This window comes from Balearica regulorum, chromosome 2 (assembly GCF_011004875.1).
Source record: "Balearica regulorum gibbericeps isolate bBalReg1 chromosome 2, bBalReg1.pri, whole genome shotgun sequence".
In the NCBI taxonomy this organism is placed as follows: Eukaryota; Metazoa; Chordata; class Aves; order Gruiformes; family Gruidae; genus Balearica; species Balearica regulorum.
Genome location: NC_046185.1, coordinates 141,678,493 through 141,948,038, shown reverse-complemented (window position 1 = coordinate 141,948,038; position 269,546 = coordinate 141,678,493). Strand labels below are relative to the sequence as shown.

At 40.7% G+C, this 269,546-nt stretch overlaps 1 protein-coding gene across 4 annotated transcripts; it reads right to left on the bottom strand.

The window, feature by feature from the left end:
• Positions 1 to 30,316: 30,316 nt before the first annotated feature.
• On the bottom strand, positions 30,317 to 199,268 carry CALCR (calcitonin receptor). Of its 4 annotated transcripts, none has more exons than XM_075746168.1 (13): positions 198,825 to 199,267; positions 102,891 to 102,978; positions 93,166 to 93,319; positions 89,208 to 89,318; positions 80,684 to 80,796; positions 76,416 to 76,507; positions 69,893 to 70,019; positions 55,675 to 55,828; positions 50,729 to 50,789; positions 50,560 to 50,626; positions 48,392 to 48,610; positions 40,088 to 40,129; positions 30,317 to 32,831 (listed from the first exon to the last, which is right to left on the bottom strand). In XM_075746168.1, the coding sequence occupies exons 2-13, from the start codon at positions 102,936 to 102,938 to the stop codon at positions 32,610 to 32,612; spliced, it is 1,410 nt and encodes a 469-aa protein (XP_075602283.1). In that variant the 5' UTR covers positions 102,939 to 102,978; positions 198,825 to 199,267; the 3' UTR covers positions 30,317 to 32,609. The 4 variants fall into 4 exon arrangements, with proteins under 4 accessions (XP_075602283.1, XP_075602285.1, XP_075602286.1 ...); XM_075746170.1 differs by having other exon boundaries at positions 102,891 to 102,975; XM_075746171.1 differs by lacking the exon at positions 40,088 to 40,129 and having other exon boundaries at positions 198,825 to 199,268.
• Between the last annotated feature and the right edge of the window lie 70,278 nt (positions 199,269 to 269,546).

Sequence of the window (269,546 nt, the reverse complement as noted above, 5' to 3'; positions counted from 1 at the left end):
CAATGCAAGTTTGCACTCCTATAGGGACTGCTGACTTGGTCTGTTGATTTCTTTTAAAATCTGTGACCTCCAGTATGATCTTGCATCTGCCATCTTCCACGTCAAATTATTTCCAGGCAGTTCATAGGCACTTCAGTTCACACGGCATAACTACTCAAACTACAAACTACAATTCAACCAAAACAAGCTTAGGCAACAGGTACCGGATGTTAGACTGTTGCTGTCACAGTTAAACAGCTAAAATCACCTCCATCCAAGGCAGTGCCTCAGGTTATGCAATTTCAGGCCAATATAAAGCCTGTAAGTAGTAATGGCAAAAACCACATTTACTGGCCTATATGATCGGGACTCATGTTCCATCTTAGTGTAGTACCTTGGCTTTGATGGAAGCTATGTTGAAAGGCTTAGACAGATCCAACTATGACCTTCAGACAACAATAAATAGGCTGACTATTTTTTATAGATGTCAAGGGGTTTTTTTTAATTGTGCATGATATATTGAAGAATAATTAGTTGTCAGATGGATAAGAATGGCATGCTCTGGAGTCTCTGTGCAACCATTTCCATACTCATCAGAGATGGCAAGCAGTCCCTTTTAGCAGAGAGAATCAATCAGTTCCAGGCACGTGAATTCCAGATAGTTGTGAATTTGCCTTTTACCTTCAAAATCTACCATAAAAAATAGTGTTGCATTTTTGCTAGCTTTTACCAACATTTAGATGATTGACATGCTCTATACACGGTCACTATCCCCAGTGATTTCTAAGAGCAATGCTTTTTATTTAGGTTATTCTTCCCACAGCAACATCAAGTTTTAATAAAGAATGGGCTCTGAATGTTCTAGTGACTAGGCCTGGGTGAAGAAAGGGGTCTTGAAATATCCTGGTTTTCACATCTTGGTCGATTCCTCAGCATTGTTGGGAATTCAGACAAGGAGAAAATCTGTTGATATGAAAATTTGTTGCCAGTGCCACTGGAAACCGGGACATTACCACGCCAAGTTCATTAGGTTTCCATTTCGCTCCTAGCAGCAGGGACTGTTCAGGTTTGGAGCAGGTTGGTATGAAGCAATTTTCTAGGAATGATCTTCAATATAGTGTGATCTCTGCACCTACCTGAAATTTGCCTATTCCACGTGCAGATTTTTTTCCTCTTTCAGGCAGAGGTTGACAGTATCCATCCTCTTGCAATTTAATTCTAAGTCAGTCCGAAATTTGAGGGTAAATTTGTATGTGTATAGTCGATTGCATAATTCTATGGGCTACTGTTGCGTCTCTTTCAAAGATGATTTTCTACATGTGTAAACTGAATGCTAGCTATTTAAACATGTCCAGTCCTGTGAGTAATGAGCAATGATTAATTCTTTGTGTCTGTTGTGTTTTAGATAATCATTGCTGATTGATCTAAAATACATTGAGTCAATGGAGAGATCCACATCAAATCTTAAATCCTTAAATCCTCAGAGTTTTTGCCTTTGAGGAGAGCAAGGCTCTGCTCACTGCTTCACTAAGGGGAGTAACACGGAGAGTTCATACAACGGAATAGCCAAAGGCCCAGATCAAGCTCTTGTGAATACTGCTGTCTTACAGCTGATTCTTATTTCCCTCTCTGCCATCCCAGTCGCTGCCGTGATGTGTAAAGGGATGTTTACCTTTTTGGTTCCAATTCCCTGATAAGTTGTTTGGGTGTTTTACATATGTTCGTTGAGAATAAGCAAGTTGAGATCAAAGAGACCGTAGGATGTTTTATGTTTTGGCCAGTGATGCGGCTCTTGTTGGGTTTCAGACTGGAACCTCCCTTGGAGCCCTGGAGGCAGAAACCAACCCTGGAAGCACAGGCATGGCAAAGGCATCAAACACCAAACAAACCCAAACCAGCAGATTTGTGGGGATGTAAAACCCCCATAAACCTTCCTTATATTAAAGTCTAACATAGCTTCATAGTGTTTATTTCTCAAATAAAATTATGGTTCCTTGTAAGACAAAAATTGAAAAGTATAAAGTACTTTTGAACTGGTTTTGATGCTTTACACAAAAGTGCTCCTGGTACACCCATTCCTATAAAATTTGAATGTTTCATATCATGCTGTTTCCCTCATTAAAAGGTATTACTATAGGACCATGTTTTCCCTCTGTTTCCATTTTATGAAAAAAAAAAAAAAAAAATGCTTGATGTAAAAAGGAGTAGCTCTGATGTCCACCGGCAGAAAAGCAGCACTTGTGAAATTCATTTGCACTTAACCACAAAGCACTGCTTCAAATCCTTTGCCTTTGTGCCGAAAGAAACAGGACCGTCCAATCAATTAACTTCAGATGTTTGTTTAGGTAGTCTGCTGAATCAGAGAATAGTTTAAGTGAGAAAATGTTATCTAATGATTGATCTTCAGAATACTTCACTGCAGAATAGATTGGCGATATAAAGCATTACTATATTAAACACCAGTAAACCGGTGAACTAGCGTGTCAGGAGGCAAAACTGAGCAAGAGCAGAGGCAGCAGCCCAGATCTCAGGCACTGCTAGGCACAGCGGCTTCCCTAGTCCTGTTTTACTGGTTTTATCTGTATAATGCCATGAGGTGCATATAGAGCCCCTCAGAGCCCCCGAGAGCTAGGCCAGGCGGGAGTGAAATGTCCTGGAAAGGGGCTGGACTCGTAAAACCCTGGGGCCAGCCTGTGCCGTCCTCTGCTTCTTATTGCTGTGGACCTCTCCTGGTGTTACGCACCTAATCCCGGTTTTCCCATTCACAAGGGACAAGTGTAAGAATGCATTGCATGTATTCAAGGACTCAAATAGGAATATGCATTGTATACAGAAGCATACAGTCATTTATCAGAGACCATCCCTGCAGAATGGATAGCAGCTCCCTGGTCAGGTGAGAGCAAGTCCCTGTTCAACCTGCTTCAAACCAAGGACTCAAACGTGCACGTGCTGCTGCTGGAGTCTGGCTGTCAGGCAGGGTTCCTAATGCAGTAGTAGGAGGTAGTGTATAGGGAAAGACCTGGCTGAAGTCATCATGGGTAAAAATTGGGTGTAGCCAGATCCCATGAAGCCACAATGAGAGCAAGTCATGTCAGAGTCCTCTAATAGTAGCGTCCATTAAAGTGCTCACCATGGGGAATGGACTCACACGCTGCATTTTGAGAACAATTTTCTGAGGTCATTTCCCAGATGTAGAAATGTAACCTTTTTCAATTTAGCTAGAAGTTAGAGAGCTAATTTCTGCAAAACATGACCATTTTTCATCTCATCCTGCATATCCAGTGTGTCCTTCCCCTGATGCTGCTCATTGTCATTCATGGTCTGCCATTCACAGACACTGTTAAAAGCTTTTCATTTCACATCTGCAAGTTGAAGCTGTCTTAAAACTTTCCTCATCTATTTTATCAGTCAACAAGAAGAATGAGGCCCTGGGACCTCTGGGTGTAATTATGGGTGAGATTAGCCCAGCAAATGAAACACCTGCATGTTCCTTCCATAAACATGTGCTGCTTTTCTGCGGTGACTTGGATCATAATTTCAATAATAAACCTACTGTCATTTAACTGGAGTGTGGTTTGCTGCGTGGTGCATTGCATCTCTTTATTTTCAAGGAGGTTTTGGAATGCTGATTTGTAGGTGTCTCTAATACCAGATTGAACATCTTTCCCTTGGTTTTGCTCAAATAACAGCTGTCAAATTACAGACCAAAGAGATTTTAACTACATTTAACATAAAACCAAAGGTTAATGACATCACTCTGAACAATCTAAATATAGTAAAAACCATCTAGTTCTGTAGTACTAACTCTAGACTCAGCACAGAAGTAAAGCGAACTTGTCCAAAACAATCGGGCACGGTTACCCCATGACCCATGTTCAGGAATTAGTGAAGGTGAATGAAGAAGGACCAGGTCCAAAGCTTCAATAAGTCAACAGCAGTTTTTCCTTTGGCTTTGATGGGCTTCCAGTCCAGAGTTCTTGGTTTGCTTCTGTCCCTGCTAAAATCAGCAGCAGAAACCCTACTGACATCAGGGACACAGAAACAGGCGGCAGAGGTCGTATTTCAAAATTAAACACAAAAATCACGTTGTTTCAATTGGAATAAAATATCCAGAGATAGATGGGCAATGAGGATGTAAGATCATGACCACAGCCTTTAACTTTTAGAGGTCCTCGTGCTCTTTGTAATACAGCCCTGAAGTGTGGGGAAAGTTTGCTGTTCTAGCTACTGGGTTACTGTGCACATAACTACTTCAAGAAATTTAAGCTCTTAAGGTCATTTACTCCCAAAAGTGTGGCACATAGTCATGACGTATCTTCAGGACCAGATGGGTTTTCAGGTTCTGCACTTTGAACTCAGGTGATTAAAGTGGAGCTCAAAGAACTGTAGCATGTTTTATAATTGATGCTTTCTTTTCTTACTCATAGTAATAACATTAATATATTCCTTACTTATTTCATATTTTATTATGCCTGAAGAAATGCTAATGTATTGACACTTAAAGAATTGCAAAATATGCTTACTTAGAACACTGCATTGCTCACAGTTTTGCAGATACTGAGATTCATATCGTAAATAGAAATACTTCTGTCACTGTATCAAGACAATTAAATTTTAAACCTACTGCAATAAAAATAATTGACAACTTTTTATGAGTCATAACATTCACAGTTGCTATAAATTGTAATGAAAAAAATGAGTGGAGACACTGCATGAATGATAAAAGTTATAACTTATACCAGACAATTTCTGTATTCACTATAAACTCAGTCTTTTATGGATCCACAGGTTTTGCCTGCTCTGTTCTGGCATGCTTTTTCAACTGTTAGCAATATTGCAGCACTGTTCTCTGTGGACATAAATTATTTTGCTCAGACCTGAAGCCATTAGCAACTGATTAACAAAATTAGAAATCTAAGGGTTTCTGCTGTTGGAGCTGAGGCTTTCCTGGGGATGAAAGCTGCACAGAGATTTGGGTTGAGTTTGCAGATTTGTATGTCTTTGAAGACTGTCTCATGCCATGAATATGAAACATATGAACCAATGAGGACTGGAAGAAGAAACATCTTGACAATGCAGCCAAATTTTGACTCAAACCACTGTCAACAGCTTCTTGAGAGCACTGGCAGACACAGATCTTTCTCATCGTGAAGCTGAGAAGGACAGAGAAAATGAATGAGGCCTCTGGATGAGCCAACCAAAGGTGTCTGCTGTTTTCTGAGACACTTCCAGAGAAGTTTTGCAGTTGCTTTCCATGTCCAGGAGCTGTTAAAAGGAAAAATGTCTCCAGATCAAGAGAAAAAGTCACAGTGCCTGAAGTGAAATGGCAATACAGTCATTGTTCTCCTGATGTGGAAGGAAGGGCATTCATATAGACTCATATGGGTCAATATTGCTGCCTAGTACCCAACGTTACTTTCTCGTACACCCTTTTAGAGACTCCCACTTTTTCTGCAGGTGTTATTCATGCTTTGAATCACTTTGTAAGCACCATGTGTCTTCCTTTAAGACTGATGATACCTACATTTAGAGGCTAATGTGGGCATTTTAACTCTCTCTTGATTACTTTGTCTCCTTCAGAGTTCTTGGTGATGTACTAACCCCTCTGACGAATATATGGAAGAGGAGGAGCAGGCCCAGTGGGAATACGTCTCTGATAGAAAATCATCTGCCCTGTCAAAAGTATTCCCTGAAACCCCTCATCACCCCACAGACCAACAGATTCTTCCATCATTCTGCATCCAGATTTGCATCACTTCTTCAATGTTCATACGTACTGCTGTTTTCTCTGCAAAATCTATTGTAGCTCTTCCAATATGCCTTTAAAATATTTCTTGTTAAAATTTATGTCTCTTTTTGGTGGAATCTGTATGCCTACTTGTAGAAGTACAAGACCTCTGAGCATATGAGCTGTCAGAACATTAACAGATGTGCCACATTTTCGCACTGGGAGGCTCTACAGCAAGATTGGTTGCTTCTCCAAAAAAATGTTTATAGCTTTGTCTCCCAGTTTGCTGTTCTGATGCAGCAAAAAATGAATGTAATTCTACGGTTTGTGTTATGAAGAAAGTTTTATTTAAAAAAGTCATAGTTAAACCTTTGACTCTAAAATGGATTTTCTGGTTTATTTGATTGTATTTTGTGAACATACTTCAAACACTCACATTCAGTCCACAAACCTTATCTCTTATGTCCCTGAAAAGCAGCTACTAACTTTTTCTATAATGGTACTTCAAAGTATTCTCCTAATGGGTTTCAGAAGGTCTAATATTTGTGATTTTCATATTTTAAGTTGTTGTTCTCTCATCTTACAGGACTACATGCTGAAAAGTAAGGCTGGTAAGGGACAGTCTGGGTTGAAAGTGAATCACTCCTAGCTCAAAAATGCAATAATTTTTAGTTCAAATTAATTTGTATGTTTTATTGGTATAAACTGATGAGAGCAAAAGTGACTAGACATTGTAGTTAACTGTTAAGTCATACCATGAGATAAAGAATATCCAGGGTGTTGCATGTTAAAGTAAGCTTATGAGTAGCATGAAGGACTACCAATTATGCACAACTCTCACAAAACTGCCCTTCAGGTATTAGAATAAAAAGCCTGATAGGTAAGTATTTAGCTACTCTAAGTAAAAATATCCAAAAAGGGAAAGTGACTTTTGAATGTTTTGGAAACCTCAGGGCTAGCTTATAATTAAATGTCGGGGGAAAATACTTATAGAAAACTTCTACATAAATCACTGTGGTATGAAAGCTGGCAAGGATTGCTGGCTCTCAGACACTGTGTGTGTTAGCTCGTGGCTCCCCACCTTACACACCGCAGCGATGGATTCACTCCAGTTTCACATGGAGATTCTATAGGTTACTGCTATGTTTCTCTCACAGTAAAGCGTCTCAGCAGTGAGCACTAACCTAGTGTGAAAACTAGTGCATGTAGATATGTCCAAGGGAATACTTATCACAACATGCAGCCTACGATTGGGCTGCCAATGGGGTTTGTAACCATGCTAACCTGTATCGAAACACATCAGCAGTGGGTTTTTTCATGAAATCTTTTTATCCTTTCAACACAGTTCACCAGAAAAGAGCCTGCCTTGCTGTTCTATAAGGCATGTCATCGCTGAAGACTTCAGTCAGGATAGGTATGTGAGTCGAGACAGGATATGTGCAAAATGACACCCACATAGCTCTCCTGGGCAACACTTCTGGTACCAAGAGTTATAAATGCCATGGGCTGCATGGAGGGTCTGGACTGAGCTGGAAACTTCTCTCTCTCCATCCTTTGCTGCTCCTCAGTCCTCTGTAGTGTCAACTCTGAAATGCCTGTCTTCACTTTGAGCCCAAGTTCACCATGGTCTATACTCTGCCCACAATGCCAGCTGTCCTCCCCATATTGACCAATTTCCAAATGACCATGTTTGTGCTTTCTCCTGTTCTGTGCCTCATGTCTGGGCAAAAATGACTTACCAATAATACCCTCCTACTGCCCCTGCTGCTCTTCTGCAAATCACTCCTTAAAATTCTTTCCTCTGCTTTGACATTTTAAAACCTTGGCTACTGTGAAGTTCCTTATGTGCCAAGACTAGTGTCTGCCATGGTGACCAGCGCTATCTCCCTGGTTTCCTGAACTCCCCAGCTGTCTGTACTTGTCTCTCTACAGTGCTGAGAACAATGACTTCTTGTGACACCTCTATAGCAGCATAACACAGAAACAATAACAACATCTCTTATGAAATAATGGACCAGAAGTGAAAATAAAAGCATCTATTAAGGAAGCTGAGGGGGAAAAAATGGAAGAGCCTAGCTGTTTGGCTTGATTCAGTAGCAAGTGGACAGCACAGAGCAGAGGACAAACATAACTTGGGAATATTTACGGAAGGATGACTGTATGATGCACAGATTAAAGGTATGTGCTTTGACAGGAGAACAGGCATCCCTCACATTTTTCTTGGGGAAGGTAAGTTCCTAGGAAGATTGGGAGCCTTGCTGACTACTTTCACTCTTTGTGAAAGTCCTCTTGCTACTGCCTAGTTGCCATTTCTGACTATAGATCTCACACTCGAGCACCTTGTGTGTTTTTGTAAGTAGACACTGCTGCAAGCATCATGAGCAGAATTGTGCCCGATGGTCCCTTCACCATAGGTGCAGGGTATAGGGACAAAACGGAAGTGCTTTGTGTCAAGAAATACAGTAGAAGGCTAAGGTCAAGCTGTATTATAAAATGGAAATTGCACTTAAAAAGGAAAAAAAAAAAAAAGGGTGTATGACTGAAAAGGCATGAATCAGATGTCTCATCAGAGGAATTTGTGTTACCCCAGAAGCCCAATGTGTCCGAGATGTCTGACTGGGACTGTCAGGGAGGACATGGGACCTACAGAAAGTCCATACCTTTCTGGAGGGGCAACAGCCGGCCAGGGTGTACCAGGGCATCTAACTTAGTGCTAGATATGACTCGTGTGATGAACAATAGACTTGCTTTCCTTTCCTAAACCTCAGTTTTGGGCTTTAAGCAAACAGGAGGTTTTACAGAAAACACAGATCTTTCTGTGAAATTGCTTTGGCAATGAGGTTTTTAATTCACTAGTATCTGTAAATTATTGTCATCTTTGATGACTGCTGTTTTCATGTGCCAACCATTAAAATGAAATTACAGGATGTTGTGATTTTTAGCTGAACAAAATGCATATGAAACTGAACATAGCATCCTATGTTTGTATGCCCAGTTAAAAAGTAGCATATGCTCACTATCCCTTTATATCTTCCATTTTGTTCAGAAAATTTTTTTCAAAATACTGGTTTGCTGTAGGATAATCATTTAAATCACTTCACTGAAGCTGCTGGATGTGACAAATGACTTCCATGACAAATGACAGGACCATTAAACACTTCCTTGTTTAGCAATAGCTGCAAAAATGGGAAGCTTGACTTCATGCAGGATTAAGCAGGGGCTCAGACAGCTGATTGAACAGATTGCTTTAGGGACCTGACTTTGAATATAAAGGTAATTTATATTTTGGTTTCTTTTACTCTATGTGTATCTGTACAGAAGTGGCAGAAGAAACAGAGAAAGACTGAGAAACTCAAGAAGAGATCCAGAGCAGATGCAATGATGGCAACCTGGAAGCAGATGAAAGATGGAGAGAAGGTGAGTGACTGTAACTTTTTGGGTAAGAAAGACATGGCTGAAAGAGGCATGGACGTAGGAGCAAAGGATATGCCTTGCTGTAATAACAAAAAATTATTATAATAATAATTTAATAATAAATTAAGGTTGTTTGATAAACTAAACTTCTGTGGACTGTAATGAGATTGAGTAGAAATTCTTAAACCACAGGATGTAAACGAAGGCTGGTGCTTTCTAAAGGGAGTGAGGGAATGAATGCTGATCTCCCTGTAATTTTAGAAAATAAAGATTGAAATGAAAGAGTGAAGTTGATGTCCTCTAACTTCAGCCATGTGAAGTCAGGGGCCATGAATAACCTCTAGAAATGTCAGTTCACTCTCTCTCTTCACTGGCTGTGAATGAAATTTAGGTGTTTAACAGACTAGTTAGATATAAAATAAAATGAACGTGGAGCTAAAGTGAGGTGAAGGTAATCTCACATATCTCTCTCACGTATCTAGAAGGATGATGTAAATTGTTAAGATCCTCTGAGCAGAGGAGTTTTACTCAGTCCAGCAAGGACTGATGGATTATTGCTCTGTGTAAAGGATCATCACTTTGAATGTTGTGGGGTTTTTTCCAAGTTTCACTGTTGTGTTTGAGATGCAAATATGTATAAAGAAATCTATCAGACTAGACACTGCCTCCTCTGCATTGCCACATTTCATTTGGTTTGAGAGAGGCAAGCATAAGGAAAAAATGAGTAATGATGGTAAACTTGCAGGCTGCCTTCAACATTTGTGAAAATATGCTTAGGAAAATTAATTTTAAAGAGTTAGTGGCCATCAGGCTGCATGCACTGCAAAATGACAAGGGCAAAATTAGACTATGGCTTGCTGCTGTCTATACGCTGTTTGTGATGCTCTGACAGCTTTTGTAGTTTAGCAGCTACAAAAACCCGAGCGTTGTGCTTGCCTGGGAGCTGTGGGGTGCAGATCGGGCAGAATGAGTGATGAGCCCCGACTGTCACTTTTCTGCCATGAAAGACTTTCCTGGATTGCATATTGGCAAAAACAGGGACTGACTTTGGGGAATGTTTGAGCCAGCATTTTTATTTGCATATGCATTAAAATACAGATAAAACGCCCAGTCACGTGGCTGCATGCAAGGCCATAATTACTGTGAGACAGTAACAGCCCTTTTTGCACACAGAGGAGTGACCCACAAACAGTACAATTTATTTCTGACAAGACAGTGGATTGCATTTTCCAGGTCTTACAGTTACATGCTCAATAACCTGTCGACCTGGGACGTGCTGCTTAATGCGCACAAGTAAAAGTGGCCAGATGAATGCCGCGGCGGGGGGGAGCTGTTGGCAAGGAGGATGCAGCACCCGAGTGACCAGGTTGGGTCACGCGTCGGTCCCAAACTCTTGCTGCCTTCACAAACTGGACTGCTGCCGAGTTGGGCACGGCTCATTGTGAATAGGGGCACAAATCTGTATTTCATAGCTGAGGCAGGCGTGCGGGAAGGGTGTCCTGTGTCAGCCCCGACAGGCAGGGAATGACATAGCCACCTCCTCACGTTCCCGTGTCCAGGTGCGAGCACAGGCATGAGCTCACTGCGTTAGAGAAGTCCAACCTAGAGTGGGTCTCCTGTCCAATAGTGGCATCCAGGAGGAAAGAGTTATCAGCAAATAATTACCATCTTTAGGGCGTTCTCAGTTTAAGTGATGGAATCGATTAGAAGAAGACAGATCTAATGGAAAATTAGAAAACACATTAGTTGGTCCTGAGATAGGGGCAACAGTGAAAGATTTCTTCTAACAAATTAAAACCACCTGAGATTTCATTTCCCCTACATTTTAAAATCAATTATTCCTTCCAAGCCTTTCAAAATATGGTGAGAGAATGAAATAAGTAAATATTGCGTTTCACATCAAATTTCAACCTTTCAACCTATTTTTATAAGAAAAATATTTGCTGGAGTAAGCAGTTCTGGAAGATTGTTGCATGATTTATTTTTCCTTATTGTTATATGGTGTTTCTGCTCTGCAGGTATCAGATAGATGAAGCAAAATTGTCTTTTATTTCACCAAATAGCTTGTGACAATAGGATGATGAAAAAAACAAAATAATTCACAGGATTAAGATATCTGTAAAAAAGCTCTGTATTTTTAGTAGAGTCCCTCTAGATTTCCCAGAGGAGTCTTTGGACAATTCCAGAGGTCTTTCCTCTGCCTGTTTATTAAGGTTTTTTTCTGTTAACTTTAGGGAACAATTCGTGTAAGCCATAAGGACTGCAGCCCAGGCTGAAAGGCAACACAAGCCTGCAACAGGTCATCCCTAAAAGTCCTGCTACGGGTCCTCAGTTTAATGTCACTGCTGAAGTCAGGGAGAACTTTGTCCCTCCTCGGACTAAGACTGCAGGACAGGAACAATATCAGTTTATTTCATTTGTCTCTAGGCAGGGAAAATCAGTACATTTTACAGTACAACTACTGGATTTTGAAAAATAGTAATCAGGGCCTCACTTCATCAAAATATTTAGGACAATGCTTAGCTAAAGTTTAAACAAAAAAAAAAAATTGAGTGTTTAATGACCAATAGATTGCTTATCTGAACAAAACTATTTAATTTTAATTCCTTTTAAATTAACCCCTTTTCATGGCCAAATCAGTTTTCAAACCTGTGATGTCAGGCATATTGAACAAAGAACTGACCGGGGTAGGTGTTCCAAGGAAGAACTGAGATTATTGGAGTCTTTTTCATCAGCTACCTTTTCTTTAGGTAAATAAAATATTTATTATTTAGCTTAAAGATTGTAGCTGTGCCATTTTTCCTTAGACAGAGAAAGAGTCTTGCTGCGCTAAGGGAACAGCCTTCACAGGGCTTAAACAGCTCGGGAAGCTGGAAGATGTCCACTTGTGCTGCTTGTTGCTAGAGCCATCAATCTTGATCAGAGCTGGCAAACATACCAGGGCTCTGTACAACTGTCTGAAATAATATTCTCCGCTGATTGAGTAACATAGCCATTTGGGAAAATTTCTCAGAGACAAAATCGACAGCTTTTTCTCCTCGCCCCATTAATTAAAATTGCCACATTCTGCCTGTCAATATGTTCTTTGAATGCAGCAGAAAAATGGAGAGCTGATTTTTGCCTAAGGATGTATTAGATCCAAAAGCAATGTAGTTCTGCACTTGCAGAGCGTTTCAGTCCTAAGGGTCTGTCCACTTGGCTGACTGCGGAGTCAGAAAACCAAAACATTTTTCCTACACCTTGTCATCGAGTTTATCTATAAATGATCCAAAGACAGTAAACTTTCCCTATTCCCGGTAACTTTTGAGAAGCGTATCAAATTTGCAAAGCTTCAGGGAAAACCATAACTTGTCCTTAAAATGCCCTTCTTTTTTTGTTTATCCTGTTGGTTACACAATATTGATTAAGGCTGCTTGTCCCAGTGTGGTGTGCTTCTCACACAGCCACCAGAAGATACGTTATCCTCTGGTGTAAGCTATAAAAGAAGAGGAATGAAACGGGCCATTGAATATGAAGCTGAAGTAAAAAGGAATTTTATCCCCTTTTGCTAGGGTCCTCCCCACTTGGTCCCTTCATCCCTCCCACCCTGGTGTCATCTGCTTTTATTCGGTCTGTCGTGAGGGATTACTTGTTCATTTATCTTAAGGGCAGGGGAAAAATTTTCAAGATTTTCTTAAGAATAACTGAGCTCTTGAAGTGATGTTAAATAGCCTCAGAAGATTTTTACTGGTGCAGAAGTGCTGCTTCTCTTTGATAAAAAGAAAATCAGACCGTTATAAAAGCAGAAGACAGGGTAGTGTATATTCTGCAGCAGCATCCACATGTGGGAGTCATTGCTGTGTCTGCAACAGAAACCTGTGCTGACAATTTGATCATCTCATACATCTGGTTTTCTACTCGTGCTGCTGCATCAAACGCCCTCTGTGTCGCTGGCTACAAAAACCCTGTCAGGCTTATGAGGAGATATTTGTCCGAGGTGCATCCAAGAGATCTCTGGAGATTTCAAGAAAAACCGCTGGGATCCTGTGGGGACATTACACCTCACAGATGTCTCTTATCTGCTGTCAGACGACAGATGGTATGTGTTTCTCATCTTAAATAAAGCTGCAAAGAGCTGCAACAGCAGGATGAGATTTGAGGTATTAAGTATTGTTTAGTGAATCCAGAGAGCCCATTACTTTTCTTACTTACTGCTTGAAACTTCAAATTTAAGTACCTTTGCTCGGGTGGCACAATGAGCTTCTAGACCTCACTAACTCCCCAGTGGTGACCTCCTTGCTCTGGACAGCTTCACCAACACCCAGGGTAAAAGACTAAATGGTTTCCCCCGCTTCTGTCAGCCCCGTCTCTGAAGCAGGAGATGCTGGGGCCGAGGAAGATGGTGTCAGACTCTGCCTCCCTGCCCGTCTCAAGCAGCTGCTGCCAAACCTCTGTAGATCGCAGGTGAGCTGGAGCCGAGGGCTGGAGGCCACCGCGGGCTGGTTTGTGTGCCTGTACGGCACAGCGTGGCTCCACTGCAGGAATCAAGGCTCTGAGTCTGAGCAGAGATAACTTACCTTGCTTTTCCTGCCCCTTCCTATCTGTCCCACTGACCTGTAGAGGCTCCCACCTTTGCCAGAGGGACTAGCTGGACCTATACACCTGTGCGGGTCAGCGGGGATGGGAACAACTGCTGTCATTAAAAAACAGATGGTCTTGTTCATGAATGACAACCTTAATTCTTGTTTGGGCTGACATGAGTTACCTGTGTGACCAGAAAGCAGTTTTGATGAGTTGACGGGGTGCATTTCCAGCTCTGCACCCAGCTGTGATCTAGCTCCTGCCAGTTGTCTGCGCGTCACTGCGTTAGGCGGTGTGCATCAGCCCAGCCTTCCTCCAGCTATGGTGCTCCCCGCTCTAACATATGTTCGAATGAGTTGGGAATCTGCTCACTCCGCTTCATTTTAATGAAGCTTTGAGTTCTTGTGAGATGTGCCTTTCACCTCAGGTGCAGTGCTGCTATCCAAACCTCTTCCTCCCCCAACTGTACTCAACACGTTGCAATACAGCTGTAGACCTTGGATCCTAATCTAACTTTCTCCTGCATATAGAATAGGCACTTACTGTGTCCTTGGTTGGTTCATTGGAAACAGAAGTCCAGGAGACAAAATTTATCTCCAAAGGCCCAGGTGGGTACGGGCAAAGGGAAGGTGGCTTGGATGCAATGCTCCTCTTCATTTCTTTGAAGTGGATTTCTTTTCCATGAGCAATTTATGCCAGATTGTTTTACAACACATCTGCATCCTGTTCTGCTGACTTCCCACTTTGAGGCTGTGCCCATGAAATAGAAGACTTTTTTATGTGTGTTTTTATTTCCTCGCAAGAGCTGCAATACAGGTTTTGGTTTTGGTTTTTTTTTTTCCCCCAGATCTCATTTGTATCACCAGTGCTTTTTCCTGATGGCAACCAGACACCTTACATAAGGCAGCACAGCCCTCCAGGGTTCAGCAACCGAACACAAGTGCCGGTGCCTATTCCCACCTGCTTGGGAACAGCACAGAAATTGCTCATGGACATGTTTGCCCCACATGTGGCAAAGCGAGGATTCAAGCAGAGACCTTCTGCTAACGTTGCCAGCTCGCTGCTTGGGAAGCAGAGCTTGGGGAACCATGGCTCTGCTCCATGTTGTCCAGTTTAAGAGCTCCTAGGCTTCTGATGGAAATCCTGACACTCAGGAATTCTCTGGAATTCTGATTTGCAGGAATTCTCTGCCTATTTGCAGGCACAGTTCCTCTCTCTTTGTAGCGTGGCTGGTGAATTACTCTGCAGTTCTCTTCTTTACCTTACCCTAGCTCTCTCTTTGGGTAGCGTTCCCTAGAGCAAAATTCTTGCTGGAATTCGATGGGTGTTGTTTCTACTCCACTTGCAAAATATTTGGCCAAAATTATATTGTATTATATTCTATATTATTGTAACATATATGATAATATATGTAATATTCATACATATTATATTATATTATATATTACATTATATTACATTATATTATATATTATGGCTTCCTTGAGGCATCCTTCAGAGCAGATATACCCAGCCCAGATGCTGTTGAGAGTTGGACTGGTGAAAACCGTAATTCCTTTAAGGTAAATCCAAGTCTGGGAATCCTACTTGCAGTAATCCAAAGTCGCTAATAACTTCTGGGAACTGCACCCCCACCCCATTCTTTCCTTTATACAACCTACACAAATATTTTTTATTTATTTAAGCAAGTCAATCATACAATAATTTTCATTTGTTGTTTATTTTCACGGTAAGCACATTTTTGTGGTGGATATTGTGTGTTTTTTAATCAGAGATAAAACACTATTTATTGGCTTCCTTTACAAGATTTCTGAATAAAAGTAGTTGCTACTATGTATTTTCATGAAATGATGAGTTTTTTTTTCTCATTGCAATTATAGACATTTGGAGCATATAACCAAAATAATTATTGTATTAGACTTCTGGCACTGGATTAAGAGTTTTCCAGTTTGGTAAATTGATTGAAAATTTATTGATAGAATATGATTTTCTCTTGCCATTTTTAATGTAATTTTATAGCAAAGTATAGTGACTTATGCTTCTAAAACTATTATTTTGTTCTATGTTACTGGCACATCTGGCAAAATGACTCAAGGAAAAGCGTAAGTATACATAGCTTCAGTTTCCTGGAACCTCATTTGACAGAAAATACACAGAATACTCTTTAATCCTCAGTATGACTTAAAACATTGAGAGTCATTTTGGGATCTGAAGGGTACTAAAAATCAGAGACAGAAAAAGTGCTTGTAGTTTACCCTAAGACCTGAAATTGATAGTGGCTTGATTTAATTCTGACCAGAATTAAAGAATAACGATAATAAGGATACATTGCTGTATCAGCTGTGGGGGCAGGAACATGTGGCAGAAAGAGGAGTAGGCAACACGGGAGTAATAACAACAACTGTTAGAGCCCTTCCAGCAAGCTCCTTGGTTTCAGTGTTTGGAGGCTGAACTAATTTTGGCCCTATCAGTCTCTTCCAAATGAATCTTCAGTGAATTTATAATATGGCTGTTACAGGGAGACATGTTTCAGTTAACCTCAGAGTGGGCTTTGCTTCTGCCTAGAATTTAATACTGAAACTCCTGAAAATGGAGACAGTGGCAAACTGCAGACAGCCAATTAACGAAGCAGATAATTAAGAGGGTCAGTCTATCAGATTGAGTCTCAGCCTTTCTCAGTTGATTGTTTCAGTCATCAGCTGCAGTGATGTAAAATTCCAGTGCATCAGTGTTATAGAAACCAATAGTTTTTCATTTGTGAGTCCTATTTTGCAGAGATTGGCAGTTATAATTGTTTGGAATCAAAGATCAGAAAACATAACCAAAAGATTTGTAATTAGAACAATTGCTGAAGTTCTGGAGACTGAGGCCTTTTGCAATAAACTGTGGAACATTTATCTTAGAAATCAACCTAGATAGTTTCCAGACTTCATTTTAGTGGAAAATGGAGAATAAGTGAGTGGTTTGTTGGGGTCTTCAACTGGATGAAAGGGGGAAGGGGGGGGGGGGGTGTTGAGAAATGTCAGGAAGGTCACATTTTATTTTCAGGGAGAAAAATGTGTTTCCAAGTCCTTCCTGCTATATTTCTAGCCATAACTTCCAGATGATCACATAACAGGTGTTCCATTCCTCTTTGCTATATGGCTTTTCAGTGCTGAGAGCCTATGAAACCCTCCCTTCTCTCTGCAACCCAGGGTACAGAGGGTATAAAATACCTTCCAAAGCTGAGCTTGAGGATTAGAGAACACCTGAACAGAAGTTGAGGTTTCAATTTATTCTGCACTTTCTCCATGCCCATCTTCTGCCAGCTCATCTTCTTTTACACAGGTGATACCAGCCCTTCTCTTGCTGCCATTCCCTCAGCTCTAGTGGTGTGAAGTGTGTTTTTCTCTTCCAGAGCATAACTGAAGAGGGATGTTCACCAGGTCAGCCTTCAGGATGAAGGAAATTAAACGCAAGAAGTGGATCCATGTTGCATTTTCTCTGGAAGCCAATCCAATGCCAGGTTCTTCCTTTTTGCCCTCCTTTCCTACATTGCAGTTTACTGTCTCCTCACTGCGTTATCCTCAAATAAATCTATCAAGTGGCTGAGATAGATGAAGGGGAAAAAAAAGAATGTTTTTGGAGTGTGCCATTTATCTATTTATTTATTTATTTTTAGACAAAAGAATCAAAATGCTACAATTCAACCTGGGCATGTAGAAATGGCTACTGAGCTGGGAGAGGGAAGAGTGGAAACACTTAAGCTACTTCCATAAGTTAAAATTAGTCTAGTTAGTAACAAATGCTGTTCTTCCTAGATAAGGAGTCTGGCATAAGTGGAGAGTGGAATAGATTAACACTCATGAGAATTAAATAGCCAATATACCTGGAACCTTAAGACAAACATATGACGCTGTTTAATTCATTGAAGAATATACTCCCCTGGCTGAGGCACTGTGAAAAAAAAAAGTCAGAGGAATTAATTAGGAAGTGAGAGATCTTAGAAAATAAATTTAAAAAAAAGTTGCCTTAAAGAAGAAGTGGAATTTGTTAATGAAGTGTTAAATTCTGCTGGCACTTTCATAAAACAAATCAGCTCGGGTAGAAAAACACTGAGCTGCAGGATGGAGTGGAGAGCGGCTGCGAGCAAGGCTCTCCTTTCCACTGCAGGGGCTGAGAGCTCCTTGAAGCCAAGGTGCAAGGCAATTAAGAACAGCCCCAAACAAAAAACCCAAATAACACCCGGGATAGTTATTTTAATGGAAAAGAGCTTCATTACATCAAAATATAATTTTAGTCAACCCAAACCGCTTCGTTCATTCAGAGGGTTCTTGGTTGCATAGCAGCCTAACTTGCCTCCTGGGTACTTTGCCTACTCCCAACAAGGCAGGTCCCTGACATCCATTACCATTTGGGTGTATGTAGAGAACAGCATAAATGGGGCCTCAATGAAATTTGTCCAAGTGTTAAGAGACAGACACATCTACATGTGAATATACATATATTTGTAAGAAAACATATCCAATTTTTTGACTTGCATTGCTCCTGCACTTTGCAGACTGAATTCCCAGTGCCACCTCCTCAAAGTATGAAGTGTTCTATGCCCAGGCACCAGCCCTTCACTCACCTGCCCCGTGTAATTTCAGCGTCGCTGTGTAGTGTGGTGAGTGAAAACAGTCTCTGTGGGCAGACTCCTGAACTCTTCATGGAGCAGGCTCTCCTGTTGGTTTTGCCTTGCTGTGCTCAGGTAACAGCACTCCTAGCCATTGTGGAGGATCTCTTGGCAATGAAAGCACTTAAAGAAATATTCACAATAGAGACTGTGATTGCCTCAATCATAGCTTAGATAGAACCTGAAGGATAACTATGAGCAGTGAAGGATGCTGTGAGCCTCGTATTTGGAAGGAGTACAGCAAATTTCATAATTTTCTGTTCTTACTGATCATCAGTAGAAAGATCAGAAACCAAGAAGTTAAGTTGAGAGGCAACATGAATAACTCTGCTAAAGAAGTCTGGATGCATAGAAGTGTTTTCCACTTTCTTTAGAGATATTTCTAACTCTAAATAAAAACAGACCAACACAAGCTTTGTCAACACCATTTTCACGCAGCCAAATCGTCTCTGGACAGCAGTGGTGCTAGCGGGATTTGAAAGCTCTCAGGCCTGGCTTTTTGAATAGGAAACATGCTCCATTTGGAGCCCACATGTTTGTAAAGGTAAATAAATTCAAACGTGTTAACTCCTGTATGTCCAGTTACAGTCGCGTTGTCAGAAAAATTATGACCTGCCAAATCCCTCTATATGACTCGCCCAGTGAGATTTTCTCACCTTTAGGCAGATTGCTTATGACTTCTGCATGGGCTGTGTAACTACATAGTAGTGTTGGTGTTCCTTTCCTGACTCCCCGCCAAGCCTAAGAAAGAAAGTAATCTCATAACATACAGTATGCTGCCCCACGGCACACAGTTTATAGATAAAAAAGCTGGAAAAGTTGTTTGTAACAGGAAGTTTCTTTCTCATTTTGTGGTGCTGTAATTAAAGGAGCAAATACCATCTCCAGAGAGAAGGTGTGCTCATGTCACCCTCAGATCTGCAGCACTAACCACTGGCAGAGAAAACTCCTCATAGCTCACAAGAATTTGACTTATGGTCCCAGCTGTTTCTTTTTTGCATAGTCACTCTAATCTCTGTTGTTTGGGCGGTGAGGGGATGGCTTTGCCTTTCCCTTTTTGCCCCGTGACCATAAAAGATCAGAACTATCACCAGGGACGAAATAACAACCAAACCCCGCCACCCAAACCTCCCCTGAGGGCTGTGGCAACCTGAAGCCAGAACCAAGTCAACAGGAAGACACAATTCCTCCACTATCAATGCCTTCTTTCAATGTCAGAAAAAAATAAAGCTAATAAGAACATGCTATTGACAAAGACCTCAAGAAACGGGGTGATCTTACTCGTGCACGGTCTGCAGGAAATACTGACACTTTCAAACCACATTTTGATGGAGTCAGCTGTAGCAGAGAATTAGGTAGGCAATGACAGTTTTCTGACAGATAGAGATGAAGAAATAAAAAAATTATGCTGTAAGAAAAGATGTCCAAAGTCTGATTCTGGTACAAATTTTGCTTTTTGAGTTCTGTGTAAAAATACAACTACAACACCTATGTTCTACCAGCATAGTCCACAATGGCTCCTCTTTAATCCCAGTTTCTTCTTAGTACCAGTTGTAACATTGTATTTTGTTTATTGTAGTTTCCATCTTGGAAATCAGGGTTTAATATTTCAGCTGCTTCTAATTTGACCACACTGAAACTTGGCTTTACTATTTATGCAGATACTTCTCCCAAGAAATCCAATGAGCTGTGTTTTTTGAAGTGCAATAAAAATAGCAAACCTCTATTGATTTCAGATGTATTTTCCAAGGTGCTATGTCCAACATAGCCTGGTTTTGAGAAAATAGAAATGGCAGGAAAATTGCTCTTGGTCCTTGTCTATTCTGGATCACTCACAGCTAACACACCAATGGTGGAGACGGATTCCAAACCCAAGGAAAGCTGATGGACATTAGCTAGGACTTTTACTGCTGTAGCTCTTGCCAGTGAAGGACAAAGTAGCACTTTCAATGAGTAGAATGTCCCCAGTTAAATCAGCCTGAGAAAGGCAAAACGACAGAGGCTTCCCAGCTTGAAGCAGTGGGAATTTTTCAAGGCTTTCATGACAGGGAAGAGTTTGGGCTTTGAGGAGAAATAAAGTGGCTATTTGGGGGCGGTGGGCAAGGGCTTTGGTCACAATAGAGGTATTGATCTGTTATGAATCCATCTGCTATGGCAGATTATTTGTGGGGGTTATTTTAAGCTTAGACTTGCAGAAGTATTCACTGCCTTGCTTCTACACCATTAAGGATCAGAGTTGTGCTTTGGAGATTGTTACTCTGATAATGTTGATAACCTCTTTATGCCGTGCCGCATGGTATTGTGAAAATATGACATACTTTTCAGGACAAATAAGAGTACAGGTATTTGACCTATCAGAGACAGTGGAACTATTTTCTAAGCTTGACCCCACCCTCAAATGAATTTGGGAAATTCACAGTACCAAAATACCTTCAAAGAGCTAGGCTTTCTCTGTTGCTGTAACATGGGAAAGACTTCATGTCTCTGCCACACTGTCTGAACACAAACCACCCCTTACCTATGATTTTGAAATACATATGAACAAAAATGTTAGGTGGTTTTTTGTTGTTTTGGCATTACAAAATACATTTACACTCAAAAGCCATTTGTGAAAGTCAGTAGAGAAGAACCTCAGAGCAATATCTGAAAACAGTAGAGAAACATACAAAATTCTGTATGAAGCAAGGTGGTTTTCAATTTGGAAACAGAGCAATCAGCTTTGGCTGTTCCTTTTAAACTGCATCCACACATGCAATTATTCTGCATTTCAAATCAGACCTACTGGCAACGTGATGGAAAAATATCAGTAGGAATGAGGTTTATTTTGATGGGCAATATTATGACTGCTTTGCTACTGGAAGAAATAAAAAGCAACCCCCCCAAAATTCAGGTAAGTGTTTGAGGCTTGGAGGGGAGTTCCCTCATTGAAAATGGGATATTGTTAACAGGTAATTATTTGTTATCGCATATTATTCTATGATGGGTTGACTACATCAGTGGAGAAGGGAAGAGCTATGGATGTCATCTGTCTGGACTTCTGTAAGGCCTTTGACACGGTCCCCCACAATATCCTTCTCTCCATATTGGAGAGATATGGATTTGATGGGTGGACTGTTCAGTGGATAAGAAGATCCACATCCAGAGGGTAATGGTCAATGGCTCAATGTCGAGATCGAGATCGGTGACAAGTGGTGTGTCCCCCTCAGGGGTCTGTATTGGGACCAGTACTGTTTAATATCTTCATCAGTGACATAGACAGTGGGATTGAGTGCACCCTCAGCAAGTTTGCAGATGACACCAAGGTGAGTGGTGCAGTTGACACATCCAAGGGACGGGATGCCATTCATAGGGACCTGGACAAGCTCCAGAAGTGGGCCCGTGTCAACCTCATGAGGTTCAACAAGGCCAAGTGCAAGGTCCTGCACCTGGATCAGAGCAACCACTGGTATGAATACAGGCTAGGGGATGAAGGGATTGAGAGCAGCCCTGAGGAGAAGGACTTGGGGGTACTGGTGGATGAAAAGCTGCACATGAGCAGTGTGTGCTCACAGCCCGGAAAGCCAACCATATCCTGAGCTGACCAAAAGACTGCCCCTCTACTCTGCACTGGTGAAACCCCACCTGAAGTACTCCATCCAGCTCTGGGGTCCTCAGCACAGGAATAACATGGACCTGTTGGAGTAAGTCCAGAGGAGGGCCACAAAGATCATTAGAGGGCTGGAGCACCTCTCCTATGAAGACAGGCTGAGAGAGTTGGGGTTGTTCAGCCTGGAGAGGAGAAGGCTCTGGGGAGACATTATTGAGGCCTTTCAATACTTAAAGGGGGCTTACAAGAAAGGTGAGGACAGACTTTTTAGTAGGGCCTGTAGTGACAGAACAAGGGGTAACATTTTTGAATAAAAAAGTGTAGATTTAGATTGGATATAAGGCAGACATTTTTTACGATGAGGGTGGTGAAATACTGGAACAGGTTGCCCAGAGAGGTGGTAGATGCTCCATCCCTGGAAACATTCGAAGTCAGCTTGGATGGGGCTCTGAGCAACCTGATTTAGTTGAAGATGTCCCTGCTCATTGCAGAAGGGGGTTGGACTAAATGACCTTTAAAGGTCCCTTCCAACCCAAACCATTCTCTGATTCTATGATTCTATGGTTATCAAAGACAACAGTTAGGTCCATCTCTATCAGTCCTGAGTTTGTGTGTCTAACATTCTTTAAATACCTCTGAAGACAGACACTCAGGACCCTCTGGGGCCCCCAGGTGAGGAAAGACTTTCTAATTATAAGACAGGTAATGTGTAACTGCTGAACTAAAGGCCATTAGTCTTGTTATTTGTCTGAAGAATATGAAAAAAGGTTTTTTCCCCTTTTTCTTTGCAGATACTCTTTAGGTACATAAAAATCCATTAAATTAGAACAGGACATACTTGATGCCAAAAAATCATTTATCTGAGATGTACATTTGTCAACCAAAAGAACCTGATGGGTATCAGTGCTCCAGCCTCTCCTGAGCAGCTTTATAATTCACTGAGCAGAATAGCAAATGCAACTGTATTGGGGAGGTGCCACTGAAAGATTTTGTCCCTTGACTAAATGAAAATAAAAGACTTTGTCCCCTGACTGAATGGAAATATTCTTAGGATACATTTGATGACCATTGTGTCCCATGCTTGTCTAATTGCCTAATTTTAGTTGTGTATATTGCTCACTGGTGATGTTTCATCTAATGCAAAACATTTCTGAATAATACAAATTGTTCTGAGCCAGGATGTATTTTTCTCTTCCAATGTCTTCCTATGCTGGCTGACTTCTGCAGGTCAGCTGCATTGCTTCAGAAGCAGCTCTCTCTTGGCAGATTGATAAACACCTCTGCCAAAATGAATTCTGCTGAAGAGCTGGTATTTTTGAATGTTACAGAACCAACTTGGGAAAGGGCTTTTGGGCTTTGCCTTTCTGAGGATTGCTGACATTCACAGACAGTGTAGGGATGCTTTGCCTATGTCTGTTTTGCCCTTGTGCAGACAGAGGTGTGTTCATCGGGTCATTGTGACACGAAGGACATTTTAACTTTCTTGCTGACTTTGTCACTGGTAGTACTCACAGTGATTTTCAGTGTTATTGCACAGAAAGAGGCAGTTTTATAGCAGAAGCTGAGAAAATGAACATCAAAAAGTTGCTAGCAAAGCATGCAAATAATACTGTATGTATTGCATGCATTTGATATGCTCATAGTTTTTCAGGTTTTTAATATTTATATATAGATGGGCCTAATTCATGGAAAAGGGTCCAGCTCTCTCAAATACATGAGGCATCTAAAAATACGTGCAATTTATCCAGGCCTTTCTGCACACCAGCCCCCCCTCAGCCTAGTAGCCACCTGGTAGCAAACTTCTTGCTGGAGTGCTACATAAAGTGCAGGAGCTGAATCCCCTCCCTGCCCAGCATCGCTTGGAATGGCATTGCTTGCACCCCAGTCGGACTACTGGGACTATAGGTGTAGAGTCTATGTAGATATTTTGTATTATACGTGTATATTTAAATATATATGTGTGCGTGTAGTCTCTGCATGACGGCACGCTAGAGGGTTCCTTAAGACATGGCTCTCAGAAAAAACTGTTGAACATTTTTCTTTCTAATACTTCAGAATGTTTTAAATATTTTGAAAAATTCAGTAACTAGTGGGAAGAAATTAAATAGCTCATGGCTGAGCACTATTGTGAAGAAAGAGATTTTTGGTACAAAATTCCCATCAGAGAGTGGGAAGCCAGCTAGTCCCTCAGAAATACGTGGTTTGGGGAGAGGAAGGGACAGCTTTTCCCCAGTGACTTTTGCGGGAACTTTGATCAGGACTTAGAGACAGTTTTAGATGTGTCCAGAGTAAAATAATCTGATGGGTGGGGATTTTTTACCAACGAAAACATGCTTGGAGGAAAAGTCTAAATTTTGAGTGTAGGAGGCTAAGTCTGTCAGTGGTAGTTCCAATGGGCTCAGTGAGGCCAGCGCTTTGTTGGCACTCATTTATCTCAGGACCACACAGTAAGTCTGTGGCAGGGATACGACCCAAACGTAAGTCTGCTGAGTCCGTGCAGTCCAGTGTCTTAACCACAGGGTTTTGCTTCATTTTAATAGATATTTCTGTGATGTTTAATGCTGTTGTGCTACTTGCTTATAGATGAGTTTGTCAGAGAATTTAAGAAAGTTCTCGATGGGGTGGGGGTTATTAAACTGTTTAAGAACTAGTTGTTTGGTATTCATTTATATCCGATTACCTTAAGAGAAGAAGACACTCCAACGTTTTTAAAATGAGTCCGACTTTTCTTTAGTTGCAAAAATAGAAGCCTCTCACAAAGCCAAAAATTCCTGAATGCTCAGTTCTACATCAGAGAATTCGCATGTAAACCACTCCTGTGCAACACATAAAATAAACCAAGAGAGGGCAATTGACTGGCACCCAGTTCAGCATGGAACCCGCCTGATCTGAGGGCTAGAGCAGACCAGGCTTTCCAGGGTATCTGAAACCCTTCTCCAGGGCTCCGTCCTCTATTATCTGTGGCGAAAGGAAATGTCAGAGCAAGGTTTTAACTTTTGTGTTGTTTCCTCCAACCCTGCTTTCTGAGCAATCTCCCCAGTTCTTTGGGGGAATGGCCTGAAGGGACAACAGCAGCCTCCACGCGTTTGCTGTGGGGGACATGGGTGTTACAGGGCCAGTACCCTGTGTTCCCTCTCTGAGCCATCCGTAGCCATCGACATTGATAAAACAGAAGCCGTAAAGGGTGAAATCCTGGTTTCCACAGAATGCAAGCAGCTGATGCTTTTGATTTCAGTAAGGCCAAGATTTCACTCACATCAGTAAGTACTTCTTTGTAAGACCGTTTTCTACATGTGAATGAATTATTTACAGCAAGGTTCAGCTTATGTACAGCACACAATGCAACAGAACGATTGGTTTGCAATCAGAAATAAACAGCTGGTATAGAAAATCATCAGGGTTTTTGTGGCATAAAACCACACTATGCAGTAAATGCTAACATAGACAATGAATTTCTTGTCTTATATAAAAACAAAGGTATAATTAAATTAGAACAGTGTTTTCATTCATACCAGCCAGAAGCAATGAATTTGTGGCTTAAAGACTGTCCATGAGATTTGCTGGCATGGGAAGTCTTGCTACATTTTTAACCCTTTTCAATTTTGTGAACCATGAATTTCAAGTATAATCCAATAAACCTTGATTGCATAAAACTTTCCTGTCATGAACATACAGTAATATTTTATCTAGATATTAATTTTAAAAAAACTGGAAACTTTTCATATACACAGGGAATCGTTTAAAATATGTCCAGGTTTTATTGTATACATTTTGATTCCTGAAGATCTATTGCTAATTTACAAAGATTGCATATTCTAAGCACAAAGTATATTTATTATGTGTCTTTGTCCTAATTGCATTCCTTTTTTTGCTGAAGTGCTTTGTCTGTAACAGATGCATCATTCTGCACTCAAGAGTGTTAGTATTTGTCTAATGTAATACAAATGGCTGAAAAGCAGAGACCTTTGTCCATGATATCCTGATAAATAAGAAAATTTGTTATCAAGTTACTCCTACGTGGTCTGTAGCTAGAAAGGACAAACATGCTCTGGTTCTTTTTCAGCATTTTCCCAAACTTGGTGAGTCATGACAAACTGTTCATCATGTATGTGGCAGCACCTGCGTAGATGATGGCACATCTGGAGTGACCTGTTGTCCCTTCACATCCTTAATAACACTGACTTCCCAAGGAGTCTCTCATCAAGGTGAAATTTTACAGCAGAAGAATAAAGCGAAAAATCCTTGCACTCCTTCCTTTCGAAAATGAAGGCTGCAGTATGGATTGTATCTACTTTTTGTTGGACATACTCATAGTGTAATTCTTGTGAAGGGTCTGAATTGCTGCCAGTTCAAAGCTACAGCCTCTGCCAAAGGGGCACCTCCCTTCAGTTGCTGGAGAGCCAACTGTGAGCATGAGGGCTAAGTCCTTGGGAGTTAAATATTTGCTATATACCCAAAGACAATAAGAGAGCTCATAAAATAAAAAAGCCTGTAGTACAATAAAATTCAATAAGCAAAACCTTTTCTTCAGCTATTTCCTGTTCATTTGATGTGGGCCTGAACTTGATAAACCTGCCCACATAATCTGCAGGAAGCAGAATATGAGCTCTGACCATTTGTAGAGCAACACTTGTTATAGGCAGCTACTCTATGTAAATTTCATCCCTGTGGCAGCCAATACTGGTGATGCTGTCTCTAAACCAGAGATGTGGCCTCTTTCTTCACGGAACTTAGTTCACAGATTGTTTAAATTGCACACAAGTCCCTCCCAGGCCCTTCTCAGAGGGGATGTTAATTGTGATGGTATTTATCCATAAAGGGTTTATTCATTAAAAATGTGCGTGCATGTGCACACACACACACGCACTGGGAGAAGTTCATCCCCTGCAGCAGTTATTGGGAAGAGCCATACATCTCCTTGTGTACCAGTTGCCTCCCAGAAGCATCTAGCTGTACAACATACTGGTGATCAGCCTTGTGTCGCCATCTGCATTGAGATACGTTGGACTTGCTTGTTCAAAACTAAAGAAATATCAGTCTGTACGTAGCATAATACTGATGAATTGGGATCTTTCATGTTAAATATGTAGGTGAGGCTATATTCCACCGAGTGTTTTCAACGTTTGCTAGATATTTATATAACCTCAAAAAGCAGAGAGGGGTAAATCCTGCCCTTAGCCACACTGCAGTAGTCAGTGAGAATTACTGCCGTGTTACCCAGCGTACAGCGAAACAAGAGGTTTTCCATACCAAGGAGCTGTCTGGTCTTAGGTCAGTCTTCTCCACAACAGTGGGTGTTTTGCTGGTGATATAAATGAGGTTACCTGTTGGACAGCAGACGTGCAGCTGGGAAAGAGATTATTTCTGCTTGTCCCCCCCCAATCAGCCCCTTTCATCAGCTCAGTGTTGTTTCAGCAAGCTGAGAAACGCAGTGCAGCCAGTATCTCTTGGCCCACTCATTCCCATCATGAACCCATCTGGCAGGAGCAGGCAGATGGGTGACCCCAGTTGTCTGTGCTCCATATGGGGTTCCCAGAAAGCATTAAGGCAGGTAAGAGAGGCTACGTATCTTCTCTGCCCCACAATCTTCCCCACTCATGCTTTGTGCATTTTGGGGAGACTATGGGTCACTCTCTACCTGAACACAGTTCTTATAAAAATTCATTGTCTGTATATCCATATATATAACATATATGTATATGTATGTATGCTGCCTAGAATTTCCAGATGTTTTCTTTTTTTTGTGCCTTTTATCTAACATTCAACTTCCCAAGAGCTTTTAGATGTTGGGGTTTTTTAGATGCCAGGATTACATTCTGTCAAAAAGAGAAAGGTAATGTTACTCTGCTTCTAAAGATATTTCATCTGTGTGCTCAGACTTTTGTCCTTACTTTAGTTTTAAATGTGCACCTACCATTTTCATAATTTCAGTGTTGTTTTTCTTTTTTAAAAAAAACCCAAAAACAACAATCTGGGCCAAGCACCTGAATTCTATGAACTGGTTTGGAATAAAATGCACACTTTCCAGTCTGACTTGCGGCAAGTACATCCTGGATCTACAACAAGTCAACATAAGGTGCAAACTGTAAAGGAGAAACGTTCCTCCTGGAAACGTGTAAGATGCACAGACTGGGTAGTAAACACTTCTTGTGGTGGTGATACTGAGGTGGAGAGAAATGCAGGGCAGATGAAGGAAGGACCTGTATACCCTTGACCATATATATGCAAACTAACATCTACAGCATGTGGGAATGGAGGGGTTGCATCTAGTCACACCGCTGCACATCAGACATTTCATAAAGTAACCTCCTGTGATCACTTCTCGAAGTTGCATTTGCTCACAGTGAGAGAAAAGGACCCAGGTTCCTGAAATCAGTGTAGACATCTGATGTCCTTTAAAAATTGACTGAAGACACTTGTAGTTTTTTTCTTTTACAGACAGGCTTGCGAGATCCTGAAATCGGATTATGAAGAAAACTTCAAATGGCATACAATGAGAGTTAAGTGCCTCCCTGCCCCAGCAGAGCACAGTGCCCATCTCTGCTGCTATAAAATCATAGAAAATAAGTCTTGACAGAATTTGACAGGTCATCCACATGGTTCATCTGCCAAGGCAGATGAACGAGGCCTAAATCCTCCTAACACTGCCTGCGCTGATTTGTGTTTCATGAGACTCACATACAACAGCCTGGTTAGTCATCTTACCGTGATGCTTTCTCTTTCTGCAGCAGTGTCACATGCTCAGTGATGATAACCTTCTCACCACTTAATTTTACTGGTTAAAACAACTGTCCTTTATTAAGCTGAGAGAAACATACTGATCTATACTTGAGACACTGAGAAATACTTTCTTTTATTTTCTCAATGATGCTCTGAGTATTCAATAAAGGGGTGCTTAAATATAGATTTGTGATTCATCTGGAAGTACCTGCAAAATTCTGCGCTGCACAGAAAACATCTGCAGGTCATGAAAAGGATACTTTGAAATTAAACCTTATAAGTACCTTAATTACTACAACTCCCACAGAACTACAGGTATCAAAGCAGCCTAACTCTGGCATCATCCTAAACCTCAGCGCTGCCCAGGGACTTAAACTTGACTAGATAGTCGACTAAGGAGCGGAACATGTTCTTCCTCCTGAGATGGTATTTCAAGCTGGAGATCTGCCTTTTCCTCACTGCTGGCCAATGATGACATTTGCTGTGCTGGACTCAGGCTTTCGTTTTGCAATGTCCCTCTGAAGTGGGTGCTCCTGGAGCAAGTAAAATGGTACTTTCTAATGACCCAGCTGCCCCAGGAACTCAGAATTCCCAGTTTGGCACCAACATTAGCTGCAAAGTCTCCTTTTTGTGTGTGTTTTTTCCCCCCATGTGGCTAGCACTGGGTCCAAATTGCATGTGGTTGGGCTCAGGTCTTCTGTGCTGCTGGAGGGCAAAGAGGGCATGCTCACACACTGCAGAGTCTCATTGGTTTGAGATCAACTACTGTTTCAATGCAAATTACTTTTAGGTTACAAATAATCATATTTTTCAGCAGTAATCAAATAACTGTGCATATTTAGCTTCATGAAGACACATCTGACTTTGAAAATTCCAAGCACTGGAAATGCAGATACCTTCACATTGCTAGTGTTTAGGATTTGCATCTTTGGAAAAATGGCTCAGATTTTGTTTATTAAGGTTGGCAAAGGATGGAGGAGGATTTTGGAAAAGATGACAGAAATTCACCAGACTTGCGTGGTTGGTTTTATCCCAAAACAAAGTTATGTTGCTACGTTATAAACACATGAGCACTTTATAATGGCAATACTGGCAGATTTTAATTAAGGTTGCATTATTGCTAAGAATTTTAATACAGAGAAAATTATCTGTTCTACCTTTGTTGCTCTTTTATTTCAGCTAAAACATATTTATTAAGTAAATAAAATTAAAAACAAGTCTTAATTTCAGCATCCCATACCACATGAAGTCTTTCAATTTATGCTGTGTTTCTATTCCTCAAAGTAACCACACAAACCCTTCTGCCAGAGCAAATGTTCACTAAACTGGGTTTTCATGTTTTTGGTGTGGTGTATGAGAGGAAATAGATACTGCAGAGGTGATTAATGTAAAGTTTGGTTCCTCTTAAAATACACCTTGAATCCACTGACTGAAGTGTCAGCTCCTTTCCTGCTTTTTGATACACCGATATATTAATTCCGCATTTCTTCTGTAACTGTGAAATGCATGAGAGATAAAACACCCTACTGCCAAGATGTAACTACTGAGGTCGTATCAGCATTACCAATATTATTGTCACTAGTGTATGGTACTATTTATAAAGCAGATAAGTGAAATCTACCTTACGTATGCAGTGACAACATTTCAAACCATCTTGAGATGAAGAAAAATAGCATTTTTGATTGGAAAATATTTTAATTAGAAATTACTAAGTAAGTACCTCTAAAACACAGCCTTTCCTGCAAAGCCCAAGGGTGATGCCAACCCTAAACTCACATACTGAGTAAGACCACATTTTTAGTGGCTGCAAATGATCACCACTCCACTGAAACCAAAGCTGCCACAGGGACCGACATAACCACACAGTGTTTCCACCATCCGAAGCTCAAATTGAGATCCTAAACCCCAGATCTTGAATTTGGATTTTCAGAGCATTCTACTGAACAGAGCAAGAAAATATCATTAGTGAAGAAAGAGAACAACCACTGTAATGGCAAAGCATTTCCATTTTGTACATCCACATGAACATAATAGACTGTAAAATGACTTGTACTTACATGTTGTAAACACGTACATTATTAAAACCAACGTGTTCATTATTAAACTCTCTGTATTATTTACACTTCTTTTACAATCAGCTTGTTTGTATCTTTAGAAATTAAGAACGCCTTCTGGAGCTCTCCAGGGAAGTGTGGTGTGCCCCAAAGCTATTCAGAAATACAGCATTCATAGCAGAGACACCTTATCGCCTTTAATGACTAAGTCCTCCACTTCCCATTGGTAACTGGTAAAAGCAGAAATGGTGATAGATGAAGTACTGCTGTCCCAAAACCAGGACACCGGGTCAGGGCTGGTATTTAGACATTTGAGATGAACAGGTGTCACCACTGGCTCTTGCAGCTGTGTCCTCCTCTGACCATGTCTTCCTGCTTGGGCTGGGGTTGAAGCATCAGATGCAAGTGGATTAGCAGGAACACAAAAGGGGACTGATAACTTTCCAGCTTCCTTCAAAGTTAAGGACTGTGATGAGTATTTTGAAGTTGTTAGCATTTGAAAGATCCCATGCACATCTCAACCAAAGGCAAGGGAGTGGGAATCTGTAGGACAGTTTTTCAGAGGGATGTAAGAAGGAATGACATTATATTCATTAGACATTTTATGCATAAAACTCCATAGGAGTCACAGCCCTGCAAAACTTCCTTGGCACTGGCCTTGCTGCTTGCAGATTCTTTACAATTAACTTCATGTGGGAAAATAATCTATTTTATTTATTTTGTGATTTGCAGAACTTTTACAGCGACAGTACTGTAACTTCTAACTGCAAATCAGCTTCTCCCTGACCTGATTTCTGCCTCAGTAATCACACAGAGACCCTAATGATGCTTTGAATGTGTGATAAAAGGTGCTTATCACTCATGAAACTGTACATTCATCATGTTTTCCTGATGACAGACTCAGACTCACACAAGAAATCATCACCTTCAACAACTAGGGACTCAGAGCAGCAACCAGATTCCAAAAATAGATGCTTCCTGTGCTAAGACATTTCTTACCTGGGAGCCTTTAACAGAGACAAGCACTCATCTAGCATTCATCTCACGGTGGCTTTTAAAGCAAATCACAATTTCCAAACAAATTTCACAGTTTATTCAGAGTGAAAGAATTGTGCCTTAGTGATGAGTTTCTGGGCAGAGTAATAGGGTGACAATTTTTCCTATAAATAAATATTCTTGAACTACCAGTACTGTTAAGCAAAAACTATTTTAAGATGCCTTTCGGAGATGTTTGGGGCAGCCTAAAGAACTGATCTGTTTCTCTGAGGGTGTTTGAGATCTTGGTATGTGATGGGTATTTCACTTTCATTTGTTTTATGCATCTGCTAATGGGATAGTAGTATTTTGGGACATCCTTTGGAGATCATAAAGATTTGAATACTTTGGAAGCATTCTTTTTATGTTCATCTGTTTGATTCATCTTGCAATGTGCAAAATCTTTTAATAAGTCATCAAGCTCATTAAAAGGGGAAAAGTAAAGGACTCCAAGCCAGTTACATCTTGTGAAAGTCGGTAGTTCAAAATCTAGTGTTAAAGAAAAGTACTGAAAGCAAAAAGTGCTGAAAGTTTCCAATTGTGACATACTGGTTCTTTCTTTCCTGTTTGCTATGGGCTACCTGGCGCTGTTAGTACTGTCAGATGGACGCTTCATATGGCCGGTATGAGGAGATGTGGAGATGACACAGCCTGGTGGGCAGATCCATGTTCACTCCCTGCTGCAGCGTAGAGGACAAATGCTATTCCCAACTCTGCGTCAGACTGCCTCTACGCCACCGCTGTCAGAGGTCGATGTGATTTGAATATGATGTGTCCTTTCACCTGGTCTTGCCCTCTCCTGCAGTGTCTCCCACCCTTCTCCCCACTTTGTTCACAAGCAGAATGTGAAATGATGTGTTTGCGATGGCTGGCACTGATCTAAGCAGATGTCTCTCCGGATTTTAATGCAACGAGTTCAGAGTCCTCTATGTATCTTCCATTTAACTGTTCATTGTTGGAATCATGATGGTACAGGTAAACGGGGACCTCTGTGATAGAGGTTGCAGTGTAGGAGGTAGATCGCGTGGAACAGTGCTCTCGGCGCCTTTGGCCCCACTGGGTTTTGTACTGTGTCCATTGCCGCTTCAAAGCGCCTTGTACCTGGGAAAGAAACACAGAGTTAGGGTGAGGCATGATCTAAACCCCAATAATTGTAGACATTTTAAAATATGGAAAGGAAAGGAAAGGAAAGGAAAGGAAAGGAAAGGAAAGGAAAGGAAAGGAAAGGAAAGGAAAGGAAAGGAAAGGAAAGGAAAGGAAAGGAAAGGAAAGGAAAGGAAAGGAAAGGAAAGGAAAGGAAAGGAAAGGAAAGGAAAGGAAAGGAAAGGAAAGGAAAGGAAAGGAAAGGAAAGGAAAGGAAAGGAAAGGAAAGGAAAGGAAAGGAAAGGAAAGGAAAGGAAAGGAAAGGAAAGGAAAGGAAAGCTAAGCTCCAGGTCTAATTCCACCAGGTTTGGTCTGCCTCTCTCCTCTCCTCTGCTCCCAGCTCCAGAAGCAGAAGCAGTTACTCATCGCGGCATTAATTTCTTCCCTGCCTACCCTATGGCAGCAATTAGAGTTTCTGCAGTTGTTGCTGCTTATGAAGAGAGAGTATAGGTTAGCTGTTCCCATAAGAGGGAAATGTGGACCAGATTGCTGCATGGGAACACAGTAGGGTGCTATGGTAGAAGAGGGAAGAGGAAGGAGGGATGGGAATTAAAATCCATCTGATGCTGCAGCTGGATCTTTGCCCCTGGAATGGCCAATGCATTGTGATCCCTGAAGAAACTGAACCTTGAGTAAAATTGGCCATGAATGGCAAAGTGTAAGTACACTTCGAGAGCTTGCCAGGTCTGATTTTGCAGAGAGAAAGAGTTGGAGGATTAGTACAGCTAAACAGAGATTTTGTTTTGATAATTTAAGGACAGGTTCTCTGCTGGCAAAAAAACAGTATTGGTTATAGCCCTCTGTGTAGCAGAGAATTTCAACCTTTGGACATTCATCTTCTAGGAATAAAATATTTTATTCAACATTCACAGTAAGAGTGATGTTATATATGGCACTAGGATATGACTTAAACTATTGAGTCCTGCAGGGAATAAGAAGCCCTTCTCCAGGTTCATGTTGAGGCATCCCGGCACTTGCTAGCTCCTTCCCAAAGGAAGCGTTGAGACATGAGCAGGGTGTGGGCAAACCCTGGCTCTGTTAATTTGGATCAGTGACTCCAGACAGCAAGATGTGAGAATAGGAGCAGTTTGACATAATAATCAGCTGTAAATAACCACCCCTCCAGAGGAAGGCAGGCTCAGGTGAGGAACTGCGATCACAGGAGTGTCCCCGAGTTTCCGTGCTCCTGCTGAGGTGGACGCTGTTCGTCTTTTTTTTTACTCAGGGAGTAGTCTGAAGTCACGCTCCAGGCTCTGTGCAGAACAATATCTTTGATTCATGTAGATAAATCTGAATGACTTCAACATTTCCCAAGTCTACACAATTCTAATCACTCTATTAATATGTATATAGTAAAATGTTATCTATTCACTACCCACAGCTGCCTGCAAGAAAGCTATTTCATGTCACATAAGGATAAGGCTTCATAAGGAATTGCTATGAATCTGAGATGCTTACTGAGCATACAGCAGGACTATGCAGCTTGCCAAGAATGGATATATTTCAATTGCTTTAGCTTTTTATTTTTAATCCAAGACGCAAGCCAAGGTATGAGGAGTGATGCTATAAATCCTTACTCATGCGAGCAGTTGCACTGACTTTGGTATGAGTAAACAAACGTTTGCTGGACTAGTTCTTTAAAATTAACTTTAATGAAAATTAAAATTAATGAAAATGACATCCATGCCCAGTTTCCAATACTAGTTCTTTTTTGCTACTGTTTAGCTCAAGACAAAGTAGTTAAGAGTTCTTCTCATTTGGAGAACTGTATTGCTATTCACCTTCTCCTAACACATAAAGAAAAGAAAACAAATGGCTGAGTGTAGGTTAATTAGATATCAAGCATGGAAAAGGCATATGGTTACACGGAACTTTAATTACTGGGGCTGTGAGCAAAGCTTACTATGCCAATATTGAGATTTAAAGTGAAATGGCTACATGCAGGGATGTTTCATATCACACCATCACCAAAGTCTATTAGTGAGGAATAATTACTGCGTGAAAGAATAACGCAGCTGTAGCACATGATACAGAAATACTACACATGAAGTAAAGATTTTAGTCACTTTAGAATTTCCTTTTGATGTCACAGTATGAATATTGTAGCTTAGTCACCCTAGAAGCTATGAGGAGGGACTAGAAGAAGAAATCTTCAGGACTAAGTTAGTGACTTTCCCCAATGTCACACTGGGGCAGTGGTTCCTGTAACCTACGGCTGGACACAATGAGGATAATGCAAAAATCTTGGCTGTGCACAGCAGCTCTGCCTGCCTGCAGCCATCTCTCCACCACCACCACCGTGGTCGTTAGCACCTCTAGCCACTGCGCACCTCTGGCCATCCCCTCTGCCCCTCAGCACTGTGTTTGCATTTCACAGCAGTTCATCCATTCAGATTAATCTCAGCACTTCAGTGGAGGTGGCAAGAACATGCTCTTACACCCTTCCTGTTCCTCTCCTAGCTCCCTGCCCCTGCATAGACCCCAAGGCTTTGATCGCTCTTGCGTGGGGAGAAGAGATCCTGTGAAGTTGATGAGCTCCTGCTGAGCTCTCAAACTGTTCTCAGTTCAACCAGAGCCTGATGGGCCACCAGGGCAACCACAGGTCTGGAGATGATAACACGGTTAACTGAAGAGGGAAGAACAATGTCACTGAGTCTTACAAAGCCTGCCGTGAGGAGCTTATAGTTTTCTTCTCAGAAGGGAGTGACACTTAAATTGTATGTATGGTCAGGGAGAGAACAGGCACGTCCCTTCCAGTTCAGCCCATGATTAGAAGTGCCACTAGTCAGGTTGAAAAGGCTCCACAGAGCACTGAGAGCACGAGGTCAAAGCAGCTGTGTTTTTATTCTCCACTGAACTGCTGGCCTGTACCGGAACCCGGCCACAAACGGATAACGGATAGCATAAGCTGCGGCACTTGAGTAAAACAATGTGTTAATCTAGATTTCTGACATATTCCAAGGATCTCAGATGACCATAATTCAGTGCCAACTAAAACCATTCATGCATAGATTTTAAATGTGTAAGCAGCATTACTGAAAATCACATGCACAGCCACAACATATTAACGACCAAGGAGGCTCCTGGGGACCCGGACAGGCAGGGCAATGCCTGCTGTGCTTTCCGCTGAAAGAAAGTAAAGTCTAAAGAAATGAAGAGCTTGAGTTTATTTACTCTGCTCTTCAGGACCTAAAAGGTTTTTCTGTTGCCTATTATCCATTCATGCCTCTTTGGCACACAAGATATACGGTTGGTTTTCTTCCAAACAGACTTTCCATTTTGTTGGCCAGCCTTACAGTCTAGAAGCAATCTCAGGCCTGGAAATACGGTCTGGTGAGCAGACTATTGCAGAGACCTTGTATCATCTGCACAACACTGTTGCTGTTGGACAGAGAAGCTACAGTACTGCTGGACACTGAGATTTTATATGAAAATGCAAAAGAAGACCTGTCATTTTAAAAGTCCGAAACCAACCCATTGTTTACGTGTTCTTCCACATGAATGCAGGCATCGGTACAGCTTCTTTACATTTCCTTCTATAGATGGGCTCATGGTACTAAAGTGAGGTTGGCGAGGTAGTAGGCGATAAATGCAATATAAAACACTGTCAGGTGGTACTGAGTTTACTATTGTTTGTCCTGGCTAAACTTCATGTATTGAAGTTAAATATTCCAGTAGGAAAAAGTAAATCCCAGATTATCCAGGCTCCTGTGGTACTAAAATTAATTTCCTTGCCCCACACTGAATTTTCTCATGAAAAATATTTTGAGCTCTATGGCAGCAGATGTATACAGTGGCTTGGAAACAATCTCCTACCATGACTGAAGACCAGACTGTGGCTTTGGTCTATGTCATACTGCACACAGCAGGACTGGGGGAAATTATCTCAGCTTAGTTCTCTTGGACAGCCAAACTCAGGCCAGCACTCCCTTTGGAAGGACCCAGTGTCACCTTGGCATTAGTCTGTCGCTGCTCCTCTATAAGTTTTGTGCCTTATATATCTACACCTTGTGTAACTGCAGGAATAAATGGGACTTGGAGGAAAGGGTTCATAATCCTTTCGTCCTATTTTCTGGCACAGTCCAGCACAGCTCCTCTAGTACATAAACTTGCTTGACGTTTATTGGTAATGTGCTGATGTAAGTAGCACCAAACTGTCTTGAGTCTGTACTAGAGAGGTGTCATCTTTGACTCCCTGCCCACCTTAATGGGAAATTCTAAAAAAAAAAAGGCTTCCTTTATTGTCTGTTAAATAAAATTTCCCATAAGAAAATAATGAGAGGGTTTCTCAGCATCCCTGCCATTGACCATATTAGACAGTCTGCAAGTCTGAAGCAGATACGATTTTGAAAATGGGTGTACTGGTGAAAAGTACCCAAGCACCAACAAAAATCACTCTTAATATGTCTGGGAAACCTGAATCCCCACAGCGTTTTGTTCTTACTGTCTGAGACTGATCAACATTTCTGATCAGCCACTCCACCAAGGAGTCATTAATCCCGCACGAAGTCCGGAGCTACCCAGAGGTAGTTAAGTCATCCATGTGATTACTTACGGGAGCAATAGAGTACAAAACTGGAAGCCACATTTCAGTATCAGATTCATTTTTATCTCCTTTTGGGCATCGTCCTTTCCAGATGTGTCCCCTCAGTGATGGCAAGTTGACAATTCAAGTATCAAAAGTGGATATCCAGATGAGAGCCTTTCACAAGGAAGAGGTCCTTTTACTGTGGGCTGCCAGATGTGTCAAAAATGCTGTCAGAGGTGAACAGGGGTTTGGTGACTATTGCTGTCAGGATTTGGATCTAGGGCGTGCATCTTCAGTCCATGTAAGGAATGACTGGCTGCTATTGATGCTTCCTAACAGCAGTCCAGTCAATGCAGAAGTCCACAAAGCACAGCATGTCTCTGAGGTCAGACGTCTCAATATCATGTATGAATATGGTGTATTTTTTTAATCCAAATATATTTATTCTGAATTCTAAATTAAATGTAATATAATACTTAATGAACAAAAAAGAGCTGTGTATTTATTTTAGGCTCATTTTCATTCCTGGAATGTGGCTTTTAGTTTTCTGCCTTGCGCACTACAGGTAGTTCAGATGGCAGGTAAACTCATTCATACCCTGCCATCTAATTTTGAATTAAATGATGCATATGGTCTGCCATGATATATTCATTATTGTGTAACTTGAAACTTGTATTCCTGGAGTTGTAAAGATGGATATACTTCTCTGGTACTGTGGCATTGCCAAAAGTACTTTGGCATTAGAGCTATCTGATGACACACACCTAAGGAACAAACAGCCTTTAAGATAATTCATGTTTTGCAGTGCATTTTCTTGCTGCCTTTCCTCATTTTTAGCATTGCTACAGCCTTTAATCTATGCACAAATCCGTATGTTCTCATTAGAGTTGGAGAATTACAGAGTAATCGACCTTTTACACTAAAGCTATAAAACATTAAGCAAATTTGTTTTGCAAAAGCTAATCTGAAAAACATGGAAGGTGACACTGGTGAGAATGAAGAAGGAAGAAGGCAATGTTCAAGACCAGGATTTTGGGGTAATGCATTGTTTGGAGGCAAACGAGGACACACTGGAGCACTGCCTGTACCTAGCTACGCAGTCATTCCTACGGAGAGAGGATGTTTCAAAAATTGCCTGGCTGGTCTCTGCTTTCTCCACGCCAGGTCCTCCCTACCAGGGAGAATCAGAAGTCTTTCTATGTTTCCGGGGCATGGAGATTGGACTGTGCCAATAAGTGATGATAGTAAGGAACAAGGAGAAAGGTGGTAGTAGCCTGTAGATCTGGGAGACAAGAAATGTGATAGGGAAAAAAAAAAAAAAGACTTGTACATCCCTCCAACTTTGTTTAATTGGACCCATAAAACCATGACCTTCTGTAGTGTGATCTTTACAGCTATAATTTCATGTTAGATTCTGGTGTCATTAACTGCTCAAGTTTTGCCATTCTCCTTTATGACTCCTAAAAGGCCATGCTACAGAATGGCCTAGTGGGAGACCTCTAATCTTTTTTACTGTTGCATTTCTCTGTACATTTATGCAGTAAGCCAGCCGGAAGCAAATGTATAGTGATGTCGACAAGCGGTGGCAGAATTTAATCCTCTCTGCCATCCCAAAAGTTAGCAAAGCAGACAGTAGCCCCTTATCAATAAGACAACTTGCTTCAAGTCGCTATGGAAACATCAGCATGGTCACATAATTACTTGAATTTGCTGCTTTCTAATAATATACAGGGATAAACAGGAGCACAAATATCTCTTTGGGTTGGCATACTGAGTGTTAGCATCACAAAGCTTGCTCTGTATCTAATTTATCTGCTCTGGATTCAAAATTAACTTTTTAAAGGACTTCCTAGTCCTTTCTTAGCTTTGCTAAGATATATAGGTGTCTTATTTCACTACAGTTGAATGCTCCTGATGTATTGAAAAAGCATTTTTCTGCTAACCATCTTTGGAAAATGGCTTACTGTAGGAATTTAAATAGTTCTTGACATATTTTAACCTGTTATCTTTTTGTAAAATCTAAAAATGTAGTGAAGTGGACCTAAAACCTGCTGTAGGTATATAAAATATTGATCCAGATGTAAGAAAATGGGAGACATCTTTTCCTCAAGGGTTTTTATTTCTCAATTACTACATGAGAAACACTGACCTTAAAAATGCCAGCATTAATCCTCAAAGGAGTGAAAGTAATTGCAGTCCTCCAGGCATCTCTACTCTGACAGTGCTTCTAGGGATGGCATCTGCCATGACTCTGGGGCTGAACGCAGCACTTCGCTCTCCAGGACAGACCCCCGAAGATCCCCACTGCTGCTTATGGGGCATTGTGGTCCTTCTGGGTGATCCATCCCACTATTCTGGGACGGGAAGGGACATAGAGCATTTTTCTCCTTTACTTAGACCTCTGTCTCAAAATTGCAGATGGTGGGGGGAGAGTGTCATGCCTGTACCTCATTTGGTGCCATCTGCTTTGTAATGCTAACACTCCTGATTCATCTGCTCAGAGATATTCAAGTCACGCTCTGCACAGAGCTTTCCAAAATGCACACGGCTGCTTGTATATAGAGAGTAAAAAGTGACTTTGTGTGGTTTCAAAGTTTGTAGCGCAACATGCTTCATTTCTGCGTTAATGAACAATGAAGTGACTATTTTTCAAGTTCTGCTCATTTGCTGTATTTCACGTGCTTACCTCACCATTGAAGAAGCAGAATATAGTTGCCACAAGTAAGCCCTAAGAGAAAGGAAAAGCAAAGAGTTTAGAGATCAGAATATGTTGTTGGGGTTTTTTTGGTGTTGTTTGGAAATTTGGACTTGAGGAATACAAGATAAAAACATTTGTCCACTTCCTCTGCGTCACAGACACTTCACCTAACTTCTCCCTCATTCACAGTTACATTATTACACTGATATTTGTCTTTTCAACATGTTTTACCTTTTTCTTCTATATCACTAGCATTTATAGTAATGAATGATATATATTCAATTTTGGCAATGAAGTTAATTTTGTACAAGAGGCCTAGAGAAGGAAAATTAAATGGCATGTAAGGTAGATATCTTGCTTACAGCAGAGTACCACACTGGTACTGACTTTGCTGAAGAGATGGCAGAGGAATTGTATCCTGCGTGCTGGCACTTGTTTGTCAGACTGCAGTTATCCAGTTAAAAGTGTTGGTCAAGGAGAATCCAGCTGCCCCAGGCAGGCTTTAAATCAAACTGTATGTCAGGATAAGTGGGCTTGTATGTGGGCAATCACAATGGATGGCAGGGATCTCAAAAGAGGTATAAATTGTCAGAAAAAGGAAAAAAACCTACCACAATAGTTGAGTTCTAAGGTAGGGGGCAGAGAAAAAAGAAGAGAGATTGCAGATAATAGCTTGGTCCTAAATGGCTTAAAATTAATTTAATTATTGCCACAGCTGTTCAGATAATATTTCACTACTGCTACAAGACTAAACAGGGCCAAGCCAGGGACATGAGGTGAGAAGGTGTGAAATAAATAAGAGAGAAAATTCTCGCACACAGAGCCCGCCACTCAGAACTATGTAGTTACCTTGGTCCATGTTCTAAACTGCACTCACTCTTATTAAAATAGCATTACATAGCATCACTAGGAGCCAAATGCCTTCATTTTGAATTACTTAAAGCAGCTATTATAAAGTAAACGTATGGCAGTTTGTGAAATTGAGGGGAAAACTGCAATACAATAACTTGTGTTCCCAAGGGCTGCTTTGAAGAGCTTTACAGCTGTATCTTTTTATAAACCCTCATTTAACTGATTACCAGTTAAATTGTAGCTAACACTTTGTAAAATGTCTTGGACTCTCAAGTGTATATTTTGGACCACAAATGTAGGGAAGCAATAACTGTTTTAACAAAATGCTTATATATTAGAGATACACAGGCTGGTTTAAAGAGGTGCTGACCACCTGAATTTTGGCAATTATTTTACTCCAATAAATTTTCTCTAATGCAGAATTTGTAATTTGACATGACTTCAAATACGAACACAGAAAAGCATGTGCGAGGACGAGGAAGGATAGACATAGTGAGAAAAAGAAAGTTTCTTTTCATGTTTTGGAAGAACAGTGAGTATGCTCAAAACCCTCAAATCCCAGTATACAATGTGCAATGCACAATAGTTTGTCCATAAGCTCTGGTTTCAGAAACAGCACAAAGTCAACCAAAATCTTACACCTCTAAAGCAGGACTTTGTCAGACCACAGATTCCTAAATAAAAAATTTATGCAAATTTGAGTAAAAGCATCACTTCCTGGTGGCCTATATTGATTTTCTCCTGCGCTGTGTGTGCTACATTAATTAGCACAGTCTTGCAAAACATCTGCTGTTGAACTGCACAGTACATGGTCTCGGCAGGGGTCTCATTATTTTGCTAAACTGTGTTTATATTAACAGCAGTCAGCCATGATGGGACATGAGATGAATCTTGATTTCCTCTGGGAGTAGAGATGCTCGATGGACGTCCCATGTGAGGCATGGCAGACACAAAAGACATCAGGATGAGAGAAAGAAGCTGAGAAATTTTTCTAAGTCTGTTCTTCAGCAAGAGTGTTTAGGAGGAATTTGGGAACTGCAGTTCACCTCAAGGCAGAAATTGAACCTGAACTATTGAAGTGAAGCCATTTTCCATTTCAGTTCCTGTATGGTATTTGAATTTCTCTGTTACATCCTGCAATTGTTCTACTTTTTTTCTCTTGGAGAGTGTAGTTCCCTTAGCTAGTGTTTTCTCCAAGCAACTTCTGACAGAAAAGCTAAAAAGGAAGCTGTGGTGATGCCTCGTATCCCTTCAGTTATGCTTCTGGTCTGGAGTGAGCTGAGAGCAGATCTGGCTCCTTGTTATTTTGAGACCATGGATGTTGTACATCTTCTGGCCAAAGAAATTATATTCTCTCTTTGTTCTATATATGTCTCATTGCTCTTCTTCCACCAGCAATGGCCATCTGGGCTCTGCCATCTATATTTGTATTTGTATTTGTATTTCTATTTCTATTTCTATTTCTATTTCTATTTCTATTTCTATTTCTATTTCTATTTCTATTTCTATTTCTTCTTCCATTTTATACATAAAGTTTTGTCCATAGTTCAGAGTACTATTGTTATCTTCAGCTGTAAAGCTACAGAGGTATCAGTAGCAGAAACCAGCTTTGTCTCTTCAGAGCCAGGAGGGCTTGGGATGATGATAATTTTACAGTGGATCTATTAAAACATGTGACATATTGGATGTAGGTTAATTATTTCATATAAGGCCCACAGGTTAATTCTCGTATCTCTTTGACATATGTCTTCCATAGTCTCTAACTGCTGCTGGTTTTTGCTCAGGGTGCAATTCTTGTTGAGGATGAGCTCTCTAGGTCAATTATATCTCTCTGCCACTGTGTGGAGTTGTTAAACTGACCTGTGATATATTGTCTGCTGACAGCAGGGTAACGGTGGCTGTGGTATTGAAGGCAGAGATGAAGAATATATTTATTCTGAGATTAAGGTCTTTAATGACTGCTTCTGAAATTCTTTATTTCTGGAACCATGTGAAGAACAGATGAATGTGACTTTTGGCTGAATCATGCCTTAAGGATTGTCCAGAGTCAGCAGCTCTCAGACCTTTGTGTACCTTACTGACACCGTAGTTAGTTTTTCCCTGTGTTAAAGTGCCTATACTGGTCCAAAGACATTCTTTGCTTGACAGGTTTTTTAATTTGTATCTCACTCTTCTAGAGGACATAAGTGTCTTCAAGAGAAGTTCCAGTAATTTGCTCAGGTTCAAAAGAAACAAAAAAACCACCTATGCAGATACTGCAAATTTACATGGGTTTCTGATACCTCCGTAGTTTTTCTTCTAGTTTATGTCTCCATAAACCAAATAAAACGTATATAGATATGCTCATTTCTGTTATTCTTGAGCATGTCCATGGCCTTATCTTCCGATGTGTTGCTGTATAGGCTTTAGTGGGATGATCTATTCATTACTGATGGTATGAGATGATGGCACATCATTGTAATTGTACAGAAGGCCACAATATAAAAAATCAGTTTCTCATTCTCTGTGTGGGCTTTGGTCCATGTCCATTCACTTCTCACTTCTGGATCTGAATGGACAGGCAAAAAAAAAGAAAAAAAAAGAAAAAAAAAAAAGAAAAAAAAAGGAAAAAAAAGAAGCATGGCCAAGGTTCTTCATAGAAGTACTTCCCATTCCCATCTCTCTCATTTCAGCAAAGACAAAGAGCTTTGAGAAAAACAATACCATGTTCTTCATCAATCACAGCACATTCATACAGCATCTCTGAGGTTAATGACTGTGTTATAAAGTGGTCATTTATGCTAGGTTAAAAAAAATAAGCAAAGCAAAGAATGTGTCTGGGCAGTTTCTGCTGCTGTTGAGGTGGGGAGATTGTCATGAGAGGGCTGAAGACGGCAACCCACCTGCTGCAAAATGAGGGAGACAACCCACCAGCCAAAGCTCACACTCTGCTGCTTCTCCCGCTCTCTGCTGGAGGTTTCATGACTGTCATTTCATACATGAATTTTTCATACAAAAAGGGCACTTTATCCAGCTTTCAAAAAACCCCACCATTGCCCCTAACTTTTATTGGCTCAAAATATTAGACAGTTTTGAAATTACTAATAATGCAAAGAAAAAATGGAAGAGGAAATTAAAAAAACCTGACAAAAACACTTATGTTGTCAAAAGCAGTCCTATGACCTTAACTTTGTACAGAATAAAAAATGTTTCTGCTTTGGCATCACCGAGGATATTTATTTCCCTTTAAATGGAGAAACGGATGGAATGACTACCTTCTAAAATGCATTGAAATATCCTACTATTTTATGAGGCTACTTTTAAATGGGTTAATTTTGTTCTGTGTAAAGCTGCATAGAGAGTTAAATTTACAACTTGGAGGCAGGGTGGACAGATATGTGACCCAAACCCATGCCTGGAAGTTACAAAATAAGCTTTGCAGAATTGAGGCCCCTGTGAGCTGGATCCTCCTGCCCGGCAGGGCGGGTGCTGCAGTCCTGAGGGTGCTGCTTGGAGGCTGCTGCTGCGTAATCTTACTTGAGCAGCAAGAAAACTTTTATTAATCTCAACTTAATGGAAAAAACCTTTTTATTTGCCAACAAAAAACAAGGTCCTTATGCTGAATAGAATGTTAATTTCTAATTATAAGCAGACTTGCACATTTAGGGACGTAGTCAGCAATGTGTTAAGAAGAGTAACTTGCATATTGCTGTTGATTTGGGGGGATTTTGATGGAGGACTTCTCCACTGCACCAAGTGGACCTCCATGGCTAAATCTTCTCTAGCATAGCGACAGTGCCATGTCAGGTAACGTGACAGCCTCTGCAAACCCTGCTACAAGATGCTGGAGAGAGAGAATTTGGAGAGAGAGGACAGTTGGTGGAAGGAGTTTTCAAGCAGGAGTGTGTTAGTCACTGGGCTTGTTTGAGAGCATCTGCCTGGGGTGGGGCTTATATGTGGGACTAATGGATGTATCACAGGGTTATTGCATTTTTCTACTCTTTCTTTTTTCTTTTGAGACCTCTGCTATGGATCTAAGGTCAGAGATCAGAAGCTGGGATAACAAGATGTGCTCGCTGGCAGGAGACCCTCTGACTGGAGCTCAGCACCCCAATCTCTTTGCAGCCTGGGACCCCCCTCAAACCAGACACTCGTTGGTTCCCAGGGTGGGGGAAGTGGCAGGGGCAGCCCCAGGACCAAGGGAGGTGTAGGCAGCCGCGGCAGGGTGTGAGGCATGAGCCATGTCCCTCCTGCCCTCAGCACAGAGACCTGAGTGCAGTTACAGGCAGGAAACAGGGCTGTTGCTGGTACGGTCCTTCGCAGAAGACACCCGGTTTGACCAGATGTATCATTTCATCTTCGCTGGGCAATACGATGGGACTTTTCAGGCTTTTAAGTGACAGATGTGTTTTCATGGCACAGGTGTGCAAGGAGCCAGCACATCCAGTACCTTGATGTTTTACACGCTGAGGAACACTGCATCTTTCACGTGCTTTCAGCATCATCTCACTGGCTTTTTGAAAGTCAGGTCCTCTAGGAAAATCTGCAGCTCACTGGCTCTTCTGTAGCACAAATGTTTGCTTTGTGGTGCCTAGTTAGGAGCTCTGTTTAATAAGCTAACTGCGTGTTCAGCAATGCACCTACAGCATCCCACTCTGTGCCTTAGTTATTCCAGTTAAGGGTTGAAATATCTTTCCTTTGCCTGGTGCAGCCTTCATTTCAGCACAGTCTGGAGACTGAAAAGCTGATATTGGTGATGGTGAGGGGAGATAGTAATCTCTACTTTTACAGGATCCATGGGAGGCTGGCTGGCAAAGTACATGCATTTGTATTCGCAGCACAAAAAAACCAGTCTTCAATTTTTTTATAATGTATACATCTACTATACAGTTCTGTTAAGAAGAATCTGGTCTATGTAATGAAACAGACACGAGCTGATACAGGGGAGAAAGATACAGAGTTTGTGAATTGCTCATATAGCCATATTTGAAAAAACACTTCTACTTAAAATGGTGAGCATTGATGATAGTACTGCAAAAAGGGCAGGAGAGTTCAAAACCAGACTGGCTTCTGTTATTCAAAAATGACTTCAGCAGAGGAAACCTAGCACATAACATCTCGACATGTTGTTTTTCAACTGGGAAAACGGTTCTCTGAAAGAAATATTATTATACAGTTTCTCATGGGAACAAATTCTTTCTCATTCACCACCCTCAATCCTCTGATTTTTACAATAGACTGCAGTGCTTGTTTGCACCATTTCTGTGTACATGGACTATTTAACTAATATATCAAACCATTGTGGTCACTTAAAGCAGCGATGTGCTGTGGAAAAACTGTCTCTCTTTCTGTTCTAGAAAAGGCATAAAAAATTTATCATTTAACCAGTGCAGAAATGGAGAATGTATTATACTTTCCAACAAAAAAACCCCATAATTGCACCCATGATGCCTCTGCTTGCATATGACTGACATGCCACAGGATGCAAAAACTAATAGACTGCTGCTAGTTTCTGGAGACACAGGCTGTGCTGCGGTTTGTGAGAGTGCAATAGCTAGCAGGGAAATATAGCCGTTACACAAGCTAATACAATATCTGCTAATTACATAATCAGTCCTGGAAGAAAATGAGCACCAGAGGAGTGATTATATAGCTGGCTATCTTAAATATGCATACAAGAAATGTTTGGGAAAGGATTAAAAAAAGTTTATTTCAGAACAGAATTAAAATTCTGCCCTAAGTAGAAATGGGAGCATCACTGCTGGCTGCAGTTAGCAGGACAACTGCACAGCCCTCCCGAAAGGCCAAATTTTATGTGCTGGCAGGAAGCACACTGAGATTAAATTGCAGAGGTGTCAAGAGCTGTTCTGTGAGGTCTGCAATGCTGCCCTGGCTGGGGGACAGCCCTGGGTGGACAGTCACCGCTCGGCATGCCCGCTGGCTGCTCTGGGCACAGCGGCAGTGGGGCACAGGCAGCCCCCACCATGTGCCCATTCCGGTGTCCCCGGCACCATCCCCGCTGCTGAAAGAAAACAAAATGTGTTAGCAGGGGGTGATCGGGGTCAAGAAACACCCATTCCTGATGACTGGGACAAGGGCAGAAGGAAACCATCGGGGATGATCCTTTGCCTCCTTGGATCCCTCCATCACCTAATCCCATCCCTTGGTACAACAGTTTCACAATACTTTGGTTTTGTTTCCGGTTCCCTTTTAGCCCAAGTTTGGTGAGTTTCCTTTGCATAATGATCATAATTATGATTGTTAATTAACATAATTACCTTCTTTTCATAATTGTCCAACAACCTCACAGGATTTGGAAGATGTTTTAAGAGTAAAATGATTATTGTAACACTCTATCTTATCCTAACTTTCTAAAACTGTAAGCAACATGTCACCAGAAAATTTATTTGGAGATATTCCTTTATAGCCCTTGAGACCAAAGAAATGACGATACAGGTAATAACAGAAGAAAGACTCTCATTCCTTTTAAGCAGAACTGTAATAGAAGATGGCACAAACTTCAAAAATAGACCTGTAGCTTTATTTATTCTATGCACACAGGAGCACGCACACCCACAGTTTTGAAGGATAAGGGTGATAAGCAGAAAATACAATCTAAGATGACAGGGTGCATAGATTTTGGTAGCATTATTTATCACTTCATTTAAGGAAAAAGCACCACTGATTTTTTTTTGAGCTGTTTTCTTACTGCAACATTACAATAATTACTGCATTTATTAACTTCTGTATGAAAGGAAACAAGAAGTGGGTCACTGTACTCACCCATGTTGACTGCTACTCACAAATGCATTAGAAATCTGTCTTTGCTAGTCAATGTAGGATGAATACATTACAGTCAGTAGACCAGATAACAAAGCATTTAAAGTAATTTAGGTTTATATTGTTTTGTTTTTAAAAGAAATAAACCAGACTTACTGAATGATGCTGTATTTTCAAAGCATTTATGAAATCAAAATGTCAGTCTTGTATTTTAATTTAAATGGCCTCATAATGGAACTTTAACTCCTAAATGAAGCTTCATTGTCTGTCTTTGCTTCTGTGTGTTGGCATTCCCTCTGTACAACAGTTTGCATACACAGCTAATGTGAATATTAACCTCACAGCACCAGTTTCAGTCAATTCAAGCACTTCAACAGAAATTGTGTTGGAACAGAAAAGCCCTCTGTGATCTCAGTTTTCTCTCCTTCGTTTAGAAATAGTGTCATCTGATAATTTTTGCTACATTTTCCATTGTTTCCCCTATCTTGTGGTTGCTCTTTATGCAGCCGTGCTACTCGTGCAAAGGCAGATAATCCAATAACGTGAAAGTGGTTGGAAAATAACTGCAAAACCAGCGTCACGCTCAGTTTCAGGGCAAAACAACTGGCAACAGCATCTTCAGCTAAATTAACTTGACAGCAAGTACCCCACCTAAGTTGAAGTTGCTACTATATAACATACCTGGTAATGCATTAATATGTGCATGATGTAATCATATATTTCTCCAGCAAGTCGGTTTTCTGGTCTCCAGGGGATAATAACAAACTGAATTCCTAGTAAGGGCACCAGGATTAAAGTGGCTCTGACAGCTTTCATATACATGTTGGACTCAGCACGGTGGGTATCTCTTAGCTTTGTCACCAAAACTCGGACAATGTTAAGCAGAAAGAAAAAATTGACCTGCAAAAGCAAAGCCATTATAGTTGAAAGCATTCAAATTAGACATTCAAAATAAAAATATAGAACATATAAATGGTAGTAAAATGTAACTTTCTAGCTTTATTGTAGCTCATAATGGGCAGCTCCTTGGAAGTCAGGCCTTGAAAAATACCTTGAATGTCTTCAAAAAAGAGATGTTAAGCTGCTCTACATGCTTCCCTTAGGAAGCCTGCGTGGATGTTTCAGGCAGGCAGGGATCAGTTTTAGGAAGCACTGGCTGTTTCGACACTTCTGTGGGCAAATTTAGGATTTCCAGGGAACAATCAATCTCGGTTTTATGTCTAAAGTTTAAATGGATGGATGAATTGTCCCGAGAGTAACCGTGTCTCTCTTCTGAGTCTGAAGGTCACCTAGGTATCTTGCTTCAGTCCGCACCGAAGATGTCCGCAGCCAGGTGACACAAACCCCAGTGTGTCCCTGGGCGTATGGGACCAATGTGGGCACACGATTTCTCTGAGAAATGTGCTCCGGCTCACAAGGGCCAATACTTCAGGCTTGTGTATAAGCAGGGAGGCAAGGCTGCTCTTGAGAAAAACCTAGGCTGCCCCTTGCCTAGGGGGATTCCAGCTGTGTGTGCTCAGCACGTGGAAACCTGCTCTTGACCCTGGCTTCACCGAGAGCTCCTGGTGGGATGTGCTGACAGCTGGTGAAGGGACAGGGAGGGCAGACCCAGGCTGATAATGAGCCCAGTGGGTACCCTGTGGTCTTCCTAGGTATCACAGAGCTTCTCTCTCTCCACTGTACACAGATCACTCTTTTCCACTCTGTTACAGTAATATCAGGCACCTATGCCTCGGAACCTCAATAGACTTTTTTCAGATGAATTTTAAAATAAGTATGTAAGTTGCATAACTTACATAGATACTTTAATAGCCCAAATTCCATAGATACATGAGAAATTTCAGTTGAACCTTTCAGAAAAATAAAACATGAATCAGTAAGCTTTAGTAAAGCATTTCATCACTTCTTAACTACTGAGAGACCTTTCAACTGTTTTACATTTGTGCTCTACTGGAAAAAGGAATAATAAATGACTTCTGAGGTCCCATTCAGCATTAAATCTAAACTTTATTCTCCATCCTCTTTTGACTTCATTCATTCTGCTTAAACTTCACTTTTAGAATTTCTGGAAGTAACTGTGAAAAGTGCAAAAAAGACTTTATAAAGGTAAAAATCCTCAGCTCTTCTGAGTCAGCCTGTCACTATGAAATTTTTGTAGCAGAGCATGCAGGACATTCTGTAGATACTGACATCTTCACAAGATAAATAAGACTGGAAATGGCATAAGCACAAGCCAGAAATTATAATGCCTTATTTTGAAAACAGTTAAAGATTGCTCCTTTTCTATTAAAAAACCAGCCCCTCCTTTTTTCTTTGTGGTTAAGATGTACAGACTTGGAGCATGGTGATAAATATAAAGGTTAAATGGTCTCTTCTAGAAGTTAGTTGGCATTACAACAGCAGAAGCAATCATAGAATCATAGAATCAATAGAATCATAGAACGGTTTGGGTTGGAAGGGACCTCAAATATCATCTAGTTCCAACCCCCAGCCATGGGCAGGGACACCCTCCACTAGACCAGGTTGCTCAAAGCCCCATCCAACCTGGCCTTGAACACTTCCAGGGATGGGGCCTCCAAAACTTCTCTGGGCAACCTCTTCCAATGCCTCACCAACCTCACAGAAAAGATTTTTTTTCCTTATATCTAATCTAAATCTACCCTCCTTCAGCTTAAAGCCATTGTCCCTGGAAAGTATTGAGAACCTGTCCTCTTAACACTGAGCAGAGAAAACCTCTAGCTACTTCTGAGTTTTGACCAGAACACTTAAAATACAGAAAGTTCTATTCTATACAGGTTAGCAGCATTTCTACAATAATTATTAAATTTGACAGCAAATAATATTCTTACCAATAAAGCTGCCATTACAGGTCCATGAACAATATAAAGCAAGTGCGTGTCAACACTCATCCAGCAGCTGGAGAAGAAATACACTATTAAAATTTATTATTAACTGAAATAAAATGTATTACACAGTTAAATAATGCTAAGTTCCTTCAAAAGCAGACATGCTACTCACTTGTCATTGAAGTATTTGGCTCTTGCAACAGCATGAATAGATGCTGGCACTAAAGGGAAGCCTGAAACGATAAAATTGATATATCAGTCTTGGAATTTTTTTAGCTTGAATTTCATAATGTCTCTTGTTCATCAAACACATATATGTGAAATCACAGCTTTCAGGAAAGAACTGTAATCCCATTGCACTCAGGGCCCTAGCATTACCTCCATGGTTGGATGCAAAAGGGAATAACGATCAAGGCAGGCCAACAGGAGAAGCAAAGCCCACGGGCTATGCTCTCCTGGGGTGTCACAAAGCTGCTGCCAGGCTCCCCTGCCTGCTGCGGCTTGTGCAGGGAAGGGTGTGAGCAGGCAGTGTGGGAAGGAGGCAGGGAGCAGCCAGTTCTCAGTGGAGTATTCCCTCGGGAAACCAGGGACACTTGTTAAGACCGTGTAAATCACTGTTGAGCAAGAGGGAGGCACATTAACTTGCATGCCAGATTATGGAGCAATAAACAACAGAGTGAGGAGTTGCTCTTTTGGACCCTATGGCAAGAGAAAATTTAGGAGCCAGGAGGTTTTTTTGGGGGATGGGGATTTGGGATATCATTTGCAGGTTCCCAGCCTCTGTGCAGCCAAACCCACACAATGCAGCTTTATCACAGCAGGGAGTGGAGCTATGGATACCATAAATCCACATCTGCTTTATCTGTGAAGCCTCAAGGGAGGCCACTGCTCTGACAGGGAGCTGACGGGAGCCGGTCCACTCTTGTCCATCTTGCTTCAGCTGTTGTGCCCTTCTCTAATAGGCTAGAAACCTGGAACTGGGCAGTCTGCACTATAATATTGACCCCAGTTTGTCCAACCCTGCACAGACAGACAGCTGATCTACTGCCTTCTCTGTCCTGTGCAGAGAGCTCTGTGGACACCTTTGATGTTACTGCTGCCTGTTCCCTATAAACCATGAATGTTTCTTCTGAGCTTTGGATATTCTATAATTATAAATAAAAACATGTGAAAATGTCCTGCTGCTACCATGATTAGTCACAGAGGGAAGAAAGCGGCTCCTTGTTTCTTCGGGTGTTGGTGATTTCATCAACACTTTAGAAGAGACAGAGAATCCTTAGCCAAATTCTGGGGAAGTCTTACCTCAGCGCACAAGCCAGCCAATGCTGGAGTGAGAATAAGGTCAAAAAAGTATGTAAATCGGACAGTCTGATGTCTCTAGGTATCTTTAAGCAATAGCTACTTACTCTACTGCCAAAAAAAGTTCTTACTGCAGTTTACCTTGGGAGGACAATGCAGCTGTGGGAGAACAAATTGTATTGTCTTCTCCTTTATATATTAGAAAATGATTACTTGGGCTCTGGCTGCAGAATGCCTTTTTTGGGTGGTGATGCACGGTACAACAACAAAAAAACTCAGAACAGAAAGAAAGGAGCTTTCGACCTCAGGGTGAGCCTATGGGACTGACAGCTTGAGAAAAACCTTTTGAGTTGGAAATGCAGCATGTCTGGGCCAGTTTTGTTGACAGACAGATTGAAGTGCAATTTTTAAGGGGCCTTTCTGTAATAGCAAAAAGTCTTCATTTGAAAGCTCTGGCCTGGAGTATTGCAAGTAGAGCGCTCCACATGATGCCAAGGGACCTTTTTCTTCTGCTAAATTCATTAGCCTAGAATATTTGGCTCAACAAACTCACAAGCAAATCTTAAGAATGCGACGGAAAGTTTTCATTAGTCAGCTACAGGGTAAGAAGCTCATGACCGTCTATGGCTCAAATTTCCAGCTGCTCCATAGGGCTAGATGTTGCTCTTCCCTTGTAAAGGGCCACAAGGCAGAGAGGCGGTAAGAAGCGGAGCACCAAGAAGCCTGTTGGGTCTTGGTGGCACAACATGTATCACTCCAGGGGTCCCACCTACAAATGGTAAGCAGTGAGCAACGTAGAAAAGATTTCACCCGGTCATCCCAGGAAAAGGTATGACACATCCCTTTAGGTCGTGTCAGGTACTTTATGGCACAAATTGGCAATTATGCTTAATTGTATTTCCAGTTGAATTTGGAAGGCACTCTGTTTCAGCACTGGACAAATAAATGATTCCCTTTTCACTTTCATGTGGATGAAGCTGCCTGAAGCATCCAGACGGAGTGGACTGTAGCTGGATGCACACATTTGGTACTGTTTTCTTGGCTTGCATAAGGGTGATTTCCTGACCCAGTGAAACAATAACAAATGAAAAATGACATTCCCAGCAGCAGTCCCCAGAGAAGGGGCCACCTGAATGCATCAGCCTTGAAATACATCTGTCCGTGTCAGATTCCATTCAATCATCTCAAACCTTTTGCAGAAGTGTTTTATATTTGTTCAGATTATAATTTTTTAAAAGAAAGCTATTTTACAAATATCATTAGTGATTTTTCCAAATAAAATACTGTAGATCTTCTTGCATAGGGATTAGTTAGAACAATGAATAATGAGTATATTAGTCCCGTGTTGTACATTTACCTTGATCTTTTGAATTGTAATTCAGAGCACAACCTGCTCTGGTTGCTCTGCATTGCCCTTTGGAGAAATGTATCTCTCTCCATTGATTAATGTAGCTGGATGTTTAAAGTTAGACTGTGTGACTACTGCTTCTGGAATCAGTGGAATTACACTGATTTATGCAAACTTAAGGGGTAGTTGGAGGTGCTAATGATTACTTTTTTTTGTAGAAGTATTAATCTAGTTTCATTAATAAGGCTGCAGACTTTGTAGTCAAGAGTTGTGTCCTCTCATATTAACCTCTTCCTTCTCAAGATAGATATCATCATACTATTACCACAACCACCACACTATTTATTTTTTGGACAGTGCTGCACATACCGATGAGTGTCTTGTCAGATAACTTCACTGAATTACCCACAGTGATGCTACTGCTGTTCTCAGCAAGATTACAGCCAGCTCATAGGCTTTCAATGCATAGGCTAGCTGTCCCAGTTGCATTAAATTGTACTGCCTCAATTGAATGTCACCTGAAGAAAAAAAAATGTTTATGATAATTTTGCTCCTGCTGGAATGACACTATTTTGGGAAGGTTTATGCTGCAAGACATGCAAATGGCAAAAGCTTTATCTGGAAGGAAATGTTTAAAATGACTCTTCATGTGGGGCTGCTATTTCAAAAGCAGAGTCCTATCAGATTTTGTATATTCAAATATTCTGAACTATAGAAACTTTGTGATAGCACAGTTTCTTGCTCAAAAAGGGCTCAGCTATTTGGATTCGCAGACAGTCCAGAAGCCTTGACTCAATTTAGGGTTCCTCAGGAAGGTTGTCTTCACTAAAGAGCTGATGATGTTCCACATCATACTTTTAATTCCAAGAGCAGGACAGGTCTCTCTCTTCTCAGAAAAGACGCCATTCTCATAAGAAAAAAGAGTGCATGATGGCATTCTCATTTAAAAAAAAAAAAAAAGTTCTTACATGTCTGGAAACTGTTATCTGGCAGTACAATCCATATAAACTAGAAACTCATGCTAATTTTCTAGGTATCTAATGTAGGTATCCAGAGAGGTCTAAGTCTTATACCATAAGAGGAAAGTAAGTTACCAGGTTCTTAAATGAAAATCCAACAACTTTCCACTTTGGTGCTACTGCCTATTTAGGACCTGATATTGGATGCCTAATTAGGGGCTGAAGTCAGTGTTTTGAAGTTCTTCAGAACACTTAGAACTGGGTCATTTTTGTCTATTCTAATTAATTCCTATTTTTTCTCTGTATAAGCAGTAGGGCTATTTTTTATTTTCCTGCTGTAAATGAAATAATGTTGAACAAGTATAACATCTCCAAAGAGGATGGAAAATATAGAGTAAATTCTATCTGTTTCAGACTGGGATTGCAAGAGATGAATGCAAGTGAACATCCTTAAGTGCAGTGGGATTATGGGCAAAGGTCCATCATTTGCTACTTAGCTACACCAGTGATTTTGAGATATGGGGATCGGCTTACCAGAAACTGGAATGAGGTCAGAAATTCACGATTCCCAAAGTGGGAAAAAGCTATTGATAATAATTTTCTGTCAACACTGATATGTTGATTTAGAATAGTGATTTAAATGTGAAAGAGACTGTGCTCCACTGGAATATATTGATTGTATTTTTATGGCCTTTTATTGGACCAGACAGTCCAAAGGATAAATATCTGCTGTTGCTATTAATTAAAAGGAAAGGGATCCCTTAGCGAATATAGAAGAGAGCTGCATATTTGGAGATCAAGGACTAGACCTAGTCCTGCTTCCTTGGGCAATACACGCGCGACTACATACAGTTTGTATCCATGGTGTAGGGGTTTGTAACCTCTCATAGAATATCATTGAGATTTGCTTATTGACACCTGTATGTTTCTCTGAAATGCTTTAGAGATCACTGTTGTTGGACAAAACCAGCCCTGACAGCAGAACCATTATCTACTCCTGTGTAGGTAAAAATGAATCTTCTCCTTTAAAACAACATCTGCCAAAGTATATCTGATACTGGATTCACTTCCAGAGAAATTCTGGTTCCTCTTTCTGCATGCTATGTTTTTTCACTTTGGGAGACATAGATACTGAGTTTTCCTCTTCTTCATTCCAGAAAAAATATACTTTTATAGGTACTGTCACAGATTAATATTTTTGCATATAAAGTGACAAAAATAGACAATTTTTGTTCAGAAGAGAGATGTGTTTGGATAAAAATCTATTTCTCTCCCAAAGCTTTGCTTAACAAAACTTAAACATTTCTTTCAGCAGTTCCCAAGATAACTGACTCCTGCTGATTTTTGTATGTCTCTAGGCCCATCCAAATAAATGCATTCAAATTTAAGACCCAAGAACTCAATCTTAGGGTATGACCTAGTAGTATAAGTACAATTCAGGTGTATAAGTGCTAGAAAAATTCAAACAGCTGGAATAAATGACCATCTTGCTACATATTATAACATACATACCCCAGCCCAAGAGGTAATACCAGTGCAAACGCTGCTCTTCAGCAAACACTGCCACCACAATCAACGTGTGAAGATAAATGCCTTCGCAGAGCATCCAGAAGTAGTTGCAGCCCAGCATGTACTGGTGAAAGAATTGCAGCACTTTGCAGCTTACCTGTTAGACAAATGAGATAATGTCACACACTTGACCAGCATTTTGCATTTAAGCAGGCAAAGACAAATGTTACTGCTAGGCTATATGAAAGCAAAGTGGAACAAAAATCCCCAGCTCTTGCTGTCACCTATCAGTGACAGGGATTTAAAACTTTTATAAATGAGATGAATGGGACAAACAACTCTCAGAAATATAGAAAAAATGTATGATAACAACACTCCAAAAAGGACCATGTTAAAAAAAAAAAAAAATCCCCTTCAGAAGTTGGTAATCCAATGATTTTTAGAACTGAAACACGCAACTAGCTTTATATGTACAAGAAAAGCTGTGAAGAAGACAGTAACTTAGAGCTCCAGTTTGGGTTTCTTTTACTTTTGATCAAACTTTTCTAAGGTCTGTTCAACTCTCCCATCTGAGACAGAGTCACTCTTTAAACTGCACCCAGCTCTGAGCTCGCTTCTTTGGGAAGGACAAGTGCTGCTGGCAGTGGAGATTTTTTTTGGTAGGGTACCAGGGATGCTGGCTTCACGTCTTTGTGAGAAAACAGCGTTACCTAATTTTGTCCAGATAAAAAAGCAGCACATGGAGCTAAATGGAGCTTAAAGTTGGGAAGTGCTTCCCGCCTGCAGTTCAGATGAGGCTGCAGACATAGACCTTGGCGTGAGACTGTGGCTTCGAGATGCTGGGAAGCAGTGGGCAGATGGTGGAGGGAAGCGTGTCCTGTCCAATACCAGAGTCAGCTGGTGTGGGACAATGCTGTTCCTCTTCTGAGAAGATCTCATGTCCATCTGCCTCCTCAGAGAGGGCAAAGAGGTCCTCCACATGGGTGCCTCCATGCCACCAGCACCCAGGAGGGCCAGGAGGAGTGGGAGGGCATTGCTTTGCCAGCAGGACCCCTTGCTCCTCAGGGAGCACCACGTGCTACTCAGAAATCCGAGGTCACAGCAGTGATGGTAAAGTGACAGTCGTCATCTGTGGCCACAGGAAAATAATCTTTTCCCTTAACTTCTGCAGAAGTTTTCCAAGATGACTACCTGGGCTGTAAGAGATGTCTTCAGGATTTACCTGTATCTTTAAAGAGAAATTTTGGCAGTTCAGCAGGTAGAGGACCGCACGTTCTGCAGCTGTCTGGGGGACTCAGACTGCCCCTTTGGACCAGAAAAGCTTGTTAGCCATCCAGTGCACCACCTTCTGTTGCTGAAAAACATTCCCAAAGCAATTGCCCAGACATGCACATTTGGTTCTGTTTCAATATTTACAGTGCAGATTGGTGCTCATTAAAAGATAGGACTATTGATAGGTTAAGATATAGGATTCCGATAGGATTAACTTGAAGGACTGATTTTTTTTTTTTCTGCATCACACAGGGCAGAGCAGTTACATCTTTTTTCCACACCACATCTGAACAATTCTTACAAAGTATGCTGAAAAAGGGTTGTATAGTGGTTTGAAAAGGTTAAAAAAAAAATAGAAAAAGGAAGAAGAATAATTTGCTCCTTTTTCTGTTGGCAAATGTGTTCATTAAGGTTCTTAAATCATCCTTGGACAGTTTTTCACAGGTCTGGGTCAATATGTTTCTTGCCTTGTTCCCTCGCCTGTGCTACATGCAGCCTCCCAGCTGGCGGCTGGCTGGTCTCCATTGTCCCCTGATCGACCACCCATCCCCACAAGGGCTGCCTTCATTGACAGGTGCTTCCCAAAGGCTGCACACACATTCAGGTGGCACCCTCCCTGACATCAGCCAGCTACCCTGGCCTCTAAAAAGCCAGCAAACTTTCTGAGCCATCACAGCAGTTTTCCAGACAGGTTTGATACAATCAGTCAGGTCCCAGGCTTGGGCTGGGCCAGCCCCACGGTCCCCTGTGGGGATCTCCCTGGAGCAGTTGCAGGTCAGGGAGTCTACCCATCGTTTCCCCGATGGCTCCGGTGGGAGCAACTTGGTGCCTGCATGTTGCACGCATGCTGGTCCTGCTCCCACCAGTGCCAAAGTTGCCCCAGATTTCCATCCAGCTGTTGGGGCTCTGGGAACCATCTCATGCTGCAGCCCAGCAGCTGGTGGGGAGCAGAGCACGGCTGGTGAGTTCTGCAACAAAATCCACAGTAGGTTCTCAAACCTGTCATTTTAACTTCATGCCTTCTCCATTTTGTATTACTGAACTGAAAGGGAGATGACTATGGAGTATCCTTGCTTCTCTTTGCCAGCTCTTTGCCCCTGAGCAGAGACTGACTGAACATACGTTCCACTAGAACTAAGTCAGTCTTTGCTGGAACTTTTATCTGTTGATCAAACAAATGCACATATAGAAAGCACAGTGCCTGAGAACTACATAGCTAAACTTCATTTACTTAATTTCCTCAACATTTCTTTCCCTCCTGTACCCTCCATGTGAATTATCGCTTGTGGCTTTAAAAATTAAATCATATACCTGTCTTTTAAAGTAATGGGTCATGACGCTTTTCAGGAATTTAATCACTTCCTATGAAGTAAGTCAAAGAAGTAAGAATACCATTGGTAAAGCATGAAGGATGAGTGTGACTAATACTTAGATCCATATCATATTAATGAGAATGAATCTGAAAAAAATAGCATAAAGAATTTAAGCACTACAATGCATTGAGATGAATTATGTTAAATTCATATTAATCAAAATACAGCAAAAATCAGTCTTTGGTTTGGATGAGATAACAAATGCAGCATCTTTCATCTGTGGCTAAGTGATGGAGTATTTTCCTACAATAAAAAGAGAGTGTTTTTCTTAGGTCAGAGCAGGTAAAAGAGAAGAACCTGTTACTGATAAGAACTGGATTCGTGCATGGTACAAATAAAACATGACAAATGTAACCAACATCTCAATGTATGTTAGTCTCAGCTGGGAAAATTACAGAACTAGCTAGTTTTATGAAGTGTTATTCCACAGAACCAAGTGAAAAAACCCTGCAAGATGATACAGAAGCAAATCTTCCACTGCTTCCATGCTTCATAACTGATTGTTAACTTTGAGATAAAAAAAACATGTCGAGGGGTTTTGTCTTCTCCTGAAGTCAAATATGTTTTGTTGCAAGTTCTTTGAGGCAGAGGCTCTGTCCTTGTTGTATCTTGTACAATATGCAGCACAGTCAAATCCGGGACTCAAAGGCTTATCACAGCACCTTCACACTATGAAGGACAGTAAAATGTCACGAGCTCTCAGTCTGTGGGTGTGCAGATGACAAGCTAGTGGGTTTTAACGCTTGAGCAGGGCAGGCTGAGAGGAAATTGCTGGTCCTTTCTAGTGCAACCCCATAACTGTGGCTCAGGCTAGTGTGCCTGTCTCCTAAACAAAAGAATAAACAAATGCTCCTCTTTTCAAGAGCCTGCACTGCCCTGCACGGGTTGGTGGCTATGCAGCAAGCGAAAGTGTGATACAATTACCAGGAAAGCCCCAAAACCAGGTAACTACCTAAGCAAGCAGCTCCTCTGTGGCTCTGGGAGGATGGCCAAGAATGAACCCTTTTTTGGCAGATGCAGCCCGGCAAGGAATTCAATCTGTGAGCAAGGTGGCTGCCTCCTGCTACTTGTTCTCACTGCACTGGTGAACACAAAAGCTGAGGGAAGTTCTTTACAGATCTGTGGGAGAGCACTGAGAAAAAGCCTCCTTTATTGTTAATTTTTCTTCCTCGTGAAAGCAAACTGCAAGGGGCTTAAATTCTGGCTAACTGCTCAGGAGCAAAAGGGGTCAATAGGAATGCAGTCAGTCATACTGTCCTCTTGCAAATCTTGCTAAGAGTTGTGTAACTCTTGTGAACACCTCAGTTGCGACATGTAACGAAGACACTTCAAAAAGATTCTGGAACCATTTCACAGAGAAGACATAGAATATTTTATTCTCCTTTTACAAGAACGAGCTAGAACTGGTGTCTATGATGTTTTGCAGGATATATTGACATATTCTAAATACTTTTAATGTTCCAGTCCTGTCAAAGTTCCATCTGCCTACGCAGTACCCTGCAATTGTGCAGTAATGTAATTGGCATGCCACCCTCCTCGGCTAATCCAGCAGCCCCTCATCACATGTACTTGTCATTTTTCTGTTTAGACTCTCCTTGGTTATCAGTTAATAGCTTACAGACAGAAAACAGCAGCATTAATTACCACCACTACCCATTAGAGCAAATAAAACCAAAACAAGCAGACTACGTAAACCCCAGAATACTATCTTCAACAATAATAACAAAATGTAATGTGAAATAAACTGCTTTTGTTTTTGAGCAGGATAAATTGTTTTTGCGCAGGTCTTCCTAGTAATTCAGTCAGAATAAAAGGACTGACTCAGTTGCAGCATAGGAAAGCTGTACAGATTCCTGGGTGTCCTGTTCCCGTGACAATCTCCTGGGTGAAGGGATTCAGGTTGGCAAGTCAGGAGGTCTGTGTTTTACACCAGTCCTTGCCAACTCTGGAGAGCCTGCCCTACGGAAAGTAAGTCTGGGATAGCCAATCAATGTGCGTAACAAAACCTCTCTTTTCAAATGCTCACTACCCATTGAAATGCCCCTGACTGACATTTCAAAGAAATAAATTGCTAAGTGGCCAACCAAGGTTATCAATTTCAAACCAAGCCAGCTACCTGGGCCATCACTACAGCTCTGCATTTCTTTGTTTAAAGGGAAATAAACTTCTTTGACGTCACCGAGGATCGGTTAGTGTGGTTCCTCTTCACCTCTGCGAACCTCCCCAGTGCTTGGCAGTGAAGAGCTCTCCTTGTGGAGAGTTTGTACATGATATATTCAAATTCAGTTTGAAGGCAATAAGATATATTCTCAGATATTCTTAACTTAGCATCTTAAAGGAGTAGTTTGAAGTTTGCTTCCTGGATCTACCTTACACATTTATTTGTTTGGTTGTATTTTTTCTGGTTATTTGAACACTATTCTATGAAAATATTCTTAAATTCCAAGTATCCATAAGTTACATAAATAAGCAATAAAAGAATTTTCCAAAGCAAGACAGTGCTAAGTATTCTAGCTATAAATCACTGGCTATCAGAACGTCATACCATTATACAATATATCTACTATGAGTCATCCATTAAATTGTGTTCCAGTCAGAAACTTGGCTCACAGGGGCTTGGGCTAAGATTAATGTTTTAATATACTTTTAAAGCATTTACAGAACAAAATGTACACAGTTTCTGAGAGGGATCCTAGGTTTTGTGTTACAAGAAAGCAAAATATGTAATTAAATGATGCGAGATATTTTTAACAGCATCTGTGTCCATGTCTACACTATAGTGAAGAAGACAGCTGGACAGGAATTAATACAGCTACATTTGCACATCCTTGAGTCCCAGCTGCCGTAGCGATTGCTTTCCCGGGGCTGCAGCTTTGATGCAGGGCACCCCGTGCCGGGCTGAGCTCCCGTGGGGTTCCCATGGCACATCCAGCACTGCCAGTGCATGGTGGCCACCGACTCCTCACCGGTGGGGTGCATCATGGTAAGCAACACACAGGGTGAGAGGCAGATCAAACGCAGCCTCGTCACCACCAATGAGCTTGGTTTCTGAGCTGGGTTGCTGGAGGGAGGCAGCTTTTCAGGAAGGAATCATAAGTATGAGCATCACTGATGGAGGAGGACAAAGAGGCCGTCAGAGACGGGCATCGAGGAGAAAACAGGGGCATTCAGGGTAGCCTAAAAAAACCAGTAGTCAGGAGCTACTCAACCTGCTGTTCATTTGGACTGGGAACAAAATCAGAGCACTCACAACTCTGCTGCCATCTTCTCCCAGTGGTGGGAGGTAAGCCCCAATGAAAAGGAGTAAGAGCTTCAGTTATTCCAGGCACCTCTCCTCTGCCATCACTCCTGAGCAAGAGTCACCGGGCACAGGAGGGTGGGACAAGACAGATGTTACTCAAACAGAATATTCTTGTGGTGCTGTGCCTGATTTTTGCAGCCATACCTGAGCTCTGGACATGTTGCACCTTGAGCAAGACTAGTTTAAGACTACATGGAGTATGTCTAACAGCTGACTGTACTTAATGCTTAGGTTTGAGGTGTAAGATCTAGACCTGCAAAGGTGTCTCCTAGATACACATACAACTGATGACATGGATATAACCATTCCATGATTCAGTTAAATGCTCCAAGGATTTTCTAATGATATGACTGGGATTTGTGAGACCAAATATAGACACATAAGATGTCTCTCCTGTAGTCAAAAGATCAGGTGATGGAGATTACAGCAAAAATTACCTCATCCTAAACAAGATATCTAAAATAAGTCAGATGGATTGTGCCCTGAATGTGCCTTTGTCTATCTTTAGCTATAAAAGGTGTGTGGGGTGACTAGCTCAGCTGTACGTATCTACAGTACAGGTGTCTAAATGTAAGACATACCTGTCCTTAAATGCCTATGGGTGTTTTAACACTCTAGATGTATTCAGACCCTACTTCAGTGCCTTTCCTGGGGTGACCCACTGCCAGGGGGAGGCTCCAGCCACTTGAAGAATGCTAGGACACCAGGAAATTCAGAAAACAGTCAGTTGGGTTTATGCAACCATAAGCTATTCAGAGGTGAAATAGTAAGGAAAGGAACTTAATCATTCAAATCACTGACCTATTATTGATTGATAGGTCATTCTGGCAATTAAAGCTAAAGGCCATGTACATAACTAGCCCAAGCCTCTTGCCTTTTTTCTCCTGCCCAAAGTCATTACTGTTTCTTCGCCCATACACTTACCCCATGTGCTTGGCTGTCATCTGTAAAGACACTTTGGTGTCCTTTCATTTATTTCTCTTGTGTTTCAGGCTACTTCTGTTTGGTCTTAAATACCTTCAAGAGGAGCAGGGTGGCTGGGTCATGACTGAAAATGGGCAGTAACACAGATCTGCACAGCTGTCACTGAAGTGCAACGAAATAGCACCGATGGCACCTAACCTGGATGTCTGATTTAAGTATAGATGCACAGACTGAAGCAGTCCCTGGAGAGGAATGAGCACTTTGCATTTAATTCACCTGACCTGTTTTAGCCATCTGCATTACAGCGAGAGGAATGGTCTCCTGGACTCAGACACAGATGCCTGCACTGGCAGTGCTGCCATTTAATCAGACAAATCTCAGTGAGGAAAATAACTGCAGCAGCACCGTATCAGGGAGAATACTGTGTTTTGGAAACATGGTACTGTCCTTCTGAGGGGAATTCCTTTTGGAAATTCCATTTTTTGAGCGATTTTGAAAAATCTACTTTCTGGACAAGTCACACTCAAATTTCTCATGTTGTAGGCAGATCCTTTTAAAGACTTATGCTAAGGAAAACTTGGAGAGGAACCTCAAGTGTAATTTGAATTATCTTGAATTAGCAGTTGCTTCTACAAAAGCAAAGTTTCTAAACATAATTACTTTCTATTCCTTGAGAAATATAAAAACCTACACTGCTTAAATGTGCTGTTTATGTGGAATTCATTAGGGGATGCCCTGTCCATACAGCATAGCACAGAATCCACCAAAAAGGCAAATGTTAGTATTTGCACTTGTTGATCTGACATTTAAGAAGAAGTTGCTACTTGACGTTTTTCCATGTCTGCTTTTTTAGGAGCTAATGACATATCATCTACTCACCTTTCAGTCTCTCAGATGTGTAGGAGACAGTGCAATTGACAGAATTTATGGTCACCTAGGTCCTATCCAACATTTTTAGGTCATCTTCACTTTGTAGTTACAAACCTCTCCCATCTCTTGAAAACCAAAGGGAAAAATTATAAAAAGCCTCAGTAACACATGGAGAATTGAGTTAGTGTCGGAACTCAGTCAAGCACAACTCCACACCAGGAAAGACTAACAGCCTTTCAGGGACCACTACAGCTCAGTTCTGAGGGTAAAACAAGTACACCTTTCTTGAGCAGCAGTTCTGAAGGCATATAATGAATTTTAGCAAATCTGGAGTGGATTCACTCATTCTGCACATAGAGCCAGCATGTGCGTTCCTATGACAAGCTCATATAAAAACCTCAGTGGCTGCAAATGGCCACTGTGGCCAGACAAGACAATTGCAGATGATGACAGCAAGACAGGGGATACTGAGAGTGTGCCAATTTTGAAAACAGCTGTCCTGGAAGTGCTTATTTCTCACTGCCAAAACAGCAGAGCTTCAGGGTCCAGAGATGGTACGGGTGCATAGTGATTAGGCAGAATGACAGGTTAAACCAGACTTTTCACAGGTACATTTAAATCTGTAGCTTGGCCTCTGTGCCAGACATTTGACCTCCATCCTTGCTGTGGCTGAGAGTGCAGGTCTTCCTCACCTGAGCAGAAAAGATGCAGCCTGAAAACCTGGGAACAAGCCCCAGGGCCTGATGCCTTCAGCTTTGGGACCACAATGCATTTTACAGTACAAAGTCCTTTCTGGAATCACACTTCTGGAGAAACTGGCACTCTGCCTCCTAAATAAATCCTGCTGTGTGTAGGGATGACACTGCTGAAATACCATCCACAGGATCTGACAGAGTCTGGGTTATTCTGACACGAAATACCTTGGGACTGGGCTATGTGAAAGCTATCATCCCTCCCTTCCTGATGCAGCAACAGTTTTGAGAAATCTGAGCCTACTAATAGATACCCTTTAAAAGAAGTGCAAGCAACTCAAATGTAGACAGAACAATTCCTGAGTAAAGTAAGATGAGGAAATTTGTCCCAAAATAAATACTTATTCTTAGACTCTTAAGCCTCTTTTTTCCCCTCCTGATGGCAGCTGTTAATTTGATGGTGCCTTCCCATTGAGAAAGCAACCATAATAATGTTGTTGAGAAAGCTCAGCTCTTTCTCAGAGGTGGTGACTGACTTCTTTGCAGCTCGGATTCAGTTGTTCCACATAAACCACAAATACTCTTCACAGAAGTGTCATGAATGCTGTGAATGTCCTTTAATCATCCATACTTCTGAGCATGGCACGCCACATCAGATCAGTGAATCTGACACCACCAGGATTACATGGTGCTTTTTTTCCTCCATTACTCTCGAGAGTTTTGAAAATATAAACAGGAATATAAAGACCTTGGGAAAAATGATGGGAATTACTGCTGTGTTTCATGCCATTTAGACCCTGACAGATCTGTCTTAAAATCAATGCAGATATTATTCCAGCCTGAAAATTTGTGAGAATTCTTTGAATATTGGCTGGTTCTGTATTCACATTGTCCTTTGGTCTGCATTAATCTCATTCAGCCTCATGGGAGGGGAAAGACTTGATCTTTCCTAGGATGGAAGAGGAGATTCTGATTTACATCTGAATTACTGCAGTGTTATGCCAGCGCAACCCAGTGATTTCAGTGAGGGTAAAACTGGTGCAGTACTGCCCATGAGCTTGCTACTGGCAGAAATTTCATTTGCAAATGATTCACCAGCATAAACCAAACCCATCCTCTTGGAGGTTCCTGAACCAAACATGAACCTGAACCGAAGTTACGGTCATTCCCTGCCTCCAAGGAAGGTCACACTACCCTTTGCTCATGGGCACAGGACATTGTCAGTGATCCCGTGCCAGCTGTGCCTGGGTGAGGAGCTGGAGAGCAGGAGATCCCGTCCCTGTGCATCCTGCACAGTACCGCTCCATTTTTCTTGTTCCTGGAATGCTTAGCAATGCTGGACAGGACCGGTGAGGGGGAGTCTAGACAGCAAATGCTGTTAGGAAGCAAAGAATTATACCCTGAGAAGTGCAGTTCCACTGATACTAGAGAAATGCAATGGCAGCTGGAGGGACTGTCATCTCCATGAGTCAGTTCTGTTTTGTGGATGAGGGCAGAGGCAGATAGAGCAGGAATTTCCTTTCCCTGTCACCTCCTGAGGTGACCCTCCTGTAGACACATGCACATCAGGCACTGTGCTTGCCTGCACCTCTCAGGCTCAGCCATCGCGCCTATGAACCTCAGAAATGTGATATGGTGCTTCGTAGTCCAATTCTGAAATGCTCCTTAGCTGGGACAGTTTCTTTCTAAACCTGAGCATTAGAGCCAAGCTTTCCTGTTCTCCCTCTCTTTCTATTGATACCCCAATTACCAGTGGCATCCTTTTTGTGTTAAAAAAAAATATTAAATGGATCTTAGAAACATGTTAGTGACTACACTTTTCCTGTTTCAAAAGACAATTTGTGATTCTCCTGTCCTGGTATAGCATTTGCTGTGTCAGGAAAGAGCTTGTGCCACTCAGATACCTGCTCTTCTCTGCTTTACTGGTGAAAGCTAATGACAAGACAGGTATCTGTCATAGGAGAAACAGGAGGGATAGGAGACGCGACCTTGTCTTCATGAACCTGCTTAGGGAAAGGAAAACAAAAGGGATTTAGGTATTTATTTGCAGATGACAAATATTATTCTGGAGCATCTACAAGATGCAGCCTCAGTACTTTGCTTGTAAATGATCAATTAAAGGGTTTGGTTCACTCGCCCACAACAGGCACTTTTGGTCTCTGTTTTACTTTGGAGCTGAACAAAAAATGCCATTTTCATCACTGAACATGGTGTAATGAGAACTGGTGGAAACTCTTTGACTTCAATAGAGCTTGGCATGAGTGCAACTGGAGACTGACTTTGGCTCTCCTTGACTTACACAAAAGCAAGTAATACATTTTATTCTCTCCAGGCCAACTTTGTTGAGCCAGTTTGTCCTAGTATAGTCAATGCACAAATATAATCTGCAAATGCACAAAATTTGCGCAATTGGTAAATTCACAAATATACACTGGGCCCAAGACTTATTCCTATACCTGAGGCAGCAGAAGGGCAATGTTTTAAACAGTCAGTTAGATGAAGGGCTCCTAGGCAAGATGATGACAGCAGTCACATGAACACCAACCCTCTCCCAGCATAGAAGATAACACGAGAAGACTCAGGAGACATGATCTCTAGGCACTGTCCAGTAATTCTCTGCTAGAAGTTTGGTCTTTGATTATTTTTGTATCTAGACAATACTCTAGAATAGCTTTGAGTAATCTCTTTGGGGCTAAACTGGTTGCAGAGGCACCTGTAAGTAATCTTGTGGAAGCTATCCCTCCAGTCACTAGCTGTACCTTCTTTTACCCCCACCAGTACAAAAAAAGAAAAATACAGATCTGATGTGCAAGACTATATTAAAAGATTAGTCAGCAAGATTTTTATTTATATTTCCCAGGTTTTAATGGAGAACATAATGTGCTATTCACAGACCACCCTTCTTCTGTAGGTCAGTCTCATTTAAGAAGGTGATAGAAGATACTCCTTCCTATAAAGTCTGTTCCAGTAATAGTGCAATTAATGCAGTTGCTACTTTAGATACAACATGCAAAAAATTAGGTTATGCAACATTTTTCAGTATATGTAAATAAGCGTTCATAGATGTGCCATGTTTATTCAAGTGTCCCTGAACCTTTTTCATTGCTTCTTTGCTTCTTGTATGGCCAGCTGGGCTCACATACTTCTCCTCCATCATTTCAGATCCAGATAAGTCTGAGAGAAAGAGAGAGAGAGAGAGAGAAAATAATTATATAACCAGAAAGGAGGAAAAAAAGAGGTAAAAAAGCAAATTAAGATATATTGAAAAAGTGGCTTGACTTACCATTTTACATGAGCAGAATGATCATCAAAGGGTTTAACTCTGCAAACTGCAGCAAACTATATGTGAGTAAGGATGCAGTATGGCCTCTCCTCATGTAAATGATGCTTTGGATTGTCTCACATCTTTTCTGTCTGGATACAGGGAGAACGTGGGTGTCTTGGTGTTAGGGATGAATTTCCTCTCTTGCTCCTCCTGTCTTTTCTCTTTAACAGAACCTTCTTTCTTCTTTCAAAATTATATGGATTTGTTGATATTCTCATAAATATGTATTCACCAAATGTATTTTTCCCATGGCATTGCATATTTAAAATCTATTGTGAAACTTTAGGCAGGAAAAAAAAAAAGCTGAAGCTATTGGGGTGGAAACACATCTATTATTTTTCAGAATAAATACCACCAACTTCATCTCTGTATATGGCCATTACATAAGGGGTATCTGTGAGATTCCTTCTACACACCTCAGTATTTCCGTATACATCGGAGGTAGGAGCCACACACGCACGAGCCTGTCAAGCTCAGAAGATACACAGGACGCAAGTGGATAAATGCAGCAAACTACAGGAAGTTAGAAGTTGTCATCTTAAAATGGACTTAATAAAACAAAAGGTGCAGTAGGGATAGAAAAAAACCCCCAAGCTTTAAAACCTTTAAAGCTCTGTTAATCAGCATTAAAATAAAAATATTATGGGAATCTATCTGGTGGAATAAGTAAATTTTTAACATAAACCCTTTAAGTCTTCATAAACTCATATGGAGACTATATATAATTTCATCATGTGTTAAAAATTTGCCTGTGGTAGTTCATTTTCTTTTCCCAATCATGTATTTACAAGTTTATTATGTTACTAAAATACCAGAATACACTTTCTAGTTATGTTGGGAGGCTTTGAACATATTAGCGGATCAGCAGGTCTCACCTCCTTTTTTTCTGATTTTTTTTTTAAGGAAGGGAAATCTAGAAAGTGAGGCAAGATCAAGCAGTAAGTGTACTCTCACCCAATACTTGCCTGCAGAACAAAAATGGAAGACTCCAGGTCTTCTGGCCCCAAGTTTTCAGCACTAAGGGTCCTCTTCATATTCTGTCTGGAGACCGGAAAGCTGACTGCATACATGAAGCTCCGCACTGCTCTGGGGCTCCATGGCCTCCAAAGGTAACCACTTAGGTCATTTCTGTTGCCATAGCAACAGAGGTTGGGGTTTTTACTGGGTGATGCTCAGCATGCCAGTACCTGTCCTGTGGCTACATGGCTCTACTGAACCCTCTGAGAGCTTTGTCATTGACTTCACTGGGGTCACTCCAAATAAAGATCCAGCCCAAAGGCACTAGATACAGTTTTTTAATGAAATCTTAAAGCATAAGCATCCTTGCCATGGCCTCCAGTTTTAGTTTAAAGCACCTCAGATAATTTACTTCTGCTGTCAGGAAGTATCATTCTTAACCCTGACGTAATGATCTTACTTTGATTTAGGTGCCTGATATTATCTGCCAGCTTTTTATCTTCAAATATCAAATGTATTTTCATTGCATCTCTTGTACAGGCCATGTACATATGACGCTATGCAGTAAGGAGAAACAAAATGTGTGATTTTTTAATTATTCTTCTGCTCTTCTATTTTTTAATCTCCAGATGGTCCCTGGAACTGGTGATGTTTTCTTTAGTCTATATTTTTCCTGCTTTAATTAGCTTACTTAACCAGTAAGCTTTAATTAGCTCACTTAACCAGCATATATTTGAGACACACACGTGATCAGATAATATCGGGTGCTAATGTTTAATTGCTTTCATAAAATTAGAAGTGTAGAAATGGTTGAACTGTAATTGAATGATCTTAGAAGACAAGCTGATCAGTGTTGTGACATAACTTGAGAGATTCCCAGGCTTGCATTAATTTCACATCAGCCAAGGCTGCTGTAACAACTGCGAGCACAATGCAATTGCTCTGTTAGAGAGCAAGATCAGAGCCGGGTGACTGAGATCTGCCATACATACTTATCAGCTGAGGGGCTGACACAAGTTGTATCACTATCCAAGAGCAGCGAAGCAAGCTATTGCTTTGATTTACCACCTCCCAAGAAAAAAAAATGCAGCAAACAGATCTTTGGGGGGATTTTGAAAAAAGCTGTATCCCGCTCCATCCCTGCCCCTCCCCAGCATGTGTGTCTGTGCGAATGGACAGGGCGCCACCAAAGGCGTCTGTCCCTTTGGGGGCTTTGCTGGGAAATGTCATGTAGTTAGTGTTGAGAACGGTGGGGATCTGACACAGGTTTGTATGGACAGGATGGCTGGATCAAGTCCGAGGCTTCTCCCTCTTGTACCAAATTCAAAGGTTTGTATTGCGTGGTGAAAGATCTGAGCAAGGCTGAGCGAAATTTTCAGAATCTGCACCTTCCGTGCATGTTTTACCAGATGGCTATCATTAGCTGGTGATGGCAACATCTGGTTTTGGTGTGGCCATAGTAATTTTAATTGAGTGTTAAGATGGAGAGGAGCCATGCAATACTTACAGGATCCCTTTTGACAAGGCCCGGGTTAGGCACAACAGCAATGAGGTGGGCAATTGTAAACATGGAGTTCAGCACGTAAGAAAAAAACAAATTCTTATGCAGTGTTATCCTTTGACAGCTGAGGCTCCTGAAAAATATGTAGCACACGTCGTAAATTAGTATTTTTCTTCTGATGTCACTTTAACAAGCTCTTTCTGGCAACAGTCTCCCAAGAATGCCTTTTGGCAAGGCGTAATCGGAAAATACATGCCTCGCACTGCAGCCACAACCTCTGACAAATTTTTGGTTTTGTTTTTACACCTGTTTAGTACCACATGCTTTTTAGACCATGTTGCAAACATTCTCAGCCCTTGATGCCTGTCTTTATTTCATGGTAATCGAGATACTAAGTGGTGAAGCAGAACTCTGAGAATTTAGATGCGCATGAAACAAGTAAGGCACATCAGGAATACTGCTTTATAAGTAACTGTTCCCTGGAGACGCAATTTCTCAAATATGTAGATGAAAATTATTTGCTAATTTAGGAATTAGTGGTGAGACAGGATGGGAACTTTGGGCAGGAATCCCCTTAAATTACAGGCGGATTTTTGTTGGTATTCTGCATGTTTCTAACTCCAGCTGAGATCCCAAACCAGAAGAGGTTGTTTTCCTGCTCAGAAGGAGCAGCAATCTTTTCTGAATGACTGGTTTTGGGGAGGGTGGGATTCCTGCTATTGTGAGTAACTGAATTTCACAAGAGAAGTTTGCAGAATTCTTGTGCAACCAAATCACGACTGCAGTTTCAGACCTGAAACATCTTTCTAATTCATACCCAAATCCTCCTGCCACCTCCTCTGCTACCCCTAAAGCAGAGAACAATGCCCCCGCAGCGCTCCATGCCCCAGAGCACAGCCCGGGGCTGGCAGGAGGTGATTGCAGAAAGGCAATCTTGGAGTTGTTAGATAATGCTGTGATGCCTGTATTCAGTGATCGCTGGGAGCAAGCAGGCAAAACCCGTAGGTAAAAAGAGCTAAAAAGAGCAAGTATTGCTGCCTTTTGCAGTCTGGAACGGAGCACAGGCTGTGACTTTCTGATGCTCTGCGTGTGGAGGTTAACACAGAAAGCACTTTCTTTAAAACCAGAGAGCTAATCAAACCAACGGAACCCTTCTCTGTTTATTTTTCTTTTTTATTTATTTTTCTTTTTTAGCTCCTCGGTCACCTGCCACTTAGTTCTCCTCACACCTTTTTTTTTCTCATTACACCTCTTTTTTTTTTTTTTTTTCCCCCAAGTTCTCATGCTTACTCCATCTGTATTTGCCCCCATCACAAATCCAGTCTAATATTCCTAATATTTCCTAAGCTCTGGTGGTATTTATCTAGTCCTGATTCTTCCTTTCTCCTCATTCTCCATCACTATACTCTGCCTATACTATTGACCCCATTTTTCTTGGGACGCTACCACACACCCATCACCCTCTGTCTCTCTCTTGCAGTCCTGGCTACACCCATCCCACTCCCAAGAAATCAAAATTTCCCTATTAATTAGAGCAGTCTCTTCAGCTCCTGGCCACAGAGGTGCTGACTCTTGTCTCTCCAGCTGCCTCTCTACACAGCTACCGGTACAGAGAGACAGTCTTTGGTGATAATCTCTGCCAGGTACATGTGCCTCCACTCCCATTCCTGTCTTTCCTCACTGTTCTGCTTGGCTTTTACCAGTCTTTCTCCTCTATTAAACTGGACTGTCCTTCATTGTATGTTGCCTTCATCTGCTGTCCAAGTTCCTTTCCCTGCCTGCCTTCCTCTCTTAGTTTTACTCCTGCATTGCTCTCCTCCTTTCCTCTCAGTATTTCCCACTTTTTTACCTTAATGCCAGCTTTCATGTTAAAGACCCATCCGGATCATGAAGTGTATATTTCCATACCCTCACTTTTGAATTTGACCTTCAGTGTTTGCCATCCAAATGGCATCAGCACCTGCCTAACTTGGTCCACACTGAGAAGAGAACATTTTAGTAAAACCAAAACCCTTACATGATTCATCCTCCTTGCTGGTTTTGACAATCATCTGTAATCTTCTCCTTCTCTGACCTCTTTTAGCGCTCTTCCTGGCCCTCTTCCTGATTCCTAATCATTCCTTCATGGTGTCTTTCAAGGCTCCTTGTCATCCCCCAACCGTCTTTCTGTATGCTCCCTACTCCATTAACCAGTTTGCACGAAGGCATCACTAAGCCAGTTATCCAGGTGTAAAACTTGGATAAAAAAAAACTTGTGAGTTTTTTGTGCCTCTATCAATTGTATCTCAGAATTTCAGTCTCTCCTATGTTTCTTGTGGTTCCACTGTGTTTCACATTCATCCTATGTCTTCCACATTTCCTTTCACAGAGAGAGGTCCTCTCATCTACTCACAGAGTCACCATCACATTTGAGTTCCTATGTCCAGTTCTCTAGGATATCTTGACTTCCAAGGAGCTTTCAGCATTATTTTATTCATAGATCTCTACTGTGAATCTGTCATTTCTTCTCATTCATGAATATCAAGGATACTAATTTTCACCCCCCAGCCAGTTCTTTTCCATTTCCTACCCACTTCTTCAGTTTTCAAATTATTTTCATGCTTTCTATTATGCTCTCCCTTACCCCTGGGGAAAACTCCCAACAAATTTCCACCCATTATCCTTCTTCAACTCCCTTTAAAAGCCTTGGAAGCAATTAGACTGCAGATGTGTTCACAACACACCATCTATTATTCTGGCAAACCTAGACTTACTGTATTCCCCTTCTGTCTGTCTTTATACAAATGTCTTTGTTTTAATAACTCAATTGGAAGAGATTTGGAGCCAGGATTTCCTTTTTTCTTTTGTGTTTTATCATATAAGATAATAGGGTCTCAGTTTGCAATTATAAAAATATTGCAATGTGATGATGCATGCAACTGTTAGATGGCACTTTATGAATACTCTGTCTCCTGTTATGAGTTAGTATTGCTTAGTGATGCTTGTCACTACTGATTCAGTATTCCCTTCCGAACGTACAGCAACGTGTGTGATGCCAGATCATTATCAATCTTCATACCCAAAACTGAAAGGAAAATAAATCTCTGCCAGGAAAGACTTCTTATATGGGGGAAAGAGCAACCTCAGCTGTTTGTCGCTGCGTCTACAGTCAAAGGCTATTTTATGGCCCCAAAACCATCTCTTGGTATCTGATTGACAGCTTGCCTTCTATTGAAGGCCAAATAATCTACTGCTGTCATAGCCAGATGATAGAAAACAACTGAAGGTAACATGAACCCTGCTCCCTTAGAGCTTTTATTTTCATTTCCTTATCATCATAGTTTACTTTCCTCTTTATCCTCTCATTTTGCAGCTCTTTGTTTTAATTCCTTTCTCTACTTCTTCCTGTAACCTCTGTGTCATGGATTAGTCATGGAAGGGGAAGGAGAAGAGGAGGAAAGAGAGGAGGAGGTGTGTTACTGTCTGGAAGCCTGCTGCAAAGATGACTCTGTCAGTACAGCCTGTGACCGGTCAGGATGGCGTGTTGTCCATGACTCAGAGGTAAGAGTGAGTCAGACAGCCTGATCCTGCATCACTGGCTGCAAGGAAGGACCAACTTCGTGGTCCATTTTGGGTAGCCAATTTAACCAGATCCTGTCTTTGCTGTCCCAAATGAACTCTGAAGTCTGGGTATAGGATTCCAAATCAGATTAAACTGTGCTCTTCCCAGTTTTCTCAATGCATTACTGTGGGTTTGTGCTCTTTATCTTTACATAGATGGGAAGGGAATTGATTGGTTTATTGGGCAGAGTTTCTAGCTATCTCTGTATCTGATTTCTGCACGTTATCACAGTCACTCATCAAACAGCCTCTCTGGAAATTAGCAGAATTCACAACCTGTATTTTGGATCCACCTATTTTGAGCTTATAATCTTACTGACTCATAATCTATGCAACATCCAAGCATTTCATTTTCCTATGTTTCCCAGACTCACTCTTGATGGTGGTGGTATTGGGGGCTTGTCCTTTTATTGCCCTTCTTGTCTGACAGTTGAGGCACAGACATCTAACTGTACAGCCCTAATATTTATGACACCATCTTCTGGCCTCTCAATTTACTAAGCATACCATTTTCCAGCCTATATGGACACTCTCATCCATGGTATACCTTTCCAGGTACCAGCAGCAGATGAAGTAACCAGGGAAAAGCTTTGCATAATGTTACTAAGAAAACTTACTATTACAAGGCACACAACCTGAACATATCCATAGATATGTAGTACATATAGATCAACATTGGGACCAGAAATAGGCTAAGGTGCCTCATGTAAGATTTAGATTAAATAATACTGGGACTCTGAGGCTAGAACTGATTTAAGCACTGGCACAAGGTATCCGAGGTTTTGTGGAGCACCTTTCACTGCAGATTTTTAGAGCAAGGCAACCATTCCTTGTGCACTCTTTTTATCCCCAAATGCATGCAATTACTATGCATGCGTGTGCTGGAATTTTGTGTTTGCTATGTACTGATGGATTCTACAAATCTTCATATGTGTATCTGCGGCCAAAAAACCACATTTCAGAAATTCGGATAATTAAGTTGATGATATCTCACAATCCGGCATGTAAAGCTTGTCACATTGCATTGAAGATTTTCACTTATGTTGCAGAACATAAAATCTACAAATTCCAAGACACTTAAATGCCAGTTAGCTTAGACACATAAAAACTCTGTACTAAAAGAGTCATAGTAAGTGTTTAAAACTAAATGGTCATGATAGAAAATGAACTGGCTGTACTTCATTATGATTCCTTGGCCTTACAGGTGATAAAAAGGAATAGCTGAATGTTTACAAAAATACCCTTTGTTTTAAGTTAAGGCTGCAAGACAAAGGAATATGAAAAATGACCAGATTTGGTCATTTCAGACTTGGAAATTTCAGTGTGAAAAACTGCTTTGGAAAATAAAGGTTCTACAGAAAATGAATCCTGGTGTTTTTGAAAATAAGGCATATTTACATTCATGATTTGGCATGACTGGGAAGGTATTAATTTAGAATCTGCTCATAATTCACAGTTACTATTTTGGTCACTAAGATCTGAAAAAATGCATTTGATGTATTTGTTAAATTTGAGTTGGGAGATTTGAGAGCTTATTTTTCCAGAAACATCAACCAAATAAAAACAAATGATAAACTCTGAGCAGTATACAAAAGTCATGCTCTTTATCTGTCTGCTGGAAAGATAATCAATCCCTAGAAGTATTCTACACTTCTGGATTGCAAATATGTCTCTGAGCTGCTGAAATAGATTGGTGAATACACAAAAGAATATATCTTTCTGTGAGGATGATGATAAAGAAACAAAAAATTGTATTTTGGATGCTCATCAAGGGCTTGAATCTTACCTGGCCTTCTATATTACCTTGCAGTTGTCTCCAGATATACTCTACTGATGGTGAGCATTTCCCTATCTCCGGTCATGAACTGAGGATCTGGCTATCTGATTACAACTAACTGATGCACTTTTGCTGAAATCAGTAAGATACCATCCCATTTGGGTCATTATACTGGATTTATCATACTGTTTCATCAAAGTATCTGTGAATGGTCATTACAACCCTGATTTCTGAGTGTCCTGGAAGTTTGCATTTTATAGTAATGTTACAAAAGTGAAACACCTTAAAAAGATTGTTTAAGAGCTAGAAGACTATAGCTTATGCAAGTCATCATAGCTCTGGATGTACAATAGCTCAGGATCTTGTCCAGTGTTTATTCTTGAATATTTTCCCCAGTGGCCTTTGATGTCTTCTAGTGCTTACCATTTCCATGAGTTGAAAACTGAAGGGTGTTCCCAGACAGCCCTTCATTACTGATTGCGACTGAAGCTGTAACTACATGTCTGATGGCAAATCTGAGCTCCCTCTGCTCCTTCACTAAAAACACATTATAATAAATAGTGTGCAGACAGGTTCACTAAACGACAAGATTTAAATGCTCTAGTTAAGTTGCCATATAGTAGTTGCAATGCTTTCAGTGAATATCCATTTAGTCTCCTTTGAATACCGCACATAACTGTTGACAGGATGACAGGATACGCACTAGTGGCAGATTCACGCTTAGTGCTGAGTCCTGTAAGCACCTACTCAAGTCAATAGCTCAGTCCTTCAGCATCGGATGAAGGTATTCCTGTCCTTCAGGAGCCGGGGGCTCCAAGCCACTGCTCTGTGCAGTCACTGCACCTGCCAGGGCCTGGACATGCCCTTTAAGGAACAACAGGCAACTGGTAAATGAAGGGCCTTACTGCATCCTGTTACACCCTTTCCCTATGGGCTGCACTTTTACACCAGTCTTGATACATCTAACAGCATGATCTTGGCTACGCACCACTGGGAGATGTCCCATTGGTGAGGGGATCCCATGCTAATACTTTCTTTACCAGGATTATATAAAAAGGGAGATGTTTCTCACTGCCATGTCCCCTTCCAAGCTTTTCTTTGGTTACCACTTGAGATCCCTCAGGGAAAGAAGAGAGTGTAAGAAACACTTACTTGAAATAGAAGAAAATTGCCAAGGAAATCAACAGGGATGCTATAGACAAAGCATGGCCAACAATTGCCATATAATAAAGTATGAACGCCATCTGCAATTTAACAAAAAGAAAAGGCAAACATGAACAATTTGTAGACACTCAGGTTTTCTTCTCATTGCGGAAGAATCTACAAAATCAATCTCCCATTTTGTATTTCTTTTCTTTCAAAGGTTCTTTTTCAATATACTTTTAATATCAGCAATCTATTAAATAGCGTGACTCATGGTCTAAAGAGGAGATAAGTGTTTCTTATGTAAGTTGATCTGCTTCTCCTGCACTGACGTAACTGGTGAGATCCCTGCTAACACTACGCATCACTAACTTTCCTAAGCTCTAGGAGAGCATAGCAGACATAACACATTCAGATTTTCAAAAAGTCCATTACAACTTTATACACACAAAAAATTATTAAAGAAAATAGGTCGGCGCAGGATTAGTAGAAAGCTTTTATGGTTTGAAAGCAGCTTAAACAACAGGAAGCAAAAGCTTAATGGTCACTTTTGGAGATGAGTCAGTGGTTGCGTGCCCTCAGGACTGGTATCGGGGCTGGCTTTTTGTTCAACATATTCATCAGTGACCTGATGCAGAGAAATCTCTAAGTTTTCAGGTGATGCTTAGATCTTCCAGATAATAGTGAGTAATTCCAGAAGGGCCCCACATAACTGAAGGGACAAGAAGGTGCTACATGAGCTTTAATACAGAAAAAAGTGAGGTGATACACCTAGAGACAAATGATCTAAACCCTGCCTACACAATGCTGAACTCAGAACTGGAAACCAAACTCAGGAAGGAGATTTTGGCCAGTTCTCTGAACCATTGACTTAGCGTGTAATGACAGCCAAAAAGTCAACACAACGCTGGATATCAAGAAAGGCACTGAGGGTAGAACATTATTGTGCTTCTGTTTAAAGTTTACATCACATGTCTTAAATGCATGTGTGTTTCTTGTCTCCACATCTTATGGACATGGCAGAACTAGGAAAGGTGCAAAGAAGGCAACTAAAATATCTGAGGCAGAGTAGCTGTGTTATGACAAGTGGGTACAAATGCTGGGATTCTCCCCTTTGGAGAGGAGAAGTCAGAGGAGGCTTATGATTAAGGCCTACAGAGTCATGAAAGCAGTAGATGAGAAGAAAATTATCCTCATCTCCTACCACACCAGAACAGCACACCCTGAGACAAATTCTGGTTCACACTGGTGTGAACCTTGCTATCGGGCAACTAGATGGTCTTACAGTGCTGGGAAGTGTATGCACAAACAGATAATCAGGCTTTCATTTAGACTAATATCAGTGAAACCTAAGATAGGCCTATCCATATTTAATATGCCAATAGTGAAACAATCTCAGGACAGCACCTGGGCTTCAGAATGCTGCAATACGTAAATGTCATACTTTGGTCTCAGTCAAGCTCTTAAGCATCACCCAGCTATCAGAAGACTGCAGGAGGCTAAATGGCATGCCAGGCTTCACCACTGCCTTCTTCTCTGAAAGCACTAACATAGTATGAGTCTGTCCTGAAAAAAAAAAGACTAGATAGCAGGCCTTAGTTCCTCTGATGGGTTTATTTTGTTTTCAGCTTCACCTCATTCATTTTTCTTTTGTTATGCATGAGCAATTTTCCCTTGTTCAATGATTACATAAATTGCTTTCTGTAGCCCTAAGTTTTGCCACCCACATTTTTTTGGTGTTTCCAAGTAATTTTAAAATTTCATTTGAAAACAAATATGAATACAATTCAGAAAACAAAGTCTTTCCACTTAGCAAAGGTGCACATCTTCTTATCTAATTTCTTCTTCAGTAATTTTACAACTTTGGAATCAGCTCCTGCTTTCATTAATGTAAGCAGTGGTGGCCTGATTCAGATTTAAACAAAAGTCACATTTATACCATCCTGACCATATAGAACAGACATGATGAGTGTAAATATCATTCACCAAGTTATGGAAATTTATGCATGTTTACTGTAATACCCTAGGTTGCCTAGTTTTCCTCCACAAAGACTAACCACAACATCGCTAGTGAGCACAAATGCTTGACAGCTTGTTCTGAGAGCACCAGCAACCCCAGAGAGGAAAGACCAGAGTGCAGAGATGAGACAACTTTCTGAATACAGAGTAGTGGCAGAGGTTTCTACCTATGTGCACGCGACATTTCTTCTACTCCATACTAAGTGGTTGCTATGGTTTTTCATGATATTAGATTGATGGAATTTTTAAGCCTGAATTTAATTTACAGATGAACTGTTCAAAAAACGTGTTGTTTTGCTGCCTGTCCTGCATACAACCCTTACCCTGAAACAGGTACAAGTAGGAAAGACTTCCAGATAGCTACGTGCAAGTCTATGTGCACCCCAGAGGTTATTCAAACTATCTACTTTTTAGCATACAACTGCTAAATCAGTTTAATTGTGTATCTCAGTCTCAGCAATAGCATTTTTGATTACTCCATGCAAACTCACTATGGTAACTACTCAAAAAAGCTTTCCAAATATAAGAACGAAGACAGATCAAAATGGACTGAACCATCAGCTAACAAAGCATATGGTCTACCACCTCATTTTTAAGATCTGGCTGCAATATTTTTAAGTGACCCGTCTCAAAAGTATGGCATGTTGGTATTTCCATTTAACTTGAAACAAATAATGAACTATTTTATTAATTTCTGCACTCCTTGAACTGTCAGTCTGTCACATCCCTTCTGACATATAGGACTTAAAACATGCTGACTCACCAAATTTTTAGCTTATGCAGATTTTGTCATCCTAGGCTTAGAAAACTTGTAAAAGAAACACTTAAATGTTCATTTTTGTCCCCCTAGAATTCTTCACTTAAGGAAAGCGAATTCTCTTATAGGAATACCTCCTACTCAGTTATTCATATTAAATGTAGGTATATGGAAATAGTCTACAAATGAAGCATACTCCTGTTTTTGAAGACCTGGATTGAAGGTCATACACTAACTTGGCATTTCTGTAAAGATAGATTCTTTCTGCATTTTCCATCATTTATTGTTTCAGAAGAATCTTGATGTACGTATAATTTTCCTTTGTGTTCTATCTGCACTTTGCTTGAATGACATTCAAAATTGTTCTTCTGGAAGGCATGGATAATAGGTAACAGAACTACATTTTTTGCCTCCCTACATGGGCCAACATCTGGAAAAATTATATTTTTATGGTGCTTCCATTTAATGCTTCTGTGAGCTCAGATTGTTACTATTATTCTCTCTTTGTCACATAGGTGAGCCCCATTTTACCATGATGGTTCCTCATGCTGCAAAAACTTTTAGAATTAACCTCCTGCCCAGTCCAGTAGACTTTTCCAAGGCCCTTTAGTCTGGATCATTACTAAATATAACCACATACTGCTTTTTGGCTGCATAGAAAAAGATCCTCCAACACAAACCCCAAATCAAATCACTTTTTGACTCTTTTCCTTCAGCAATTCCAAATAGTCACAAATTATTCTGTCACAAATCTGTAAGTAGATTTTCCTGGAGCTCCACTCATATTTGAGAAATATGTTTATTTTCATGAGCTTCCCTAACTTAATTTTTTTTTAAGCTTTTCTCAGATTTCTCTCTCCTTGTTTCTTTCTCTTGGTACTTTAATATTTAGTTCTCCTCTTTCAGCTTAGCAGCTTCATTTTGGAAATATTCATGCAAGTGCTTAATTCATTATTGTAAATACTCTGAATGACTTCAGTCAAACTGTTAAAAGTTAAATGTGTTCAGGCTTGTAGGGTTTTCTGGATTAATGGTACCTCCATAAATATTTATTTTCAAAGGGAGTGAGTACAGGGTGATATTCTTTGCTTAAGAAAAATAATTTTAACTTACGTTAATATTTCTAACCCTGTAGAGAAGACATCAGCAGCTTGGAAGATACTTGTTACAGAAAGCAAAATTGAAATTCTAAAGGATCATTTTATAACTGTTGGACAATCAGGGAAAATCATAGGAATTAAAAGATGCATTTGAAAAATACTGCAAAACTTGTCACATGAATTGCTACTAAATTATCCACCCTGTAGCAAAACTATATTTAGGTTTGAGCACTCATCAAATAATTTTAATAAGCTAAAATCACGAGGACAATGCCGTTAAATTCTTGTGCAATAAATAAAGCTAAAAGATAAGGACTATTCTGACCTCTCTCATATGTGTCTTACTGATAGCCCAGCCAAAAAGCATTCCCAAACAATCACTGCCATTTTAACTAGCATACCTTCAATTTTTCAGAGGTGAAAGAGTTGCACAGGGTATAGTTGGACCAAGTTCGGTTGCTCTCAGGATGGCGGAACCAGTTTCCAGTTTCATCGCAGTATTTTGAAGCCCTCTCTGATGATAAATTGCAACAGTAGTTATTTTAGCATGGGCATATTACACATTTAAAAATCCATAAAAAAGAATTTCTATGTTTGGAAATAAAATGCCTGTTTAACAAAATCCAAAGGATTTTCAACTTGTGCGATTAATATACATTTGTCCGGTTTGTTGTTGGGTTTTTTTTTCCTCAGAGCTTTATCTGATGGTATACTTGTCATTTATCTCTCCCCTTTTGTCTTGAATGAATGCAGAAAAGTATATTTACCCAGCCTTCATGCAGGTGCAATTATTTATGTGATAATAATTCATTTAAAAAGGCTGTTGAAAGCTGTTTATGGAAAAGAAAGTACATTAGGCCCCAACGCTGACCCTGACAGAAGTGTGCAAGGGCAGTCACACACGGTGGTGTCTGCATGTCGTTAGTTCTCATCCCAACCTGCAGTATCGAGGTTGGAAAACAGATGTGCCCACTGGCTAGCACAGTAATCTAATTTTTTGGTTTCAAACCTGACACTCGCCAGGACATGCTGGTATCCATACACAGACGCTAGCGGACTGAATCTTGCAGCAGAGTTTCATGCATTGAGGGAAATAATTGGTTAAAAATACTGTGAGGAGAAAGGGCAGCAAGCAGTGTATGAACTGGAGCCTGGGTGCTGGTGATGGTGACAGCCCCAACGCCAGCCATGAGCTTCTGCAGAGGGGTGGGAGAGTCCTGCCCAGCCTCTGCGCCAGCTAAATCCTGCCAGGAGTGAGCGGGAGCACCGCTTGCTTTCCTCTGAGGCCGCAAAGCACGCAGGCCCCGGCAGAAGCAGCCTCGCAAACATTTTGGCGCAGGTCCCAAGTGTCCAGTTTAATTTAAAATGGCTGCAGAGTTCTCTGTTTAAATAATCTGATGTGTGTTTGGCCTCTCCATGTGTGTCACTGGTGCTGGTTTCTGTGCGGCAGGTGGCTCTGGCATCCCTCCCGAAAGCCCTGCTGTGCAGATCGCTCTCCAGGCTCGTGCTCCTTCGCACGCGTCCTTTTACTGTGGCGGAGGGACGCCCGGCGCTTCAGCACCATCCAGCTCCGAGGGACGCCTGCAGACACAGATGCGTCCTCCCGGCCACGCTCACATTTCTGCCTGGGAAACCCTGGTTGCTGAGGCACAGGCAGTCACTCCTCATCACCTGTCAAGTTTTGGACCAGTTCCTTTCGCCTCCCCTCAAGCATTAGCCACATGGCAGTCACTGGAAAGCTTGCCCAAGTAACAAAGGCAGGATAAGATTAGAAGCTGAAATTATTTGATGTGTTCTTAGGTAGTGACACAGCTGCTTATTAATGAAAAACACAGTACTTCAAGTCTGACTTTTTAGATAGTCCAAAAAGCCTATCTTGACTTCCTTTTGCCTATTCTAGCTTTATAATTTTGTTGGCTTTACACATTGATTATCAGCATTTCCAATCAATACACTTTTACAGAGACAATTACCACTTGAACATACAGATTTTAATTTTTTGTGTTCAACATTTGCATTATTTTTCTTAATCAGCTCCAATGATTAATGATTCTCTTAATTTGGAAGATTCATATTTCTTTCATATACCCTAAGGAAAGCAATCAATCATACTGGCAAGGTAAGGATTGCACAGACTGAGCTATCTTCCTTTGACCAGAAATACACTTTATATAGTGCCATTGCCAAAAAAAAAAAAAAAGAGACAATCCTCCAGAACACAGCATACTTTCGAAATTACTGTGAGTTTCAAATCATTGGTTTTGGGGACTTGTTGAAAATCAATACGTGCATCAACAACACCAAGAGGAACAGTACGTGTTATCTCAGCCTTCCATCACTGCAGCTCGGAGATAATCTCAGACTGCCTGTGTAGCAATGTTCCCATTGTACTCATTGCCAGATATTATCTAAAGCTGGAAAAAGTTTTCAGTCATAGATAAAAGATTAATGGTTACGCTACCACGGTACACAGTGTACAAACATCGTACCTGCTATCCCATGCACTCTGCAAAGTACATGCTTTTGTTAATATGCTATAGAGTATAATGGTCATATCATCTATCATCCCTGTACTTTAGCGCCTAGGTAGGCATTCTGCCGAAGTTTAACGTGGCCTCTATAAGTCAGAGACAAATCTGTTGCCTCATACTATTCCTTGAAGCCAGACACACACAACTGATCCTAGTTTGGAAGCGGCCATGGCCCACAGATTTCTTGCTGTGACATCGTCAGAATATGGGACTGGGGGATAAGCTTCCCTTCTGTCCACCCCAGTGACTCAAACAGGTCAAATATTTCTTCTAAATCTATGATTTTATACAGAAATAAAGCTGTGAGTCTGTAACGCAACCACTGTTCTACTGCAAGTTATTCTACAGTGGCCCAGTAGCAGGTGTGGGATTATGAACCTGGGCATGTGTTGGTTTTTACGCTAACCAGAAGACTCTAGTAAACTCTGTTTAAGGATGGGTAAGGCAACGCTAGCAAGGCAAAATGGAAGTGTGGGCTTTAAGATTATTCAAATACTATGTAAAATCTAATTTTTTAGGCTCTGTCTGCACCCTATCAGCTTGGATAGGGCACTGCTAGGGCATCACACTATCCAGAGTGGAGGAACAGTGACATTGTGTGGGATTCATCTCAGCTGACTTTAGCAACCTTAAAGTTATGCAATTACTAGGCAGTTGTGCAGGCTGTCTGTAGTTAGCTTAGACACTTGAAGAGCTGTCTGGGAAAAATGGATGAGAGAAATCTTATCCACGAAGGCAGTTTCATGGGAGTAGTGAAGTGTCTGACAAGATGAACCAGAAGTAAGTTTTGCATGTGGTATTGTTTGTGCTACCAATCATATTTTCATAAAAACAGCTCAATCATTTATATGTAACAAATATCTTAACCCAATAACTCTGGAATAAATATGATAGCTCTATCAATCAGGTTTTTTACAATTAGACCAACTCTATAGCTAGCACATGTTAAAAGAATCAACACCATTTTTTATTTATTGTTGAGTTATAAGCTGGAAGTAGAAACAAGTTTTCCTCTATTGCAGTGCATGCTCAGCACATACCAGACATTGGATTCTTTGCCATCATTTGGATAGACCTGTGTAGTGCTTAGTTTTGCAGATGAGGGAATAGCTGATGTAGCATATTTGATTTACTTACATCCGCAGTAAAATATTCTAGAAGAAAATTTTTCAAAAATGAAAAAATCATCTGATAGGATACAATGGAGACCCTAGAAAACTTCAATTCCAGTATCGTAATCAGTGAAGAAGTACCACTATCATCAGCATGCCTCAGTCAGCAGAACTGGAATCTGTATAATAGAGTCATATTGTGAACTGTGGGGATAAGAACTGATTTTTCAAATACAGCTGTCAAGCTCAGTAAGAAGCAGGACAGAAATACCCAGAATGGTAGGGGGAAAAGAAGCAGCTGAACAGAACTCAGATTTGTTTTATTTATCACTGTCTAAATGATACCACTTCGACAGGAAAATAAGACCAGCAGAAATCCAGAGCTGGCTTTTTTTAGCCAGAGTCAGGAAATTTGCATTGTGTGGCAGCAAGAGAAGGGCTCATCCAGGCCCAGCCCTTCCTGCGCTGCTCGGGCTGCTCCAGCAGGTCCCTGGGGCTCCTGGCCACCAAGGATGCTGCTCCGTGCCCTCTGCAAGCGCAGGCACAGTGCCGGGTGGGAAGGAGCACATGACAGGCTGGGTGTGCAGGAGGGGAGACCACGGTTGGGAAGGCGCTTGAATTAGGGGATGCCTGAGGAAGTTGCCTCCCTGCCTGCCAGGAGCCAGGGGGGTGGAAGGAGCCACCGCTGCTGCTGTGACCCAGGAGGTCTCTCTCTCTCTCTGGTTTGTGGAAGGCCGTGATTTCTCATCTGCAACAACTGCTCTTGTCAGCTCGGCAACCCACTGAGCTGAACACTTTGTGCATTTTGCCAGCTGTGAGAAGGCCAGCCTTTCTCCCTGCTGGGGTGGCCACTGCTTTTAACCACCGCTCTTTGCCAAAGAGGAAAGGGAGCGAAAGTGAAACGAAAAGGTATGGCTGCCACAGCGCGACTTGGACATTCAGCTCCGTTGCTATGTGACTGCACCAAATTAATCCTGACCAAACGCACCGTGCAGGGAGAGTGAGGTGGGTAATAAAACACTCCCCTGCCACAAACCCAACAGCCTGTGCACGGCACAGGGCAATGCTGTGCTCCTCCTGCTGCCTCCAGTGCATCTGCCTTGCTAGGAGGCAATTACATCCACAATATATTTCCCTCTTTTTTGGCAGCAAGAATATTGCCAGCATGAAGTACATACTACATTCCTATCAAATTCAGTTCCTAGCAATTTGAGCATGGCCCAGAACCATTTCAAAGGGATTACACTAAAGATTAACCTGGATAAAATATGAATATAAAATACAATTCAAGAGAAACTGTGCGTGTTGCCTGAATAGGGGAGTGTGAAACAGCCCCGCTCAGAGCTTCACAGCCAGCAGTGGATGAGACAATGAATTTCCTGCTGTCACTGGTGTTAAAGCAGTAGGTCTCGGTATGTTTTCCAGACAAATTGATTTGTTTTTATGCATTATCACATTGCATGTGATGGTCATTGTGAGAAAGAGATTGCTACAAGAGGCAACAGTTGTTTATTGAAAAGGACTAAGTTGTCACAGCATGTAGAGAGGGGTTTCTGTTTGTCTGTTAGCTTTAAGGTACTGATTTCCTCTCACAGGGTAGAGCTTCATCAGGTGGGGAAAGAAGTGTGGGAAGCCCTTGCTGACTGAACAGACTAGATTATCACAGTGGTCGTTTCTTCTTTCAGAACACAGATTTCTGTCTAGTAAGAACTGATGTAAGTTCAGTGACCCCACCTGGAGTACTGTATCCAGCTCTGGGGGCCCCAGTACAGGAGAGACATGGAGCTGTTGGAGAGAGTCCAGAGGAGGGCCATAAAGCTGATCGGAGGGCTGGAGCACCTCTCCTATGAGGACAGGTTGAGAGAGTTGGGGTTGTTCAGCCTGGAGAAAAGAAGGCTCTGGGGAAACCTTATAACAGCCTTCCAGTACCTAAAGGGCCTACAGGAAAGCTGGAGAGGGACTGGTTGCAAAGGCATGGAGTGATAGGACAAGGGGTAATGGCCTTAAGCTGAAGGAGGGTCGATTTAGATGAGATGTTAGAAAGAAATTCTTTACTGTTAGAGTGGTGAGGCACTGGAACAGGTTGCCCAGAGAGGTTGTGGAGGCCCCATCCCTGGAAGTGTTTGACCAGGCTGGATGAGGCTTTGGGCAACGTGGTCTAGTGGAGGGTGTCCCTGCCCATGGCAGGGGGGTTGGAACTAGATGATCTTTAAGGTCGCTTCCAACCCAAACCGTTCTATGATTCTATGATTCTACGATTTTATTCTGGGACTCAAAGATATACATGGCCTCAAATGAAAGTAACTTAGCCATCAGTGAGCTGATACACAGCGATTCTGCAGATCTCAGTGCAGCCCAAAGCAGCACAGCATGAAATGCTTGTTTCAGAAGTCCACAGGGTTACTTGCATGCCTGAAATATACATTGATGTGGTTTGATATCACAGAAACTTAGTGGGAAAGAAATCTGACAGGCACTGCAGTTTTCATCTTGTAAAATCATCGTTCTTTAGGATGAATTTTCTGTTTCTCAGCAGAAAATCTAGCTGTATTTTGTTTAACCAGGTAAGTTACCAAAGGAAATAATGACTTGTGACACAAAACCTGACAGACTTCTCAGGACAGCTGAATCAGTGCTTTTGGCCACCTCTAAGTGGCAGCCACTTCCATTAGCAGTTGAAAGACTTCTAGTCATGCCCACGATTTTGTATCTCCCTCCTACTTTATTAAGTCCTGGTGTGACAATCAGCCACCTGTAAAGCAAAGGCTGGCTACCCGCTGGTTTGATGTCACAGCTGTAATATGTGCTGGGGAACTCAACAGCTACTCTAGGAAAGGGCTCTGGCTCAACCAAGAGATGCTGAGCATCTGCTGAGCCAGGGAAACAGTGTTGACTGACCAGCATGCAGGTAAAGAGGCTGACAGAGGTGCTGACAAGAAGAGAGATGTGCCAGGGGAAAATACTGAGTCCAGGAGATCACAGGTATTGTTCCTAGGCAGGACAGCAGAGAGAACAGTAGGAAATTAATTACTGTAGGAGGCTCTTCCCCCTATGGCCATGTACACAGAACAGGAATACAAAAAAATTCCCAAATCTGCAACTTTTAAAGCATGGCAGAAAGAGTAACCACGGTACACACACAATGTGGGCCACACTCTGCAGCATGCATCTGTACGCTAAGGACTAATTTGCAATCAGCCGTAGGAGTCACAGACCTTGGCATTAATAAGCATTAGTAAGTGGAGCAAGATGCTTCTCCATGGACAGCTTCAAGTGTTACTCTGAAGTGTGCTGTTGTAACGGAGCAATTAGTTCAGAACAAGTCACTGGAGACAAGTGGGCAAGTGGAAAAGCTGGGAATAGGTGGCTTGGGACCAAGCAGGAGAGTGGCTCTGTAATCAACCCCATGCACTGAGGGATGAGGACCTCGAGTCTTGGGGAGACTTCTGTGATCACAGGGCTGCCCAACACCACCTTTCAGAAGTATAAGCTGAACAGCACATGGAGTATACATAAACCAGGACTGATAGTACCACTTTTGGGGTTTTTTTTTAATGAAAACCATGGAAGCAAGGAAAGCAGAAGCCTTGTAGTAAATTGTCTTATTCATCAAAGGGGTGTTGCCAGTGGAAGGTACAGACCTCATCCAAGAGGCATCTCTGACATGTGTGTAAGAAAAGTCTTGTGCAACCTCAGGATCCAGAGCCTCAAGCTCTCTCCTGACCATGAGCATTTCCGTCTGGGGACTGAACCAAGTTTGGCCAATTCTTTTAAACTGCTCTTTTGGCATCTTTTGTGCAAATAGCCTAATGGTTGAAGCACCTGTCCACAGAGAGGGAGACCTAGGTCAAAGGCACCCCTCCAGTTGAGGGTCTCAGCTCCTCAGCCCATCTGCCCCCAGGTGCTCCAATGATTAGCCACGAGTGTGGCCCTGCTGCAAGACTCCTCCTTAAAAACTATGACACTGTACAGAAAAGAGGTCAAGACTAAGTGTGTCTGAGAGCAAAAAAAAGGTCACAAAAGACAAAACTTTGTGATTCAGTGCCTGTTGTGTATCTCATGGATGAAAGCTGCTGTAAAGATTTGTGGGGTGGGTCTCAGGGTACTCCCACAAGAGGTGGACAGTCACACGGCCACGCGAGCTCACTTTCAAGGCACACAAATCCTTCAGTCTGTCCTGTCCTAGTTCCACTGGTAAGGGGGAGGTTTCTCCACACAAGTTTGGATGCAAGTTTGAATCCCCTCAGACTGGGGCTGATACTGGAAGTTTCCCACTTGCTGGATGAATTCTCTAATCATGGATAGCTTGATTTATAAAGAACAGAAATATTGATCAACCTGGCTGCTACTGCAAATGGGATTCAGTAAAATGTATACCGGGTCTGATCCAGCCTGCAAACTCCTCTGTTTCTAAATAGGCAACAAGCTCAGTAGAACCAATAGTTTTAGCTAATGGTATTGGGTCATTAATTCATAGCAATGCAATAGTCCATTTCCTTTTCAGTTGGGCACATACATTTTGGTTTAACCTTGTTGAAAATTTTTAGATTTATATACCTTCCCCTGCAAATGTTTAGTTTCATAGTTTTTAACTGCAATGGGTACACTGTGTCTATGCTGGATTTAGCATGCTGTGGCATCAAGCACCACCTATGAGCAGCATGTCCTGAGCATGGAACACACAACTGTGTCTTTCTTCAAACAATACTCTTTGTGGAATTTTACTTGCGTCTCGTATTTCCTCATATCAATCTGTCCTTGATTTTTCCCCTTCATTTGTCACTTTAAACATTCTTGAGTTACTTCTCAGTCTGCATGGCTGCTAGTATTTCTATGAAGAATTCAATGAACAGTTAAAACTTGGAGACTGTAAGAACAGTATTTCTGCTCATCTTCTTCCATAAAATGGTATTTTCCAATAAAAACTGAATGAAGAACAAGGTGATACATATTTCATGCACATAAGCATTTCCTCTTTATTATAAAAACTTAGAATGAGACTTTAAAAATATTTTGATATTATAACTAAGTAGTTAATATTTTCGTAAACTAGGTTCCATAAATCCACAAGTTATATTTACAAAAATATAAATGCACATACAATATTTTAAAAATAAAAATATATAAAATAGGCAACCCAAAAGCTTCATGTATTTTACTTTCAGCCAAACTCTCTGAGATTTCACAATGCTGCAAAAATGGCACTGAAAACGGTTTCCACTCAATGGCACAAATGTTTCAAAGACATCCTTCAAAAGATATGATAAAAAGAAATACCGTACCAGTTGGATCAAAGTCTGGAAAATAATCCGGACAATTCTGAGCAGTGACTCTTCCAGCAGGCGTGTCATCCCAGCACAACCATCCATCCCAGGTTCGGTTGCAGAACAGACCTGGACATTTAAAGAGGAATGCAGTAGTTAATTCAGCACACAGTCACTCCTGAACCTGTTCCATTCTAGCCTCTCAAGGAATATTGCCATCTGCAGACAATCGTGTTTTCTTTTTTAAATAAACCTCCTTGTTATTGCTATACTTTGAGTGGCATTCAGGTACTACAAGGTACGTGGTTTTGCTGACCTGGTGTTAGTGGTGTTAATTTTACTTGAAAATATGGTTTTAGGCCTACTGAACTGAACTTTGAACGTAGGGTCTATTCCCACAAATTCGTCATCTTGATCCTCCTTCCATCCTTGGCCATAAATGTGTACATTAGTGCTAAGGGGGGGGCCTCAGTTATCCAAAGACCTTACAGACACCCACTTTTCATTTCACCTTCTGCCATTTAGCAGGTCTGAAAGTTTGCAGAGACAGGTCCCTGTAAGGTTGCTGCATTGCTCAGCACTAGAGATCAGTCAGGTAACTACCGATCCGGTGAAGCAAGGTGCAAGACTGATCTGTAGCAGGCGAACTCTGCCTCCCGATGTTGTCTGGGTAGGCATGCTGTGAGCCTGTCCTCATCACACCCTTCTGGGAAGATAGCACTGTTGAGGCTGTGTCCTCCACAAGGACTATTCCCAGCCCCAGAAACGACGGCCATACCGGGGAGGCAGAGTACAGCTCATTCTTAATTCCTGTTTTACAGAGATGTTACCTACTGTGGTCCACAGAAACTGTGCCATAAGACTACTTGCTGTAACACAATTTCCTGGCTCATTGTGGATTTATTCAGGTAACACATAAAAAAAGAACCCTATACTTCTTAGTTATTGTCCATGTAAAATCAGTTTGTGTTAGGGAAAAGGTATTTATCATCAAGACTATCAGGTTAAAGGAAAATACAATGACAAGATACACCTTGCCTTTTTTGCTCTGGTCCCAAGAGACTTTCAGAATTGCTGCTATGACCATGTAGGTTGTTTTTGAAAGAATCATATGGAACCATTGAAAGTTAATAAAATATGGACAGCTAATTGCTTCTGGTGCTTTTGAAATTACCCACAGATAAACTTTCCCTCTGAAGCAAGAAAGCTGTAGAAAGACATCTGAATTGTTCAAATTGGCACCAATAACTGTTTTTAAGTCAAAATAGTTGTGGATTAAAAATTGAAAGCTTTCCAAATTAATTTTTTTCCAGATATAACAAAGGAGATGTTTTTATGAACACTTTTCCTTCATTAGCTAAGATTTTATGCACATATATTTTTCCATTGTCAAGTTAAATGTGCTGATGCTACTTGTTGACTTAATTAACCAACCATCATATCAGCAGTTTGTTCTCTTTCCTTCAGGCATTCTCATGTTCTCCTCTAGCTTTGAGATGTATCTGAAAGACTTTTAGGAATAATTTTTTAATGTCAAAGAAAAAGAAGAATAGAAAATGTTTGCAACTTGAGTTTCTATCTATCTGAAAGACACTACAGCATGGGGTTGGTAGAAATTTCTAGCTTTAAATCTTTTGCCTTGCCTGATAAAGAAAAAAACCCACAACTGATTTTGATCTACACATTGTGGAATGTGTCTTTCAAGGTAAGTAACAGGATATATATGCATGCATACATCCATAAATATGAATATGTATACACACACACATATAGATACACACACATATATATATGTTTTACACACATACATATACATATTCTGTAAGTTCTGCAGGAATTAAAACAGTATAAGTAATAAAACAGAAGAGTTTAACAACATATTGTTGTATCACTGGCTAAAAATATTACATTTTTGGAGGGACAGGGAGTGCAGGAGCGCTGCACTGTCCTGGAGGGATGATGAGATGTTCCCATGTGCCTGAGCTCCGCATTTTGTTATTTCTTTGGGATTTAAGGTAATCAATTCTACCTTGAAATGGGCAGGGTAAGTGTGTGTAGATGGTCCGTTATTTTGGCTCTGCTGGCCACAGCTCACCTGTATTACATCATCTCTCTGGCTCCTGAGCGTGAGGTACTATGCAGTTCTCTGCAGTTCGCTGTCATCAGCTTTGAGACCCAGGATTATGAAGGATTTAAATTATCTTTGTGCCAGTCTCAAATGAGCTACATCAGGGACTGCAGAGATGCCAGGGAAAAATTAGACACATCTCAGCTGGCTCTGTAAAGTTGTACCAGACACCGGGCTTTCCCTGGATCTCCACAAGTGTTTGTGCTGAAAATGCGTACCCATTATACGCCTTCAGCCCATGTGTTGGGCTTCTCCTCTCAGGAGACACCCCTACGGTTATCATTCAAATTAAGGGAATTTCCCATTTGATCCCATCCTCCCTTTCAAATTTGCAGTTAAGCGACTTAGACCCTTGTTCCCTTCCAACCCTTTATGAAATGTAAATAAATGTTAGAGGGCTGGTGAGGATCCTGTAATTCAGTCGAAAATGCAACTTCGGTAGTGTTGGCATCATTCCTTAGTTGCCCATTACCTTCATTCTGGGTTAGAAATGAATTAAGTGCATGTTGCTATGAACATAACAGTCCCCAGTGGCACTGCTTAAATCTAGCTGCCAGTCGAAGGAATGCAGGAACTGCTGTGCTGGGTCTGCCACTGCTGTCCTCCTGGGACAACGCTGCTCACTACCCAGCTCATGCTGGGAAAACACTTCAGCCCTTTGCAACTAATCACATGTGCAAGGTGCAAAAGAAAGGTGAGTCCAGCAGAACTATCAATGGATGCAAAAATGACGTACGTGTAGAGCTGGAGACTAAAAGAGTAATATCTGAGCAGACAGCAAGTTTTTTCCTCCCTCAAGTCCAGAAACTAAAGGTTTGTTTACATGTGAAACATGATGCTTTCTATCCCACAACCCTGTTTAAATACTTGCGGGTTTTTCCCATTATTGGCCTGAATGAAAACCCATTTGAAGCAATGGGAAGTCAATATTAATTCCAAAACATTTCTGCAAAAAGACCAAGTATCTTAACATCTAATTATTCTTTGAGTCTTACAGAGTCCAGTAAAATCTTTGTGGTAAAGAGTTGTGGAAATGTCTTTGTTCTTGTATTACAAAAAATTCCCACATTATCTCCACCCCATTTATTAGTTTGGGTTTTTTAAATCATGATTTTTTAATATATTTTCTCTTTAAACTGTGTCCTCAGTATCTCTGTTCTTTACTTGCATAAATCCCCACAATGCCTACAATACTTTTTCTCTAGCATGCTCACAACTTCTTCCATATTTTCTGTGAGAAACAGTGACCAGAACACTCAGTCCCAAACAGAAATCCTTCTTCATTCATACCATGCCATTGTAGCACCACTATTATTTGTCATTTCATTTTTATTAATCTTAATATGTGCCTTGTATTCAGTAAAGATGTGCCCTCAGTGCTTTATAAACCTCTTTTTGCTAGTGTTACTGCTAAATATAGAACACCTGGAACATCTGTGTTGGTACAGAGCATGACAGCTATCAGTCAATACACGAATGACAAAAATAAAACAGTGAGCGAAGCAAACAGAACAACATTTGTATGTAAGAGATCACCATTCACAATCAGATCTTTGTGTGAGTTTGCTGAAAGGGTCTGGAAAATGCCATTCTCTAAGCAAGAACAAGGGATATTCAAGCAGCAAAGCACTGAGCCAGAAACGCAGATGATGGAGGTACTGTCTGCATGGGGAGGAAGGAAAAGCTGTTCATTCCCTGGGCTCGTTCCAGGCTTTTTTTTTGCTTTGCACTTAAGTCTTCCGGCACCTCAAGGAAGACTATTGGTTAGTATACAGAAGAAAATGTTTCTGTATAGTGATATGAGCAAGCGTGGCAATATACAACCAGATTTTTTAAAATCTTTTTTACCTTTTTTCTTATACGGAGGAGCTCTGTTCATCCTCTCATAGCATTTGAACTGGGAATCTATTATCTTCTGTCGTATGACTGAATTTTCAGTTACTACAGGCTCTAATGTAGGATCAGTATAATTTACAGTAGAAGAAAGACTTGGAATCATTCTCTGTACAGAAAGGAAAAACTGTTAGTACAAGTGAATAAACCAGGAGGATAAAATAAAAAAGTGAGGATCAGAAATCTCTATTATGCATTCTTCAAAGGCCTTTTATTTGCACATATGTTTAGCATTATGATGGGTCTTATACTGCTTGCAAAGTAAATGCTGAATTTTTACAAGTTTACCTTACTATAAACTCAGGATTTTAACCAAGCCCTTTTTCTTGGCTTAAGAGAAGACCATGAAATACTTGATAAAGTCTTCGAAATCTTTTCATGTAGCTTAGTGATCTGCAAAAAAAAATTTTGTATCTGCCCAAAGTTACACCCATGTATTTCTGCTCACTTGTGCAAATTTCTCTCCAGGCTGCCCAGACAAAATACCTCGGTACCACAGTCTCGAAAACGATTATTTCATGTTTTATGTCACCTGCTTTGAACTCCTTCAACTGTTAAGGTCCTAGAAACACAGGGCAGAGAGTTTAAACCTCACTACCTGGCCTTAGCTCCTAGGTAACTACCTAAGCAAAGTGACCCTAACTTTGAGAGTCTGAAGAACAAAATCCTTTTTGATCAAGTGGCATCTTCTGACTTCTCCCACTCTGAGCTGCCTGAAGGGCAAAGGGAAGGACCATTGCCTCTTAGGTAGAGAGGTCAGCTATCTTTTTTTCCATCCATCCATCCATCCATCCATCCATCCATCCATCCATCCATTGCACAGCCCAGGTCTGTGAGCCAGGGTGGAAATGAGAGTGTGGAGCTTTAGTTAGTTCTGTTGTGCCTTAATGCTGTATCACGACCCTTCTCTGCATGAAGGTGACAGGAAAGGATTAGTTCCTCTGCTTCTCCAGCAAAAGCAATGCTGCTGTGGCACTTCCCTTGTATGACCCTCTACTTATTCCCTATAGTAAACCATACTAAAGCCATCGCGAACACCAACAGAGTCATTTACAGGCTGCTTCAAAAATTAGCATTCTCATAAACACACAGACTTGACATTTTTAGCATCAAATACTAGTACACAGATCTTTAAGCAACCATTTGTAGTTGTTCAAACTGAAAATGACAGGTTTGAAAATTCAAATATCAGCTCACTTCTTAAATTGTTGCGTCCCTTTTTTTAATTGCACATCACAAGCAACTGTAGCTCATTAATACATTACTTTCTTTTCCACTGGCACAGCTACAACACTTTGGCAAAATAAAGAGCTAAACCACAGTATGTTTGACTTAGTTGAAAAAAAAAGAAGGCATTACTTTATCCTGATACTTCTGTGCCAAACCAGGTGATTTTAATCTTTTTATACTCATACACCCAATTATTTTTTTCTAATTTAATCTAATCTCTTTTGATACTAACATTTTCATTTTGAACTGTATATAGATACTCTCTGAAGCCTGGAGGACAGTGAAGGTAGTTTATTTCATTGCACTTAAAATAGGTACTTGAAATAAAATGGGATGAATAAGAAGGAAGATATTTTCTGGCAGATACAATTTTATATAAATTTTATGTGTATGTATACACACACACACACATAGATGTACTTGGATAGTGAAGCCATTTGGAACATTTCATCTGGCCATCCAAGTGAAAAATTAAACATTTAGAAAGCCAGAACAGGAAATACAGAAGCAAAGCCAAACATATCACAGGTCCTTCGCTTATGAAAAGATTAAAGGAAGTAGTTGGAGTCTACAAGGATCATTTAAAAACCAAACAAGCAGTGTCCTAATCCAGAAAGAAGTGCAGGAAAGTGCAGATAAGGTTCTTTGGACACCCTCAGGTCTGTTTTAGCCCTTCATGTCCATGTACCGCCACAGGCTTTGGTCATTCATAGATACTCCACGCTTTTTTTTTTTCTTTCTTGTTTGGAATAATACCTCAGTTCCAAGCTGTTTGCACTCAAGAGAGGAATAATGGTATCGTCAAAAAAAGCTAGGGGGGCTTAGGTGGCATCGGCTTTGTCCTCGATGATTTCTCTGTTACTCTGGGCCAGTTTGGGAACACACTCATGTTTTGAAAGCATAACCATCTGATTATGCTTGGAAAACGTTACCAATTTTCCTTGCCCTGAAACAATGCTTTTATTTTATTTTTGTTTTCTTCTAGGAAGGAGATGATCTGTTCTTCACATCTGTTTGACCAAACAAGATCAAAATTATTTCACACTGACAGAGACCAGAAAGGCTGGTGTTGCTGACCATAAATAATGTTGCAGTTTCATCTGCTTTATCGGTACAGAATAAAGCACAAACCAGACATGAAACAATTGGCAAATGCCAGCTACACAGAGAGAAACTGTAGAAACTGTTCAGTGCTTTGGAATGCCTTTCCCCTATTCTCTTTTTATATCCTCTTTTACACACCATTTATAAAAAGACAGACCATTCCCAGAAGATTGCACAGTATAGAAATATACAGGAATGCTCTATTTACATCTTTTAACTGGTGATATAACAGTTTGTAACTAGGGATGATGATTTTGAGGGGTAAGATACAATTTGGAGACCGAAGACGCCTTACTCTTAAAGGTCAGTTTTATAACTCCCTCCCTGTGAGGGACTAATCCAATTCCTGAAGAAGTCAGCTCTTTTGGGGTAGAGGTTAATGAGAATATTTTAATACTTGGAGGCAGAGAGTACCTGTGGTGGTGGATAGGATAAATGTCTTGGATTGTGCACAAAATTATTTAAAGTGCTCAACCATGTAACCAGGAGGACTGCCCATTCTACCGCCTCTGAGCAAGGCAATCACGGTCCAGCTGAAATTGCCAGCAAAATTTCTATTGCACACATTTGGGCCAGGGATTCACTCAGAGAGATTAAAAATATGGATAAGACTGTGTCACTGAAGCTCAATGGAAATTACTTCATCAGTGGAAATCACTTAATGGCCTACAGTAAATCTAAAGCAAGTTTGGATAAAGACTGGAATAATAATATTAAATTACAGCTGTCTCTTAAATTATCTGATTTTTTTTTTCTTATTATCAAACACAAAGAGTCAGATTTTCAAAGTTAGTTGCACACAAATCTTTCCAGGCACTTTTGATGTAATAGAATAGCTTGTGTGTGAAATCAAATTAAGGGGTTATACTTAGGTGTGTTACTGGTATTGTTCATCTGTGATAAACCCTTTAAATGTATTCTTCCCCTTGACTGCTATTTCTCACTTCTGTTTGCCTAGATTTTAAAAGCTGGCCATGGAAGTTTGAACAATATTTTCTTCCACCTTAAAATCAGATGACCATTTCAACAGACTAATGAAAAATATATTTGGCAGCTTGCTGGAGGTTGAGCAGTCACACCTCTGTTTGCAATGCTGGTGTTTCCTATCGTGATAGAACCACACGTCCACCAACACTCTGGGACTCGGAGCCTAAAGCCAAAGTCAGTTCAGTAGGCTGATGATCCAGCCCTGGGGCTCAGCCAAACAAAATTCTTGGTACAGTTTGTGATGCCAGATATTACTGTTTATTTCAGTCTTCTTGCACTCCTTACCATGGGGGTCAGGAAAGGGCAAAGGGGACAGAAAGAAATCTCTGGGTCATTATTCTCTTATCAGAAGTAGCAGGAGCTTGGGCACGGCCACACGGAGGGGAAAGCTTATTGTGTATCATGCTGATGGAGAGGCTGGGAATGTCCCTCAAATGTCTGTGTGTCTGTGTGTGTGTGTATGTTCTCATGGAATTAATGATTAGGAATCACCTCTGTTACTATGTTTTAATTATTTTAGCTAGGTATTTTAGAAATTAAGTTTTAAAACACAGGTTTTCACCATAAAAAAAGCCATATTAAATAATTTTCACCTGGTTACTACCTACAATACTGAACAAATTTTGAATGTTCAGAGTCCATTACTGCATGTCAAAAACTCTTCCCATGGATCCATCAGTTACTTCAGATGGAAATGTAAGTGATGTTGATACAATAAAGGAATGCCTCATTCATTTATAAATATTCTTTATTAAAGAGAAATAAATACTTCACAACTTAATATCAGGATGTGTTCATAGCCTGAAAATGATTGGTATGATTTCTTCAGAAGAAAACTGTTTAAGTGATGTCCTATGCAGCAGTTTAGCAGCCGTACATATGATGTCACTCCTAGAAGTCCAAGTAAATGACGTCATACATACGACCACCAAGCCACCACGTGACAAATGACTGTTATAAGAAAATGAATTATCATTACAAAGAGAAAAAACAGGCTGCTGGGAATGCTGAAGTTCACTTTATACCTAGAATGAATAAAGGAATCTAGAGAAAGCAATTTGGCTTCATTATTAAACTATATTGAAATGAACAAATAGTGCCCTGGTTTCTGTAAGACCGACACCTGCTATTAACCTGTGCAAGACTGTGCCCATTTCTGCAACAAAGAATCCAGACAAAGCAAGTATAAAATTCCTTCTTTTTTTTTTTTCCACAAATTATTGGACATGATGAACAAGCATCCTCAAATATTTTTCTTCCACCATCAAGGAGCTTGAAGTATACTAACTGTTGACTACACATAACATTTAGGAAAAGAAGGTATTAGTAGCTTTCTTTGCTTTTGTTTTTTCCCTCCTTCCACTAAATTCAGTAACATTTATTGTTGAGCTCAGTCAAAATACATTTCAAATTCTGGGTGCTCTGTTATTGACTCACTTTGTGCATCACTAAACTGCTGTCCTTCAATGCATCACATCTTTGAGTGAGAGCTCAGCATGATTTAGGCTGGTTGCAGAGCCCCTCCATACCTCAATTACATTTGAAGTACTTTTCACAGCTGCTAGCATTAGGACAGAGAAGAAAACAACTATGGCGCCTGAGGAAGGTCATTATTGTGTGGTACTCAGTAAATACAACAATAATTTCTTATCCATTACAAATGTACTAGGAAACAGCAGACAATTTCTTTGGGGAAATACTTTGACGTGACATATTTTACTTAACCACTGAATGTTAAAATTTTCCCATACTCAATTGCTGTTGAAGCAGGATGGAAATTATCTCACAGTGAGATCCCATACAGCTTACATTGCAGATTTTGGCAGCTGTTTAAACAAGCATGAGACTATCAGCCACAGCAGATGAAGACAAGGCACTTTTATGAAAAGCAACACACGAATCTTACAGTTCTTTTCCATTGCTGTAGGATTTATGAGGAAGATTTACTCCCAGAGTAGCCTGATGCAAACTGCGGGCTTAAGGGAAGGCTGCAGAATATGTCATGGATTTTTGCTTGCAGCTCTGATTATCATCTTGCAAGAGGCCTCTTTAAGGCAATCAGCTGCATAGCAACATCCTTATTTTTTTAAAAAACAAAGATGGAGACAAAAAGCCCTGATCGCCCCTGAAACTGGGGTGAATAGAAAAGAATACGGCATTCCTCTCCCTCTTGGGAAACCGTGAGCAGCTTGAGTCTAAATTTCTCACACTAATTCTCAGCACCTTAAATCATCAGCAGCTTTCTTTCCCGAGTTTTCCTTGTGTGAGAAGAGCTCCAGAACTTGTAAGTCCACTTCCTTACAGCTTGAAGCAACACATAGTTACAAAGGGAAATGCACACTTCAGAACAATGGCATGGTCTCAGGTGATGAGACCCAGGGGGATTTCATCATCCACAGCTGGGGAAGCACCGGGGCTCCCAGCGGTGCCAGACAGCAAGCAAGGCTCTGACAAAGCATGCCAAAGGAGGCTGTGACAGATCTTCAGCAGCTCTTCTGGCCCATCAAAGAGTGGGACCTGCTCTGGACCAGATGCTGGAAGAGCCGCTCCCTAAGCAGGAGAAGGTTTGTGCTTATGATGCCCACACAAGACACGGGTTTTAGAGACTCGTGCTGAGAGCTGCTGAGCTGGGCAGTAGCCCGGGGAAGCATGTGGCCGCCCCACCTCACTGGTTCGTATTGCACTCCCAGCTGAGAGCATCTAATGGGTACAACATGAGTGGTGCCCTCATCATGGTGGTAAATGTTTCACTAATTGGCTTCTGGAGAATTGAACCTACCGCAACTGTGTTCCAAAACACGCCAGTTTGTGCAGTTACTGAAAATTGCATTTCAGCTTTCACATAACTAATCTTCCATGTTTTGTGAATGGGAATTATTCGCAAGCCTTTCAGGAGCTGACACAATGTACCAGACTGTGTATAGTTTAGTGACTGAGGCTCGGTAACAATTTGACAGATTTAGACTTAATGAACTTGTTCTCAAAATTAATTTATTTTAAAATACAACCTTGATCTAATGGTCCTAATATTGAATAATAGTGTGGTCTTCAGCTGCAGGATCCATTCAGTCCTTCCTGAGCACTCTGTGGTTGGCTCAGGATGACAAAATTGGAGTATGAGACAAAAAACTACTCCATCAATCCTCATTTATGTGATAAAATCAAACCACCATCTGTAGGCACTAGATGACAATTCTTACTTGACAAACTCAGGTAGAAAACAAAACTCTCTTTTCTCAATGTCCTGCAAAACTCATCAGCCACACAGGAAAGAGACCCAAGATTGTTTCCTCCTCCTAATTCTCAGCAGTTTCATGCCCCTGGACACACCGTGGTGATGCTCCATCTTTCTTGCAGAGAGAAATGTGCACTGAGGAAACGAACTAATTGCTCCAGCGCACAGGAGCTCACATACTTGAGGAAACAAATCTCAGTCACATTCTGTGGCTCTCAGTAATTACAAAAAACAAGACAGTATCAGGAATAAAGTGAACTAAGAAATAATGAATAGTTAAAATTTCAAATGGAATTAACTTTGAATTGTAGAGGACTATCTGGTGATGCTGCAAGCATTGTCACTATTCTGCATCCAGCAAAAGGGAAGCCATCAAAGAGGAAGACAATAAGGAGTTAGTTTCATTTCTAAATTAGGTTTTGGAGCAACTGGTGCTTTAGGTTTTGTTTAGCAAAGGTAAGTTATTATGGACTTTCACACAGAAGAGTAAAGTGCTATTTATGCTATGCAAAAAAATACTTATGTAAGAGAGATGGTTTCTATTAGAAGGTACCAAAACCACTTGGTGACATATCTAAAGGCTGGAGACTGTGGGGAGGGTGCAGTCTATGGACATCTTGTAACTAGGGTCTAGGACAAAACATTCAAGGAGAGATATGGGATGAATCTGGCACCTACAGTGGGACAAACTGCATAAACAGAGAGCCTGGAGCCCAGCGGAGAAAGCAAGAACCTCAATAGGTTGTGTTGCCTTAACAGCTTGCAGTCACCAGCTGGGAGTGCAGGACACAGATGAGAGGATGACAGTAAACCATCAAAGCCATCAAAGAAGAAAGATCTGGAGGATGGTTTGTGGGGTGGGTAGAGAACAGGAATGGGAGATCACCTCTGTGTCACAAATCACCTTGATTATCTCCCCCAACCTTGGAGAGTGGCTGACAGGTAAGTCCCAGGGACTCATAGCTCTGGGAACCGAGGCATGATTAAAAGAACCAACAGAATGGGAACAGTCTTTTTGGAAGAGAAAGACAGACACCCTTCCTTTTTACAGACCACAAATAAAATGTAAAAAATGAATGTTTTAACCAGCTACAGGTGGGGAAATTTTTGGAAAGACAACTGATGCCAAATATTTTTCATATTTGATCTAACAACAGCAAGTGATATCAACGAAACATAGCTTGTGCATGGTCTACTTCTATGACTGTGCCTTCCCCTCACTGTAGAGTTTCTTAAAGAAATCCCAGCCCTGGAGTACGGCAGGAATGAGCACAGAACTAACGTCGCACACATGCTACCACTGGTGGGAGATTTAAAAGACGTGTGGATAACAGGGCAAGGATCAGCTCAATCTGTCAAGGGCTAACCTACAAATTCATGCTGTAAGTCAGAGCACCTCAAACACTCAGAAATGCTGTTGACAATTTTAGTTATGAGAATATTTACAGTCCTGTCAATTGACCGGGGAAGAAAAATGATCTGGAACTGTTGCTGCAGTCAGCGCTGGCTTGTTGTAGGAAGAATTGCTGTTCTTTGCCAAGGCCCCTGTTAGGCAATGCGGATCAGCTGGGATTCAAGCCCAGAAGGAAGCTGGTCTCTGTCAGCCATTTGGTTAGAGAGATCTCTGGCCATGGGTGATGTCCCAGCCAGTGCACTGCTACATGCATCCTTTGCAGGGCTATGTGTAACAGCCACAAAAGGGCACAAATTTCAGAATACTCCGATATACCTCGAGGCAGAAGACTTTTACCAAGCACAGAGATGATTCCTCAAATCATTAACTAATTCTGGACTGATTACTTTTGAGACCACATTAGCAGAAATGTGCTAGCTCGTCTCTGTTCTTTCTCCTGCTCTCCAGTTCTTCTTTGGTTGAGTGTCCAAACCTGGGACTATGAATTCAGTATTTTACCAAAATGAGGTGTTCTTTGCTGTTCTCCTGGGTTCTCCATGATGTCATTTCATTGTCTTCTTTTTGTTTCCTTCTATCCATCATTCTCTTACCGTTCTTTACCTTCCTTCCCTCTTTTTTATCCATATAAATTTAAGTGGCAAACAGCACTGTGGGCAAGTTATGCTAGGCTGGAAGAAGAGGAGGGACACAACCCAACAGACAAACCAGGGAGAGCAGTTTCTACTGTTCCCCAATGTGTCTTTTAGCCCCATTTCTATAACATATATCTAGAAAGGATGCGAGCTGATGGGGAAATGCACAGAAATGTTCCACATTCAGGTGTTGGAAGAGAAACTGAGAAGCAGAGGGGCATCAGGAGCTAACCAACAAAACACAAGAAGAATAAGAATGAAACTTTCTTCAGGAACACAGAGATAAATGGCTGAGGAATAAAGTGGCATCTAGCATGCAGGTTACTCACACCACACCAAGGTAGAGGGGTGCTTGTTCCCAGTAACATTTTTCATACATTTCTGACCGTTCTGTAACTGAGGCTCTGAACAGTATTCTCATTTCTGACTACCTGTAATGTCTTCGATTTTATGATAATTGCTAATAGTTTGAGGTTTCACAGTTAGAGCTCAGAGAATGCATTCAACTTACATGAGAGGTATTTAGTCAGGTAGAAATGAATTTCCTACATATTTAGAACAACAGTTACTCAGCCATGTTGCATACATTGAAATAATGGTAATATTGGTATTGAACAGTTGAAAATAGCATTTGAACTGAATAACTAAACTTTATACTGTTATCTTCCTTTTCAGTTGCTTTCCTAATAACAGAGTAACGATAAACAGTGAAAATCCACAGTTACTTAAGTCAGTTTAAGTCTCACACAATGATGTTAAGCAAGTTTTCAAACACATAAGTTTCCACGTCACTGGTATATTGCAGCCGGTAAAACACAGAAATGAAAAATCACGTGCATTACCTTCTTCAGACTTGCAGTTTTCATTCATCAAGAAACAATGGTTTCAAGTTCAAAATATTATGATATATCTTATTTAGAAACTTTATTAACCTTATTTCAAAATTTATCAGTACGGAAATTAATTTCTTCACCTGTGCAGTGTAACAAATATAACTCAGTACTCTTTATCTTTCTGAACATCACCACAAGTTTAAATCTGGCAGGTGTCATGAGCAGCTCAGTTTTCTCCTACTTACAATTAGAAGGATGATCAGTAAGAAGCAACTGTGGGTTGTTTTTTTCATTGTGGAGGCTTCCTGAAGAGACACGGTGTAGTTGACCCTTCTGGGAATTAAACAACAACAAAAAGCAGTATTAGACTTTATTTATTAAGATAAATTCCTTGTCTTCATATATGAGCATCTTTTTAGACTTAAAGTGGACTCTGTGTGTGTGTGTGCGCGCGCACCCAGCCTTGTGTGTGCTCATGTTTGATTTCACTGGAGTCTGGCATGCTTTTAATTTGGTCTCTTCCACAGATCTCTGGTGTTGAGTTCAGCTGATGTGGGGTACAGCTCCATGTTACTGTCACCAGCAGCAGATCTGGACTAAGCTCTGTGTCGTCACCAGCTGAGGCTACTTTGGTTGTCCTGATTCAGCTGGTTCTGACCTAGACATACAGCTACAGACCTATGAAGAATCTGGATATTTTAAAAATTATCTAAAACCACCAGAAAGATCTGGTTTGCAGATAAGCGTAATAACAGCTCAAAAGGCTTATTAATGGGGCTAGAGAAAGCCAGATGTTGGGTAACCTCTAGCTAGGTGAACAAGTGGTGGGAAAAGAAAGAGAAACTGGGAACAACGCCATGGGATTACACAGTCCCTAATGCGGGTAGCTCAGCCGAGCTGCGGACAGACACACAGCAGTGTAATCCTCAGGCCATCAAGAACGATTGGTTCAGCTCCACAAAGTACTGGAGTGGCAGAGCGTGGACACGACTCCACAGGCTTGGAGGGAACTGGATCGGCAGCTTTTTGGTTTTCTTTTTTTTTTTTTTTTCTTAAATCAACAACCATGTGGCCTTTCTGGGAAAAACACCCAGGGATCACCATGTATCATCCTATTGCTTCACAGTTGTGGGAGTTCAAGCAAGCAAAGCTCTTTGCATTAACACATCATTTTTCGTTTTATAAAAATGGAGTTTCTGCATTAGAGTGAGAAACACGGCTTTTGTCAAGACAGAGTGCCTTCTGATGCCTCGTGGACCACGCCTGGTGCAGGGGCTGAGAAACATGCCTATAGATCACCTTCAGCCACAGTAAGGCAGTGAGCACTCACACACCTTTATTTTTTAGAAAGCTTAAAAACTAAGAGTGAGGTGTTTTGTACCTGGGCAAACAACCCTACATATCTGAAACACAGAAATTTAATGGGAAAAAGGCACATGGACTTGGATGCTTAGTCTACTTGACATGTAGCGAGCAACACAATCACTTCTGTAACATTTATCTCTGCAACAGCACTGTAACAGCTTTTCTCATCTTGAAACAGTCTGGAAGGTCACCCATTTTCAGAGGGGAAGGAAATATGAGATCAATGGTAACTGTCTTCATCTAAAGCAGAAACATGTAATCCTAAAAAGTAATAAAGGTGTGGCACTTCCATTTAGCACATGTGGATGTAATCTCCTACCAGATCCACATGGGAGTATTGCAGTCATGTCACTGAGATTACATAAAGCACAAAGTGATGGAAAAGTGGGTTCAGAGGATTTGCCACTAATAACAAGTAGCCTTATTACTGTCTGAGCCTTGCCAGAACCGTTCTGGTGTGCCAGAGGTAATGGGACAGGCAAATGACACAGAAATAATATGTAATTACTCTGTCCGCCACATATTTGTATTTGATCAGCAATGGTAGTGAACTCAGTTGAAGCAAAAATTGGGCAGCTAGATCAGAGAAAAATACCTGGAATTGTCTGCATCTGCTTCTCCAGACTATTCACTGCAATGTGTATTGGTTCAAAACTGCCAAAAAGATTCATGGGCATATAAACAACGGGTCTTGGTCAGCTGTGCAATGAGCAGACATACAACACGAATATGGTGTTCATAGAGTTACGTGCTGTACTCTAAAGTGTTCTGTAGTGGGGTGTAAAGCTAGTCTGGCAGGTGCCTCTATTCTTGCTAGCCTCACTACTTCCACCGCTTCTATAGGGATTTGGTAAAAAGCAGGCAAAGGAAGGACTTTGCCTTACAAACTGTTGACACTTTTAAAATACACATCACTTTCCACAAATGGCACAGAGATCAACACAACATTCTGCCCTAGAACTCATAAGCAAAATCAATAGCAATTGAAGTTACCTGCGATACATCTACTTTTCCTGTACTTTGTGCTAGGAGTGCTTGCAGCACTATGTTGGGTTATAGCTGTAGCTGCAGGCAAATCTTATCCTCATGAGATTTTTGTGGACATTTGTTATTATGTACTGAAAGAGCTATTTAAAACATTTCTTGCTCCTGTCTCTCCTAATTAAAAAAAAAAGCCATCTGTAAAATATTTAACACATTATTTTCCCCCTCTGTTAACTGTGATGACTGTGCCATACGAGTAAATGAGTAAGAATTATTTCCCACGCTAAATCGTATATAGTCTTGATATTTCTAGTCTTTCTTCTTTTAGCCAGCTCTAACCACAGGAATGGCTGACATGCTACATAAAATCCAGTACCTCTTTTTTTCTTCCTCCTTCACAGGAGTCTTTTCCACTGATAATAATTTCAACAATTGTTGAACAATATTTTAACAATCCACCGATAAAGCTCCTGAGTAAGAAGTGGCTTTTCTCTACTTTAACTGTAAGAATGGCCCATAGCAGTACGTAACACTTGGGTTAGCATCAGTATTGGATCAAGGATGCTGATCGCACTGAAACGGAAAGGTACATGCAGGTAAAACATGTTGGTCAATGGGCAAGGCAGAAACAACAGGGAGGCAGAAAGATTCACAGAAAGGAGAGCCCTGAGAGACGGACCCTGTCAGCCTCCGGGCAGAGGAACAGACCAGCATTCTCCTCGGCTCTGGCCCCATCTCCAGCGATCCAGGTTCAGTTGTGACATGACAAGCAAGCTGGGATGTGCAAAGCAGCACCCTCAAGTGCCCTGGGGTTTGGGTCTTGTGGTAGAACTATCACTTTTTTACACCAAGTGGCACTACCGCCCATGGGCAGCCTGCCTGCAGCCAAAGGGCGGCTGGACAGCCCAGAGCAGCCTCGTGGAGAGCATAGGTGCTGCCCTGATTCCTGTTTCTATACTATTTATCAAACAATGTCCTTGCTTGATGTTAGGATAATATAATGTGCTTCACACATTTAAGTTTTACAACATCCTTATTTAGTGATTAATCATAAGCACCTTGCTAAAGCCTTGTACTTTTCCATGATTGTATTAATTCTTCACCCTCTGTTGCTTATAATAGTTATGTATGAAATCTCTGTCTGTTTTTTAAACTAGAATATTGTTTCTTCTTTCTTTGTAAATGTAGCATAGCTCATTATGTGCTAAGATATTCCTCCTGCTTCAGCTATTATAGTAATACCATTAACACCTTGGGATTACTCCTGAAGCTCATCTGAGGATGAGCACAGCATCCTACATAGTAATGACATCTCTTTTGGCTCTGTCCTGATTTCTGCAGCTGCAGTACTAAGCTGAACGGGCCTTCAATTACAATTACCATCGGGTTACCCAGGAGGTGGGACAACCCTCCCTGCACAGCCATTTGCACAAGGCCAACAAAGCGGGGTCAAATTCAGTCAGAAAGGAGGGTATAAGGGGGAAGATTCAAAAGAGGGCAGTAGAGCAACATTTCTTTGCTGAGGTCTGAAGAAATTATAAGAAAGGCAGGCCTTTTTTGGAGGGAGAACTGGAAAAAACTTCTCATTTAATTATTCTGCTCTGATAATTCTGCAATGCCATCTCTCACAATAGCGCTGACATACCTCTGGAGGAAGAAATGGTTTTAATAGCACAAACCAGGACTTGTGAGGGTTGTGGCTAAGTACAGAAGTGTGACACAAAAATACCTGTCTCAGTCATTGTCTTATCCCCAGAAACTTGGAAAATTCACTTGCTTCCTCCTTGTTTGGCTCCACATTCCTTAGACATCTTTCTTTCCATCCCATACAGCTGTCTCAGGGTGAAAAGCTGTGTACCCACCTGCAATGTCTCTAGGATTTGTTAGTTAGCAGAGAGGCCTGCAGACCCTCCTACGGAGTGCCTTGCCACTCAACACGAAGGGCACCAACCCACTCTGCCTGCGTTAACGCCGAATGGAGAAACACAGGGCAGAGGCACCAGGGCAAGACATGGGCAAGCCAGCAGACCTCGCTGCTGAGTGTTTAGGGAATTTGGATCCAAGGAAGAGGTTGAAGACCTGCTTGCATTGCCAAATGCACAGATAGTCTCAGGGAAAGCACTAAAATTGTCCCCTCATTCCCAGCTGGACATTTACTCCTGGGTTCCTAATTTAGGCTACTGCTTTGGGCCAGGAGTGGGCTGTACATCACACTTCTATAATCCCAGGTGCTGTGCAGACCAGCATTGTAGCTGTAGACCCTTCAGGCAGAGGAAATGCCATGGGTGTGATCTCCACGCATGAGAAGGGAACAGAGCCAGCCCCTCCTCCTTCCCAATCTCAGGCTCTAGCCATTAGCCTGGAATGGTCTGCAAATGGTTTAACTGGCACCAGGATCTTCTGGCAACCACATTTCCAAGAGAAATAGTGATCTCTACTCCACTCTTCCTAATATGCCAGAAAACTGGTAACCAGCAGTCCCAGGTGGACAAGCATGCCTCCCTACAGCCTCTAGTCAAGTGTCCAGGAAATGAGGCAAAGCAGGAGATATATCTAGAGTCTTGCATTCCTGTATTCCCTATTGGTTACCTTTACACAGCTCCTGGATCTTTTGTCTAACCCTCCTGAAGTTTTCATATGAAAATCTCCTGAGAAAGACATGTTCCAAATTCTCAATTGCAGGTGTAAGGCAGCTAAAGGCATTGCTACATGGAAATTGCAGGCATCTAGGTCACTTATCTCATTCCTTTTGGTAGTCTTGGAGATAATTTCACTATCAGGGAGCCAAATGCTATGTTGTGTGATGACTACTCAGTTGTTGCTCAAGCAGATCACCATTAATTTCCATTAGTTTGGCTGGTGGAGACAGTGAACTGCGTCTTGCAAGAGCTGAATGTGTGCTATGTTAACAAATTGAAACTATTAGCCATGGCAAATAGGTAATTTCAGAGCTACACAGATCAAGTGACCAAATAAATCTACTTTATCGATTCATTTGGATTACCTGGGAGCTGCAATGTTTAATGCTTCATTTTCCCGTTGAAAACCACTCAACAAGAAGGGGCTATTTTACCTTAGGCTTCCCTTTAACCAAATCCTTGCCAATAAACTGGACAAAAATAGAAAGAAACAGAAAGTAGCTACAAACTTGTCTGTGTTTGTTTACTTTTAAGGTAATCACAAAGTTTTGAAAAGCCCCCACACTACACATCCGAGCAGCCAATGTGATCATACACACTATAGAGAAAACTGAAGATGGTTGTTGTTAGACCAGGTAATAGGACAGAGATAAGTATACTTTGAAATAACAAAAAATACAAGAAATGTGCTTTGAATGAGAATTATTTACCTGGGACTCTACTACTATGCAAGCCAAATTATCCAGAAGGTTTTCAGAAAAGGTTGAACTTTTTTATAAACTGAAAGACAGTAAAGCATTAAAGGAGTTAGAGGAGCTGATTCCTTCTACCTGCCAGGGGCACCTGGAGTGAAAGGCCCTTGGGAGGTTTCCAGCACCTAGGAGGGGAGCTGGGGCAGCTAGCTGAGCACCCACACCTAACTTCCAGGTCCCTGAAGTTAAATGAATCCCACTCGTATTATACGTAGATCTAGGTATGGTATTTCTGCATCCTCTAATGGCTATTATTGTGAGGTGATTCCTACCATGTAGCCAAGAGAACTGCTTTTTTTTCAGTCCTTAGGAAGCCATCCCTAATCCCCCTCCTGACTGTTGGTCAAGGGGTTTTATGAGGTTTAAAAGTAAGTAAAAGCAAAGAAAATTTCAGGAAGGGACTAGCAAAGTATTTCAGGGGATTTGTTGGTAGACAAAGTTTGAAATACAAAGACTGGATTGTGACATTTCTTTCAAAAGCCTTAGTTTTTACCTTTTTCAAATGTACTCTAGGAAGGTGTAAAACATGAAGTACTTTAGCGCAAAGTGTTAACAGGAGTATTTGAAGAGTTCCAAGCACTTCTGAAGTTTAGCCTCTACAGGACTCCCTGTACCTTGTTGCCCTTCTCTGAAACTGGTACAATCATTCTGTTTTACTCAGGAAAAGTTGTCTGAACAATGTATATTACCCTGTTTTGTAATCTTAGGAATGTGCATCTTGTTTAAGCTGAACAAGAAGTTATGACAGGAAGAACCATCTTTGTTTAAAAAAAAAAAAGAGAAAAAAAGAATATTGTAGAATTCATCTTTAAATATAAATAATAAGCATTTAGTGCTGCAGTAAATAACATGCCTATTGTTTTTTGCTGTATTGTGCCTCAGCCACAAGTTTCCAGCTCTCCCTTGTGCTCGTGTTGTGAAGATGTGGCCCAGACAGCTACCCCAGCAGACACTGAGCCCTCGAGTGCATGAGTGACAAGGTTTTCTGCCTCTGCAGCTCTCTGAACTCACTGCAGGCTCTGATGATACAAGCAATGGTAAAAGGAAGGAGGTAGAAATACTTGGTTCAGAGGAGATGACAAGTAACCACAGCACATCTGCCCTGATATAGATCAGTTTAAGCTGTTGTGGAATCGAAATTAAATCGACTTTGGTGCTTTTGTGGTGAAAGAAGTAACAACACATGCAATTACACTTGTACTCGAGTCATAATGCAGTAGAGTGGATCACGCTGTGTCTCTGGAAAATCCTCTTCAATCACTATTCAAAGGATACACTCTTAAAATAATCTCACTGTAACAAAACAATAATGGTTCATATAAGAATTGTCAGGCTCTCAGCACCCTTCAAAGTATCATAGAATGGTTTGAGTTGGAAGGGACCAACTATAAGTCATCTAGTCCAACGCCCCTGGCATAGGCAGGGACATCTTTCACTAGATCACAGGTTGCTCAAAGCTCTATCCAACCTGGCCTTGAACACTTCCAATGATGGGACATCCACAGCTTCTCTGGGCAACCTGTTCCAGGGTCTCACCTCCCTCACAATAAAAAATTTCTTCCTTATATTCAATCTATATCTACCCTCTTTCAGCTTAAAACTATTGCTCCTTGTCCTGTCATGTGGTAAAAAAGTCTTTCTCCATCTTTCTTATAAGCCCCCTTTAAGCATTGAAAGGGCACAGTAAGGTCTCCCCAGAGCCTTCTCTTCTCCAGGCTGAACAATCCCAAATCTCTCAACCTGTCCTCATAGGAGAGGTGCTCCAGCCCTCTGATCAGCTTCGTGGCCCTCCTCTGGACTTGCTCCAACAGCTCCATGTCTCTCCTGTACTGGGGCCCCCAGAGCTGGACGCAGTACTCCAGGTGGGGTCTCACCAGAGCAGAGTAGAGGGGCAGGATCACCTCCCTTGACCTGCTGGTCACACCTCTTTTGATGCAGCCCAGGGTACAGCTGGTATATCATATTGTTCATATCAGATGCTGAAGACTTTATTTTTGCTTGTTTTTACAATCAGAATTATAATGATAATTTTAAATAAAAAACTTACATTTCTGAAGTATCACTCAAGATTTTCCTAGCTCTGCTTTCAATAATGGATAACAAGATAAAACCAACAATATTTTAAAAGAACTTATTAAATGCCACTAAATGTTATCATGTTAAAGTCAAATATTTTCAAGCTATAGAATAAAGGGGCAGAAAGCCACCTAACGAAGCAGAGGAGTAAAATATATAGCAGAGCATTCCTGCTATTCTAAGAGTGCTTGAATAACGGGATTAAATGAAGCAGCTTTGGCTAGTGGTCTACCATGCGATAGATGAAAGAACCACACTGCAGGAATGCCAAGTTCATCACTGAACATTCCTCAAAGCCGAACACTTCCTTGCCATTCGCTACACTGTGAAGTTGTGGCTTAGCATCTCACGTAATAGCACAGTATAATTTTAGCCTTTTAGGCACAGCTGTGAAAGGTCTTTCTGACAGTGCTTGCAATTTTTGGAGGGCTTTGCAGCAGTGCTTGTAAAATGAGCAAGTATGCAATTATCTAATACTGGTGACACTGCAGCTTGAACCCATCCAGAAGCTTGGGATGAATACTACCCTGCTGTAGAGCAAAGACTTCAAATGAGTTGCATACTTTTGTGTCAGATTATAATCTTTTGCATAGCCTGCAAAATTAAAGCAGATATTTGGAATGAATCTGTATCTATAATTCTTTTTTTTTTCAAAGAAAAGTTTTCACAGTCTTCATTACCTGCAAAATAATCTTTGGGGCTAACATGAATAACATTAGTATAATTTACAATGAGAATTTTGAGGGGTAGAGCTAAATAAACATTGCTAAATAAACTGAAATGTATTACACAGCTTCAGTCAAAACTCTGTGAGTTAAGGAAAAAGCCACCTCCATAGCTGCCTTATGACTTTAACTGGACCAGCATCCTGACTGTACTGTACATACAACCTAGCTCTTCTAAACAGTACATGCCAGTCAATACATTTAAAAATATTCTAACAAGTATTTGAATTCAGTGGAACAAGAATATAGTGACAAGGCAGATCTGGAAGGACTTTGGAAGTACACATGAAGAGTCAGGGAGAAGCAAGAAAAACCGTAGGGTACAGGTTGAACATAAGGATGTTCCTTTTTCCAATTCCCAAATTCTTTCTGTATCACATTGGAAGAATCTTCATCTGATTGGATGAATGCAGCCTCACATGTGACATTCTTCCCTCTTGGATCAATACTTTTTTGGATCAATACTTTTTGATTCCATATATTGAGTTTTTTATTAAAATTTTTCTTTTGGCTGCAGCATATACTGGAAAGAAAAATAGTTATTTAATATTTATTTGTGGCCAATTCCCTCTCAGTTTTCCATTCAATCCTTCCCCAGGCTAAGTCCCACAGGTCCTTTTTTTTGTAACCATACATTCCTATAGATTATATGAAGCAAGTGAATATTTTATGGGGTGGGCACAAAACCAAGAAAAATATTATACTTTCTTATTATGTCACTGTTTTTATATAAATCATATAAAGTGTGAAAAATCCTGTGAGTGGATTGTTATAAATCAAATGCACATGACATGCATTTAAAGCATTTTGTTCCCATTTGGCAGCAGCAAAGCCCATAGTACAGCTGGATGTAGGTTTCATTTCTGCCCTGACAAAAATAAGCCTGTGTTGAGTCTGATTCTAATTTTATAGCAGCTCTGCTAATAATGAACAGAAATCCTGATTACGATTTGAAGTCAGAACATGTCCCCATTGATGTGAAAGGATTGTATCTAGCAGGGTATTTTAAATCTCTTAATAGAGAGACACAAGCCTTGGGGTATGAGACGGTCTCTGAAGAAGGCTTTGCACGTCTGACATCTTGGCTAACTTTACGGATACACCACTTGGTCTGCCTAGAGAGTTGTTATCTCTGCTGGTAAATCTTCCTTTATCTATGCTCTTAAACTATTACTTCTACTGCAACACTGATATTTCTGTTACCACAGCTACACTACAATAAATAGAAAAGTGACCCAAAGCTGCCATTGCATTTTAGACTATTTTTACAACTGATGTAATGATGAATGCAGATATAGTGATTTAATGAATGATGCAGACATAAAAAAACCATGGGTAAGTCTGTAAAAACAAGACTATCTCCATCAGTTATTACAGACTAATTAAAGATCACAGCTGTAAGTGCTTAGATACTGTGTTGCCCCTGTGAGGAATTACGGCACCATTACTATAAAAGGTTGTAACAGTCTAAATTGCCAGTTTCAGTTATGGCAAAATCCACACATCGTTCACTATGGCATTACACACTCATAACGGAAGTTCAACAGGGCAATTTACATATGGTAAATTACTGTTAACTGATATTTTACCAAGAGGTAGCTATTAGCCACTGAAATTAAAATTCAGTGGAAGACTTCCCGACTAACATACATGAACAGATTTACTTTCAATGCTAACAAGGCAGACAAGGTTCATGGTGGACACATGTGCTTAGGTTAGAATAAAAGGGGGAATGGGTCTTTGCAGGGACTTGCAGAGAGAAAATTAGTATTTTCTTTATGGTTCTGCTTTTCTGCTCTAAATTAGAGTGGATTAGCAAGGAATACAGATGAGGGAATGGGAATCACCTGAAGAGCAATACGAGCCATTACTGGTGTGAGTCACTCGCATATTCCTACCAAATTTTGTAAAAAGCCTCCGTTCTTTGTCCCAAACATCCTTCCAGGCATGCAGTCTGGAGTCCAAGGTTCATTCAGGTATATGAGAGGGATAGGTGGGTCCAGGTGAGACACAAAGTATTCACAAGAAAACAAAGCCAAGAGATGGTTAAATTATATGGTGGCTGAAGTGTGTGCACATGCCTTGTGAATGGAAAGGTCTGTCATTACTTGCTACCAACATCAGCTCTGACCTTTCAGAGAAGTCAGCTGCCAGCCCCCATGCCATGCAAACAGCAGCTCTGGTGACCTCTTCTGCTGCTTATAAATATTAATAAGCAGAAGAATTAGCATAATGCCCTGTGGGGTTCAGTGTTCCAGCAAAGAACTCGCACAGATCCTAAATACATGTGAATATCAAGGGCCAACCAACTATCACAGAAGTTTTATTGGCACCCAAGTACTCAGGTCCAGGGAAGAAGGTTTCATTTTCTGGCAGATCAGAGGTGGATGCAATATTCCCCAAAAGACAAAAACTGTGAAGCAGGAGGAACCCAGTACAACAGAGAAACAAGCCCTTTCACCACAACTTTGCCAGACAGGAAGATGCTGGAGAGCACAGGTTTTGGATAGTAGGTCTCTGACTGCATCTTTCTGTGAGGATGAGAAACTATGACTAAGTTCTTGAGGAGTTGGTGAAGTTCTGCTTGTACTGAGCTGCAGGTGTTGAATATCTCTTCCTATCCTGCAAGATGAGGACAGCAATGAAAATTCGGGCTGCCCCTCAGATTACAAACTGACACTTGCTCTTGCTGCCCACTATGCTCAGTGCTGGATACTCCAAAGCGCCAAGGTTCTCATTGCCTTCTGCAGAAGCTGCAACATAAACACAAAGCAGCAGAACTGCTCTTCTGTGAGCCCTGGGTTTTCCTTCTGCCATGATACATGTTAACTGACCCCTGAGACGGCTCTGGGGAGCTAACCTACACACCGTGAAAAGGAAAATGTCATATCTTGGGAATGATTTGTTGTCAACAATGTTGGCAAAAGTGGTTCCTCAGAACCTGTTAAATTCAATACAGATTGGGTTTGGGTTTTTTTGGCCTCCTGGCAATGTCACTGGCCCATTTGCTATTACTGTGATTATTTCAAATATATTTCTCTGACTTTGCTCTCCTTTCATGCAGAATTTTGTATACGAGATTCCAGTCAGACAGATAATGCAGAGCCTAATTTTGTGCTGGACAGGGCGCTGGTGGGAAGCAGGGCTTGCTTTGAAGCACCGTGCTAGCCAGAGCCAATGAGACACGCTGTGGGCAAAGCACCGTGTGGCCTGGCTCCCACCCGTTCCATCGTTAGGAGTGACAGCCTCCAGGGCCATTGCAATTCTCAAGTCAGTCAGTCAAAGTTCATTTATGATCACTTATAACATAATATATTTCTTAAGGGTGCCAAAACTAACTCTGAATGCTTCCTTATGCCAAGGTTTGCTTTTGGTGAAATCTTGATATACACTGGCTAAAGCCTGTCTTTAGCAGGGCTTTATTTTGCTGGGGCTGCTGAACTGAATTTTTGGCTCTGTTACCCAAAGAATTCAGAACCAACCCCAAAAATGTCAGGTGAAGTCACTAAGGAGGACAAGCCTCCAAGTTTCGAGTCAGCTAAAAATATAGAGTTTTGCTTTTCTGAGCACAGCCCAGCCCCATGCAGGTGCCATGGGGCTGTTCTTCAGTTTAGCCTTTAGAGCTCTGGGACACTTTTGTAACAGCTAGGCTTAGGGTTGCCCCAAATCTTCCTAGCAGATCCAGCTGCAGAGACAAAGGATACTCTGGCCCACAAATGATAAAGTTAAACAGTAAAAGAAAAGTCTCCAATATAGCAGCCTATTTATAAGGCTTTTCAAAATAAAAACCTGGAAGTAGTCTGTAATTCTCAGCAAGATTTTTCCTGTTACACCATAGGTTGCCAACTTTAGTATTTATTTCACTGGCAATGAGTAAAAAGACCTGAAACTTTAGCCTCTCTGTGCTGTTAATAACTTCAAATATCCATCCATGATCAAAAGCTTCATGTGGAAAAGTAATAGATGGTCTCTTCCATAAATTGCGTTGCCAAAGTGCCTTCATACGGAAAGTACTTTATATAGTGGATAGAGGGCAAAAGGGAAGCCTATTTGGATGAGCACTGAGATTCAGAAAAGATTTCTAATGGCTGTGGAAAGAAGTCAGCATAGACTGCTCAACAGCAGCTAGGGCTGACCTTGCCTGACATCCCGACTGTCTCACTGAATCCAGGCATGTGTGTGTAAGCTTCTGCAGGACTGTACAGAATCTTAAGATGTAGGGAATTTAACACAGCCTAGCTCTTATGGGATCTGTAGAGGTAGTGTCTTGAGGCTTTTTGCCCTTCTGGTGTTGATTTGGCCTTCTGGAGATGCAAAGAGTTCAGGCTTTTATTTGCTTATAAGCAACTTGTAGATTTTCCTTAAAGCTTGCCAGGTATTCATCCTGATGAAGCTCTTGACCTTTCTATGAAGTATGTTTTTCAGGCACCACCAATTTGAAAAGCACCTAAAGAATACTTTTCTCAGTCTTAGTATTTCTAATTATGGCTGCATTTTGAGTCTTCTGCACTGTACCTAGATGGCCACCTTCACCAAGGTAATGAGAGGTCCAACTGGTTTCTTGCAGAAAGATCTCGTTTTGCGTATCATATAGCTCACATATTGCACATACACAAGCAAAAATGCAATGTAAAAGCCAAGTATTTTATTTGTGGACTGCAAATAACATCTGGATGCTTTTTTATTAAGAGAAAAATATCCTTCATATTTTAGTTGTTGGGGTTTTTTATTAACTCATTTTCTACCAGTATGTGCAAGATAATACCACTTTGTCATGGTTTAACTCCAGCTGGCAACTAAGCACCACACAGCTACTCACTCACTCCCCCCAGTGGGATGGGGGAGAGAATTGGGAGGGTAAAATTGAGAAAACTTGTGGGTTGAGACAAGAACAGTTTAATAATGGAAATAAAATATATAATAATAATAATAATAGTAATAGTAAAAAATATAATTAAAAGGAAAATAACAAAAAGAGAGAGTAATAAAACCCAAGGAAAACAAGTGATGCAAATGAAAAACAATTGCTCACCACCCACTGACTGATGCCTAGCCAGTTCCCAAGCAGCAGCCACTGCCCCCTGGCCAACTCCCCCCAGTTTATATGCAGAGCATGACATCATATGGTATGGAATATCCCTTTGGCCAGTTGGGGTCAGCTGTCCCAGCTGTGCCCCCTCCCAGCTTCTTGTGCACCTCCAGCTTTTTCACTGGCAGGGCATGAGAAGCTGAAAAGTCCTTGACTTAGTGTAAGCACTACTTAGCAACAACTGAAACATCAGGGTGCTATCAGCATTATTCTCATACTAAATCCAAAACGCAGCCATATACCAGCTACTAGGAAGAAAACTAAATCTATCCCAGCCGAAACCCGGGCATACTCTTTTAGCCTCATTCATTGATCCCATTTCAGCAGGTGTTACACAGAGCTACAAGGAAAAGGAAGAGCAATGCTTTAATGGAGGAATACAAAAAGCAATGCTTTAATAGAGGAAGACATCACCATAAAGCAACAAATGAGCTCAGGAGCAGCAGCAGCACTGGAAAATAAAGTTGTATGTTTGCATAGCTCTGTAGCTTCCAATAGTGAATGGGAGGTCTTGTTTGGGATGGAAGGAATGGAGGAGTCTAGAAAAGCAACCTTTTCTGTAGAATGAGTCTTGCTGAATAAGCTGAATTTCAGCTGTGGAAAAACGTCTTCAGTATTCCTATTTAAGAGTATAGCTCACAGCAAAGACGCAAGGAGCTGAACTTGCTTTTCCATGGCTGTATGTCCTAAAACCTCTTCTTCCAGACTTTGTAGTCATAGCTCCTTTCCCTATAGTTAGCACTTTCCCACTATCCTTTATCTCCTTTTCCAGCTGCATTTTTTCCCCAGAAAATACTATTCCCACCTTCTTTAAATATATTCATAATGCAGTCCTATACTGACAGCACAGAGCTCCACAGCATATGAGAATGGAAAATCTGGTGCAACGTTGTATTAATTTAGTTTATTGTCAGTGAATATTGTGCTAATTGCTTTCCATATTGATTCAGTAAAACACCCATATGGATTTTATCTCAAAAGTTTACAGCATATCTAGCTGACTGTATTATGTCTGCAAAATCCCCAGCCCTTTGCTATAGAATTAGGCTAGGCTTATTGAGCTCTGGTTATACATTTCTACTCCAGGGATCACATCATGCCTAAATCATTTAATTTTACTTCCCCTCTTAATGAATGGAGTCAATAATCCAGGTTCAGTTGCAATCAATAAGGAATGCCACAATCCTTTTGAAAACAGTTAAAAACAAACAGCAAGAACACCAATAGCAAAAAAAAAAAAAAAAAAATCCCAAGCAAATTAACAACTCTGCAAACCCTACTTTGGAAAGTGAGTTCTGAAAGAACCACTATAAAAAGGATTAAATGCATTCACATAGTACAGTTCTAACAGCTGCTACGCAAGGAATGACTAAGTCCATGCATCCTTCTTGGGCAGTCTAGTTTAGGTAAAACTCCTTCAGAAATGCCCCTCTCAGCAGGCTGCATTCAGACACCCGCCGTAATGCCATCATCAACATGCCATTACACTTTGCAATATAGACAGAACAGCTGATGGACATGGAAGATGTTATAGATGATCATTGAGGTCCCTTCCAACCCAAACCATTCCATGATTCTATGAATGAGAAGATGAAATTTTTTGCAGGAACCAAATGCTCATTGTTCTTTTCTAGTAACTACTTAGGATAACTACCAGGTTTTACTGGGTTTTCAAGTCAACGGGTATGTACAAAACGTGCAACTATCAAAGAATAAAATTATCAATGAAATATTTAATTGCACATATAAATATGACACAAACAGCTACTGCAGTGGCTCAAACTTACAATCTGTCTTCAGGCAGTATTTTTTCAGAGACCAGTGAACCATGTCTACTTCCTTTTCCAATATAAATCTGGATTAGCTCTATTAAATGCAAAGAAACTCTTTCATAGTTCCTTTGGTAGAACTGAGAGGTGAAATTTCAGCACTCTGGAAAACTGCAGAGTATGTCCCTATTGAACTTTTAATTGAATCAGGTATATAGCATGTGAACTTCATCTAAAACAAGCTCTGTAAGATTCACAAAAAATCAAAATATACCCATACTGAGGTAAAGACTTTCCCATGTTTCACTTTATGTTCATTGTCTCACCACTGGCTGGAGCCTGGCTCCATCTTCTTTACTCTGTCCATCGTGTATTTATATACATTGAAAAAATCCACATATCCCCCAGACCTTATTTTCTCCACGCTGAACAGTCCCAGCTTTCTCACCCTTTCCTTATACAAGAGATGTTCCAGTCTCCTAATCATCTTCACGACCTTCTGCTGGATTCACTCCAGTACATCCATGTCAGTGGAGTTGTAGGGTGTTTTTTCCCCCTCTACAAACATCTGATGGGGTAAGGTTGAACTACATATCTGTGAAGACACCTCTATCACCTTTGTATTCTACACTTATCAGCAGTGCATTCTGGCTGACAGACTCCAAAAGTCAGGAGAGGATTTTCACACATAAATGAGAATCCTTGGCAAGAGCTGGTTTTGCTTAATTGGAAAGATTTGGTTAAAGCCAAATAACAACACAATGGACTTCCACAGGGAAATTCAGGTGCATATGTTATGGAAGATGATGATAGGAAGACAGTTGCTTAGAGCTCTTGACACTAGGTCCCAGCCACCACCAGGGCTTCTGGTAACATACTGAACCAACCCCTTAAGCTGCTGACTCAGTCAAAAAGATGCAATGCATATTGGTATCCTGATACTGCCAATGTTCCTGTCTTCAAGAGCAATATACAGCATTAACTGGGTTTACAATGGTCGTATTTCAGGAGATACAGGCATTGTACACAGGGCTGCTGTAGCTTACTGAAGTGCCTGACTCCTAGTCCAGCAGCCCCCACATTATGAGTGCTGTCCCTTTCGATCCATGCAGCCACAGATCTCCCGGGGTCAGCAGCAGCAGATCAGCAGCTGAAGGCCATCTACACCCTGAACAGTATTCCTGCATGACCAAGGCTTATTTTTTTAGTCAAGTAGTTATGATTGCATATAATATTAGTCTAGAGGTGATTGACCACCTTGAGTAGAGACAATGTGAGCAAGATATTTCATTAATAGACTGGTTTATATGTTTGTGCTGATCCAACCAAATACATACCAAACGCTTCCGTTACATGTTACTGCTTTTATTTGTACTTTATATATTGCCTCCCCCATTTAGGGCAATTCCTCTGAAGTGAACAACATTAAAGGTATGAGACTGGTGCTCAGACTGCATATGAATTGGTGTTATCTTGTGGCACATCTGCTACGTTTGCACACTGCTGTATCGGTCAGCTGAGAGCTCTAATTCCTGTAGTCCTGCAGCGCCTATGGTTATAAGATCTGACTTTTGTAGTATTTCCAGATAAATAATTCATCCTAAATGTGTTATTTTTCTATCAGCAATCTCATTGTATTTTGCTATCTTAGTAACACAATAGACTATTAAATACAATGAATTAGAAACAGGTTAGTAGTAGATGCTAATCTCTATTAACTTTACCTATTCTAAGATGCGTTATTTGATGAGTCTTTTCCTTTCTGTTGTGAATAGTGTTACTGAAAGGGTCTGCTTATTGTATCTTTCTAAAAGGTGCATCTTATTTTAATTTCTTTCTATAGCTATTGATCAGAAAGCCATCAAATTGCTCTGCTCTGGTGAGACAGTTAAGGAGTTACTGGCTGATAGACAAAAATGATTAAAAAAATCTTTTGCCTATTAAAGGACTTCTTTGAAATTTTTCTAGGAAACTTCTGTTGGATGTGTTACAAATCTGTGATGTATCTTTAGTGCTGTAATTTTAAGTGCCATTGCACTGCATTTGCATTTCAGCTTTTATTTTCAAAGGAAAGACAATGAAGTGATGATATTATTTTGAAGCTGCACTGGATGCTGGATAGTCAGCAATGCAGAGCTCCTCCTTAGCAGAACTCCCCAGTGCGATAACTTTATTAAATACTGAGTCCCTTTTCAAATAGTCGCAGTGACAGCTCTTTGGAAAAACTGCTTATCTGGTAGGACTAATTTTTTGGAAGAGCATGACTGTGATCTTTCAGGCAGCAAGACTTTATCTTTCTGTTTGAACAGGAGTTAGCAACCATTGCAAGATAAGCGACACTGTCAATAGTACCTACAATAGGGTCTCATTGGGACTTCTTGTGCCGGGACAGAGGTCAGTGGTTCAAGCGGAAGTTTATAGCTAAATAAATACCTCACCTGACATTGTAATTATAGAAGTAACAGTTTTGGGCAAGATTGGTTGGCAACTTCATTTTTAACATCAGGTTCTTCAAGCTGACCTCAGTTTGGGATTTTGAATGCTGCATGGCAGCATTCATAACAGATGAACAATACCAATGGCTGCTGAACTTCCGACTCTAAATTTGTGAAGGTGGAATAAAGACTGTGAGACATGTAAAATATCTGAAATATGGACAATTTTCTGGGAGAAATTATTGTTCTATTTATTTCCATATGAATCAATGTATGCACTTAATTAAACTGATTTTTAACTGAAAAATATTTTGAAGTAGATTAATTTCTTAGTGCTTTTTCAGGACTTAATTCCAGGCCTCAGCCATTAATAATATTACACACTGCTGATTAAATAGGAATAAACATCTGGCCCATAAACTGTAAATGAAATATAACAACTGTTCAATTACTATCAGTTTTGAAATTGTAAGAAATATTTTTTCTGATTTAACTTTGGCCTTACTTTGGGCCAATGGTGCAATTCAAACGAAGTCAACATTTGGTATTGATTTCAATGAAAAGGAGTTTGGAGCAGAGAGAGAAAAAGAAGAATGCTGCAAAGAGAAGGGCAGGCTCCCGCAGTGAGCAAAGCTGGCAAAAGGACCAACGCTTTTACTCATCATGGATTTCTTACTAAAACATCTTCCCTGATAATTGCATTTCCAAGCTGGGGCACACAATGCTGTCCACATAAACAACCATGCCTTCCTTGAATCACATTTAACAGTGAGGGCTTGGGAGAAAGCTAACTACCGTGTTTCATTAAAAGTCTTACAGACTTCAACAAAATCTCCGTACAGACTTACTACCACTGCACTCTGCCAGATATCTGTTGTACCCCTCTGAACTCCTTCCACACGTCGCACAAGCTGAAGCTCCAACAAAATCCAACGGAGACTCCAAAGCCAAAATGGAGTTTAGTTCCTGCTGATTGTTAAAATCATGGGATAAGCTGTTGCTGGGAGGTACTAGTTTCTCACAGTCAGGTGAGCCTACGTGAATCCTTGTATTGGGCTGTTTCTTGAAATTTGGTTTCAGAAGCCAAACTCATGTATTGGCAGCTTGCCAAACTTTGGTGTCAGACATGGAAATAACCTTTTTTTTATTCTGAAGAGACCAGATGAAAAACCCTGTGGCTTGTGACAGTGTACTATTAAAGGAACAGTTATGATTTCTAATGCCAACAGAAGATAAGCTGTTTCTTTTTGCTTTCCTGGATACAAATTAAGGACTTTGTTCAGTTTACTATCTACGAACTGAAACGGATGTTGCACCTTACTTCAAGATAAGTTAGTAAAAAATAACGGAAAAACTTCCCAACTAGCCTTGAGATTGAATACAAATTCTAAAGTGGGAATGAAGTAGTACTGTGAAAATTAATGTAATTCTCTACTGATACAGTTCCATCAGATAATAACGTTAAACACACTCTATCAGTACTGGTAGTTAAAGTGAATTCATCTGAGCTTATATAACTGTTTTCTAAATTTGTATGTACAGACTGTCATTTCTGCCTTCAGGCTTGTTTTTTTTATCAAGCCACGTAAAATTCTTGCTTTCCTTCAAAAATAAAACAAAAAGTTATTTTTGTATTTCAAGTAATCCTAACAACAACTGCACTTTTAAAAAACAGCCTGGCAAAAATGGTCAGACAGAGATATACATCTTGCTTATGTACAGCAGCCTGTCTAGAGATTGTGGTCACTAGAATCATTTAAGGAATTAGACTATTGGAATTAGCATCATTTTAACACTATTAGGAACTTCCAGAGAGAAATATTTGCTTTGGGATGCATGAAAATACATCAGGCAGTTTGTGTAATTATTATCAAACATGCATTCTTCACAAACTACGTGGGACTCAAGTATACGATATGTTCTCCGCAGTTATGAATACTGACAGGAGAATGCCTTCTCCACCTATGGCAACAGTTATTTCACTACAAAGAATATACACTTTTCTCTTTCCCCACATATCAGGCCACATATACTTTTTTTTACAAGTTTTTAAAATAGCCTACTCCAGTAGTATGCCATATTGGTATCACAAATCCAAGGAGGATAAACAGTAAGAACGGAAGTCATAATGGGATCTGGAACTTCCTTTTCAATTTAATGTTACTCTATACCATTCTCTCACCTTTCCTGTTGCCCATAAGTGTTATATAAAATCTGTATTTCCTACCATCCTTGATGCAGTTAGAGACACAAAAAAGTATGAAGAGGGGACCAGAGTCCAGCTGGGTATACTCTTTTCTGCACTCAGGATGTAGCTATGTGGGTTAATTTTATGCCTGTTCAAGCATTGCACTGCTGTAGAATTAACAGTCAAACATTTAATTCCCATTTGGTTTATGTCAGAATGAGAGGAAATGGTTCAGGTCTACGGTGTCTCTGACATCTACAGATTTAGAAATGAATGTCAAGACAAGTATAATCCCTTTTTCACTTGTGCGGGTGTGTTGGTTTTGCGTGGCAAGGTTTTGGTAGCGGGGGGGCTACAGGGGTGGCTTCTGTGAGAAGCTGCTAGAAGCTTCCCCTGTGTCTGATAGAGCCAATGCCAGCCGACTCCAAGACAGACCCGCCGCTGGCCAAGGCCAAGCCAGTCAGCGCCTCTGTGATAACATATTTAAGAAAGAGAAAAACAGTTAGAGAGCACTTTTTGCAGCCAGAGAGAGGAGTGAGAAGATGTAGGAACATCTGCAGACACCAAGGTCAGTGCGGAAGGAGGGGGAGGAGGTGCTCCAGGCACCGGAGCAGAGATTCCCCTGCAGCCCGTGGTGAAGACCATGGTGAAGCAGGCTGTCCCCCTGCAGCCCATGGAGGGAGGATGAGGGGGTGTAGAGATTCCACCTGCAGCCCATGGAGGACCCCATGCCGGAGCAGGTGGAGACACCTGAAGGAGGCTGTGACCCTGTGGGAAGCCCGCGCTGGAGCAAGCTCCTGGCAGGACCTGTGGATCCGTGGAGAGAGGAGCCCACGCCAGAGCAGGTTTGCTGACAGGACTTGTGACCCCGTGGAGGACCCGTGCTGGAGCAGTTTGCTCCTGAAGGTCTGCACCCCGTGGAGGAGACTCACGTTGGAGAAGGCCGTGAAGGACTGTCTCCCGTGAGAGGGACCCCACGCTGGAGCGGGGGAACGATGAGAGGAGTCCTCCCCCTGAGGATGAAGAAGCAGCAGAAACACCGCATGATGAACTGACCGTAACCCCCACTCCCCGTCCCCCTGTGCCGCTGGGGGGGGTGGAGGTTGAAGCCAAGAGTGAAGTTGAGCCCAGGAAGATGGGAGGGGTGGGGGGAGGTGTTTTTAAGATTTGATTTTATTTCTCATTCCTCTACTCTGTTTTGCTTAGTAATAAATAAGATGAATTCCCTCTCTAAGTTCCATCTGTTTTGCTCGTGATGATAATTAGAGAATGATCTCTCCCTGTCCTTATCTCGACCTGTAAGTTTTTTTTTTTCGTTGTACCTTTTCTCCCCTGTCTAATGAAAGAGGGGAGTGATAGAGCGGCTCTGGTGGGCACCTGGCCCTCAGCCAGGGTCAACCCATCACAGCAGGGAACTGAAGCAAGGTAAAACTTTGAAAGTTGAAGACCCGAATTGCAGCTTTCTGTACTCTGTAGAGAGATGTTAATAGATTTTTCATATAAAACCAAGAACAGTATCATCTCCTTCATCACTCAGAGCCACAAGGAAAGAAGAGAAGAATTTGCAGGGTTGGGACTGAGGATGCAAATCATGTATCACCTTCATATTCCAACAGCCTTCAAGTTTTCACAATTCTCCTCTCTACACAAGGAATGCAATAGGCTACTTCAGGATAGGAGTGATATTGGGGCATGGTGCTAGCTAAAGGTTTTGATTGAGGAGGGAATGATGGTGGGAAAGGTGGTATTTTTCTGATTCATTTTTTGTACATTTACAAAGAAACTTGTTCAGAATGGGAAAAATGGAGGACAGGATACAAAGGGCAATCAGCTTTTACTTAACTAAACATCTGTTACAAATACATTGTTATGTTTTAGGCAATGTGAGAAATTCTTGTAAAAATCTGGTTTCTATCCATCCTTGGAAAAATATTCCAGCATACTCTTTAGAAGTAATTTATTTCACTAACAAATATGCTAGGAAAACAGCTGAGAGAAAAAAGTTAAATGCCCAAATAAGCATAAACCAAGTGAGAGACACAGAAGGTTCACTTTATTTTCTCAAAGTGGAACAAAACCCAATTTTTTAACAGACAAATGTAATGATTTTGTACAGTGCGGCTTACACACAGATTTTTATTTAGCTAATTTAGCCAAATTAACTAAGGCAGTTTAAATTTCATGAAAAACAATCCTTGTTCTACCCCTTGAAAGTATACCCAGAAGGAGAAAACTGTAAACAGTATGTTCTTGAAGTGCTAGAATTAACATCGTTTTTCTTTCTTAAGGACTTCATGTCCTAAGATCGATCTCAAAGTGTGAACGCAGATATTTTGATGCAGAGACATTTATTATGCCCTATGCAGACAGTCTGTCATCTAACAAAGAACTCACCCTGGAAGTTTTCTTCTCAGTCAAGAGACTCACAGGACACTGATATTGGTTTTCCATTATCTACACGTCCACCTGTTTTCACCAAACTTGTAAGGAAATCTACTGGCCCTTGAGACATGTCCAGTTTGGGAAAAACAGACAAACCGATTCAAAAGTTATTAAGAGAGGACAGGGAGGTCCACACATGTACACCCAAGCAGTTCCATCACAGGAATCTTGGTTCCCAAAAAAGAAATCAAATATTGCTTTATCTATTTATTATTCTAATTTTGTATGTAGATTCCTTTTTTACTTTTTAGATCAATTTTTCAATTGCCTTATAAAAATACAGTCAAAGTGTTTATACTTCTATCTGCAAACTGTTCACATACAGCTATCCATGTGTAATGTGGAACCAATAGATGTATTGAGGTATAGATACAAATGTGCTTCCAAGTAACAGGGACACTATTAAGAGTTGAAGTAAAACGTCTTCCTTTTGTGCTACTCAGATGATGCAGATGAATTTTAGTTAGGTGTCTGGTGAATCTCCTGGTCTCATTTGATTTAATCTTCTCATACAGTGCAAAATCTTATTTTTATTCAGTGAGGCTGGAAAAGGCACAGGGAAAGGCTGTGAAAAGAGAATGGTTTGGGCTAATCTGAGACGAAAGGATCCAGTTTACATTCGTTCTGCGTGCATAAGCTGTGGCATGGCTTGTGGGGCAAGGCATGATGTTAGCAAGACTCCTGCCCTTTTGGACATGAACAAAAACAACATAAGGTTTTCTGTATGTCTCTGGTCCACATTTAACTGTTTTCCTGCAGGATGGCAAGCTGCAGGAAACATCTACTGCTGGTAAAAGCTGCAGACAAGTCACTAGACTAGCGGAAACATGGATCTGATCTAGTGAAGCAAATTCTGAATTACTGATTGTGACTAAAAATTGTTTTGTCTCCTATGTGTGGAGTATATGACAATGACTCAATATCTAACACGCAGTCATTCCTACTGCTGGCAAGAGAAATAAGTTCAGATCATCTACTTCACATCATGAGGGGCCGCCAGGACAAAATGATAATTCAGTTCTTTTGAGGATCAACTGGCTAACTTCTCCTTTATCTCATCTAGAAAATTTGCCTCCTGATTTGGTTTCTTCCTGCAGTATGAGATGGAGAAGACTAGGGCCAACATCTAATGACTATGCATCTGTGTATGTATAAGCTCATGTCTATATAGAAGTAGCTGATCAGTGCTTCTTCCCATACCAAGTAGTCCCAGAAAAGAGCTGTATAAGGGGAGTAAAAGCACACTGGCCATGCCATGGAAATGAATGCAAAGAGTGAGGCCACCCTGGGCTGCCCCTCACGTGGCGTGGCACTACTGTAGCTGAGGTGGGATGGAGAGCCTCTCACACACAGGGGATCCAGAGCAAGAAAGAGAGGATTTCTTTCCAAACCTTGCCTGGACACAATCCTGTGCAACCTGAACCTGCTCTAGGTGAACCTGCTTTAGCAGGGGGGTTGGACTAGGTGATCTCCAGAGGTCCCTTCCAACCCCAATCGTTCTGTGATTCTGTGATTCCAGCAGCAGATTAAAGAGAGCTGAAGAGAGTCCCTCACATCATTCATTTCTTATTATGTTGTTAAACAAATTTATGCTCTTTCTTGCTAACATTTCTTCCTAATTCATCTGTCAGAGCCCTCAGGATCAGTTTGTTTATAAATGTAGTTATACAGTTATAAATTGGATAACTATTTTTTTCTGTACATCCAGGCTAAAGTGAATCACCAGCACAGAAATCTTGCTTCATTGGGTTTATGAAATACACTGACATGCTTTATTCAATTTCCTGCCAGTATAGCTGTCCAACCAAATCGCGCTGTTCAGGAGCTATCACAGTTCAATGCCACAGCCTTTTTAAACAAATCAATGCTGCAACCTTTAATAAAGTACCAGTCCTGCAGTCCCTCACAGAATCTTTGCCTTGGAGACACAGGATATGAACAATTTGAAATATAACAGGACAGACACTCATCCTTTATCGCAGGTAAGTGGAAGTTAATCCCAAACATGGCAGTACTACACTGCACGTAGAGATCCACTTTTTAATCTCAAGAGAAAAACAGCTAGGCTACTACACACGATCTATAGAGTGCTTGGTCCCTTAATTAAACCTTAACTATACCTAAGAATATGCACATCCAGATTGATGAAAGTATGATGAGCAGTTATCAAAAATCTTCCTTGGGTTTTAATTACAAATTCTTAAATGAATCTGTACACGAAGACTGCTGTTTCACAGCCTGATTTCTGCATTCCCCCTGAAATGTTAAGCATGTTGTAATCCATTCATTATACACTGGAGGATTTTCCCGGCCAAGAAAAGGAAATAGCTTAAATAAGTTTTTTTTTTCCTCAGAATAAAAATGTAAACTGTGTTAGTTCATCAACTTGGTTACTATATCATAGCTACAGTATGTCTCCTATCCTAAACCCTTTTCATGCCAAATGCCTAGGAATTCACCTACTCCTACTTAGAAGATAATGGTGACTTTACATTATCCTTCCCTTATTGCTATGTTGCACCGGACACAGAGATGTAATTTGCACAGGAAGTCAGTGCATTGGTTTCATAGTAAGCAAAACCTTGGCAAATGGAATAGCGTAGTGATGTGTAAAACAGCAATGAAATGCAAATTAGTGTCAAAAGTTGGCTATCACAGCAGGCTCCATTATCTCAGCGGTAAGAAAACCTTTGTGGCAGCAATTGATTTTGGCAGAAACATGGGGGTCTAACACTACTAGGATTTTATATCCCTTGCTCTTCTAAATGTATTTTCATTTGCTTTAATTTTTAATGCTACCTCTGAAATCCACTACCTTTTGTAATATGGGTAGTGCTGGTACATCCTTGCTTGGACATTAGCAGAAAAGATAAATCCAAAACCTTTCCATCTTAAAGCAGCTGAATGTGGAACTTGGGGACTTGGCTTCAGCATTTTAGTGGATAAGTAGGAGTGTCCTGACCAAGATGGGGGGAAAAAATACTCGCATGCAGAGTTGCAACAAATTCCTTCTCAAAAGCAAATGAAAGAGGCTGGCAGTACAGTTTGCATCCCAAAGCTTCTCCTGTTGTGAGACACCTGTGATGGTGTCCTCATCCAGAGATAAATGTGCAGGTTTAATCTAGTGCTTAATGAATATGATTAATCAACATAACAAACCTGATCCTCAGTCTGAATTGTGATACTGTGACTCATGCTAAAGAGCCTTTTACTTCCCAAGCAAACACATTGATTTCAATGCCACCATTTGAGGGATAAATATCAGCTCAGCATGAGCAAAAGTAGTGGGATCTGGCCAGCATTTCTTTTGTTATGGTACTTCAGACACATCCAGAGTAATCAGATATTAGAAGGAGCACAATTCCCTTCAACAGAACCCTTTCCCAGAACTGGCCTGACATCACTACTGATACAAATTACAGTACTGAGTAAATAAATAAAGTTGTATTGTGTTGCTTTATACTTTACCGACAGAGCAGGTGGGAAAACGTCCATTTCTCTCTGAGGAAAAGCAGAGTACCATACAAAAAAAAAAATTATGCTTCTCTTTTTGTAGCTGTTATTTCCTAGTACATAACACTTCTGAGCAATTTAACATTTAGAGCACAAAGTAAGTATGCTCAAATGATTACGCTAACAAGTTTGTGCCTGATCTCTTATGAATATTATATTTATAGGAGCATGTTCTGTCCCCCTTGGCATCTTGCCTTCCCTTCTCTCTGCAAAGACATTCTCAAAGGATGCCTGAAGGTAAGAGACGGACCCAGGAATATTAAATGCCACTCTCTGATTGACACTTGCAAAATCTGGTCCCTTCATGTTGATGTTCTTTTAAAAAGGGAATGTTAGAAAAACTACCACTTCCAGGTGAGAGTCAGCTCGCATGGAGATGGCTGGATTTGAGCTATACATCCATCTTTCCTTCCATACTCAGTCAAGACAAACAGGCACCTGTAAAACATGATTCATTCACATTCTGTTTTAAATGTTTATTTTAGGGTGATATAAATTAGCACCTTTAAATGTCTGTTTCTACACAATCTATGGATTTCTACATTGGTTACAAGAACACCATCTGACGGCTTTGATGCAAAAGAGTACCTACTGGGGAACAACAGGCACAAGCAATGCAAGCATCGCCCTTGCTTGATGCATCAGGGTGCTTTAGTACATTCCAAACCAATATCTGCAATCAAATAATCCTGATGGCTTCAAACCAGACTTTGTCCAAGTCAAAGACATGGTCCAAGAGAATAGCCCCTGAAAACACGTCAGCTGTATGGTTAGAGGTACAGTCATGTGAGGTTGCATACAATTCCCTTATCAGGGCAACAAAGACCAGTTCAGCACATCACTCCAGTTGTGTTTAATTCTTACTACCTGCTATTCAAAGTTGCTAACTCCCTGGGCTGTGATACCATTAGTTCAATCAGAAAGAGGAAATCCTTAAGATAACAACTGGGGAAAGCAAGGCATTTGACTATTGAATTTTTCTTTCTCTTAATCTGCATCACTTATGGATCTTGTGAATTTGAATGCTGCAGCTGATAGCTACATTGAGTATGAGCTCCAGAGCAAGCAGCCTGACTACAGACCATTGTTCTCCACTGTATAGCAGTGCAGCTTGAGCACCCTTCACACTGAACAGAAGGCTCATGTGTCATAGAAATGTTAAGATCACTTGAACAGACAATGATTGGGAATATCTGGGTTTGGAAGGAACAGCTCCCAGGAGAAAAGTTATGGGAATGGCATGTGCTGATGGCACGTATATTAGCAGATCACCAAGATGCCACTTATTTATGTGAATCTTCTTAGGACACGCAGGATCAAGGCAACAAAGGACAGATTGAAAGAAGGGACATCCTAAAATGATGGCAGCCCACATGCAGACTGAAGCAAAGACTCAATGCATTTAGAGCCGACGGTGGGAAGACAGTGAGCAAAGTAGGAACCCGAAGGCATCCATATAAGGAGACAAAAAGCAGTGTACAAATCCTGATGATTCACAGAAGTGGAACAGGATAGAGATGAAAAATCACAATCACTGTCCATTTCTAAAAGGTACAAACAGGCAGACCCAATATTGGCAAGGATTTCCAAGCTAAGAAGTACCCAGGAGGAAGATTCAACAGCTTCCATCCCTTGTCCGCCAAGCAACTGCAAGAAAGCCTGGACAGACCACCTGGGTACAAGATAGTGTGTGCATGCTGGACAGATGACTCAAGCACGCACGTGTGGCTTGTGAATATGTGATACAAGAGTGTGACTGAGTAAAGCTGATTTTGAAAATAAAACCACCTTTCTCTCACTTGAGGTCTCACATTGGGCTTTGCTACGCTACAGTGCTGCATCATTACTTCCTACAATCATGAGAATCAATCTCTCTCAATTGGTTCAATTAATATTTCATAACTCATACAAACAGTGAGAGCTTCAGCAACGAGGACTAGCCATGACTGGCCAAGACCTATGTGTTTACCACATGCTCAATAAAATGTGGGTGACTGACGCAGATCAGACCCTTACAATCTCCTGCATCCCAGTCTTAGCAAAGACACGCGGTCTTTCTACCCTTTTCTGTTTGTTTGCAAATGGTCCATCCTGAACCTGATAGACTTTTCCATATAAGAAAATTATTGAAATGTATATGTTCCTGCAGGCTTTTTATTTCAACAAATTGGCATTGTCCACCAAAATAATGAGGCAGAAAAAACATTTTGATAAAAAATAGCCAAGCAACTTTAGAAATAACAGAATAGCCCATTATCATTTATGTCTGATTCAGACTAGAAATACATTTACATTTTCATGTATACATGGTTATTTAGGAGACACAAAATAAATTATAGCAATTTACTGTAATGCAGTTTTATGAGATTAAATCCCTCAAATGAGCTACCTGTAGGTCACATATGAAAGAAATGATTGCATTGCATCACCAGACTCTGTTGTCAAAGGGCTCAGCAATAATTCGTTTGTTGGTTACAGTAAAAATGCCCATTTCATTTTTTAAAAAGACTCTACACCACAGAAGCTGGATTTCTATCAAATACTTCCAATACCCTTTTGAGCTATTTTGAACAGAGCTTTTATTCATTCCTTTCACCTGGCCTATCACGTTCCTAGTGGAAACAATTTCCATTACAATTACATTTTTAGGAGTGTTGCAGGAAGGAAGTCCAAATTTTCCCGTACTAATTCATGGGGTCTATTATTTCAATATTTTACAGATAATTCAAATAAGTACAAAGAAATGCATGACTTGGCAACATTCTTTGCTATTTAACAATGATAAAGTCATTGCATTGCAATTACATGTTGCATGCTTCGTGACACAGTTTATCCTTGTGTTTCATGGATATGTCTATTTTCAGTAACAATGCGACAGTGGACACTGTCGGATATGCAACTTTGAAAACTAGGGCACAGTGGCAATAATGGCATTGAGTTTCTCAGGGAGACCAAAATGTGCAAAGGGGTGAAAACAACAGGATCAACGATAAGTTCAAAGGCATCTCAGCATTTCTTTGGGATAAATACACTTGGATATTGCATTGGTACAGAGATCAGTTTATTTCCATTTAGAGGAACTTCTGGGGCCATTTGGCTAGATTTGGGGTGTCTCCAGTCATTCCTACAGCAGAAATGGCAGCCGAAGGAGCTACAACAGGGGCCCCATGGCACTAGCTTCACCACAGCATGCAGAAGCTGCTGCATCGCCATGAGGCCAAGGTGTGTACCACAACCCCAGTGAGAAAGTTTAGTCCTGCCTATCTAGGCATGGTTCACATTTTAGTTCATTACTCCTATTAAACACTATGGAAGATGCAGCAAAAGTTATTACGTTAATTTTTCAGCTGTGGAAGCTGAGGTCCAACAAAAGAGCAACATTATGTACTAAGCTGGCATCGAGTCCAAGACAGAACTGCTGGCGAGATTGACTCCAGGACTGGTGTTTGGTTCTCATACACTTACGTCCTTCTCATGACATTCTTTATTGGGGCAGCTATAGTTTGGAAAAGTTTGCTAGCAATTTTTGAGGGAACAGTTTATTACAGAGAGCTCCACTTATGGAAATATGGGCTTTGGATGTGTTTCTGTTTCTGGAATGTGGTGCTCGAATACTAGAAACATGCCAGTGTCTGGATTTTCAAGGAGTGAAAAGCAAAGTTTGACAGACAGCATTCTTTTTAAAGAGAAATAAAAATCTATCCTCTCTTATGAAACTTTCTTGCTGTTGTTCCTTTCTTGAACAAGTGGTGCCTTGTCACAATGGATTCTTTGAAAGGCATAACGATGACGCTAAACAGACTGGCTGAAAACACCTGAACAAATAAATTGACATTGCTTCCTGTTGATTTCCAGCTTCACCTTGGTCGGTCAAGTGAAATCTCACTTGACGAAATATAAAAAAATAAGCAAGCTATTTCTGTTTATATTTCATGAAATTTGGAAAATAAAACATCAAAGAAAAAATTCTAAAAGACATAAATCACCTTTCAATACTGCTATTTTTACTTGAGATTCAAGTGGTCCTTCTCTGTGTTCCACAATAAACTGTGACCAACAAACCCATGCTTCAGTCAGCCTGCATGAGTGGGCAGCCTTTTCTGGATGCTCTGTTTTTATGAAAAGAGTGGTTTCAAGCTCTATTTGCTGCAGATGAAGAAGATATAAGACAGCAGAACAACATGTCACAGTGGCTGGGTAAATAGTTGCACATAAAGATATTGGCAGCCTTCAGGTTTGCTTTCGTCTCATGGTTGACAGGTGTAAGTGCATAGTGTTGAGTATAGCACATTCTTTCAAGTACACTTGTGAGATGTATCTTTGAATATTTGAATGGTTTGTGAACAGCTCTTTTCACTCTGTCAGATCAGATCAAGAGCAGAGGTAAAGACTGTGCTGCTAACTTGTGTAAAATAACACTGGCATAAAACTGTAGTATCTACGTGTTGTTTCCCATGTATTTGTATGATTTTGTGGCATACTGCTTATCTCTGTATTTATGTACCTATAAAATATGAGTCACAGGCAGAACTCTATAGATAGACAAATATACAGATAAGCAATGTACCACAAACTACCACAAATGTGTGGCAAATTTCATATTCTAGGTTTATATATTTATAACTGATGCTTGTCCTCACTGTGAAACATGTAGGAACAGAGGTTGGGGTTGCTCTAACATCAGTACAATTGTGATGGTGCCATCTTTAACCAGATACTACTCATCCCAGTGGGAGAGTTGCCTGTTATTTGAAGGAATCTGTGCATGAATGCGCTGTAGTCAGCACAAGGCTTGAAAGAGCAGGATTTTGCAAGAAAGAGCTGGTGTGAGCCCCTGCTAGCAGGGGAGCATTCAAGACCATGACTCTGGATCCATCAGCAGTGTTAGTTCCTCTCTTACCACAGAGTTAGGCTCAAACACTTGCCATTTCCCCCCAAGACACATAACTCATCTCGGTATTCTTCAATGAAACCTGGTTCTACATTCCCAGTTCTCCCAACTTATGCACGGGAAGCCAGGCATGAGACAGAACAATGTCCTTAAGGGGATCAGCTGTAAATCTCTTAAGAGATGTCTCAAGAAAGACTACCCAAACCCTGGCTTACAATTGATGCCTTTCTTGCTCATTTGAATTTGTGTCATCTGGAGAATATTTGTGGGACAATTGCTCTATATAGGTTAGTGACTTAATTTCAAAGAATTATCTAATTCCTTCAATCAGTATTTGTTCTTCACTGAGACTGGGACGGTGAGGGTTATGGCAAGACCATTATTTGACCATAGAGATAGGAAAGGCTTCTTGAATATCCAGATAGAAGACAGCTTTATTGGAACTGCTACCCAGTTACTTCAAGCCTTGTCTTAGAGTCAGCAGTGCATAGTATACATGGATATTAGAAATACACACCCACCCTTATCTCTAGGGAGCAGTGCTTTTCTTTTATCCTGCTAGAATTTAATTAGGTGAAACATTAGATTAGAATCCTCTAGCATATAAACTCAGCAATACAGTTTCATCTGTAATTGGCTCCATCTCAGAAGAATTACAGGAGCCCAATGAGATAAAGCAATTCTTTTCTTGCTTGCTAATAAGCATGCATAAACCTGAACTACCATACCAAGAATTAGTAAGCCACTTCTAACCTTCTTTCATCTTTCTTAGTCTTTATTTTTGTCTTCAAGTCCAACCTCTGCCTTTCAGAAATTTACTTTATGTCAAGAAGTTGTGAAGAGCGAAAGGCAAACACTACTAAGTGACAGCTGTACTCCAGAGAACAGCAACATCCATTTTGGAGTCAGCCACTGCATTTCATGATCAGTGAAGTGTTCTCCTAGGAGCCACTGGTTCAGTCAAGCTTTGGGTATATTTATTTTGAAGTAAACAAGAGAACATATGTTATGATACTAAATAGCAGCACTTTCTGGTTAAACAGACTGTGATAGAAAATTCTTGTACTTTATATGCGTTTGCACATGGGACTGAGCTGTGCTACGAAGCCTGCAGTCTGCTTGGGATGCTGCAAGACCAGGCTTCCTTGAACTTGCATCAGCAGAATGCTTGGCTTAGACCAAGAACACATGGCATCAGGTCTTTGTTCTGCTACAAGGAAAAGTGAGAAATCAGAAATAAAAGTCAATTCATTTCAGTTATGGTTTGACTGAACAATAAAAAGTCCCAAGAAATCTACTTACAAAAATACTGCGTAATGAATTTCTTATTGATAATGCCAATATGAGTTTCATTCATTAACACTGTCCCTATTCTGAGCCCTTGAAATCACAGACTAACCTGTGCCTGAACTGAGAGCCTGGAAGGTAAAACCTCCAGTCATATCAGTTCTGTAGGAATATGCTCAGCTTCTCCTTTTAAGAGAACAAATGCTATAATGAAGTCCTATCCCAGCTTTCACATTCTGATTATTTGCATGTAGTTATTTGTAATGCCACTTTGTATTCTGACAAAAAAGACTGTATGACAAGGGCCAAATCCCAATGTCATTACTCAGTACTGAAGCAAATCTCAACAGGAGTTCAGTGAAATCTGCAAAGGCTGAACAGAATTTAGCCAAGAGCATTTTTAGGCCACAAATCTGCAAGCACTTTTCTATCTATTTAATATTATGAACATGAATAGTCGTGGAGATTGCAAAAGTTTGTTGGAGTGGGTTTATGGTTGTGGTTTGCTTTTTTTTTTACTTTTTTCCGTGCTTATAAATTTAACCTGCCTATTTTAACTGCAAAAGCCTTGAGCTGCTAAGAGGAGAGAAAAATAGAATGCTGCCGAATATGATTATGAGAATTCAGAACAAGCCAGAAGGAGCACACAGGCTTCCTTTGATGATTTTCTAACACAATATGTGGACTATGTTCCCTTCTTAGAGAAAGTATTTGGAAAGGTGACTTTTTCTTGGTTACAAAAGAACTGAAACACTTTCAAAAGTCTAATGTTCTGCACAGTAGAAAAAAATACTTTGCGTATTATTCCTAAAGCACAGCTCAGATAATTTTTAAAAGTTCATCTGAGTGGTTAAACAGGGCCTATATTAAGAAATTAATTTTATTCTTACTAACATTTTAGTATTTGAACTGTGTTTTCTGACTCATCTCAATGATTCTTCATGTAGTGCTTAGACAAAAAACTATTTATCAAAACTAATTTATATTTCTCTGAAAGAGACATGACCAGTGATTGCAGGGACAGTGAAGTAGAATAGTCTTGCAGTAGGCATTTATCACAACTTGGACTTTCATTTTTTTTCTTTGTGAAAGAACTGGTTGGCTTTAATTTGACCAAAAGACAAATGGCAAGTGGCCTTTCTTTTTAATTTACTACATTTAGTGTATTTTCCAATACAAGTATCAATTATTTCTGAACTATGGTTAATAATACTATTTACTATAAATCTTTGTCACTATGATATGGTCATTTTTAATAACTATTGGTGAACTTAATTCCAAAGAAGTATGTTTTAATTTTTCTTTTCACAGTATTTTCAATACGGAATTATTTTCATACTTGACATATCATCAGCAGATTTTCTGTTGGTGCAAACTCCTGCATATCTCACTAACCTATGACATCTGAGAACCTGAAACCATAAATTAATTCAAATTATAATTTAACCGAATTACATCTTTTATAAGAACAGATACACAGCACAGATTGCTGTGCCATCATACTGATTACTGATTTCCTAGTTTTTTAATAGCTATAGGTAGATTTATAACTATAATGAAATATTGTAACAGTTTACCAGATGTCAGTACTAATACTACTTTGCTAATTAAATATGGCATTTGTAATATAGTACTCTCATTAAATCATTAGTGTTAAGAGATCCTCTCCAATTGGTTGGAAGCACTAATGAAAATTAATTAAAAATTTAGTAAATAAATCTTCATTGAATAAAGCCATTCAAATACACAGCTTATCTTCTGCTAGCTTTTGAGCCAATTTCAATAATCAAATCCATAAATAAAATCTAAAAATGGAAAACACGCAAAATAAGGAGTCCCAAAGAAGTACAAGCTTTTGCACATTGATATCCAGAATATCCATAAGAATAACCAATGTATTTTTGTGTTGTTTTGACAGGGATTAATTAGCCCGTTGTTGAACTAATCATGTGAGGCTGATGAGTACTAGCAATCCCACCAAATGTGAAAAAGAAAGAAAAAGCCCAAGAATTTCCAGAAAAACTCATGCTCATATAAACCACATGATTGCACACACATCAACTGCATGTTGCATGCACCCTTGGCTACTAATTATCTAATTAGGAAAATGCTGGACTTGAGCATGATGAGTCCACATTTATATCCATCTTTGAAAAACCGAGTTGTTGTTTAATTCCTAAAGATAGAGCCCAGAGGGATAAAACCAGCTAGTGAAATGTTTGTATCCCGTTATGTGGGAAGGTAATTTTGTATGAACTCTTCTCAAACAGCTCTTTGCCTCACTCTTTATCTGCTAGTGTATGACCAGCAGGACTGCCTGCACCCCTCATCCTTGCCCCGGGCTTTCCCAGGGGCTGCAGGATGGTTCCTCCCTGGGGAAGAGCTGGGTAACGGGAGGTGCCCATCAGGATAAGGTTGATGAGCAAAGGGAAGGAGGCATTCAAATATTTAGCTGCCTCCAAGGCTCACTTTGCTTCCCCAATGCTCTTATCGTACACTCAGAGGGATGCACAATAAGAATATGGACCAGTAGTCCCTAGAGAACCTCTGAATGTTTGAAAATAAAGCGAAATGAAAGAGTCCACCTTATCCCCAAAGACAGACTCCACACTCCAGCACCACTTTCTGATTTCACCAGCCCAATGTACTCATAGACCTGAAAAATAATCAAAGAGCATAAATTAAATTAATTGCTTTATTTCTGGAAACAGCTTGTCATTCTATTAAATTGCCAATTTGTTGTCTGTCCAAACGATAAAGACATTTAGCTCATGACTGCTTCTGTTTCAGGGAGGAAAGCAATGGGAGCAGGAGCAGGAGAAGAGTACTAATGGGCTATTAATTTTCACTGCTGTAATGACATGGGGTCTCAAAATTAGGACCCCAGCCCCACCAGGACAACTATGATGCAAACTGGTACAGCACCCTGTTCTAGGGAGTGCCAAATCACACACAGGATTCAGGTTATACAGTAAGACACAAGTGGAAAAAATGAGGGAAGAAAAGAGTGTGATAAAACCACCACAGCTCACAGCACATCAGACACTTGCAGCCACACACATTATTTAACAGTAATACTCAGTTCTAGTCATTTGCATTGTTTAATATTATACACAGTGGACTCATTTCACAGCTGCTTGAAACAAACAGTGTTATCTACAGTGCCTTTGTATTTACTGTGTTGCCTCAGGAGGCTTGAAGGATGGAGAGGCTATATGGAATTAAATTAAATGTTTAGTTTAAACTTTTAGCTGTTTAGATGTGTATAGAGTTCCTTCAAGCTACAAAACTGCCAAAGTTACTTATTTAGCTGAACTTCCCCTAATTTGTAATCAAAAGGTACACAGAAAAGGGAAATGTGGCAAATCTCACTTTGAGAAAGAAATCATAACCTTCACAAAGGATTTCATACCAAGACACAGTATCAAAATAAGGTTAGTAGATATACCTCTGCTGCACCCAATACAGAAAGAGTGCATCTCTCCATAACTTCAGAGAAAGGCAGAATGGTTTATAGAGAGAGGAAACCCTCCCTGATGGGCTTCGTGGGGCACAAAGTCTGTGAGAAGGCAGTTAAAGGGACTTGCTGATCTCTGGAAGTCCAGCACCTGAGTGTGAGTGTGTGTGTATGGCCCTGCCAGACACAGCCTTCTCACATCCATGAATTCAGACTACCTCATAAGAAATTAGAATTCATGGTTTGTCCCAAAACTACAGCCAATGCAAGGTCTGAGTCACCTGTTCCAGGGAACAATCTCTTCAGAAATAATAGCTAACAGCATTACAAACATTTCCTTGTGCCAGACCTGCAATCCTTTTCTTTGAGGTTGGTTTCCAAAAAAGTTCAGAACAATATCACTTAGCCTTCTCCCTAGAAAAGCACTGGAGCAGACAGGGGAATGAGGTAAAAGAACTAAAATGAGATTTGCTTAGTACATTACACTCCTTTTGACACTTTTGGGAACTTTGTGAGAAGCTGTGGAGAGGGATAATATTAGCAAAATATGGCAGTAAGCTGAGTTTTCAACAGCTATTGATCTGTGCCTCTGGGTTCATCACTAAGGTTTCTATTTTGAAAACATCCTGCTTCCTAAGGCCTTTTTCCCAGCACCTAAACACTCCTGCAAAAAAGGAAGAGAAAGCGTCTCAGCAGCAGGTTAAGATGAGGTGTCAAGGGAAAAGGGATGGATGAGAGTCCTAAGAATAGGTACAAATAGGTGAAATATGAGCAATGTCTCTGGCTGCTCATGCTTAAAACACTTAATTCCTTTTTCCAGAACTAGCCCTTCTAACTTAGCCCTCTGAAGTCATTGGTATTTTACATTGATTTGTCTCAGTTTGCACTTGTAATCTCTCGCACAGCATGGAAATATGTCTCCATCTTCACAGGTCAAATCAACCCCTCAGCTACAAGACGACCTTTCACTATACACTGATATAACCTCCATCCTCTCCCTAAGCCCATCACAGTCTGAATTCAGTCCTATTGCAATAGGCACATTTAAAGAACTGAATCACTGGAATATATTGCAGCTTGGTACATTTAGATACGTATCTTGTAAGTCTGGTACCCTGTTATTTTTGAATGTTGTAAAAATACATTGCTCTACCACTTAGTATATAATTTTAGTACTAAATATGACAGCAATAATTCTAGGAATGAGAGAGGTATTTACTATAAACAAATCCAAAGAATAATAAGACACAGTATGCTCTGAAATCCCTTTTTCCATCAGTTATGCACACATTACTGATATTGTATAATCAGAAGCTATGAATTGTGTACCATTTAAAGGGCTGGAAGCAGCACCTCTCGCAAGTCAGGGTCCTACAGCAGGATGCAACTACTCAAAGCAGATGTACCCATCCACATCTCCAACTACAGGGAGAGCCCAGGGTCTCCCTGAGCCTGGGGCTGGTGGAATGGTGGCCATAGCAGTAGGAGGTAAGCCCTACCTGAGCTGCTGAGCTGGCAGAGAAAGGAGCTGAGGCAGGCAAGCAGACTGCGTGACACTAGCCAGGCTGCACCAGAGACTGACGGGTTCTGCCCCAGCCCCAGCCCCACATTGCACAGGAGGAGGTACGGCCAGCAGCTCGGAACAGGGATTTGGAGCTCAAAATCTGTCACTTCTGGCAGCAAGGATGCGCCCTCTCCAGCTGCAGGTGTTTACTGCAAAACTGTTGAGGCCAATAGGAAAACTTTATTAAAGGGGAGAAGTTGGATGGAAGGGGAAGGGAATGTGCCTGTAACTTATGAACTGGAAGAGGCAAGTGTTAGAGATATTAAAATCATAAGGGGAAGAGAACTAGGGAAGACGACCAGGGAAAAGGGTTGTGGGAAGTAATGTAGCCAGACAGCACAAACAGGACATAACAACAAAACAATCTGACCACTGTGGCCTAACTAAAGGAGCAGTCACAACACCTGAAGGTCTGCAGCAAGCAACAGAGGCCCCAAAGCCACGGTCTGGCCTCTGCTGTCCTCCCGCACTGACCCATAAGGATAGGCCAGGGCTTGCCATGGGCCCACAGAGCTGCCACCAAAGCTTGCTGCGGTTCTCCTCAGCACTGGGCCAAGCTTCTTTCTCATACCTCTCAGTGCTGTCCCAACACCAAGGCCAAAAGGCCATCCATGGAAATTTGCCGTTTCTAACACTTCTTAAGATCCTGCTGGTCCTGAGGCTCTGCCAGCCTGGATTAAGGTAGACTGAAGACTGGTGCTAGCTCTGTTTGGGTGCCTTTCAACCACAGCTTCCATGTCCTACCCCTCTCTTCTCTTTCCCCTGTAGAGCATCCCCAGCTGTGAGGCTCCAGCACGGCCTCCTGGTGCATGCCCTGCCGACTGGCCGCAGCAGCGTGGAGACAACGTGCTGAAGTAAGGAAAAGGCAAAGTGCAGCTCCTCTGGCCCTACTCCTCATCAGAGAGACCTTCAGAGGAGAGAAAAGCAAGTCTGTCTGTCCCCGAGTATCTGACAGGCTACACAGCATCCCTCTACTGTCTGCAGCCATTGCTGGGCAGCCCCCTGGCTTTCAAGGACTCAGTTTGGGCAGGGTGGGGTCCATTGTTTCTGCCATGGCCAGCTCACATGAGAGGCAGATGGAGCTTGGCTCTGAGCAGGGTGACCTTCTCCCACTCAGCCCCCTCAGCAGGAGAGGGTAATGGGTAGGCTACTGGCAGCCTGCCATGCCCCAGGAGACTGTATCCTGTGAGCTGCTGTCCTTTGCAGCAAGCGAGGGGAGAGGAACGGACATTACCACAACGGAGTCCTGTGTGTCTCCATCTGCTCAGCACTCTGAAACAGAAGAAACCCTCTGAAACTGCTCATTTCTCTGGGTTTTTGTGGGACAGGATGGGAGTCTGCAGTTTTACCACATGTGGTGTTATGTCAGCAGCCCCTAATCTGCTGTGCTAGGAGAGGGAAGGAGCCACAAGACAGGATCTGTGGAAAGGTGAGAGAGTTAAATTCTCATGAGATACTGCAAGTGCCAGGGCTGAGCTGGGCAGCCATTGAAAGCAGGCAGTTTCTAATATAGTTACACTAAGATTTCTCTCACAGCTCTAGGGAAATTTTCTAAATGCACATTATTATGCTGTAAAAAAGCACAGCAATCCTGTTAAGCAGGCAAATTATAAACAGGTTTTTCACCACAGCTCTGAGCCCAAACCCCAGACTCCACTAGAAGCCTCGTGCACCGCCTGTCCTTCAAACCCAAAGATGTGCATAAAACAGTCATTCACTTACCTGGTTTGGACTCTGGTTCATGGGATTGTTGAAGGTGGCTGTGGTAGAAGGCAAAGAGATATCCTGAGATGTACCTTGTGGCAGTACATCCACAGATGAGTGGGAGGCTTGGTGCTATGCTCCCATCCAAACGTATCTTCAATCTCTCTGTAAAAGGCACGTCTGCTGTTTCATCCCAAAAGTATGGTGCAAAGTTGCACCTTCGAGAATGCAGTCTTCATTTTCTTGACTGTAATGTGGCACTGCTCGCCAGTCCTATTTTATCTCCTGGTGCTCAGGAGGAGCAACGTCCCGATATTGCCACGGAGTTATACTGTTTCTGGAGAAACTTCTTGCTCTCTCACTGCACAAATTTATGAGATGTACTATTTTCCTGAGAACCCAGGTTACTCTGTATTAGTCTTCTGAGACACTGGAGGGGCCATAGATGTGATGTCACCAGTGCAAGAAAGACAAGTAGGAAAAGAGGGATAATTTTAAAAGGTGGTAAAAGAAATAAGGGGTTCAGTATGTGGTTCAGTATACAAGGTAAAGGGTGAGGATTTCAAACCAGAAAGATGGATAGAGGAGGCTAGAGCAGCAGAGTCTCAAAGGACTGAGGGTTGATGCCAAGGGCTAAAAGGAAGGCATTACGTGCTCTTTATCCTGTTATTGAGGACAAAAAGTGTGTCAGGATGTCTTGGGAGCCATTGATGGTTAAGAATCATTTGTGGACACATGCACACTAGGTATGTCCTTGGGGACCTTGTGGGTGTACAGGCTTGTGAGCTTAGGCCCTAATGTTCCCTCAAGCACTGGAGCACAGCTCCAATGTGTAGCATGCATTGTTCATGCACACCTAAACTACATCTCAGAACCAAACCAGAGAGGACAACAGGGCAGGAGCAGTGAGGGGTAGGAGTTGGTTTAAAACTGCCTGACTGTTCAAACGAAATCACCAGTGTAGGTACAGCCCTACTGATCTTCCTTCTGAGTGTGGCAGAAGAAACCATGCATCATCAGTTCCCCCACATTTATCAGAACAAGAAACTATGAAGGCTGCAAAAAGACAGACTATCCTAAAGTCCTAGAGCTTAGCCTTTTTGCATGAATGGTCATTTTCCAGCATCCAGTGAAGTCAATGAAAGCCTGCGATTAGTGGCAGCAGGCCCCAGGTGTCATGCTCAGTACAAATACTCCTTTTGAGGGTAGCATCTATCCATGCGTAACTGATGCAGAGCAGCTGTGCCACAAGGAATACTAGTTTGGGGAAGCAGACATGTCTTCACAGTGTGACAACAGCTATGATTAGATATATAGCCCCTTGTTGACTAAACACTGATTAATGTAAAAGCAGATCTATAAACTCATCTGCATGTTCCAGCAGCCAAACCACCCTCGCAGACAAAAGAGGAGCTCAACTCTTCTTAATCTTGCCAATATACAGTTCACTGGCTACAGAGAAACCCACATACAGATATCCCTCACTCTAGGATTAAGTCTTTTAAAAATCAGCATAACTTATAGTAAAGAATGGATCAAGATTGGATTCTGGTATCACAAAGACAGTTTCTACATACTCTGACTAACAATCCCTTTCAGGAAAACCTTATTCAGGAGAAGATATAAATGCATATGTAAATCTAAGCATACACTGAAGTCTCATTGTAATCAGCAAAGCCAGGGATAATTTAGGGGAGGCAGATTTAGGCCTGCATTTTCATGGTTTTCTAAATTGAAACCAACAGAAGTCAAATTTAATGACCACGAATTGGGCCATTACCCTGTATTTCTGAATTCAGCATTGTCTGCTGTGTACTTCAGGTTCTTATCTCATCACGTTTATTCTGGAGATCTTTCCTTGAACATGCAGCATGAGGGCTTGTAAGCACCAATTAATAGATAAGTAGAGGAAATGACAGATGGCTTAATTTAGAAATAGGAAATATTTAACATCCACATACAGCAGCACTCAGGTTCTGTTTAGCTGTCACTCTTCATCACTGCTTTCTGCATGCATACTAAGTCCCATAGTTACATATACCTGCTTGTCTTCACTAGGAGACATGCATATTGTTCGTATTTGTTTAACCTAAGCCAACTTTTAAACTAGTGGCAACTCAGGACGCTAATCATGAATCAGATTTCTGCAGTGTCTCTCATAGAGTCCTGAATCCCTGTCAGACCTTTGCAATTCAAGGCAGGATTTCTCCGTGTTAAGTAGTAACTCAAGACCAGCTAGTATTAAGTGGCAAGCACAGCTTCAAGATAGTCCTTTCATATTGATCCTTAATCACTTCCTCAGAAGAATACTGGCAACCATTTTGCTTCCACAGTTTCATGTCACCACAAATCCTTATTTGCTAGATAGAAGTACTTTGTGCACAAAGCCATGGTTAGCTTGTGAAGATGCTAACTGAAGCTTTGGGAATGCAGGCGTGCTTGGGCAGAGAACATCTCTTCTCAAAATGCCTCTCTCTAGTCCTTGTAAACAGTTCACAACATGACATTTGTGGAAAATAGCTAAATGCCGCAGATAAATAGAATTCTTTTCAAAAACTAGCATAGGAGAATTAATAAAAGGTCAGAATTTGATGCTCAAATTGTAGCAGGTTTCTGCTGAAATTAAAACCAAGTCACTTATATTCAAATATGAATCATGGCATCAGATGGGCATTTCACCTTCCTCTTCCATATGTTAAGTCTCAAAGATTTGCATTTTCAAAATGTGATAAAATAAAAAAAAAAGCTCTAGGCACAGGATTCAAGCATAGATCTCAAGCCAGGATTTTCGTATCCCCATATTATGGAGAGGTAAGACCTGGGTTTGTTTGTAGAGCAATTCGATTATACCGTAGTATGTAGTCCTCCTCCTTCCAAGAAAATAACCCACACATTTTCAGATTTATTCCTTTTACAGCCTATTAAAGGCAATATTTTGGTCTTCTATACACTTCTTCACCTTAGAGGTTCCTCAAGATTTGATGGAGAGTTGGTTACTGAGACAGACAGTGAGCTAGGAAGAGTGTTCAGTGAATGTCACATGTTATAGGATGTTTTTTTTAATTTCTGTTTTCACATTGCTTTCTTTTTATTTCTATTACCAAATGGTAAAGTTGCGCACAAAGGCCTGACTGAGGGACCTGTATTTGCAAGTATATATTTATATGCAAAGGAACAAATATTAGAAAGGCAATAGACAGACTTCAGGTCACTTTAGCTTGGATATGCCTAGAAACAAGTATTTCCTTTTATTAGTGCTAAACCTAAGTGATGAAGAAAACTTCCTTTTAACTAGATCCTGATAACAGTTTTCTTGAAATTTGATATACTCAGTGCCCACAGGGCTGTAATGAACAATAAATTTAGAAATGGCTAAAACATTTCAGGAAGCTGAATGAATGGTTGTTGACAAAGCACTTGCACAGATTTGCATGATTCTGTTGTAGCTGAGAGCACTTGAAGTGCAGAGAGCTATGAAGTCCATTTAAAAACTTCAAACTGACTTAATCTGAAGCTAATATTGATACTAAATGACACTAGTGCGAGTGCACATGGAAGAAGGGACAAAGGTGAAGGACGTGGATTTGCTATCTTCTACTTGTCACCTTGCAAATTGGAAGGGTGACTATATTCTCAAGGAAAAAGCTGTAATTTTGATCATGTGGAGAACTAGGAGCACAAATGATTACCCTACTGCCTGCTCCTAGCCTTTTTTTTTTAGCCAAATGACCTCAGCCTGCTTCACTGACATGCTATGCTTACAAGACTTGTACCTCCACGGGCAGCAGTTCCCCAACAGTCCTAGGGTGTGAAGGGAGGAATGTCCACGTGGGATAAGGTCAGCTGTGGCACACATGGCTGTGTGATAGCTGTGGCAATGGGCAGTCTGCCATTGCTCTCACAGTCAAAGAGAACAACAAACTTGCTGCATACACTTGCCTTTTATATATTCAGTGATATTTTCGTATTAAAATTGTATAATTCCTGTAAATTTTCCTGCTTCTTTGGAAGAAGATGACCATGCTGGAATTGTTATGATAGATTACTGGAGACACTAAGACCTTGTCAGTGTTTTCCAAGCAATCCAAAGGACTTCCAAAACATCTTTCCTCCTTTCAATAGAAAAGCATGGAAAAAATTAAAGAGAATTTTAAACTTTTCATTTTAGCCTGGTAAGCTGAGACCAGAATGGTGTTCAACAGTGTGATATTTGGGAAAACAGGAATGCTGCTGAGTGTCAAAGACACTACTAAACCAAACTATTATGAATCTTTTACCTTTCTGAAATGGAGCATTGATTCTTTAATTATGAGCAGAAAGCACTGTGATTGACTTCTCTTGTGATGAGTATTGAGTTTTGTTGACCAAAGGACACAGGTGGAGAAAAGAAAGTCAATTTTATCTGAAAATAAATTTACTAAAATTGCACAAAATTAATCACAAATCACAAATTCATCAGAAATATTATTTTTGCTTTAATGAAACTACATACAAAACTGAATTAATCATGTTGTCTGGTTTAAACTGAAAAAAAAAAAAGAGTAAATGCAAGATTTTTACCTTTTTTTTTTAAAGTGGTATTTCTTCTTCACTGTTTGCTTAAAAGCACTGATATTAAGCCATGCTCTCCCTCCCCCCAGAATAATAATAATAATAATTTAAAAAAAAAAACAGAAAAAAAGCTTTTATCATTCTACAACAATGGATTAGCGCTGTTATGATTTTTTTTTCTTTATTCTCAGGTCAACATCAAACATTTTTTAAGCCTTATTTTCTAAGAAATGTGAATTACATAAGCTGATTTTTTGTGTGCCAGCATTTAAGATAAAATCACATATGGCTGTACATAACACAGGTTTTAGTACACTGACAAAAGGAAAGAATTTGAAAATGACTGGCCTGTATTTCACGGGATGGGGGAAGGATACTGGCTATCACTGTCCAGTTGAAATGTTCCTCAAACTGGACCCCAGATGTCATCCCTCTATAACAGGGAATACAAAGAGCCTGGATGAAGTTCTACCTTTGAATCCTGTGTCTGGTGCCCTTTTCAGCTGGCCTGGGGATGTGGCTCTCATTTCCCGACAGTTTCATCACTGCTGATAGTCTGTCTCAGAAGAAAGATTGAAAAGAATGGTTCCTAAGGGAGACACAGGCACAACTCAGTTTCCATTACCTCTGTCTGGCCCGTTTCAGCAGAAGCTCTTTCCACATTTCCAGTCTTTTACCAAAAGCTCCATCCTTCAGAAGCATGGCCTGTGCTTCAGCACATGCCATGGAATTTTCTGAAATCCCGTATTTCAACACCTCTTCTGGAAAGCCAACATAAATGAAAAATCAGAGTAGACTAGCATTTCACCAGAAAACTTGCAGTTAGGCAGAGGAGCTAACAGACGAGGTATGCCACAACAGGAATGCAAGCTTACCCAGAGCTGTTAATTTTCACTGCTGTTTCTGGTAGTCACACTGGTGAATGACTCATTTCAGCCATTCTTGATGTCTTCCATGGAGCACTGACCAGGAATAAGAAGTGCCATCTTCTGGCAGGCACCCCCAGGGAAGCAGAAGTGAAAATCCAAGTCTTTCCATGCAAAGAATTAAAACTTAAACTGGGGTTTTTAAAAATTTATTTCTGATTTGGAGTGACTCAGTCTTTGGACAACAAATGTAGGCAGCTGACTAATATCAGTCATGTATGTAGAACTCAGAAACACGTTTGATTGAAAATGGAAGTCCTGACTAAAGTACTATCCTAAAACCAGCAACAAACTGCCTTAAGTAATTTTGAAAAATTCCCCCCACTACTGAGTCACAGGCACTCTATTTTTTTCCTCTTTAATTTGTTGTGGAAATTGAAACAAGCTTTCTCAGTACTGCCATGACAGTGCATTCAAATCAGTTGTCAACAATGCCACTTTCACGCTGAAGCAAATTTGCATGGTATTTGTAGTTGCTCTACACATAGCAATTTTAAAACTCTAATCCATGCTTCTCTATTCCCAGGAAAAAGAACTTATTTCTCAGATAAAAACAAAACAAGCAAAGCAAAAACTTCTGGAATATATTTGCTTTTGAAATGCAAATCTCTGAGAGGGGTTGTAAATTCAAGTGTTCAAGGATATTTTCAGCTGAGTATTTTTTAATTACACAAATAACGTTCTTTGCAATTTCCATACAGAGAGAGGCCATATTTCACTAAGGGTAATCAAGAAATTTGTTGTGGATTGGCCAATCCAAATTAGCTGTTGTCCACACATCCATGCAAATTTACAGAATGAGAGTGATTGAAACCTTGGGCATGTTTGGCAATTCCCAATTAAGTCTATCAAGAGAATACATTTCCATGAATATTTTGAGCCTGATGAAGTAAAATTTTCTTAACAGAAAAGCATTTCATCAGAAATGTTTAAGATAGTCCTACAAAGACATTTCATCCAACTGTTTCTTAGGATCACAGGAATAATAATCTTTTTTAAACTGAACCAGAACAGTTTTATTACAGGTTTTTAAATCTTTAGAAGACTTTACTAGGGAACAAAAAAAATCTTGAGGAATAAATGAGCAGCTTTACTTTTTAACAGAAGATTAGGTGTGCAAAACAGTAGAAGGGACACTGAAGAAAGAGAAATCACTGTTCCATAGAAGAACAGAAATTATTCAAGCTACCATCATAGGTTCAGTTCTGTTTGCTGTGTTTGTAACTCAAAATAAATTAGATAACCTGCAATAGTAAATAATTGAAACTTCATTCTATAGCTGACTGAGACTAACACAGCTGTGTTGGAAACATGTCTTTATTAATATGGTATTCTGATGTTTGCAACACAGAACTGTCATTTATTTTCCCTTTTTCTGGGGAGATGGATTTGTGATTATTTTTAAAAGTGAGAAAAACTTTTATTAGAATGGTGGAGCACAGTATTTTTTATGCCATCCCTAACATTTAGCATAGGATGGAAAAGTTTGTGTTTCTAACAGTGAGAACTGCCATAAAACCAGAAAAAATGTCCACACTGATTGATAGATTTTAGAAGGAATGTTTACTTTAATGACTGTCACAATAATTCTTGTACAGATAGTACAGATAGGGAATGAGATTAAATAAAAATGCCAGAAGAGAGACAAATTATAAGAAAACATTTTTTCCAGTAATATTACTAAATTAGTATATTTTAGTGAGATATTTTAATATTGCCAGAAGCTGTTTTTTTTAAATGATATAGAAGCTTTGAAATGTCATGTCATGACTGATTTAACTGATTTACACATCTGAAGTCTTATGCTAGGATAACAGTCTGATTTCTCCAGATCAACAAGGTATTATTGGAATCCAGAAGAATTGTGAAAGAACTCAAACTGTATTTTTTCAAGAGAGGTGTATAATGGTTAGCAGTGTATTTTCAGCACACATTGAAGTAATTTAACAACATCTTCTGTTTTGAATTCACATTTTATTTGTGTTTTGTTCTTTCTTTCACTATGAAACTATGAGACTTTAAATATACTAAGGAAGTTACCATAATCATATCTTGTTTTTAACTTGTAGACTTATTCCTCAACCCCTACTCTGTTATTAACCATTATTTGTACAATTACAATATCCAGGAGATCTTGTCACAGATCAGTAATCCCTTGTGTTTAGCACAGTAAAGACATTCAAAGGAAGTATGTCAAGAAGAAATCATATCAAGCCAGTCTAATTTCATGCCAGGTTACCTAGTGGTTGCGACTGCTATTAGTGTGACAGGTTGACCTGAATATGACTTTTCTAACGCAGTGCCCCACGACATTCCCATAGATAAAGATGGGAAATGCGGTCTAGATGACAGCACTGTAAGATGGAAAAACAGTTGAAAAACAAGATTCAAGGATCTGGTACAAACAGTTTCCTGTCAACAAAGTGAGACATACCAAAGTTGCAGGGCTCTCTCCAGAGCCTGGTATTATCTCACTTTTTTCATCACCAACTCTCTCCTCACAAGTGTGTGAGGTCATGCACTGAGCGTGATGTCCTCATTTGAGCAGTTTTTTAATAAAGATGGAGACAAATTAGTTTTCAGAGGAGAGCAACAAAACCCCTGAATTTTAGAAATCCGTTTCATGAGACTTGGTGAAAGAATCAGATGTCTAAATCTAGGACGTAAAGAGTCAATAGCATTTAAGAATACACAAAAGAGGTTAGTTCTCTGTTGTCCACCAGTGATAGGATGAGAGACAATCTGCTTAGCATTCCACAGTGAAGATCTGGTTGCACATCACAAAAAGCACTCCAGCTGTACATTTAGAAAGCACTCAAATAGGTACCCTGGTGCCTTTATGGCAAATCATTTCCTATTCTGCAGCAATAGGAAGAGAGGTGCATTTGCGCATGACAGAAGAGAAGACGGCTTAGTATCTGAGGAGCAAATTGGTGATGGACTACATAAGAGGTATCGCTTTGTGCATGGATAGGAAAATTCATCACCCTCAGATGCCATGAAGGAAGAATTTTCATGACCAAGACAAAAACCTAAAAGTGATGTCACACTGGAAATAGTCATTAGACCACAAGAAATGGCCAATGGGGTCACATTGATGGTCCATCTTGCTCAGCTCTGCGATCTGTTCATTTCTTTCTCCCTCCCATCCAGTGTCCACAGTTGTTGGAGTAAGGAAGTTTAGAGCAGATCTCTTCCCTGTCTGTCCATTCCCTAGAGTGGCTGTCCATGAATTTGCCCAATTCCTTTTTGAAAACCTGTCAATACTGTCTTCTCTTCACAGCCTCCTGTGGTAACAGTGAACTTCCACAAGTTCACTACTTGTTTTTATCTGTTTTAAACTGCGGCTCCTTATTTCCAGTCTTCTGGGACTTGGTGAATAAGAGTTTGGCATGCATTTATCTTATTAACCTCCTTTACAATTTTGTAAACCATGAATATATCCCCACAGCTTTGTCCTCTCCAAACTGAAGACTTCCAACCACTTATGCTTCTCTAAAGATGGTGGCTACTTCAGCCATTTAGGTCTTACACTATCGCATGCTGGGTAATGGATTTGATTGACAGACAGGATGAGAACACAGCCTACCATTTCAGGTGTCACATTTACCATGTAATTCTGTACTTTAGGTAAAACCTGATAGGCAAAAATGGTGCCAAAGCCACACCCATAATGCCAATGAATGCAAATCTGTCTGCTGGTTCAGTTTAACCATGCTATTGCCTTGTAACGGCATGTCAGAGGAACACTTCATATAATCCATTTCATCACTGTCACTGTCGTGGCTGAGTACTGCAACTCATTTGCTTTTGGCCCTTTGTTTACAATGCCAGTTGAGACATCTTCTTAAAGAACAAATTGCCATTTGTGTCCCTTCACTAAGACATGATAGGAGGGGTCTTTGAGGTATTATAACCAGATGCAGAATAACACCTGGACAAGGGGAGTGAAGCTAAGAGGGCAACACAATGCCCTCGCCCATCAGCATTTTTGGTTCAGACAGGGAAAGGAGCAAATGAAATGGCTGAGTAACTCTCCCCCTGCATTCCCTGAACACTTAGTGTGGTCCTCTTCACAAATTATGTTTTCATTATAGTTTTACACTCAGCTTCATACACTACATATTATCGCTACTTTGGTAAACAGTTCTGGTATTACATGAAAGGTGCCTTTATCTGTACACAAGGGGATGAGACACCAGCACACACTTCTCTTAAAACTTGGGAGACACTTCTTTCTTAATGAAAAGCAGATCCCAAAACCTGATATGAGACAAAAGCACAAGCAGAAGAATAAGCAACTGCATTAGAAAACATGTCATGAAATTACTGAAATATTCACTCTGCTACACAAAGGGTCTGACAGTGAAAAGGGATATCCTTAGAATAACATATTGGGATAATGCTGACCATCCCTGTGAAGAAACGAACCTAGAAGTTTAAAGTATGAGCTCTAAAAGTTTACTAAGGAAATGGTATAGAGTAAGAGGATGTGTATGTACCACTATGGTTATGGAACATCCCCTGAAAGCATGGGTCTGTAGAGACAGGTGGCTCAGACAACTGACAGGGCTCTGGCTTTCCTGATTAGCATCATGGTCAGCTCCATCTCACATGCTGGGGGAGGAGACTGCACTGATGTGCAAGTCCCTGCAGGAGAAGGCGTCTGGCCTACAAGTGGTGGTGTAGGTTTTCTTTCTATCCCATATTGTGATGACAACTGTAGCAGAGCAGCTTTGTGATGGCTGAATGCACAGCCATGACATCATCTTTTGATTATCTTTGTTGTCCCTTGATGGATGACAGATGAAAACAACAGACTGTGAGACTGTCCCTTAGCTGCAGTAGCAGCTTACAAATGACATCATTAAACGTCTACCAGAATATCAAGTTTCTCCCTGGCAGGTTTACTCCTAATTGACAGGACTGCTTCTTTAAAGTATCTGAAATAAATTTGTTTTACTTATCATGACACAAATGTGTCACGATATTCAACGATTTTGTGCCAGTTCCTAAAGGTTGAAAGCGTTTGAATCCTGTCCCCATGGTGAAATACCTACACCGGTGAAGATGAATGAGAAAGCAAATGACTCAAATGGACTGTCAAGGATTAAACCATCAAGTTGTACACAGCTCTAAAATAAATGGAAAATAATTTTCTGTCTTCAGAGGTGGCAGGCAGTTATTAAGTTCTTCAGTTCTGTGGATGCTTTAGAAGCCCAGAGGTTATGGAGACTATCTAGGTGAATAACGCAATATTTGCAACTAGCTAGTATATAAGGGCAGATTTTATTTAATGTTAAAAATACGCAGTGAACAGGCATTAAAGAATGTCTAACACCACAAGAATATAGAGAGAATCAATTAAATGTTTTTCATTCATTTCATTAATTTAAAGAAATAAAAATATTGTTCTTCCTAGCATAAGGTACTTAATTGTGAATTTTTAAAAAGGTGAGGGGCAGGCAGGTGGAAGGAAGCTCAATTACTATGCTGCACAGCAGCTGCAAAGTTTTAAACAGTATCACAGCTCTAAACTTAAAAATCATTAATTGCAGCAACATTAAATTGCCAGTTGTGTCCACAAAAACAGAGGTTGTAACAATTATTAGCAATTATTTCATCCAACAACATTTAGGATGAAATACAGAAAGACAATCTGCTGTACTGCTGTCCTAATGTTCTGTGTGCACTATTTTTACTGACAACGTTTTATAGAATTTCATAATGATAAAATGTTTGGCTTTGCAAGCACACAAAACAAATACAAAACAATTTTTGGTTTAGCTTAAGACTTAGCACTTCACATTTTTCATCAATCTTCACAGAATTGTAATGTAGCCACTATGCATATCCCTTGAGTTATGTGATCTATAACCTACAGTACTGATAGAAAAACACACAGTTGTAAAACCAAATACCAAATAATAAACAAACATGATACATTTACAAAGATAGGTGAACATTTGTCAGATTTCATGGTTTCCAGAGTCCTGTGTGGCAGAGGTTTTTATTCTGTGGGAGCTGGTCCTTATCTAATCATCTTTTACCCAGTAAGAGTTGTTGCATACAAAGAGTCTTGTCATCTTCTGTTTCATCAATGAAAGCTGGCCATTTAGAAATATATCTGTCATTTGCTGAGACCTGTAAATGTATTTCCATGCTCAAGTTCATAAAGATGCACTAACAGGAAAAAAAAAAAAAACAACACTGAAGCAGAAGGAAAAGTAAACTATGAGCAGGGTCTTCACCTGGAGTTCATCCAGGTCAGCTGGAAAACTTCCTCTGATTTTGACCCTGATGTTGTTTACAAGCACATCTCCACCTCTACCCGTACTGGGGAAAAAGAACTGGACAATAAGGGAAGAGTCAGAACAGGATTTAAACACCCAAATCAAGATCCAGTTGGAATTTAGGTTTTTGGGGGAGTTGGCACAACTGCAGACCTAAAAAAATGCATTTCCTAGAAGTAACTAAACTTCATGTTCTTACATGCTTTATGAGTTCCCACACTCCTAGAACTGTTGGCCTGGGCCTGCCCCTGACTATCTAACTCTTGACACACTTGAGCAACTTAGTGCCTATCATCTCAGGCCTAAGCCCAATCAACATTCAAAAATTATCAATTCCTCTGTCAGAACCCACTGTGACTGTATCTGTATTTGCAATTAAAATCACATCAGGGTATGGTGCAAGCACTGGTTTGCAACCATCCTTCCTCTTATCTGTTTGAAGGTATCCTGGTGTGCTTCTGACCCACGTCAACGAACACCATCTTTGAGACTGTCTTGGTGCAGATCACAGGGGACAGTTTGGGCCCAAAGCGGTTTTTGGCAAGCAGTTCAGGAATAACTGTGCAGCTTTATGTGGAAGAGAAATAGGAAAAACATGTTTGATTTCCTCCTTTTTTTCCTAGGGAAACCTAAACACATACTTTCTTAGTTTGGAGACTGTTCTGGACTGGCATACTCTGTATTCTTCCAATGGGAATATGCCTCTGTGTGCAAGATTTAGTAGTGAGGTCACCTACTTGGCTATGTCAGAATCCAAGATAATTCCTGCAGTTTATATGGACTGCCCAAACCAGTAAAACAGAAAATGTGCACAAACTAAAATCCAGGACTCAGTTTTGTTGCCCCCAAGTAGGATGCATGAAGGCTCACCTTTGATGCTTGGGTTCTTCTCCGCACAGTAGTCCAGCCTCAGCATCAGACCAGGAGCGCACTTTTCTCACTGTCACCACAGAGCTCACCAAATGGGGGATATGACACTGTGTTGCGATATTGCAGCGACAAGTCTTTACAAGAAGAGGCCAGTAAAAAGCCTGGACCCTTTACAATGCAGTAATCACACATAAATAGACGAATTCTCAACATTTTAAAGGGTGTTAGCCCTGATCAGTTCTTGGATGGGGGAGAGGAAAAAAAGAGTGAGCAGACATCTACATGTAAAGAAAGTATCCCAACTGCAGATCCCTGCTGGGAAGAGGTGTCTGCCTGCACATTCGCTGACTGAACCGAGCCTTACAGTAGAGCAGCCAGAGGGCCCCTGTACAGGGACCTGTCCTGTTTCAACATCTTTATTAATGACCTGGAGGAGGTGCTGGAGTATACTCCCATCAAACTTTCAGATGATACCAGATTGGGGGGAACAGACTCGAGGGCAGGTCTGTCATTCAGAGGGTCCTAGACAGGCTGGAAGAACAGACTCACAGGAACGTTATGAAATTTGACAATAATCTATGCAAAGTCCCGCATCTGGGACCTTGACAGACAGCAAGCTGAACGTGAGCCAGCAGTGTGCTCTGGCAGCTGAGATGGCCAACAGTATTCTGGGCTGTACTGAGCACAGACAGAAGATCCAGGGAAGTGATTATCACTCTTTGCTTGGCACTTTTTAGATCACATCTGGAATACTGCATGCGGTTTTAGGTTCTGAACAAAAAAAAAAAAAAAAGTGTTAATGAACTGAAGTGAGTCAGCAGAGAGCCACCAAGATGGTAGGGGGACAAGAGACAATGAACATAAATTAAACAAGAGAATTTCTGACAGGATATAAGAAAAACTTTTTCACCATGAGGACAGTCAAACATTGGAGCAGGTTGCCCAGAGAGGTTGTACAGTCTCTTGCAGATTTTCAAGACTCAACTGAATAAATGCCTGAACAACCTGGTATAATCTCCTAGCTGTTACTACTACTACTACTACTACTACTACTACTACTACTACTACTACTACTAAGATGTTGGACTGGAGACCTGAGATCACCAACCTCAACTAGGCTGTGCTTCTGTGGTTCTATGACTCCTGATTGCTTTAAAGCTAAAGTTTTACAATATAATTCTGTGGGCTTTACTGAAATAATTCAGCATTCTTCTGGTTTCCTTTAGGTCATGCAGTTTGAATAAGAATCACCATATTTTTTCCAAGACTCATCAGAATTGGTTCATTTTCACAAAGAGGACTGGAAGTGCTAATTAAGTTGATGCATTATGAATTGTCATTTTGGATACCTCAGCCGTCACAGTCATGTTGAAATAAATTATATGCATTATTAAAGAGTGAATATCATCACACCCATGTTATAACTAAGGAAGTCTCCAAAGAGAAGACTTAATTTTCTCATTTTCCTGAAGAAAATGAGCTGTATTCCCATATCACAAAACATGAATTTTAAACCACTAACCCAATTTATCGAACTTAAATACGTAAAGGGTGCTTTGAAAGAACTTAAGAATGTGTTCTTAGGAATTTTGGCATATTTTCAAGGTAGTAAAACCTGCTAATATTAGCAGATATATTTATGTAGACAGTTTATGTCACCTAAAAATGAGTATCTGGGGAATAAAAAGGTAAATCATTTCCCAATGCACATCTGACAGACATCATGACATCTAGGCAATAAAAATATTTAACTTTTTCATTACTGAATTCAAAGTGAAAAGAATTGTGTCCAAGATGATTGTAACTTTCTTAACTGCGATGTTACTTATATTATTTACCTATGAGAAAAGAAGCAGGTCCAGCAATACAAAATAACTTCTCCACAACTTTGCAATGACGCAGGTCATTCAACTAGTATTACAACAACACGAGTGTCCAATAAAAATATCAAATACAAAAGTGTCAACAGGAAAGCCTGCATTGGACTTGTCTGTGGTGAAAAAAGAACTGTCCTCATGGCTCGTTCAGCTGCAGATTGCAGAGTGCCTGCTCTGCAGAGCACTCGAGTTGTGTGTTGCAAGCAGAAACAAGACCTTAGAGCTAAAATATTAAAAAAAAAAAAAATCACACTGTTTGAACACAGCAAGCAAGCAGTTAATTGTCAGGTCTAAACGTGGGAGACAGACTGTCCTACACATCATTATGTTTAAAACAGCAAGCAGACATTGAACATTGGAACCCCTTAAACAGAGGGCAGTAAAGAGATGTGTTTGACATTTGTTCTTTAAAAGGGAGAGACAGCGAAGAAAAGATAATGTCACCTAAGGTAACAGTAGATGAGACCAAATAATTGCAGATGGTTGAATGCAGAAGCTGCAGGATGTACTTCACCATCAAGTGGGTACTCGATAGGAGCTATTTATGTATGAAGTGTTGCCTGAGAGAACCCACAGGAAAAAAAGTGCCTGAGCACTAGAGATGTGGATGTAAATCATGACGGAATTCACGCAAGATCTGAGGACAGGCTGAAGGAAGGAAGGTGGTTCAGCAAAGAAGAGTACTTTAAGAGCATGGCTGAACACTATCACAAGGAAGAAGAGACAGGTATTGAGGAAGAAATAATAAAATTATAAAAACTTCCAGAATGGGTTTGTCGCTCTAGAAGACAAAGATAAGAAAGAGGAAGAAACAGAAGATGGATGACAAGGGTGAGGAAGAGCTAGTGTCCCAAGAAGAGAGGCTGGGGATAGTAGGAGACTAGAAAAACAGTTGAGAAAAGGATAATACACTGAAGACTGTGCAGAACAATTAAAAACAAACAAACAAAACAAACAAAACAGAAAAAGGAGCAGAGATTCACACCAACAGCATGAAAAGGCAGTTTAGTGACTCACTGGCCAAACCTGCATTAGGATTTCAGTTTAGAGCAGTAAAACAGTTTTGAAACAAATCCACTGAATATTTCCAATTAGTGCATATCAGTGTTGTTGGCAGAACTGTTTGGTTTTCTCTGCTAGGAGAAAACTATCCCACCAGTTGTGCCCTGAGTATAAATGAAAGGCATGCCTGCCCCAATGAGGATCTAAAGGTCAATTCCAAACAGTGGGCTGCACTGCCACAAACTTCTATCATGTATGCTGAACGCATACATGCCATCAAAAAGGAAGACCCAGGGAACTACAGGCTGGTCAGTCTCACCTCCGTGCCTGGCAAGATCATGGAGCAGACCGTCCTGGAGACTATGCTCAGGCACATGGAAAATAAGGAGGTGATTGGTGACAGCCAACACGGCTTCATTAAGGGCAAATTATGCCTGACAAACTTGGTGGCCTTCTATGATGGGGTTACAGCGTCGGTAGATAAGGGAAGGGCAGCTGACGTCATCTACCTGGACTTGTGCAAGGCATTTGACATTGTCCCGCACAACATCCTTGTCTCTAAATTGGAGAGACATGGATTCAATGGATGGACCACTCGGTGGATAAGGAATTGGCTGGATGGTCGCGCTCAAAGAGTTGTGGTCAATGGCTCAATGTCCAAGTGGAGAACGGTAATGAGTGGCGTCCCTCAGGGGTTAGTATTGGGACCAGCACTGTTCAACATCTTTGTCGGCGACATTGACAGTGGGATCGAGTGCACCCTCAGCAAGTTTGCCAACAACACCAAGCTGTGTGGTGTGGTCGACACGCTGGAGGGAAGGGATGCCATCCAGAGGGACCTTGACAGGCTGGAGAGGTGGGCCCGTGTGAACCGCATGAAGTTCAACAAGGCCAAGTGCAAGGTCCTGCACGTTGGTCGGCACAATCCCAAGCACAGCTACAGGCTGGGCGAGGAATGGATTGAAAGCAGCCCCGAGGAGAAGGACTTGGGAGTATTGATTGATGGGAAGCTCAACATGAGCCGATGATAGTGTGCGCTTGCAGCCCAGAAAGCCAACCGTGTCCTGGGCTGCATCAAAAGAAGCGTGACCAGCAGGTCGAGGGAGGTGATCCTGCCCCTCTACTCTGCTCGTGTGAGACCCCACCTGGAGTATTGCGTCCACCTCTGGGGGCCCCAGTACAGGAGAGACATGGAGCTGTTGGAGCAAGTCCAGAGGAGGGCCACAAAGCTGATCAGAGGGCTGGAGCACCTCTCCTATGAAGACAGGCTGAGAGAGTTTGGATTGTTCAGCCTGGAGAAAAGAAGGCTCTGGGGAGATCTAATTGCGGCTTACCAGTATCTAAAGGGGGCCTACAGGAAAGCTGGTGAGGGACTGTTTATCAGGGAGTGTAGTGACAGGACAAGGGGTAATGGGTTTAAGCTGAAGGAGGGTCGATTTAGATGAGATGTTAGAAAGAAATTCTTCACTGTTAGAGTGGTGAGGTACTGGAACAGGTTGCCCAGAGAGGTTGTGGATGCCCCCTCCCTGGAAGTGTTTAAGATGAGGTTGGATGAGGCTTTGGGCAACATGGTCTAGTGGAGGGTGTCCCTGCCCACGGCAGGGGGGTTGGAACTAGATGATCTTTAAGGTCCCTTCCAACCCAAACCATTCTATGATTCTATGATTTTATGATCAAAAAGCTCTTAAACCACCGAGTGTTTCTGCCACAACCTGAGGTCTTCAGGTGCTATAAAATGAACCAAATGTCATATATCTGCTGCCATATTTGTCGTCAACTGTCAGTCCCTGACTCTTTGAATCTCTAGCACTTCTTCCTCCTCCATCTTCTCTAGTCCTAGCTTGAAATCCTTATTTAACTTCCCTATGTCAGTTGCTGTCCATCCACCCTTTCTGACCCCTTCATGGACAACCTTGATTATTTTCCCACCTTTTTCTGTTGGTCTTTATCTCTCTTGCAATGGTGAGGTGCAAAATTCCAGAAGATCCAGCAAGGTGTAATTATCCTGTGCCATGAAAGGGCTGAAGATTTCTCCAGTAGCAAGCTAAACACTGGTAGTCTCACAAGGTTGCCTCATGATCAATGCATGAAGAGGACTGATGAGCTGAACAACCTTAAATTCAAAAGGATGGAAATTGTTCTTGAAGAGCAAGGACAACAGCCTCTCTTTGGGGGCAGTACAGCAGGAGTTTCTCTGTTCTGGAGAGCTTGAACAGGTCTCCTGGTGAGAACTAGCATCAATTCTGTTGCCCAACTGGACTTCTGTGCTCTGGGATACAGGACAACATAGCTGTGAGCACACTCTCCAGTGCCACTCTGGAATCTTGTCCTTGGATCCCACAGAACATCGCTACAAAGGCACAAACAGGAGTACCTCTCTGGCTTGCTTCTAGTGCTTTTGTCTCAGCAGATCTCTGTGTCAGTCCTCCAGAGTCCAACCGGGGTCAGTATACTGTTTTTCTGTGTATGTCATTATAGCAGAATGGGAATTACATGAGGTTTCTGGCACTTGAGTGAGACTGAGGAAGTGGTGATGTATGTTAAAAAGGCTGTTTTGCCTTTAAAAATAGTCTGTGGTTATGAGCTGTGGGTGAACTCCTCCATGTGACATCAGAAGCCTCCCTCCTAGTCCCAGCCTGTACAAGTGCCTAGCTGTGTGCCAGTGACTCTGCAGGCAGCATGCCATACTACAACCCCGCTAGAGTCCCATACAGAATGTCTTCCTTTCCTTCCACATGGCACTTTACAGCCTGATGGTTTAGGGATAGTGTCAATACACACAGTAACCGTGTGGATCCCATCTCTGCCCGTCCAATGAGATGGACAAGTTTTTCTTCTACATGGTATACAGGTTATGTAGGAGCTGTAGCAAAGCAACAAATTTCCCCTGCGCATCTCCCTACCCCTCCACATCTCATGCAACCAATACTGTGACCAGCGCAGAGGGGAAGCAGTGGTCCCGCAGTTCTGTTTCTGAGGTCTCCTACCCTGTGGTGCATACCCTGCAGCCACCACAGCATGGGGGCCAGGTGGGAAAGGTGTCAAGCACAGAACTGCTTTCATTCCTGGCTTTGGTGGATAGCCGGCAAATAAGGGATCAGGAATGGGTAGTGGGTCCTGCAGGAGGGAGGGGAAAGCCATTCTCTGTCACTTTTGCTGACATGCCGTATAGTCTGATGTAGCCTTAATCTAGGGAATGACATATCATTCAGCACCCAGGAGTACAGGAATGGAGGAAAACTTGTGCACCAGCAGGAATACCAGATAGCTGGTTGCAAGGTGGATATTGAGAGCCATCCCAGAGTGTTGTGCAGGGTCCCTAGAGCACAGGAGCTTGGTTGTTCCTCAGTTAGGACAGGCCGTCGGGTAGGCGCAGGGTCACAGCAAACACCTGCAGGGACATCTCTGCAGTGCTCAGGCCTCGTCTGCTACCCCAGGGCTCCTGGAGCAGCAGGAGACTCTGGCCCATTCTCCATTCAGTGCACGCTAAAAATCAATGCGAGGGTGTGACATCTCTCCAGGAGCCTCCTTCCACTCTCACTACTTAACACCAAGTCTCTATGCTGCTGTTCCCCACTTGCTGCCAGTCTTGATGCCGAGGTGTAGGAGCAGAGGGGTCAGTTTTGGTCAAGGCTGGAGTAAAATCCCAATATGTACATAATGAAGATGTGACAAACATAAGCACTGACTGATCTACTGATTTACTCCTGTTGTACCAAATTACTTGCTAAGATAGACACAAATAGCAGTACGAGAACTGACAGGTCTCTTGCTGCAGCAGATGCAGGAAATGGAGGCATAGGTTTGTTGTGTATCAGATGCAAAGATAAAAAATGGGGGCTTTTCAGGGAAATTAATAATTCCTATAGCTGCAAATGTAACTGCTAGGAAAAACAGCTGTAACTGCTGTTCTTCATAATGCATTAAAAAGAGACTATCCTTATCTGTTTGTTTAAGACAGAAAGAAAACACAGATCTACACCTGTATCCTCTGCAAACATAAACCAGAACAAAAATCAATGCAGTTATATGGATATACATCAGTTGTCTAGTTTCAGCAATCCTGTCAGGACCAGCTATAAATTATGGCAGATCTTTTCTAAAAACATGTTGGGAAGTGATCAAATCAATTTTTGTGCCAATATCAGGAAGAAATAAAGGGGGTGTGCATGAAGGAAAGTCAGGGTTGGCAGACAGCACTGAAACGCCAGCTGTAATTCTAAAAAGAAAAAACAATTTTCACATGCATTTCAGAGTTTAGTCACAGAGCTAAGTGCATCTTTATTTTATGAGCTTCCCTATTATCAGGCTGTACAACAGTGCCATGAAATTAACAGTCAAATATGGGCCTTAATCCTAACATAAATAACATTCCCACAGACAGTACTGGGAGATCTGTCAGGAAAGTGTGTTCAGAACTCAACCTCTAAAAATGAATACAGTGTTGGTGGGTCCCTAATTATAATATCTCATTTAGCTACCACAGTAAGGCAATTGAAGCAGTAACAAGTAAAAAGAAGTCAGTTGCTGCCAGACGGCTCAGTCTTTGCAACCATTACTCACAGAAATAATATTTGCTCACACAAGAAGGCTCACAGCATTCACTGGAGTGTAACACAAGTATTAGAGGAATTCAAGTTTCACGATAAATCTTTCTAAAAACAAGTTGTGGCAGAGAATCAATCTATTTTTCCAAGCATGCAGTTTTGGGGGGTAAATTCACTACTTTTTGCTAAAGTCATCATGGACAAATTACTTGTTTCAGCGACTTTAAAGGTCCATGATTAATTTATGATTCAGGAAAACTTTAAGTGTCCTTTTAAACTAAATAGCTAGCTTGCAATCTGTATTTGAGGTAGTATGTCCTTCCAACTCATCAACAACAAAAGTTCACTAAAACACAGGCGTTTAGGCAAATGAGTTTTGATACTTTGCAAGCAGTTTCCTGACATAAGTGAAAGTTGTTTTTGGCTTTATGCTGGAAGTGCTCAAACCTGATTTGAAGCCCACTGACATCAGCAGGAATCTTTTCTCTGACTTCAGTAGCTTTCAGATTACTCCTAGAAGGGATTTGGACCAGCCAGTATTTCTGCGGGAATAATGGGACCAATCAACCCACAAAAGTGATGAGAAAACTCTTGGTGACTTCACCAATTGTGGGATGAAGCCCACAGCTCTGGACAGGGATCAAATTCTGCTAACAAAAGCCACCACAGCTGTCAGAAAGACACTTTAGCTGACTGGTATTTCCCAGGTATGGCAGAAAGTTGGATTGCTGATTCCTTGATTATTTGCTCAAGTCTTCAATTAGATCTGTATGTGCCATTCAGTCACTTACACCCTGAAAATTTGTAGAGTTTTATTATTTCAAAACTATTTTTTCTTAATGTACCATACATGAAAATGCAAGAAGGAAAGGTACAATGAAAAGTACAATCTCAGAACCTTACATTCAGAAAATGAAAAGGGAAGCAAAAAGGAATTCAAGTTCTTGTTCTCCTCAGTAGTGGGGGAAGGCAGGTCATGCTCCTTTTTCTTCCACTGAAACTGGCAAAATAACAGCTCCCCAGAAATAGAACTGTATCGGGCTATTTGGCTTCTCAGTTGCCAAATATCCTGTAAGTCATAATAGGAGAAGGAATGTGTCCTGTTCTCCTATGGTACAACAATCCAGTCTTTCACTAATGTAGTTTATTTTCCACGTGAGAAAACAGAAGGTCCTTCTCTACTATTTCCAAAAGGAGACTAGGAGAGTCTGTTCATCTCAATTTCTGCTTCACTTCCCAATTTGTTCTGATCTATGCCATGCAGCTCAGGCAATTTTTGCAGGACAAGGCTCTGGAGTCCAACTAATACTGTCGAGGAGTAGGATAAAGGTCCAGTGATCTATCTATAGGTCCACTCTCGCCCCAGGAGAGAAAGACACATCTAAGAATTTCTCAGTTGAAAAAGGTTTTGTAAATGGCCTGAGATTCCTGGGAAGATTATATCTGAATATAATAATACTGAAAATATTATAATATATGACCTGTTTTCCAGGAACAGAATTTTGGGATGAAAAGCTCTACTGAAAGTGTTTCTCTCATGTCCCTGCTATTTGCACGTACAGACAGCAGCTGTTGATGTGTCCTCTGAGCAGAGTTGCTTCAGATTCAGAGTTAAGCTGCTTCTGATGGCAAAGTCAGCAATTCATTACCATGAAGATCTGAACTGAGACCTCCTTGGTAAAATATAAGGCACAACTAGTAATTCAGAAATTGTGCGCAATATGCTTTGAACATACTTCCAACACATCTTCCTGAGGGGCTCATCTAACTTTATAAGCATGGACAGAAACAGTGAAGAATGGGATTCTTCTTGGCACATTGTTCATAACTATTTGCTATATCCTACACTTTATTTTCAAAAGAAAAGTATATCAGAGGCTTCTGATATTACCCATGAAACCACATTCATAGCGGACATACAGAAACCCACAGCACCTCTATGCACGGACACTTTCTGAGGTTCTGTTGTTACTGATACCACAGAAACTAAAGCCAATAGTCAAAGCAACTGTAATTAAGAAAGCATACACTCTTAGGAAGGCTTTATTATCTTATTTGTCCTAGAAAATTAATTATGTGTATTCAATTGTAGCCACAGCACTGTCATTCCATGAGCAGTAAAACAGAGCAACCCAGAAGTGCAGCACGTTTCGAGGCACGTTTCTTTCTCATTGTATTTGAATATACAAACTACTGGGCAGTAAACTTGGGTTTCAGGCATGATGTCACATCCTCGCTTTTCTTTTATGGAAAACTAATTCGGCATCAGTATAAAAGGTAAGAACAAATCCTATTCTCTTCAGTGAGATGTGAATATCAAAATGTAATTGAAGTATTAGCTGGTGAATTCATTCAAAAGAAATGCTATTCATTAGACACAATAATCTCTCCCAGTGCAGTAGAATGGCTGCATACTTGAAACAGGAAATGCAAAAGTTATCATTCCAAAGATTGTTCAGCCCCATTGTCTATCAGGTATTTTACTTTTTTGTTTACAGTCAAACTTAAAGCATAACATTACAGTTAGGCTGCTAACAGAGATTCTGCAGTAGTGCAATCAGAATTCAGCAGCATTGCATTTTGTCCCAATGCCTATATAATTGCTAGAGGAAGATATTTTATTTACACAGCTGTGATGTGTTTTATAAACAGGTTGATTCTGACTTTCTGAAAGTTCATGGAGAATTATTGTAAAGGAATAAAAAGAAAAGCAAATACAAGTTCCCATGTGTTTGACTTCTTGCCATGTTTACAGCAAGGACCACAAACTACTGCTTTTGTCTAGCTTCCCTGGAAAGGGGACAAAGCTTTTTAAGGAGTGGTCCCCGCTGTTGGATTAATATAGCTTCTGTGTTAAACACCATCTACTACTTTGGGGGGGGGGGGGGGCTTGCTTTTGGTTTTGGGTTTTTTTTTTTAAATAAGTAAAGTTAATTTCCAAAGCAGAGGCAGCTTTTCCATCACTTTTATAATGGCACTGGTATGACAGATACTGCTGTCATCACTTCTGTTGTCAACACAGCTCCCAAGTGGAAAAGCAGGATTTTAATCTCAAGTAGCATTTGTTTTCCTCAGATAATCACATTCTTTATCAGAAATGCTTTCTCTTCATCATGCCTTACCAATAATATTACATTAGACTTACCTCACAACAGCTTATGCACAAACGGTGATCTGATCTAACAAAATCCCCAGTCATATTTGTCTAGCATATTGCATCAGTGGAAAGTTTTAACTCGATCTCTTAGCTGAAGGTCTTTTGGACTGCTGAATCACACATGATTAATTCTAACAATATTTTAATTTCCTTCATAATTAGGTAACTAATGATTTGAAATGAGATTGGGTGTTCTAAACTGAATCAGAATTAGTATTTTTTTTTCTTTGATGAATTAATTATAATTGATTTATGAAGTGGCACTCTCTAGGGGCATGACTTTGCAGTGCTTACTGATGAGGCTAAATTCCCATTGAAACCAATAAGCAATTTTTCTCAATAAGCACTGAAGGATCTGCCCTTAAGACTTAGAAGGTATAATGAGTGCTAGCTTTTCAGCCACTCTTAGGACTACAATTACAAACACTCCAGAGCTATAATCCTAAAAATACATTTTGCTAAGAACTACAGCAGAATTTCTGAGTAATGTGCACATGGAAGTTATCCCAAGAGTTTTATGTCTTTCCATGAATACAGTATTTTACTAGCAAAATAAACACAGGAAACTTGATTTGGAAGTACGTGAGCAGTATAATCCTGAAGTCTTCTCCACCAAAACAACTGCGGATACCCTATGCAGATGTAATTCAGTTATCTCCATAATACCCATTCCTCATAATCTTTTTCTTACGATTTCTTGATGAGCTCTCACAATCAAGATTAAGCAGCTGACTGCCTTTGGTGGCCTAGGAAGGGACTGAAAGTCACATCAATGCAGTGTTTTGGTGTTTTCTTAATCGATGGCTTCCCATTAGTAAAGCTATTTGGTTTTTCTACAGCAAATGGATAAATGCTATTTTTTCCAAAAATATCATTAACAAAACTTCAGTTTTGTGCTTGCAATGAAATATTTTGTGACTTTTTTCTGTTTTGCTTTGTTTTGTTTAAATCAAGGTGTTGGCCTTTCAAGATCCTCTTCTTTATAGACTTATTTATCAAAAGCAAGTCTCTCAAAAATTAACATGCTTTACAACCATTTTGCTGAGACAATTCCATATTGCTCTTTAAAGCAATTTGGCAAGTATTTTTGACCAAAAAGCTCTTAAACAAAAGTGACTGCACTTTTAACACTCCAATTTGAGAACAACTTTAAAAGGCAGTTCACCAGATATTAGTACATCTTCATTTTTGAACCAGCTGTTGTATTAAATCCGCACATGAGTTATAGCACCTGTCATTTCTGATGTCATTAGGTTGCTATGTAAGGATTTGAATGGACTTTTCTCCATTGGCATCAGCAGGTGTTGAATCAGCCATGCAGCCTCAGTCCTGTGAAGGCTGAGGTTCAGTAGACTCAGAATGACCCCTGATGACTGAACACAACGTTCGTTTGAGTTTCAAAGCTTTAAGAGATTTCAGCTTTTCTAGCATTTTGCAGGGAGAGAAACAAGGTTTGCACCGACATTTCATAAAGGTATCTCAAGGAGTTTTAGGAAAAGATGGAATATCTGCTAATTCTCTGCAAAAAGCAATTACTTCAGTAGTGACCTTGAAAACAAAGACAGGAAACAGAGGTATATCCCTACTGAGCTGAAGTGGGAAAGCACCTGAAGCTGGAAAAGACTAATTTCCTGAACTGTCAATATTTTGTGTAAAATTAAGCATCTTCTAGAAACTTCTATGAAGAATGAACATTATTCCTGGTGTTCATTATGTAGCCAAGTATTTCTCCATTGTTTTCAGAAAAATATAGTTAATTTCTACAGAAACACTCTTATATCGCATAGTAGTACATGGCTGTGCAACCACTGCTAAGCTAACAATTTTGTGACGATGTTACAGTCTCAAACCCAGTAGCATATTTAAAAGATATATTCTTATATACTGTGATAAAAATACTCTGATATCACATAAAAATATATAATCCGGAAAACCCTCTGGGATATAACAGAAAACCGCAAAGATGAGTCCACAAAGGATTCGGTTTATTATGTTACAGTCCTCCTTCTTGGAGCAGCAAAACTTCAGCCCACTCTGAAGATACGTAAGAATCCTTTATTGTAATCCTCTGGATGGTGCTGATTGATTGCAGCAAGTGATGCATACATAGAAAAATCTTTTGTCTCTTCACTTGTAGAAGAGAAGGATTTATTTTTATGCTCTTGTCCCTAACAGATCAAAGACTATCCCCAAATAAAACAGATTATCAATGAGCAAAGGCTGGCTAAAGTAACCACTTCAAGCCAGATTTTAATAGTTTTCCATGTTAAATTAGGAGCATCATCTTCTGTCTGAAGCCAGGGGGACTTGTGCAAAGGGCTGCTGCTCAGTAAGTACTCAGGGGTCTAGGAAAACCACCAGTAAGTTCTGTAAGCTCAACTTGGGGTGCCTACATTAACCACAGCTCCCCAGCCTCCAACCATGTCACCAAAGAGTACCGGCAGTGAACCGCAGCACTGAGACACCAGAGTTCACCTTTCCTACATATGCTGACATCTCCCAACGCTTATTCAAAATGAATTAGGAACTCCAGCAGTGAGCTGGCTATCTTACTGCAGCTGACAATTCGCTCAGCTCAACTTTATTCACCATCCAGCCCCTGACAGCGACAGGACTTTGCTGGCTGTTTTTTCCATGCTAACGTGAAGTCGTGCAGTCCACTGTCACTGGTAAATGCCACATGCCCAGAGCTGGTTGTCTTGCAAGTGTGACGATACTGTCCTGACTGTGACACAGGACTGAGCTGAGACCTCAGGAACCAGATGCAAAACCTACTCCAGGGGACTGTAATGATTCACACTTTCTGTAAACTAGACCACAAATTCAGCAGAGGGTGACCCATCTTCCCATAAAAAACCCCCTTGTCCTAAGTATCTATGGCACACTGGTGAATTCCACACAAGCCCCTGCTGATGGGAATGGCTGTTTTCTTGGCCAACACATCAGGCATTGAACCAGGGATGGTCAAGGCCAAGAATATAAACACAAGTTTAAAAATGAGTATCAAATGGTGTAAAAATTACCACGCGGCACAGGGTGAGCTCTGCAAACACCCTTACCAGAAAGGCATTTAAGAAACTCTGAAGATGGTCCTACTTAGATGTCATATAAATTGAGGAAGCTTGGTCCACACCTACAGTTTCTCCCTAAAAAAAACATTATTGTGCTTTTCTGTCACAAGATGAAAGCAGGCCTCTATTATCTGGATGTCTCCTTGGCTTGGGTTTCATCTGATTTAGATATTATTCTGAGTGCTGACATTTAATATCTACAGCGTGAGTTGTGTTTTAATAGTCCACACATTCAGGGAATAGGTATCTGGCGCTCTAATCCAAACGTTAATTTGGTTTTCTGAAGAGCATCAGGATGAATTCTGATCAGCACTTCTGCATTAGCTTCTGATCTGGGTTTTAATACCATATGTGAAGATGAAAGAGCCAATCAAATGTAGAAACTACCAGCTGATTTAGAAGGTCGTTATTACAGTGGGTAAGTTGTCTAAGACCAGATTTCCATTTTCAACCTTGTGTTGGCTTGCAGAATCAGATCTCAGTCCAAGCATGAATAAAGCATATTCTCCCAGAAGACTCTGGTCTGTTCGTTGTGTGAAGCTGGCTGAACAGTAGGATTTCTGATTTGTGAAGAAGTTTTGGGGGGAAGCAGGGAGGGTTATTTGGTTTTACTCTGAATCAGACCAAAAATATTTTTTTTTCAATTTCCCACGAACTGGAAACTGAGAGAATATTTCATTCTGACAATCCCAGCACGTGAAACTTCCTCCAGGAAATAACCTCACTGCACCCAGCAGCTGCTCGGTGAAATCGACATTCTCGGTACTTTCACGCTTGCTAATCGCCCACCTCGGTTCCCCCAGCAGCTGCAGGGGCTCCCCAGCCCTGCGCCCCGCACAGCCGGCCTGCCTCGCCAGCCCACAGCCTGGCCTCCCTGCTCCTGCCCTGCAGCTACACCCCAGCTCCCCATGGTACAGCAGCTGGCCCCAAATCCCCGATTCCCACAGGTGTGCCCAGGGCTTTCAGGCTCCAGGCTACGGAGCCTGGGCCTGATGAGCCTTTCGGCTCTAGAGGAGAAAGATGAGGAGCCCTGGGGCATGTGGCTTTCTTATAGGGCCTCAGCTCTCGGGAGCCCTGATCCACCACTGCCAGGTCAGGCGGTCCAGTGCATCTGACTGAAAGTTTATTTAATGTAAATGTTTGCAGAGAAACACTTCTGATTCAGCGCAAAAAGCATTAGTTCCCAGGTCTCTGGTACACACATGTCATTCCAACTGAGAATGTAAAAGAAGAGAAACCATAGTGGCAGGCAGGCCTCCTGCACAATAACTTTTACCCTCTCTGTCTCATCAGGGTCTCATTTTCCCTGAAGGCAGATATCTATATGGACATGGAGAAGAGAAATGGATCCTCCTCATTATTGTCGCCTTAACAGTGAAATAGACTTCCGCTAAAGGCAATGGATTTTCTGTGCAGGATTCCAGGGTAAGATTTATTTCAGCATGAAAAAATCTGCCTTTCATAAGTTAATGACAAAAATCCTGTCGGTGCAGTCCTTGACTGTACTTCATGGTGTATTTAAGACTGAGTTCAGATTAATATTAGCAAGATGCACTTAAAAAGATGGATTTATATATACACATTGTAAAACATTACTACAATTGTTCATTTATAAAGTACAGCCTATAGAAATAGAAAATTATTAATGAAACTTTTGAATGAGCACAATGCAAAATGTAGCATGTTCAAGACTCCGAGATTACATTTATACTACTAATCTGAACATGTCCAAAACTGTTCCTTAGCACTAAGGCATGCAATAACTGGCATGCAATAACCAGCATACATACTGTTAAATGGTCTTCTCTTTGAAAACAGGGTACCCACATGCCAGCTGCCTATTGTGCACATCCCTGGCCCATTCCGGTTCCCAAACTGCACCCAGCCATCCTTGGGAGAGCTCTAAGTTGGCTGAGAACAAAAGCGTGCCAGAGGCTGTTCCAATAGTTTCGAAGTATGATGATATTGCAGTGACTGGGAATGTAGTCCAAGATGTATCCACATTTAAAAAGCCTTAAAAGCTCTGAGTTACTTAATTGTCATAAGTGTATAAATACGAATCAAGTATGCAATCTTTTCATTGTATTAGAAAGCAACTGGAGTGCAGTATGTATGACCTGGGTGACTTACTAATGAGGATTAGCCAAATGAGAGCCTTGATTAAATACAGCATATTGACTAGGAGCCTTAATTTCAGTCTTTCAAGATTTTTCTGCCCTCTAAGGGCAACTACCCACAAAATATGAGATGTGTGTTACAATAACAGTGGGTCATGAATTTGTCTTCAAGTTTTTTCCAAGGGAAAATCATTATTTCACTGAAGTGTTTTGATTTACCATTGGGAAATATGATTCCATTAGGAAAATCGAAATACTTTTTTTTTTTGTAGGGACACATGGGGGAAAAGAAGTATCATATTATTTCTGCTATTAAACTAAGATGGCATATTTTTCTCTGATTCCTTTGACAATTTTCTGTAGCTGTGTGAGCTGCTGTAGTCTCACATGAGCAGAATTCACATTCCACCTGTTTGTATTCTCCTCTATAAACTAATATCATTTAACAAATCATTGAAAAAATTTATTTGGGAATATCAAAATGCTTTGCATCTGCCTCCTGTTGACATTTCTTAGTTGGGATCCTTTTGAATTTTTTGTTCCCTTCTGATTATATTCTAAATTAACAAAATTTTCCACTATAGAAACTGATTGTTGAACAACTTTCTGACCTCATTTTTCTTATCTCTCTGATGACACCAAAAAGGAAATTAAGACTTCTCAAAATTATTGAGTCTATTATGACACTGTACATTTGAATTTATGATTTCTATTACACCTATGACACTACAGAAAAGTCAATGATATAGTTTTGACACAAGTGATTTTTCTCTTTTGATAACATCAATACAAATACTAAATTATATTGTCTATAATTATTACAGAAGCTTCTGCAAAATTCTGCCCTATAATGCATAGATCATTATAAGGACAGACAAGGCGGCAACAGAATGGACAAAGGTGATCCAATTTTACTCACAGAACTTCCAACAGTTTATTGAGTACATGGTCACAAGTCTCCTTTCACCACAAGAAATAACTGACAGGCCTGATGTAATGAAATTATTTGTGTAAAGTCATAAACCAAGTGAAGAAGACAATCTAAATCATGTAACTCTAATTCCCAATCAGATATATTGGCATCCAGTATATTCGCTTATGTCTATGTAAGCACACAGAAGTCCTATGGAAGACAAATGAAACAACACTCCACATTTAGCTAGTCATTAACGACAACTTTCAGGCTTTTATTGGACCCTATGATGTATGCAATTCATCAGTCTTTTTTTTTTTCTATGCAGTTTTACAAGGACACAAACAAGAACCTGCACAGAAGCCTTTTTTGTCTGTGCTGTCCAGGAGCCATATAAAAAGATGTAAAGAAAAATCTTTCACCATGGTAAATTCAGCAAGTTGTATTTTTTATAATTAAGATGTGTTCGTTTCACTGATACCACTATGTACAATGCAAATCTTTTGCGATGCCTGCAGACTCTTTTAGTATTGTCAGTTATATATATAATTACATAATAAAAACCATGACGATGATGAGGGACGCAAGCTTACACTACTGACACTCATTAGAGAAATTTGAGCCACAGCGCCTCTTTTTACTCCAGTAACATTACATTCAGTACAAAATGTCAAAGATTTTGTAACCCGTTCCCTAGGGAATCATCTTAAAATCAGGCTGTGTTAGATATTCTGCATCTATTAATTCTGCCTTCCTGGTTTTTATATTCTCTTTATACAGTTTTCTTTTCATCACTTCCTCCCTGCAACGGGATTTCAGGAAACTAGTGCCACATTTTGTTAATGCCATTTCAAAAAATTAGTTTGGAATAAATCACCCAGTCCAACCTGAATGTAAATGCTACTATAGAGAAATGTCTATCATAATAAAAATAAATTTAACCTGCAGAGTTTGGTGAGAGGGAAAAATAGTTCTTATTATCAAACTGAAAACAAAGAATTTGGGCAAACTAGCAGCAAGTATAACTATAATCCTAAATAGCATGATTGCTTCTTCAGACAGTTGAATACAGAACTGCTTAGCCTAGACCATTGCTCCTCTGTAAGTCATCAATATTGGGCAAAAAAATCATAGTAGTTTTTTTCTAAATAGCCATTACACTAATAGCCAATATTATATCCCAGCTTTAAACAAAATCACACAAAATGATAGACTAGAAAGAGGTACTGTGTTATACAGACTCAAATTAGGGACCATTTGGTCATATGGAAGGCAACCTGTTCACATACATCCCTTTATTTCTGAATAATAAACTATTTCCCAAATCAAAAGAAAGCCAGTTGTGTTAGAGTTGCACCAGAGTCCCTAGTCGAGGTGATTTGGTGCAAGACCTGAACTGGTTTGCTCTCTTTGCCAGAAAAGGATCACTAGGGTTCAAGACTTTATGGCCACACCAATTTGAGGACACCTTTGTAAGAAGAGACAGAACAATTTCCTCTGGCAGATAAGAAAATTTAGCCCCTTGTACATAAGCAGGGATCTCCAAACTCATAACAACAGATTTCAGAAAGCTTGATTTCAAGAGGCTAATTATAATTTCTACAAGTTTTACTAACACAAAACTCAAAAAGTACAGCTGTGTATCATTTGAACACAACTGCAAAGTGATCTAGTAATGCCCATGTTGTTTCTAATTGAAGTTTTGATGTGAACAGCTTGTTATTAATTAAGACCTCAATTACAACCCAACACCCAAAACAGAGGCCAGAAATACACCAGAATTTCCCTTCTGATCAGGAACCAGACTGGCTCTTACTGCTGCAGTGACAGAATGATCAAGAACTACATGCATGCAGTAATATGGTGGTAAAGGAGCAGATATCTTGACATAACTCAAAACTGAAGCAGAGCAGGAGAACCACTTCCCCACAACAGCAACTGCTTGGAGGTTGAACAAGGCCTGCCTTTCAGCACACAAATTAAACAGGTACTTTTGCTTTCAGGCTATTACGACCCAATAACTATTTTTTTCCCCAAAACAAATTTTAACAAAAAGAGAATTTGCACAGATCTCCCCTTTCCATGTGTGATCTGAAATATGAACTTCCTTCCCCTTCAGGACTTCATAGACCTCATTTTCCTTCATTTCTGAAATCTGAGATCCACATTCCTACCCTGGTCGCAATCTCAAAACCCAGTTCTGTTGTTCCTCAGAATCCTGTTCTACCCCACATCGGCTGCTCACATGGAAAGAACTAATACCGGGTGTGGTGGGCTGACCCTGGGTGAGGGCCAGGTGCCCACCAGAGCTGCTCTATCACTCCCCTCTTTCATTAGACAGGGGAGAAAAGGTACAACGAAAACAAACTTATGGGTCGAGATAAGGACAGGGAGAGATCATTTACTAATTATCGTCACGAGCAAAACAGACTGAACTTAGAGAGGGAATTCATCTAATTTATTACTAACCAAAACAGAGTAGAGGAATGAGAAATAAAACCAAATCTTAAAACACCTCCCCCCACCCCTCCCATCTTCTCGGGCTCAACTTCACTCCCGGCTTCAACCTCCGCCCCCCCCAGCGGCACAGGGGGACAGGGAATGGGGGTTACGGTCAGTTCCTCACGCGGTGTTTCTGCCGCTTCTTCATCCTCAGGGGGAGGACTCCCCAGCTCCAGCATGGGGTCCCTCTCACAGGAGACAGTCCTTCACGAACTTCTCCAATGTGAGTCTCTCCCACAGGCTACAGTCCTTCACGAACTGCTCCAGTGTGGGTCTCTTCCATGGGGTGCAGACCTTCAGGAGCAAACTGCTCCAGCACAGGTCCCCCACGGGGTCACAAGTCCTGCCAGCAAACCTGCTCTGGCGTGGGCTCCTCTCTCCACGGATCCACAGGTCCTGCCAGGAGCTTGCTCCAGCGCGGGCTTCCCACGGGGTCACAGCCTCCTTCAGGTGTCTCCACCTGCTCCGGCGTGGGGTCCTCCATGGGCTGCAGGTGGAATCTCTACACCCCCTCATCCTTCCTCCATGGGCTGCAGGAGGACAGCCTGCTTCACCATGGTCTTCACCACGGGCTGCAGGGGAATCTCTGCTCCGGTGCCTGGAGCACCTCCTCCCCCTCCTTCCGCACTGACCTTGGTGTCTGCAGATGTTCCTACATCTTCTCACTCCTCTGTCTGGCTGCAAAAGCTCTCTCTAACTGTTTTTCTCTTTCTTAAATACGTTATCACAGAGGCGCTGATTGGCTTGGCCTTGGCCAGCGGCGGGTCCGTCTTGGAGCCGGCTGGCATTGGCTCTTATCAGACACAGGGGAAGCTTCTAGCAGCTTCTCACAGAAGCCACCCCTGTAGCACCCCCGCTACCAAAACCTTGCCACACAAAACCAACACACCGGGAAAGTGATGTATTTTTAGCTGACTTCAATGTGACTTAGCAGCTGGAAACAAGGACAAGCTTCTTCCATGAGAATGCCACCCAGTACTCCATCATGAGCGTCAATTAGCAAAGTACTGGTACAACTTTAAATAGCTTTCACCAGCCAGACATGCTTTCCAGGAACTTTTGCCATCTCCAGAGCTCCAATCAGGCTCCACATGCCATGTAACTTCAGCTGTAACAGCTCCCTTGCACTCAGCTGCCAGCAAGAAGGAGTTCCCACATGAGAGGGGGAGCCATCCCCAGTCAGCGGAAGCAGTGGGAGGTACTGCAGGCCAGCCATTGGTGATGCAAGGAGATGCAGGAAACAAGAAAACATAACAGGAGTCATGCACTTAATTATTTTCTAAAGAGAATAAAATGAACCTGTTCACAATTGTACTCAACAAAAAGCATGTCTAATATTTTCAGTGTGCAGTTGTGTTAATGATAACTATTTAAGTCTCCAAACTCTAAGCTCCTTTACACTTAACCTGAGAAACAATGAAGATAGATTCTTTTTTTTTTTTTCCTTTACTGGTGTCATGGGGTTTATAGCAGTGTTTCTTAACCTATGTTAAACAAAGCACCACCTTACTCTTTTGAAAAAATACCTGCACGTCATCTTGAAAAAAATAGTTTTCACTTCTCCTGTGAAAAACAGTTGAAATGTTGCAAGTTCATGCATTTTCTCCAGTTGGTTTCCTTTACATGTGTGGGACTCTGGTAGGGGTTAAGGGTTTTTTTAAAAAACTGCCATTGTTTCACACATCACCTCTAGAGTCTCATACATAAGAACTGCCCCAATTTGAGAAATAGTGAGCTATAGGCCTCAACTAATTTAGCAAACACAAAACCAGTTATAAGCCCACATAATGACTTACAATGTCCTATAGCAATACAAAACACGTAAACTGCTCCTAACCAGTCAAGCTAGCTACATCATTCAAGAGATTTCTTTGTAGATGACTCCTGACACCAAGCCGAGAAGTACAAAAAGCTAAAGCATCATAAAACAATTGGGTAGGAAGGATCATTTCTGTTTCTTTGGTGTTTCTATTATTTTATTTCAAACACTTGGAAAAATTCTTACATTAGTCATAGCTTGAAAGTGGCAAGTTCTTCAGTTCCAAGCCCTAAAAATTTTGACATTTACTACCCATGTTTTTCTGCCATTCAGTAAACTTACTAGTGTAAATTTAAAACTGACTGCTAGAAATGAGCACAACAGAAAAGTCACTTTGGTTGATTACCATTTTGAAATTATTCATTTTCCTTCTAATACAGGTCAGTGCCAGCCAAGACTCCCTTTCCATACCCTGGAGAAAAGTCTACATCAAGCCCAACACTAACTTCAGTGAGATTTGTCTTTCCATCAGAGACTTGGTCCCCAAGTTGGCTGGGGTAACCTTCAACCTCATGAGAGTGCAAGCACTCTGTACAGCTGAGCTGCAGCCATGTACTCTGACTGAAGTGCAGGGAGTGCTGGCTGTGCAGACCTCCGAGCAGTACATGAGATTAAATAAAATGTGCTGCCTCCAGATACTTGTTTATTTTATACTAGCAATATAGTAAAGTTCATTGGTGAGCTTTGTGTGATGTAGCTCCCACGCAACTAAACTAAAAACAGAGATTAGGGAAAGATTTGGCATTATGAACTGTTTCTGCCCTCTGGCAGACATGCATGGGCTAACTCTGGTGACAGTAAGACCCAGAGAAGTTCCAGGAAACAACCTAAAGACTATGTAAAGCCAAGTACACAGCGCTAGCCATATAACCCAATTTTAGCAGAATATGCAGTCATATTTCAAGCTTGTATTATTGCGCAGTAAAACTAAAGAGCATATTAACTTCTCTCTAGTGATCTTAATTTTATTTTCAACTGCTTTTCCTCATTTGAAATTTGCAATTCAATGCAATCAATTTCACTTTGGTTAAACACTTTAATGTGCTCTAATAAAAACAGGCAATTGATATTCTAATTCTGTTGTATTGAAACTAGCACTGTATTGTGAACACAGATGACAAAATATGGCAAGTACTATGGCATTTACAGAGAGGAAGTTTCTTCCTCAGTTGTTTGTATGAAATATAATACCAGCCTGTGTGGCAATTATTTTAATTTCAAAGGGTTATAAGATACTTTACAAATTACACCTTTAAATACAAAATTATCTTAATTTCTATCTACTGTTTCTGAGATGCATCAGGGTAGCCTTTTAACACTTCACAGCAGTACCACATCATAATTTAAGGATCACTCTTGCAAATATTTTTATGCATGCTTCAACTGGGAGCACTCCAATACATGAAATAGTTCACTGGGCCAGGATTTAGGACAGCAGAGAAAGACTGCAATGCACATTTTATTGGCACTGCAAGGATAAAGAATATATAGAGGTACAATGTAATTACAAGAGATGGATTCAATAATTTTTTCACAAAATCTTTTCTGAGAAAGTCTCAAAAACTTTCTGTCTTGTATTGACTGGATCAGAGGACACCAGGGGAGGAATAAAACATTTTGCAAGTTTTTGTTGTGTGTTCCCTTGCTGGGAATTATTTTTAGACAGCATAGTTACCACCAACAATCTCATAAAGAAATGAACAATCAGAAAAAATAAGTAGTGTCCTTAATTATCATTGACTAATGATCAGAATCTCATTTTTGACTGCTCTCTATGTCTAGTCATCGAACATTCCTGCAGTACTGGTTCAGTATTGGTTCTGGGTAAAGGCTACCATCTAAGGAACCGCCCAGTCCACTCTTGTATTCTTTGCCAACTCTCCAGAATGATTTCAACAATCCTGAAGCCAATAACCCCTTGAAACCTGATGAAGTCACCATCTGACACATCAGGTATCAAATCAGCTCAGCACTTTACCCTCTCAGGCTTGACCCGAGACGTAACTTTCATTAATAGCAGAGGCGATTCTGCTTGTAAAAAGGTGAAAGGTTGAAGAAAGATGGAGCACTACAGTACCCAAAGGAAAACTGGAAGAGTGTATACAGATGACAATGCATTTGGATGAGTCCCTTCATCTGTGTGTTTCAAGCCTTCTCTTCTGAGCATCTAGAGCTTGACTCCCACTCTAATTTTCCCAACAAATTTACTGATGCATATGTTTATCCTCAGAAACAATGAAAGCTCATGCAAACTTCAAATAGGAATAATTTAAAGTTGGTTTTCTTGGGTTTTTTTTTTCATGCAGATCATCATATTCAAGGCAAAGGTATTTTGCATTACATTATCAAATGTGAGCAGGATCACTGTCAGAAGGATTAACGGATTTGCATTGATGAAATTGCAACACACAAGACATAATTATTGGTCTTACAGTTGATACTTCTCTCCCTTACATGTGCTACCTACTAGCACTGATTTAATAAATTTTTCTTCTGAATTAAGGTCAGATCAATTATCTCACAGAAAGCCAAGCTTATTTGTGAATCAATTACCTCCTATGTGTTTTTCATGTTATTATTTTTTCAATCTTTCTTGATAAATGAGAAGCTATTAAATTTGGACAAATATTTTTACGGATCAGTTGGTAGGCAGGCAACAATAACAATATTGAAATATTTCCATAGAAATGAGCTCATTACCTCTGTCTGTTTGTGGTGAAATAGTTTTAAGTGGGTTTTGCATATGTGTTGCCAGTCTGGTAGGCAGAGATAGTTGCAGAAAATGTAATTAATAGATAAACATGGCACAAAGTATGGGAAGTTGCGTTCTGAACTGCTCAGTTCTTTTGTTAACTTAGACCTTGTGTAATTCTTGATTGATAAATCAATAACAAAATCAATAATTTCTTCTCAGAAGGACCCACTCTGGGTGTCACAGGGAGGACTTGCCTGACCTGCTGTAACTGTGTTGGTCTTAGTGGTGATTTTAACTGAAGGACAATTACATCCTGAGAATGTGCCCATATATCAAGTCAGGTATGTAAGCAGGAACCACATAAAACATGCCTAAAATAAAGATCATGACATACTTAATTTGGTCTAGCTAGTAGTAAATATTAAATACTCAGACTGCTTCACATTACAAAAACAAACGTGCATTAGCTCAAGTAAATATTTGCCTCTTCAAACCATGCATTGCTTTGCAACCACACCATCAATAGCTCTTCTTTGTGAGGCAAGACTGCACCATTTTCTGTAACAAGACAAAGCAACTGACAGGTGCTTCAAGTTACTAGGTTCAAAAGCAAAACATAGCATCAAGTATTGATTATAAAGCAGATACTACTATACTTACGAAGTTTGCTTTCTTTTACAAGATTTGAATTTTAAGGAATATAAAGGAGGAGACAAATCTGGGGGACATTTACAAACAAGCAAAATAGAGACAAACCCAGTAAGTTACTGTGTAACCAAACACCAATCCAACCACAAACCTATCTAGGAAAATCACCAAATACAGATGTGTTTCTAAAGAAATACTACCATCAAGCAGAAAGGATGAAAGGAAAAACCATTAAGTGAGAAAATATACTGGATTGCAGCCATAAAAGTCACTACTACCTACACAGCTCTCTTTTTCTGTCAGTTTATCCAGTGCAGCTATTTATTGCAATCCTTTTTAAGACTCAGTCTCCAGAATTTAGCTGTCGACTTTTTGCCATGACACGTCTTAAAGACCCATACTTATTCATCCCACCCCCCTTTAACTTCATCGACTTATAATTCTTTTCTGGATCCTTTCAAAAATTACTTTTCTTGCTTCAAATTTTCCATGTACTTACTGCAATCTATCTTCTGGATGTTTTCTGTGTTTTCTCTCTTAATATTAGGATTTCTTTTGAACTTATGTTTGTTAGTATCTCTGCCTTGTCTTCTTTACACATACTGGCTGATGCTGTGTCAAAAGCCCACTTGGTTCATCCTACTGTTTCTTTTCCTCCTCTCTTGTTTCTTGACCTTACTCACACTTCTGTTTTCAAAGCTGATCTATAAAAACCTTTTCCTTCCTGATTACAGTTCCTAATTTCACTCAGTGCCTGCTATAATTTCTTAATTAACTCTGTAACTATATAATTAAGCTTTGTCACATTTTCTGTAACATCTGGCAGGAAAGAAGCACTCCAAATAAACTTGTAATATTGCTGAATATGTGTCTATTAACTACAGCCTACCACCCTAACTAGCTCTGTTTCTACCAACATCGACTAGATCTTTCTCTTGGCTTAGCTGGTAAATCTTCTGGGATGGGAACAGTGTTTTGGTTTGGTGTTTGAAAAGCCCTGAAGAGAAGTCTCCAACTACTCTGAGACTGACAATAGTATAATTTAAAGAAACTGAATTTGACATAATTAATAATGCACTGAGGTGCTTCAGAAACTGTTCCTTTCTTCAAACCGGACCTCAGTTTGCCTAAATGTGTGGGGTGTCAGTCCTACAGACCACTTATTAGCAGAGCAACAAAGGGCACCTTTGACTGGAAAGAAACTTCCCCACGTGGCCCTCTTCAGATACCTGCGTGGCACTGTTTGGTTCTGCACACCTCTCAGCGAAATCTAAGAGCAAGCTCCAACGCACAAAGACTTGAAACATCCCTGGGGGTTCCTGTGTCAGCCCAGCTCCCCGTGTTTGCACATCAACCTGTGACAGATGCACTGACTAGGCTGCCGATTTGTTAAGCAATTGCCACAGAGCCTGAGTTATGATTACAGGCAGTCCTTCTTACCAGACACCTACTGCTTTAACATCAACAATGAAGATGAGTCATTAAAGCAACTCCAGAGCATCAGCGAGCAAGTGCTGAGACAAATATGTCTGTCTGCTGTGACGGTGTACACTGTGACATCTAGGAGAGCACTGCCCCAGGCTGTTCTTTGCATTATTATCTCTTCCCCCCACCAATGCCTATCTCAAATATAGAAACTCCACTCCTGCTGTAAGCTCAAAGGGAGAAGGAATTTTGCCCTTTCACTTTCCTCCAGCATACTGCTTATTTTAGAAGACTTTATTAATCTATCCAAGTCTGAAACTTTGTTTATTGGGGTCTTTCCTCTGTCCCTAGTAATACAGCTCCTCTGAGCTTCTTCCAAACAGCAGCAGCAGCAGTTTTCTAAATTGGCACGATTCATACACTACAAAGGGTGGGTATGAAACTATCGTATGAATTTCAGTCTGGTACAACCTGGGAAAGTTATGGTTGGCAGCAGATAAACTGAGATGGTCTGTCTGCAGACTCCGGAAGATGACTTTGCAGTTCACACTTTGTTAGAAGATTATCCTTGTAATCCTCAGACATATTCATTTAATGTGGTACTGCTTCTCGACACTCCCACCAGGAAGTTTCCCCTTACTCTTGCTGTAAAGGGGATTTTCCTAACCCCGGAAATATTGTTTCACTTTAAATATTTACAAAAAATAAGCCACTATCTTTTTTTTAATTTTGTGTTTTGGGGAGTTTTGGCTCTGTAAACACAGATTGTCCCAGGCAGAGTAGACAAGGCTGGAAGAAGTTATAGAGATGGACTCTTTGATCAGTCTATATGTGAGAAGCACAACACTGAGCAAGCACGTATAAAGAATACTAAAAGAGCTGTATGCCCCTTAAAACAACATCCTCAACACAATTTGGGATGTAATATACATTCAGAATAAATTTTCACTTAAATAACAGAAGGAATGAAAATAAGTCGGTATCTCAACCTGGTTTTTTTAAACATTACTTCTCAGAGTGACCTGACAACCTGATGCAAATTAACTGGATAATTGACTTGTTACAATACCAGCACTTGGAGATACAATTTGATCCATTGCAGATAAGCAAAGGATAGTGTGGCATCTTTATCCCCTCAGTAATTCACAAACTTCAGAGCAGCCAATTGGGGAAAAATGCTTCAAAAATCACAGTCTATGTTCCATTTGATGCAGATCTGTGAATCCTATTCTGTGCAAAAAGGGCTTTAGAACTAGTGAGACTTGCTCAGCTACTAAGTATGTTTATTTCAGATCCTGTATTATTAGACAGTGGGTGTGATTTTTTTGAGTTGTTTCCAGCCATGATGAACTGGAGCAGACTTCTGCCACTTTTCTGCTCCAAGGAAGGTGAACCTACAGGCAGACCAGGAGGTGGCTGTTCAATTTGAAGAACAGATGTCTGGAAACGCTTTCTCAAGACATCCCTGGCTGCTCAGTATCCTGATCCACTGCACATTCCCAAACATTTTAAGCATATTTGTTTTCCACCTGCAGTCAGTCTTTGAATTATCTATGTGCTTTCAGACGGGACATTGGTTTAACTGAATGGACAGCTGGTACCTGATGCTGATGTCCTGTGCCAAACACTAACAGTTTGAAGCACAAGCCTATTCAAACTACATCCAATGATATCATTCATATGTAGAATTACATGCAAACACATTAGCAGTAATGGGTTTGTAACAACACCCACTTCCCCAGCTATCATCAGGATTATTTCTTAGGAAGAAAAAAGTGAACACATTTCAAAAATGAACAAGATGTAACAGAAGTAAATTAAATGCAGACAATAAGATGTCACAATCTCTATCGTCAATTGCTCAAATATAAACATAATGTCCTAATCACTGCATTCCAAAAATGAGTCCTTAAGTTAGACCAGAGTCCTTAAGTTAGAAACCACAGCAGTGGTTTCAGTAGGCACTGTGAAGCTGTAGCTTGTTGTAAACTCCTTCAGAAACTTGCTCTGAACCAGTGAGGGAAAACTCATTCTCCCTCTCTCCCTTCCATTTAGATTCGCAAATACGGATTGTTTTAAGCTTGGGGGTTCCAAATGTAAGAGCTTTGACTTAAAGTCTTCGCAACAATATAACTCCTGCATATGCCGATTCTGTGATAATCAATTTAAATTCCGCAGAAAAATGCTTTTAAGAAAAAGAAAAAAAAAAAAAAGAAAAAAGAAAGAGAGCTACTAGCAGTGTGTTAAAAGGATGCCACCTACTGGGCATCTCATCAACCTCTGGTAAGAGACCAGGAGAGGTAAATAAGTAATCTGAGAAAAATTAAAAAGTCTGCTTTGCAGGGAAGCTCCTTAAAAAGAAAAAAAAAAATAATTACGCCATGCTCCTTAAACTCAGGATTTTCTTTCCTTACTGACAGCTTTCTCATGCATCCTTTTTCCCTTGTAGTAGTAGCAGCAGCAATAGCCATGTTTCATGAGCATTTATTCTTTGTATTTTTCTCCTAACTCTTCCCCTTCTGGTGCCTATATTCCTGCTGAGAAGGTTGCATCTTAACAATCTGTTCACCAGTTTTTTCCATTCTCCTCCCTTAGGCTAACAGGTACTGTCCAGGCTTCCCATTGCAAACAATTAAAAGATGCAATATATGTGCACACATGTGGAGATACACACAAGCAAACATGATGGAATTAGTATCATGCTTTAGGGGAAAATCAGACTGTGCTTTAGGCTCTCCTTGCTATGCGGTCAAAAAGAAAAGTTAAAAATGAGGTGAAAGCTTTGAATTTATATTTCCTGGTTTTGTGAGATTATCTCAGCCCCGTCACTTAATTGTTCTGCCACTACATTCTGCTTCAACTACTGAGTTTTCTTTTTATTTAAAATACTGCTTTTTAGTAGGAAACTGTCAGGCACTTAGAATCACAGAATCATAGAATGGTTTGGGTTAGAAAGGACCTCAAAGATCATCTAGTTCCAACCCCCCTGCCATGGGCAGGGACACCCTCCACTAGACCACGTTGCCCAAAGCCTCATCCAACCTGGCCTTGAACACTTCCAGGGATGGGGCATCCACAACCTCTCTGGGCAACCTGTTCCAGTGCCTCACCACTCTAACAGTAAAGAGTTTCTTTCTAACAAACATCTAAAATTTCTTTCTAACATCTAAAATTTCTTTCTAACATCTACTTAGGGAACTACTTTTGTTATATCTAACATCCCTTGCAATTGTGAAATGCAAAATATCAGAAAAAAACTGCAGTATTAGTATGAGTTTATAGAGTCTCCAAACTTAAACCTTCAGAAAAGTGTGCAGTTCTTGTGCAGTTTGTTAGTCAGAGAACTAACAAAACAGAGGGCCACATTCTCATTTACCATTGGGACCAATTATACTGCTCCAGCAGTTAAAAGACTTTGAAACAAACATTGACTACATTTATATGTACCATCTCGAGACTCTTTTTCACTAACAGATTAATGCAAAGGGATATTAATTATCTAAGCACACTGTAATTCTTTGCATTAGATCCTATTCTCATTTTCACTATGGTCACTATTCACTACATTGACAGTACAAAGAGGACTTTGCATGAATCAACTGTTTTCAAGTAAGAATTAAGGCTTTAATATAATAACATTGTGATGTACAGTGGGTCATAGGGTTGGTTTACGTAGTATAGTATCACTATGCCTACGAAGGGTATCCTCCTTTTTGTAACTGGAATAAGTATTTGGTGCAGCAACTGATGTGGTAACAGCACAGATATGTTTTTTATCCATCAGTATACAGTTTCTTCCTCTCACCCACACCAGGATGAGCCCACTCACATTGTTCTAACTGCCCACTCCATGGGAACTCTGTTATTTTTTACCATTCCACTTCTATTACCACAGCACGATAATTTGTGCTCAGCCAGTACCTGGGTGTCAAGCGAGTCAAACCCACTCTTTAAATCCATGCTCGCAGAGTTTTCACGCCTGTGATTCTCAAAAGGAACAATTACGTTGTTACAAAAATCTCACCCTGTGCCTGCACAGTGCAGGGACAAGCCATCACGTTTGTGCCAAGCCGGAGAGCCGGCAAATGTGTGCCCGAGATTGGCACTGAGGCAGCCTGAGGCAGCAAGAGGAGAGTGAGGATGCAGTCTTTTGTGTTTGGTGCTACATCAGCCTGGCAACACCACTTCTGGCCCCCGCCGGCACCAGAGTGAGCCAGCACGGCTCGGAGCAGCACCGCTGCAACAGGCACATCCCTGTCCCACGTCCCCTGGCCAGAAAAAGCTGAAAGGGTTGCTGGCATCTAGCTTCCTTGGATTACGGTTTCTGAGGCCACCACACACAGCCTCAGTGCTGGGAGCACCTGAGATAAGCCCAGTCTCCTCATTAGACACCAAAAAGATTAATTTTGTGTCATGCATTTTTATTATATTTTACCATTCCACTTCCAGGCATAAAAGGACAGATGCCCTGATTCCAGTCTGCATAACCACTGATTTAAATGTATGAATTCAGGCTTGCGATTTAAGTTGTTACGACTTCTTTATGTAAATGCCCATCATACACTGTTTTCCAATCTCTGAAAAAGAGAGTTCTGCCCAAGGGTGGCAGAAATTATGGGAAGAAAATGGCAAAAGAGAGGGTGTTTTTATTATTAGCCAACCAGATTGGCTCTAAGCAAGATGGCAAAACAAGATCTGTAAGTAGATGGGATAGGGACCTTGTTTCAGAGTGACAGGAATCTGCATCATGCACACAGACCATGCTTTAAGAGTTTATCTCCTAGCTACAGAAAACCCGAATTCTACCTACCTACATGTGATAGATGATAGATTTTCTTTTTCCTCTTGGGAAAAGTCACATGGCACAAATTAGCTTGTACAGTACTTTGAGAAGGACTACATTCCTCCTCTCTGTGTGGCACTGCTTCTTACTTGCTATGTTTGCCTAAAGAGTTAAGTTCACTTAGGATGAGGATACTATGGGAAATGCTGCTTTAATAAAATTACAAGAAAGATCTAAATCATCAACTTTTAAGAACACCAAAGCCACCTTCTCACTCTTTCCACCCTCATGCTTTGACCATACCTAGTGATTCCAGATAATACCTTGCTGAAATGTCAGACAGAATTAAGGAGGAGAAAATTGCTCAGGAATGAGTGTACAAATTAAACGAGGAGAAAGACAAAAGACAGTTTTCCACCAGATCTCCTCAAACAAATGTGTGAAAACCTGAAGTGGTTTCCTCCCTCTCCAAAAGTCTATCCCCCTATTTTTTTACTATTAAGTGGGAGTTCTGTCACACATAATCATATTGCTGTAGGATTCAGCAGAATTTGAGGAAGTCAGAGTACCAAACAGGATTTCACCACGATGATACTCCTCTCTTTATGTTATGCACACATTACAAAAGGTATGACAATCTGTGAGTAACGCTAGAGGTATCTTAAGAATGGCAAACAAGTATCTTTGCTATTTTACAGTATCCCATATTCTAACTATTTTAATAGCAGATCACATCTTGCATTAGTTCCTGTCACAGAAAAACTCGCTCCTGACACACTTCAGTCTCACTGACAGGATGGCAGCGCTTCCAGTTACGGGAGCTAACTCATGCCCTAGCACTACTTCGTTTCTCTTGCAGCGTGTGCAATCTACTCTTAAAAAAATACCTTAAAAGGAAGCAGAGGATGAAGAAGAGAGGTGTACCTCTTTTATCAGGCTAATGTTAATGATCCGCAGAGAAAATGAGTTGTTCATGGACTAGCATTAAACGTGAAAGCTAACAGACTGGCTGTCATACTGTCACCTTCAAGATTGATGAGCTTTAACTATTCAGCGGCATTAAGACCACTTTAATATTAGCTCTCAATAGAATCCTAAGTATATCAGCTTTAGCTTTCTGAACTTTTTATTTGCAGCCCAAGGCTTTTAAATTTCTGCAGTTTTCACTTCCCACCTTTGATTTTACTCATGGATAAAATTTGTAGCAAAAACTCTGTGTTCAAGGACACTAAAAAATCTTTTAAGCAAAAAACATATGGTACTTTCCTGTGTTTGTAAATCACTGCTGCCCTTATCTCATAGAGTCTCTTGGAATAACATTAATAAAACTAAATTCATGTAATAAAGTCAGATGATTAAAGACTCTGCAGTTTATAAAGGTAACTCCGAAATTAGAAGCCACTTGGGTAACCTTTATTTAGCCTTCTTGGGGATAGGTACTACAATTTTTAATTACTTGTCCTCACGCTTCTTTTTGCATTGGAATCCTCCTTCACTGGGTTTTTAAGGATGAACAGTGCCCGCTGAATAAAAAGTGATTCAGTACTTTATTTTATCACTGGTATTTAGTGGATTTCTTGTATTGTACATACATCAAACCTTGCATGGTAGACAGATTTATTCATTTATGTCGCTTTTTCCTTGGTGCTTATAACTGCAGTATAAATGCTTCACTGACAACTAACTCACCTTCAAACTACCGCTGTTTGGTGAGAGAGAGTATTATCATGATTCTACAGATGAGGAGCCAATGTGTTTTCTTTTGACAGCTTGGCATTTTTTTCCTTAAACAAAGAAAGACTTCTAAACCTCACTACCTGCTCTCAGTAGCTCAGCCTATCATACGTATGAAGGATGAAGAAGCAAGATCTAAGACATGGAAGGAAAAATGTTAAAAAGACGGCTGACTGTGTTTTCATAAATGTTGCCATGTGCATCACTAGTGCAATGCCCCCAGCTCATGCAGCACATCCTGTAAAGGTATTTCCCCATGGAACATTTCATTTTATTTCAGGGTAAACTGTGTCCATATTTTCTAAAATTCTTGGGCCATTCTTGGACCATACAATAGAATCTCTTCCTCCTTCAAGTTCTTGGAGAGATGACATAATTTCTCCTATTTAGCACATAAGCTGCTACCCCTACTCTGTGTTTCAGTTCCTTTGGGGTGATTAGTGCTTTCAGCCCTTTTTCCTTTCTTCCATTTTTGGATATGCTTGGATGCCTCCTTTCCAGACCACAGTAATTCCCTGAGTAGTAGAAAAAAATAAGCTGGAATGGACCTCTGGAGATAACCTAAGTAAGCCCCCTGCTCAAAGCAAGGCTAACTTCAAAGTTAGATCTGGTTATACAGGGTCATTTCCAGGCTAGTTTTGAATTTCTCCAAGCATGGAAATTCTACAGCCTCTCTGGGCAATCTGTTCCAGTGCTCAACTGTTTTCATTCATCTGCTCGCTAATGATTTGGATCTAACTGTGATCATGTGATTAACACAATTGGTTTTCAGTGGCATTCACTCTGGTAAGAGGGTGAGATTTTCTGCTATTTCAAGACCTCTCTTCTTTGATATATCTTGTGCAGACGATTTATCAGCAGGCATTTTTGAAATGCTGCCTTCTGGATAAAGTGTTGGCAGGCATTAATTAGCTGCCCTCCTTGTCCTATCTGACTTTCCAGTACCAAATTGTGCATCTAATAAAATGAATATGGTTGTCAGAGAGGGCTTGGAAGTGATGTCATTCAGCATGAGTGGGTTGTTTTGTTCCTGTTATCATTGCATAATTGTTCTTGTGTTGATTTGTTCCTGATTCATTGCCTTAAAGATCTTTAATATCTATGCATACATGGAACACCCTATCATTTTTCTTCTCTACTGCCATCATCAAGTGCACCCTTTCCCATGGCTTCTTCACTTTTCTAATTAATGTCTTTATTGCCAAGGGGCTCAAAGTGGAAATAGTTACCACAGTGCAGTATGCACTTCTGGTACTGCCGTATAGCTAGATTTTGCAGCAAGCAGTTGACATCCTCGGTCTTCAAACACACAGGGAAACTTAGCATTACACAGGCCTGCCAGGCTACATCCTTTTCCAGTTTTCACTGCTCTTAATGTATTTATCAAATTTAATAAATAGCTAAACTTTACAACCAAAATTAATTCTACAGGAGTGTCTATTATAGAGATATCTGGACACTTCCTTGTATCCTTGGACTTTTATCTACATAGAATAAATGCTCTCATATCCTACTAGCCTCATTTTGTACAACAGGTTTAATTTTTCCTGTAGTCAGTCCCGAAAATTGTACCCCAGTACTGATGCTCATTTTTATGGCTATTTCTTCTTAATTTATTTTAAAAGTTGCGTGTCTCACTATGCAGCACATTGCTGCTGGCTGCTTTCCCCAGAGACATTCTTCAGCTGCACACATTGAAGGCTTTGATCTTCTCAGTTTGCTTTGCAGTATTTAACATACATTTTCTCAAACACCTGTTTTTCATTTTTCATTGCATGATACTTCCACGCTTACTGGCAATTTGCTGGGTTTGTGCCTCTCCAGTATGCTTCTCTTCTAATATGGACTGTGGTTGATGCTTCTCTCTGGGACTGTGCATAGGAGTGATTGCTGACCTCCCACATTTTATCATCTACATTTCATCACCATTACTGAGGTGTCCTCTCATCTGCTCTGTACCTCTTATGCTCTTGCCATTCTAATGGTATTTTACGATGTTCAAGTGTCCTCCACCTCCATTAACATTCAAACTTTTATTTGTTTTTACCTCATCCTATTAGAAGTTTCCAGCACCCCACTCTCCTCTGAAAAAAAAAAAAAAAGTTTTTTTATAATCAATTACAGCTGGCTGACTTACACCAAAGGACTCAGCAGGTCCTCAGCTTTCCTAAGATTTCTTCCCTGAAGAGACAACTCCTCTCTCTGAAACCATATACTTCAAATCACTCCAACTGTCCATCCACATTTCTTCTGTCAGCTTCAGAACATTTCCCTTATAGACATCTATAAATGTTCTCATCTGTCTGTACAAAAGAATATGAGAAACAGAGAATCTTTCTCCTTTTCCTGCAGTCCAGCAAAAAACTGATTCCACCAACTAAACCTCTGCATTAAATGAAACTTTCTGGAAGTTCAGGAGGTGTACACTTCTTGCCATTCTCTGTATGAGAAACATAAAATTTTCTCTGCATTCTGTCTGTGAACTTGGTTTAGATTATTACCATAAAGACCATGGTACCTAGCTAACAGTCAGCAAGTCCTACTCATATACTGCATGCCATGAACTAAACAGAGTTGCTTAAATTAACCAGGTTTTCAGATAGCTTCTGTATCTACACCTTACCCTCTGAATCTCGGCACAATAAATCCATGAAGAATAAACATCATTGTCTTAAAATCCGTATGCCAGTGTTTTAACTATGCATGGTGAAAATGGCTCATGAAAGAGAGCACTGCAAAAGCCTCTGTTAGCAGGGCTGAATTGGTTACAGCCATGGCAGACTGACATCCTGTATGTTTAAGTCCTGAAGGAAAATAAAACCTCACCAGAAATCTTCACAGATATCTGCTGACAGCAGAATGCTGGTGACAGAAAGGTCATGTATGACTGGCGCATTGTCAAGGGTATTGTGTCTCTCACCTTGAGCTCCTCCATTATGAACTTTCTTCTGTTCTACTCCTGTCTCCTCCCAGACATTAGCTGCTGCTTCTCACCTATTTCCACTCTCCATTCTTTCAGTACCATTCAAAATTCCCAGTCAGACTTAGGTCTTTCCAAGCTTTCTGCAGCTGTAGTACCAATCTCCTTCCCTGGCCTTCAGTTTCTTCCCTTCTTAAGTATCTTGCCTTCCCGGCTTCATGACTTCAATATATTTAGTGGGGAAGAGAGGGGAGGGAAGTCTGTCTGTTCCATAGCATCTTCCTCCTACTTCCCTGGTGTCCTGCCAGCTCCCATCCCTACTAGCACCTAAATGCTTCTTCCTGGGAGTGTCAGTGGTTTTCAGGTATCAGTTTGTCCCTCAGCATCTAACTTGTCAAACAAGCTTGTCTCAAATGCTTCCTGTCCCAAACTCCACTGGCCCTCAGCAGTGACTTCTAACCCTAGTTTCAGTATCCCTCTTCCATGTCTGAAACCATTCCCATTTTCCCACGCTCCACGCTATTTATACCTCTTCCTGCTCCTCCTTTGTGCTTTAGTCTTGTTCTGTCTGCCCTCAGTTACGCAGCACAGACTGGCTTACACTACGTCAAAACTGTGATTGCAGACCAAAGCTCTAAGAATATCAGGGCTGTACAAGTGTGGGTGTCTTCTTACACAAACAGTAGAAGGTTCAGTCCTGATTCAGAAATCAACTACTGCCAAGTCCATTTTCTACCACATGGTAGCACAAGAACTTCTCAGAGACAAAGAGCAACCAGAACTTGCGGACACGAGCAAAACAATATATTCTGCACTAGATGAGATTTTCAGAGATGATGAAAATTATCTGGCTGAAATTTTCCAAATAAATTCAACAGATTGATGATTGAGACAGTTAACTTTTTTTTATAAGTACGAACTGTGGATAGGGCTGTATTCTCTCCCAATATTTCCTCCAGGCAGTTGCATCCTTGTCCATCCAAACCACACCCATTGCAGCGTACAAGATGCTTATTATATTACAGTGCATTTGTTTGAATTAAAATAGTATTTTACTATAAATAAAACACTTTTATACATAATTGCAATTCCACTCACCTGCAAAAGTATTTTTATAATGACAGTAAAAATCTGTATTTCATAAAAAATTTCCTGTAATTCATTTATATGTTTCCTTTTTCATTGCAAAATTGGAACATTTTCAACAGTAAAATTAGTTCTGAAATACATTTTATAAAATTCTATACTGAAGTAATTGGCATAACTAACTACCTTTAAATGTTATACCCATGTGATTTCTCCATGTGGAATTACATATAAATTGAAAACCAGAATTCATCACTTCAAGAAATCTCTTATTGAACATGTTCTTTGATTTGGTATGTGGCATGGCTGTAACATATTTGATGATAGTAAATATTTGATTATAGTCAATATATTTGATTATAGTAAATAAGACTCTGACCATATGTTGCAAGTTATTTAGTAAATAGAGAAATTACAGATTTTGATACTAACAAAACGTTGTCCCAATATTTTGTGAGGGTATGAAGATACTGTCAGTTAATAGTTGAGGTTCCACAAGACCTTTTCTGTGTACAGTGCATACATACCTCCTTCTGGTTTAACCATACTAATTTCTCACACTCTATAGGCCATTAAGCTTCACTTCTTTTCCTCTTGTTGAAGGGGAGGCTGCTGCATTTTTCACCATGGACTAGTTCAAATACAAAGATTTGTGTCATTTCTATCACTGCACAGACAACTCAAACAGCTACAGCAATGACAAAATGCTGGACTGGGCTTGGAGTTTTAGTTTGCAAGTAGATCCAAGACATGAATTATTTTGGATGGGTAGGTGAAAGAGAAGAAGTGAGAAGAGTTATACGGTGACTACCTACAGGTTTTACCAGTGATGACCTCTGATTCATTAGGCATTTCATGGGGTGAACGCATTCCCTTCAAAACACTGCAGATCTGATTGCCAATAAAGTCAGCAGGCATTTAAACACTTACAAATCCAAACATACATGCTTTCTTTTCAGTGCTGAAATTACTCCAGTCTTTAGGAAGCATATACTATCAAATACCATGAGACAATAAAAATGAAAAATGTGATAAAAAACAGTGAAGTGGAAAATACTGGGTCTGCTCTATCTGTGTGAACATATGGTAACAATGATTATTATTTATTACTTGATCCTGCTTCAACCCAAAATGTACTTGGCAACATTTGAACACAGAGGAAAATATTGTATTGTAACACAAACAGCTCAAGGGTTTAAGTGAGTCAAGCCCTTGAGCAGCCTATAGTAGGGGAAGTGGCCCTCAGAAAATTAAAGGAAGTCTCCTCACACCCAATTCGTTCCCCATCACCAAGTCTTTCTCAAGACCAGGACTCAAAGGATTTGCTAAACTCCAAGCACTACAACTCTGCACGGTCAGGAGCACATCATCAGCTGTCTATGGGTTACTCTTTCAGTTTCTCAAGGGATGTTCTTAAATAGCCTGAAGCAAAGCCAAGGACTTACCGGAGATGCCCTAAATTGGTCAGACTAAAGTACCCTTTGAATCAGCCTCACACTAATCCTGTTTGCCATTTTGTTAGAAATAGAGTTCCTGGAAGAGTTGCAATATAAAATGTTAAGATTCAATAATCCACTCAAACACCTGTACAAGTAACTAAACCAGTATCAGTGATCTGTCTTAGCAACACATTGCATATGTGAAATTAAATATTGGAATGTAAATGAAATTTCCCCTGCTATGATACATGTAAATGCAAGACAGTCTTGTCTATTAGTTAATTAGGCATTTTGTAATGTTACTTTCCAGAAGGTCATCTCTACCACTAAATGCACAGGTGCACATATCATTCAAAGCATCCCTTTCTTCTTATTTCTCCTTTTTCTGCAAAACACTTCCTTCTCTAATTGTTTTGTTATTTGATGTAATTTCTGCATCCCATATTCTTTGCTCTTCACAGTGTTTCCATCCCAGCAGCAACAGCACAGCTGAGGATAACAGCAGCAAACCCACCCTTTCCCCTTCCATATTGCTTGGAGAGCAGGGATTTGGAGGCAAAAGAAAATGAGGATCCCGTTAGGAGTGGACTGACTGGTGAGAACAGGAGGAGTTCTTAACAAGAAAGATCCAACTTTTAGTCGCATGAGGAAACTCAGCAGTCTTAGATACCTTTATCAGTACTGAAGCCAATAAGAAATTACGAAGTTTCTCTAAGCAATCAAAGTAGTGAAGGTGTAAGAATCCTCTCCCCTGTCCTTCAGTGTTTAAGGCTGGAGGAGACTGCACACAGTATGTTCAAGGGTATGAAATGCTCACACCCACAGGGTGTTTCAGGCTGATAGTGTAGTTTGGAGAGGGACTATCATGACAATCTAAAGATTATCAAGTATCTCTTGTTGTTCATTGTATTCCAATGGATGAGAGATGACAGACCATTATATATTAAGAGCTGTAACTTTATGGGAGAGCATTCGTTCCTCTTCTATAAGGAATCGTACTTGTCCATTCAAAGATACTTACCATCTGCTTGTTAGCTGACATACAGCAAATTGCATCATCACGTTTCAATGATGAAAAGGGAGCGCAATGTAGGAGAAGGACTTACTGATGAAGCAGCTGCACAGCTACAGGAAGCTAGGGCTGCAGAATGCAGGCTACAGACTAAGGCTACAGGTAACTAAGACTACATGAATGGAGACAAAAATGAAGAAAGCAAGCTGGAGCAAATCACGTGGTGATAGCTCTGCACAAAAGAATGTAGCTTGTGCAACAGAAAGCGAGACACAAACAGGTTCTGTACTGAAGGCAGTGTGCAGCATCACCAGTTTGGTACTGCATCATAACAGGGGTAAATTTAAAAGGGAAAATTGCTTATGGGGGTCACGTTATTTCTTCACAGATCACTTAAATCAAGACAGCATGATTTGCTACAGATAACTGCGCTGGCACACACAACCTGCAGGGAAGATCCAGATACAAACAATATCAATGAAATACAACTGCAGAGCTACCTATGATTTTTCTAAGCAGTTAACACTCGTTACTGATATCAGCTGGAGGGAAATCAAAACTAACAGAAATGGAGTCATCCATCTGCATACATCACAACTGAAATGCTACAGTCACAGGAGCTTTCTCGTGTCAGAGCATGCCTCAGTGCTGCCCGAGAGAAACAGAAGTGCCTAATTCACTCCATGAATTTATTCAGTCTTTGATTGCCTTTCTCACTCTTCCATCAAGCTCTAAACAGTGCCACGGATTACAGCAATTTGTTGTTATTCAAGCGCTGAAAACTAAGTAAATATTTCACCATAAAAAAATCACACACAGAAAATTCAGTTGACCTTTGAAGGGAACCTGTGCCAAATGTGGAGTCTCATTACAGTCACTAATATAAAAGTAAAATAGAAATTTAGTTTCTTTTTCTTTTACAAGTATATCTCAGCACAATCTTAACCATGGAGCCTTGACATCTTTGTAGTAGCAACACTGTGTTTTCAGAAGCATTTCACATAATTTAAAAGAGGTTTTTTTAATTGTCAGTTCTGGGAAGACAACTGTGAAGACAAGACACAATTCATCTTCACTCAAGCAACCTCCAAATATGTCTGTGAACTCACTTGGCATTGCCTGCAGAAGTGTCCAATTTCTAGGACAAAACAACAGAATAAAAATCTGCTTTTCTAATTGTGGAGGGGTAGTTCAGCACTTTGTAGCACATCCAGGAAGACAAAGGCACTTCAAACACTTGCTGTTGAATAACGGTAATTTTCTATCCTGTGCTTTACCCCAAGCTAATGAGGACATCACAAACTAAAGTTAACACGTCAAAGCCACCAACAAGCATACATCGTATGATTCGACTCCTTTAAAGTACATACTACTAGAGCTGCTATAAATAAAATATAGTGAAACCATAGATTCAAAAATACTGCAAAATTTATCAAATGTATAATGCACCTAACTCTTGGTAATAGTTAATAACATTCATCAAAAGCCACAGATAAAGAGTGATATGGTTCTTATATACACTGCTGGATATGACCAAGAAGGAAATTATTTGCTAAACAGTGTCACATGAAACTGTGACACTGAAATGTGACACGTGAAACTGAAATGCATGCTTATTTCCAAAAACACTGCTAAAAGTGTGGTGTAAACACCTGGTTCTGCCACACTTTCTGCCAGGTCTTTTATTAAGTATACCTGAAGTAAATGCCATTCCATGTCACCTTTACTGAACCACATGGGACTACCGTGAAAAAAAACAGGTGTACTGCAATCATGCAGAGATAAGATGGACTTGCATGAACTGTATTTTTCAGTTTGTTTTGCGTACGATATGCAGAAGTAAGGACACCAGTACAAGTCCATCTCCTCCTGGACCTGGGAAAACTCCTCCCTCCAGGTTCCCTGGGGCTCTGGTGCACAGGTTAAGGTGATCCTTGCAGTAACCCACCTTTCAGGACTGCAGCACTTCAGTATGCAACTTGCAAAAAGCAGTACCAGTTCGCCTGTCCACCATATGATCCCAATTCACAAGGCACTTTGGGAACCATGGAAAAATCCATGGCATCATCTATTCTCATTCCCAGTGCTATTTGCTAGCAACTATGTTCAATGATTCCACTTTCTCCTTATGGCTGAATACCAAAATTTCTTTTCTTCCTTGGTTTAATGGTAAGTCTTTGCATATGTCCATACAAGCCAGCAGAGGCAGTCAAATGGAGAATGTAATTACCATTCCCAGGTCCTCCCCACCCTTGGGACCCATATCCTTAACCAAGGGTCACCTCAAAAGCATGGAGGCAACCGAACGGCTCACAGACTCACTGGCGAGGCAAAGCCATATCCTTGGTTTGTTCAGAACAATGAGAACTACCTTTTAGGAAATTTACATCTAGGCTTTCTCTCCATCAGAACCACTCATTACAGCATCTGTATTGTAGCATGGTTCTCATACAAAACACCACCTCTGTAACGCAGCACCATGCAGAGATCCCAGGGCTCATCCCGAAGCAGTCATTCCAGGTACCCGAAGCAGCACTGTCACGTAGGCATGGCAGAGACCGGTGCTTTGCTCCTCAGGACTGGGCCACAGGGGGACACATCTTGCTCCTGGCATTTGTGTTGCACTCACGTACCAGAGGCTTCCAGCAGCCAGACCCACTCCTTCCTAAGTTGAGAAGTGACTAAAAGCAATGTCAAATGGAAAGTGGGTGTAAGACCAAAAAAACAGCACAGAACAAACAACATGTAATTATGTGCTGTTCTTTGGCAGGCTACTGCTAGTAAACATTGAGGTTAATACTGAAGTAAACAAGATCAGAGGGAAATAACATACAACCCTAAGGCACTGGTCATTAACTTCTGGGTATCTTTATCAAAGAATCAATTAACATCAATCCTGTTAAAAGGTGCTTGGTGTACCCTTGTTAAGTACTGAGTACTCATGTTTCAGACCTAGGTCATCTGTTGGCCTACTACATGGCCTTCAGCAAGATGTCTCAGTCTCTCCCGACTATTTACATTGCAAATTTTTCAAGAGAGTGAATTAGGCAGGGACCTGACTGGATGCCACTCTAACACAAATAGGGGTTGAAAGTGCTCAGCACACAACAGGATCACCCCTGAAAAGGCCAGGAATGATCTGTGCTAGCATTAGTATGAATTTCAATATTGACTTCAATGGCAACAGTTAGGACCCAAACATCAGTTTGGACAGAAAACAAAACTCAGCTTACCAACCTACAAAAATGTAGAACCGATGGGCATTTTCAGAACTGAATTTCATGGTACTTGCTAGCACAACTTTCAGTCGAGTGTAGCTCAATTATTTAGTTGCTTATTTTCCCAAGAAATGTATTTGCATGCATAATTTTTAAAATAAATACAGAAGAGTCTTTTTTCTATCTAATGTTTTGCAGGAACTCTAAGTCGTGATATGCTCTTCTTCCATTTTTGCTTGTACAAAAATTAGTGGAAATTATTGGCAGCTATGTTAGTCATGCCAATATTATTACATAACAACACTTGCAAGTGTCCATTTAGCTTCTTACAGGTCCACAGATACAGATTTAAAATTAACATATAATACTAACTGGCTAGCTTTTCAGCATTGTTCCATTTCTACTTTGATCTGGAAGAGCTGGAAAAAAACCAATTCAGCAAACACTCTGTAGAACACTGTTTTCTTCTTTAATGAAAATTCTCAACTTTTTTCAGATGGTTTTCAAGACCATTCTGCTGTAGACATGAAGAAAAAAAAGTTTTGTAAACTTTATTCAGTCAGTTAATTAATCTAATCCTTGTGAATATATTAATCAGTAATATTTCAATGGTTTTAGAAAAGATGCTCCTATTCCTTCATCTCCCGTTAAAGCCTATGAACTGCAGAGAACTAAACTGTAACGCAGGTTGATTGTTTGCTGACATTTTTATAGGTAAAATATTTAGCAGTTTATTTGTGAACTTCTTTGACACAAGCAACATAATCTGATAATATTCCCCCCAATACTGTCTGAATACCTCTGTTAAAATATGGTACATGTGCGAACTGCAATCATCTAACTTGTTTATGATGCATTCTGATGAAACTGCCCATAAAAATTAGAGTGTGAAACAAATCTGAACTGCCTACACCTCTTGAAAGCACAACACAGTTTATTACATATACTTTTTTTTTTTTTAGTATTAAGACCTGTGTGGCTGTTACCCATGATTCTAAAGCAGTGCTATGGAGAGTGCCATCACTTATGGAATTTAAACATTGCCACTTGAATTTCTAACCAAAGTTGGCTGGCACTCACTATAAATGATAATGAAGACCTAGGGTGGAGCCCACTCTTTGGAAGGGTTAATCGGGATTTTGCCATTGATCTTAACAGGGCCAACATTTACTCAAGATTTATAAAGTTAGCATACTTTACTACATGCAGGTAGGTACTGAAACAGAATGTATTAGTTCCTTTAGAATAATTTCATGTCAGCGAGAATATGATAGCTATGGTAAGCACCAGAGAGGTAATTTAGCAAAGGATACCTACTGGTAAAAGTTGTCAGATGTCTGAAGAAATTAAAAGGAAGTATTAGGTCTCCTATATTTAATTTACCTACTTGACGATTATGCTTAGGATTCTGAGGGGTGAATTAAATTCCCTCATCAGCTTGACACCACCTGCCGTTTGAGATGTTGGTAGCAGAGAAATGTAACCCTAGTCGGCCCTGATACATTCGGCCCTAGAGCAGTGTAGGAACCCTTCCACCAACCACACACGAGGCTTCCCCACCTGAGTGACATCCTATGAACACTGGAGGGGAAAAGCAGTGGAAGCAAGAGCTTTATTTCATTCAGTGCCTCCAAAAACACAAAGGCATTTTAATGGGATGGCTTGATTAATTCATTCTAAACTCCCTTTAGCCAGACTACTTAACTCTATTGTAACAGGGAAAGTGCACAGTCCTGGGAAGAATATCATACCCTGTATTACCCTTAAGAAGTTCAAGGGGTGCCCAGTGTACGTAAAAGTGTGGCAGGAAGGCATCTGTTAGATATTGACAATATTGACTTCAAGAGGTCTTGGGATACACATCTTTCTATTTACTCTATGAATGATTTTTTCGTTCATCATTTCGGTTACAATTGACATTCTGTGACTAAAATGAAACAGAAGTTTTTCTCTTTTCTTTACAAATTGTCAACCAAGTTAACCTTGTCAAAAAGCCCGCAAGAATGAAATCAATATAGCAATTTAAAGACAAAATTGGCAGGCATTTATATTGTACTTGGACACATCCAGCAAATAGTCTCATACATCAATCCACCGTCATCAATGGCAATATTCTGAAACCTACTAACGTTGTTTTTACATTTGTGGTGTCAATTGACAAAGAAAGTACAGATATCGGTCCAGCAGATGAAAAATAACACGGAAATAATATCTGACATGAATGAGAAGCGTGGACTAGTGACTCAGGTGTCATTTAAATGCCCTGTACTTCCAGGATGGAGAACAGCTATTCTCTATAACCCACACCGTATCGGCAGCGGTGCAAAAGCCAGTGCAAAAGCCGCTGTGGAAACTCCGGGATCCGCCGTTCCCCGTCACCCCCGCGGCACCCGCGGAGCCCCCGCGCCGGCCGGGCCGCTCCCGCGGAGCCCCGCGGAGCCTGCGGTCACTCCCGCGCCGCCGCACCCCCGCGCCCCTTCCCCCGCACACGCCGCCGCTGCGGGTCAGAGCTCCTACAAACCCCCCACCCCCTTTTTTTACCCTTTTCCCCCTGTTTTTGGTTACAATGCCAGCCAGGATCTGCCCCCCCCCACCCCGGGTAGCCCCCTCCCCGCCGCTCGCTGGACCCCCCAGTCTCTCCTTCCCGGGGGCGGCGGGTGGGGAAAGGCAGGCGGCAAAGTTGCCGGGACTTACGGTAGCGGCGGTCCCGGCGCTGGCGCGGCACCTCTCCCGGCCTCCCGTCACCTCGGGACACCTCCGCGGCGGTTCGGCGCCCGCACCGGCGCAGCCCGGACTGCCCTTCACTCCTCGGAGGGGCGCATGGCGCCGTCCGCTCCCTGACACCCGCCTGGTGGGTCCCCGCGTCCCGGAGAGGGCGGGCGGGCCGAACACTTCAGCCGGCGCACGGACAGGCGCTGGTAAGGGCCAAGCCCCTCCGGCGGGGCTGTGCCTCGGGAAGCATCTGCCTCCTCTCGCCCGCCTCGCCCGCGACGCGCCCACCCCTGCTCCCCCCCGGGCGCCGGCGGGGCTTCGCGCCGACGTCGGTGCGGGGCGGACGGAGAGTGCCCGGCGGCGGCGGCGGCAGCAGCGCCTCCCCCGCGCCCGCCTCCCCGCGGCTCCCGGCCGCCTGCTGCCGGCGGGGCGGCCGCGCAGGAGCTGGCGCTGCGCTGGCGGGTGGTGCGGGGGCGAGGGGGACCGCGCTCCGCTCCCGCCGCACCGCCTCGGGCAGGGGGGAGACCGCCCCGTGGTCCAGGGGCGCGTCCCTCCGCTCGGCCCCGCGGAGGAGGCAGGGGCGGCAGCGCGGTTGCCCGCGGCCGAAAGCCATTTCTCCCGGCTGCCCCTCCCGTGCGGGGCCGGGGTCCCGGACCGCCGCCGGCCGGGCCTGCGGCCGGGTCCTGCTCGCCATGAGGGTGCGTCACCTCAGGGCGCCCCGCTTCCCTCAGCGCCGGCTCCTCGCTGGAGCGCGGGCCCTGCGCGCCCAGGGGCCCGGCCGGAGCCCCCACCACCCTCCTCCTCCTCTCGGAGACGTTCCTCTGACCCGAGTCGGCGTTTCGGTCCCATTTCGGGCACCTTTCAGAAGAGGAAAGCCGGGGGACCCCGCCGCTCGAGCACCTGGGCTGGAGGGGCGCTGGCCCGGCTGTGGGGGAGGCAGCGGAGCCCCGACTGCCGGGGGGCCCTGTCTGCCCTGGGGATGCAGCCCCGCATCCGCCCGTCTGCCCCGTCTCCTCCGCTGCTCTACCAGCTTGCGTAAACCATTTACCTTACCGTCCACCGAGCCGAGGAGGATCAGCAAGGGGTGGCCGCAGCACTCACTGGACGGCAAAGTCATCTAAATTCCCGCTTCTGCTCCAGAAGTTATGTAAGCGCTTTAAACAAAAGCAGAGGCAGAGGAAGACCCTGTTTGTTCTGAGCGCCTCTGGTCTCCTCAGAAGAGCAGCCCCCAGCTACACGGGCATCCAGAGGCAGCTGAGCCAACACACACACGCACACCCCCCCACGATGCGGGAGAGCATCGAGTGATTGTGCATGAAGTATTGCAGGGGAGGACTTTGCTGTGACTGCTCCAAGCTGCCCAACGTTTAAATATCCAGAGAGCCACAGTAAGGCTGGGAGAGGGAGCGAATGCACGGTGATTCACCTCTGCACTCCTGCCAAACGTGGCAGTGCGGGCAGCAGGTAGTAAGGTGTCTTCCCAGCAGATGGAGTCAGGAGGCAAACAAACTTGCTAAAAAGGTACCACCACCCGGCTAAGAATAGCTTGCTTCTTTCGTCTCTCTGCGTGAAGGACGTTTCTGCCATCAAATAAAAGAAACTTTGATACCGGCTTTTAAGTCGTCTGGTTTACTTCTGAATGGAAAGTTAGCTCCTATTGAAGTGGTTCTCAAGTGTTTTTCTTCCACCTACCGCTTTCTCTTCCAGACAACAGTCAAATTTTACAGCCAGCCCTTCTCATGGAAACCTGCATGCAAACCCAGCCGGCTGCCTTTCTGCCTGCTTCCACATAGCTTGGGCTGTGCTGAGGAGGGAGGGAGAGGAGCAAGGGAGCTTAGCACTGGGCTGAGCATGCACCAATTTCCAAGAAAAAGGAACCTCTTGCCACTTTTTCCAGCAGCTGTTTAAAAGGGTGCTTCTAGACAGTACCATCAAAGAAATTTGTCCTCCTTAGGATATTGGGGGGAGAGGGCAAGGGGAGACACAATAAAAAATGAGACACTCAAGGAATACTGATGTCAGTCATCATCCCTTTAAGATTTAAATTTTCACTGTAGGTTTCACTCTTTACTCTTGTGGAGACGAGCAAACAGAATCAGTGGGAGCTGCTTTTATGAGCTCTCATAATGCCACAATTACTTCACTGTTCACAGCTTTCTGTAGCAGGAACAGGGAACTTAGGGGAGGTTTTCATTAGCTGCACGAGGTCTGGAGCAGCACCCCTACAGACCAGCTGCACTTGTGTCCTTCTCGTACTCCAGCTGCCCTCAGGTGGGCTCAGATGAGTCGTGGTTCCAAGTGCTGGAGATGCTTGTGGAAGAACTGCAGAGGAGCAAAACCCTAAGCTGAAGCCTAGAGAGAGCAGGAGCAGCCCCCTTCCCGTCATTGCAGCAATAAGTTCAAAGAGGAAAAATAGCTTTTTTTCATATCTGATAGCCTGGAATATTTTCTTTTCCAGATGTTTTAGAGGAGGAGTGGGTGGGTCACCAAATAAGTACGGATTGCATTAAAAGATACAGAAAGCAGCTGAACTACGTGAAGGCAGGTGACGGGCTCTTACCAGTGGTTTCTTCCATAGTCCACCCGTTCAGTTTTTTGTGTGTTGTCTGGCTAATACTGTTCATTCTATGATTGGAAAGCGTCACATTCTCAATGACTGTTTTTATACTTATTTCAAAACAGATTTTATGTTGCTCTGTTTTCTTACTGAGTAGCATTCATCTGCTGAAGTATAAATCTGTCATCCCATAATCTGGAAATAGCTTTTCTAAGGTTTGGGTGGGTTTTTTTTATAAACTCCCATTTTGTTAACCATTACCTTGGACACAGAAGCAACACTTTCTGATTTGTTCTGCTATAAGCAATTCCATTGTGCCCCATGGGACTGCAAGCATGAGTAGTTACTATTTGGCATGCCCATAAATAACCACTGGAAAATTATTATTAACTGTACCTTGATGGTTTTATTTCTGTTTGTGCTCAGGAGTCATTACAACACTCTGACTTCTGTACAAAAGAGGTGGCTGAGCTACTGCTTTATATTGTGAGATTATAGTGTTGTTTGAAAAGTTAAGTCAAAACCTGCTTCCAAGATTTCAGTGATTTCATTCTGTTATGAAGGAAAACATTCTTCCATATAGTATGGAAAGTTGTGCATTTCTGTAGTTTGTCTCATTTACGCTATCTTTTTTTCCTGAATATATTGTCTACCTTTAGTAGTACTACAAGTAAGGATGCCACTTGTGAAACAGGCACTGTCCTCGTTTTGTTTGTCAGGTGCAGAATTTGAAATAAAAACCCAAGTTCCCAGCTGGACCTATAAACTTTCCATGAATTGGGCAGAGATATTTCCACAATCTTTTGCAGATGCCTGCATTGCAAACTGTTTGGAGGTGAACTATTTCCTGTCACGGTTTGTTTATTTTTCCTACGTGGCATGGTGTACCCCATAGGGACTACCTGGAGCACAGATAAGAGTTTGTTCACATTTAGTTTGTTTGAAGCATAGGAAGAGGGGGCATTGAGCTGTTTCCAGAAGACTCTGCAGGCATGCTATACCCTTTGATAAACAGATTATAAATAATGAGTAAGGGCTGCATTCTTAATTTGGATGACAAAATGGAAGCAGTAAAAGACAGCATTTACACAAAAATGGCAATACATTTGGCCTAATCCAGTTTAGAGTGAAAAGAATGGGAATTTGCCATTAGCCATAGCACATTAGATCAGCCCCTTTAAGGCTTTCATAGGAATATTTAAATCTTTTGCATACAACTTTGTAATCATGACTTTGAACTCCTGGGAGTGACTTGATTGAAGACCCTGAGAATGGTTACAGCACTATCAGCAGCAATGCAGGCTTCCTAGCCCTGCCTGCCTGTAAACACGTCAGCTCCGCGAGAAGGAAATTCATGGAGTAAGTATAGCTGATGTTCAGGCCATGCATCCCTAACTGGATAACTTCTTTCAATTTTCAGAAGAAGTCACACTGGAATTTGGGATTTGAAAAATGGCAAGTAAACAGCTTTATGAAGCTATTGCCAGTTGAAGAATTCCATTCCAAACATGAAAGGCAACATCAGGAGAAGTATAGAAATGCTTAAGTGGCTGGAAGGCGTATGAACAGTTTAGACTAGGAATATTAGGGGAACAGAACAGTGCTGTGCCATAAGAGACACATGTACATTCGGGAAGTTGTTACAGGAAGATGTGTGAGTACATTTGATGAATGGGGAGGTGTAAATCCCGAAGAGCAGAACAATACTCAAAATGAGGCACGATGTGTGTTATTCAGGCATCCTGGGCTCTGACATACTGCACCACTTAGATCCTCAGTTCTAGCAGGTTAGCATGGTGTTAAAAAGAGTTACTACATGGCAAGATATCTTCTTTAAAGCTACATTTCCCTTCTCTCAGCCAATATAGAGAAAATAACAATCACTGGTCTTACGCGTATTTGAAATTCTCTAATAGGTGAAGCAAACGTCGCACAGAGCAAAATACTGCAAATTTCTCGTATGCCTTGTGCTGTCATGTTGACCCAAGAGTCCTCTCTTGAAATAGGAGAACCACTGTGCTTGGGTGAGGGTTAATTCTGATTATGCTTCAATGTAGATGTTATTTCTGCTGCCATTGTAGCCTCTGTGAATCCTCCGCCATCTTGAAGCTCTAATGCTCCCAAGTAAGAAGGATGGAGAAGGAAGGTTTCAGGAACAGCATTTTTGAAGATGTGATAGAAATAATACGTGTTAGAGACACCAAAAGAGAAAGTTAGAATAAAGCAGGAGAGAAGTGGGAAAGAATGCATATCTGGACAATTCCTCTAATGGTCTGGGCACACAAGAGCATTTACTTTTAGAAATACTCTGAGAAAAGAAATATTGGGAAGTAACCTGGTGGAAGTGTCAGGAGGACATAATATCTGGGTCGCAAAAAACTTATGTGTGGAAATTTTGTGTGTTTCTATTCCCAGAAGCCATCAAATCATCCAAGAAGTAACTGTGTTTTTTAAGACAGCCCTTTTAAAAATTAATGGATTGTGTTTAATTTTATGTTAGCTTTGTTTGTAGAAATGTGAAAATCAAGACTTACGTGTTTATCCAACATCAAACATCTCATTAGAATGATGTACAAATTGTCTTAATGTCACAATAGATTTATTTCAATCAGTTGCTTAATGTACAATAATTTCAATTAGTTTCTTAATGTACAAAAAAGCGTGGGTAATTACATTTGCCTCCTTGCTTAAATTTGTAGTTTTAATTTATGTTATTTAATCCATCCAAGTATTGATTCTTCAGTTCACTTCTCAGGACATTCTTAGAGGATCTCCGAAACATTTTGGAGTGAAAGAAAAAAGAGAAATATGCCTCTAAAAGAGAAAGATTTTTTTAAAGAAAAACCCCTTCAGTCAGTAATTAGGAAGCACAGAAGAAAAAATAGGAAATGAAAAATACAGGAACATTATTGTATTCATGTTTTCAAAGAACAAGGAAAAGTTAATAGATTCCATGATACAGACATTTCAGTTATTAGTATTTATACTGTATTCAATTTTCTAGATAGAAAAGACTATTTTAATGTAGGAATTAGTGATACGTGCTTTCATTAGTAGAGCGCTCAGTAATGGTACATATTGGTAGCAGAAGCACAGTGGGCTTTGCTTGCTCCGTACAGAAGAAGGAAAGGGAAAGCAAACGGGATAAGGAAGACCTAGGCAATGGGAATGTTTCCAAATAGCAAGCACCTGATTCCCTCAGAATCAGCGGGTATTTTCCAGCTCCGCTCGGAAGCTGACACCCTGGGCCTCACTGAGCCAGTGTGTATCTCTACGTGGTTCTAGAGAGAACCTCAGCCACGCATCAAAAAGAAGAACTTTTCAGAACTAAATGAACCGACAGCTGCTAGAAATTTCTTCCCTGGTTTATGTACTGTATATAAATCATAAAATATTGTAGATTATATAAATGTTATCTGGAAACTATTCCAAGAGCACTGTGAAATTTCTACAAACCACCAGCAGCACATTTCATAAATCAAGCATAACTTGCAAGATCCCATCAACATAACCTTTACATTAATTGATTCACTAATGTAGTTTTAATATGAGAAATTTCACATTATTTGGAGTTACAGGCGATGCAAGAATCTATATTAATACTCAAGACTCATCTATGTACTTTTATACAGATAGAATTTCATGTCTTTGTAAGAATGGCCCAGGGCCTGTGTATCGTTCAGGCTTTACTTATCCCCTCAAAATATATTTTAAGTAAAATGAAAGTGGTGCTATAAGCTCATATTGGTTCTGTGAACACAGGTGAATTTTACCTCAAATCTTTATTCTGCTAGACAGAAAATTTTATTATGTCTTTAATTCTGACCAGCACATTATTTTAGAAAGTCACATTGCCTGGAAACTGTAACTCTAGTGGGCACATAAGTGACTAAACCCCAGCTCTTGACAGTAAGTGTAGTCTTAATCATTCTCATTGTCATCATTAATTTGTCACTCAGTTTGACATGTCTAAAATAAAGTCCTGCCCCTCCAAACAAGTGGTACATAGGAATCTCCTTATGTTGGGTGTGAAAGTTCTCCCGCAGCAGCAGAGGAGTGACTGATACGGAGTTACTTGGTACAGAAATATTTGCAGGATGGAGGTGTTAATCATAATCTTTAGGGGGAGACACTACTGTCTGTGACCGATAAAATGTCTACCAAAGTTTTAGGACTATATATGCATGCATATACTTGAGCAAGGTGAAGGGAGATACCTTATGTGTAGTTTTTCGTAGTATCATATCATACAGGAAAACTGGGAAGTGTTTCAGCTGCCTTTACGGTTGATTATCAGTATCACAGAGACACATTAGAGAAGAAATTTGGATTTCTTTCTTAGCTTTTGAAGTAAAAATGAAACAGGCAGAATTCATTTCACATTGGTAACTACCTTTATTCAATACTGAGAGACAGTGCAGCTGAGTTGAAGAGGCAAAGTTTCAGATGGTTTTGAGCAGATACATCTGTATTCCCTCATAGTCTGCTGCTTCTTGACTCTGCAGTCTGTAAGGAATCTGTGGAATAGGGACTAATTTTCAGCATTTCATCCAGTATCACAATTATAACCCATGTTAGTCTAGAGAGTTTGATTAGCATGAGAAGATCAGTTACTACTTTTATATTTAACATTTCTGTAAGGAATGCAAAGCATAATTATGAGTAGATCTGTAAATATACAGCACATGTTAAAGACAGTAGAATGAGAATGTTTGCATCTTGAAGGGATTAAATTTAGGTTCAGATGACAGAACAAGTAGGAGATTGCATGCATTGTGGACAACAGCCAGCCAGGAAAAGGAGACTAGTAGGAAGGCACTACAGAGACCAGACATATGCTTATCATGTTGATTCACATAACTTAAACTTTCACCTCCTCATTTCCACTGTTACTCTCATCTCACTTCTCTTCACACAGGCACACGAGCACAAGTACACATTTCTTCCAGCAATGTTATTGATGGATTATCTTTGACACAGGTGTCCCTGTAACAGCTACCCATTTAAATCTTGCCAGCCAAACTGTTAACAGAAACTAAACACTGTCATTGAGGGTCAGATGCTCAGAGAGCTGCAAATCACAGAACACAAGCCTTGGAAATGTATGAGTGTAAAATTCTTGCTCATCTTCACCTGAACCTAATGATTCACTTTGTGTGGCAGTCCTAGCTGTGCTGCTGAGGTCTACCTTGATTGCATCTCCTTTTCTCCTGACACCTAAGTGAAATTGCATGCAGAGCTCCTACATCGGTCCTGTATTTCTGAAAAACCACTGTAAGGTTGGTCTTTCTTCAACCAGTTAAAACAGATAAAGAGAGATGGTGCAGAGACATGTCTGGCTCTAGAGCTTCCAGACATTAAAATCTAAGATCTCCCAGAGGAACCTCAGTTTCTCTGGCACTTTTTCTATTCCCAGTCTAGATATATGTTACGGCTTTGAGGCACAACCCTCTCCTTAGTTCTTATCGTCATAAAGTCTTTGCAGGTAGTTATGTCTAAAATACTCCTCTGTGTTCTGTTTTTGAACACACTGTTATTCCAAAAGGAAAAAAAAAAAAAAGTTGGAAAGGGACAAGATGCAGCTGTCACCTTTTTTAAGTCCAAACCAGTCATTTTAGCTATTGCCCTATATTGAAAAGCAAGAGTATTGGAAGTTTTCAATCAGAGGGCTGCCAATGCATTTCAGTCTTGGCCCACAACATCTTTTCTGTTTGAGTTCTGGACCTTGGCTGTAGAAGAAATTTGGAAAAAGATTCCAGGGTTATTTTCAGATACCAGTAAGTAAAAATTCTGAATTTTGTATGTAAATAACAAATGTCTCAGCCAATAAATTGCAATTGGAGAATAAAACTTCTGCCATAACTTCCCATGTGATGTGTTTTTAATGCATTTTTTGAAACTAAAATCTCTTTTAAAGTGTTACTTTTTGCTGCCATGTACTAAAAATAAAAATACGGCATGGTTTTTAGTACTGTTATGTTCTGAATTGTGCTTCACCTCATAAGAGTTTAACAAGGGTCATATTTTCAAATTTGTCATAGCCTGATTTCTGTCACTTCAGTTGCAGTTTTACAAAGGAGTGTGAAAATCATTCAAATTCAGGCAGCAAGCATACCAGGGACTCTCACTTCTCTCCACACCACTCAGACATACACACGTACACAACTACATCTTTATTCTAGCAGTGTTATTGATCCATCTGTTGTCCAGTTAAATCTCACCAGCTGAACTGCAAACACAAGCTAAATGTGATCAGTGACAGCTGGATACTCAAAGGAGGCTGCAAATCACAGAAGAACATTTGAGAGAGGTGTGCTTAAAGTTTCTGGTCCTAGTTTGAGCATATGGTATAAATTCAATAGTTGTCATTTCCATACACTCTAAAGAGGGTGAATTCCAAAGACAATTCTGGGGATGTGGTGGGACCAGTTTGAATGCATGTCAATCCAATACAAATCCTGAACCTTTGTGCAGGTCGACATCGTCTCTCTGAACATAACATCACTGAACTTGCTTTGCTTGTATCTGGTTGCAGGCTTGGAGGTTATTTTTCCTAGCAATTTACTCATCTAGATTTCAATATTGGGTGATGATTAATGAAGTTTATTGAGGCATGGTAACTGGCTCACTGCATGTCTCTGCAAGATCTGGTCCTTAGAAGCTGAGTTGGAAACACAAATAAAGCATTTAACACTAATATTATTTCCATATTTATTAAACTATAATGAAAACTGAACCATTTGTGATTTTCATTCTTTCTAACAGTGTTGCTACTTACAGTGCCCTGCAAGAGTATCAGATGGTATGTGGCATGAAATATGTTTCAAATGACACAACTCTTATTAAAGGTCTAGCAAATTAATTCAAAGGTGTTTCCCATCCCTTCCAAGGAAAGTCAGGCAGGATATAATTCCCTTCTTTCCAAAGTAACTTCAGTCACACATCACCAATATCATACATGTCATTTAATAACAATATGCACATGATGTTCAGTGGGCTGAACTTGTTGCTATAAGTTGATTTTACTTTCCAGTACAGCCTATAAATTGTTCATGAGATATTCTTTCAGCTGCTCGAGATTCAGGAAAGTTTTTTCCTGTAAGGTGAAGGACTCTGCTCTTTTTACTGCTGTTGCTTTACATTTTGATTTTTTTCAGGACAAGGTTGAGAGTGCAGAAATGATTAGGAGAGGGGACTATAGATTTTGTTTGATTTGTCTTTTTCTTTTTTATAGCTATTATGAAGCTGCTAGAGATATTTGTGCACAGAGGAAGGCCATTATATTGAGACAAATTTTCTTACTGTAAGAATGGCCTTAGTTCAGACAATAAAGAAATCCAAAGATTGGAGGTTTGCATAGTAGGACCATGTCTACGATCTATTGGAAAGGATTTTTTTTTCTCTGAGTTCACAACCTTCAGGGCAGGAGATTATCTTTTGATTCAGCAACTGTTACAAGAAGGGTGTTCTTCAAATACAAAGTGCCCCAGAAGGGTATATCCATCACAAAAACTGTCTAACTGGGATACCTTAGTAAAAGACAACAGCGAAACCTTCTCTGACATCAAGGCTAGATAACCTCTGAAAAACAGGGCACTTATTTAGTTGTCTAAAAATAGATTTGAGTATCCTACTGAGAATGTTTACTCAAGAACATAACTTCTGCAGTTCCTTTACATCTGTATAGCAGAATGAAGAGAGGAATACAGAAATGCTGAGCAGAAGTTTGCTATAGGACTGGGGATCATATCAGTGATGATTCTTGTAACGTACTACCAAATCTCAAACTAAGGTTTTACAGCGAGTCTCTCCAGTCCTGATTCCCCTGAAGCCCATGCCCAGTCTAACACTGAGTTCACTGGGAACAGAATCAATTCATCAGTCATTGTTTCGTTGCTTCATGACTTCGGGGTGAAATCAAAACATTTTTTTTTCTTAATTTCTAAGAGACATGATGATGTGTGGTGCTGTCTGGAATTGGACTGTTTGGACCTGTCATGCAGGGAAGTCCATCTGAAGTAGCTATTGTGCTGAATATTCACTTCTGACTTTAGACACAATGATTTCCTCCAAGACTCATTTAGACCATGCAAAAAGCAAGACAGTTCTCTCCGTTTTCAAAGCACAATAGATTACTTGCCACAAAGGCATTCTCTGCGCACACTGAAAGTGTCACTAAGACACTAGCTTGGAGGAGTGATTGCGCGGTAAATTTTTGCTTTAGCTTCCTGTCTGCTAGTTTCTCTTTGTAGGCACCCCATTGGCTTCAGTGACAGGGCACGTCATTTCTATTCTATTTCTACCATCTATGCTTGTATGAAAGCTGTTTAAGTTAGAGCAGCTTCAGAATAAAGAATCCATTGGGTTTTTCTCTTGCTTTTTGTAGTAGGATCTCTAGCTATGGATTGTTATTCTTTGCTTATTTATAGCCTTTCCCCCCTTCTGTTGAGTCTTACTTTCTTCCTCCTCTTCTCCACTTTGATGGTAGACGTTATACTTCTAAATTCCCTCTTGAACAGCAGGGTCGAATTCTGAACAATACCCCTGGCATTCTTTTAGCACGTTCTTCCTGCAAGCCAATTTACCTGACAGATTTTTAAAAGCCAGTTTATCCAATTTCATATTGTATTAGTACTCTCCTAAGTAAGAGTGCAATTTTGCTTTTCACATTAATGGCATCTAAAAATATTTTGTGGATAGATAGCCTACTCTCTGTCCAAACCATGCTTTTAGATCTCAACTCCTTTGGTCTTCCTTAAATATTTGTGGTGAAACTTTCCTTGCTAGGTGAGTACCTATTCACTCATGCCTTAGGCTGAGTTTTCTGGGGAGTTATGAAAGAATTTCAGTTAAAATTTTGTGCCTGGGAAGAGCACGTTGATTTGGTAGTGCTCAGCTATCGTGACTGTTTCACCGATGTGAACTCTTGTCTTTAAGATTTTGAGACAGGAGTTAGAAATTAGTATATGGTCTGCACAGATGTCAGAGAGATATTTGTCCTTTTGAAAAAAGAATTAAATTGGAATAAATTATAAACCTCCATGGAGGAATGGAAACCTCCTTCTCTGATGCTACAGAGAGGATTTTGATAAGTTAGCAATAAATTCATTAAAGATATCATCTGAAGCAAGTGTATTCTACCTATTCTCCCTGCCTACATGCTGACCAAGCAGGACGTGTTGACATGTGTGTGCTCCGTTCTGGATGTATGTAAACTTTCTCTGCTCTCCCTTTTTATGCTGCTTGCTCACCTTTTGTCTATCAATGCTTATGGCCATAATGATGCTGAAATTGAGAACAGAGTCTGCCTCCTGTGTTGCTTAGCTATTTTCTTACCCAGCGGTTCTGTAAAGTCCCAGATAATGTTGTTTCTGATTTACTGTCTTGATTTTTCAACAGCAGGAGATGACTTAGGCTCATGTGTTTCAGTGTGTAGCAGGACATGACTTTTCCAGCACCTTGGGATAAAACTGTCCTCCTTATTCTTGCATTACAGATGCCCAAATGATCCCACAGGCTTCCAGTCCCTAGAGCTGTTTTGCTGGTTGCAAAGACTTGAGTAGAGTAAGTAGGGAAAGTTTCCTCTTCAGGTAGGGCAGATAGTGAAGTGCTGGGTGAGACGCTAAACAGAGAGGTTGAAAATTAATCTTCACACTGCCAGTTGTGTCCTCAAGAGTGAGTCCTTTCTTCCAGTCCTTCTTCATAGTTCACAGGTTCAACAAACTGCACCCAGCCCTTTCTGAGCCCTGAGGCTCAGAAAATCTCTTTCTTTGTGTCACTTTGGCACCTTTCTGCAGACTTGCTACAGGCCTTCTCCTTCCAGTCTTTCCTACTTGCTGTCTGCCTCAGCCCAGGAGGCTGCCCAGGCTCAGCCTGCTCAGTCACTTCTGGGGACTCCTCTGCTCTCCAAGGACTCAGAATAACTGTAAGTCTTCCTCACTGCTCCTCTTTGTTCCTGCCTCTCTAGCAGGACACAAGCTGTGGAGTATTTATATGGCAAAATGGAGTCAAATGTTGTGACATTATTGCACATGGTCATGTACGCCAAAGTTTTGAAATGCCTGTAGTTCTCCACACAACTTTAACTTTAGACCACTGGATGTACTTTTTACAACTAAATTAATTTCTTTCAACTATTTATCTTTTTTTTTTTTTCCCCCTTTCCCTTGTTTGTTGCCAAATTTGGAAGAACATCCTTTTTCTGTTTATAAACCCAGTCTCTTTCACTCCACACTGCCAAATTTCTGCAGCACGTAAATCGCTATTAAAGATGTTTTCTGCTGCCTCTGGAGAATGACATATTCTCCTTGCTGCTCTCAGGGAGTTTTTAGGTAATGCTTAGCAATCTATTTGAACAGTGTTTTGCACATTGGCCACTAATGGTCTGTTCTGTGTTTTCATGAAACATCTGGGACCTGAATAGCACAAAGTCTGAGCATTAATTGCAGTGCTGTCTGCAGTTATAGCAGACTATAGCTGGACAGTGAATGCATCAAAAGCTCTAAAAAGCAAATTGCTTGAAAAATCAGGTTCTTTCTAGGTTCTGCTTCCTCTATTCATTATTGGAAACTGGGTAAATAACTGCTACATTTTAAAATACCATTTATTCCTTAGAGCATTGATGAGAATGCAGATTTCCCATCCACTGCCTGGTGTTCTAGGAATTTGGTTGCTTCCTCATTCAATGACTGAGCAGAGAATAAAAGTGATGCCAGATACGGGTTTTAAAGTTCTCAGGAAGATGTATGAGCCTAACCTAGAAACCTGGCGTCTTGGATCTGCTTCTTCCTCCAAAAGGTTTTATGCTCTTGGAAGCAAAGGCAATACCAGTCCTTTGAGCCGAAGGCTCAGGTGTAGAATCTGAGTACATGGGTGCATTTCCTTGCAACTCTTAAAAAAGATTCCTGACAGGCAATGGCTTAGAAATCATCCCCATCTTCTATATTTCCCCACTAGCCAGTTAAAGGCTGTTTCACACTGAAGAGAGGGAATATGGTGGCTCACTCTTTATATTCTCATCTACTTTGGCTCACCATTCTGAAGTTCCTAATCTGGACATGCAATAATGGATCCTGGATGAATCCTGCTCCAGGACCCTAAAAGTCTCTGATTCTACTTTCAGCACCTATTTTGTAGATTTTGGTGAGGTTTTAAAATAGAAGTTTATTTTTTTCCAATTTGGAACTCATAGATTGAAAACCTATCACCTTTCGTTTTTGTCTAAGATTCCTGTAGCATCTCTTTGTCATTGTATTTGATTTTTTTTTTTGTTTGTTTCAATCATCTTTATACACTCCTCATCCCCTAATGTCTTTTGGAGCTGCTTGAGATATGGAAAGAAACAGTGTGCTAGCAATGTAGGAGAAGCTCTTGGGAAAGTTAGGAATTCAGAGAGGGAAGCTTATTTGTTCACGGCCCAAGTCTTTTTTCCCTACATTAAGATGATTTGTGATTCCTCTACAACTACTCTGTGTCCTACTATGGGCAAAGTTAGTGTGGAAACAATCAGGGAGAGCACACCTAAATTGAGGAGAACCCAAGGGATGCTTCAATCAGCCCGTATTTGCCTCTAGAGGTCTCCCAACTCTTCTTACATTTGAAAACCCAAATGTACGCACTTGGCACCTCTGTCAGCTGTCTTCAGCATGTGCTCTCTCCCTTCCTCTCCCTCCCTTGATGCCCTGGCCCTCAAAATCAGCTCTGTAGCATTTGTGTTTTATGGTTCACAAATAGAATTCTTTCTTGTCGCTATCTAACATTATCGTAAGCTGTCAGCTGACCTTAATACAGCTCGTATAGGAAGATTTGCTGTTACATTTATAGGAGCTATTTTGGGGGAAAATACTGGGTAATGGAGACTGTTTGTGTCATAATGGGTATATCTGGTGACTGGAAATGAACATTTAATTGACGTACTCCATAAGCCCATTTCCAAGCAAAACGTATGCAAAACTGAGTGAATTTGAGCTGTCTGCAAAAAGAAAATGGAATCCCCACAAACATTTGTATAATGGTCTTGCTCCGCTCCTTGTATCATTTCAGAATGTGTCAGCTGGAAAAGTATCTCTGCCAGGTTTCTTTCTTCCTCAGTGCTGATGGGTGCCTGACCATCCCAGCTTTTGTGGATGGGATTCAGGAGTTACTGTGCTGGGGTTAGTCAGCTTGCTTCGTATTGTTTTGTTCAGGTATCGTGACTTCAAAGCAGTTTTGTCTAATTTGCATCAGTATAGTGAGAAGATAGGTTCACTCACTGATTCAGTACAGTTTCAGTTAGCGTGATCCACATGCAGACTGAAGCAGAATAGGGTGGCACACTACACCACCCCTTTCAATGTGAATTTAGACCTATTTTCCCACTGTGGGGGAGGAGAAAGTGGCTGCATTCAGAATGCCAGCAGGAACTCAGCAGGAGCTGGTGCCTCTCAGGCACAAGATCCCGGCAATCAGGTGCTTCCTGCAGGTGCTGTGGAGCTGCTTGGTTTGGATTGCTTCCTCTCGCACCAGCGGGATGCTGTCGGTCCTGCCCCGAGGAAAGGCAGCAGGTCCTGGTCCGCAGCCAGCAACCTGGCAGCAGCTTGTATGTCTCATGCACCTTGCTCCTGGGAAAGAAGGGTTTCCGCGCACTCTGGAATTTTAAACATCAAATATAAAAGGTTAAAATGGCCAGCCTTATTTAAAGCAAGCAGACCCTGTGGCGTACAGGCAATAATAAAAAAAAAAAAAAAAAAAAAAGTGGAAGAGTAAACTTAAAGGGCAGTTAGCTAGGGAAGCAACCTTCACAGGAAAAGCTTTTTGTGAAAAATTGGAGGAAAACAGGAACATACAGTATCTCAAACATACAATAATGCTGTTGTACTCCAGCTGATGCCTGATGTCTAGAGTCCAGGGCTGAAGAGACATCTGGTTAGCTAATGATTATGTAGGGGAGTGGGAAAATGCTGTTTCTAAATATCTAATCTGATTCAGTGGAAAATGATCAGATATTTGGAGGCAATAGGGTTTTTCATAGGATGCAATGTGCTATGAAGAAAATGAATTCCGAAGTCCTTCGAAAAGATGCATAATTCATATGATTATTCTTTAAAATAATATAGTATTCTTCTATAAATGTATGTATTGGATGTTTTAAAGAATGAAATTTTAAATTTGTTTAACAGCTAATTTTTTGGCTAGGAATGTCCTGGATTTTTAAAATTTTCCGTTAAAATATTCAGAGGCATATGCCCATTTTTCATTTTAGTAAAAATAAATCAAAGGGTTTCCTGGCTTACAATTTTGGTTGTTAACTATGTTTTAAAGTAGGTGGTTTTTTGGTGAGTGGATTTAAGTGGGAGTATTGAACTTTTGAATGAGACCCCTAAAATTTGTAATATTTGTTTTAACTTACAGCAGGTTTAATTAAGAAAAAGATGATTCAAACCTTTCTGCAACAATGAGAAGAGGCTGCTTAGCCCTTTTTAGGAAGCTGACTGTAGCAAGGAATTATTTTGGTTTTATGTTCATTTCGTTTTCAAATGTTATACCCAGACAGAAAGCAAGGAGGTCCATGGCTGTGGCTTTCAATGACAACTGCTTCCTTTTGAAGAACTGTATTCAACAGCACATCATTCTGACCCACCAGTAACAGAAAGCAGGTAACTCTCTGAATTTTTGCAGGTGCTTGCCTGAGTAAGGAGAGACTCAATAACAACCGTTTCAGATTCTCCTTTACAATTCTGCCTCTCGAGTGTGAAATGAATTCATTTTGACAGTTCCAGTGGAGATGGGAAGATACATGTTGAGCTGCTTAACCCTTTTCCTCTCTGCTCCCTTTCTTCCCCTTGGTAAACTCATGCCTGCCCACTAGCTTAGAGGGGAAAATATATAAGGTATTCAGATACTTGAGCAATGGCCTCGCTCCCCCAGGGCCCTTGGAAATGTCTCCAAGGACTTTCTCCTTCATTGTCCTCCTTACTTCAAGAGTTATCTCCAAATCTAGAAAATTCTTGGGAATCCAAATATTGAAAATCTGTGCCCCAGCAGTAAAATGCTATCTTCAGAACAGGTATCAGTATCTGCTGTTGGAGAACTCTCCAAAACCACTCTATAGGTTAAAAATGAGGCGCTGAAGAAACACTCAGAAGACTCAGAATAATTTTCTCATTCCCTAGCTATCCTTTTAAAAACAGCTCCCAGAGTATTGTGCACTGCATGTTAGACAAAAGAAAAAAATAGTCTGCCAGCACAATTTAGAAAAGCTGATGGCTTTAAAGACCTTCAACACAGAGAGAGCTGCCACTGATAAAAACTTGCTGTGACTCAGCTATGCTTTGCGTGAGAGCAAGTCATTTTGCTACTTAATGTTGATTACTGAATTTGAAACCCTCTGAGGTCTTCCAAAGGTCTGAGAACTGTTAAGGAGTGAATGCTAAGAAGGGGATCTATTACTGGAAAAAGTGGTTTTCAAGGAAAGGTTGATGAAGTTGAAAATATAATTAAAGAGGCTCAGATCCATGTACATAATAAATGGCCTGGTTTTTTCTTATTCTACTGTAAAGCACAACAGCACTCAAATCAAGGGTAAAAACAGGTGAAAAGAGTTTATTCACTTGAGGCTATAAAAGGGTTTACCCACTTCTATATACGAAGCAGGAGAATTTATCTGCTTTTCTCTTCAGTATTACACCAAAGAGAAAAGCAAGAATGGAAATTGCGTAAAGCAATAAAAGAGGTCCAGAAAAAAGGATTTGGTTAAAATTGGTGTGTGTGGGATGTATCTGTGTATATATATATGTATGTAAATTAAGAAATATATATAAAGACTATCCCATTATATATATATATAAAATAATGTAATAAATAAATAAATAAGTATATATAGAGACTATTCCATACTATTCCATACTGCAGAATAATGCAGCTGGGTGCATCGTGGACAGCAAACAGCCAGGCATGGGTGCCTCGCTGAACAGCAAGTTTAACACCGGTCAGTAGCGCACCCTTGCAAGCAGTGAAACCACCTCCTGAGCTGCATTAGCAAGCCCATGGCCAGCAGGTCACAGACCAGGCTGGTTGCTCGGAGGCACTTCTGAGGCCTCGTCAGGAGCGCTGTGTCCAGATCTGCCTCTTGTAAGGAGGAGCTGGTGAGAGAGGGAATGACAAATGGGAGAGTCCAGCAGAGGATCACTAAAATGTTCTGGGGGCTGGACAACATGATTTATGAGGACAAGCTGAGGGAGCTGGTTTTGCTCAACCTTGAGAAGAGAAGAGTATGTATGGACCTAATACCTGTCTTCAACTACCTAAAGGTGAATTACAGAGAAGACAAAACCAGACTTTTCTCAGGTTGGCACAGCAAGAAGACAAGAGACAACAGTCACAAGCTGCAATAAGAGAAATTCTCACTGGCTGTAAGGAAGAATTTTTCACAGTGGAAGTGGTTAAACGCTGGAACAGGTTGCCCAAAGAGGTTGTGAAGTCTCCAAACTTGGACATCTTCAAAGCTCAACTAATCAAGACACCGCACAATCAGGTCTGAAGTGGAAATTACAGCTCCTGTGAACAGGGGCTTGACCTACATGACATTCCTACCAAATTAAATTATGCCATGATTCTATGATTCTGTGGTCTAGTCTGGTTTTAAAGATTTCTTATGAAATCTTCCCCCAGACAATCTATTGCGGTGTTTCCCAAAGAGGTGAAAAAAATACTCAAAGCAACTGTATGTTTTGACTGGATTAAATCAGCTTCTTCAAGTATTTGCAGCTTTTACATTGCAATTCTGTGATAATGCCTAGCAGCCAGAGAGTGAGACTGAATACACTCCATTTCTTATAGCTGAGTTGAAGGAAATGGAAATAGTTAAGCATTTCAAATCATAGCATTGCGTACTCTAAAGCAGGGATTACTAGAGAATGGATATGTATTTCAAACACCTTTGACAGCCTCTGTATTAAAGTTTTCCAATATTAATGCTGAAAAAAAAGGATATGGCTGCAGAACATATGAAATTATTTCATGGCTACAGTTCCCTATCTCTATTTTTGTAAGAGAGGTAAGAATATATATCAAATATATTATACCTGATTTATTGATATTCTAGGAAGTTAATTACCGCAAATCCATTGTTGTATTGCCTGAAGATGGTTAGATCTAGACATCTAGGATGAACCCAAGAAGTACATGCTTCTGAAAAAAACTGATAGAATCTGAATCTTAAATATTACAGTTTTGTCTTCATTTTTGTTTTTGCCATTGCGTTAAATGGTATCATAATATCTGATTTTGTTATGCTCCCAGGAGTACTAACTAACCTTTCATAAACTCTGACTTTCAGTTAATTTTGAATCCATTGCCTACCTTCTTGCTCACCTTATTTTCCTGTTTATTTTAAAACTAATGCTGATCAACTTCTTTATCTATAAGAATGTCTTTTATTTATATCATTATATTTGAAACATATAATTTGTTCCTTTGCCTTCCATAACAGGCACATACAGTTAGCTCAGTGGTCTCCAGAGTCTCATCTGCAGGACGTACGCTGAAAGGCCTTTTTAAACAATACAGGAATGGTGTTGAATAGAAAAAACACTATACAGAAAGTAAGAGTGCATATGAAGTGTGTGTTCTTTAAACACTGAGTTCTGTATTCATTGCATATATGTAAGTCACCTCTTCTTTTCTTCCAAGTCTCATTTCTACTGTTAGTAACTGTGGCTGAAAGATTTTTATTTGTCTGTAGTCATTGAGACAACATTGGTTTTGCAGAGGATCTAGCCTCATCTTTTCAGGGCCCCAGTTGCACGCCTAAATTCAGTAGTATTGTTCTACCAAATAAAATACTTAATATTAAGAATGGCAGAATCAGGTTGTCAGTTCCCAACAGAAATCAGACGGTTGATTTGTTTTGTTCTAACAAACACAGCTTTGACAGTCCCAGCATTTTGAGTTATCCTAGTCTATGGCGTGATCCACTGTAACACCCTGTGCACCATGCAAAATTGTGGGGATAAACTCACCCTTCACAGGTGCATTTTTCACCGTTCATATGGGACAATGTGTCAATTGCTGGCACAGCACTGGTAATACGAGGAACTGGTAAGTCTAAATCCAAAACTTACCTTTGCCTGCTGCATAAACTAGTAAAATATTTTTTTTTCTAAGGTTGTTATGTATCTAGACTTTACGTTTCTTGGAATTGTTTTCATGAACGTGCACAGATTTAACCTTTTAAAAGCGTACCAAGACTGCAAACAAAATTTATACTTTTTGAAGTGGTGAAAATTCAGGTGTAGCCTACAAACAGTGAAAAATATCCTTTTCAGGGTGGCATTTCTATACTTCGAAGAGAAACTAAATAAACAGATTTTGGTTTATGGCCAGAATCCTTCCCCCTTAGTTTATAGCCAGGACTTAAAGTGACCAGAAAACTGGTCTGTGTTTGCCTCAGAGACTTTCAGGCAATTGAGTCATAACCTATTACAAAAGGTAGATAAGGTGCTTAATGAGAACATGACTCTGTCACACATCTTCCCTGGTGTCTGCTAAGTACTCTTCAGAGTATTTCTGTGAATGCGGCTCTGTAAGGGCTTGCAGAGGCTCCTTTTCTGAGGGCTGGTTCCTCTTTACAGGAGAATGGTGCTGTAGAACTGTTCTGGGAAACGCTTGCACCTGCACGGAGAGGCAGCGAACAGCATGCAGGGGATGTGTGGAGGTAACGTTTCTGCGGGTTTTATATTTCAACCCTCAGCGCAACCAAGCTGAGGATAAAACCAGGAATTGCATTGATTATTTTGGGTATTACTCAATTCAACATGACTTGATCTCATTTCTCACAAGAGTTGCATGAGTCAGACCTGTCAGATCAAAATATATATAAGTATATAAGGCATTTTTCCAGACAAATGGATTTGACAGTGATTGTCCAAGTCAAAACATCAAAGATAGGACACCTCTCACCTGATTTTAAATGCTTGCTCCTAACAAGAATCCTAGAAAATGAGTATAGTTTCTCTTACAACTTATGAAGGGAAATATATACACTTTAAAGCTATGATCTGATCCATTTTAGCCCTACTTTCCAAGGAAACAAGTTGCTCACAAGAGCCCCCTGACAAGCTCTTGACTAACGATAAACAGGGCTCACTGATTAATGTAGGTAGTCAGTGTTCTTCGCATAGAGTTTGCTGAACTGTGGAGCCCCTTTGGCAAGAGGCTCATTTAGGTTTATGGTCTTCTTTTCAAAGCTGATTTAAGACTTGGAGCTGTTGCTCAGCATTCCTCGCTTTGCTGTATGTGTTCTCTCCCTTCTCAGCTTTATGCGCTGATTCACCTCAGCATCTCCAGCCTGAACAGCAGACTAAAAGGCTTAACTAAAAGATTTTGATTGATTTCAGCTTCGTGTGACTTCAGTAAGGAAGCAACAGTACTTGAGCTGTGGCAGGATCCTGAAGGCATCTGTAGAATTGTGCAACATGGCCCAGAGTCACGCTTTTACAGACTCTGGCTTTTCACTAAAATGCTTAGATGTATCGATAGGGATGTAACAGCTCTGGCAGGAAAAGGCCCCTTCTCCTAACAATAAGAGTTCTCTTTAGTGCATGAAAGGAATTTGTACCTCATGTTAAGCAAAAAAATACCCATCTGGTGCTGGGGTGCTGCATACAAATCCCATTACTCCTTACTGTCACTACTAGCACAAGTCTGATGCATTGATACTTGTGATGCTAAAGGAGACATTCTGAGCACACTGCTTCATGGCCAGAGATCTTTTCATGGCCCTGGCTCTACCTAGGTACTTTCAGTCACCTTCTGTTAATCTCTCATCATTTCATTTCACACATTTCACCCTTCCTTTTTCCACAAGTACTTTTCTCCATGTTACTGTCCTCTAATGAGCTCTCTGCCATTACAGTTTCCATTCTGTCCTTCAAAATGCTGTTATCAACCCCCTTTATCACTTATTTTTTTATGTTCAGGACATGCTACTATCTCAGATTAACAGGAAAAAAATAGCATAATCAAGAAAATATTAAGGAAAAATCCCCTATACAAATCTGTAAATGTCACTGTATTTTCTTTTGCTTTGGAAATTTTACCTCCAGCTGGTGCTCTCTCTTCATTTTCTCTGTTACAGAGTGCCCTGAGAGGCCAGGACCCACCTTTGCTGTGTCAGGAAATCATCTTGTACACTTGAACCTTGATCCCAGAAACTGTTTAAGAGTTTGGCCCTCAGTCAACTTTGGGATTTATCACGTCTTAGATATTCAGTCAGTAATGAAGTGCTTTGCAAGATCAGCAGTGTATAAATAACAACTAATGCTATCCAGCTCTCAGTCTCTGTCCTTGCGTTAGCAACCAAAAATTATTTTGAAGGCAAAGTGTTGTATATGGGATAAAGACATGGAAACTGTTGATGCATCAGCCAGTCAGGTGGACAGCAAAGGATGCTTCTAGCTTGTTAGAGGTCTTTTGTGCTGATGGTGAGCTGGAGTTACAATCAGAGGAAGTCAGTTGTAACAGGAAAGAGTGTGAGATGCCCTAGCATATTTTGTATAACTTCTCTGTCTGGTTCTGTAGGAGAACAAGGCTTCAGTGATTGTACTCTGACTTTCTTAGCCTGTTTATCCACCTTATATAGCATTTAAAGTAATTAGTTAATTTCATCCAAAATTGACAGTGGATAGGGTATTCCGAAATGTTAAATTCCAAAAACTATGATCAAGATCAGTGCCTGGGTAGATAGGCAAGATCCGAATTGGTCATACCACTGAAGAAAAGGATGTTTTAGTTCTGCCAATATATACCCCAAAGAGGAGCAGCAGACCATTTAGCAGCTCTAGCTTTGAATTAGTCCTCACTATGCTGCCACTTACTCAGCTCAATAGGCATGGAACACGTGAGCTGGGAGGCACCCGGGGAGACTGGACACGGAAAAGATTTAGTGGTATTGTGTGTAGGTGGAGATGCACAGGAGACACAGGACATGGAGTCAGTAGGAGCTGGGATCTGTTGCTACCACTGCCTGTAGACAACTGGTGTTGTATTTGTGATTATTCAGCCCTGGAACACTTAAGGAGAAGTTCTTTAAAGGAGCTATACAGTAAACACAATGTTGTCTTTAATTTTGTTGTTGCTACTTAGGGCGGAGTGACTGGAAAGCTGCCTGGAGGAAAAGGACCTGGGGGTATTGATTGACAGCTGTCTGAACATGAGCTGGCAGTGTGCCCAGGTGGCCAAGAAGGCCGATAGCATCCTGGCTTGTATCAGGAATAGGTGGCCAGGGAAACGATCGTCCCACTGTACTTGGCACCGGTGAGGCCACACCTTGAGTACTGTGTTCAGTTTTGGGCCCCTCAGTACAAGAAAGACACTGAGGTGCTGGAGTGCATCCAGAGAAGGGCAACAAAGATGGTGAAGGGTCTGGAGCACAAGTCTTATGAGGAGTGGCTGAGGGAACTGAGGTTGTTTAGTCTGGAGAAGAGGAGGCTGAGGGGAGACCTTATCGTTCTCTACACCTACCTCAAAGGAGGTTGTAGCCAGGTGGGTGTTGGTCTCTTCTCCCAAGCAACAAGTGATAGGACAAGAGGAAATGGCCTCAAATTGCTCCAGGGGAGGTTTAGATTCGATATTAGGAAAAATTTCTTCACTGAAAGGGTGGTCAGACATTGGAACAGGCTGCCCAGGAAAGTGGTTGAGTCACTTTCCCTGGAGGTGTTCAAAAAGCATGTAGACATGGCACTTCAGGACATGGTCTAGTAGACATGGTGGTGTTGGGTTGACAGTTGGACTTGATGATCCTAGAGGTCTTTTCCAACGTTTAAGATTCTATGATACTACTGTTTTATTGTGGTTACTCTAAGCAACCTTCTCTGTAGCTTTTCAAATACCTTTGAGAATGAGATCTGGAAGTCTTATCAGCCAGTGACACTGAATTCTGCCCATACGGATCTTCATGTGGAATCAAATCCCATTCAGCTATATGGGTTAAGAAAATCTGTAAATTGTTATGGCATAAAGTATTAAAAGTTTTGTAATAAATGTATCATGAGATGCTCTGCTCTGGGCAGTCTGAAATGTATACAGTAGGATACACTTTCAAAGGACTGGAAAATTTTCCCGTCCACCCATATTTTTAAATACATAGGGCAGATCTGAAAGGGATTTGATAATTTGCAGCATAGTTTTTGCAATGTGAGTTTATCTAATCTGCTACATGCAGTAATTCAGTTTTGCAATTATTTTCAGAAACCATAAAAGCAAAAAAAAAAAAAAAAAAAAAGAGTGAGGAAAAAAGCCACTTCCCGTCCCCAAAGCTGAATTTAGAGTTGTGGTTGAGAGTTTTGCTTTCATACAGCTCAATGAAACTAAATTCCACAATTTCTTTTCAACAAGTAGTTTGTGAATGTTGCCCCAAAATTAAAACATTAGATGGGAATCCCTCTTTTTTTTTACTTAAAGCTACAGCTGACTTCACAGACTTCAGATAAGTGAGGGCATACAATGCGTTTATTCTCTTGGGATATAATAACTATTGTTATCATGTACTTTTATGGAAAGTACCATAATAGAATTATGCAGAAGTGGCTTTGTCTGTGAGATGTACAGTTTGGGAGTTCAGGTGTGGATAAATATCATATATAAATTGCTACATCCTGTTGTCCCACCCAGCTTACTATGTGAAAGCTACAAATTAGGTTTGCCATTCTGATTTTTTTCTGTGAACCATATCTACTCCATCTCCACAAATGCTAGTTATCTTTACTCCATCTCCACAAATGCTAGTTATCTTTCTCTCTCAAGCTGTCTTAATTTGATTAATATTGTTCCTTCAACTCAGAAAAATTAGTGCTTTGCTCAGAACGTGTCGCTTCTGTTCTAGAAAGCATGTGATTGATTCTCTTTGAATGTGGAGAAACATTCCTCCTTTTTCAAGCTGTATCATCTGGTCTACTATAAAATGCAGTTTACAAAAGTTGCCGTACAAGGGTTGCCTATTTAAGCATCTTAATAACTGTTACCAATGTTTGCTTCAAAATTACATTTTCTGAAAGCCATTTTCACTACTTGTTTATAAGATTTAAAATGACCAGACAATTAGTAATGCTTTATTTAGCCCTTGTCCTTTTTATGAGTGAGTGATGCATTTTGTAAACACAATAATATGAGAAACAAACCCTTGCAGACTGCTCCCCTCACTCCCATTTGTCTCTCTAATCACAGTTGCTGAGGCTTTAGCTTATAATACACGTTGCTGATGCATACCTGTTGTCATGTATTCAATGTATTAATTCTAATGTGCTTTTCCAAGTATGCAAACTAGTCTGCAGCTTCTAGAATGGATTTCCACTTGCCGCACAGGCCAGGAAGCAGCTGACTGCTCTGAGAAGGAACACCAGAGTAATGACTCTTGCTTTTAGAACAACTTTGTAGGGTACCCTCTTTCAATTTAATTAACTTTGATGTTTCTGAGAACACTACCTTGGCAGTTGTAAAATCTCGGATTTAAATGCTACTTGAATATTGATGTCACTCTTCAAATACAGGCTTTCGAACTCCATTTGGAAAAAGCACAAAATATTTATGTTGATGTACGGTTTAGCTTCACTAAAGTACGTTTCACTTTGTTGGGAAATCCAATGCCACGATGGCATCATACTGCTCATGTTATTGTGTGATCAATATGATGAAGGAAAAAAGCAGATGAGCCATCAAAAAGGCCTGTCTTTGAATCGCCTTTTTTGTCATGTTACATGAATTTTAAGTCAAACATTTTTAGCTTCCATTTGCATATTCAGTTACAGCGTGTCGCTTCTCTCATGCTTCTCTTGTGTGGCCATCCCCCTGCCAGCTGACCCCTTTAACTCGGTGCAGATTTGAGGGCATTGACTGAAGGACCACATGCAGGTTCCGTTTCTGCAGATCTGGTCACATTTTATCAATAGGTTGAAATGGATGAAACTGTGCTGCAAGGGACCACAAAATTTATTTACATTCTTCCGCTTCTCAGTATTCAACTACTTCCTTTTGGCTTTCAGGATCGGATCATCAAAGAGCTGTAAATCTGAACAGCCTCATGAACTCCAATAGAAAAAAGATTGATTTCTCGAGTTTCTGTTTAAATCATAAAGGGCAACACAACTTTTCCGAGCTAATGCCGTCTGCTTATTCCCTTGACGTACTTTAATCAACGAAGGGACGAATCTTGCTCCCTAATGCAAACAGTAACATTTATCATAAAGCAACAAATCTCAAATTATAGAAATTTAAAACAATATCAACCTTGAAGTGGTGCAAACAGTGATTTGCTTCTTTTTGCTTAGCAGGTTTTGTTGCTACCATGTCTTCACATAGCAGTTACTGTGTTGGGTAGCAATACTATCTGGAAATGGACTGACCGGTAGTCCTCTGCAGCAGTACAGTTGTATCTAGACCGTGCTTTTCTTCCTGCCTGTTCTCTTTGCTGTTTTCTAAGCTACTTGTTTAATGACATGCAAATGCCTGAACATTTATTGCAGAGGAGGAAGTATTTTATTTCAGGGGATTTTATTGTTTTATTTTGTTGATTCATGAGTTAATGTGTGCATTAACTAAGAACAAATACTTTATTACCTGTGTGTTCCTTATGCATCAGTTTATTCTTTTTAAATCGATTTTGTATCTCAGGGATATTTGCTTTGTTTTAATATAAAAGGTACAGTAGAGTAATTTTCACATTATATCAAGTTGCTCTGGTCTACCTTTGGAAAAATCAATAAAACGAGGTGAAAATAAAGGTTGCGTCTCACTGGCTAATATACACAGAAGAATGTCACTCTGCAATGCATTCTTTTTAAAACAACTGCTTATTTAAAAATTCGGTGTGATTTGGTTCCGATTTGATCTCTCCACAGCTCTAAAATCCTTCTTGGCGACCACTGACACTGTCACAGGGAAATTCCATGCAAACCAGCGGACCACAACAGTGCAGGAGCAGAACGCCGCGGTGTCTCCTGCTCAGCTTTTGACTGCATTTCCATGAAAGGAGTCTTCAGATGCTGCAAGCTGACACTGTTACTGGGGAAGTGGAAGCCTCTGGGAGCTCTGGAAGCTCAGAGTCTCTTCCCGCACGTTTCTGTCCTGCTGCCGAGGGGAGGCGGGTGGGGCCTGGGGGGCCGCAGGGTGGATTGATGGTGTCTGCCTGCACCATCAATCCACCCGCAATGCTGCAGGAGCGATGCTTGCTCATTTTAGAAGTCCCAGACATACTTGGGGTGGGTTTAATATGGATTAATTTGCTGCTTGTCTTTCCATGGGGTGATGAGTAATTTAATTTGCTTTTTGTTTTCCTCTAGTTGTTAAAATGAAATGCGTATTTTATGGTCAGGCTGTGGGATACTTTCAAAATTGGTATTTTTTCATCACGGCTCATCTAGATGCACATGGCTCCTAATAAAACATTAACATTTTACCTGCCACGGTGCTTGCAGTCTTCCAAAAGACAGACTCATTGTCTCTTGGCCTCTCTTCAGCATAACATAGCCCGCCCTTACATTGATATTATGTATAGAGTTGTTATTATTATCTAACATGATTATTGCTGCTCAGACATCAGACTGGCCAGATTATAGACTAGCTATACTAAAAACCATATATCACAGACTAATGTAAGGTCTCTGCCTCCAAAGATTTTTGCAGTAATTAGACATTTTAACCAAAGTTTTTGTTTTACCTTTCAAAGAACATTATGCTCCAAACTTATTAATGAACCACAAATATTTTAACTCCTGCTTTGATGTCTTACAAAGTATTCTCCTTTCTTCTTTCTTGATCTTATTTCTGGCCTTGACACAATTATTTTCCTCCTCATGGTTTCCTGCTGGGGGTAAATTATTTCTTCCTGTGTCTGTCTTGTCCCACAGGCTCTTCCCTTCATCAGGTATTCACAGTGGGTTTGTATCTCTTCTCCTTGATCCAACAACCAGGCTTCCTGTAATTTCTCAAATTTTGCTTTAACGAAGTTGATTACCAATCAAGAATGCAAGGAGTATTGGCTGTGATTAGACACATGGAGATCAGGCCCACAGAAATATAAGTGTGCTTAGACTATACTTGTATAATCAAGATGATACTCTGTGAAACATCAAGTAGATCTTAGAGCAGCAGTGGCAATTTCTGTGAGAAATATTATATGCATTATTAAAAATGCTACAAAGCAGGGTATGATATAACACAGCAGCTGCTCCATTCATACTGCAATTTTAAAAGAGATTGTTACTATTGAGGAAATACAGCAAGAAGCAGAAATTAGGTATAGCAAGATACCAGCTAAGTCTCTCTAATTAGATTCAACACCATTCACTCCAGGTCCATTTGTACCTGCTTTTAACAGGTTCCAGCATAATTCTTTAGTATCTGTAAGAGTTTTTTACTCAGAGTCCAGGTGAGATGGATTTTGTTCACATTTTCCTCTAGACTTTCAAAAACATACTAAATCATTGCCTGCCTAGGTGCAGGTGCCTATATATTTTACTTTTTGTGCGTTTTATTCTCAGACTACAGACCATCTTTCAAAAGGGACAGGCATGCAATTGCACATGCACAATTATATAGATTTATTATGTACATGTATATCACGTAAGGGCAGAAAAACTATTTAGGTACATAACTGATGTTATCTTGGGCTATATACAAAAACGTAGTATTACTGCTATATTATTCAGCTATTTATTATAGTGTATGCGTTAGGTGGAGAAATCAAAGGTAGCCTCTGAAGTTACAAATCCAACATCTTCCACAAACAACTACGAATTTTAAAAACTGTCAACTTAAAAAACACTGATGACAGGCTACCTAGTGTCAGTACTACTATGTGTCAGTACTGCTACTAGTGTCAGTGCTACTATGATGGAAAATAAACATAAAGTCACTGAAATTATTGGGGAAAGGCACCTGACAGAAAGATTTGCTGTGTAGCCCCTCCAAACTGCAAGACAATGGCTCTGTCAGAGTCAGAAGTGCCTCCCTGGTCAATGCAACCTTGCAAACAACTCCCGTAGGAGGAAATGGGTATGGCAGAACTGCAGCCTCTAGTTCTGCCTAATGAGAGAAAAACTTAATTCAAATCGCCACAGGGACAGAAGCTGTTAAAATGTGAGAGGCCTGAAGCTCTTAGCTGATGTGAAAGCAAGGTAAGTGTATTTTGTACCCCTAGCTGCCTCATCAATATTGTAATGGTAACTACCTAAGTGTGCAGGAAAGGCACGGAAAGTAAGAAAAAAGAGGGGAGTGGAAGGTTATGCTTTCCTGTGCTGACTGAATTGGTTATGGCAGATAGCCATCTGTGTTCAGAGAAATGATCTAGAGATTCATGGAGGATTGGGACAGGAAAGTAATGAAAAATATCAAGAAATTCTGGAAATATGTGGTCTTTGAACCATATCTTTCTGACTGGTCTCTTTATTTGCTACACATCTCAAGTTTCTATTCTGCAGTAACATAATGAATGATTATGCGTCCTTGAATCAAATAGAATGTATGTGCAATGCAAAATAGGATGCTGTGATTTATATTTGTGTTCTCTGCTGTAGTTTTTATTTTAGCATGATACAGCCTTAGTTCTGGTTTGTGTGCTTTGTGATAGGCTGGGCTGGAAGGAGATTTTTAATATCTTTATTCTTTCCTATAATGAAGGAGTATATCATGCGTGAACTTTTGTTACATGTTGAGGATTTTGATATCTCAGCAGGTGTTCCAGTCTCATACTTCTACAGCAGAGGAAAAAAATGCAAGTTAACTGTAGGTTCTCATTGTAATGAAGTGTGTCTGGAAAAGTTACAGTTTGTCCCTAAGGCAATCCTAAAGAATTGTGTTTGTGAGAAGATATATTCAAATGCTGATCGTCATTTTTTGTGTTCTAGTTTGTCACACTCTTCTGTGCTCCTCTGTGTCGCTTGCTGATTACACTGTTGTTAAAGTCAGTCGTGAGGTCTGAGCTTTCGTTTCAGTGAGTTATGGGGATGTATATACACATTACAGTCAATATGGAAATTCAATAAAAAAGAGATTACAGATAAGCATGTCTGCCCGCTTCTACATGCAAGCTGTAAATAGCTGATCAGAGACTTATTTCTCTGGGTGAGCATCTAGTGAGTCAGATGCTTTTCTTACAGTTAATGAGTTTATACAATATTTTTGTTAGATTAACCTCATTCCCCAAATGGAGTGAGAGAATTGTTCTGTTTTGATAAGGCCTCATGCTTCTGCTTACCATTTTCAGACATACTATAGAAAACTTTATTGCAAGGGCTTAATTCAGCTTTAGCAGTTTAGCAGATTGCACTTTGTGCTTTGTAATCCATTTCATCTCTATCTGAATTAAAGAAGACCCTGAGCAAGACCATAATCTGTGCACAAAGTTACTCGCAAGGACAAACTTTTAAGAATTTCAGTGCTAGATTCAGCATCTGAAAACTGTATGCCTTCTTTTGAGGTGTAAACTCTTTTCCAAGTGTCACTCATATTCTCACTGTAGGATCTGTTGGCAGCGAACTCAGTTTGGGTTCTCCAATCCTTGTATTTTGACACATGATAATATATAACCGTATCTATAGGTTATTGTAATGTATAAAGGCATTAGAAGACATCTAGGAGCATATGTCTGTTTAGATTTCAGACGATTTAACAACCCACTTCATATTGTTATAGCAGAACTTACCTACTGTTGGTTTCACTGTCTTTTAGAGATCCTTAACCTTCAAACACTACAGTTTTCATTGATCATATTCTTACTGCTCATTGCTTGCTTCATTTACAGTAAGAAGCTTGATACTCAGTGTCTAGAATGTGATTGAAAATATGGAAGACAAAACTGAAAAAAACCACCTATATGCTCTATGACTTTTGACTAAGTGAAACTCAGGCTAGTATTAAATGGTTGACCTTTTGCTGTACCTGCTGATAAGGCAAGAAGTTATATTCCTGAGTAAAGATTTGATTAGCAATGATCAAGTTGAGACTGAGCTCACTGGAAGTGCATAAAACATTTTTTATCTGGACATGTTTTGTCTTCATCTCAGATGTTTATGGCTGGTTGCCTACAGCTAGAAGAAATATTTCTCCTTTTGAGCTTTTATTTGGTTTGGCAACCAGAGGCACTTTACAGATTTACCATAAAAATTGCTCCCGTTTATCAAAGAAGCCCACAATCGTCTCTTATGGTTTCTGATAAGGGTGTTAAGAGTCACTGACCAAGTGATAGCCTGGTTCTAGGAAACTACTGGGAAATGTAAAAGCATGACAACTTTTTTCCTCCATGTAGGAAGTCATGGGCCAAAGCATGTGAAGTACCTGCTCCATTTAAATGTACACAAAGAAAATTGATGGCTTTTCTTTTTTTATCAGGGTATTTAATGAGTTCCTAGCTGTAAAATTGGCAGAAAATGAAACAGAATACTTCGACAAGTACTGTAGTTGAAAGGCTCCAGTCAATTTCTTGTATCCTACACTATGGGAACTGATTCAAATCACTACAAGCTTTGGACACTTGATTTGAGACTTAAAAAACACTGAAACCTGCTGGCAGCAGTTTATCGTAGCTGGCCCCGATACTGTTAGTGACACAGAGATTCTTTCCTTAGCTGTAACAAATAGAGCCTTTTGAGCAGCATGTATGTAAATATATAAACCCCATTTCCTGGCGTGCATAGGATGCAGGTTCAGTTTTCAAATATTAATACCTAAATTCTGCACAGACTATGCTTTTGTGCACTTAATATAGATAATTCCAAGTGAAAAATATGAATTGCAAATACAAAGCTGGTGAGTGTTTCTGCAACAACCTGTTAACATTAGCACTGACGTACCTTGTGGATCTCCAGTCTCTGAAGCTACAGCTGAGCTGGCCCATGACAGCAATGAATGGATAGTTTCGTTAATCAACATATGAAGTCCATTCAGATCAAGTCAATCGTGTTTTCTTGATATATAGTATTATCAGGCTTTCTGAGGGCTAATCTGCTTTTTCTATTCAAAGTCACCCTCCTTGATCAGCTCTAGCTGATAGTTTTTGATAATGCCATAGTCTCCATCATATGAACCTACTTGCACCTTCCTGGTCTCTGTTTAGGTGAGAACCATGCTGAGCACTCTCTGCAGGGTTAATGAAAACAAAAACATATTTGGATTTCAGATTTTTGACAAAAATTTTCAGGGGAAAAAAAGCCCAATTTCTGACCAGCTTTAATCATAATTTTTTGAATATGTGTCAGAATTTTTAGGAGTATATAAAAGTTCTTGCGATGCTACCAGTACTACTTTTTGTACGTTTATCTGTAACTTGGGGATGTCTTTCTTCTCTATAGACAAATCTATAGCTTTCTGGGCGAAAAAAACCCCCACCACAAAACAACAAAAAACAACAGGATAATTAATAGGTTCTACATTACTGTGAATAGCTTTTCTGTGTACGCAATTGTTACCTACCTTCAAAACTTTTCCATCCCCCTGACAGGAGTTTTACTATGAGAAATCTTCCAGAAAGAAGACTCCAAATGTCAGTGAGATGTCAGAGTTCAAATACCTCACGGGAGGGAAGGAGTGCATGTTCACATATGGGTCCCCTTAGATGCCTATTTGTTCCTGTGATACCAAGTTAGGAGCTTGTTTCATAGACCACCATGATCAGAGTTCCCTTTATCCTCATCCATTCTTTTTGATAAATGCAAACTCATTTCTTGCGGTTTTAACCTTCACAGCTTCCTTTATAAGGTTTTCTTTCCACAGTGCCTTCCTTTCTCACAGTAGGAAGAGTGTGACGTCTGTGGCTGTGACTGTTTAGACCACGAGAAAGGTGCAGCAGCATCTTTGCCAGGGTGCCCGCAGCCACTACACCCTGAACGAGCTGTTCCAAAAGCAGCCTTTTCCTTTAATTACTTCAGGTGCCTGGAGGCTAATATAATAGACTAATAAAATACAGCAATACAAAGAGCTTCTCAGGAGCTCTGGGTAGTAGAAGACGTGTGTAGTTACATCAGTCAGAAATCATGGGATGACAATAAAGAAGAATTCTGTAAAAACGGTTTGTTAAACAAGCTGATGCACTGGCTTTCCTGAAAACTACAACAAATCCAAAATATGTCCTCCATAAAAGGAAAGACAAATCTGGACTTCCCAGGGAGCAGTGTATGGTATATATTTCTTTTGTTACTTTCATGATGAGAACTGGGAAAGAATATTGTATTTTAAAATAATAATTTCTCTAAAGTAATAGCAAAAGGGGGAGAAGGAAGAAATGGATTTTCCCATAATGAAAGAAAATTGAAACTGAGATCCACACACAGTTATAAATGGGAAAAAGTTAATAGTGAACGGGCACTGCTCAGAACTCTTTACCAAATTTCATTTATTTATAAATCCAGTCTAAATTACAGTGAAGCCAAGAACCTTTGGAACCCTTTTGATTACTCCTATTTAAATTAGGAAAAGGCAAATAAATATGTGTTATGTATACACGTATAGATATTCGATTGTATAGCATAGTTTTTTCATAGGGGCTTATTTTGCAAAGGGATTCGTGAAAACAGTCACAGTTTTGTCAGTACAGATTTGAGGATTTGCTTGTAAAGGAACCAAAACAAAAGGTAGTTGCTCTTTTTAATGTTAATCTTTCCAGGTACCTTTGGACACATTTCGAAGTAGAAAAAACATCCTCATACATTATCTTTTTTTCCTTCTTGCTAAAAAAAGAAAAAAGTCTGAAAACTTTTTTATTAGCCTTAGTTGAAAAAAAATCCAAAGAAATTAATATTCTCCTATTCATTAATATTCACTGATGGGTATTGAAAGTCATTGATACTCATCCAATAACGATTTTATGAATAAAATATTCAGATGAGGAAGTTTGGTCATCTCTCATCCTCAGCCACCACCATGGTGGCTTTCAGCAAGGCTTGGTAGAGAGGGAAGCATCAGTTCACACAGACTTGTGGCAGGACGGGCTCCAGAGGGAAGAGAAGAACTGTGATACAAGTGCACGTAGTTAAGCTCTATGACCAAAGCGATGATAGTAGCATGATCACTGCTTCAGGTGCTAAGGCCGGAGCTTGGAAGGAAAATGTCTGATTCAAGGTCTGTATAACTGGTAAACTTCTTCCCTAAAGGTGAATTTCTAGTAGTTAGAAAACTACCAATGTTATAAGAACATCATGTATTTATCAGGTAAACACAAAGTGCCCAGGCGTGTAGAAACATTCACTCAGACAAGGAAGTGAGAGCGACTTATAAGGGAGCTTGTTTTTCATTTCTTTACAGTGTCATCTCATTGCATTGAGTGAGTTTTCCAAATCCAAGAGAGATCACAATCAATATAACTTCTGCCAGGGATTCCTGTATGAGGTAGGTATTGACTGCGCTGTCTTTCTGATGAAGTGGTTGTGAAATTAAAGCTTGAATCTTGACAAGATTTACGTTTATTGACACCAGTATTGGCCCTGAGGAGAAATGCTGTTCCTCAACTGACGTAGATCACCATTCTCAGATTTGTTGTCATACAGATTTGAGAGCAAAGTTCAGCTACTGCTATCAAAAAGCCCAGCTAACTTGTACTTCTCATTACTAGAAACTGACTGAAGATCATTTTGTCTTCAGGCATCTGTTGTTCACAAAGTGCAATTTTACTAACAGGATGACCTTTTCAAATGATGATATTTGTCCACCATTTCACTCAGTGTATTTTAGGGCCGTGGTTGTTCTTTGCAGATAAACATAAACAAGCATAGGTGAGATTCACTGAAGGATTTAGATAAAATACAGAGTACTGGAAGAAACATTGTGGCTCCCTGTAAAATACACAGGAAAAGACTGCTGCCTTAGGATGGGAGCAGAGCATCCATCCCCCATTGAATATGCCAATCGTAAATATTAAGGATGAGTCTCAGACCATTGCTGCCTCTTCTTTACAATAGCCAGCCACCCTACGGATGATGGGGCTTCAATTATACTTCAGCCTGAGACAGCTGAAGCCCAGCTTTTTCGCTGGGCAGGATAGCGTGTGGGTCAGCAGGCTGTCCCCCGTGGGGCACTCCTGCCCTTTCCACTGCATCCTACCTCCAGTGCAGAAAATGTAAGGTCTGTTGGGCCAACGTGAGAACATACAAGAGGGAACTTGGCACTGGAGATTAATGATTAGGAAGTGAAGCAAGAGCGCTACATTAAAAAGAAAATGTGTAAGACAGGTGCTTGTATAATATAAACTGTTCTGAGAGGAAGGATCTCCATTCCCCCCCCCGCCTCAGCCACTCTGTCTTGCAGCAGATACGTTACTACTGGTTCAGAGGAGCCTGATCTGATGGCTGTGTGCGAGGTGCAATCTGGCAATGCCTTCTAGATCTGATCTCACAGGGGACTTAGATGGTGTGACATTAGTTGTGCTTAGGGGTAGGCTGCAAGATGGTCTGACTGGGGACGTTTTGGGTACATGGAGAGTAGGTCTAGGCACCTGGGGAGCCTTAGTCAGGGAGGCATCCAGGGAGTTAATTTCTTAACTGCATGGCATCTGGGATGACAATTACTTTTCTGGTGCCTTAGATTCCCCTTCTACCCTGTTCCAGGCACTGGTGTGGAATCTAAACCCCAGACTTGTGTGTCTTAAGGTTTCGGCATCACATCATGCAAGTCCAGACTGACAAGTGACTGCCACTATTACCCAGAAGCTTTTTCTCAATATTTCTGATTGCATTCCCAACTGTGCAGTCATGAGACATAGCAGGGGATTCAGATGTGTTCTTCAGCCACCAGAGACACACTTGAGTGAATTACTAATCTCTCCAGACACCTGGAATGCAGATAATGACTTTTGTATGTACAGCCCGATCATCCACCTGGGTAAATCGGATTGTTCCTCACTCTGCTGTGGCGAGAGGATTTTAAAGCTACTATTCTGATACTCCCATCTTGGTATTGGCATGGCTAGCTCCTCCAGAGCACTCACAGCTGTGCTGCCTTTTAACAGCCACTCCTTCAAAAAGGGAGAAATGATGAATTCAGCAACACGAGGTTAAGCTGATAAAATGCACAGGCATAAATGGCAGTCCAAAATGATTCTTCAGAGCAGCAGCTGACTTATGATTCATGATATAAAGCCTGGTGGCTTGGCTGCATGAGATTTCTAATTGTTGTGGGCTTGGCCTGCTCTTCCAGCTATGGGCCAGCATTACTGCTTAAGCTGGGACACCCAGCTTTCAGTAAAAGGAGCACTTCAGCAACATCAATATATACATCAGATAAGAGATATCATGTTCTTCTAGGGCTGGCAGGATCCTGCCCTCCTCTCTCAGTGAACGATTGCCATTGTCTTTGCCAGGAGCTCCCTCTGTCTCCAGCAGCAGCCCAGTGCTTCGCTGGGATTTGCTCCCAGCTGTGAGAGACTACACCTGCAGCACACCATGCTGTTCTCCAACAGCACCACTGAGTCCTGCAGATATTGTACGGTTGTGTTTGTAGAGAAGCAAACTCTGGACATGGCTAAAGCCATCTCCAGCAGGCACACACTACTGGAAAGGGATGTCCTAGAAGTGCCTTTTTCTGTGCGTGACTCTAAGCCTGGATGAAGGAAAGGCCACCAGAAAACAGCAGGCCAAAGAGGGGAAAACTGCATGCTGAGAAAGTGGTGTGTGACAATCTCCCCAAAGTGCTCAGCTTCAGAAGCTGTTGAGTCTACAGGAACGGATAAGCTCACGACACCAAGAAACAGCTGAATCTTCACAAGCCACTGGGCACACGCTAGCGTCAACAGTGACTCGTAGAACTCAGCCTGCATCCACGAGGGCAATGGCTGCTGTATGCCGACAAAGTCTACAGGATGATGTACACGCCTCATACAACAAAGGACCCTGTGAGAGGCTTTCCAAAGTCTGACCTCAAAGCCACTGGTGTGGCAGTCCAGACCTCCACTTCTGAATATACAGCTGGGGCTGGTGTCCCAGCTCTTGCTCCAGCTGTGTAACAACAAATGTATGAGTGAATTAGATCCTCTCCATCCCCTCTCAATGAAAAGGGAGTTTTCAACAGGGAGAATGAGTTGTCCAAACAACTTCCACGTTTGCTCAGAAAATAGAATGATGAGGACTAGTCACAGTTCTGAAAGCTCCACTTACATATCGTAAAATACCGTACTTGGTCCCAACATTTCCTCTTTACTTTTCAAACAAATTTGGCATCCTATAACTTTATCACTGCATCAAAAATAAACAATCATGCAGCTGAGGCTGTGGACAGTCTCCTTTGCTTTGAAGAGATAAACCTTGCAGCTTTATATTTCTTGTGCAAGCTTTATGTTTCTTGTTGCTCATGTGTTCTTTGGCAGCTTGAGAAGATCTTGTGGGTTACAAGTCACGGATATGAGAGCAAGGGAGAGATGAAATCAGTAGTACTGTGCTTTCCCTGTACCTCAAGGAACTTAATTTCCACTAAAGCTCAGGCAAGACCCAGGGGTGAAAATGAATGAGACACGATTAATAATTAACCTTAATGAGCATTGTACATGTCTACCTTTCAAGTAGCCATTAAAACAGTTCACACAAATGTGTCTTTTAGGCTTCCCTTAAAATAGCCGGTTTTCCCCTGCTCTATTTCTAGTCCTGGTGCTGTCCCCGTTGTTTGAAAAGGTTTTTGCAAACTCGTGCAATGAGGGACCACGGTCCATTCTAGTGCTGCCTTTGTCTTTTCAAAGGTCCTTGTATTTGTCAAATGTAAACCAACAATAAACAAAGGTGCAAAGACCATCCATCTTCTACTCTGAATAAATCACTTGAAACTAAAGAGTGTTTCCTTTGGTTTCCTCTTTTTTTTAAAAAAAGTTCTTATGCTAGCTTTTCTTTTCAAGTGCATTTTTAAGAGGAGATCATCTTCAAGGAATTCCGTATGAGCTTATTTTATGTTTGTTTATCAGATGTTTTCTGTAAGAAACTGCTAATTAATTGCTAATTGATAAAAATGAAATAGGCTGCCAGAATTCCCTGAAGCAGCAAGCAGCAGCTGAAGCCAGTGCTTTGGGGAAGAAGCTTTTCCAGGGACTGTTGATCTAATGAATACGTTGACACAACAGGTCAATTGCCTCTTCTCATGTGGGATTTTTGTACCTTCTTCCTCTAACACAACCTAGACTGTGTTCAGGATATGGGCACCTCCCTACATATTATTAACCCCTGATATTGCTATTCTAATCCAGTCGAGTAGTTTGTTGCTGAGGAAGTCAGAATTTTGTGAAAGATAAAATTTTGATGTGACTTGTTTTGGTGGTATCATTTTGATTATTTGGTCCTATTGACCAAATGGGGCCAGAGGCAGCCAATCAAATATTTCAATGCTGATCTCTACCCTGTGGCAAAAGACCTTCCAATGGTACAAACTTCATCTATTCATAAAAGTGCATTTTTATTTTTTTTGTTGAGCCTCTTTCCCTCTCCAGTAGAATAAAATGACATGAAGCCACTCCTACAAGTCAGGCTCCAGAGGGACAGAAACCTTTCCAAGAACAGCTGTTCCTTCAGTGCAGAAACATCTGCCAAATATCATCGGCTCAGTGTTTTTCTTTTTGACTTAATAGGAATGAAATCACTGCCATACTAAATTGTCACAGGTTCATCAGCTGTCCTGGAAATAAATCCTGCCTCTGACTAAGTGTTCATTTTCCATTTTATGAAGTGTTTTGATTTTTAGGATAAAATGGGAGGCCACTGCTTTGAGACAACGTTCTGGGTCACTTTATCTACCTCATCAACATTCAGATTCAAATGCCAAGAGGACCTAGTCATGTGACAAAACCATGTAGGTACTTTATGAATAAAGGTGTAATTATATGTATGTTTAAGTATTCATTGGATCAGGGCCGAAGAGTGAATCTGTTCACTTTCATATTTTTCAGTGAAAGTGGAGAATTGAGGGAATGATCAGACATGACGCTTATTTAGCGGTGTATGGGAGATTTTTTTCTGATTTGGTAACCAGGCAAAAGAATAATTCCTGATGATCTGACCTGAAAATCAACTTCTAAACTTTCACTCCTGAAATGGAAAGGTAAACTTTCTCCTACATATTTTTGCTTCTTTTCGTAATTTTTAAAGTTAGGCAAATCGCTTGTCAAAATGTCACATCAAGAGAAAAGATAAAAATTTCATTAAAAGTGTTAAAAAATGCTCCTGAGTTTCCTTGTAAATCTATTTTTCTTGTGACAAAAGATCAAAATATAGCATGAATTTACAAATAATTTTCATAAACCTACATCTGCATTACTTTTGAAAAAAAATGGAGTTGAATACAATTTTACTTCCAGATCCAGCTTTATTTTAAACCTACTCAATATTTGTCACTACTAGTCCCTTTATTCAGTTATATAACTTTGCTAGAATTTAAGCACTTTAACTGAAATTCTCTTTTTAAGCATATACCAGAGACTGAATATTTTAATTTAATTTCTGACAACACACCCTACACATTTTTTAAGATGCAGGCTGGTGTAAAGTGCACTATCCTGATTACCTAAAAAAATGTTAGCATTGTGTTTTAGATTTGGGTTTCTTTGTTTGTTTTGCTTGTTTTGGAACAAATTATTGAAACATGGAAAAGAAGACACTGGGGATATACCTTTTGTTATCATGGCTCACATATTTTGTATGGACTAGGTACTTACTGAAGTTTGCCAGACAGATATCCTTGAAGGAAAAATAAATAAGTAAATAAAGCTAAGCAAGACCTTCCCCAGGGGAACACCCTGCCAGCTGTGGTTTGTCCGGATGCAGAATTAAGAGGAGCCTTTCTACCCTCATTCACCCGTCAATCTCAGCATCCAAAGCTCAGCTTGCACAGAACTGCCTAATAAAGAGGGGGCAAGGGCCAGAGCTGGGAAAGGGTGGGGAGAGGGAAGAGATATGGCTCTATACTGCCAGTAAGTTTGCCTTTCCTTGAGAGAAAACCCGGAGTTTCCCAGGCTCCTCACTTCTCCCTGCTGGCAAATTTCTGCATAACTTGTTCACAGAGTGTCTCTTTCCCTCTCTCGGGCTGGTCCTCAGAGAGGATGATAATGCATCACTGAGGGTTCATTAGCTCAAGCAGCAGTGAATCAGAAAGTTCCTCCTGGGACCAATATTCATCAATATTATGAAATTTCGGGGTTTTCTTCAGTTTGCTCCAACAAATGAGGAAAAGATGACATGCCCACATCCTGTGACTCCTTTATATTAAAAAGCCACTGTGTTTATTATTTTTTTGTAGTGAGAAAGCATTTTAAAAGAGTATAGATAAAAGTGGAGAAAACAGCAATTTTGGTAATTGCATTGTGCATGGTCATCGTGGTTTTTAACCTCAGGACTCCTACCTCATGTGCTGCCTGTTGTGGAGCTGGTTTGGGAATGAATCAGGGTCTGTTTGGATGAATCCTGCTTAATTTGTTCTAGAAAATGGACAATAAGCAGAGGATCTGGCAGGGTATTAAAGGAAGAGGTGTCACCATATGACAGTGAACGTTGTCCCAGAGAACTGGACCCTATTTCTAATTCTTCCACTGAGGTCCTGTGTGGCCCTGGACAGATCAGGTAAACCAAAGTTTTCACAGGCAGTCTCTGTGTTATCCATTTTCCAGCTGCCTGACTTGGGAGCTCTGATTTATAAAAGCACAGAGAAATCACAGCTGCAGCTGGAGTCTCTGCAATTTGTATTTTGAACACATATATTTCTAAATAACACAAAGCTCTCTGGAAATTCAGGCTCTATAGCTTCAAACAGGACATTCAAATTAATAAATATTTGTCTTTAATCTCTCTGTGCCTAAATTCTCTCTTTTTATATTGGGAATAATAGCATCTGTCCCTATCCTCCCTGCCAACACACACATACAGAAGGAAAGGAATTACCCTGTTGTGAGAACAGGGCTCAAATTACATTGGTAAAATGTAAAACATATGTTTTACATGCTAAGGAGCTCCTGGCCCTCCCTGTCTAAAAAGATAAGATTGCAGTGGTTATCCAGGATAGCAGTTTGGAGAAGTTGAAGAAAAGTTCAGCTCTTCAGGCCGCATGGGTGATTCTCTTGGCAGGTTCTGGATGTGACCGTCTGAGTCTGTTGAAAGTAATGCAAACCTATTGACTTCAGTCGACCTGAGTTCAGAGAAGAAAAGTTTCTTTCTAAGGCTTCTGAATTCTTGTTTACTGACATGAGTCAATGGATTCATGTTGGTTACACACTTTTAATCAAATGTTTAATTCTGAATGATCTAGCTGGAGTTGGCTGCGATGGTGCAAGGAGAAGGCTTTTTAAGCTGCCTCTGGAGAGCACTTGGTGTAATATCTTGTTTCATTACCTTCTGTTATGAACCCACGTGCTGCCGCAATAGTCACGTAATGAAGAAAAGGAGTCATTCTGCTGTCCTTACCAAAGTTGTGTAGTACTTCACTCTGAAGATCTAATTATTTTCAGAATAAAAAATGGGACTAAATAAAGCTCTAGAGAAATACTTCACCTGTTTAGAAGAGAGTGATTGCATGTTGATTTTGTTTAATGAGCATACTTTGTAAAGATGGGTTTGAAATGCTTTATCAGCTACACCGGAGGTCCAAAATCACTGGTTAATCAACAGAACAGGCATTTGGGTAACAGCCACATGTGTCTTCAGAAAGCTGAAGCTGGTAAAGAGGATGCAGGTCAGGGTGTATCTGATTCATCTACATTCTTCCTATACCCCTACGTTATAAAATGGCCACTGATATCACTCAGTTGATATCTAATGGCTTGTCTTGCGCTGTGCTAACGTGCAGTAGTGTTCAAGCAGTGTTGAGGGCAAGGAAGGGAGGCACCACGTCACTTCAGTCAGCACAGAGGGGGAAAAGAAATTCTTTTGTTACCAACCACCAAGAGAAGAAAGAATTACATATATAGCTGAAGCAAAAGAGAGAAAAACATGTGCTCTGTTTCATTACAGGCTCCAGTATCAGGAATATAAAAGATACATTTTCCTTCCTCTGAAGCAGAATAGTTGACTCTGCTTATTAGGTTTATCTCCACAAAGACTTCGCAAAGCCTTGTAGACTTTTTGCAAAAGCCAAATAATAATGGTGCAGACCTAGGATCATTTTAGCTGCGTTATTAAAGCTTGAATAATTTTGTCTGGCCAAAAGGCTACATTTTTGTCTTAGCTCTGTAATAAACAAAAGCTCAGTTTTGTAAGATCGGATTTACTTGTTTACTGAGTTCTATTTTTACCTGAGCTGCATAATCCAGAAAGGATTCAGATTAACCTTAGGTTCGCCATCCCTCCGATAAATATCTCCTTGACATAAGGGGATCGTGATGCTCTGGTACAATGAATAAATGGTGTCTGACAAATTAGAGACGTGCAGGTGTATCTGTATGCCCATATTCACATGCCTCTGATTTTGTACTTGGATCTTAATCCCCAGCTGCCCGTGTTGTCTATATGACTGTGTTCATTTTATGTCTGTTTTGACATGGAAGTAAGAGCTTCCTTTGCTAAGGGCCCTTCAGCACAGAAAAAATTACACACTTAAGTCTTGTCTTTGCATGCACTATGGATGGTAGTGTTTCAGTTTGTTGCTCCTTGTTCTCCAGGTCTCCAGTGGGGTCCTGGTGCCCTGCTCCCTCCTCTTCATTGTGGCCTTTCTTGCATGAAGCCCCAGTGACGGTGCTGGAGCATCTTCTCAAGGGATTGCATGTGCTGCGGTGGGAGCACACACCATCATAACCTGTTGATATGAATAACTGCAGACCTGCTGGAGTGGGACTTCATAAGGCAGAAGGAGAGAGAGAAAGTGGGCTGCTGTCTTGTGTCTTCCAGGTGGTGATTTATACCAGGTTCTTTTCCAGCATAAATAGGTGCAGAGAAGTAGAAGACCAGCTGTAACAGGTCATTCTATGGCTTCTTGTTTTCCTAAGAAATAATCGCAGTGATGCAGGGTTAGAGTTCTTCATCCTGAGGTTTGATGACTTCGATCTAGGTAGTCAGATGGATGCATTTAAAATGTCACACAATTAAAGAATGGGCAGATTTGCAAAATCCACAAAGGATGCAGAAATCTTATTCAGCTTTGCTCATGTTGCCCACTGTAACTAGTCGGAGTGTTGATGTAAACTTTTGGACCAGATACCATGCTTGGATCCACTGTTCAGGACTGGGACCATCTGTGGTTCTGTTAGTCAAGCACCTGTTCTATGCTGCAATTTTTAAAAAAGTACGCAGTAATTAAAAAGTACACAGTAAAGACTGTGATGTGGGTCCTTGTTTCATACACCTACTTGGAACAAAATGTGTTTGGGATATTTAATAGGCTACAGATTTTATCCTGACGTTTGATATTTGTTTACAATCAGTTCATGACTATCAAAGCATTTAATGAAAACATATTCAGAGTCTCTGCTTCTATAATTTGTGACACTGTTTTCCATATGCTTGAGATATACTGCATCTGCTCCTTTTCCTATGTGAGTGGCAGTTTCACGGTGCACAGAGCTGCTAATAAAAGGTTATTGTTGACAGTTCAGTCACAATATAAAGTTCTTACAGCTTTTAAACATGTAAAGATGTTTAATTTGGTTTTAATTAGTATTTTGGTGCTTAACTTGTAGTAGGGTTTTAACAAATGTATTATCTTGTAAAGCAAGCTGGAATAATGAGCTTTAATTGTGGATGCTTTGGATGTGAGAAGATTCATCAGTAGTGCTGTGCAGCTAGTGGCTTATTGTTTTAGTACGGCTAAGAAAGTTGTGTAGGGAAAAAAACACAACCCAGCATCAAAGAAATATAAAATAACCAATTAGCAGTAAATTATCTGGTAGAAAAAAACTTGCAGCAGTACCAGAAACAATGGACAAAGCTGGGTCTACAACTTAGACTGGCAGGACAGCATGGGCTACGTACCTGTAACTGCACTCAGCCAATCAAACCTGTCATCAGGATTTTGTCTTGTTAATATATCTAGCCATTAAAGGGAAAAAAAAAAAAAAAAAAAAAAAAAAAAAAAAAGACCAAAGATCTTGATTTGACCTTTTGTAGTTCTCCACATGATGTCAGCGCTTTTAAACTGTCTGGGGCTGGCATCACGTGCTACCACTGTGCTGTTCTTCATCCACTGGGCACATGTGGCATGTGCGAGAGCAGCACAGACCTGCCTGCCCCGGCCCCACACTGTGCTTGTGGGTCATCTGCAGGTGGCACAGCCAGCTGGAACAAGTTTCCTCCTGGCTTCTGTCCTACGTCTGTTGCTTTGTTGTTCAGGTTCTAATGCCATGTTTTCTAGGTATCTGCATACCTTTCTGCTTCAGCCTGCACATATATTTCATGAAAACCATCTGAAGAGCTGTTACTGGTTATTCGCTCTCTGCCTGGATGGTTGTAAACTGAGAGACGTGGTGGAATCCTGCATCCATCATTTTTCATCCTGGTGGAATCCAGGCTCATCATTTTTCCAGCAGTATGTTTTTCTTTGTCATAAATCACTGCACTTACATTCCCTATTTAACCTAAAGATACATAAATAGGCATCATCAGTGGCACATTAGATTAGTATATCTTTGAAAAGAGACAGATGCTCTGAGAAGCGGATAAGGGACATGCTTAAAGGGGTTCAGTAATTAAAAGCAAAGATCTCAGGTATCACAGAGTTAAACAGCAAAATAGATGTAAACCAGCCAGTGGCTGTTTCATGAGAGAGTGGGAACTTTTTTTGTTATCTACACCTGACAGCATGACATGGGGCAACTTCTTTGTGTAGTCTAGAAATGTGAAAATTCTCATTTAGAAATGGAAATCAGAGCCATTTTTTAAAAAAAGAAGCATCCAAACAGAACATTTTAAGTTTTGAAATTTGTTTGCTTTTTATCCAGAAATATCTGACTGTATCAGTCTGGGATTCCTGAATAGTTTTGGTTGAAGCTAGAACAATGTGGGTTTTATTTTATTATTTTTTAAATAAACACACTATCTGTAGACATAAGCATGTGAAAATTCTAAAGAAATCCACACCTTAACTGTAGAATATTTTATAATGCCACAAAATTACAAAATGTTGAAAATTACTGCAAGAGGAGGAGAGTAATCCAGTTCACTCTTATGTCAACAGTGGGCTTGACAGTAGAAGCAACATTAGTACAAGGATTGCGGAACAATTACAGTAATGAAGAGTGGGTCCAGTGCAGAAGAATTAGTCCTTGATGCCCATTTCTTCCTTTACGCAATCCTTATAACAACATTCTCTTGCACCACATCTTCTGTAAGAAGGGTATGACTTTTTGGGTCACATCAAGATCAGTCTCTCAATGACAATTCTTTATTTCCATTTGAACTTTCAGTACACAATTAGATTTCATATTAGTCCTATCAGATAACATAAATTCTATAATGCTTTGGAAAATAAATTCTAAAATGAGTTTACTTATTTCTAAGCAATGTCCATACATTTAATTTTAAATATCATTTGAACCTCCTTTAATTACAGTTTTTCACAGAGATACTTATTTTCACTGTGTTACCTCGTGGCTAGGAGCAGAGATGCAGGCCTAAAACATAAAAGTGAAATATATTGCTGTAGGTGGTTTTTAAAAGACACTTATATTTATTCACCGTCTGTCACATTGGTTTGGAGCCAACATCCAGCAGTGAGTTTTATAACTGCTTTGGGATTAATGGAGTATTGAAGAAGCAATGAACATTTTCACAGTTGTTTAACTTGTTGCTTTATTTCTCGTTTTGCATTAGTATTATCATCCTGCAGCATCCGTTATTAATAATAAGCATAATAAGTGTGTTGGATGCAGCACACATTGCTATTAATAATAATAATAATAATAATAACAACAACAACACAGTACATCACAGACTTCTGAAAGAATGAGACAAAGCCGCTCCAGCTAAAACTTACAGAGTTTTTGCTCTCCTGAGGCTCTCACAGAGCAGAATGTGGCTCCTCAGGATCCAAAGAAAGCCAGCAGCACCTCTCACACAAATAATTCAGCTCCAGGTCCATTCCCTGCCCTCCATCTCCAACCGCAGCCAGCACCAACCCAGCTGTTGTTACCTGACGGGGTACTTCTTTGAAGCCTTGCCAATAAGAGATGATATCACAAAGAAGCATAAAAGACTGCATTTTCAGTAGTGATTCTGCGCATTATAAGTTAAAAAAATTTCCCAATATTTCCTGCCCTGTTATTTTTCATAATGCCCTCAATTTCTGCATTGTATTTCTGAGGGGCAACAGTCAAATGAAACATTTCTGTCTTCAGTCTCCCCGCCTGCTTTACCCAGCAGGTCAATCAGATAGATACCTCAGCGTTAGTCACAGTGGCTTCAAAAACATCGGCAAGCCTTTGGACTTGCCATCATCTTTTGGGATTTGGAGAATAGCATTTGGAAATTTTTTCAAAGTATGTTCAGACTTTGTGAGATTCATGATAGCAAACCCTCTGAGATGATAGAAAGGTATTTTGCTGAAAGAGAGGCCGTGCACTATTACAACATACATCATTTATTCCAGCTAAAACTAGAGTCAATCAATTCAGGTTTTTTTCACCCTAGAAAACCCTCACTCTATTTTTTATGACACTAAGTGTCTGGAATCCAAAATACCCTCAAAAGTCCCAAAGATTCTGGCTTTCACAGTACAATGTAGTCCTGATAAACACAAGTCAAATGAAAGACTTTTTTGCCTGCAGTTAGTGGGAGTTTTCACAGCCCTCCATCATGTTTGGGAACCCTATGAGCGAAATTAAACTGGCAAGCATTGAATTTTCCTCTGCTGATTTTAACAGAGAAATCAAATCAAAGTCCTTCGTGTGTCTGGGTGCTGTCCTGCAGTTCACTAAGCAAAAATTGAATCTAAAGTATGTCTTCATATGCTACCCATAAGACTATGTCCAAAGCTACTAGAGGATGATCTGTTGAAGGGGCTGACGTTATTGCTAACTGCAATCTTCTATTTAAATGATTGAGAACTGGAAATCTGCGCCACAGAAATTTCTGCAGAACAGAAATTCCAGTGTTCCCAAAATCGCAAAGTCCATAAAATCATGAGTGGCACAGGGAGAAAGTGAATCAGGGGCTGTTATTTGCTGTCTCTCCCACTAAAAGAACAGGGGGCATGAAAGAAAATGGAATGGAGACAGATTCAAAACACACTTCCGAAAGCCTGGGATGTGGATGGTCTGCCTGCAGAGAACTGGGATACTAAAAGTTTACATGGACTTATGGGAGACTGGACAAGTCTAGGAAAACCCATTAAGGGTTACTGAATACAAAGAAATCACACTGAGCTTGTAAAACCTGAGACCCGTGACTGTGCTTGGCCCATTCAGCACACTCACATGCTTGCCTACGCCTGTATCCTTCTTCAGCCACTTGCTCTGGGACACAACCAGAGAGAGGATACTGAGCTGGACAGACCTGCAGCCTGATCTCCTGTGACATCTCATTCTTATCTTCCTTCTATTAATTCCAGATTGTGGTGAAAAGGCTGACATATTACAAAACTTCCGATAAGCTAAGGCATGATATGATGTCTCTCTTATATAGAGAAATCTTTTTTATATAAATGTCTCTATATATCATATAGGTTAGGTTATCTTCAATAGGCAAACAGCATCTATATAGGTGAGTAATAATAATTTCTAAAAATGCTGTAGGAACACAGAAGCATTTTATTTTGTTAGTTTTAAGAAGCTTCTATTAATTTTCCTTAGACTCACATTCAAATACATTAGATTGTATGCCCATAACATTAGGTATAATGTTAAAATCCGTATATAATATAGTAATAAGGTTAAAAAAAAAAAAAAAAAATGGATCAAGATCACAAAGTAGAAATGAAAACTTCCAACTTTCAAGTTGTTTCATTACAACTAGCTTGCTTGCACAATACATTTAAATTTTGATAAAACTGCATATTTAATCAGAATGATTTAGTATTTTTGTGCTTTGGATCAGACTTTTTATGAGGGTCCATCTTTCGTGAAACTGTGTTTCTGGAGGTGTTAAAACTGCCTAAACTTGGTGCCTACCATTTGTGTCCAACTTGGAAGTGCTCTTTTTTTTTCAGGAGAGATGGAGCAACAGCTTTTCCAGGTTGTGATTCAGTGCAGGAGCCTAATTTAAGCGTTCTGAATTGCTTCTTGGATCCTCTCCACCATCCAGTGGCTATAAAGTGAGATTAGTCTCCTAAACCTTGGCACATGAATTAAGTGCTTCATGTGAATATCCCTTTGTGCCGTTTTCTTAGGTTGCTCCATGCTATACTTATATGTTCCACAGGCTAAATTGCCACAGGCTCTGCTCGTGTAAGTCTGTAAACGATTATAATCAGGATTACTGCTGCAAGGGTCCATAAATCCTCCAGAGCAGGACTTTCCAGCTGCGCTTGTTCAATGCCCATCGTAATCAGGCCCGATTCTTGCCTCAAATTTTTTAGGCACTGTAACAATACAGGAAATAATAGTAATAGCCTTTGGCCGCTGCCTGCAGATGCTGAACCCAGGAGGCAAGGGTCTGCAGGTGGGAAGTGCTAAAATACTGCATTTTCCTAGGACAGCAGGGACAGGCTGTGGAGTTCACGTGTTCCCTGCCCAGGAAGGCACAGGGAAATCCTGTGCAAACACGGGAACAGTAACCAAAAACTGATGTGGCTGAAAGACTTCAGCCATTTCTGTTCTCCACTAAGTTGCAAAAATTACCATGGCTGATGGGATCTGGGGAACTGTAGCAGTTCTCCAGCACGGTGCTGAGTGAAAAGACATTCACATATTTTTACATGTTATTTGGAAAAGGCTTTAATGCTGAGTAAGAGCACTTTTCCTTAAGGCTGTTGCAACATCTGCTTGCAACTCTGTTCATTCAAATGTAGCCAGCAGGTAAGAGAAGAATCATTTATCAGCCTCTGGCTTGCTTTGCCAGGTATGAAAAAACCAGTTAATAGTATGTACAATGACGCTTTTGGTGGGATTAGCCAGAACAACCTGCCTCTGTTTCAAACCAGGCAGGCAGCAGCCTTCTCCTACGACTCTTTGTAGATCAGCAGGGGAAGCTCACTGGCAAGCCTGAGGCTTTCAGCTACACAACAGAGCCAAAAAAAAAAAGTCTGAAAAAAATTCGCACGTTTTAAGAGGAACTCAAACATTTTTTCCTAAAAAATAGGATAGGAAAGGGCTCCATTTTTCTCCAGGCTGTAGCCTACCAGCCCCTCTTCAAGCATCTAGAATATCTCTTTACTCTTGTGGGAAGGAAATATTTCTCTTCACGCTCTGAGCAGACCTCTGCTCTTTAGCAGCTGCAGGCTGAGTAACTTCACAAGCATCCACAGGCAGGCAGAAAACTTGCAAGATCAGTCAGCTCTGGGGTATCGTGTATGGCTCTGAGAGTGACCCCAAAATCCCAGCCACAGCAATGGCAGATGAATTCCAAATCAACTTCTAGCATCCTGGATTTACTGTTATATTTAAGAAAGAAAAGCATTTGTCTCCAGCCCGTGACAGTTGTAGCAACCAACATAACTCACTTTCTAGTGGCTTACGCAAACTTTTTCTTTTTTTTTTTTTTCCTTTGCCACATTCATTTCCATCATCTGAAAGCAGCCCTACATCCCCAACTGAAGCAAGTTTGAACTTCTCTATAAACCTTAGACAAAACTGCTGAGTTTTCTTAGTTTTAGGAGGACACTGGCAGGTCCCTCTTCACAGTGTTGTTTGTTCAGCATGGAGGATTGATGCCAGCAGTGCTTAGCAGAAACTGAAATGGGTGGATCAGTTCAATTTTGAGAAAGTTCTTACAGGACTGAATATTATTGCATGCCTTTTAGTGGGGGTAATGGATTTGGCACACTGCTGGGCTCCAGAGATCATCTCAATGGCTGTTGACAAGGAGGTCTGTGTTGCCTTGCTGTGAGGATATTCTTCTTAGACATTCATCTGTTGACAACGTTTTCCACTTCCCTAACTTTCCTTTTCATCTCTCAATGTGTTACACAGCAGTTTTGCTTTGTGCCTCTGAAAAAGGCAGCTACTGGCTGTGTTGTTAGCAAAAAACTCAAGCTCTGCATTGACTGGTTTTGTCCTGAATATCATGACTTTGTAAGAACTGTTTAGATTTTCCCCTTCTTTCCTGGGCTATGAGTTTCACGTAGTAAGACAAGACAAGAACACCATATCTAGGGAGCACAAAATCATGTGAGTCCTTTCTCTGGGAGCCTCCAGCCCAACATGCAGAGGGATGCCAGTAGCACTGGCTACTTCATGGAAGTGGGAAGACACTGGCCTGGCACTATGCAGAAAATTCCTAATATTTGAGCTGGTTACAGGTCACTCAAGGATGCTGCATTGATGATCTTGATGATGCCTTAATGCTGGTTAAAAAAACAACCTGATCAACTCTGGACACTCTTTCTAAAGAAACCTCAGTCCTGCTCCATTTTTTTCTTTCAAGGGAACTGTTTAATTCCAAACTTTATTTCATTCCATAGAAAGAGGTCTTGGAGAACAAATGAGACTTTGAATCAATCAATCAAGATATATCCAAGTACTGTTGTACTAAGTGGTGACAGGTTAGTTTAAAAGATATTCAAGATTTTCCTGCTTTTTGGTCAAACAACATTGAAAGAGGTAATGGAAGATAATACTCCAGTCAAGAAAACCTGAAGGACATCATTTAAAAATGTTCTATACTCCTTCAGTTTTTATTTTTGTATATTTTTTCCTGAACACATTTTTTTTTCCAGAAAAATGTTTAATTTTCACCAAATTGGCATGAGGTGGAGGAAAAAAGTTCCACTGAAAAATTTCCATCTACTTTTGGTCTCCTTCGCACTTGACAGGGACCATCTCTAATGCACCCACCCAGGTATTCACTCACCAACCAAAACTGTCCAGTTTAATGCTGGTACAATTTCTGTTAAGTGCTATATTTCAACAGGGGGTAGAGGAAGCAAAGCAATAAGTTTGACTAATGGCATAATCTGCTGTTGATTTCCTTACAGTGAATAATGGGTCATTTCATTAGAGTGAATAGTTAGAGGTGAGACAAGCAAGGTTGAGAGGATTTTCTTCTATACTGCCTCCCAGTATCCTCCCACTGATTAGATTGTCTTAACTGAAAGATGTCCATTATTGAACATCTCACTGTATACAGCAAATTGTTTCATTTTAGCCATTGTTTTAAAATCTGTTCTGTCTTGACATTTGTCAAACAAATTTCCTTCCAATGTATTCAAACAACTTATCAAGCAAGATGGAATCTCCTTTTTGTTCCTTTTTTTTCCATAGAAGTTGTAATGCCAGACTCCTTGGTCTTTCAGGGCTTCAAAAGTTATATGGCTGATGGGAGTGCTTCAGCTGTAGAAACAAGACAAAATCACAACTGCTTCATTTTGAGTGATGTATTTTAATAATAATATGTTATCTGATGTTGTCCACTGTCTGTAGCCTTGTTGGGTATTAATACAGATTGAAAGTCCAGCCACACATTTTCTTCATGTGTGTATTTGTGTGTGTGAACTCATTTACAAAATAGGTCAAGAGTAGATCAGTAGCAGATGATATAACTGCAGATCCTGATTTGCATTTTCATGTTCAAACTACTGGATGTTTCTCTTCTTGCAAAGACAGAAGTGTGCTCCTCAACTGGGAACTTCCATGGAGCAGTAAAAAACTATATTTGATTTTTAAAATGTATGTAAGATTCATACAGAAATATCCTTGCAACCAAATACCACTGGAATAAGAGTTTTATTTCTTACAAATAGATCATTGTAGAACCTGCTGCACATGCCAGTAAACATAATGAAATATATATTCAAACCCTATACTTTTTTTTTCCAAGTACAAATTCTGCTGTTTTTTTTTTCTTTTTAAGTGGTGCTCATCTGTTAGAGACAAAAAGAGCTGGAAGAATTTCTGCTTTGAAGCTACATCCATTTTGCTTGCATGAGTCCAAGAACATTTGGAGCTCATCAAGGCTACATCAAAGAGTTTTATCATGTTCATGCATCAAAAAGGTAGTGACAGAGCAGCACTTTTAAGAGCAAAGCCTGTAGCTTCATCTTTGTCTTTATATTTGAATAGGGCTTTCAAAAGGAGGGAAAATAACAAGGAAATGCAATATCTTCTGCAAAAGGAGATGACTTGTCTTCAAAATAACTTTTCAATTCAACTGAAAATTAATTACATCTATTTAAAATAAGGGATTCCAATTAGTAATAGTAAAAGCCATTCAGCTTTCTAGGATTCATTTAAACCTTGAAGAATGGTAAATGTTTCTTTTCTGAAACATGAGACAATATTTCATCTTTCTGTTTTAAAAAACCCAAGCTTTAATTGTCCCCTAATCCAACCCGTTGCCTAAAGAGACCGTGTGAGTGCAAGCCGATGGTATCGTTCAGTATCTGCTAAAGCAACATTATCCCTCTATGACAACTCACTGCCTTGTAAAGACCCTTTGTCTTGGAGTCTTGTGCTTGGCAGGGTTACAGCCACTAAGCTCCAAAGCCTCTTCTTCCCCCAGGGAGACATACCTGGCATAAAATTGAGACAAACATCTCAGAGTATTCTTTTTTCCTCATTTCCCTTTCACATCGGTCACTGCATTTTAAAGTCATGCCAGTATTATTGACAAAGTTGAGTGATGGGTATATCTGTGATGATCAATATCTATTGATGTTCATAAGCAAGCATTGTACAACTGGTCTCAGTTGCTACTCGCATGCTGAGTGGGCAAGGGTCCTGTTTGGCCTCTATCTCTAATCCCTAATGTCATTTGAGATCTCATGACCTTGATAGCAACGTGATTGTGAATAAATTCTGACAAGTTCCTCAAAGTCAGAAGGAAAGGCACTCCTGGAAAGCTTGTATAGATGCTTAAAATGCTTTTCCTGTCCTGCCAGTATTCATAAGATCTGTTTGCAATTAAACATTTGGAATTATTTGTTGGGTTAGCTTGTTAGGTTTCTTGCTCCAGCTGACATCATCTTCTGAAGTGTTTTAACCAGCGATAAATTCAGAGGCTTTCTGAAGCACTCACTTTGTCTCTTTCTTTTCCTTTTGGTTTTGCGATAAAGATTAAATAGATTAAAATTCTTCAGTCTGGAAAATGGACTTCTGGTGTGATACTGGTGGGGGAGTTCTTATATTCTCGTGTTTATGGCTGTTTATGTCATGGTGTCAGTTTATATCATATTTTTCTTTTTCTTCTGTGTGAGGAGATGAAATAATGATCTCGTTACCCTCAGATCTACTCTAATCTCTTTTCATAAAAGATTAATAACAATTAATAAAGTTTAATTTAATACACATTTAGCAAAAAAAAAAATTAATTACACTGTAAAATTCAAAAATCTATTGCATATCTGAGTTTAAACTTTCCAGAAAACTGACACCGCCATATTATGATTAATGCCATAATTTTTCTCATTTTCCATGTGGTTGGGCACAGAACTTGTCACTAATTATCTCAGACATATAGCATGGTGTTAAGTGGAGTCAATGCATAATTTTCAGTTTTCTTCACACTTTCTGCTTTCAATCAAATCCATTTGACACCTTTGGAAAATCTAGATTCAAAGATCTTCTAGTACTGAAAATCATGTAACTACTAAGAAGCTGCGAATGAACCATATAACATGCTATTCACCTTATGTGCCTAACTTTTACTAATAGACAAGTAAATACCATGGATGGTTTTCATTTTTCCTGTTCTCTTCACTTGCATGCTGATTCTCAAGGCTGCTCTCTGTTTGTGATGGTTTTGCAGGCTAAAGAAAAGAGCTATGTACAGTCATTCTGGCAGCCTACAAGCACTCCTAATTTCTTCAGCACTCTCTTGCTGATTACGGATATCCTGAACTTCCCTGGACGCCCTGAATGAGGATCCCAGTGGAGACAGCTCAGCTTATACATTATGTTGGTGTTTGAGGAAGCAGCCCTGCATTTCTGAGTCTTTTCTGATGCACCCCCAGCTCCCAGAGCAGTGATGCTGCTGCTGGAGCTGTCATTTCTTGGGCACCAAAACTTCAAAAGGGAGGAGGTGAACCTGTATACTTGCGGTTGTAAATTGGTCCACAATTACAATTTTCTTAAAGGTTTAGATGCAGCTGTCATGATTACATGTGTTAGTTTAGTCATGACACGCAGTCCCAGAGCTGCATTCAGGTGAGCACCGAGGGGCCGCAGCAGCCCCAGGTCATTCTCTCCAAAGGGAAAGAAAAAGTCCACATGCTTTGGGAGCCCCAAGCCGTGCTCACCTGGGATGGAGGTGGAGTTTCCAAGTTGTCTCACTCTGCTCCCCATCCTGTTCTGGCATGCCACGGTTCCTTCTTGCCTATGGTCTGAGGCTCTTGAAAGTAAAACCACAGCCTATTTCTCTCTAACATGAAGGCAACGCAGTTTAAGAAGTGCAATTTCACTGAAACACTATTGTTAGCAAGGGAATTTGGTACTTAACTGGAGCAGTTCTTGGACTTTTTCCACTGTCTTTTAATAAATGAGAGCACTTAAGCTGGTGATCAATCATAACCTCTGCCGGTTTTTCACAAAGATCTTCATCTATGAGGTCAACTAAAGTAATAGTTTCATATAAGAAACACCTTTTAAGTATGCACTGAATTCTCAACAGGAATTACAGCTATAATGAAAGGTTAGTGTCTCTCTGAACAGGGAGCTGTATGTGTCATGTTACTTCCTCATTCAGTGTATAGAGTGACGGATTTCTGCTACACAGGTATGGGCTTCACTCAAACAAAATATGATTGTATTTACAAAAAAAAAGAAACACCCAAAACTTTAACAGGATAAGAACATTTATAAATATAAACCAGAAAAACTTAAAGATGTGTTGTATATGTTTCAAGCTAGTAAACTCAATAATTTCCAATTAGGCTTAAGTGTACCCAAGATAATACAGAAGAATGCAGTTACATCTCCATGTGTCTCATTTGTCTTAGGATTCCACAAAATCTAATCTGGAACAGATTTCTGGCACATGGATCTAGGAGGAGAATACAACTGCTCCTAGTAATTGTTTGAAGTATGTACCTCCATCCTCTGTCCTAACTTTGTTTTCATATCAGGCCTGTAGCAAGACACATTACCAGCACATTCCCATAGGGTCAGTAGTCTGGCAAGAATTTTGCACAAGCTCCAGAAACAGTTGAAGACAGCACTAAAAAATACACAGCAATATATTTGGCATGAAAGAGCTGCCCAACAGGCTTGATGAGTTCAGCTATATCCAATGGAGGTCTTGTATTTTTAAAATACAAATATGAACTTTTTGTATGGACTGGAAGCAGTTTTGATTTATTCATTCAGCCTAATCTCACCTTCCATCAAAAACGACCAGTATGAGGAGAAGACTATCGACCACATTTGCCTGTCCTTACTCAGGCTGAATACTGTTTTATCCACTGGTTTCCTCATTCATCTTGACTGACCTGCCCAAGAAGAAAGTGAATGAACACACAACAAGGGATGATGCTCAAAAAGTCAGGGATAAGTTTAAAGACATAGCGTGCAGGCTTAACATGTTATTGCTTCTTAAAGTCAGAGGGGTTTTTAAATTAATGGAATTAGATCTTGGTACTTTTAAATATAGTCCCACTCTCTCCTTCCCCAGCACATATAGATTATTAAGAAATCAATTGAAAAACAGTAAAAACTGTTCTTTTTCATGCCTGTTTGCCTGTTCTGTTTGTTACACATAGATTCCATGGCTCCTGTTTATTCACACAGTGAAGATCGATCATGCCATCAATTGCCAAAGAACATTTACCCATCCAGAGTGAAGGCAAATATTTGAATTCTTTATAGGAAGCGCTGTGAGAAACATTTCTTTTTTACCTTCTCTGTACTCCCCTCCAAAAATGTAGATGAATTCTAAGCAAAGGTAACAGTAAAATCAGTTGAAAAATGCCGTAACAACAATGCCATACAATATCGAGTGACTCCTTAGCTCAGCCCACATCTGCGTGTGTATTTGCAGAGCAAGGTTACAAGGAGGAGTTTTCAGCCTCCATTCCTCTAACTTTTTCCATCTGTTTTAGAAACGTGCAAAAATCTTCCTTTGGAGCCTCTAACCTCTTAAAACACCGCTTTCAAGCCAGCGATAGTTGCTGTGTGGCCCCTCGCTGCCCTCAAACCGCACACCCAGCATGATGCTCCCTGCACTGCCTGCCTGCATTTCATACTGCAGCCACGTTCCTACAGGGAAAATCCTCCCTGTCTGTCAAGAAAATGTACCAAGGTTATGCTTTCTATGGAAACAGTTGGAGTGGGAGTGAAGGCAGCGGGGGAACAAGGTAAAAGACAGAACAGGCTTTTAAGTGTCATTCTGTAGTGGTATGTGTGTGTATGTGTCGTGCCTCCTACCATACGGCAGCTAAGACACGTACCAACATGACCAGATCATCCCAGACTCAAATATGGCTTTGCTCACTGCAGAGCACTCAGTGTATCTGTTCTTAGCATTTATTTTAAGCTTTGCAGACCTCATGATGAGTAGGTTACAAAGACCAGCTGTGGAAACTCGCTTTAGATTGTATATACAGATTTATGAATAAAAAAATTGTAGAGTCACATCACTGGTAATGTATCTTATTTGTTTCTCATTTAGGAAAAGCCTAAAAATTCAAATTGTCCAGGAGTAGAGGCTTATTCCATGTTTCTGTATACACAACATCAGAAAGATCAATGTCTGGAAGGCTTCAAAAGCTTGGAGAAATGCATATAAAGCAAGAGTCTTATTACTAAGTTGACGTGGTTTAGCCCCAGCCGCTCGCTCACCCCTCCCCCGGCGGGATGGGGAGGAGAACGGAAAAACAAGGGCAAAGCCTCGAGGGTTGGGATAAGGGCAGTTTACTGGGACAGCAAGGGAGAGGGAGAACAATCAACAACAGTGCTGATAACAGATAGTAACAATGGGTGATAACAGAGAACGATTTTACCGATCCGACGACCGACCGACCGGACGCTCGACCCGTCCCGGAGCCACGCCGACACGCCGAACCCGCCCCTGCCCGACTGGCCCCCTTTTATGGTGAGCATGATGTCACATGGTATGGAATAGCCCCCGGCCAGCTTGGCTCACCTGTCCTGGCTCCTTGGGAAATTAACTCTATCCTTGCCAGAACCAGGACATAAGTGTAGCTCTTACTCAGAAACAGGCACCCAAGGTAGTAAATCAATCTTTTAGTATGCCACAGGTTTATGGGTGGTTTTTACTTTTTTTTTTTTATTTCAAGGACTACTTTTTCATTCGTTACCACAAATGGGTTAAGGGTGGCCAAGCAGCATGTGTCAGTCCTCTGAAGGCAATCCCTCTAAATCCTTTGCAGAGCGCTCAGCGTGGCCATTCACTCACTGTTGCCAGCAGGCAGATGAGCCTATTCTAAAATTACTGTAATGTTATGCAAAACTTGAGTAACTGTTATGAATAACTATGGCAGGAGAAACTAATCCGGTGCTTTTTTATGAAATAAAAAGATACTTTTACCTTAGCACGAGCGTATTTTTCGAGCTCAGTAGTACTGTTTCAGTGCCCAAGGTAAGTCCTTCAGGCCCTGGACCTGCCTGGGTATGGGGGCTGTCAAAGGGACAGAGATGTCTGAGGGGTGGTCAGGAGGGAATCATGTGAGTACAGAGTCCATCAGGTGAGATCCTGGGCTCTTCAGTGTAGTCTTGGGCTCTGATTTTCAGTCAGCAACATTTTAAAATTTTTGTCCTGCCTGGGTAACATTTGCTTTGGGAACTTCAGATCTGAATCTCAAATGCAGTGCGTTCGTTCTTCAGCACTGCTAATCTGCACTACCAACAGAACTGCCAATTTTGTGCATCACACCTTTTTTTTTCTTTCTTTCATTTCAAACTTTACAGTAGGTAGAGAAGCCATATGGCACAAATAACCTATGATCTAATAAAGCATCAATTGTTCTGAGAAATAACTGAGTCTGGAAGGAACCCCCAATGCCTCCCCACCCCCAACGCAGCTCAGCCATTTATTTTTTTAATTAAGGTACATCATATAGCAGTAAACCAACAAAACAGAGGAGTTTGAGAGGTCTCTGATTCTTCTAAATAATCAGCATTGCCTGCCAACTTTAATTTGTTTCTGGGTTTTTTTGAAGTGAGCTGACAACTGACTTTCCAACATACTCCCAAGAATACACTCTCAAACTGCTGGCTAAAATGCAGGTGCATTTGACTGTGCTTGGGCACATTACGTGCTACATTTTGTCCCCTTATTATAGCTGAGCCCCAAAAGGGGTTTTTTGTTGCTGTTGCAAAAGAAACAGGAAGTTTCTGGTACTCAAACATCAGTAAGAAGACTTTTCAGAACTGATCCGCTTCAATAACTCGTTGTGATAAATGCATAATTGGATCGTGCATCACTGTGAGAAAGGTCAAGGGAAAAGGAAATTACAGAAGCTCTTCCATATTCTATTAACCATCTGATAATAATTACTTTTTTTTTTCAAGTTTGCCTTACTTTCAACATACTTCAGTCTGTACTTTGTATTTTCCAGGTACACTGTCATTTGTAATTTTAAAAACAACTTGAAAATAATATTTTAATGTTAGTTCTTGATAAAGATGGTCTCAGAGGTCAGTTTTTGAAATTTTTTTCCAAACATTTATTGCTCTGCCAAGGTACAGTCCCACATTTATGACACAATTCTGCAACAAACTTGTCAAGCCACAAACCATCACTGAAGAGTAGAATGAAATCTTCCTCATCCATGGACCTGAGCCCGAGGAACAGACTGCGGTGGTCTGATTTGTTTTGGTGGATGTTTATTCAAAATTCATTGCATCATGACCAAAGCAGTCCTTTCTCTCAGCTGTAAAACCACCCAGAAGTGATTGCTGTCCAACACTGAGAACTGGAAAGAAAGCAGAGGGTTTCAGATAAACAAGCCTCCTCAGAAACCCTGAACATCCTGACTGGGTAGTGAGGGATGCAGACAGATCTGTCATTCAGACGTAATGTCTGAGAAACTCTGACATAACATTTTCCAAGGAGACTGCCAGAAACCTGCAAAAGATTTTTCAAGCCAATGTATAGATATAAATCTTGGAGACATTTGTTTTGTGTTGTAAATGACTGCGGGGAGTCCATTTTTTCTGAGAGAAAAAAACGGAGCTGGCCTTTTATTTGTGTTTTTTGGGTTTTTCCTTTGGTTTCTTTTCCGTTTTTCTCACAACAGGGTGGCTAATGCCTACTAGTGATCCTGTAGTAAAATCTCTGTGCAAACAAGAGATGAGAAAGGTGAAGTCGGACGTGGACAGAGAAATAGACCCAACTATCTCCTCTACTGTGTTCATCGGTCACATAGCAACATGAGCCACCTTACCTGCCAGCAAACCTTCCCATCACCATGAGGATTGTATGGCACGACTATCCCATGTCAAACTCCATCACTTTTCCAGTCTAAGGTATACTGCTTAATCATTTACACATTTCTAAAGCAGCTTTTAAACCATTATATTGACCTTTGTCTACAGGATGCAGATGCTGAAAGACCAAAATAGAGTGAAATGACTGAAGGATGGAGAAGACGAGCTCCAGGACTGATTCCTCCCAATTCCTGGTGATGAAAGAAGTGCTGAACAGCCGAGACTCACTGTGGTTTCAGTTGGTGCTTAAACAATAATGTTCAGCTGAAAAAATGGTGGAGGGCTATTGAGGAACGTGAGATGCTCAACCGTCTGCAATCCTCATGCAGGGGAGGATTGAGGGTATAACTTATCCTGTGGATCCACAGCTGTTTTCAGAAGACAATCTCTAGGAACATCCTTCCCCAAATGTCATCCCCGGTTAATAAACGGTCCAAAGGCAGAACTGTTCTCTACTCCTTGGGCGTTGATCTGCAGCTCGGTGGGGTGGTTAAGATTTGGAGGGGGATGGGGCAGCCCCAGCACGGGGAAATTACTCTTAAGCAGGAGCAGCAACAGGGACACTACAGGACCTGATTGGGGTATCAAACAGCCTGGTAGGTACTTTGGCTGATCAAAATCTTTCTCTCAAAATTGATTTTGATGTGAAATTAAGATTTCAGCAAAATAGTATTTTTGTAAGAACTGCCCGTGTTCTGCAGGCAGCTTTGATTTCTTTACTTTCAAAAGAAAAAAAGTAGATGTTTCTGGTTTTAGCCAAAAATATGCCTAGAATCTAACTGGGGCGGGGGGGGGGGGGGGGGGGGGGCAGGGTTACTGAAAAATGAATTTTCCACTAGGGAAAAAAAATAGACACATGTGCTAATTTTTTTTGCGGTCTACTTATATTCTATTTTATACAAGCAAAAAGTACTTTTTTTGCTTTTCAAGTTGTGTATGAGCAAAATTAAAATCAACGCATAACAGGAGATATAGAGTTTACCTTACTTACAAATAAGGAGGTAATTCTGCAAGAAAAAGGTCTTCCTTAGATTCTGTTAAATGCACTGATATTGCCAGCCACTGTGTTACCACTAAAGGTTTGGATCACTTTTCTCGGTAATACACTTCACATTTTCCCCTAACCTTTAGACAATTGGATTATGCTGTGTCTTTTCTTTTCACGAGAAGTTATTTAGTTGCTGGATAGAATGACTGCAGTTTTCTGTCATAAACTTTTCCATATATAGAACCCATGAGATTCTGGTCTGCTTTCTCTCACTGTCTCAATATACATTATTTTTAAATTTGTGACTTTTTTACTATCAGGAGACCCAGGAGGCTTGAAGTCCTTTTTCCACAAAGCCAATGTGGATTTCCATGGACAGCAAGGTGTAGAGATCCTGCTGGCCAAGCCCTTGCCTGCGTGTAACCAAGGCTTAGAGCACTCTGGGAGTGCTGCAGCCATTTTGATCTTCAACAACAGAGCTATGGGGAGATCAGCCGAGATCGGGTCTTCCATACTTCAGAAGCACTTCATCTGCTTTTTCCATACTTACTGCAGTTTTTCTTACCTTTCCCCCCTTCCCACTTCCCACTTTCTTACCTTTTCCCCCTTCATCACTGCTTCCTGATGCATCCTTTGATAGCTCTGCTTTCCCAACCACACCTCCTAATGCCTTCATAAACTTTTCTCTCCCTCCCTCACCACGGAGGGCTCCGGGCAGCAGCAAGTCCCTAATTACACAGCCGAGGCAGAAACGCAGCAAGACCTCCCATTTTTCCACATAGGAAATCAGGTAGAAATATAACATCTAACCACAACAGGGCAGAAATGTTGCTCCTACACAGTCAGTCTGTGAAATACCTGTGCAAACCTGATTCAGGGAAAAGGACAGACTAGATGAATCTTTCCAGTCTTAAATGCAATCCTACAATCCTCCTCTAGCACTCCCCAGCTAAGCTGTCCCCAGCTCCCCTGCCCCAAAAGTCTAAAATGCTATTGTCTGTGCTAGCAGCCTTGGTTTACACAAGACACATCTTTGATCTCAACCTGGAATTGCCTTTGGGAAAAAAGCCAGCAGGAACTGGCCTTTCTAACTGAAGAGGCTTACTTTCTGTGGCTTCCTATCTGGAGGCTGCAAAGCAGTGTGATAGTCTGCTATATTTTCTATATTTTGTAATTATAACATCTGAGAAAATAGAAATGCAATGGTGAAAGCAGCAGTCAGCAAACCCCACACTGCCTCTGATACAGCATTCTGGAGGGGATTAAAAAAGAAATAAAAATCCAGCATATTAATGAAAAATGCCACAAATGTGGCACAAGCAAAATACACTCACAAACGGCCCATTGATGGAAAGAAAGGTCCTGCAGGAACTGCCCAGCGTGAACACCGAGTGAGACCCTGGGAATTAACTTTCCGTTTCTGGCATAGCAAGGACAGATTATGTGCTTTGTCCAGGCTTTCCTTTCGGTGCAATTCATACCAGCGTCAGCCCTGGGAGAAATCCTGGTCCCTCCCCAGGAACACTTTCCCTGGAAGCTAGTAATGTAAATTCACTCCAGCCTCAACACCTTCCATGTCCTTGAAACTCTGTTCTGCACCCTGTGCTGGGTAACTTTCCCTGGTAGTTATTGTCCCCTCCCATTTTCATTTCCTGCCCCCGGAGCCGCTGCCTTAGGCAACACCAGGGAGGGTATGCGAAAGAAAAGAGTAGGAAATCTCCGCAGTGCCTTTAGGCTGCCGGAGAGCAGAAGCTGGCATCGCAGGCGATGGCTGGGGCTGGTGGTTGCTTCTCCCTTCTTTGCCAGGTCAGCAGCAGGCAGAGCCAGATCATGCAGAGGCACAGGGGTGATCTCAGAAACCAAACTGCCTCCCCAGAGATCTAGGTCCATATTGGGAGAATAAAGCAGCTGCTTCCTCAAGAAGGAAGGAAGCATATGACATCCAATTTCACAGCCTTTTTGAGAAACTGAGCTGTATTTTATTATAAAAAGTAGGTGCCCATAATATTTTCCATCTTCCTGGCCTTTTTTTCTAGGCAGTTGCTCATCAAAGAGTCTCCTCCGTGTCTGTTGTTGTCTTCCCTTGTTTCCTCTAATGGAAAGCTGCTCTGAACTGTCAGCCAAGCTGGGGATATTAAGTACATCCAAATGATCATCCTTTTCATAGCTACAGGTGGGAGCTCAGTGCTCCAGCACATGGTGTTTGCTAACAGGTTTTTTTGCTGCAGGTACTGTAATCACATAAAAAAGGCAGGATAATAATCTTCAGTGCAGTTTGTGGGATCAGTCCCATAGCCAGGAAAACTAAATGTATTATGCTCCTCATAATATAGACTTGATTATTCTGTTAAGCCAGAGCTGCCAACCTTGTACTGTGCCATTACACTTGGACCCTGGACTACCATCAGGAATATGAGCAGAAAAGGGAAACTTTTATGTCCTTAAAAGTTAGCTATAAGGCTAGTTGCAGGATGAATTTTAAATAACTGACACTTTCTGATGCTACTTGAACATTATACAAGGACATCTCTGCATTGACTTAAAACTGAAAGCAACTGCAAGGAGTAATGGTACAAAAAATTGTTTATTCTTGGCATAATACATGGCTGGAAATATAGTGTAATTCCATAAAAATAGATGTTTTGCAGCTTTTTAATATGATTAAATGTAATTCTGTCTGAAGAAACCTTCTTTTGGTATATACACATGATCTATGATTCTGTCCAGTGAGTGGCATGATTTAAAGTTGTATCATGATTTAAATGTAAAAAACTTCTACCATAAAATCATAGTATTATGGCTGTAGGGATTCTTTGCATCTCCCACAAATTTTGTACTTTCTTTTCTGTTAAAGGCATATTTCTCCCTGTCCTGTTTATTTGAACCAAATGCAACTGTCCATTTGATTTTACCCTCATTGCACTTTGGTCTCAATTTTCTCATAATGTTCTTCGAGTCTTCACTTGCCCTTCACAGGATCATCAAAACAACACCTATGTCTGCAAAAACTCTGTATTTGGGGAGTTGTGCTGTAACTTTACTACCCCATCCAGAAAGACATCAACCAGCAGCAGTGTTAGTGTATTGCCTGAAGTCTCCAAAATGGGACAGATGCAATTCTGTATTTTCTACACTATATTTTGCACTCCAAACACAGTTACACCATTCTGATAATTGCACCAGGTTTTCCACATGCTTCCATTTTGGCTCAGGCACCACCTTAAAAATATAAGAAAATTATACAACTATTCTAATAATCGAAACATTTTTCTTCTCTGGCAATAACAAAATGAAAACAGCTGATTCATAGAAGATCTACTTTTCCAGAACATATATTTCATACATATCCTCAGTAAAGGAATATGATGATGAAAAATTACCAGCAACAGGATACTAGTGGCCATAGTGAGTGAGAAAATGAGAGTGGTGTTCTTTCTGACTTGTTCCCTTTTTTCCAAATAGCAATCCGCCTGCCTGCTTTCATTCTCTTGGAATTCTTTTTCAAACATCTAAATCATGAAAAAGAACTGTCATATTCTTTCCCATTTCTAATAATTCAGTGGCAACATTATCTGCACCTGGTGTTTTGTTGTTCCTGAGCTCCTGATTGCCTCTCAAATCACTTCAAAATTTAATTCTTCCACAAATAGCTCATGTGTCTGGGAGACAGCTTTTTATTCACTATTAACCATCTCCCTGGAGTGGACACATAAAAGTACTCCTCCTTACTCTTCTGTAATTGAGTTTTTATAATGAAAAGGTTTCCTTATTTATTCTTTATCAGACATAGATGGGGTTAATATCCTCTCTTCCATGCATCGATACCCTTATAAAATGTGTTTATTTTACTAATCTTGCTATCCTGTTTCATCTTTTTCCCCAAGCCATGAAAGTATTGCCTTTCTCCTTATACTGCTGGCCTCGTGACTTTCCCTCTGGCTTTAGAGAGTTTCTCATCCAGAGTTCAATTCTGATTCGAAGGCTACAGGCTTCAGTTGCTTTCCTGCTATCTTTATCAAACCATTCTTCTTCCGTTATTTTTGGATTTATTCCTACAATCTGGTCTAACGCTTTCTTTACCATCTCTCTACAGGTGTCCCACCTGGTATCAGTTAAACATCACAAAATCCTTTGAAGACTCCAAGCATTTTTAACTACTGGCCAATATTCCTGTTCATATTCTGGATTCCCCAAAGATTCTGTATTGTGTCTGTGTCTCATCTGCTTTATTTCATTTTGCTCGGTTCTTGGTTGTAGCAAATCATTTTCCTACAATACAGAGAGCTCACTTGCAGCCAGCTCCCCTTCTCTTTCCACTTTCCTGGGTGTCACTTCTACATGTTGAATAAACTAGTACATTGTGCAGCCTGATTGATACCAAACTATTTTGAGGTACTCACATATGCTTTTGAACGTTCTCATGAGCAAATGTGACCTTCGCAACCACATCTTTGAACTGGGCAAGTGGCACTTGAGCGCTATTAATTCTGCTCTCATCTGGATCTCATTCATCTTCCTTTCCTTCCTTAGGATATCAATCATCCAGGAAAATATTGGCAACTGAAATCATCTTATCTTTAGTTCTTCAGAGAAACTATCATCTATTATATGATCCGCAAGCTTCATCAGAATGAGAAAAGTCCTTTCCTGGTACCTCCCTTTGAACCACAGACAGAAGTGCAGAGAGGACTGCAAACCCGGTTGCTGCTGACAGCATAGTATCACCAGCGAGCCAGGTCCCGTTTCATGCTCCGCAATTACTCCTCCATTCCAAAATAGTGCCAAACTCCCAACTTCAAGAGATTTCTTTTCCTGGTCCTCTTGGTTATTTCGTGGCTGTGATAATCAAAGAGTTAAGAGGTTCCTGATTTATGTGAAGTCAAAATGCTAGGTGTTCCCATTCCCCAGTATTACTTCCACAGCTTAGGTTATTCAGTACAGAAGATAATGTGGATATCTGAAGCTCTCATTTTTTTCCAATTTCAATGTTTACTGGTGAAGGGACAAACGATGTGCACAACAGCCAGTTTGCAGGAATGATTTCCTTAGACTAATCATTATTCTTCTACCTGTCTGACCAGGCTAACTTTGGGCATACCTGCTGCAATATAAAGAATAGGGAATAGGTATTGGAAACCAAAAGTCTAAGGACTATTTCAAACATAGTCTAACACACCCTTTTGCACAATACTTTGTGCTATTTACTAACTGAAGAATTAATTCACTCTGTAAGTAATAAATGTTAAAATTCTAAACATACACAAGTCAGCAAAATGTAAATAGGAAAACAGCTAAGCTGAAAAAGGAAGGGCAAGCAAATTTAAAGCAAATAGTAAGAAAACCTCACATTTATTAAATTTATGGAAAAAAAAAATTATTGAAACTTCATCCTTGGGACCATATTTAAAGTCAAATAGTATAAACAGTACAAGGTATCTCCATGACTAATTCGTACTGACTGAAAGAGCTATGCCCACCTCAGAAGCTGAAACCAGAATTTAGATGTCTTGAAGATAATGGAAGTTTCCATAGTGAGTTTATTAAAAATTACGTTTAACACTAACAGAGTGATGATCTAAACAAGTATCCTGCGTGCTTGCACAGAGTGCAGTGCACAGAGTGGGGCTTCAGCAGAAGCCTCCCAAGGAAGGGGCGTTCAGTGGACCACGGCAGAGGGGAGTCAGTGATCTCTGTACCTATGAGCATGTGGCCTTTGAGCACTGTTGCAAGGTCCTGCTGATTCCTCCACAGCTCCCACCACCGCTGTGGAAAGACAGGCATGTTGCGTCACCTGCCTCATTTTGTGCCCTGACGATGGGATGCCATGGGAAGAGAGGCTGCATGGTGTCTAAATGTGGAAGGTATGACAGTAAATAGCCAACAAAAAAATAAAGGCTTACATTTGAAAATCTATTCAGCAAAGAAAGACCAAAAGCCAGATACATTTCTGGCTAGAGAACAGCACGGGATGGGGCACTCACTTGCAAAGGGACCAGCCTACCACACACGTCTTCTCTTGCATTAAAGCATCGTACACCAAATCCTGCAAACCATGCAAGTTTTCCAAGCTTCCTTTGGGAATCATTGATGCAGTTTGGCTGCAGGATCTTTGAAACACCCAAACCCTCTTCAGCTGAGCCTTCAACTCAGCAAGGAGCAGTGAGGGCAGGCTGAGAAGGTCTCGGGGAAGCCGTTGAGGCAGAGGCAGGATCAGGTGGGCTCTGGAGGCACCTTGTCCTCAAGGCTTCCTTCTGTGCTGACACCTGGTGGTGGCCATGCAGCTACCACGGCCCTTGTGTCCAACGCGAACAACATTGCATGGAGAAAAAAGCCCAGCAAAACTTCAAAACCGACTTATTTCACACTGGAAGGCACTTCTTATTTTTCTAACTAGAACCAGCTCATGTGACTCAGAAGAAAGAGTGTTTAAAGAGGGATATACTCGCTCAGAAACGGTTTGTGGACCAACTGAGCCCATTTCTTTGCAGAGGACTTTTCTCAGTGATTTGAGCATTAGGTTTAGCAGATGTGACACACTGGGAATGCCATTTTGTTGGGGAATTGTTAGTGTGGTTAAACTATACAGTTATCCTAGAGTTCTTTGAGGGTGATGCTTCAAGTTGAGGATTAGAAAGTTGAAAGATGAAAATTTACAAAATATTTCTTTTTCCTCTCCTAGTGAAATAATCTAAAAATGTGAACCAGATTTTGAGAATTTATGCTAATGTAGCTATTTTAAGGGACTGTACCAAAGAGGTTGAGTGCTGGAGACCCCCTCTCCCAGAGCAGAGCATATCCTTCAGTCCATAGCATCAGGGAAGACTGCATATTTATCTAATTTTACACCACTTTGGGGAAGCCACTGGAAAATAAACACAGAATCATTTATTTATTTTTAGTAAGGCTTATATTTTGCTGTGTATCGCTCCAGGCACTAAAAAGTAAACACTTTCCTTAAGGCAGAATTAATGACAAATAAAAAAGGTCCCCCCAAAAGATTTTTAAAAAATATTTTCTCTAGAAATGCTGATTCCTGAAAGCATTGTCTGCAAGATACAGGAAATATTCACTTTCCATTAAGTCCCATTAGGTTCCTAACTCATATAAAGCCATACTTACGAAAACTGGAAAAATATTCTTTCTAATGAAAAGTGATAAACACTATGCCAAATGCTCTTTCTCTCTCTTCTATAAACACACAGAAAGCTTTATTGTTAGTGGTGGGATACGTAACTTAATTTTCAAGAATGTATTACAAGATCAGAAGGGAAATAAGGCAAATATTTTCATGGATATCTGTAATTAAGCTTCTAATTTTGTATTTAGTTTTCCAGACATGAGATTTTAGGATCTTAACATTGGAAATACATTAAACAAAACATTATCTGTGTCTTTATAATGAATCAAAATCCCTCAGTATTAGAAAATGAGCATTGTTTGGGTTTTCTGTTCATTTCCTGAATTAAGCAAAAATGAAATATTCTGATGAATGTTTGTTCATTTCAGGCAACAGGCAGTAAAAGTGATTTATTCTTATAGTAGCTTGGATAAAATCCAGAATGGCAGGTTTCCAGCTTACTGTAACACTCAGAAAGTCCAGTTGATTTTGATAAACACTGGTATCTTAGTGTTTAGTTTCCTAAAGCCTCATCTGCAGTTCTTTCAATGATGGAATTATCTCAATGAACAAGAAACTTTTTGTTTTGGTGCATAGAAATTAAACAATTCATAGTTACATTAGGTTTTTTCCCCTCTACTAACGATATTTCTGAGTAAGGGTAAATTCTAACAATGCCTTTCCTGACAAGTTAAGCCCAAGTGCAACCCTATATGTGAAACTTCAGGCTAAAACACTGCATGTAAACACAGCCAGCCCACCCGGAGGTTCTGGGTCCTGTTGTGTTTAGGTGACATTAAATCCAAGTGTAGCCCAAGCTATCTGCCGGCTGGTGCAAACCCAGTTTTGCTCCTCACCTCCTTCTCCCTCCAGCTTTTCTCTCTCTTTTCCATTTAGACTGTAATGTCTTCGCTGCAGGGACCCTCCTTCATCCCCTCTTCGCTTATTGCCGGGGCAAAGGATTCCCAGTCCCAGGATGGGTCTCTAGGTGCTGCTATAACACCAATAATAATAAATGCCGCTATGACTATTTTTCCAGATATTAAATCAGTACCAGGACTGTCCCTGGTGTCTGTGGCTCCTCTGAAACAGATGGACAGAAATGTCATCGTTTCAGCTGATTGTGGTCCTGACACTGCAGGGCTGGTGTCTAACCCATGCTGTATCCCACCAGCATGACCAGCTCCCCTCACCTGTACTGGGCAAGAGGAGGGTCTGTCTGCCCCAGGACTTATGTCCCATGTTTCAGGTCATTAACGCTTTGACCAAACAGAAGCATGGCTTGTATATGCCACTTTTAGATTAGTATATCAGGAATTTTGCCCAAAATATGGCCTCTCCTCGCACCTATTCCCATTTCCCTGAAACTGGCAGGTTCCCTTGAACTTACTATCCGAGGAAATAAAAAGGTCATTTCCATCATCTTGCCATGAGTTTGTCTCCTCAGCAGTGTCAGCAAGAGCACTGAGTCATGACCTCGTAAGACCAGAGTGTGATACACAAATCAGCCATTAAATCCTAATAAGACGAGGTAGGCCAAATGTCTCCAGCGCTGATTCTGCCTTTACTTAAACATGCACACTTAGCATCTCTTAGCTCTTGTGCACTCTCAACATTATAGTTGGAAAATTGTTAGTACAGCTCAGCTCTGCTGCAAGGTATTTCCTCCCAAGACTTTGTAATTTAAGCAGCTGCAAATTTTATATAGCATCCCTGCCACCTATTAATTTTTTAATGCTAGACATATTGTGGGACTGGAGCTATCCAAATAAAATGAGAGATACAGTGTGAGCCTAACCAGACAGGGAAAAGCAGATATTTGCTTGCCAATTATGCATTTCCTTCTCTCTACCTTTTACTGGAGTTGAAACATTTCACTTGCCTTTGTAGAAGTACTTTGAGACCGATGGGGAAAGATAGAATATACAGCCATGTATTATTAGTAATATAGTTGTTATTATGATTACTATTATTAATTACAGTAAAACCCACAGCATTTTGTTTTCTTATCTCACCACATGCTGATGATGTCCCCTGGTAGACTTATTAAGATGTTGCTAAAATGCAACCTTCTGAGTCCCCGCTGCTTTGATGACTGGCCATCTAGTCCATCCAAATGGCATTCTACAAAATGACATCAAATGGTAGTTGGTGTTTTATACTGTTACTCTGAGAAGACATTTGGAAAAAAATAACCACAATACCTCAAAGTGATTGTGGCGGACATATATGCATACTAACAGCCAGTCTGAATTCCAGTCATATAACATGGACATTCTAGTTCACGTCATTAAAACTAAAACAGATTATGGAGATTGTCAGTTCAAAGAGAAAATATAGTGCACTGTCATGCAAGAAGTGGCCAGTGGAAATCAACGAGAACTAGAGGTGCTTATTACTTCGTGCTCTTTAGGGCAGACAGCTTCTGAGAGTCTGTTGGGGAGACTGTGGAGGTGTTCAGATCCTCATGAGACCAATTAACTTATAGAAATATTTCTGAGGTCAAAAGTCACTGTAAGAACTTTTATTACTGTGTATGGAGAACAAAACATAAAGAAGCCCGCATGCTTAAAAAAACCCCAAACCAACAATGAACAAACAAAAGAAACAAAAGAAAAGAAAACAAACAAACAAAAAAACCACAGACAGGTGACAGGTAGGGAAGTAAGAATTTTTCTTTTAAACTGCTTTGTGCTAGAATGAAAAATTGGTGCCACAGCAGCCAGAAAACTATTTTTACAATCTACTTCTCAGGGCAATTTTAGGCATTAATGAGGCATTAAACACTCAAGTGGAAAACTGAGGAGATTTGCGGGAAATTTTGTTGCTAGATTGCAATTTTGGTATTATCCTTTCCTTTATATTATTGAGGATGCTTAGGAACAAGAAAATTGACCTACTGGAACAATTTAGTATTCAGTGTATGTTCATATCTTGTTTCTGCAGAGGATTAACTCCTTTCTGAGGGGAAGCACAAGAACCTTCATGTCAATAATTACCAAATCATCTGCCCACAGATTTTTTTTCACAGCTCCTCCGCCCTCTCCTACATTCACCTGCTCAGAGGTACAGCGTGAAAATTACAGCATTTCCAAAGTTTCCAAAGTTTAATGCAACCAAAAATTCCAATGGCTTCTAGATTTTCAGTTCCAGTTTGAATTATATTTAGTTCTTGTCTTTGCTAATACCTTGCAACAATGAGTGCTAGTGGTTTAAAAAACATTAAGCCCATTTCCATATGTGTGAATCTTACATATTCTGCCTTGCTTGAATGGTCCCTTGCTCTGGTGTTGAGCAAGGCAGGAGACAGCTCGTCCTTTGCCCTCTCTGAGCTGCTGCTGCTGGACATGGAGGTACGGGTGATGGGACATCTGTAGCTCTGTCTGTGCGGCCCAAGCTCTGGCTGCCTTGAAGCCTCGGTTGCCCATTGGTAGGTGAATTTCTCTGTTCAACCTTGGCCACGCATTATTACCAGAAGCACCGATGCAGTACCGAGTGGCAATCTGGTGCCCAGGCAAAAGACAGGGTGGGCCCAAGCTGCCTCTTCCAACACACCTTTGGATTCAGCAAACAAATATCTGGCTGTCATCCACAGAGAGCGACTCCAGCTTAGACCTGGCAGTACCTGTGTGCTCAATGTGAACCTGGCTCATTTGGTGGCCAAC

Excerpts from the sequence above, each read along its gene's own strand:
- CALCR (XM_075746168.1), bottom strand. The coding sequence starts at position 102,938 with ATGAAAAAAACAACCCACAGTTGCTTCTTACTGATCATCCTTCTAATT. Across the intron at positions 93,320-102,890 it reads TACTGATCATCCTTCTAATT|AGAATGATTCCAAGTCTTTC; the intron begins GTAAGTAGGAGA and ends CTTTCTGTACAG. Across the intron at positions 76,508-80,683 it reads TCACCTCTGAAAAATTGAAG|ATGGCGTTCATACTTTATTA; the intron begins GTATGCTAGTTA and ends GTTAAATTGCAG.